At 42.5% G+C, this 288,358-nt stretch overlaps 1 protein-coding gene across 1 annotated transcript; it reads right to left on the bottom strand.

Annotated features, from left to right (window-relative positions):
* Nucleotides 1-106,954: 106,954 nt before the first annotated feature.
* Nucleotides 106,955-237,242, bottom strand: LOC123997585 (glutamate receptor ionotropic, kainate 3-like). Its single transcript, XM_046301978.1, has 16 exons — nucleotides 236,717-237,242; nucleotides 154,495-154,668; nucleotides 153,847-154,104; nucleotides 153,350-153,531; nucleotides 149,836-149,889; nucleotides 146,663-146,833; nucleotides 145,525-145,668; nucleotides 144,299-144,406; nucleotides 141,425-141,538; nucleotides 136,962-137,165; nucleotides 128,875-129,098; nucleotides 123,083-123,201; nucleotides 115,779-115,996; nucleotides 113,210-113,435; nucleotides 111,667-111,920; nucleotides 106,955-110,961 (listed from the first exon to the last, which is right to left on the bottom strand). Exons 1-16 carry the CDS (start codon nucleotides 236,829-236,831, stop codon nucleotides 110,569-110,571), a joined length of 2,958 nt encoding a protein of 985 aa, XP_046157934.1. The 5' UTR covers nucleotides 236,832-237,242; the 3' UTR covers nucleotides 106,955-110,568.
* Nucleotides 237,243-288,358: the final 51,116 nt, after the last annotated feature.

Here is a 288,358-nt window from a genome sequence, read left to right as displayed (position 1 = left end):
CTCTCTAGAAGATGATTACACGGGCTGTTTATATAACATTTATTTATTTATGCATATTTTCTCTATGATAAAAAAATACAATTAACATTTAAATAAAATTCTTTACGATTCCTGTTTAAGTGGTATTTTAAAAATTTTATACTTTGTGTTACGGTTTTCTTGCGGTGAAAGAGAGGACCAAAATGCAGCGTGTGTCACGCCTTGGTCTTAGTATTTTGTGTTTTCTTTAATTATTTGTTCAAGCCAGGGTGTGACATGGGTTTATTGTATTGTCATATTGGGGTTTTTGTAGGCATTGGGATTGTGGTTGATTAGGGGTGTGTCTAGTATAGGCTTGGCTGCCTGAGGCGGTTCTCAATCAGAGTCAGGTGATTCTTGTTGTCTCTGATGGGGAACCGTATTTAGGTAGCCTGGGTTTCACTGTGTATTTCGTGGGTGATTGTTCCTGTCTCTGTGTAGTTTCACCAGATAGGCTGTAATTATGTTTAACGTTCCGTTTCTTGTTTTTGTATTTGGTATTTGTATAGTTATTTCATGTGTCGCTTTTGCCATTAAAGTCATGAGTAACCACCACGCGCATTTCAGTCCGACTCTCTTTCTACAAACGTAGAACGCTGTTACAGCGTGGTCATTTTGATACATGTTTAATAAACTAATAAACACAAACAATACAAAAAACGTACCGTGAAAACCTAAACAGCCTATCTGGTGCAAACAAACACAGCGACAGGAACAATCACCCACGAAACACTCAAAGAATATGGCTGCCTAAATATGGTTCCCAATCAGAGACAACAATAAACACCTGATTGAGAACCACTTCAGGCACCCATAGACTTTTCTAGATAACCCCGCTATACCACAATCCCAATACCTACAAAAAAAAACAAGACAAAACACACCACATAATTAACCCATGTCACACCCTAGCCTGACCAAAATAATAAAGAAAACACAAAATACTAAGACCAGGGTGTGACACTTTGTGCAAGGCAATTGATAAGCATTAAAAACTGTGGATTTTTTTGAGTGGATGGGTAGTATTTGTATGCATAAAATGTATAATAGTAATATTTCAAATTATTATATTTGGTAATTTTGTATACATTTATTTTCATTTTGCATCGGGATGCTTCTGGGGGGCTTCTGGTAAGATGCCGGCAAAGTCGGCATCTTTCCGTTAGATGGAAACGGCCTGATGTTCAAGGGGCTATTCTGGGCAATCATTCATTCACTATTCCGGCACCCGATTCCGTGTCATTTCAATCAGTTCTGGCCCACCGGAAGAGGGCCGCTTCTAGGCCCGATTTGTTATTGCTAGCTGGGAAGAAATCTCACTTGTTCAAGCATTGTGTGTGTGTGTGTGTGTGTGTGTGTGTGTGTGTGTGTGTGTGTGTGTGTGTGTGTGTGTGTGTGTGTGTGTGTGTGTGTGTGTGTGTGTGTGTGTGTGTGTGTGTGTGTGTGTGTGTGTGTGTGTGTGTGTGTGTGTGTGCGTGTGTTGGTTACTTGTATACTAAGGAGCTGAATAAGCAAAGTGATGACTCATGCAGACAACATAGATTCAGGAAATTGGTTTGTTGGGGTGTAACAAAAGGCCTGTTGTTCACTGTAGTGAAATAGCTTTAACCTGTGACTCTCTCACACTCTCCCTCACATAAAACACATTCTGTCTCTCTTTCTCTCACTCTCTCTTGCTTTGAGATGTGTGTGGGTGTGTTGTCTAAAGCACTGGTGCTATGAGTTTCAGAGTCTGTGTGAAGACTTGAGAGGTGGTTCACTTCAGACCCTTTGTGAAGTGATAAGGGCATATGAGTGGTGTTTTGATGGTGGAAGAAAAGCACTGCATTGCTGAACTAACAGCACAATCTCAGTGGCCATATCTACAGAAGATACATTTCTTAAACCAATAAGACTAAAAATATCCATTTGAATGTACTGTAATGTTCATTGAAGACATACCCTCATCATTGATGACTGAATGGATTTAACAATAAAGATCTGTGAATAAAATTATTTGTACGCATTTGTGCCAGGCTAGCTATCACATTGCTTTGTTTCCAAGGGCAGCAGCGTGGCAGAAGGGGCTGCTAAAAAATACCAGGATTAATCATACTGTAGCTTTACCTCCACCACAGGTATCAGACTCTGACGGGCTGCCCCCAGGTGGTGAGGGTAGGTAACAACATCTCCACCCCGCTGATCCTCAACACTGGGACCCCACAAGGGTGCGTTCTGAGCCCTCTCCTGTACTCCCTGTTCACCCATGACTGCGTGGCCATGCACGCCTCCAACTCAATCATCAAGTTTGAGGACGACACTACAGTGGTAGGCTTGATTATCAACAACGACGAGACGGCCTACAGGGAGGAGGTGAGGGCCCTCGGAGTGTGGTGTCAGGAAAATAACCTCACACTCAACGTCAACAAAACAAAGGAGATGATTGTGGAGTTCAGGAAACAGCAGAGGGATCACCCCCCTATCCACATTGACGGTACAGTGGTGGAGAAGGTGGAAACTTTTGAGTTCCTCGGCGTACACATCACGGACAAACTGAATTGGTCCACCCACACAGACAGCGTTGTGAAGAAGGCAGGCTGAATTTGGCTTGTCACCAAAAGCACTCACAAACTTCTACAGATGCACAATCGAGAGCATCCTGTCGGGCTGTATCACCGACTGGTACGGCAACTTCTCCGCGCACAACCGTAAGGCTCTCCAGAGGGTAGTGAGGTCTGCACAATGCATCACCGGGGGCAAACTTCCTGCCCTCCAGGACACCTACACCACCCGATGTCACAGGAGGGCCATAAAGATCATCAAGGACAACAACCACCCGAGCCACTGCCTCTTCACCCCGCTATCATCCAGAAGGCGAGGTCAGTACAGGTGCATCAAAGCAGGGGCTGAGAGACTGAAAAACTGATTCTATCTCAAGGCCATCAGACTGTTAAACAGCCACCACTAACATTGAGTGGCTGCTGCCAACATACTGACATAATGCCACTTAATATAATGTTTACATACCCGACATTACTCATCTCATATGTATATGTATATACTGTACTCATTTAAACTGATGCATCTTGCTGCATCTACTGCATCTTGCCATCTTTATGAAATACATGTATCACTAGCCACTTTAGACTATGCCACTTTGTTTATATACCCTACATTACTCATCTAATATGTATATACTGTACTCTAAACCATCTACTGCATCTTGCTTGCCTATGCCGTTCTGTACCATCACTCATTCATATATCTTCATGTACGTATTCTTTATCCCTTTACACTTGTGTGTATAAGGTAGTAGTTGTGGAATTGTTAGGTTAGATTACTCGTTGGTTATTACTGCATTGTCGGAACTAGAAGCACAAGCATTTCACTACACTCACATTAACATCTGCTAACCATGTGTGTGTGACAAATAACATTTGATTTGATTTGATTTAATCTATGTGTCAGTAATTAACAGGGTCAAAACTGTCATTAGCTGTTTTTATTTCAATATTGTAGACGGGATGCTGCCAAAAGCAGGAAATGCATTTTTGCTCTCCTCTCTTCTTTCCATCTCTCCGTTAGAGATGCTAATCGGTCATATGTAAGTATCTTTCATCTCTCCTGCTGGCTAAGTGAGCATGGCAGCAAACCCATCCCCAGTGCTGCACTGTAAAAATGTTCCCTGTAAATTTACAGCAGTATCCTGGCACCAGACTTACCAGCTTAATACTGTAATTTTGCTTTACAGCAGAGAAGCTGTAATGTGTTTTACAATACTATTTTTCTTACTGTAAAGCCATATTACAGCATCCTTGCTGTACATTTACAGGGATGCTGTAATGTTTTACAGTAAGGAAAACTGACGTTTATTGCTATTCCACGCGCTATTGTGTGTGTTTCAATCCTCCCTCTCTCTCTCTTTATCTCTCGACCTCTCTCTCGACCTCTCTCTCGACCTCCCTCTCGACCTCCCTCCCGACCTCCCTCCCGACCTCCGAATGCTCGGCTATGAAAAGCAACTGCCATTTACTCCTAAGGTGCAGACCGGTTGCACCCTCTATAACCATTGTTTATATTATTTGACCCTGCTGGTCATCCATGAATGCTTGAACAGGTTGAAAACACAAAGCAGTCAATGGAAAAGACAAGGTATATGTTTTACTCATGTCTGTCTCCCTTTCCCTCTCTACGTTCTCTTTATCCCCCCTCATTCTCTTTTCACTCCACCCCCTTTCTTTTTATTTATTAATTAAATGTTTTATACAACATACTTGCAGTGAAGCCGCTCAACAACTACACCACACCAGTCATCCAACAGACTCCCATTCAGAGGGACACACAGAAGTATCCAGGGTCAATGCCTTGCTCAAGGGCATGTCGACATCTCCCACAAGGCCCAAAATAGGGACCCGAACCCTACTAGATCCCTCCACTGTTCCCCAAAAGCTGCCCCTCAACCATCAGACCACTCCCACAGTCCCCCCCCCCAAAGAAAAATAAATCAAATGAAAATAATAATTGGGGGTGGGGAACAGTGAAGAGGCAACTCCGGGATGCTGGCCTTCTAGGCAGAGTTCCTCTGTCCAGTGACTTTGATCTTTTGCCCATCTTAATCTTTTAAACTTATTGGCCAGTCTGAGATATGGCTTTTTCTTTGCAACTCTGCCTAGGAGGCCAGCATCTTGGAGTCGTCTCTTTGCTGTTGATGTTGAGACTGGTGTTTTGCGGGTACTATTTAATGAAGCTGCCAGTTGAGGACTTGTGAGGCATCTGTTTCTCAAACTAGACACTAATTTACTTGTCCTCTCGCTCAGTGGTGCAACGGGCTCTACCACTCCTCTTTCTATTCTGGTTCGAGCCAGTTTTCACTGTTCTGTGAAGGGAGTAGCACGCAGTGTTGTACGAGATCTTACATTTCTTGGCTATTACTCTCATGGAATAGCCTTCATTTCTCAGAACAAGAATAGATTGATGAGTTTTAGAAGAAAGTTATTTGTTTTTGGCCATTTTGAGCCTGTAATCAAACCCACACATGCTGATGCTCCAGATACGCAAAAAGTGTAAAGTAGGCCAGTTTATTTCTTCTTTAAATCAGAATAACAGTTTTCAGCTGTGCTAACATAATTACAAAAGGGTTTTCTAATGATCAATTAGCCTTTTAAAATGATAAACTTGGACACAACGTGCCATTGGAACACAGGAGTGATGGTTGCTGATAATGGGTCTCTGTAAGCCTATGTAGATATTCCATTTAAAAAATCAGCCATTTCCAGCAACAATGGTCTTTTACAACATTAACAATGGCTGCACTGTATTTCTCATCAGTTTGATATTATTTTAATTGTTTATTTCTTTCAAAAACAAGGACATTTCTAAGTGACCCCAAGCCTTTGAGCGGTAGTGTATATCTTTCAACTATGCTGTGATGTTTAACATACAATTTCAACCAAATCGAATAGAATCCATAGATTGCAAGCTGAAGATAAATCATTTTACTTATATTATTAGTACATAATTGACTGACCCAGTCTCTCAAGATCTCCTAACATTACTATTTCTAGGGTAAATTTTAGATAAATGTTCTGCATTTTTAGCCATTCCTGAACCTGAGACCAGAAACAGGCTACATGAGGGTCTATTGATTCTGTATCCTCACAACAAAATCTGCAGAGCTTCGGGTATTTTATGACCAAAATATTCAACATTTTGTTGTTCGCAAGAATTCTTTATAATCTTTCGATCTTGCGATGTTTTATATATCAACTCATACACCATGTACCATAGAATCGATACATCAACAATCTCTTCCCAACAATTGTGCAATCAGTATGTCACAGTTGTCAACATCCTGGTCCTCAAATGAAACTGGTATACTTTCCTATTTATGCTATTTTTATTCCTCCGTAAGACAGACCAGTTCTCTATCTTTTCTCACTGTCACGTGACTTCTCCAGTGTTGGGGTGATGCTGTAATCAATTGGTTGTGCTCTTGGATTGAGCAGACCGTCCCATACAAGTCTGATAACGCCATGAAAGACATAACTCTACCATTCTAATTTACAATACAATTTAAGAACAAAATACCATTTTCAAACACCTTACCCCTAAATAGAGGGATTTTATCAATCATCATATTTGAGTTCAGCCATCATATTTGTTGTAATATTTGTTCTATATTTTCAGTGGGATGAAATTGTAGCCAACTCTGCAATGCTTGTTAGAAAAAGAGAGATTAATTGAAACTGAGACATGGCGATCTGCATAAGGGCAAATAGGCCATTTTAAACAATGGATGAGCTTTTCTTAGTAATCTACTTGAGATCCATTTAGGGTTCAAGTAAATCTTTTGATTAAGAGAAGCTTTTAGAGAGAGTTTTTGTGCTTTTAAATGTAATAATCTCAACCCACTATATTATTATTTAGATAGGCACGCTTGATTTAGTCTGGTTTAGCGTCCCAGATAAAGCAAAATGTTTTTTGCTCATATGATTTGAAAAACAAATCATCAGGAGTAGGCAGCCATACGTAAGTGAGTAAACTGAGATATGACTGAGGAGTTAACAATTTTTTTCCATAAATAGACAGGTATTTACCTCTCCTTGGTTGCAGGATCTTGTCTATGTTTACAAGTTTTCTATTAAAATTCATTGTGGAGAGCTTATTTATATAATTTGTGATATGAATACCAAGTATGTCTACTTCACCACCAGCCCATTTCATAGGGTAACTGCAGGGTAATGTAAAATGTGTATTTTTTAAAAGATCTAATACGTAGTATTGTACCCTTATCATAATTAGGTCCATAGAGTTCAGAAAAGCTGTCTAGATCTTCAATTATACTCAATTATACTTTGCAGGGATCTAGCTTGCACTTAATATAAAACTTGAGTCATCAGCATACATGGACACCTTTGTTTTTAAGCCTTGGATTTCTAATCCTCTAATGTTGTTATTGGATCTGATTTTAATAGCTAGCATTACGATGGCCATGATGAATAGATATGGTGACAGCAGACACCCTTGTGTAACTCCTCTTGACAATTCAAACTCTGAGAGGTAGCTGTTATTTACTATTTTACACCTGGGGTTGCTATACATTACTTTTACCCATTTTATAAGAGAATCACCGAAATTGAAATAATCTAGGCATTTATAAATAAAATCCCATATTACTTTATCGAATGTCTTTTTAAAAATCCTGTATAAATACCAGGCCTGGCGTCTTAGATATTTCATGGTGTTCTACTTTTTTCTAGTAGTTGTCGTATATTATCTCCAATGTATCGTCCATGTAAAAACCTGTCTGATCAGGATGAACAATACCTGGTTAAACATTTTTAACCCTTTCACACGTACCATCACACGGGTGTGATCGTTCTAAAGTGGTCTCTGAAGCGTACGATCACACCCGTGTGTTTAGAACACTCATTTAGAATGCTCGTTTAGAACGGCAGTTTCGAATGACGCAACAATCAGCGTTTGAGCTGGCCACACTTTTTTTCAGAAACTATTTACACAAACACAGTCCTTACAAAGTTATGTCCAGAATGTCAGCAGTTTATTTTTGGATGCATTGTTCAGATATTCTCATAAGTAAATATAGCATAACACAATCATCCTAACCGGGAAAATGTTGGCTACATTTGTCCTAGCGCTGAGGAAAGATTGACCCAACACAAGCAGTCATATTTTCTAACTCTCGGGTGACATAAACTACAATATGAATTAGCTAATAGTAATATATAATTAATCACATCACGGGTGAGCTCACCATTGATCGAAATAACTAGGTAAAACACTTTATAGAAATCGAAAGTAATCCGACGATTAGTTTCAGCGCGCAGCCATGCATTTTTTCCTCACAGAAACCGAAGATAATAAGAGAAGAGATTAGTTTGGTCTGTTTATAGTATGCATGTTGAAGGGGTGTGTCATCTACCGTCGTTCACATCACACCATTAATTTCCGGAAGTCCTCAAAAAATTTGTGAACTCTTACTCACCACATTTTGTTATAACATCTTTGGTCAAACAGACGTGAATCCCAAAATGCATTGTGTGTCAACAAACATGGCTACACAGCTGGAATTAGCTTAGCTCATCATAATCAGTACAACCTTCAAAAAAGTATTTTACACACATAATATGTGCCCATTACAATCTGTGCAAGAATCGGAATGCATAATTTGTCACCTAGAATTGAAAAAATGTGAATAAAACCGTAAATACACAAATAATTGCCACACAAAACATTTTCTGATGGTGATTTATTGATACAAGTGACGCGTGCCGGCAGTCAACCACGTAACCTCCCACTCTGGGCCATTCAGTGTTGTTTATGTATGTAGCTAGTGAGCTAAGCTGTAGCGTTAACAATGTATTTCAAAAGGAGACAACTCATAAATGTGGAGATTTTTTAAAATTCTGACAATGAATCTGAGTATGAAAGTCAGGAATCAGATTCTGACAGTGAGGAGCTGCACCCCAACCTTGTAGCCATTGAGAACCCCGAATCTGAATTTCCCTTGTCCACAGACGAAGTACCAGGTCCCTTTGCAGATGCCGGTGGTGATGGAGGCAGACCGGCAGTGGATAAAGTACAGGAGTTCTGTGGTAGCTGGAAGGCCACCAGTCATTTCACCCCTCCTGGCCCTGCTGTTTGCTTTGATGAGTCCCAGTCTGGAGTGCAACACCCCTTGCCATTTCCAACTGAGGCAGAGTGCTTCAAGTTGTTTCTGTCAGAGGAACTGGTGGGAGACATAGTTGAGGAGACCAATCGCTATGCCTTAGAGCTACAGGAGAAGAGAGAGCCAGGAGTGAGGGGGAAACTCGCTAAATGGGTGACAACCACAATTAGTGAAATGTATACTTTCCTGGTGACAGTCCTTCTCATGGGGATAGTAAAGAAGAACTCCCTAAGAGAATACTGGAGCACAGATCCTATGTTTGCAACTCCCTTCTTTGCCACCCTCTTTTCCCAAGATCGCTTCCTAGTTCTGCTGCGATGCCTGCATTTCGTCAACAATGCTACTGCCAACCTAAATGACCCATTACACAAAATAAGAAATGTTCTTATCAGCCTGACATCAGCATTTGGTCGGGTCTTTGTACCATACAAGGACCTATGCATTGATGAGTCCCTGATGTTATGGAAAGGTAGGCTGGCGTTCCATCAACATATTCCCTCCAAAAGGCACAGGTTTGGAGTCAAGTTCTTTGTCGTGTGCGACGTGAAGACAGGATTTGTCCAGGACACTATAGTTTACACAGGGTCCACCACTGACATCAAACATTATGAGGGGCTTGGGGTGTCAGGGTCCATGGTGATGACCATGATGGCTCCTCATCTCGGCAAGGGACACACTTTGTACGTGGACAATTGGTACAGCAGTCCCACACTCTTCCAGCATCTGCTCTCCAACAGCACAGGGGCCTGTGGCACAGTCAGGTCGAACCGGAAGGGGATGCCGGCATTCGGATGCAGGAAGATGCAGAGAGGGAAGTTGGAGTTCCAGGAGAACGGTCAACAGCTGGCAGTAAAGTGGCTTGACAAGCGAGACGTCCATGTCCTCTCCACTGTCCATACAGCAACCATGTCGGCCACAGGGAAGGTGGACCACCTGACCGGAGAGAGAAAGATCAAACCAGATTGTGTGCTTGATTATAACCTCAAAATGGGGGCCGCGGATAAGGCGGACATGATAAACAGCTTTGTGAAATTCACTCGGAAAACGACCAAGTGGTATAACAAGATATTTTTCCATCTGATCGACACTGCTGTCCTCAACGGCAGCATAGTTCACCGCCAACTAACAGGTGAGATGATTACTGAACAAGGTATTTTTGTAATTGGATGTACAGTTCACATACAAATCCATTATGCAACTATAGTGACAATATCTCACCCACCTACCCACTGCCTCATCATCCTCTAACTTTCCTCATCCACCCCACTCCCTCATAGGTAAAGTAATTACCTACCAAAAATACAGAGAGAACCTCATGAGAGAGCTGCTAGAGGATGCACCACACCCCTCGGCGCCAATCCACTGGGGGCCGTCCTGCTGCAGACAATCCCCTACGCCTCACTGCACGGCATTTTCCCTGCAAAGTCCCTCAAACTGCTTCTCAAGGTAGTCGCACACGGAGGCATTGCAAAGTCTGCCTGTCTGGCGCCAGGAGAAGTAAGCAGGGGAGGATGACAAAATACATGTGTTTAGCTTGTGATACACCTCTATGTATTTCACCATGCTTTGAGGAGTATCACATGCTCAAGCATTATTGAGCACATCTGCAGCAATAAGTGACTGACTGACCTGACAGGTGACCTTCCATGATACTATGCCTTTAGAGATGGGGGTGGAAATGCAGTTGTTGTTCAGTCACTGCATGGATATTAAATATGGGTTATGCATATTCAGTTTTTTGTCCCCGTAAAACAAGTTGTTGAACCAACTACCAAAACTGCAATAAAATAGATGACTATTACATATTGGCATATGTGTTTTCTTGCTGTGTTTTCATCCATTAAAACTGTTAAAGAGTGTACGTTAGCATACAAAAGCTCTCCTCAATCTTCAGCTCCAAAGATGTTCAGCTCCAGTTATGATATTGGCAAATAATGTTTCTAGTTTGTGAAAGTACAGAATAAAAAGGAATTATTCATTAGAATACAATATAAGGATATAGCAATAAAACAATACTACAAAGAAGTAACATAATAAACACTGCTATAAAAAATAGTTTATTGCATTGACAAAATCACAGATTTGAGTTATAACAGTAAGAAACTAACTTTTGAGCTCCACAAGGGGGCAAGGCAGGGCAGAACAGAGCTATGCTGAATAGACCAAATAAACAAACCATGGTCATATTTTTTATTTATTTAACTAAGCAAGTAATTTAAAGAACAAATTATTATTTACAATGATGGCCTACTCCGGCCAAACTCAGACAACGCTGGGCCAATTGTGCGCTGCACTATGGGACTCCCAATCACAGCCAGTTGTGATACAGCCTGGATTTGAACCAGGGTTCTGTAGTGACGCCTCTAGCACTGAGATACAGTATAGTGCCATAGACTGCTGCGCCACTTGGGAGTCATAAGGCCAGGGTAGCTTCAAAATACAACACAAGCTAATAGTTTTCTGACGCAACTAGCATTGTTTTACAGAGCTAATAGAATAATGTAGCTTGACAATAACACCATAAAGGTTATAAAATGTGTAACGTTACCTCACGTGTCCGCAGTTATAAGGAATATATTATGATCTACAGCTACAGCAGAAACGGCATACGGAAACTATTATTATAACTATTATAACGTAATAAGGCACTTACTTTGATAGAAATGCAGCCTGGATTTGAACCAGGGAGTCTGTAGTGACGGCTCTAGCACTGATGTGCTGTGCCTTTGACCGCTGCACCACTTGGGAGTCATAAGGCCATGGTAGCTTCAAAATGCAACACAAGATAATACTTCTCTGACACATTTAGCATTGTTTTACAGAGCTAATAGAAGAATGTGGCTACATAAGCACGATTGACTATAACACCATAAAGGTTATAAAATGAGTAACGTTACCTCACGTGTCCGCGGTGATAAAGAATATACACAAATATATTATGCTCCATACATACAGTACACTACAATAGAAATGTGGAATGGAAAATGTGAACACGTGTGCAGATCCTGTTCTGACAGGAGATGAGCAAATGTCTGCAGACGTGAACTGCACAAACAATTGGGAAGTGCTTGGGGAATTTTGTCGGTGTCAGAAATGTCCCAAAAATGTAATTAGCCACAAAAGTAAAAATCACTATTTTTATGTGAATGAATGAGGAGGCGGAACACATCTAAATTCAAACAGTTTTTAGAACATAAAAACTTGTTAGAAAATCATTTGAAATTGAAGTTAAAACAACTTATAAATATAAACAGGCTGCGTGCTTTAGTTTGAGGGCAGCGCGGATAAAATGTACTGTTACGTATCAATCATATTCTGGAATGGAGAGAACATTCTAACATCACGTGCATAAAAAAACTCACGCTGGGGCGACCGTTAGAGATATTTGGAACTCACGCATGAAAGGGTTAATTCTGAGTGCTATGCATTTCGCTAGTATTTTTGCATCACAACATTGAAGTGTAAGTGGCCTCCAGTTTTTTTTAGACAGACAGGATCTTTATATTTGCCATTTGGGTCTGGTTTTAACTTCTTGCGACTATCAAACCCGGATCCAGGAGTGTAATCATAGCCTCAAACGAATTAGCATAACGCAGCGGACATAGATCTTCCTGCAAAATCTTCCTATTCATGAAAATCACAAATGAAATATATTGAGACACAGCTTAGCCTTTTGTTAATCACACTGTCATCTCAGATTTTCAAAATATGCTTTACAGCCAAAGCTAGACAAGCATTTGTGTAAGTTTATCGTGGCATAATGCTATGCTAGGCTCTGCTGGCAGCAGGCAACATTTTCACTAAAATAAGAAAAGCAATCAAATTAAATCATTTACCTTTGAAGAACTTCAGATCTTTTCACTCAGGAGACTCCCAGTTAGATAACAAATGTTCCTTTTTTCCAAAAATATTATTTTTGTAGGCGAAATAGCTCCTGTATGTTCGTCACGTTTGGCTGAGAAATCGACCGGAAAATGCAGTCACTACAACGCCAAACTTTTTTCCAAATTAGCTCCATAATATCGACAGAAACATGACAAACGTTGTTTAGAATCAATCCTCAAGGTGTTTTACACATAACAATTCAATAATATATCGGTCGGGACAATTGGTTTCTCATAAGAAGCGATTGGAAAAATGGCTACTTGTGTACTTTACGCAAGGTTTTCTGCGGGAGCCATCATGTGACCACTTGGTCCCTTACGGCTATTCTTCAACATAAATGCGTAAAACGACGTCACAATGCTGTAGACACCTTGGGGAATACATAGAAAATGTAAGCTCATTCATAGCTCATTCACAGCCATAAAAGGAGTCATTGGCATGAGGGGGTTTCAAAAAATGCGGCACTTCCTGATTGGATTTTTATCTAGGTTTCGCCTGTAACATCAGTTCTGTTGCACTCACAGACAATATCTTTGCAGTTTTGGAAACGTCGGAGTGTTTTCTATCAAAAGCTGTCAATTGTATGCATAGTCGAGCATCTTTTTGTGACAAAAGATCTTGTTTAAAACGGGAATTTTTTTTATCCAAAAATGAAAATACTAGCCCCCTAGTTACAAAAGGTTAATAATAGTGAAATCAGACTGCTGAGTTTCCAGACTGAAAGGTTTTAATAGCCTCAAAGTTCTTCCTCTGTAACTTGACCTTCGCACCAATCTTTCTGTACATTAGTTAATTTTAATTGTTTGTATTATTTGGAAATAATTCCTTACCGTAATCTTCATTCAGTGGGAGAGAAAAAGAGACATCTGCAAAAAAATGTTGCTTCCTCTTTTAAAATATCATTAGGAGAATCATAGATGACTCCGTCTTCAGTAACGAGTTTCTGCTATTTCAATTTGTGTGTTGGAGATTCAGGAATAATTTTGTGCATTTTTCTCCATATTCCCTCCAGTTTGCTTTATTTGTGTAATAGATTACATTAGATTGTTCTTGAATAAGTCCCTCTAGTTCTTTTTGTTCTTCCTCTAACTTAATTTGTATCTCTGTATCGTTTTATATATCTCTCTCTCTCTCTCTCTCTCTCTCTCTCTCTCTCTCTCTCTCTCTCTCTCTCTCTCTCTCTCTCTCTCTCTCTCTCTCTCTCTCTCTCTCTAGGCAGGCAGGCAGGCAGGCAGGCAGGCAGGCAGGCAGGCAGGCAGGCAGGCAGGCAGGCAGGCAGGCAGGCAGGCAGGCAGGCAGGCAGGCAGGCAGGCAGGCAGGCAGGCAGGCAGGCAGGCACAGATAATTTCAAGTCAATGAGACATCCCGAAAATCAGAATCTTCTGAAGGTAACCTATACAAACAAATGGAAATTGAGTTTGTTTTGTGCCAACAACTATAAGGGGTTACATTTCCTAAGCTTTCTTATTTCTCCTATATAAAGTATAAGACAAACATTAATTCCTTATGATTAATTGTTTTAATGTGTTTTTGAATTGTGTGGGCTATAGTAGTTAAGGCCAAATTAAATATTTTATCAAATATTTTGTTTATATAGTTTTAGGGATACATAAAGGGGTATTCAAATTCTAAATCAAATAGCTAAATTAATTCATGGTATGACCATCTTAAAAGTTGCTTATGGTAGAGGACATACATAGATGAGTTGCTTTTCATGTTTTTCAAGATCTACTGTATTGATCTGTAACTATTTTTTTTAAATAAACATGTTACTTTCATCCCGGTTCTCACCATAGCTACAATCTATAAATAAAGCCTCTGACAATAGTAATATTTTACACACACATAAAGGTACCCATAACCAATCATTTCTGCTGAAAAAACACAAATGTATTTCACAGACAGCTACAATCTGGGATTTTTCAAGATGTTTCCACACCAGGTTGAGATTTACGTTTACAATCCCCTGCCCAACGAGCTGAATAATAGCTCAAGTCCATGGCTGGAGAGCACTAAGTGCACCTTTGAGATGTGTTTCCAAATGCTAAAAAGGAACATGTGAAAATGTGAGGTATTTATGGATGTATTGGCCATTAAAATTAAAGATGTATGAATATATGACCGCATCAGAGCTCAGGATAAGACCCAGATGAAGTAAGTTTGAATCACAGATGTTTATTAACAAAATAGGGGGCAGGCAGATGACAGGTCAAGGACAGGCAGAGGTCAGTACACGAAAAACATGCTGGTAGGCTTGACAAGACAAGACGAACTGACAACAGACAAACAGAAAACACAGGTATAAACACACAGGGGATAATGGGGAAAAATGGACAGGTGAGATCAGGGTCAGGGTGTGACAGACCGATGATATATTCTTGAAATATCACCATCAAATGTGTGTACACTAACAATGCTTTTTATCTACTCAAAGACAGAAGTCTATGTTCACATAAGACAAACACATAAGACAAACCAAATATTTTCTGATGTAGAGGTCACATACGGAAGAACTCAGTAATCCCAAATATTAATGAAGAGTATTTTGGAGCTGTGAGGAGTTAATTAAGTGTTCAACCCTTTGGCTGGTGGGGTTTAACATGTCAAACCCTTATTCACTCTGGCTTTCTGGATCCCTTAATGTGTTATGACATGCTTGGAACCCCAAGGAGCGACCCTGTCAGTATCCCCCTAGAGGGACAAGACCCTTTAACCAAGGCCGAGGCCTCTTCGGCCTACTACTCATGACAGGGCCTCCTACCCTCCAGCGAAGACCCGGAAATGAAGTGAGTGCTAAGAAGAGAAAGTCACAGCTCCAAGTTCATGATCTGACAGGCGCAAGGGTCAGGACTCAGCTCTAGGCTGTTGTTTACTGTACAAGTGGAGACCAACACAGCATGTTCAACAAAGTCAACTTGGGGCCCGTTGGTACTACAAAAGAAGGAAGGAAAATGTATAATTCCTTCCTTCCTTCCTTTCTGAAAGTATAGCACATATCACTGTAATTCAATTTGTTTTCCACTCTACAATGCCGTAACACTACAGTGGAGGCAACCATGTATTACGTTTAAATTAAGTCATCCTGTCCAAACATGTTCACCTAAATGTACAGATTCTGTCATGTTTACCCCTCACTCACATACAGTCAGGTCCAAAATGATTGGCACTCTTGATAAAGAAGATATACTAACGCAATTGTTCATAGATTTTATTTAACAAGTAATACATTTTTTTTCTCTCAAAAAGATACAGGTCAAAATGAATGCCACCTCTTTTTCAACACCTTTCATACCTCACCGTAAGAGGATAACGGCATTGAGCCTTTTTTCTAGAATGTTTTATGAGGTTGAAGTACACAATGGGAGGGATCTTAGACCATTCATCCATACAGAATCTTTCCAGATCCTTGCTATACTTCATCTGTGCTTATGGAGTGCCCTCTTCAATTCAAACTACACGTTTTCAATGGGGTTCAAGTCTGGAGAATGATTTTGATTTTGCGATACCAAACCCAACACTGGTGTGCGTGGCCAACGAACTCTGGTGTGCGCGACCATAGCACTGTTCCAATCCAGGTGCCAATGCCGTTTAGCAAACTCCAGGCATTAACATTTGTTAACATTAACATCAGGCCCTACACCCAAACAAGGGCTCTGCGTTCATCCACCTCTGGCCTGCTCGCCTCCCTACCACTGAGGAAGTACAGTTCCCGCTCAGCCCAGTCAAAACAGTTCGCTGCTCTGGCCCCCCAATGGTGGAACAAACTCCCTCACGACGCCAGGACAGCGGAGTCAATCACCACCTTCCGGAGACACCTGAAACCCCACCTCTTTAAGGAATACCTAGGATAGGATAAGTAATCCTTCTCACCCCCCTTTAAGATTTAGATGCACTATTGTAAAGTGACTGTTCTACTGGATGTCATAAGGTGAATGCACCAATTTGTAAGTCGCTCTGGATAAGAGCATCTGCTAAATGACTTAAATGTAAATGTTAAATGATTTGTTGGATGACATGAAAATAGAGCTCTTTGGTCACACACCCCAGTGGTGTGTTTGGTGTCAAAATAAGGATGCATAAGCAGAAAACAAATCCATACCTACTGTAAAATGTGATGTTGGATCTTTGATATTATGGGGCTATTTTGCTTCCACTGTTCCTGGGGCCCTTGTTAAGGTCAATAGCATCATGAACTTTACCCAGTACCAGGACATTTTTGCCAAAAGCCTGCTTGCCTCCGCAAGTGGATCTTCCAGCAAGACAGTAATCGTAAACACACATAAAAATTCACAAAAAAATGGCCACAAAATCAACATTTTGTGATGGCCATCTCAGTTTCGGGAATTGAACCCCATTGAAAACATGTGTTTTGAATAAAACAAGGGCAGTCCATAAGCGCAGACAAAGATATCAAGGACCTGGAAATATTATGTATGGGGGAATGGTCTAAGATGCCACCCAGTGTGTATTCCAATCTCATAAAACATTTGAAAAAAAGACTCAGTTCTGTTATCTTCGTAAGGTGAGGTAAAGAAAAGTATTGAAAAGAATTATCAAAATAAATGATTACTTGCTAACAAAATCTCTTTCTCTGAGAAATTGTATTAGTATAACATCATATATTATTTTTTGAATTACTACAATATAGCTCAGTATTTGTATTATATATTTAATACAGTCTTTGTTCCTCGTCTTAATCGAGGGTACCAATAAATTTGGACCTGACTGTGTATTTGAAAGAGAAAAAAAACACTGATTCCGTTTAAAAAAGCAGCATTTTCTCATGTAAAATCAGAACAATTATTTCACTGCATGGTTCAGTAAGATAAGCAAAAATAAAAGGTTGAAAATTGAGAAATTGTTGGTACAGTATATTTGACCAATTATTGCCTTTGTCTATACAATGCAACCACCTGGATAGCAGATCACATAGCCATCACCACTTAGCCGCAGGTAACAATTAATGATGCTTCTTGCCTTATTATTTTGCTGGTTTGCAGAAATGAGTTGTCAGCTGAATGCTAATGAACTGCCAAGGTCATAAGGTTGATGTTGCTAAACATGCCCTAAATTTTAGGCTTACTGCTTGTGTTATAGAGAAATGGACATCATAATAGTTACAATGGCCAATTTCCAAATTACTATCTTCCGGAGTAATTCCATTTGTTAAATTAGTGGATGCCAATATCTCTCAGAAAAGTAAAATACAGATGAGTAATTAATCATGCTTTACCGTAAGCTAGGTATGGAGGAAATATGTTGAAAATGTTACTCTCTATATTTTGAAAAGCACCCAATAAAACAAAGTGCACATTAATATATGGTCATTGGGGTAAAGGAAATTACATATTCTCAAACTGTAATGGCCATAGTCATGTAATCATAACTGCTGTTGCCTACCATTTATCTTTATCAATATTTAAATACAAGAAACAACTACATGGTGCATTGTAGCTTAGAAGATGTGGAAAAAAGATTGAGGAAAGGACATCAATGGATGTCAGCCAAAGTACCCAGTTGGGAGGCAGACTCGTTTTTCATTAAGATTAAGTGTGTAGCGGGGGCGGCCTATCTTTCTGTGCCTCCAGCTGACACTTTTCTCCCTTTCCAACAGAGAGCTTGTGTGTGTGTGTGTGTGTGTGTGTGTGTGTGTGTGTGTGTGTGTGTGTGTGTGTGTGTGTGTGTGTGTGTGTGTGTGTGTGTGTGTGTGTGTGTGTGTGTGTGTGTGTGTGTGTGTGTGTGTGTGTGTGTGTGTGTGTGTGTGTGTGTGTGTGTGTGTGTGTGTGTGTGCACGCGCATATGATTGCATGTGATTGTGTGTGTGTGTGTGCGTGTGTGTCACCACGGTTTCAAACAATGGAAATGTTATCAAAGGTTGCCAACAGCAAATGACAGACACAGAAGGGAATATTTGCCCCAAATCTGGTTTCCTAAAGGAATAACAACCATCTAGTAGGGCGAACCAAAATTCATAAAAGAAACCTCAACCTTTCCTCTAAAGTTTTGGACTAATGGAACCATTATACAGAGATCCCACTACATTAAAAAGTGTCTTGATTCAGAAATGTAACACCATGGAGTGTAACCTTTTGATGATATGCTTGTACAGTAAACATTCACTTGTGGACGCATTTATGGTTGAAAGGCTTTGGCACACCAATTGTGATTGTTTCGTAGCATGTGTTAGCAATCAAATGCTAAGAAAATGCTGTAATCCTTTAGTTTACAGCCCGGTAAGTATTAGGTACTTACTAGGTAAATACTTGGTAACAGAATATACTTAAATATGTACTTATTTATAAACAGTGCAATGTGGTGCGTGCTGGTGGCAGGGAAGTCGGGCGCAGGAGAATGTTCTGTGTTCTGTGAGGTGGAAGGATTTCCTTTATCTTCTATGAAAATTTACTCTCTCTATACTGTGTGTCAATGAGGAGATCCTCAGGAATTTACGACGTCTCTCTGACCACAGCAACCTAGTTGAAGGAGGAAAGGGGGAGGCAGGGAGAGGGGGATGGGGCTTGCTATACCCAAAGAGGCCAACGGCATGACACTCGCCTGCTGACTCCATAGTGTGGTCAGAGATTGTGTAATGCGGTGTGTGCTGATGGCAGGAAGTCAGGCGCAGGAGAATGAACTTGGTAAAAACGAAGCTGTTTAATAAACATTAAAAATAAACTCTGAAAACCAAAGTATACAAAAATAACATAATAGGGTGCAAAACCCGTCGCACACCAGAACAAATAACACAGCTACATACAACAAACAATCTCTGACAAGGACATGAGGGGAAGCAGAGGGTTAAATACACAACATGTAATGAATGGGATTGGAACCAGGTGTGTAGGAAGACAAGACAAAACCAATGGAAAATTAAAAATGGATCAATGATGGCTCGAAGGTCGGTGACATCAACCTCTGAACACCACCCGAACAAGGAGAGGGACCGACTTTGGTGGAAGTCTTGACAAGCAGTAACTAAGTACTCTGAAAATAGGCAATAGTTGCAGGGGAAAAAATGTTTTTTACCCATCAATTACGTTAAGTACCATGAAGTTTACCTATAAATACCCAGTACTGACCTGGCTGTAAAATAACCGGTTACCAAAATGTTTTAACATAGGTTCATCCTCATACAGATCAATGATCATTGTTGATGGAATGAATCTTGCCAAGAGAATCACACTATTTCTTCGATTCTCACTGAGAACATTTCCAACAAGCAGTGAAAAGTCAGCACAATGTCAAGGGAAGTATTTTCATTACCAACCTCTCAACAAAAACTAGTCTCATTACATTCCTCCCATCTACCAACAGACGCTATCTATGGAGTTAGAGAGATGGGCAACCATAGAACAGAGCTAGTGACTGAATAAAGCTCCAAACTGAACGTTTTTCAGTTACACTTCACAAGTGCTAGTTCTACTGGGAGCATACATAATCCTTTAAAAGCCTTTACCACAAAATGAAGTTCTGAAACCTATTATAGGTTTTTACATCAACTTCCATTCAGTTTTAAGCTTTCTAAAGCAATGTCACCTGTCTGTCCTTTAGTTGAAGGAAATCGGAGACAAAATCTATAGGATTTTACAAGAATCCATCTTGTGAAAATCCCTCAGCTGTTGGGTAATTCACTTGGCAGGATAAGTCAGATGACCTTGGTAGACTCAGAAATAACTCTTTAATTTCTATTGTGTATACATGTTTAGGATGGATTTCTTTTTTTTAACACTTTTTTGAAGTGTTTTTATCAGGCCTGTCTTTTCTTGAAAATATGATCGGTTCAGAATGTCTATCGAAGTTCATTGATACATTCATTCATCCTGCTCTGTGAAATATACCACAGACGGTAACTTGGTTTCAAGTGTTTTGAAACCGTTTTTACTCTTTTTATCCCATTCCTGTTGATTTTCACACCTTTTCCCAATCACCATATGCCACGCCCTCAACACAAAACTCAACCCATTTTTACAAAACCTCTACCTCTAGGCTGCAATACCATTTACATTTTCACAGGGTTGAATTCAAATTCCCCGCAGTGCTAGATTGAGCTTTGAGCAAAAAAACATGAAAGTGTAAGGCCCTGACTTTGTTATCTTATGCAACTGTCAATCAGCATAAATGCCAGACGTCTCCCAAACTATCACTGTGCTCTGAGAACATTTAGTGTTTTCATGTCACATCTTCCTCCGTGGGTCTGGTAAAAGCACTTCAAGTTAATACATGTTAATGCTCTCTTCAGGAAATTTAAGACAAATGCTACTCTCAGACACTTTTATGCACTCAGTGTAGCCAGCATTATCCTCCATACATCACCTGGGAGTACTAAGTTGAGATATGTGCCATGCTGCTCTAAGTGATGTAGGATGGAGTTCAAAGAGCCTTTACAACTATATCTCCCTCTACTCCTCATCATGTTTTGTGGTTTTCATAATAGGGACTCACAAACACCAAATACACAGAGAGTGAGGGATTACAGGAGAGAGAGAAAGAGAGATTGAGAATATGAAGGATGTGTGAAAGAATGATCAGAGAATGATTACATCAAATCAAATCACATCAAATTTTATTGGTCACATGCACATGGTTAGCAGATGTTAATGCGAGTGTAGCGAAATGCTTGTGCTTCTGGTTCCGACCATGCAGTAATATCTAACAAGTAATCTAACAATTTCACAACAACTACCTTATACACACAAGTGTGAAGGAATGATTAAGAATATGTACATACAAATATATGGATGAGCGATGGCCGTGCAGCATAGGCAAGATGCAGTAGATGGTATAGAGTACAGTATATACATAGGAGATGAGTAATGTAGGCTATGTAACATTATATAAAGTGGCATTGTTTAAAGTGAATAGTGATACATTTATTATATCCAATGTTTAATTATTAAAGTGGACAGAGATTTCAGTCAGTATGTTGGCAGCAGCTACTCAATGTTAGTGATGGATGTTTAACATTCTGATGGCCTTGAAGCTGTTTTTCAGTCTCTCGGTCCCAGCGTTGATGCACCTGTATTGATCTCGCCTTCTGGATGATAACTGGGTGAACAGGCAGTGGCTCGGGTGGTTGTTGTCCTTGATTATCTTTTTGGCCTTCCTGTGACATTGGGTGGTGTAGGTGTCCTGGAGGGCAGGTAGTTTGCCCCCGGTGATGCGTTGTTCAGACCTCACTAGCCTCTGGAGAGCCTTACGGTTGTGGGAGGAGCAGTTGCCGTACCAGGCTGTGATACAGCCCGACAGGACACTCTCGATTGTGCATCTGTAAAGGTTTGTGAGTGTTTTCAGGCAACAAGCCAAATATCGTCAGCCTCCTGAGATTGAAGAGGCACTGTTGCTCCTTCTTCACCATACTGTCTGTGTTGGTGGACCATTTCAGTTTGTCCGTGATGTGTATGCCGAGGAACTTAAAACTTTCCACCTCCTCCACCACTGTCCCATCGATGTGGATAGGGGGGTGCTCCCTCTGCTGTTCCCTGTAGTCCACGATCATCTCCTTTGTTCTATTGATGTTGAGTGTGAGGTTATTTTCCTGACACCACACTCCGAGGGCCCTCACCTCCTCCCCGTAGGCCATCTCGTCTTGTTGGTAATCAAGCCTATCACTGTAGTGTCGTCTGCAAACTTGATGACTGAGTTGGAGGCATGCATGGCCACGCAGTCATGGGTGAACAGGGAGTACAATAAAGGGCTGAGAACGCAACCATGTGGGGCCCCAGTGTTGAGGATCAGCGGGGTGGAGATGTTGTTTCCTACCCTCACCACTGGTCCGTCAGAAAGTCCAGGACCCAGTTGCACATGGCGGGGTCGAGACCCAGCTTAATGACGAGTTTGGAGGGTACTATGGTGTTAAATGCTGAGCTGTAATCGATGAACAGCATTCTTACATAGGTATTCCTCTTGTCCAGATGGGTTATGGCAGTGTGCAATGTGATTGTGATTTTGTCATCTGTATACCTATTGGGGCGGTGAGAAAATTGGATTGGATCTAGTGTGTCAGGTAGGGTTGAGGTGATATGATCCTTGACTAGTCTCTCAAAGCACTTCATGATGACGGAGGTGAGTGTTACGGGGCAATAGTCATTTAGATCAGTTACCTTTGCTTTCTTTGGAACAGGAACAATGGTCTCCCTCTTGAATCATGTGGGAACAGCAGACAGGGATAGGGAATGCTTGAATATATGAAGGAGAGCCCGCAGGTTTTGGTAGCCGGCAGCGTCAGTGGCACTGTATTGTCCTCAAAGCGAGCAAAGAAGTTGTTTAGTTTGTCTGGGTGCAGACGTCGGTATCCGCATTAGGGCTGGTTTTCTTTTTGTAATCCGTGATTGACTGTAGACCCTGCCACATATTTATCATGTCTGCCGTTGAATTTCAACTCTACTTTGTCTCTATACTTACACTTATCTTGTTTGATTGCCTTGCGGAGGGAATAGCTACACTGTTGGTATTCGGTCATGTTTCCGGTTACCTTGCCCTGGTTAAAGGCAGTGGTTCGCACTTTCAGTTTCGTGCGAATGCTGCCATCAATACATTGTTTCTGGTTTGGGAATGTTTTAATAGTTGCTGTGGGTATGACATCACCGATGCACTTGCTAATGAACTCGCTCACCGAATCAGCGTATTCATCAATGTTGTTGTTGGACACAATGCGGAACATATCCCAATCCAAGTGATCGAAGCAGTCTTGAAGCGTGGAATCAGATTGGTCGGACCAGCGTTCAACAGACCTGAGCACGGGCGTTTCCTGTTTTAGTGTCTGTCTATGGGCTGGGAGCAACAAAATGGAGTCGTGGTCAGATTTGCCAAAAGGAGGGTGAGGGAGGGCTGTAGAATGCTGCCATCCTGGGTCACACTTTCAATATGCTGATAAAATTTAGGGAGCCTTGTTTTCAGATTAGCTTTCTTAAAATCCCCAGCTACAATAAAGCAGCCTCAGGATATGTGGTTTCCAGTTTACATGGAGTCCAATGAAGTTCTTTCAGGGCCATAGAGGTGTCTGCTTGGGGGGGGGGAACACGGCTGTGATTATAATTGTAGAGAATTCTCTTGGTAGATAATGTGGTCAGCATTTGGAATTCTAGGTCAGGTGAACAAAAGGACTTGACTAACCTGTATTTTGTTATGATCACACCACAACTCATTAATCATAAGGCATACACCCCTGCCCTTCTTCTTGCCAGAGAGATGTTTTTTCTGTCGGCGCGATACGTGAAGAAACCAGGTGGCTGTCCTGACTCTGATAGCATATCCCAAGTGAGCTATGTTTCCGTGAAGGCAACCCTTGCTCGAATTTCGTCTACCTTGTTGTCAAGAGACTGGACATTGGCGAGTACTATCCTTGAGAGCGGTGAGCGATGTGCCTGTCTAGGGAGCCTGACCAGAAGACCGCTCCATCTGCCCCTTCTGTGGAGTCGTTGTTTTTTGTCGCCTACTGGGATCCGATTCATTGTCCTGGGTGGTGTTCCAAACAGAGGATCCGCTTCGGGAAAGTCGTATTCCTGGTCGTAATTTTGGTAAGTTGACGTTGCTCTTATATGCAATAGTTTTTCCCAGCTGTATGTAATAAGACTTAAGATTTCCTAGGGTAACAGTTTAAGAAATAATACATAAAAAAACTAAATACTGCATAGTTTCCTAAGAACGCGAAGCGAGGCGTCCATCTCTGTCAGCGCCATGCTGTTCACCAGAGAGACAGAGAGCGAGAGAGAGCCCACTGGGCACAGACGTCAATTCAACGTCTATTCCACGTGTGAACAACAAGTGTTTACCCAGTGGGTGAGAGACAGAACGAGAGAGCCCAATATTTTACATTGTGGTGTATTCATTTTTGATGAAGTGTCTATTTTGCACAATTATATAAGAAATAACACAAATTAAATCCAATTGCAATCACATATAAATAAAACATTGTCCTTTCATAGAAACAGCAGTGAGAAGGGTATTCCTAAGCTGGGCTTCTTGCCAAATAAGGCAGACATGTTGTTTCTTGAGACGTGGTAAGACCAGGTTTGGTTTACACATTTACATTTAAGTCATTTAGCAGACGCTCTTATCCAGAGCGACTTACAAATTGGTGCATTCACCTTATGACATCCAGTGGAACAGTCACTTTACAATAGTGCATCTAAAACTTAAGGGGGGGTGAGAGGGATTACTTATCCTATCCTAGGTATTCCTTAAAGGGGTGGGGTTTCAGGTGTCTCCGGAAGGTGGTGATTGACTGTCGTATTATCCTTGTTGCTGGGTAAGAGTTGAAACAGGTTTCATACCAGCACCATGCCTCAGAACTAACAATAAACATATCCAGTTGGAACACTGTGAGTCACACCAGAAGTGAGATGGTGTGCCAAGAAAGACCATACTTTGAAGAAACAAACAGAACTTTGGAGCAATAGTAAGACAACCAAGCACCCCATTATGTAGAAGGACATCTGGTCGGTTTCTTTGCTCTCTGCACATTTTCAACACACAATATAGGCAACACGGAACTCAGCAAGCAGAGACACATATATACACATTCTGATGCACCTAATTTTGAAGATTACATGACTATGAGTGTCTTTACTTCAACACACCGGTTTACCTTACTGCTCTCTGTCATTGAATGGAATACTTAATGGTTAGAAGAGAAATAGAGATTGTTCAGAATGAACACGTATTTTTAAGTAAAAAAAAACGTTGTTTTTTCTGCGAATGGCCTTCATCTGAATTTAATGGAATAGTAGAACATTCCACAGGAGCCATTCTATGTTAGGGGAATATACGTTGGACATGTTACAAGGAGCTGTCCATAGTATGATTTGTGGTAGCAAAGTTGAAATGGTTGAGTATTCATAGCCTGATCGGGATAAGAGATGAATCATGTCTGCTTTGTGTGGAGCATGCTCTTCTAGCCAATTAACTCAATGAATTTCATTCATACTCTGAATATAGGTAAATATAGACATTAAACGTGTTCTGGCAGGCATAAGTATAGCTTTTGAGGGCCATGTGATGTCCATTGACAACACAAAACCATCAGACAGTCTGCTTCTTGAAAGGTAATGTGGTAGAAAATGCGGGTAAGAAATTGTAACGTCCAATTTCAGTGGTTTCGAACAGAAGGAAATGGAGTCATTTCACTGACGATGGCGCAAAGGTTAATGGTTGCTATTTCTCTACAGTGTTTGTTCATTATCCAAATGCCAAACAGGCAAACTTTAATCAACGCTCGACGCCGCCACACTCGGGTTAGGTGCCAGATTCTGAATATGTTCATTAGATTTCTCATGTATTATTAAAGTAATCAGAACGTAATCTATTCCTATTCAAGGCGGCAAGTGGACACTTTTGATCGACAAACAAGAGAGAGGAATGAAGTTTATTATTATAGGCAAAATAACATCTCTACTCAAAGATGATGAAGTAGGAGTGTTCAGTTTGGGGGAGAAATGTTCAGTTGAATAAAATCAAGCCTGATTGTGTTTGTGTTAAGTCTTATTTACATATGTATTTTATGCTAATTTACTTCTAAGACTACTCCTCAAAGTGAAGAGATTGTTAACGCAAACTTCTAAATGTTTATAAAAATGGACATGGACCAGTTAGTTGCATTTGAACATCTATGCCAACTTTTTGAAACAAGATGCCAATGCCGTTGAATAATGTAACTTATTTTAGGCAATTAATAGTCCGGATTACATACAATGTTACTTCTATATTGATTTACCTATATATTAGCATCATGTACAACTGTTAGTGATGACAGCAAGCATTGCATTTCATAGATTCAACAATAAGATTTGGATGCTTGGAATCAATAGTGGGCCATCAGTGAATTTATAATTTCATTCATGGGCACCTACAATGAGGCAAGTAATGAAATTAAATACAATTATTTTCGGCAAAAATGTACTTTGCTCCTTTTTTCCAGAACACTCACAATATTATGATACCACTGAAAAATGTGCAATCGACAGCTTTAGCACCTCTTAAAGCTGTTAAGAGTACACATTATGCAAATAGGAAGAAATTAACATGCAGGGGCCAAATCAGACGAGCAAAATAAATGTACAGTGTTCCTGGATCCTGGCAGACTAAGCTTTTTCTCATTCTCTGTTTCCATCCTTTATCTCTTTAATTAACCAAGACATCATCTTTTGTAACATATTCAAATACAATTATTCTGAATTAAATTATTTTATGCACTGATTGATCATAGTTTTTTAAATCTATTTATTTTGACAGGGTTAATTCTGACTAGTTGAACAAATAATTACTGAACAAAGATTTGACAGACAGACTGAGTGACAAAAACAAATGTCCATATGGTATCTAATGTGACTTTATTTTGTCTTCTGTATCCTGGATCCCTACCCCTTCCCTACCATAAAATCAACCCTCCTCCAAATTAGCTAATACAAACTGACAGGAGGGACAGAATAAAGATAGAGAGAGTATAATTTAACCTCATTAAAGATGTCTCCATGGTGTCCTCATTTGTTCCTGTTCTATGTTCAGCCAACTACTGCAGAAATGTAAAGCTCGTAGCATATCTTGCCAGGCCGTCATTGTAAATATGAATTTGTTCTTAATTAACTATCATTAATTTAACTTACAGGTTATTTTGGCCCAATGTCAGATATTGACATCAATATTCTTTGTGCCATGTTCTTTTTGATAGAAATGCTAAGGCAGCCAAGGTTCTAACAGGTGTCATCCAAAACTAGAAAATATATTGGGTATGGAACCAAAAATTAGGAACCTTAATTTTCGTCCCTTGAAATCGAACTATCCACAGAGACTGTTGAGATCCACCAAATGTAATCAATGCATTGAGTTTGGTGTGAATGCATTTGCATTTCGGTAGTTACATAGTTCCAGCAAAAACATAGTTTACACAATAGAGTTAAATAAAGCTCCGGCATTACCATGAAAAATGAAAGTTAAGGCAAAACTCTTGGTGAATATAAATATATCCACTGACAGAATCCATCTGAGGCATAATACATTTTCTAATTAAGTAAAAATCACTATGAATGTGTGAGAGGGATGGAGAACTGGAAGTAAAATACCTCATCTGAAAAGATGAATGCCATTATGGAGAGACTCTAAAGCGGCTGGTCCGGAATAATAACTTCCCCCTGCCGCATTATGTTAGAGTACTTCTGATAAGATCGTTTGAAAATGGCAGCTGTTGGAAATAATGCAATTCATTCTGTATTGCTCCGGGACACTGCTGGGACCTAAATGAAGCATGTCTTCTATTAGACCCCTAAAGAAACAAACTAACAGCCTGCAAAGATTTGCCATTTGTAATATGACTATAATTCACATGATTCATTAAGCAGAAATGGAAAGTGATAGTATATTCTGATTAAAATAGTCATCTGGGGAAAATCCAACATTAATTTATTCTGAAAATATTTCATTGACTAAGCAACTTGTCCTGCCATAGTGTAGATTACTACAATGGGTTGGACTGTATTGTTTTCTCTTACCGTCTATACATTATGTAAATCAGATTAATGTAATTTACACATGTTTAAAATAGTTCACTTGTATCAGGAGATTGTACAAATTAGTCCTTCTACTACCTAGCAGATTGGTCCATAAAGTCCATAAAAACAATACATTGTTAGTGCATGCTCTGGCAAAATAATTATTCACTTTTATTTTCCTCACACACAAAGTAGGTGGAGGTTGATTAAAGGTGTTTATCTTAAGTGTGTTACAGGTTTTGGTTTTTCCATTTATGAGGTTGGAGTTTTAGCATGTATAGCATTTTAGCACTTAGGGCGTACAGATTGGGGTCACCTTGTCAGTCAGTATGTGTTACACCTGTGCTGTTTACCATCTCGTTAGTGGGAAGGTGTTTCACCTGTGTTGGCCCATGTGCTATTTAGGAGTGGCTGGCCCAATGCTCCAGTTGACCTTCAGAGCACGATACTACCCATGTCACACCCTGGCTTAACCAAAATAATAAAGAGAACACAGAATACTAAGACCAGGGCGTGACAGCCCCCCCCCCCTCCCCAAAAGGTGCGGACTCCCGGCCGCACACCTAAACCCATAGGGGAGGGTCTGGGTGGGCGTCTGTCCATGGTGGCGGCTCTGGCGCTGGACGTGGATCCCTCTCCATCATAGTCTTTGTCCACCTCCTTAGCATCCTTAGATTGGCGACCCTCGCTGCCGACCTTGGCCTAGTAACCCTAACAAAGGGCCCCACTGACCTGAGGGACAGCTCGGGACTGAGGGGTAGCTCGGGACTGAGGGGTAGCTCTGGACTGAGGGGTAGCTCTGGACTGAGGGGTAGCTCTGGACTGAGGGGTAGCTCAAGACTGAGGGGTAGCTCTGGACTGAGGGGTAGCTCAAGACTGAGGGGTAGCTCAGGACTGAGAGGAAGCTCAGGACTGAGAGGAAGCTCAGGCAGGTTGATGGCTCTGGCAGATCCTGGCTGAACCTGGCTGACTGGCGGATCCTGGCTGAATGGCGGCTCTGGCGGATCCTGGCTGACTGGCGGATTCTGGCTGACTGGCGGCTCTGGCGGATCCTGGCAGACTGGCGGCTCTGGCGGATCCTGGCAGACTAGCGGCTCTGGCGGATCCTGGCTGACTGGCGGCTCTGGCTGCTCCATGCTGACTGGCGGCTCTGGCTGCTCCATGCTGACTGGCGGCTCTGGCTGCTCCATGCTGACTGGCGGCTCTGGCGGCTCATGACAGACGGGAGACTCTGGCGGCTCATGACAGTCGGGAGACTCTGGAGGTTCATGACAGACGGGCGGCTCTGGCAGCTCATGACAGACGGGAGACTCTGGCGGCTCATGACAGACGGGAGACTCGGGCGGCTCATGACAGACGGGAGACTCTGGCTGCTCGTTACAGACGAAAGACTCTGGCGGCTCATGACAGACGAGAGACTCTGGCGGCTCATGACAGACGAAAGACTCTGGCGGCTCATGACAGATGAGAGACTCTGGCGGCTCATGACAGGCAGGAGACTCTGGCAGTGCTGGACAGGCAGAGACTCTGGCAGCGCTGGACAGGCGGGAGACTCCGGCAGCGCTGGAGAGGAGGAAGGCTCTGGTAGCGCTGGACAGGCGAAATGCACTGTAGGCCTGGTGCGTGGTGCTGGCACTGGATAGACCGGACCGTGCAGGCGCACTGGAGCTCTTGAGCACCGAGCCTGCCCAACCTTACCTGGTTGAATGCTCCCGGTCGCCTTGCCAGTGCGGCGAGGTGGAATAGCCCGCACTGGGCTATGCAGGCAAACCGGGGACACCGTGTGCAAGGCTGGTGCCATGTAAGCCGGCCCAAGGAGACACACTGGAGACCAGATGCGTAGAGCCGGCTTCATGACACTTGGCTCGATGCCCACTCTAGCCCGGCTGATACGCGGAGCTGGTATGTACCGCACCGGGCTATGCACCCGCACTAGGGACACCGTGCGCTCCACAGCATAACACGGTGCCTGCCCGGTCTCTCTAGCCCTCCGGTAAGCACAGAAAGTTGGCTCAGGTCTCTTACCTTGCTTCGCCATACTTCCTGTGTGCCTCCCCCAAAACATTTTTGGGGCTGACTCTCGGGCTTCCATCCGTGCCGCCGTGCTGCCTCCCCATACCAGCGCCTTTCCTCTTTCGCTGCCTCCAGCTCTTCTTTGGGGCGGCGATATTCTCCTGGCTGTGCCCAGGGTCCTTTTCCGTCCAAGATTTCCTCCCAAGTCCAGAAATCTTGATTTCGCTGCTCCTGCTGCCTGTCACCACGCCGCTTGGTCCTGTTGTGGTGGGTGATTCTGTTACGGGATTCTTCCGGTGAAGGAGAGGAGGACCAAAACGCAGCGTGGTTGAAGTTCATGGGTCTTTATTAACTAGAAACTATACATGAATAAACTACAAAAAAACAAGAAACGTGAAACCCAAAACAGTCCTAACTGGTGCAAAACACAGAGACAGGAGACAATCACCCACAAAATACTCAAAGAATATGGCTGCCTAAATATGGTTCCCAATCAGAGACAACGATAAACACCTGCCTCTGATTGAGAACCACTCTAGGCAACTATAGACTTACCTAGAATACTATACTACACACAACCCCATCAATCTACAAAAACCCCTAGACACAACAAACCACATAAATCACCCATGTCACACCCTGGCCAAACCAAAATAATAAAGAGAACACAGAATACTAAGACCAGGGCGTGACACCTCTGGTCTGAGAGGATGGAAGTTCAATATGTAGCAACTGTAGATGTTGTAGGCTATTGTTAACTAGCTAGCTAATCTTTGCCCATGAAAGGAATTTAGCCTAACGAGCAAGCATTTTTTGCCAGGTAGCCTACAACCACAAAAAATGATGTAATGTAAGTCAGACCATTTCGGCAACATGAAAGAGTTGGATCACGGCATTGGCGTTTCTCCAAAGTAGAGTGAGTCAACATATATTTTATACTTACACACACACACACAGATATCAGTACCATGGATATACACATTATATTTATCTTACATTGATTGGACTACATTGTTTTGGATCTTTTAGTCGTCAAACTATTGGACTAAGCATAGACGATTTGATGATGTTGAAATGGTGCTGGAATAGTGGCGGCAGCTCCTGTTGACTTTGTGACTTGCAATAACTCTGGCGTTCTAAATCAATAGTTGTTAAGTAGTCTGAAAATGTCTGAAACATTAACTTGATTGACCATGCTGTAGGTCATGTAACTTTTTGTTTTGTTTGTTACATGCAATATGCTTTGTGGACTAAACAGGACAGATATTGCTCTCAGGTTTTGTGATGAAACAAAGGTGTGTTTGAATTTATTCTGCTACTGTGTCTCTACTGGGCCTTAGGCCGAGAAACTAACAGGTTTTTAGAGCAAACAACGAACTAACAGGTTTTTAGAGCAAACAACGCAATTATCACAAAACATAGGTTGTAATATGGCTTTTTATTTTCTGGCTTGACTTCCCAAGTGATTTAAACCACACACGGCTACTGTGCAAACTATGGCAAGTCTCTCATGCCTTCTCCAAATTCTACATTTAAGTAAAATCAGAGGAAACTACTGTATGTTTTCTTAAGCATCCTTTTTTTGATTACGCATGCAAGGCCATAAATACTGTTTCTGATGCATACCATTATGAGAAGATTTCCACAGTAAACGATAAAGCTACCATGTAAGCATAACAGTATGGGAGGTAAACATGCCTTAAAGGTGGGCACTGGATAGCATGAAGAGGTAGAGGCTGATATGAGGAGGAGGTGGAGGTATCTGTCATCAGTATCCGACAGCAGCACAGTTCCAGACGTCAGCAGGAAAAATTATCAGGCCTCCCACATCCCAGGTCATTTGTATGTAGAATAATTGGTCTGCACTTTGCCATCTTTCACCTTGCATCCGTACACACTCTCCATAAGGGGTGATGTTTGTGTGTGTGTGTTGGCAGAGGGATGGGGGGTCCACCTGCTTGGTCCAGGGGCCACAGTCCATTCATCAAACTCTATTAAGTGGCATCCTTGTGTGGGTCTAGCTGTGGGGTTCTCTCAAAGTGATTCATCCCCATCAAAACCATGCTTTGTTAGCCAAAACATCATTTGTTAATTATCTTGCAGGACTACCAGGACCATACATCATCCGTTTTCTGCTGTAAACACCATAAGGTGTGCAACCGTGAAAGATCACCTTTCCCCTTATGTCATCCAAGGTTGGAAAAAAAAGCACAGGCCATAATTTGCCCTGTATGTCTTGAGTGTAAAAATAGCTCAAAGTTAGTGGGTAGAATTCCAATGTCATGAAAGGAGGGAATCCAAAGGTTTCAGATATTCTATCGGTGTGAAACAATGTGTTGTTTTATGGCATATGTTAAATGTTGTATTGACTACTACATAGGGCTAGATTCAATCAGTTCTGCCTTAACCCTCGATAACTGACAACTGCATAGCAGTTTATGTTTGTATTTAGGTGTTGGACTGTATTGGATCTGTCAAATCAGAAAATGGGTGAGGGTTAGCGTCATTACTATTGCGGACATTGTCATTGGATGCGCCAAGTCGCATTAGTAATAATCTCATGCAGTCTTGTTTTAAATTCGAACACTGGAATGTGTGTTATCGGTTTGGCTGATATAAATCCTTTTTATTTTGCTTTCATGATTTTCAATTTGAGTGTCATTATTTTTATATAGCCTACACTTTCTCGTTCTAAACTTCTAACTTCTAGATCCTTTGTTTGAACTACACGAAACAACCCCATTCATCCCGGGTGGTACTCCAAAACGTCGCTGCCGGACAAGAGGGAGGAGTGGGGTTGTTGTCAAACTCAGGAAGCGTACACACCACCCATGCTTCCGAGTATATTACTCACCAATGTTGGATGACCTCAGGTGAGGATCTCTGTCTCCATTCGCTTCAAGATTTTCACAATTGTTCCTGTATCCAAGAAAATGAAGAAACTGAACAAAATTACTATTGCTTTGAGAGGCTTGGTAAGGACCATATCACCTCCATCTTACCTGACACCCTAGACCCACTACAATTTGCATACCGCCCCAACAGATCCACAGACGGTGCAATCTCAATTGCACTGCACACTGCCCACTCCCACCTGGACAAGAGGAATAGCAAGGTAAGAATGCTGTTCATCAACTAGAGCTCAGCCTTCAAAACCAGAGTGCCCTCCAAGCTCACCACTAAGCTCAGGGCCCTGGGTCTGAACCCTTCTCTGTGCAACTGGGTACTGGACTTCCTGACGTGCCGACCTCAGGTGGTGAAGGTAGGCAACAACAACTCCGCCACGCTGATCCTCAACACGAGGGCACAACAGGGGTGCTGCTCAGACCTCTCCTGTACTCCCCTGTTCATGACTGCGTTGCTGCACACATCTCCAACTCAATCTGTTTGCTGAAGACACAATAGTGGTAGGCCTGATTAACTACAATGATGATACAGCCTACAGGGAGGAGATGAGTGCCTTGGCAAAGTGATGCCAGGTAAATAGCATCTCCCTCAACTTCAACAAATCAAAGGAGCTGATCGTGGACTACAGAAGACAGCATAGAACACAACCTTATCCACATCGACGGGGCTGAAGAAATTTGACTTGGCCACTAAGACCCACACAAAATTCTACAGATGCACCATTGAGAGCATTCTGTTGGGGTGTATCACCTCCTGGTATGACAATTGCACCATTCACAACTGCAGGGCTCTCCAGAGGGTGGCGCAGTCAGTCTAACGCATCATCGGGGTCACACTGGGGCCAGGAAGATCATCAAGGAAGATCATCAAGGAAGATCATCAAGCCACCCGAGCCATGGCCTGTTCACCCCATTACCATCTAAAATGTGGAGACAGGACAGGTGTATCAAAGCTAGGACAGAAAGAAAGCTTCTATTCCCAGGTAACAAATAATGTTCTGAAAAAATGTATACTGTATCGATCAAGTCACACTTTTTCTGACATAACTGATTACTGATGTGAATCCTGACATTTGTGTTGTACATAGGTGTTGCTAATAATGTCTGATTGCATTGACGCACATTGCCTACTGTATATGTGGCCTCTGGAAATACTTTCTAAATAAATGTGACTCATTTCAGGAAACTATGCGTATGTCACTACTTCACAGGAGACGCAATTGAATGTTAACATTTATTTTTTTATCGAAATGCCTTCTGGAATATGTAAACTTTCATGTGCCTTAATAACAAACATGTATGCCATCTGTAAATACAAATGTAATTTTTAAATTACGAGCCTAGTTGTTTTAGCCTTCGCACTAGCCATGATTGGCTGAGATAATGGATAAGTTGGACATGCAGAGAGAGGAGTTTGGATTGGTATGCCATGTAGCATGCTTCTGAAATGATGATCAACAGTGTTGTTGTCAAAGACAAAGTTGACCAAGTTGCGAAATCAGTGGAATGCCTGGTGGAGTATGATAGCTAAGGAGATGGAGAAATTCTGGAATTTGATTGCAAATGTGCGACAAAGAGAACACAGAAATCTGTTGTATAAAACACCTGTCTCTGGATTACATCTCCAAACTGACGGCAACCATGGCATCCGTGACATGTTGGGGTAAGAGTCAGATAGTCGTTTTCATTGCAAGTTAAAACGTACGAGTTAAAGTGTAATGTTAGCCATCTGCCTCACCAGCTAATGTTACGTGCATGATCTGTATAGTAATATTATTTGTATCTCAGAAAGTCATTTACTTTGCTAGCTTAAACCTAATGTTAGCTAGGTAGCTAAAGCTAATCAATGAGATGCAATGTTAATTGGCTAGCTAACATTGCATCTCATTGATTAGCTTTAGCTACCTACAGATTCATGCATGGTGGCAAGCTATGACAATCAGTTTGTATTTTTAACTAGTAGCATGGATTGGGATTCATTCAAAACAACTGGGAACTTGGAAATCTAGCTAGCTAGTCACATGTCTAAACAAAAGACTCCACTTCGCCAGATGTGTCTGGGGGACATTATGGTCATCTATTGTATTTCATAAACATGTGTACATGTCTAGACAATAGTGATCCATCCACCTAGCTGGATGTGGCTGGGGGGCGTGGTTAAAGCATTTCTTTCACATGACAAGTGTGTCTGGGTAAGAATCATCTAATAATTAAATATTTATAAAATATTTTTACGTTGACAATTTACATGTTTTATATTGCTACTATGCAAATATACAAGTAACCATTTCACTGTACCATTTACACTTTCTGTATCCTGTAGATTTGATATAGTGTGTGTTTACCTGAGACGGTAATGTGAAGAACAACAGGAACTGCACCAAAGTCAGATTAGGATATAGGCCAAGGAATAGATAGTATTGTTGCTACTACCTTCACCACTTTTAGTCTTAATCTTTGGTGGTTTACGACACTACCATACACACTCTGTTTAGCACATGGCCTCACTTGAATCCTTAATAGTTGCGTGGGGCATCTATTAAGGAAGAGCTTTCCAGTAGGTGTTCCACAACATTCAAGGGACATTTTCTCTAAAGTGGGGTTACAAGTTTATCAATTTACAAAGCAGAATTACATTCCCATTGTTCCTCAACGGCAGTGTATGATATACCATTTACTAGCTCTGAGTCTCTACTTTAATCCAATGAAAACACCATTTCAAATTTTGCTACATAGGACCGAATCGAGCCAGTCGGTCACAAATGAAAAATTGTGCATTGATCCTGATTGTGCAGGGATTTCTTTTTAGTTAATTTCTTCCCCACCACCTGAGTCATTTTCATTCAGATGTCGTAGCAACGCTAATGCAGCATGTGCATCCATCTTGTTCATCCAGTCTTGTTCTTCTTGCCATTGTAAATTACGCACGCTCTCACTGTGTACTCCAAGTAGGTCAGAGTAGACTGATAAGACTGCTAGGATTCGGTAGACTGATATCGGGTACATACCATTTTGAGATTATAATTAGAATAGATCAATACAATAGGATGGCCCACCCTGTTCTTCATTCACAATTGGTGATTACAGAATGATGCGTTGTTCATGTCCCCTCGTTCATCAACTCATCCATTATCCCCCTTTCTCCCCCGTCATACTTTACTTCATTTATTTCATCTGTTGTAATATGTGCGAAATTATTTTTGGTATAGTTTAGGTTCAGTTTCAAGGCAATGTTCTGGTTGATTATCAACTGAGCACTGCACCTTCAATGTCAGGAGAAGGAGGGCCAGCAGGGGTAAATTACATGCCCTCCTAAAACTGGTTATACTGTAAGTCCAGTTCTGTTTGTGATATTACGATTCTAACAACGACAGTGTAACATAGACTTATTGAGAAAATGACTTAATAAAATGGCAGGATAATAAAACCATTAAATTCATGAGCAGTCCAAAAGACTGCTTTAGCGGTTTTAGTGTTAAATAGCCACCACCAGACAGACTTCGGCCAGTACCCTGCCTTCTACCTAGTGCCCTGCTCTGCCCCTTAGTCACTGTCAACAGCTAGCGATCACCGTGTACTCTACAATGCACCTTATGGACTGATAGCCTATGCACATAGTCATTGAAATTAACACTGGTAACTTTAATCATGTTTCTGCTGCTGTAGTACATTTTTGATGATTGTGTGCTTGTTTGACATGTACTGCATTTATTGATAGGAACTAGGAACATAAGCATTTGGCTACACCTCCCATAACACATGCTAAACTGTGCACACAACCAATAACATTTGATTTGATGTATTTCTCTCTCTTACACAAAGGATCATAAAATGGCCTTTTCACCTTTTCTCGTAATATTAATAAATAAATACACACGGTTAGCAGATGCCTTGTCCATTATTGTCCTGGTTAGTGATTACTGTCTTATTTCACTGTAGAGCCTATAGCCCTGCTCAATATGCCTTAATTAACCAACTGTTGTTCCACCTCCCACATATGCGATGACATCACCTGGTTTAAACGTCTCCAGAGACTATATCTCTCTCTTCATTACTCAATGCCTAGGTTTACCTCCAATGTACTCTCTTCCTACCATACCTTTGTCTGTACATTATGCCTTGAATCTATGCTATCGTGCCCAGAAACCTGCTCCCTTTACTCTCTGTTTCGAACGTGCTAGACGGACAGTTATTATAGCCTTTAGTCGTACTCTTATCCTACTTCTCCTCTGTTCCTCTGATGATATAGAGGTTAATCCAGGACCTGCAGTACCTAGCTCCACTTCTACTCCCCAGGTGCTCTCATTTGTTGACTTCTGTAACCGTAAAATCCTTGGTTTCATGCATGTTAACATTAGAAGCCTACTCCCTAAGTTTCCTTTATTCATTGCTTCAGCACATACTGCCAACCCAGATGTCTGAGCCGTGTCTGAATCCTGGCTTAGGTAAACCACCAAAAACCCTGAAATTTCCATCCCTAACTAACATTTTCTGCCAACATAGAACTGCCAAAGGGGGCAGTGTTGCAATCTACTGCAGAGAGAGCCTGCAGAGTTCTGTCTTACTATCCAGGTCTGTACCAAAACAAGTCTTTCACCGTTGCCGCTTGCTATAGACCACCCTCTGCCCCCAGCTGTGCCCTGGACACCAAATGTGAATTGATTGCCCCCCATCTTTCTCCTGAGCTTGTGCTGCTAGATGACCTAAACTGGGACATGCTTAACACCCCAGCCATCCTACAATCTAAGCTTGTATGCCCTCAAACTCACACAAATTATCATTGAACCTACCAGGTACAACCCCAAATACGTAAACACGGGCACCCTCATAGATATCATCCTAACTAACTCGCCCTACAAATACACCTCTGCTGTTTTCAACCAAGATCTCAGTGATCACTGCCTCATTGCCTGCATCCGTAATGGGTCTGAGGTCAAACGACCACACCTCATCACTATCAAACGCTCCCTAAAACACTTCTGCAAACAGGCCTTTCTAATTGACCTGGCCGGGGTATCCTGGAATGATATTGACCTCATCCCGTCAGTAAAGGATGCCTAGTTATTCTTTAAAAGTGCCTTCCTCACCATCTTAAATAAGCATGCTCCATTCAAAAAATGTAGAACTAGGAATAGATATAGCCCTTGGTTCACTCCAGACCTGTCTGCCCTTGACCAGCACAAAAACATCCTGTGGCGTTCTGCATTAGCATCGATTAGCTCCCGTGATCTGCAACCTTTTAGGGAAGTTGGGAAAGCTAAGGCTAGCTTTTTTCAAACAGAAATTTGCATCCTGTAGAACAAACTCAAAAAAGTTATTGGACACTGTAAAGTCCATAGAGAATAAGAGCACCTCCTCCCAGCTGCCCACTGCACTGAGGCTAGGAAGCTCTGTCTCTACCGATAAATCCACAATAATTGAAAAATTCAACATGCACTTTTCTACAGCTGGCCATGCTTTCCACCTGGCTACCCCTACCCCGGTCAACAGCCCTGCGCTCCCCACAGCAACTCCCCCAAACCTCCCCCACTTCTCCTTGACCCAAATCCAGATAGCTGATGTCCTGAAAGAGCTGCAAAATCTGGACTCTTATAAATCAGCCGGGCTAAACGATCTGGACCCTCTCTTTCTAAAATGATCTGGCAAAATTATTGCAACCCCTATTACTAGCCTATTAAGACTCTCTTTCGTAATGGTCTGAGATTTCAATAGATTGGAAAGCTGCAGCGGTCATCCCCCTCTTCAAAGGGGGAGACACTCAAGATCCAAACTGCTACAGACCTAAATCTATTCTACCCTGCCTTTCTAAGGTCTTTGAAAGCCAAGTTAACAAACCATTTTGAATCTCACCGTGCCTTCTCTGCTATGCAATCTGGTTTCAGAGCTGGTCAAGGGTGCTGCACCTCAGCCACGCTCAAAGTCCTAAACAATATCATAAGCGCCATCGATAAGAAAAATTACTGTGCAGCCGTATTCATCAACCTGGCTAAGGCTTTCGACTCCGTCAATCACAACATTCTTATTGACAGACTCAACAGCCTTGGTTTCTCAAATGATTTGTCTCGCCTGGTTCACCAACTACTTCTCTGATAGAGTTCAGTATGTCAAATCGGAGGGCCTGTTTTCCGGACCTCTGGCAGTCTCTATGGGGGTGCCACAGGGTTCAATTCTCGGGCTAACTCTCTTCTCTGTATACATCAATGATGTCGCTCTCGCTGCTCGTGATTCTTTGATCCACCTCTATGCAGACGACACCATTCTGTATACCTCTGGCCCTTCGTTGTGTTAACTGACCTCCAGATGAGCTTCAATGCCATTCAACACTCCTTCCGTGGCCTCCATCTGCTCTTAAATGCAAGTTAAACTAAATGCATACTCTTGATCCGATCCCTGCCCGCCCGTCCAGCATCACTACTCTGGACGGTTCTGACTTAGAATATATGGACAACTACAAATACCTAGGTGTCTGGTCTTCCAGACTCACATTAAACATCTCCAATCCAAAAATGTAATCTATAATTGGCTTCCTATTTCGCAACAAAGCATCCTTCACTCATGCTGCCAAACATACCTTCGTAAAACTGACCATCCTACCGATCCTCGATTTCAGTGATGTAATTTACAAAATAGCCTCAAACACTCTACTCAACAAATTGTATGCAGTCTATTTCAGTTTTTCCAGGATGTGTATGCCGAGGAACTTAACTTTCCACCTTCTCCAGCACTGTCCCGTCGATGTGGATAGGGAGGTGCTCCCTCTGCTGTTCCCTGAAGTCCACAATCATCTCCTTTGTTTCATTGATGTTGAATGTGAGGTTATTTTCCTGACACCACACTCCGAGGGCCCTCACCTCCTCCCTGTAGGCCGTCTCGTCGTTGTTGGTAATCAAGCCTACCACTGTAGTGTTGTCTGCAAACTTGATGACTGAGTTGGAGGCGTGCATGGCCATGCAGTCATGGGTGAACAGGGAGTACAAGAGAGGGCTGAGAACGCACCCTTGTGGGGCCCCAGTGTTGAGGATCAGCGGGGTGGAGATGTTGTTTCCTACACTCACCACCTGGGGGTGGCCCTTCAAATTCCAGGACCCAGTTGCACATGGTGGGGTCGAGACCCAGGGTCTTGAGCTTAATGACAAGGTTGGAGGTTACTATGGTGTTAAATGCTGAGCTGTATTCGATGAACAGCATTCTTGCATAGGTATTCCTCTTGTTCAGGTGGATTAGGGCAGTGTGATTGCGATAGCGTCGTCTGTGGACCTATTGGGGTGGTAAGCAAATTGGAGTTGGTCTAGGGTGTCAGGTAGGGTTGAGGTGATATTATCCTTGACTAATCTCTCAAAGCACTTCATAATGACGGAAGTCAGTGCTACAGGGCAATAGTCATTTAGATCCGTTACCTTAGCTTTCTTGGGAACAGGAACAATGGTGGCCCTCTTGAAGCATGTGGGAACAGCAGACTGGGAAAGGGATTAATTGAATATGTCCGTAAACACACCAGCCAGCTGGTCTGCGCATGCTCTGAGGACGCAGCTTGGGATGCCGTCTGGGTCGGCAGCCTTGCGAGCGTTAACGCTTTTAAATGTTTTACTCACGTTGGCAGCGGAGAGTCTGCAGGTTTTCGTAGCGGGCCGTGTTGGTGGCACTGTATTGTCCTCAAAGCGAGCAAAGAAGTTATTTTGTTTGTCTGGGAGCAAGACATACGTGACGGGGCAGATTATAATTTTTTTGTCCTTTTATTGATTGTTGACCCTGCCACATGTGTCTGAGCCGTTGAAACACGACTCTACTTTGTCTCTATACTGACGCTTAGCTTGTTTGATTGCCTTGAGGAGGGAATAGCTACACTGTTAGTATTCAGTCATGTTTCCGGTCGCCTTTCCCTGATTAAAAGCAGTGGTTCGCGCTTTTTTTGTGCGAATGCTGCCATCAATCCACGGTTTCTGGTCGGGGAAGGTTTTAATTGTTGCCGTAGGTACAACACCACCGATGCACTTGCTAATAAACACGCTCACCGAATCAGCGTATACATCAATGTTGTTGTTCGACGCTATCGGAACATATCCCAGTCCATGTGATTGATGCAATCTTGAAGCGTGGAATCAGAATGGTCGGACCAGTGTTGAACAGACCCTAGCACGGGCATTTCCAGTCTTAGTTTCTGTCTATAGGCTGGGAGCAACAAAATTGAGTCGTGGTCAGATTTGCCGAAAGAAGGGCGAGGGAGGGCTTTGTATGCGTCGCAGAAGTTAGAGTAACAATGATCCAGAAATTTTCCAGCCCGGGTCGTGCATTCGATATGCTGATAAAATTTAGGGAGTCTTGTTTTCAGATTAGCCTTGGTAAAATCCCCAGCTTACAATACAGCCTCAGGATATGTGGTTTCCAGTTTACACAGTCCAATGAAGTTCGTTCAGGGCTGTCGAGGTGTCTGCTTGGGGGAGGTACACCACTGTGATTATAATCGAAGAGAATTCTCTTGGTAGATAATGCCGTCGGCATTTGTTTGTTCGGAATTCTAGGTCAGGTGAACAAAAGGACTTGAATTCCTGAATGTTGTTAAGATCGCGCCACGACTCGTTAATCATAAGGCATACACCCCCCACCCCTTCGTCTTACCAGAGATATTATTTTTTTCTGTCTGCGCGATGCGTGAAGAAATCAGGTGGCTGTACCGATTCTGATAATGTATCCCGAGTGAGCCATGTTTCCGTGAAACAGGGAATGTTACAATCTCTTATGTCTCTCTGGAAGGCAACCCTTGCTTGGGTTTCATCTACCTTGTTGTCAAGAGACTGGACATTGGCTAGTAGTATACTCGGAAGCGGTGGGCGATGTGCCCGTCTTCGGAGCCTGACCAGAAGACTGCTCTGTCTGCCCCTTCTGTGGCGCCGTTGTTTTTAGTAGCCTGCTGGGATCCGATCCATTGTCCTGGGTGATGGACCAAACAGAGGATCCGCTTCGGAAAAGTCGTATTCCTGGTCGTAATGTTGGTAAAATGACGTTGCTCTTATATCCAATAGTTCCTCCCGGCTGTATGTAATAAGACATAAGATTTCCTGGTGTAACAGTGTAAGAAATAGTACATAAAAAAATCAGATACTGCATAGTTACCTTAGAATGCAAAGCGAGGCGGCCATCTCTATCGGCGCAGTTCTAGATATACAGTGAGGGAAAAAAGTATTTGATCCCCTGCTGATTTTGTACGTTTATCCACTGACAAAGAAATGATCAGTTTATAATTTTAATGGTAGGTTTATTTGAACAGTGAGAGACAGAATAACAACAAAAAAATCCAGAAAAACGCATATCAAAAATGTTATAAATTCATTTGCATTTTAATGAGGGAAATACGTATTTGACCCCCTCTCAATCAGAAAGATTTCTGGCTCCCAGTGTCTTTTATACAGGTAACGAGCTGAGATTAGGAGCACGCTCTTAAAATGAGTGCTCCTAATCTCAGTTTGTTACATGTATAAAAGACACCTGTCCACAGAAGCAATCAATCAGATTCCTAACTCTCCACCATGGCCAAGACCAAAGAGCTCTCCAAGGATGTCAGGGACAAGATTGTAGACCTACTGTCATGCAGGTGAATGAGGACCCAAAAGCGACTTGGCGAAAACAGAGTTTTTAATCCAGTAAGAAACCTTTACAAAACAAAAAGCATAATACTACTCGTAAAGACGAGAACAGACTGGAGACTTGATCGAGAACTGCAGGTTGCCTCGGGAAGGCACTTGAACCTAGCAGACTCAGACACCTGCTCACCACGCAGCATCTGAGGGAAACACGACACGACAGGGCAAAACATAGACACAGCACGGTGAATATTAGATGAGGATCCGACAGGGCAGGTACGGAAAACAAGGAGAGAAATAGGGACTCTAATCAGGGAAAAGGATCGGGAACAGGTGTGGGAAGACTAAATGATGATTAGGGGAATAGGAACAGCTGGGAGCAGGAACGGAACGATAGAGAGAAGAGAGAGCGAGAGAGTGAGAGAGGGAGGGGGGAGAGAGAGGGATAAAAAGAGGGAAAGAACCTAATAAGACCAGCAGAGGGAAACGAATAGAAGGGGAAGCACAGGGACAAGACATGATAATTAATGACAAAACATGACAGTACCCCCCCACTCACCGAGCGCCTCCTGGCGCACTCGAGGAGGAATCCTGGCGGCAACGGAGGAAATCATGATCTGCGCACGGTCTTCAGTCGGTCCCGAGCCAACTCCCTTCCTCCTCACCGGTCGTATGATTGTAGTATTGATCTCCTTCCGGGGACCACTCCTCCTCGGGGTAGACTATACTCTCTGTCGGCTCCCGAACGTAAGGCTCTCGAGGATTATTTATCTGTGTCTCTTGACGCCGGTACCATAGTGCCTTCTTCCTCTCCGGCCGGGGCGGGGTTCTTTTTTGTTAAGAAGAAGGACGGTACTCTGCGCCCCTGCGTGGATTATCGAGGGCTGAATGACATAACGGTTAAGAATCGTTATCCGCTTCCCCTTATGTCATCAGCCTTCGAGATTCTGCAGGGAGCCAGGTGCTTTACTAAGTTGGACCTTCGTAACGCTTACCATCTCGTGCGCATCAGAGAGGGGGACGAGTGGAAAACGGCGTTTAACACTCCGTTAGGGCATTTTGAGTACCGGGTTCTGCCGTTTGGTCTCGCCAATGCGCCAGCTGTTTTTCAGGCATTAGTTAATGATGTTCTGAGAGACATGCTGAACATCTTTGTTTTTGTCTATCTTGACGATATCCTGATTTTTTCACCGTCACTCGAGATTCATGTTCAGCACGTTCGACGTGTTCTACAGCGCCTTTTAGAGAATTGTCTCTACGTAAAGGCTGAGAAGTGCTCTTTTCATGTCTCCTCCGTTACTTTTCTCGGTTCCGTTATTTCCGCTGAAGGCATTCAGATGGATTCCGCTAAGGTCCAAGCTGTCAGTGATTGGCCCGTTCCAAGGTCACGTGTCGAGTTGCAGCGCTTTTTAGGTTTCGCTAATTTCTATCGGCGTTTCATTCGTAATTTCGGTCAAGTTGCTGCCCCTCTCACAGCTCTTACTTCTGTCAAGACGTGTTTTAAGTGGTCCGGTTCCGCCCAGGGAGCTTTTGATCTTCTAAAAGAACGTTTTACGTCCGCTCCTATCCTCGTTACTCCTGACGTCACTAGACAATTCATTGTCGAGGTTGACGCTTCAGAGGTAGGCGTGGGAGCCATTCTATCCCAGCGCTTCCAGTCTGACGATAAGGTTCATCCTTGCGCTTATTTTTCTCATCGCCAATCCTCGAGAGCCTTACGTTCGGGAGCCGACAGAGAGTATAGTCTACCCCGAGGAGGAGTGGTCCCCGGAAGGAGATCAATACTACAATCATACGACCGGTGAGGAGGAAGGGAGTTGGCTCGGGACCGACTGAAGACCGTGCGCAGATCATGATATTCCTCCGGCACTCCTGTCAAATCGCCAGGTTCCTCCTGAGAAGTGGGGACAGAAGAAATGGGAGGGATGGCAGACATTAAGCACTTCACATGACAAGATACGTTCCAGGATAGGATAGAATTACAAGACCAATTAATAGAAGGATTATGACATACTAGCCAGGGATGACCCAAAACAACAGGTGTGAAAGGTGAACGAAAAATCAAAAAAGAAATAGTCTCACTGTGGTTACCAGATACTGTGAGAGTTAAAGGTAGTGTCTCAAATCTGATACTGGGAAGATGACTACCATCTAAGGCAAACATGGGCGTAGGCTTGTCTAACTGTCTGAAAGGAATGTTATGTTTCCGAACCCATGCTTCGTCCATGAAACAACCCTCAGCCCCAGAGTCAATCAAGGCACTGCATGTAGCACCCGAACCGGTCCAGCGTAGATGGACCGACATAGTAGTACAGGATCTAGATGAAGAGACCTGAGTAGTAGCGCTCACCAGTAGCCCTCCGCTTACTGATGGGCTCTGGCCTCTTACTGGACATGAATTAACAAAATGTCCATCAAATCCGCAATAGAGGCACAGGCGGTTGGTGATCCTCCGTTCCCTCTCCTTAGTCGAGATGCGAATCCCTCCCAGCTGCATGGGCTCAGTCTCAGAGCCAGAGGAGGAAGATGGTTGCGATGCGGAGCAGGGAAACACCGTTGATGCGAGCTCTCTTCCACGAGCCTGGTGACGAAGATCTACCCGTCGTTCTATGCGGATGGCGAGAGCAATCAAAGAGTCCACACTGGAAGGAACCTCCCGAGAGAGAATCTCATCTTTGATCACTGTGTGGAGTCCCTCCAGAAAACGAGCGAGCAGCGCCGGCTCGTTCCAGTCACTAGAGGCAGCAAGAGTACGAAACTCTATAGAGTAATCCGTTATGGATCGATCACCTTGGCATAGGGAAGCCAGGGCCCTAGAAGCCTCCCCACCAAAAACTGAACGGTCAAAAACCCGAATCATCTCCTCTTTAAAGTTCTGGTAATTGTTAGAACAATCAGCCCTTGCCTCCCAGATAGCTGTGCCCCACTCTCGGGCCCGGCCAGTAAGGAGTGAAATGACGTAAGCAACCCGAGCTCTCTCTCTAGAGTATGTGTTGGGTTGGAGAGAGAACACAATCTCACACTGGGTGAGAAAGGAGCGGCACTCAGTGGGCTGCCCGGAGTAGCAAGGTGGGTTATTAACCCTAGGTTCTGGAGGCTCGGCAGGCCAGGAAGTAACAGGTGGCACGAGACGAAGACTCTGGAACTGTCCAGAGAGGTCGGAAACCTGAGTGGCCAGGTTCTCCACGGCATGGCGAGCAGCAGACAATTCCTGCTCGTGTCTGCCGAGCATGGCTCCTTGGATCTCGACGGCAGTGTTACGAGCGTCTGTAGTCGCTGGGTCCATTCCTTGGTCGGATCCTTCTGTCATGCAGGTGAATGAGGACCCAAAAGCGACTTGGCGAAAACAGAGTTTTTAATCCAGTAAGAAACCTTTACAAAACAAAAAGCATAATACTACTCGTAAAGACGAGAACAGACTGGAGACTTGATCGAGAACTGCAGGTTGCCTCGGGAAGGCACTTGAACCTAGCAGACTCAGACACCTGCTCACCACGCAGCATCTGAGGGAAACACGACACGACAGGGCAAAACATAGACACAGCACGGTGAATATTAGATGAGGATCCGACAGGGCAGGTACGGAAAACAAGGAGAGAAATAGGGACTCTAATCAGGGAAAAGGATCGGGAACAGGTGTGGGAAGACTAAATGATGATTAGGGGAATAGGAACAGCTGGGAGCAGGAACGGAACGATAGAGAGAAGAGAGAGCGAGAGAGTGAGAGAGGGAGGGGGGAGAGAGAGGGATAAAAAGAGGGAAAGAACCTAATAAGACCAGCAGAGGGAAACGAATAGAAGGGGAAGCACAGGGACAAGACATGATAATTAATGACAAAACATGACACCTACACAAGGCTGGAAGGGGTCTACAAGACCATCGCCAAGCAGGTTGGTGAGAAGGTGACAACAGTTGCGATTATTTGCAAATGGAAGAAACACAAAAGAAATGTCAATCTCCATCAACCTGGGGCTCCATGCAAGATCTCACCTCGTGGAGATGCAATGATCATGAGAACGGTGAGGAATTAGCCCAGAACTACACGGGAGGATCTTGTCAATGATCTCAAGGTAGCTGGGACCATAGTCATCAAGAAAACAATTGGTAACACACTACGCTGTGAAGGACTGAAATTCTGCAGTGCCCGCAAGGTCCCCGTGCTCAAGAATGCACATATACATGCCCGTCTGAAGTTTTGAATTGCCCATCTGAAGTGTTTGGAGGAGGAGGAATTCTGCCTATGACCCCAAGAACACCATCCCCACCGTCAAACATGGAGGTGGAAACATTATGCTTTGGGAGTGTTTTTCTGCTAAGGGGACAGGACAACTTCACCGCATCAAAGGGACGATGGACGGGGCCATGTACCATCAAATCTTGGGTGAGAACCTCCTTCCCTCAGCCAGGGAATTGAAAATGGGTCGTGGATGGGTATTCCAGCATGACAATGACCCAAAACACACGGCCAGGCAACAAAGAAGTGGCTCAAGAAGAAGCACATTAAGGTCCTGGAGTGGCCTAGCCACTCCACAAATTTGTGGAGGGAGCTGAAGGATCGAGTTGCCAAACATCAGCCTCAAAACCTTAATGACTTGGAGAAGATCTGCAAAGAGGTGTGGGACAAAAACCCTCCTGAGATGTGTGCAAACCTGGTGGCCAACTACAAGAAACATCTGACCTCTGTGATTGCCAACAAGGGTTTTGCCAACAAGGGTTTTGCCAACAAGGGTTTTGCCACCAAGTACTAAATCATGTTTTGCAGAGGGGTCAAATACTTATTTCCCTCATTAAAATGCAAATCAATTTATAACATTTTTGAAATCAAATACTTTTTTCCCTCACCGTATATCTCTTAATTGAGGAATTCCACATATTATCATCACATCTAGTGAATCCGGTGTATGGCGCGATTCTGATGCTCCGTGTAAAGACGGTTCCTTTGCATAATGGGGCAGCAGGTAGCCTAGTGGTTAGAGGGTTGGGCCAGTAACTGAAAGTTTGCTGGATCGAATCCCTGAGCTGACAATGTAAACATCTGTTCTGCCCCTTGAACAATTTTTAATTATTGACATCATTGTAAATAAGAATTTGTTCTTAACTGACTTGCCTAGTTAAATAAAGGTAGAATATTCATAATCTTGTTCAACAGACACACAGGTAGGTCTTGGCCTGGAGACCCTATATATACACTCTGTAATGTTGTGGTGAATCTATTGCCTTAGGTATTGCCACATTCCCCTCTGAGTTACCTGGACTAACATGTAGAATTAGATCACTTTAGAAGCTTTCCTGTCCCACTTCCCCTTGTGGCTAGAGATGCGGTGTGACAGTGACTGAGGCTTTCACAAACAACGGAGGCCTCTCTCCAAGGCACTGATAATTCCACTTGACACCTGACACAGAGCATGAGCTCCTGCTGGAAGGTAGGCATTTTGGTCCGAAGTTAGAGAGGCTGATGACCACTATGGACATGATCAAATCCCAGGTGTGTATGTTATTGCTTCTTCTCTACCCTTGACCAACACACTGAGCCTGTACCATGCTTTGGTAAACACTTCAGATTCATATGTAAAGACCATAAAGGTAGAATATCCCTGATAATGTTTTCTCAGCAAAGAAAAACAGGAAATCAATTCAGACGCAATAAAATGAAAAAGGTCGGTAAACAAGGGTTATACGATGAGATTGAAGGAGAAGGCATCGTTTTCCTTTGCAAGGTGGAATTTGGGAATATATTGGAGAAACTATAGTATTTAACTTATAATAGGGGCCCAGGGGAGGGAACTCATAACCATTATGAGCCTGTAATTTCAAAGTTAATTTAACTTAGACTGCACTAAGAACATCCTATAATCGTGTATTGTTGGCTTCGGGGGGTGCTGAACTTTGCGGTACTATTAACCACCAAGGCTGAAGTAATTTGATCAAGGCTAATTTCGTTATTAGCCTGATTGTGTCCTCTGCCTGACCCTGAGAAGATGACAGTGATGGATAGGAGTACCTTCACACAACTAAATGTGTGTTAATAAACAAATAGCCTCCCAGCATGTTTGTCACCAGCGATTTTAGGTTTCCCTAATAGTAAAGTAGCTGAGTTCCTCTAAGAGCAGGGTCTCTTTGTTTGGGGATACACATCATTTTCCAGGAGCTATAACCATTAGGGGATGACAAAATATCTAATCCTGTACCAGTGTGTAAGGGCAGATCCTACCTATTCCATCTATCTGGGCTCATGTTCTTTCAAAGAGAGGTACAGATCAAGTCCCAGTTTATCAGGAACCAAAAGCCCAATACCTTAGGTAGTGATGTCATGAGGAACCAAACTTAGGATTTCAAGAATGTATTATTTTTGTTGTAAATTGGAGAATTTCTCTCTGACATTGTTGAAACAAACAGGGCTCTTCTGAAATGACTGCAATCAGAGAAATTGATTGGCTCCAATCATGCACAGCTGCCTTCCGCTTTGAATGAGTCAAGCACTTCCTCCCTTGCAAGTACCTTTTCACTAATCAGCCATTTGGAACCGAGCCCCTCAACTTTTCTACAAAGATATTTGGTTGTCATGGGAACCTTTTAATTCTTGAACCCATCCAACATTATGTATCTCCTCTTTCCCAAAGGCTTTCACATGAACACATAGTTGTTGTACCAACTTCCACTATATCAGGTCTGATCTCTAAATGATCCCCACATTGCACTCCCTGTGTGCAGGAAACAGTGAGATGGTAAGCCTCTTGAGGACCTGGGCCTATCTTGCACAAATCAAAGTGGAGGCTTGATTCTGCTGCAGAGAGGCAGCGACAGCCAGTTCGCCTCAAGGGTGTGTTAGGAGAGCAACATTCTCCTCCGAGTCTTATCCCACTGCTTCAGCCTCAACCTCAGATAGGGCCGCCACATTAAATGTTTGCGAGGTCTCGAATCCTCAAGCGATACATTTCCATCGCCATCTAACTTAATATGACATGTATCCCTACAGCAAACAGATCTAACATGGTATAATCTGGCCTTACTGAATGCATAACTATTCCCTTTCTGTTCGCCAACCAAAATGGGAACGGCAGTATTAAAAGCTGAAAGCAAATAAAAGTTTATGGGAATTCTGCCCCTGGCATGTTTTTAAGAAGACTGTTTACGTCTGTCACTTTTTTCTCTTTTACTCGAGAGATGCTGACCAGTGACTCTAAGCAGCCTACTACAGTCAGGGCTATTGGCCACCACACGCTTGATAAATTGGATAAATTGACCATCGCAGCACCCTTTATAGATTTTTACAATGGCTCAGATAGCTGCATCATGTTATACTGTCTCTACCAGTGTTTATACTGTAGATATCGGCAACAGAGACATCATGGATGGTCGTGAAAACAGCAGATGACATAACATCCATATTACAGTATCCATCAGGGTATGAGAGTCTGCTGAGCAACTAAAGAGTAATGTCACCAGGTAGTCACAAGCATGATAATCAACATAGTATAATCAGATCCCCTGAAAGTCATCCTGCTGGGACCTTGTCTCCCATTCCAGTCACCTCATTACTCTCTGATAGAGATTTCTTATATTTGCTGAGACATGAAATTCTCTCGTTTGTTGTCTCAAGAAGTGCAACATCAGCAGCTGGGTCGTCCAAAGAAATTCACTGGGAATTGAAAAGCAATGTGAAACAACATCCGCTGTTTATATCTATTGCCGTAACACGCTATGCTTGCTGTTTTCTGATATCCCACCACCACCTCAGCCTCCACCTGTCTGGGTTCTGTGTTTGTTCTTTCAGGGGATCTGGTATAGCATATTGTGCTCACCACCTGTAGTTATTGTATCATCTTTATATGATGCAACACTCTGACAGTGAGTTACCCTGAAGGAGCAGAGTCAAACGCCAAGACTATCCATTGTAGTCTTTGCTAATAAATGGTTAGATGATGGTGTTTCCTTTCTGAACTACTGTGATTGCTCAAAGGCAAATACAGGACTGTACATCAGGTAGTTATACTGCAGTAGCCTACTGTGATGGTGCTTAATCCATGATTACTCATGAAGGAAAAACATATGTATATCTTTCTGTCACGCAGACAGCCATGTAACATCATATCAAATGATATTGGTCACATACACATGGTTAGCAGATGTTAATGTGAGTGTAGCGAAGTGCTTGTGCCTCTAGTTCCGACAGTGCAGTAATATCTAACAATTCCCAACAACTACCTAATACACACATCTGAAGGGGTGAATGAGAATATGTACATATAGTATATGAATGAGTGGTGGCCAAGCGGCATAGGCAAGGTGCAGTAGATGGTCTAAAATACAGTATATACATGTGATATGAGTAATGTAAGATGTGTAAACATTATTAAAGTGGAATTGTTTAAAGTGACTAGTGATCCAATTACTAAAGTGTCCAGTGATTGGGTCTTAATGTAGGCGGCAGCCTCTCTGAGTTAGTGATTGCTGTTTAGCAGTCTGATGGCCTTGAGATTGAGAAACGGCTTCTATCAGTCTCAGCTTTGATGCACCTGTACTGACCTCGCCTTCTGGATGATAGCGGTGTGAAAAGGCAGTGGTTCGGGTGGTTGTTGTACTTGATGATCTTTTTGGCCTTCCTGTGACATCAGGCGCTGTAGTTGTCATGAAGGGCAGATAGTTTGCCCCACAGTGATGCGTTGTGCAGACCGCACCACCCACTAGAGAGCCTTGCGTTTGAGGGTGCAGTTGCCGTACCAGGCTGTGATACAGCCCGACAGGATACTCTCGGTTGTGCATCTGTAAAAGTTTGTCGGGTTTTGGGTGACAAGCCAAATTTCTTCAGCCTCCTGATGTTGAAGAGGCGCTGTTGCTCCTTCTTCACCATTCTGGCTGTGTGGGTGGACATGCATGTACTTTGATGTTCTTTTCTATTTTCGACACAGACATCTACAAATAGGCTTCTGCTTCAGTATACAACCAGAGTTAACAAGATAGCCCTACTACTCTGCTTCTTGTGTCACAGTTTTAGAAGCAAAGATGAAAATGCACCGAGTTTTCTGAGCATTAGGATTGACATCAAACACGATTTTCTCACCTGAGTGCCTTTTCAAATGATAAAAACCGCATGCTTCCTTGACGTCCTTATTAGATTTGTCAGCGTTCTGTTTTGGCAAAGAAAGGTGGTCTGTTTTTGAAAGATAACTCACATATACTGAAACACTTCTTAGAACGCTGAAACAGAGGCTTAGTTAATACAAACAAGATGAGAAAAACACTATACACTGTATTAGTTGGGTAATTAATTATTTCAAGTGAATGTTACTTGATTACCTCATTCAATTTGGAGTAGGTTTTTTTTAACCAAAAATAAATGTTGCTTTCCAGCACTTTAGTGATAATGTCGTTACAACATAAGTATACGAGCAACTTCATGTGAAGTTATCAGATAGGCAACTCAGATTGTTTTACAATCTGGCATGTATGGTCAGGAATCATTTCAGCTGATCTGGTCATGACATTTCTATCTGTGATGTTCAGTAGGCTAGGTTGTTACTCGTTGGTCCTCCGGCAAAAGCAATTTACTACCATTTTGTTTGGCAAGTTCCACAAACATGGTGCAATTAACAGTAAAATGTGTGAGTAAAAGTTGGTAGCCGTCATTGTAAGAGAAGCAAAACCAGGCACACCTCATCAGACACATCAAAGTCACTGAGGCCCTGTGTTGGTTTTCCTTTGTGAGAGAGCCAGGCATTTAAACGGTAGCGTGGTTTCGTTGTGTATTTTGGGAAGGGAGTCAAATTAATGAGAGAACAGTTTAAGCTTTCATGTTCCTTTTTTCTATTTTAATTGGGCATCACATACATCTGTACAGTATGTGTACTGTAGTTACCACTAAATTGTGATGTAATACATACTGTACTGTTGGTGTGAGGATCTCTCTGTGTGTGGCTGGAATTCAATCATTGCGCCTTACATTTTTTGTGTCACCTGTATTGTAGGTGTAACATATGGCTGTCACGTACACTTAAAGATTGACAGGTATGTGGTGTATACTTTTTCCACATTTTGAAGTGTACTGTGTTAGGCCTCTGATTTGAAAGCCCGCATTTTCATCATAATACATCAACCTACAGAGTAATATACTGGCAAAATACTATAGGAATCGCAATGGTCAGAGTTTTACCCCAGATGCATTACAAGCATTTCGCCACACCCGCAACAACATCTGACCAATAAAATTTGATTTGATGTCTTTAATATACTTACAGTATGACAAACTAAATTGAGGAACATGATGTCCTATTTCAAATGGTGTGATCTATGAAATGGAAATGAACAATGGTACAGAGATCAGTTGTGTATTCCGTTGTACATTCTTAAACCTTAATATACTAGGTGATATGAGAAATGTAAAATTTCATCTCCAGTAATTTATGGCATTAAAATATATGCAAATCATGCCTCACAAGTGTTCCAAAGCCATATCTCCTGTCGACTTTCCCCATCTGTTATGTTTATGCCCAGGTTTCCCCTTTGTGTTGAGCTTGTGACCATTTTCGACATGCATTATACATTAGGAGATAAGGCAACCACTGTTCTAACAGATGAGAAAAGCAGTTCACCTCTTATGAATAGGCATTCCTTAATTTGTTAAATCATGTTTTAACAGAAACTCTACAGAAGATGCTATTATTCATTGGCAAGATTGTTTCCAGCAACATGCAAGAAAATACTGTGAGGGATTCACCTTAAGGCTTCTGCATGCTTCTCTGCCGATACATTTTGAACAGTTTGTGCATATGTTATGACATTTTGTGAGGTTTTTGTTTGTTTTGAACATCGGCAAGTGTTCTTTTTTTCAGCTGTTCGGACACACAGTATTTTTTCTCGAGACAAGACAAAATCGCTAGCCAAAGTCTATGCTCCCTTGTCGGCGATCGGTCAAAAATGAAATAGTCAACAATTACATTTTTCACTACTGTGCCAAACATCCTAGTCAGATGCAAATTGCATGATTAAGACAGCCTCTGCAAAAACAAAAATTAAATCTTGAGTTATCTTACGTTAATTCTGACTCTTTTGAGGAAGTGTATACTGGCTATGGCATCTCAAAATTGACAAGCAATGCTATTATTATAGCAAACTGAAGCTTGCTATAACCTTTACAATACACCTTGCAATGCACACTATATGATTCAACATAGGTCCTCTAAGGAACCATGTTGATGCTGTATGTCTACAATGCAATTTGACAATAAATACAATGAACACAGACAGTGTGGAGAATTCCTATTCAGGTATATCTTTAGGAATATGCTTTTTAAGACAGTGTACGCTGTGCAAAGTGTATTCAATCACCTTACAATGAAGGAAATTTGTTAAGTGAATTTCAGCATCAAAGTTTTCGTCTTCTCCTCCTAAGATATTAGCATTTGCAAGATGAACAGGTTGATAAAAGTCTACAGTGTGACAGCTAGTGTAATGTTTACCAGCACATTTGTACACAAATATCTCTGAGTTCTGGAGAATGGAGAACAACTCACATACTAGACAGGAGCTGGCAGCCTCTGTATACCTCTCCCTCACAAAGGATAACCAAGATATTGGAGCAAAATAAATCATCTTCTATCAGTGTTTCACCTAAAGGGATTGTTAGCAGCTCCAGTAATGCAGTAAGTCTTAACATCGCTACAGCGTGGTAAAAACCTGTGAGATTTACATATCAAAGTACTGCTGGACTCTGAGTATTGATAGGGCTTAGAATGGTAACAGAGCTGACCTGTGTTCAATGTAATAATAATGACTAGTAGACTGAGGCAGAGCATTGTGCATTGTACCAAAGGCTATTCAAACCCAGTTACCTCTCACCCCCAATATACTCTCTTTCTCAGCAAGCTGTTAATAAGGCATCTCCAGAGTTGTGGTCCTGTTTAGGAGTCTGGATTAAGCCAAGCTTGTGTAAGGTATTAGCAGGCGTTTGACGAATAAAGCGCTAACGATTGCGATCAGAAGGGGCCCGGCTCCAAACGCAGCCTGCTTTGCCTGGCAGCGTTTGATAATCTGCTTCGCTTGTTTCAACTCAGCTCCCTTTTATCTGACTTCACATAATCCTTTTTTTTTCTTCTCCTGATCAAGTAAACTCTTAACTATAGGTAATGAGTTCCATCCAGAGCTCGGGTAAACATGCCTATCAAACAAGATCACCCGATGTTTAACAGAAGAGAGATGCAGAAGTGAAAAAAATGACAAATAAGGGAGAGGATTTAGGAAGCCTACAGTAATCAAAAATGTTTTGGGACGGGACGTTAACTTCATCTGATAACACTTCCAAATAGGCCTTGTAAGATGGGAGGTTAAAGTTGAACATATAAGCCCATATGGTGTTTACTTACACCTGAAAAGAGCACAGCTGCTCCCGAAAGAATAAATAAGTATGTCTCAAACTTATGGCTCCTCTTTTTAAGCTCCTTCAGTTAAACTCTTTTAAAGCTAACTCAAATAACTAATTCCAGAACCTGGATTTGCTGTATAAATTTGTCACACATAACACACCAACATAAGCTACACATTGCATATCACTGCCCTCGGGTTCAAATCACACAGAGCAACAAAGTAATACTACATGCTACGATAAGCATTTCCATTATGTCGAAGCGTAAATATTATATTTAGCTGAGTAGAAAATGTTGTGAAGCAGGAGTTATATTAATTCAGCTCACCAGGAGTCCAGGTGTGGGTTAAGTGAAGCTCTACAAAGATACTTTGAATGTATTGTAATTATTTAAACATAGCCTGCCTCGTAGATTATTAAGGCAACACAACCACCCCCTTCAAGACTGGAATTATACTCTGCACCTGGGTATAAATACATTTGACTCACATTTCTTGATGTAGAGGGGTCATTGGAAATAAAGTGGGGGATAGTTGAAATGTATACTGTTATGTATGTATACATCAGTTTTTACGGCAGTAACACTTGTGCTATAAGGTACAGTACCAGTCAAAAGTTTGGACACCTACTCATTCAAGAGTTTTTCTTTATTTGTACTATTTTCCGCATTGTAGAATAATAATGAAGACATCAAAACTATGAAATAACACATGGAATCATGTAGTAACCAAAAAAGTGTTAAATAAATCACAATATTTTATATTCTTCAAAGTAGCCATCATTTGCCATGATGACAGCTTTAAACACTCTTGGCATTTTTTAAAACCTTTTATTTAACTAAATAAATAGTTAAGAACAAATTCTTATTTTCAGTGACGGCCTATGAACGACAGATGTTTAACTTGTCAGCTCGGGGATTCAATCTTGCAACCTTTTGGTTACTAGTCCAACGCTCTAACCACTAGGCTACATGTCGCATACTCTCAACCAGCTTCTTGAGGTAGTCACCTGAAATGCATTTAATTACCAGGTGTGCCTTGTTAAAAGTTAATTTGTGGAATTTCTTTCCTTAATGTGTTTGAGCCAATCAGATGTTATGACAAGGTTGGGGGGTTTACAGAAGATAGCCCTATTTGGTAAAATACCAAGTCCATATTATGGCAAGAACAGCTCAAATAGTGTCACGTTCGTCATAAGGAGTAGACCAAGATGCAGCGTGATATGTTTCCATCCTTTATTTTTGAATAGAAAACTTCAAAGAACAAAACAAAAAAACGTGACGCTAGAATAATGCTCACATACATAGACAAGATCCCACAAAGCGCAATGGGAAAATGGCTACCTAAGTCAATCAGAGACAACGATAAACATATCAGGCCACCATAGAAATACAATTCCCCTAGATAACCCACCCTAAATCACACCTCGATCCAACCAACATAGAGAATAAACAGCTCTCTATGGTCAAGGTGTGAAAAAATAGGCAAAGAGAAACGACAGTCCATCATTACTTTGACATTTGAAAGTTTCCTCTGCTGCAGAGGATAAGTTCATGAGCGGTAACTGCACCTCAGATTGTTCAAGTAACAGACAAATCCGACACATGTCAACATCAACTGTCTCTCCTCTTTGGTGAGGTTCCCATTGCTTGGAAGGCAGCCACGGTGCGTCCTTTATTTAAAGAGGGAGATCAAGCTGCTCCTGACTGTTATAGGCCTATGGGCAAATGGGTATTGGTGTCTCTGAGGGGGTATTTGGCCTGGTTTGCTAACTATGTCTCTCAAGGAGTGCAGTGTATGAAGTCAGAACTTCTGCTGTCACCAAGGGAGTACCCCAAGGCTCGATCCTAGGCCCCAAACTCTTCTCAATTTACATCAACAACATAGCTCAGGCAGTAGGGAGCTCTCTCATCCATTTATATGCAGATGATACAGTCTTATACTCAGCTGGCCCCTCCCTGGAATTAGTGTTAAACACTCTACAACAAAGCTTTCTTAGTGTCCAACAAACTTTCTCTGCCCTTAACCTTGTTCTGAACATCTCCAAAACAAAGGTCATGTGGTTTGGTAAGAAGAATGCCCATCTCCCCACTGGTGCGATTACTATCTCTGAGGGTTTAGAGATTTGAGGTACAGTGGCTTGTGAAAGTATTCACCCCCTTGGCATTTTTCCTATTTTGTTGCCTTACAACCTGGCATTTCTTTTAAATTGGGAGGGGTTTGTATAATTTGATTTACACAATATGCCTACCACGTTGAATGCCTACCACGTAGAATTATTTTGAAACAAACAAAAAATAAGACAAAAAAACAGAAGTTGAGCGTGCATAACTATCCACCCCCTTAAAGTCAAGACTTTGTAGAGCCACCTTCTATAGCATATACAGCTGCAAGTCTCTTGGTGTATGTCTCTATAAGCTTGGCACATCTAGCCACTGGGATTTTTGCCCATTCTTCAAGGCAAAGCTGCTCCAGCTCCTTCAAGTTGGATGGGTTCCGCTGGTTCCCATCAATCTTTAAGTCATACCACAGATTCTCAATTGGATTGAGGTCTGGGCTTTGACTAGGCCATTACAAGTTAAATGTTTCCCCTTAACCTGTTACTCTTACCCCCTACTTTTTCGAACATTCTGTTAAAAATCGCGCAACATTTCAGCGCCGTGCTACTCATGCCAGGAATATAGTATATGCATATGATTAGTATGTGTGGATAGAAAACACTCAGACGTTTATAAAACTCGTTAAATCACGGCTGTGGCTATAACAGAACGTGCGTTCCATCGAAAAGTGCAGGAAAATCTGATCACTGAAAATGGGAAAATATATCCATGCGCCACTAGAACCCATTGTTAAACATGAACCACATTAAATGGGGCCGAGGTTGCAATACCTACAGCTTCCACACGATGTCAACAGTCATGTCATTTGCCTTCGATTTGTTTCTTGGTCAAACAGACACGAGGCAGCGCAGTTCTTCCGGTCTCAGAACGGATATTTTGGTTGAGATTTACCCGGACATTATTTCCAGACGTACAGCTATAGAATATACATTGCCTCGTGATCAATTTGATCGCTTATTAACGTTTACTAATACCTAAAGTTGCATTACAAAAGTATTTCGAAGTGTTTTGTGAAAGTTTATCGTCGACTTTTTTAATTAAAAAAAATGACGTTACGTTATAAAACGCTATTTTTTTCGTTGATCACACAGTCTTCATAGATCGATATCTAGGCTATATATGGACCGATTTAATCTAAAAAAAAGACCTAATAGTGATGTTTATGGGACATCTAGGTAATGAATGTTTTATATTTTATTTGTGCATTTTATGTAGCGCCGACTATGCTAATTATTTTGTTTACGTCCCCTGCAGGTATTTTGGGGTGTTACATGCTATCAGATAATAGCTTCTCATGCTTTCGCCGAAAAGCATTTTAAAAATCTGACTTGTTGCCTGGATTCACAATGAGTGTAGCGTTAATTCAGTACCCTGCATGTGTATTTTAATGAACGTTTGAGTTTTAACGAGTGCTATTAGCATTTAGCGTAGCGCATTTGCATTTCCAGATGTCTAGATGGGACGCCTGCATGTCAGGTTGCTTTAGCAGTATGCTTATGGTCATTGTCCTGCTGGAAGGTGACCCTCCGTCCCAGTCTCATATCTCTGATTGACTGAAACAGCTTTCCCTGAAGAATTTCCCTGTATTTAGCACCATCCATCATTCCTTCAATTCTGACCAGTTTTCCAGTCCCTGCCAAGTAAAAACATCCACACAGCATGATGCTGCCCCCACCATGCTTCACTGTGGGGATGTTGTTCTCGGGGTGATGAGAGGTGTTGGGTTTGCAACAGACATAGCATTTTCCTTGCTGGCCAAAAAGCTTAATTTTAGTCTCATGTTTGGGGAGTCTCCCACATTCCTTTTGGCGAACACCAAATTTGTTTGCTTATTTCTTTCTTTAAGCAATGGCTTTTTTTCTGGTCATTCTTCCATAAAGCTCAGCTCTGTGGAGTGTATGGCTTAAAGTGGTTCTATTGTCTATTATCCAGTATCTGTCCGATACTCCAATCTCCGCTGGGGAGCTTTGCAGCTCCTTCAGGGTTATCTTTGGTCTCTTTGTTGCCTCTCTGGTTAATGCCCTTTTTGCCTGGTCCATGAGTTTTGGTGGGCGCCCTCTAGGCAGGTTTGTTGTGGTGCCATATTCTTATTTTTTAATAATGGATTTAATGGTGCTCCGTGGGATGTTCAAAGTTTTGGATATGTTTTTATTATCCAACCCTGATCTGTATTTCTCCACAACTTTGTCCCTGACCTGTTTGGAGAGCTCCTTGGTCTTCATTGTTCCGCTTGCTTGGCCTTTCAGAACAGGTGTATATATATTGAGATCATGTGACACTTAGATTGCACACAGGACTTAATTAATTATGTGACATCTGAAGGTAATTGGTTGCACACATCTTATTTAGGGGCTTCATAGCAAAGGGGGTGAATACATATACACGCATCACTTTTCCATTAAAACATTTTTTTGAAACAAGTTATTTTTTTCACTTCACCAATTTGGACTATTTTGTGTATGTCCATTACATGGAACGCAAATCAAAATCCATTTAAATTACAGGTTGTAATGCAACAAAATAGGAAAAACACCAAGGGGGGTGAATACTTTTGCAAGGAATTATAGTCACATCATATAAGTACTTGGGAGTATGGCTAGATGGTACACTGTCCTTCTCTCAGCACATATCAAAGCTGCAGGTTAAAGTTACTTTTAGACTTGGTTTCTTCTATCGTAATCGCGCCCTCTTTCACCCCAGCTGCCAAACTAACCCTGATTCAGATGACCATCCTACCCATCCTAGGTTACGGAGAAGTAATTTATAGATTGGCAGGTAAGAGTGCTCTCGAGTGGCTCGATGTTCTTTACCATTTGGCCATCAGATTTGCCAACAATACTCTTTATAGGACACATCACTGCACTGTATACCCGTTGCAAGACCCACGGATTGATGCTTATTTATAAAACCCTCTTAGGCCTCACTCTCCCCTGTCTGAGATATTTACTGCAGCCCTCGACCTCCACATACAACACCCGTTCTGCCAGTCACATTCTGTTAAAGGTCCACAAAGCACACACATCCCAGAGTCGCTCGTCTTTTCAGTTCGCTGCAGCTAGCGACCGGAACGAGCTGCAATAAACACTCAAACTGGACAGTTTTATCTCAATCTCTACATTCATGGACACTCTGACTGACAGTTGTGGCTACTTTGCATGTTGCATTGTTGTCTCTACCTTCTTGCACTTTGTGCTGATGTCTGGGCCCAATAATGTTTGTACCATATTTGTGCTGCTACCATGTTCTTGTTATCTTGTGTTGCTACCATGCTGTGTTGTCATGTTTCTGCCATGCTAGGTTGTTGATTTTGGTAACTTTATGTAGTGTTGTGTTGTCTCTCTCTCGTGATGTGTGTTTTGTCCTAAATTTATATTTAAATATATATATATTTTTTTATCTCAGCCCCCGTCCCGCAGGACATAATTGGAAATAAGAATGTGTTCTTAACTGACTTGCCTGGTTAAATAAAAAACAGGAGACTGCGTTAATCAGGCCTTCATGGTCCAATTACTGCAAAGAAACCACTACTAAAGACATCCATAAGAAGAAGAAACTTGCTTGGGACAAGAAACACGAGTAATGGATTTTTGGTTCCAACCACCATGTCTTTGTGAGACACAGAGTACTGTAGGTGAATGGATGATCTCCGCTTGTTGGGTTCCCACCGTGAAGCACGGAGGAGGAGGTGTGAATGTGTGGGGGTGCTTTCCTGGTGACACTGTTGGTGATTTATTTAGAATACAAGGCACACTTAATTAACCAGAGTGAAGGAACAGCAGCCGAAGAGTGCTCAAGATATGTAGGAATTCCTTCAAGACTGTTGGAAAAGCATTCCTCATTAAGCTTCAGGAGCGAAAGGAGGATGTTATGGACGGACACATCACTGCACTGTATACATTGCCTGCACCCCTAAATTCAACCTGAAGTCTATATGGGTTATGAATGCCGTATGAACCTGTCTTTGATGACAGTCCATCAGGCCAGTATGAGGTCTACCTGTGTTGATTCTAAGCTTCCTGGACCAACCGGAAGTGGTTAAAATCACCCTAAAAGTGTTTTTCCATTACCTGCCTGCAGTTTGATAGACATAGTACATTCAACGCTGTGTAAATCAGTCAATTCTTAACGTAAGGACTTAAAACTCAGGATTCTGTAAAAGCATAGCCCAGTGAGGATATGTCTTGACTTATAGCTTCCTGTGCCAACCGGAAGTGCCTTAATTGGTGTCTCAGGGGCTGTTTCGAGGGGTTAAAAAAGTCAGATCTGTCCAAAACTTCATATGTGTGATTAGGCAACCCCCATGAACTGGAAATCAGTCATTTTTCCCATAAAATTTCAAAGAAAAACTAAATCACACAACTTGGAAGGAGGGACGTATTGGGGTTTGTAGAGACAGACAGTGCCTCCAATAGTTAGCTTTGTTCGAACTAAAAAAGAACCGTCAGACCTAGAGTTCCGAAACTTTAGAATCCTGTTCTAGACCTCAGGTCGATAGTGCGTGGTGAGTTACGTGGCTCTAGACGGTTCTCGGACCGAGAAACAGCTTCGTACATTTGCAATTACTTCAATTCATTTTGACCATTACGAAAATGGCGACATTTAGAAATGTCTCAGAGACACAAGACTAGGTGCATTGCGACCGTCTCGGCCCATATAGACAGTCCCCAACGTTTCTGTCCGATAGCTCATTCAAGGACCCCGTAGCAAGTCATAGAAAAAAGTGGATTTTCAGCACCAATTAGGGTTTTGCTCGGACACCAAATGACCGATCGAGCCGAAACTTGGGATTCGGGGTCACCTCAGCTAGGCCTACACGTAACATAAGAAATGGACCCGCAGCTAGAACGTAACTACGTGTTTTATGGGTTTTTTTATGGTTTGAACCAAAGGCGTTGTGAATTCTGGGCCAGCTCTGAAGTATGTGATAGTTGGCTACTAAACAGGTTGGAAAAAGTGGGTTTAGTGTCAGTTTGTATCAGTTTGGTGTCAGAATGATATCTAATTGACTGATGGACTGTGACTTGCTGGTGACTCTTGTCCATTTGCAATATGTTTAAACAGTGAGGTACCATCACCAAAAGTGACATTCTGAAATCAACCCTAACGAGCCATTGAGATGAACCAGAATCACTGCCCAGCCATCCCGAGTTCATCGGGCCAGTCAATTTCACATTCCTGCAGGATTTTTATAGCATGACAAATTCGTGATGGTACCTGCCCATTGAACCATATTGCAAATGCACAGTGACTTTGCAAAAGTGAGAAAACATAAACAAATGGACATGATGAAATCAACACAACGAGTGATGGAAAGGTACAACTCTCACTGCTCGGCCATCCTGTGTTCATCAGACCAGTCAATTTTGCATTTTTGAGCATGTCAAATTTCATATGGTAAATGCACATTGAAACATATTGCAAATGCACGTGCACTTACAATATGATTCTATAGTGAAAAGAAATCACCTAACGGACATGATGAAATCAACACAACGAGTGATGGAAATGTACAACTATCACTGCTCAGCCATCCTGTGTCCATCAGACCAGTCAATTTTGCATTTTTGAGCATGTCAAAATTCATATGGTAAATGCACATTGAAACATATTGCAAATGCACGTGCACTTGCAATATGATTCTATAGTGAAAAAACATCACAAAATGGACATGATGAAATCAACACAACGAGTGATGGAAAGGAACAACTATCACTGCCCGGCCATCCTGTGTTCCCATAGCGAGCATTAATATCAGAATGACCGGTAAATGCATTTACAAGCATATTTTTGGGGGGGTTACCAGGTGCCTATTTTCAATCACCAGTTGCACAACATGCGTATCCATCAGAATATTTTAAACAGTCCATAAAGCACTCAGGACGGACCCCATAGATAGAGGGCCGTAGTAGGGTACTCCCATAGCGGGCATGCACAATAGGAGTCCCGGTAAATGCATTTACAACCATATTTTTATTTTTGGGTTACCAGTTGCACAACAATGCACGTGCATTTGCAATATGATTCTATAGTGAAAAAACATCACCAAATGGACATGATGAAATCAACACAACGAGTGATAGAAAGGAACAACTATCACTGCCAGGCCATCCTGTGTTCATCAGGCCAGTCAATTTCACATTCCTGCAGGATTTTTATAGCATGACAAATTTGTGATGGTACCTGCCCATTGAACCATATTGCAAATGCACAGTGACTTTGCAAAAGTGAGAAAACATAAACAAATGGACATGATGAAATCAACACAACGAGTGATGGAAAGGTACAACTCTCACTGCTCGGCCATCCTGTGTTCATCAGGCCAGTCAATTTTGCATTTTTGAGCATGTCAAAGTTCATATGGTAAATGCACATTGAAACATATTGCAAATGCACGTGCACTTACAATATGATTCTATAGTGAAAAAACATCACCTAATGGACATGATGAAATCAACACAACGAGTGATGGAAATGTACAACTATCACTGCTCAGCCATCCTGTGTTCATCAGACCAGTCAATTTTGCATTTTTGAGCATGTCAAATTTCATATGGTAAATGCACATTGAAACATATTGCAAATGCACGTGCACTTACAATATGATTCTATAGTGAAAAAACATCACCTAACGGAGATGATGAAATCAACACAACGAGTGATGGAAATGTACAACTATCACTGCTCGGCCATCCTGTGTTCATCAGACCAGTCAATTCTGCATTTTTGAGCATGTCAAATTTCATATGGTAAATGCACATTGAAACATATTGCAAATGCACGTGCACTTGCAATATGATTCTATAGTGAAAAAACATCACAAAATGGACATGATGAAGTCAATATAACGAGCGATGGAAAGGAGCAACTATCACTGTCAGGCCATCCTGAGTTCATCTGACCAGTCAATTTAGCATTTCTGCAGGATTTTTGAGCATGTCAAATTTCATATAGTAATTGTCCATTGAACCATATTGCAAATGCACGTGCACTTGCAATATGATTCTATAGTGAAAAAACATCACAAAATGGACATGATGAAGTCAATATAACGAGCGATGGAAAGGAGCAACTATCACTGTCAGGCCATCCTGAGTTCATCTGGCCAGTCAATTTAGCATTTCTGCAGGATTTTTGAGCATGTCAAATTTCATATAGTAATTGTCCATTGAACCATATTGCAAATGCACGTGCACTTGCAATATGATTATATAGTGAAAAAACATCACAAAATGGACATGATGAAGTCAACACAACGAGTGATGGAAAGGAACAACTATCACTGCCCGGCCATCCCGAGTTCATCAGGCCAGTCAATTTTGCATTTCTGCAGGATTTTTGAGCATGTCAAATTTCTTATGTCATCTGGCCCACAAAAAAATTCCTTATGCACAATTTAAAAAAATATATAAAAAAATATGATAATAAAATTGGACAAAAGTATATTCATACAGTTCTTACACATGTGTAATTGACAAAAAAATGAAAGAATTTCAAAAAACGGTCCAGAAAGCACTTTTTTAAGGGTGTGTGAAGTTTTTTACAAAATTTTGACATTTTTGACTTTTGACTTTGACTTCCTATGAAATCATATTGAAATTGGACAAAACATATTCCTTATGCGCATGTAAAAAAAAAAAATATGATAATAAAATTGGACAAAAGTATATTCATACAGTTCTTACACATGTGTAATTGACAAAAAAATCGAAAGAATTTCGAAAAACGGTCCAGAAAGCACTTTTTTAAGGGTGTGTGAAGTTTTTTACAAAATTTTGACATTTTTGACTTTTGACTTTTGACTTCCTATGAAATCATATTGAAATTGGACAAAACATATTCCTTATGCGCATGTAAAAAAAAATCGAAAGAATTTCGAAAAACGGTCCAGAAAGCACTTTTTTAAGGGGTGATAAGTTTTTGACAAAAAATTCATTTTTTCAAAATCTTGCTTTTGGACGTTGACTTGGGTTACATTTCCAATATGAAAAACCCCGGTGGAGCGGATTCGCCCCCTGTTGAATTTTTAAAGTGTTACAACTGGCAATTGCCATATGGCATTTGCAATACACTTTGCATGAATCAACGCCGAATTGGGTGGTATTGGCCAATGTGTATATGGTTTGTCCGATGCCAATGACTTGCCATTCATTTTTGTCCAATACAGGGGGGTATTCCCTTACATAAGATATAGCTGGCTGGTCATTCTTCTATCAGTTCGGTTGCCAGAGACGCAACACATTTATCTGTATCTATGGACACAACCCATTTGTTTGTTCTGAATGTTCTATTGCAACACTGGCTGGCAACATTCTTATCCCTTGCTTGCTAGCTAGCCAACTGCGGCTAACTTAGTCATGTCAAACAGTGCAGCCAGAATAACAACAATGTTCACTACTTCATTTGCTTCATTTGTTTAAGTTGTTTTCCAGTGACACTTATTTGGATATATCCAGAACAATGAGCTAATGAGGTGCGATTTCACCTGGTTTAGAAAATGTACTCTCTCGTCAGGACAGTGTTGTTCAGAGGAGCTAGCCAACAACACAGCTAATACAATCACTTCAAACAAGCTGGAAAGACAAGCTGCACTTCATTTCATTTTACCTGTTTTCTATTGATATCTCTTTGTATACAGCATATCTATAAAACTTATGCTGATTCATGATTTCGACTGGCTGAGAAAAGTAGCTTGCCTGTCTGTCCCATCCTGACTCCCAACTCGTTCATTAATATGCAATGTTGCGAATGTCAGAGACAGACAGCAAGGTTAATACAAATCTGTGAGATAATGTCTAGATGCTTTTTATAGTTGAGATCAAGTTCATAATTTGCCTGGCTGGGCTGATGAGACAGTGGATTGCACAGTCAGATGGAACAGAGTAAATAGTTATTACAATGTCATAGATTTAGCCGGTGGTAACTTGTGGAATAAACACCGGGTGGAATGTGGTTTTAACCAATCAGCATTCAGGATTAGACACACCTGTTGTATAATACCATAATATTACATCCATAATGTCTTAAAGGGACAGTCTGCAAAGCAGACACCCCGCCAATTATTTTGGTAAACAGAGGGATAGGGCTGGAGAAATGTAACCACTCAAAAATGTATTTAGACAGAGCTATGGATACAAGGACCATCCATGAGATCATCTTTGAATCCTGAAATGAAAGGACTTGATATAACGAAATTATATACCCACAATTTTTTGCAGAATATGTCTTCTTAGCAAAATGCTAAGTACGCACACAATGGAAACATAGCTTTTGTTAAACAAACATACAAAGACAATGGGAAATTATAATTCTTATTTTTAAAATGCAACAGAGATATCTGCTGTGACTGTCTCCTGGGATAACTAAAGACAATTTTAAATTCATATTTTATTACGCAAACAAATCTTATCATTTTATGACTGAAAGTAGAGAGAGTGCATTGCTAATAGGTAGCCAAAGGCCTTGTTCTTGCACCGTGCATTTAATTTTAAGAGCATTAGGAGAGGAATTCTCATTAAAACTCGAGAATTAAGAGTGATATGATACAAGTGCCTTAGGTAATTGACATTTTAAGATTGAGCAATACTTTGTTTTAAGTTTAATCAGACTGTTACTTGTACAATGCAGTGTAGTAGTAGCAATAGTTGTGGTAAAAGTTATAGTAAACAATAAACACAGTCAAAGTAAGTAAGAGGTCAAATAAAAATGTATGATTGAATGAAAAGCAACTCATTACTTTTTTGGGGGTTGGATTCCCCAAATAATCCTGTGCTTGAAGTTAGTGTATTCCCCCAAAATACCTTTCGATCCATCGAACAGTCTGGTGCATCCTGGAGGAAGAATGTTCGGGATAACCTTAAGAAAGCAACAGTGTCAACTTTTATCCAGACAAAATGTGTTTCTAAGAATATTTCATGGTTAGTTTTTCACACAACTTCTCTGTTTGGACACAACTTCTCTGTTTGGGGCGTTGTTACAATATGTTTGTAATGGTGTGTTTGCGTGTGCGTTTGTGTATTCACATTCTAACTGTGATCCACATGACTCCATCAGTTCAAGAACCACACAACACTTTTTTCCCATCAAACTCCACTGCTCAGAATGTTGTTTATCTGCATATTTGTCGGGCTGTTTACGAAGTACTACACTGTTTACTTTTGGTTGCCCATTGTCCCTCTCTGTCCATGCTTGTCAGTTGAGCTTGGGCAATTTGTGCTTGGCATCTGTGAATAGGGTCCCCTAATGAGGCTGATATAATGGCCATTCATCCACTGGGGGCTGTTGATGTGCCACAGTTCAAATGTTAATCATCCAAGCTACTTTGGCAAATTGACAGTGCTCCATTCACAGCTCACTCTGTGAATACACTCTCTACAAAAGCCAGGCTTGTGTGTCTTCTCTCCTCTCCTTTATGTGGACTACGAGAGTGAGGGAGTCCCTCTCTACCGCCCTATTCTACAGTCTTTGGCTTACATCTCTATTTCTTTTTTGCATTAACTGAAAGTGAACAGTTCTCATCCGCTGTGGCTTTACTCTGGGGATGGCACTGTGGCCTGGAGACAAGGCCCCATCCGGACTCTCTCCATCATCATGTCAGCTTTCACAGGAGTTTGGGCCCGCAGAACAAGAGACATTTGTCTGTGCTTACAACTCAACTAACCTCTCTGGCTTGGGCCATTTGAACCAGTCTCAATGAGAAAAGTATATGATTGCACAAGTTTTTTCCTCAAAACTGAGTAACCGGAAGAAACTGAACGAATGTATACTGTAATATGCGGAGGTGCAGCACAAAGCAAGAGCCCATAGATGGCAGACTTTTGTAGATTGGTTGTGTTTGTCTGGAGAAAACAGAGTCAGTCTTAGCCACTCTTGTCCATAATTACAGCTTCTCCTCAAGTCGAGGCTATGGTTTTGGCCCTATTGAACACACAACAATCTATATTTATATAGCTCTTCATCAGCTGGAGGTCTCAATGATTCCATAGTTGCCACCTTACGGTTCACTGAAGTCAAGGTACTCCATCACTTTGTACATAACAATCATACAAATCCCAAGGATTACTGCAGTTTATAAACGCTGCTCATTGCCAGGGTAGTAAAACTCTCAGTGGTCCTAATGACCAATGGTAGCATCGCAGCACACACCTCTGCAGACAGTTGATGAATTGTAGCAAACCATACATTTCCGACTGGCAATTCCAATGGGGGTCTAGTGGCAATTGACCTCTTTCCACTCTGATACTTTCCCCAAAGCCCAGAATTGAGTCCGACATTAGGCAGCAGTCAGAAGGAATAATGTTGCAACAGGAAATCAATACAGTGCCACATGAATGGTAAAGATGAATAGTTCCACTAACCCATTTTTTGGGGGCCTATAAATGAAAAACTGTAGACAACATTTTTACTGACTTTAGCATGATCATGTTCTCCCTGCAGTGATAACGGTTCCGTCAGTTCTCTGCAGCAGCTCCATGCTGGAGGCGGTGGGATGCGATGCAGACATCTGTCGCTGACAGTGATGAAACAGGCATTTAACTCAAGTCGACAACCGCCACATGTAGAATCATCTCTCTCTCTCTCAAGGTGGGGAAGTGACACTGCCATCTTCTTAATCATGATATTCATTTCTGTTCCGAAGCAAGTAAAACACTCCATTACATCTGCTCATTGTAATAAATGAGATCAGAACTGGAGATAGCAATAGCCTTTCATTTCTCCTGAGTCTAGTCTATTGTGATGGCCTTCCAGGTCAAGCGTTCATGTCACAGGCACAAGACGCAGTTGATTTGACCTAATTGTTACTACAACCAAATATTTTCAAGGTCTTGAAAATTATTATAAGCTACAAATGGTGTGTCAGAAAGGTTTGACTACGTGAAAGCCAGTCACCATGGTGAAATTAATGAATGCCCGGGTATGGATAGGTTTTAATTGACCTTTGTACGATAGCATTTGTTTTCCTAACCAGCCTTTAAAATTATAGTGTCAAAAAGCAGCACCGATAACATGCTCTAATCACTGTGTTATTTGCACCTTCCCCTTCATTGTGAATGTTATACTGCTGACATAACAGGTGAGGTTATCAATTGAGTTATAAGATTTCAAGCCGCAATATGTGGGTGGAATACCTGGGGATACATTATGTCTTAGAGTTGGGAGGAGGGAGAGTAACAGGCTGGTTTTTGCTATTTCTTTATTTAGACTTATGGGAATGAGGTGGGAGCACAAATCACGCAAATTTATTTTGAGGCATACACTTTCATCAAAGTGGAACACAGACAATGAGTGATATGCAAAACAGAACCAACACATTAAGACATGACTTCAATAAAGTGTCAGTACTGCAGCTAGTTTGCTAGCTAAGTAAACAAGTAGTTCTCAAAATAAATCCAGACTGTGTTTTGTTATACTGACCAGTCATATCACTGGAGTAGATGCCATTACAAAAAAGGCAAATGGCTGAAATTGTTTCACAGATACAGTACATTCCAAAACACCCGACATATTTTCACCTGCTATAATTCTGATGATGAAGGCCTCAAGTCTTTCAGCATGCAATTGGCCAAAACAAATACATTTTGTGCCAAAATCAACTTGCAGTGAATCCAAAAACTATGATAATGTCCGACATTTGAAAACATGCTTTTATGTGTCCATCAGCCATAATGTTACTCTAATAACCCAAAATACATTTGGTGTTGCAGCCAACTACGCCAAATTATATCCAACAACATTATGAAATGTTTGTTTTCACTGTGTCCCAAATATTTTGCTGCTGCCTGAGACAAAACAATTACTGATACAATGTCGCTACAAATAGACTGACTGTTTTGCCAATTTCGGCCCGGCGTAATAATTTACTTTCGTCATAAAATATGATTCCCATCACAAGAACTGTAAAAGAGAAATTGCAATATGCTGCGTCGTACTTTGGCAGCCCCTGGTTTCGGATTTATATGACTAATTAGTGAGAAGAAATTGTTAATTGTTGATAGGAACAAACCTGGATTAGTAGATACTGTGTCACTAAGTTGCACAAATAGGAACAATAACATACACTTTTGTGCGGTTTCATTTCACATTCATATTTTCCTAACTGTTTTTCGCATTAACTCAGTCAAGCAATACAAAGAGACAGAATATATTTTTCTATCCTCTTTTAGTAGCAATCAAATTAAATATGATATTTAATATGTTCAGCATCAGCATGAAATGTAACATTTTTAGGATAAAAATACAAGATAACATAATTGTCATGTACTGTACATTCACTGTCCGATTTGAAAGAATGACTCATTCCTCTACAATGAAAGTAAAACCTATTCAAGCCCTGTGTGTGTGTGTTTTCAGTGTCCTGTAGGCCTATCTAGTATTAGGTTTAAGTTTTAGCCAATCATTAATTAGCATCATGATTAATGCCTGGAGGTTGTAAATTATTTTAATTGATACCTGGGGGGAAACCGCACCAGACGGTCTCCCATGAGCATCAATTAGCTTAATATAATGCTTAAGGACAGCTATCGCACTCATATGAAAGGTCTGAAAACACTGGTCCATTTCCTGAAGCCTGTAGGAAAATATTATAGCCCAATACATACCATAATACTATACCAATCCTGTCAAAATTAGATGATTTCAAAATAATGTTTTCCCCTCTCCTAAAGACCATGTTGACGAGATACAACTAGCTATAGAGGCTAGGGAAGTTGCAATGCCTGTTCTGTGCATTGTGTTTTTCCTCTGATCCCCATGTCCTTGAGGTTTCGTGTTTCATCCAGATACTTTGCAAACTTAATTGTGGCTATTAGAGAACTTAATTAAGACAGCATGAGCTTTAGTGAAATATATACAGCGCCAGCCTATTAGCCTGCCAGTGGCTTCAGACAGGCGTGATCTAACATAACGGTCCAATGTCCTTGTACCACCATTTTCTTTACTCTAAATTACCTTCATTAGGAAAGTTGTATGTTGTAGTGTCTGTGCAATCTATACTGTATGTGTGGGAGTGACAACCATGTTTGAGATGTACTTTTATTGTAAATCGAATGTTTCCAAACACTTCTACATTAATGTCGATGCTACCATGATTACGGATAGTCGTGAATAATGATGAGTTTACAATAACAGGGGAGGTTAGCATTTTTTGTGGTGGGGTGATATTTGTGCATCTAACTCATCACTCATCCAACTTTTGGTCCCCTAAAATGGGGGTACTATGTACAAAAACCTCATAGTCATTGTATCATTTGAAATCCAAAGTTCTGGACTACAGATCCAAAACAACAAAAAGTGTCACCGTCCCAATACTTTTGTAGCCCAATACTTTTGTAGCTCACTATAATACTGTAAACACTTGATAACTAAACACTTGATAACTAAGGCAGAACCGATAAAGAAGTGTCTATTTTCTCTGCACTGAAGTCCATCTATAAGTCAATCAAAATGGAATAGTCATTTGTCCTCTGTAGGCCTGACTTTTAACTACAGTACTGGAACTCACAAGTTAAAAGATACTAGTGAGCCACACCACATCCACTATACAGTACCTGTATTTACAGGCAAAGATGACAGTTATAACCTAGCTAAGCTTGTTTTCCCATCTTCCACTGAAGCTAGTATAAACAAACTAGTTAGAAGGTAGTTGTAATGAATTTCCTCCTCTTCTTCCGAAGAGGAGAGGCGAAACGGATCAGAGGACCAATGCGCGGCGTGGTAAGTGTCCATGGTTCTTTTTAATACGTTAAGGTACACATGAACAACTGACTACAAAAAACAATAAATGTGAAACTCAAAACAGTCCTATCTGGTGCAATCACAGAGACAGAAACAATCACCCACAAACACACAGTGAAACCCAGGCTACCTAAGTATGATTCTCAATCAGAGACAACTAATGACACCTGCCTCTGATTGAGAACCATACTAGGCCGAAACATAGAAATTCCCAAAACCTAGAAAAACAAACATAGACTGCCCACCCAACTCACGCCCTGACCAAACTAACTAAATACAAAACACAGGAAATAAAGGTCAGAACGTGACAGCACCCCCCCCCCCAAAGGTGCGGACTCCGGACGCAAAACCTTGACCTATAGGGGAGTGTCTGGGTGGGCGTCTGTCCGCGGTGGCGGTTCTGGCGCGGGACGCGGACCCCACTTCACCATTGTCTTAGTCCGCCTTATTGTCCGCCTCCGTGGCTTTCTCACCATGGCAACCCCTCTCAATGACCCCACTGGACAGAGGGGCAGGGGGTCTGGCGCCTCTGGGCTGAGGGGCTCTGGCGCCTCTGGGCTGAGGGGCTCTGGCGCCGGACAGGCGGGACGCTCCGGCAGCGGCGCCGGACAGGCGGGAGCACCTGCAGGGAGGAGACAGAGAGACAGCCTGGTGCGTGGAGCTGCCACAGGAGGCAGCGGCGCCGGACAGGCGGGACGCTCCGGCAGCGGCGCCGGACAGGCGGGACGCTCCGGCAGCGGCGCCGGACAGGCGGGACGCTCCGGCAGGGAGGAGACAGAGAGACAGCCTGGTGCGTGGAGCTGCCACAGGAGGCAGCGGCGCCGGACAGGCGGGACGCTCCGGCAGCGGCGCCGGACAGGCGGGAGCACCTGCAGGGAGGAGACAGAGAGACAGCCTGGTGCGTGGAGCTGCCACAGGAGGCAGCGGCGCCGGACAGGCGGGACGCTCCGGCAGCGGCGCAAGACAGGCGGGAGCACCTGCAGGGAGGAGACAGAGAGACAGCCTGGTGCGTGGAGCTGCCACAGGAGGCAGCGGCGCCGGACAGGCGGGACGCTCCGGCAGTGGCACCGGACAGGCGGGACGCTCCGGCAGGGAGGAGACAGAGAGACAGCCTGGTGCGTGGAGCTGCCACAGGAGGCAGCGGCTCCGGACAGGCGGGAGGCTCCGGCAGCGGCGCCGGACAGGCGGGAGGCTCCGGCAGCGGCGCCGGACAGGCGGGAGGCTCCGGCAGCGGCGCCGGACAGGCGGGAGGCTCCGGCAGCGGCGCCGGACAGGAGGGAACACCTGTGTTGATGGGACGGAGAGACAGCCTGGTGCGGGGTGCCTCCACTAGTGGTACCGGGCTGGGGACACACCTCAGGGCGAATGCCTTGCATACTAAGCCAAATCAATTGCTCTCTCTCTTCGCACTCCCCCAATTCTATTAACGCCTCCTCGAGTGTCTCCTCATCTCCCATCCGTTCACTCTCCTCCACTCTGTCCAATAACTCCTCGACCCTCTCAGACTCAGCCCTTAGCTTCGCCGACAGCTCGGATAACATCCATGGCTCCTTTCGGTAAACAGGGGGAGTTGGCTCAGGTCTGGCTCCTGACTCTGCCACACTCTCCCTGTGCCCCCCCCCCAATAAAATTTTGGGGGTGCGTCTCGGGCTTCCAGCCGCTCTGCCGTGCTAGCTCCTCATAATGCCGCCTCTCTGCCGTCGCTGCCTCCAGCTCGGCTTTGGGGCGGCAATATTCCCCTGGCTCTGCCCAGGGTCCTTTCCCGTCAAGGATCTCCTCCCAAGTCCATTTCTCCAAATAGTGCAGCCTCTCCCACTGCTGCTGCTGCTGCTGCTCCTGCTGCTGTTGCTGCTGCCTCTGTTGCTTCTCCTGCTGCTGCCTTTGCTGCTGCTGCTGCTGCTCCTGCTGCTGTTGCTGCTGCCTCTGTTGCTTCTCCTGCTGCTGCTGTTGCCTCTGTTTACCACGCCGCTTGGTCCTTGGTTGGTGGGTGATTCTGTAAGGGTTTTCTGGTGAAAGAGAAGCGGACCAAAAAGCAGCATGGTGGTTATTCATGTTCTTTAATATATAAAGAAACTACACATGAGATAACTAACAAAAACAACAAACGTGAGAAAACCTAAAACCTAAAACAGTCTAAAAGGTAGTTGTAATGAATTTCCTCCTCTTCTTCCGAAGAGGAGAGGCGAAACGGATCAGAGGACCAATGCGCGGCGTGGTAAGTGTCCATGGTTCTTTTTAATACGTTAAGGTACACATGAACAACTGACTACAAAAAACAATAAATGTGAAACTCAAAACAGTCCTATCTGGTGCAATCACAGAGACAGAAACAATCACCCACAAACACACAGTGAAACCCAGGCTACCTAAGTATGATTCTCAATCAGAGACAACTAATGACACCTGCCTCTGATTGAGAACCATACTTGGCCGAAACATAGAAATTCCCAAAACCTAGAAAAACAAACATAGACTGCCCACCCAACTCACGCCCTGACCAAACTAACTAAATACAAAACACAGGAAATAAAGGTCAGAACGTGACAGTAGTGAAGAGATGGGAGGAAAATCAAGTATAGCTTTATCAAAGTTTTTATTTCCCCCTGGGCGGCAAAACTTTTAAGGGAAGGAAATCTGTCGGGGGAGGAGGAGAGGGAGGGTGTCCTCTTCATGCAACACCTCACCTGGGAGACTGACAAGAACCTGCTTTATGGCTCTGTAAATCCCTTCATGTTCGACACTTGAGTTAATAGAAGTCTTCATCCCTGACCAACCTCATCAGGAGCTTACTGCCAAGGAAATGATCGGGCTAAAAATGGCCACACGGCAGCAGAAGGGTTGGGGAGGAGAAGGGACGAGAGAGGAGGGAGGGCCAATTGGCTAGGACAGGGTAATATCATTACAAGGTGAGATGAGATGGTTGTATTATGAAAAGATGACTATACAGTTCAGAGACATAAAGGAGGCTTGAGGGATAAGACAGTGTAATTGCCTGTGTTCTATGGTTGGCCTGTACATTCCTATCTTCAAATGTTATGATAAACATAACTATTATGCATACTGCAGGGTGTCATGCCCAAGGGTACTAAAACTTCAGATTAAATGGTGTTGGTTGAATCTTGAAATATGCACCTCAAACTCATTACGATACTTTACTTTCACATTATTCATATATTGTTGTCAATATTTCTGTGAATTTGGGTTACAAATGGGTTACCAGAGATATTTGACAAGGTATCAAGACGAATATCCAACACTACACGCGGTTACAGTGTGTGTAAAAGAAACCTATGACTTCACAGTCATGATAGTTCTAGCCTGCCAGTGACTGCACTTCACCAGTCACTTTCAGTCCACAAGGTTTGGAAAGTGACTCTCTCAATGAGCTTCTGGAATGATGCATTATGGGAAGGACAAGAGTAGTGCCAAAATCATGCCGTCAGTGCCACTTACGAGGAAAGAAAGCTTGGGATAAACATATGGTGTATTCAATCTTGCTAAGCCTTGGGGGGGGGGGGGGACGGCAATGAGCGATACAGTGAGAGGTTCCATTAAGGACCGGATGGTTTGATTTTTGCAGATAGATGCCCTCCCCCTCCATTCTATTGTTTTCTCCCATGAGAAAGCAACACAAGTGTTCACATCCAGAACTGCTGTCCTGTTAGAAAGCTCTTTTTCTGTCCAGTTGTTTTTCTGATTGTGGTAGATTGTGTCAAAACCCCTTAGATCAATGTATTTATGGGGGGGGGGGGGGGTAGAATGGAGAATTGTTTACACTTCTTCCTCATGAGAGAATACATACAGTCCAGTCACATATAAGACTGGTATAAAGCTGTACATGATTGTAGGCCTATAATACGGTAGCCTGTATATGTACAATATATTTCCTCAAATGTAAATAAGTAAAGGGGTTTTGTGGATGTATGTGCTTTCATACCTGAAAAATGTTTACAGCGTATAATGTCAGTCTTTTCAATAAATAATACATTGTCAAGAATACAGAAATGTATGCGTTTTCCTTATTTTTTTACCCTAAAGCCTAGTTTGTGTTATACTATGGTTGTCCGAAAACCAACCTCTATTTACCCTCAATATCTGAAGAAAGGGAACCATATATGAATCTTGCCAAGTTCTAAAATACAGTGCCTTGCAAAATAAAAATACAGTGCCTTCCTATTTTGTTACATTACAACCTGTAATTTAAATAGATTTTTATTTGGATTTCATGCAATGGACATACACGAAATAGTCCAAATTGGTGAAGTGAAATGAAAAAAATTACTTCTTTCAATAAATTAATAAAACTTTAAAACAGAAAAGTGTTGCGTGCATATGTATTCACTTCCTTTGTTATGAAGTTTCTAAATAAGATCTGCTGTAACCAATTATCTTCAGAAATCACATAATTAGCTAAAGTCCACCTGTGTGCAATGTAAGTGTCACATGATCTGTCACATGATCTCAGTATATATACACCTGTTCTGAAAGGCCCCAGAGTCTGCAACACCACTAAGCAAGGAGCTCGCCAAACAGTTCAGGGACAAAGTTGTGGAGAAATACAGATCAGGGTTGGGTTATAAAAAAATATCCAAAACTTTGAACATCCCACAGAGCACCATTAAATCCATTATTAAAAAATTGAAAGAATGTCACGACAACAAACCTGCCAAGTGAGGGCCGCCCACCAAAACTAATGGAACAGGCAAGGAGGGCATTAACCAGAGACGCAAAAAAAGACCAAAGATAAGCTGCAAAGCTCCACAGCTGAGATTGGAGTATCTGCCCATAGGACCACTTTAAGCCTTACACTCTACAGAGCTGGGCTTTATGGAAGAGTGGCCAGAAAAAAAGTAATTTCTTCAAGAAAAAAATAAGAAAACATGTTTGGTGTTCGGCAAAAGGCATGTGGGAGTCTCCTCAGACATATGGAAGAAGGTACTCTGGTCAGATGATGCTAAAATTGAGATTTTTGGCCATCAAGGAAAAAGCTATGTCTGTTGCAAACCCAACACCTCTCATCACCCCAAGAATACCATCCCCAAGCATGGTGGTGGCAGCATCATGCTGTGGGGATGTTTTTCATTAGCAGGGACTGGGAAACTGGTCAGAATTTAAGGAATGGTGGATGGTGCTAAATACAGGGAAATTATTGAGGGAACCCTGTTTCAGTCTTCCAGAGATTTGAGACTGAGATGGAGGTTCACCTTCCAGCAGGACAATGACCCTAAGCATAATGCTAAAGCAACACTCTAGTGGTTTAAGGTGAAACATTTAAATGTCTTGGAATGGCCTAGTCAAAGGCCAGGCCTCAATCAAATTGAGAATCTGTGTTATGACTTAAAGATTGCTGTGCACCAGCGGAACCCATCCGACTTGAAGGACCTGGAGCAGTTTTGCCTTGAAGATTTGGCAAAAATCCCAGAGGCTAGATTATCGAGATATACCCCAAGAGACTTGCAGCTGTAATTGCTACAAAAGGTGGCTCTACAAAGTATTGACTTTTGGAGGGTGAATATATTTTGCATCTTCTGAGTGGTAGGCATGTTGTGTAAATCAGATGATACAAACCCCCCAACAAAATCTATTTTAATTACAGATTGTAAGGCAACAAAATAGGAAAAATGCCAAGGGGGTGAATACTTTCGCAAGCCACTGTACAAGTCAGAGCCATTCACCCAGATTATAGACTACACACCATGCCAAGTTAATGTTCCAGCACTCCCCAAAGGTTAGATAAAAGAGAAAGTAAGCCTCATCACATTCACATTGCCTTGTAAAGGAGAGATATTTGTCACAGACATGGTGGAGAATTCTAGTCATTTGGAGAAATATTTGATCTGTTCTACACAGGGGTTGTTTTTTTCAGAGCCAGCTGCCAGAAATGTGTCAAGGAATTACAAATGACACCTGTCATTTTCCTTTGCAAATAGGAAATGATTACCTTTTCAATTCCAAGCAGCTGTTGTTGCTCTCTTGTGAAAGGCATCAGAGTAACATGCTTGGACAAAGTAAAAGGTGCTTTATGGAAACACTTTCATGGGACTGTTTTAGTCTGAATGGAAGTCTATCACAATGATTCTCTCCATGATAAACTAACAGGAAATGATACTTAGAGTTTGATACTGGAAGAGTTCCAAACATTACACAGAACTTGTAACACTTCATGATCCAAATTCTTGTTTTTCACATACCTAAATTATTATCTATGCTACAATGCCGCTGAAAATAATCATAATACAACAACTAGGAAGCAGGATTGAGAGAAATTAACTAGAGGAGAGTTTTTTTAGACATTCTGGGAATTGGAATGGCAGGCCTGAAATGTTGCCATTCCCCTAAGGTGTGTCGAGTGTGTTCCAGCAAAATGAAACTCGAATGTTCCCTTGACATAGAGATAAATTATGTCAATGGCTGCCTGTATGCTGGCATGCCAACCGGATGGGAAGAGGGTGAATGCAAAGACAATAATAGGGATATGAGAGAGTCTCATAATTCCCATTGTGGAGCCACAACTTTCTGTACACTTTTGAATAACAGTTCCTGACACAGACACTGCAGCTATTGTGTCACAGAATAAATCAAATGCTCAATAAAGCTTAGATGGTGCTTTATGTTTATTTTACAGTTTATTTTACAGTTTATTTTACAGTTTATTTTCCATCGGTTAGGTCAAACTTAAAGCCAACCGTTGTAATGCATGGTGCTGAGGCTATGCTGGATTGCAAGACCTGTCATCTAGGTTGCTTTTGTATTTAGAGCAAACAGGCATGAATGTGAAAGCTACAACTGATGAAATCAATCTCTTGAGCTTAGCAATAATTTCGAGAATTAATTTGAGAGAAGGATTGTCAGCAATCCAACTCATAGGTGTTTTAGTTGCCGTTAGAGGGTTTTCATGAAATAAGATACTCCTTTACGCAAATCAATTAAAGATGCATGATTTTAGGGATTTGTAATGCAACATAATTTGGCTGAGCATCAGCTGTAATATTTTACTTGTTTAATCAAACGGCAAGAAAGGGTAAAGCACGCTACTAATTGGTTTGCATCATTTAATATAATAATGAACAAGGAGAAAATAAAGAAACAAATTATCTTTCCTATTCATTTATGCAATTCATTCTCATTCATATTGTATCTATCAGTATGCAGGGCTCGGTGGTAGGATATTAACAGCATGCACTATACGCCCCTGTAAGACATGCGTTGCAATCAAAACACATTAAAAATACATCTATCCTGAGCGCTAATACTTTCGAATGCTCCAAAAATTTCTAAACCTCAGAGGTGCATGATGAAACCCATAGCAGATTCTTCCCGTGCTCCTATCTGTGTTGGTGCCAAGTCGTTCCCCCCAGCCTTTCAATCCCACATCATATGAAGACCCATCCCCTAATCTAGTGCATTTCACCGACCAAACATGCATTAATCTGTCTGATTTTACTTTTACTAGATAAATGTATAAGGTTAATGAGGTGACTTCAAACTTTACTTATTGTACAAAATGGCTAAATCCAGCATGTAGCATTCACTCAAATATCCACACAGAATATACTAATCTATGGATTTTGAAGCACATATAATAATATATTCTTTACATGCAGCATGAGCTTCGTACGGGCAAACTGACAATGATTCTCCATGGATGTCTAATTTGGGTCACATGGAAGTCTCACCATGACAGCATAACCCCACCACAAGGTCTTTAATTTGATCAAAATCATGTGTCACATCTCATAATATATCTTTTTTAAATTTTTAATTTGACCTTTTTTTTACTAGGCAAGTCAGTTAAGAACAAATTCTTATTTTCAATGACGGCCTAGGAACAGTGGGATAACTGCCTGTTCAGGGGCAGAATGACAGATTTGTACCTTGTCAGTTCGGGGATTCGAACTTGTACCCTTTCGGTTACTAGTCCATGCTCTAACCACTAGGCTACCCTGCCGCCCCTATAATAGGATTCATATGCTTTATGTGTCACGGCCGTTGAATGAAGAGGACCAAGGCGCAGCGTGGTGAGCGTACATTTTCTTTGTATTAGAAAAGACGCCGAACAAAACAATAAACACTACAAAACAAACTGTGAAGCTAAAGGCTATGTGCCATAAACAAAGTCAACTTCCCACAAAGACAGGTGGGAAAAGGGCTACCTAAGTTTGGTTATCAATAAGAGACAACGATAGACAGCTGTCACTGATTGAGAACCCTACCCGACCAAAACAGAAATATAAATAATAGAACATAGGATACCCACCCCAAATCACACCCTGACCAAACTAAATAGAGACATAAAAAGGATCTCTAAGGTCAGGGCGTGACATTATGGTACAGTACATAGTTCAGTTGACCAATAAATCTGACTATGACCCATGTGACTTAAGTTCATGTAGAGCTCCTTCTACGGTGTTTAAAAAATATATATATCTGGTCGCTGTCGTTGATCAGATATAAAAGCAGTGGCATAACTCGCTTGTAAAAGATATGAGCCAGCTGTCTATTCTATACCACAATGGCTCTATCTATACCTCAAAGCTCATTAGACAATAAGCATAGGCTTCCACTGCCAATGATCTGATAATGCCTGTGATGCCTTTATGCACTAACCGCAGTACTTCACACAAATCCATCTTAGTAGTACAATATATAGCTGTCAGGATTCTTCCTCTTAAACTCAATAGGAAGGAGAAGGGACCCAGGCTGCAGCCTGAAGCCATGTTCCCTGGGGACAAGGAGGGACATATGGTGTTAAGATGGAGCGACTTGTTATTCCTCTGTAAGAAGTCCCATAGGACCAGTTAAGTGGTAATGGCAGTATGGAACACATTGACAGTGTTGACTGTGTCGCATCTCCACAGGTAGTGCACAAAGCCTTAACCACGGTTGTCTGTTGGGGCATTGGGAGACTTCAACTTCGGCTACTCAAATTTACTGTATCATTTAAAGAGGCTAACTTCCTTTTGGTAGAAATTTGCTTCGTGTTATTTCAATTACCGGTTGGCAATTGAAAGGAAATGAACAAGCGCTCAACACAGAAGTGTTCTTCAAGACTATGTCCTAATATGGACACTGTAAAATTGTGTTGTGGATCTCGCTAGAGGCATGTTCTCACCTACTTGAGGCTAATACAGTACGTGCTTAATCACTCTAAGTACATCCTCCACTGGCAGGTCAACAGGCGTGTAAAAATATGTGTTCTCATTAGGGTACGGAACATTGATTAAGATGAAAATTAAGATGTGAAACGGCATAGCGAAATCTAACGGCCATGACACAGGGAACATCAGCAGTGATTCATGCACTGAATCTTTGATTTAGCCAACTTACCTGCCTTGCCTTTGCCATTCCTTTGCAGCGTTGCTAGTGGTACCCCATCTACTACCACAGAACAAAATATTACATGCGTTCAGAAAGTATTCACACACCTGAACTTTTTCTACATTCTTTTGTGTTACAGCCTGAATTTAAAATGGATTCAATTGAGATGTTTTGTCACTGGCCCACACACAATACCCCATATATACAAAGTGGAATCATGTTTTTACAAATTCATTAAAAAATGAAAGGCTGACATTTAATTAAGTATTCAACCCCTTTGTTATAGCAAGCCTAAATAATTTCAGGAGTAAAAATGTGCTTAACACATCCCATAATTAATTTAATGGACTCACTCGGTGTGCAATAATACTGTTTAACTAGATTCTTTAATGATTACCTCATCGCTGTACCCCCACACATACAATTATCTGTAAGGTCCCTCAGTCGAGCAGTGAATTTCAAACACAGATTCAACCACAAAGACCTGGGATGTTTTCCAATGCTTCGCAAAGGGCACCTGGTAGATGTGTAAAAATATTTTTTTAAACAAACATTGAATATCCCGTTGAGCATTAATTACAAGTTATTAATTACACTTTGGATGTTGTGTCAATACACCCAGTCACTACAAAGATACAGAGATATACTCATTTGCAGGAGAGGAAGGAAACTGGTCAGGAAGGCTAATGGTGACTTTAAAACAGTTCCAGAGTTTAATGGCTGTGATAGGAAAAAACTAAGGATAGATCAACAACATTGCAGTTACTCCACAATACTAACCTAATTGACAGTGTGAAAAGAAGGAAGACTGTACAAAATAAAAGTATTCCAAAAATGGCATCCTGTTTGCAACAAGGCACTAAGGTTATACTGCAACAAATGTGGCAAAGCAATTCACTTTTTGTCCCGAATACAAAGGGTTATGTTGGTGGTAAGTCCAATACAATGCATTACCAAGTAACACTCTCCATATTTTAAAGCATAGTGGTGGCTACATCATGTTATGGGTATGCTTATAATCGTTATGGATTAGAGTTTTTCAGGATAAAAAAGAAACAGAAGGGAGCTATGCACAGGCAAAATCCTAGAGATAAACCTGATTGAGTAAGCTTTTCACCAGACAATGGGAGATTAATTCACGTTTCAGGAGGACTGTAATCTTAAACACAAGCTCAAATATACACTGGGGTTGCATACCAATTAAGAAGACAGGGAATGTTCTAGAGTTGCAGTTTTGACTTAAATCTACTTGAAAACCTATCTGAAAGATAGTGAAAATGGTTGTCTAGCAATGATCAACAACCAATTTGAAAAATTTTGAAAAGAATAATGGACAAATGTTGCACAATCCAGCTGTGGAAAGCTCTTGCCCAGAAAGACTCACAGCTGTAATCACTGCCAAAGTTGCTTCTACAAAGTATTCACTCAGGGGTGTGGAAATTTATGTAAATGAGATATGTCTGAAAATGAAATACAATAAATGTACAAACATTTCTAAAAACATGTTTTCTCTTTGTCATTAGCAGTATTGTGTGTAAATCAATGTAATCAATGTTGAGTTCAGGCTGTAACGCAACTAAATGTAGAATAAGTGAAAGGATATGAATGCTTTCTGAATACACTGTAAATGTACTATCTAGCTGGCATGTGCATGTATTAGCTAGCTAGCATGTTAATGTGTTAACTAGCATTCATGTTAACAGTCTACAACTTTTGTTGTTGGTAGAGAACACTCTCAGAGAACTGCAGAGTGGAGTGTTTACTAGCTCTCCAACTATCTGTGTGTTTTATTATTCTACGGCGAAATACTGCACACTATCTAAAGGAAATCTATTATCATTGCGGGGAAGAGATGGATCGGAACTAGCATCTAGACAGGCTACCCGAGAGCTAGCCCTGGTGCTAACTAAGCCAACATCACATTCTTTAATAGGAGGAGATGGGTGGAAAACAAAATGGTGTTCCTGAGGCAGAACCATGGGCATAATGCAGCAAGGGCTACAGAGAGGGGCAAGTGGTTGCTTGACTATCCTCTAGCCGGGCACTGCCGATTAGGATCAGCCCGGCGTCAAGCAGCTCCCCACAGATATCAGCACATTATTGCAGGTTTAGTACAGCCTCTTAATCACACCAGGCACAGAAATCCATTATTTTCTGTCAGTCTCTCCCCTCCTAACTCAGGAAGCCAGATCCTTATCTGCCATTTGAATGTTATGCTCTCTGTATCTCTCTCTCTCCCCTTCCCTCCTTCTCCTCCCATGTCTTATTTATTTATTTTGTTCCTTTAAGACCTTTCCAAGTGCTGCCATACCATTAACTTTTGTGCGTTTACTGGGCTCTGCTTATTTCATTTTGTGCAGACATATGCCTGTCTGGACATGTAATCTCCCGCACATCCTCTCAACATTCTATCTGCTCCATCCTTCAAGAAAGCATGTTGTCAACAACACATATTTAAAGTGCTGTAGGTTTTCCAGTTTGAGGGCTGATATTTTCTGAAACACCTTGTCTTGAGCCTGTGCAGCTGTGATATGATTCTGTGGCGTTATACATTTTTCTTGGTCAAAGCAAACGGGCAATGCTTTATATTAACTCAGCCATCCTTTCAATGCAATGACATGTGTTTTTGTCCCTTTTATACTCTAATGATTTATTAAGTTGCCATTTAATGTGGCTGTGAGTTAACCCTTGAAATGGATATACAGTACACATGTAGGATCTTAATTTGATCACCCAGGACATTTATACTTGTATTGGAGGATAAAAAAGGCTTCGGAAGTTTGTAATTTCCACAGAAATTCAGGCTTGAATTTCAATTCCAAAAAATGTATCAATGTCTGCAGAATATTTACCTTATATAAAATCCACATAATAATTAACATTTCCTGTTGCTGCAGGATTATTTTCCTGCTGTAGCAAACTGGCTCAAATTAAGATCCTACATCTGCAGCAACAAGGAAATGAGGCCCTCCTTACAAACAACTATGTCATTATTCTGACTCTACTGCCAGAAAACAGGTTGTCACCACTACAGTATGTTGTTGATGCTCCTACTCAGACTATTTTTGCTTATAGAAAAATCAATGGAGCTTGAGTCATCAAATCCACCCACCATGTTTTGTAGGAGGGAGTCAGGGGAGAGAGAGAGCGGCAGCAAAATCGATCCAGAAATATTGCCTTATTTAACACGTGCCATAAATAGCAACATCATGATGTTAAGCATTGCTGAAGTTAAGGACAGGGAGAGGTCAGACAGCATGTAACATTCACTTTTCCCCCGACCTGACTTGTCAAACCTCCTCTCGTCGTTTTTGCTGCATCATTTAAGTTCTGTGGCCTGCTAGTAATATTCACAGTGAAATCTGTCTTGTGTTGCTGTTTCATACTTGAACAAATATAACGAAAAAGGTTCAACCGCCCAAAATGTTGCTTTATCCATGACACATAAGGGAACATTAATGATGAACATCATTAATAGAACAAATGACCTAGTGAATCCACTCTGGTTATGATGAAATATCTTAAATGGACATTGTCTCTTAGCACATTATGTTCCAGAGAAAGTTCTTTGTGACATCAACATAAATTGTGTCTTTGTTTTGAAAGAAACCTACCACATAAACAGCATGGCCAATATATCTGAAACGTCGATTTGGATAAAAGGAAGGACACTGATATTCTGTACAGTACACTTTAGAAGAGGGGGCACTAATGACTGAAAATGAAACAATCAATGGACACTATTAGTTGGAACACAGAGACAAGTTTAAGTAGACGAGTCTATCAATAAGAGTAATACACCATTTAAAGATGAACGCTAGTACTAAGTACATTCCAGGAAGTAAATAAAGTTGAAATCAAAGCGGGCCAGATGAGCTACATTGATGGTATAATGAAACTCAAGGGGATAGTGTGTGTGTGTGTTTTTATTAACTATCCTTGTGGGTACCAGAAGTACTCCAAGGATAGTAAAACAATGAACATTTGGTGGGGACATTGTGCTGGTCGCCGCAAGGAAAAATGCTGTTTTAGACTTAGGGGTTATGTTTAGGGTTACGCGAACACACCGACAGCATCATTGAGCAAAATAGCACACAGCATCACCTGGCTATGTGTGCAACAGAAGTTCAACATTCACCTTCTGATAACATTTCTATCAAAGCTGTCTACCCTCTGCAACGCAGTGTTGCAAGGCAAACGTAACATTTCATTGGAAATGAATGTCATTCTGGCGTACCAAAATGGAATGACGCTGACGGTGTAATCGAAGCGTTAGGGTTACAATTAGGGTTAGGCTTAGAATTAAGGTTAGGGTTAAGGTTAGGAGTAATGGTTAGGGTTAGGTATAGTTTTATGGTTAGGGCTTTGGGTGCTTATGGTTAGGTTTAGATTAAGGTTCAGGTTGGGGTTAGATTTAGGGTTGGGGGTTAGGGAAAATTGAATTTAGGATGGGAATCAATTATTTGGTCCCCACAAAGATAGCAATACAAAACTGGGCGTTAGTCTGTGTTACAATGAATGCTGAGCAGAGCTGGAGGTCTCCCCAGTTGTTTGTTAGAAACACGGTGTATTTCTATAGTAATGAAGGGGGTTCTTGATCTGAGGTGAGGCTCTTGGCAACTTGCCAGCCTGCATCACTCCATTCGGCAGTCTCCACAGATGGCCTTCTCACAGAGGCTCAGCCTCACTACAGCCACAGCTCCCTGCCACGTGAACCGTATTGGCGCAACTACAGACAAAATGGTTAAAGTGAAAGTTGGCTGGTACTCTTCTTTAATTGTAGCAGAAATGTATAATTGTATCCTTCAATTGAGGGATCTATTCACAAATCAGACATTGCTATTAATGGTAGAATACTCCTCAAATCCATGTTCAAAACATAGTACTCCCTAGCAGATTAGGTTACTAACTACAGACGAATCAATTTGACCGGGCATTCTCACAAACATGGAGAGGGTGAGCAGATGGATTTTAACTTGGAAGCAGTTGCACCTGTGTCTCAGAGTTGCTGTCTGTCTCCAAATAGGAAGGGACGCCAGGCTAAATCTACAACAGGCCTGTTTGTTTGGTCAGGGAGTTACAAGCAGAGCAAGACAGGCAAAGTGATAGAGAGGGCGAGAAGGAGTGGGAGAGAGAGAGAGAGAGAGAGAGAGAGAGAGAGAGAGAGAGAGAGAGAGAGAGAGAGAGAGAGAGAGAGAGAGAGAGAGAGAGAGAGAGAGAGAGAGAGAGAGAGAGAGAGAGAGAGAGAGAGAGAGAGAGAGAGAGAAACCACACCTCTTGTTGTCATTGTTCCTGTTTCTCTAGGGGCAGCAACAGAGAAGGAGAGGGGGATGAGAGGGAATTCAACCTTACAACCATGGTAAAAATCATAGAAATTAGGCCAGACAAGGCTATAATGAACGATAAGTTCACAGATCAAAAGTCATCAATTCAAAATATCTCCCAACAAATAAAAGCAAAAGGTCAGTCTACTCGTCTACATAAAGACATTTACATTGGAAAACATCCATATCTTTGGTAGGTGTTTTTAGAGAAAGCATAATAAATTCACAGTGAATGTCATTAGACAATCAAATAGACACTTACTATGAGGATTTAAATACTGCCACACTTAAATTGATCAAATTATTTAGTCGATGTTTTTCAGTTAGAGAAGACTGTAGCTGCAACAGATGAGTGTCTCTTTTTAAGCAGCTGTTGCAGGTTATTGATGACCTCATTAGAATGCTGCCTGCGGCACAACGGGCGACTTTGAAAGACTTCCCATATGCAACGGCACAAACCGCCACTACCGTTCTGCCACTCTGCTCCGTGCCAAACACACTTTCCTAACGGCCATTTCAATTTGAAAAGTCAAAGGAGAGAAACCATAACAGGGTGTTGTGGCACAAGACTCTCCCCCAAGGACAAGCTTTGGTGTTTAGTCTACTCTAGCCTTGTTCAAAATGGCATTGGCATTTTGGCAAGTCCCTTGTATGCATCAGAGTAACACTGCTAATCTGGAATTTCAACACATTTTGTTTGTAAATATCTTGCCTCAGGTTATTAACTATTTGAGTTAGGCGCACTGATTAAAGAGTGTATTTGCTTTATTTCGGTTCTTCCTAGAAATACAGGAAGATGAGAAATGGCCTCATTTATGCACAGGTAGGAGCACTGTCACTTTAACTTTTATATCGGAGACACCAGCATGCAATAACGCACCGTAATTAAATATGACTTCTAATTCAGGCCATCCCACTGACACAGAGAGAACAGAAGACTACAAAAGTATTAATGCACATTGTACTCATAAAATCATGTTTCGGCCAAGCATTAACATTTTGTAGCAACGAGCAGCTATTAAAACCAGCCTTGCACATCCAGAGTAAGCAATCGGAGGTCGTAGGATGTCGTAAATAGCTGGCCAATTATACAGAGCCGTACATGTTTTAAAAATGTGTTTAACCACTACATTAAGTGTTTGGCTTTGTTTACAAGTGTATTTTTTAGATTGGTGTAGCATAGCCCCTCTTCCACGGACGTTTGTTTACTGGCTGATCATGGCAGATGCCCTCCTGCCAAAGTCATTTTATTCAGCGATATACCACCAGTTCTCGAAGACAAATCTTTTTTCAAGCTAATAGGGACAGTAATTCGTTTATGAGAGTGTGAGGTCAGTAGGCCTAAGAATTATGAATACCGAATCATACTCACTGGAAGGATCCAAATTACTCCAATTATGCTATTGTTTTCACCTGAATCTGTGGTTTTTAGTGATAAAAGTCACTGATATATGTTCGGTAAAGATCCGTTTAAATGAAGAAAAATTATCTATTAAAACTTCTTAGGGATAGCCCCCTTTTTTTCCAATTTTTGCTAAAATGACATACCCAAATCTAACTGCCTGTAGCCATTTGAAAGGAAAGAGTAGGAGAATATAACACAACACATCTGGTAGAAGGAAATACAAAGGGAAAAAAAACGGGGGGTTTTGTATTTCTTTCTCTCACGGTATTTGAAATTAAACAGAAAGGTCCCACATCTAGCCATCACTCTAGTTGTAATTCCGATGGTGTCCACAAGAGGGTGGCATTGTATGTGCGACGAATGAGCAAGCTACATGACATTTAGTGTGAAGTCACCCAGGGACATTTGTGAAAATCGGACACATTTACATTACATTTTTCTGCAAATCTGTGTACTTGGACTTTGATTTAGCTTTTTTAGTATTAGTAGCCATATTGTAAGCTCAACATTTGCAAAACACCCAGTTTTCATAATTTCATAACTCTCCATATTCTTGCAATTTTTGTCCAAAAGGAAAAGGCTTGCTATCACACAAGGTTAGCAGCAAATTTGTGCAACAGATACGGGGTTTCCGCATGCTCCCATAAACCCCAGCTCATTGGCTATCTAGCTAGCTTTGATTGACCCCGATTGGTGCTTATTTGACAAAGTTACAGTCAATCAAGTGAAGACCACCCGTGTCATCGGCGCACCATGAATATGTCGCTCTCTGACCAAATTTGGTGTCCTATAGGATATAATACAATCCTAATGATTTAGTGAAGTCTGGTTACATTCTAGGATCTCTAGAATGTAACCAGGAAAACATATAAACGTAATTGACTGGTTGAACAATCTTTAGGGATAGATTTTCACAGATTCCTTTCTTTGCAAATTGAACCTTTTTAGGACATGAAAACGGATTTTATCTAACAAAAGGACACTTCATGTTATCTCTGGGACACTTCGGATGATAAATCAGAGCAAGATTTCAGAATGTATGTACACATTTCATCTTCAGAGGTGAATTTATCAAACCCATCGCGGTGAAAAAAGTGGTCTGTTGTTAGGAGCTCTCCTCAAACAATAGCATGGCATTGTTTCACAGTTATAGTTAATGTAAATAGGACAGTGCAGTTATATTAAGAATTTAAGTTTCCTGCCAATATAAGACACTTATATGTACCAACATTTGTTGTTTCTCTAAACCTGTGATCGTGACTCACGGCTCTGCATGATTTACAACTACCCCTTAACTATCCCTTATCCCTCATTTTTCAATATTCATACACTCTTCGAAGTACATCATGGATCCTTCATTACTAGATGAAGCTAGATGAAAATGATATTCCTCTAACATTCATGTTTCTGTGTCTAAAATCAGACTGCCAACCAGAGATCTCTTAAAGTCAAAAACGGCTATTTGACTGAAACACCAACACACTGAGTCAAAAAAAGAATAACCACAGCACAAGGACTCTGTGCCAAGCCTCCTCCAACGGTCACTTCCTTATTCAATATTAATGAGCAGCTTAAGCTACAAACCTCCCGTCCACATCCCAAGTAGTCAAAAGCACAGTGCCAAGTTTTCTCAGAGTCATTAGGGATATTGTTGCCTTCGAGGTCCTGACTGAGAGCGATGGAGAAACCATGGAAGAGGGGGGTGACACAGCATGCAGGGAGTCCGTCCACGAGCTGCTCAAATTGGCCTTCACAGCCCATAAACTTCCCCCTAGCTAACCTCCCTTCAGACTCTTCCTTGCGGACTGGCCATATAAAGTGCACTAGATAAATAAAGAGCGAGCAACCTCCTACTTATATCGCTAATGATTCTTTCCGTATGACAGTCACAGGGAAAGGGCCAAATCAACCCCAATTGCGATATTTACACTGTCATATACAGTTTGAACATGGCTATTTTCTGTATTTCCATACTTTTCATACAGTTGATAAGTACCATTTAGAATCCCCTCACAGGTACAGTAAATTCTTAAAATTTTCCAAATAATACATGTGATTGCATGTAAATACTGTACCTAAACCTTGACCTATGGTAGGTTTGAATGAAACCAGCCCAATGTTGTTGTTGCATGCGTTGTATGTAGGCTCTGTACACTCCAGTGTTTGCCAAGAGATGCCAGACCGCATATGTTACCTGCAAAAGCTTTACAGGTAGCGTTGACTCACATCTGAACACATCCTTCACAGCAATAAAGAGAAGGCACCACCGCTCCGTCTACCTATAAAAGCAGGGGGTTAAGCCAAACTATTACACAAAGCTATTGTCTTTGTTATTTCGCAGTATTTTAGGCCTACTACTCGTTCTTATGCAAGCACACATTTTAGGATGGTTATATGAAAGTACAATAGAGGATGCACTGCATGCTCCTCAAGCAGGGATGGGGATATGGAAAATCTGGCATGGGGTTTGATGCAGAATTGTTAAACGCCTCCTCATGAACTTTTTACCGCCTATGGAACAGGAGAGAGGACGGTCCAGGGCAGACTTCAAACAGCCTAGCTGTAGGCAGCAAACAACCTTGGGATAAAAACACTGACAGTTTCTCCTTAGGTAGAAATGAACGAAAAGATCAGAAGTTTCTATTTGATGGTGAGCAAAACCTGTCTTGCACAAGGAAAACACATACTGCATCTAAACTTGCCACGCTGTGGAAGCACAATTCGTTTTCACAGTTCTACAATGCAGTGCTATAACTTTAGTTAGCACTGAAGCTAATGCCACCAATAGAAAAATAAGGGACAGTACAAATGTCATGCATAGAATGTGTATTAACAAATACAGCAGCTTGCATAGAGAATGCCACCAAAATTCCCCAAAACAAATTAAAATCTGTCACTGTTGCAATCAACCTATTGTATGTATCTGACCTCCAGCTTAAATCATCAATTCAAATAAATAGGAAGACAATCAAGAAATAATCCCAAATATAAGCAAAATCTAATAAATTATACTGCAAATAATCTTTACCAGTTCAATCATTAAAGGTTAGACTTCAAAACTTGCAGTACACAGTAGGCCTTACAAACTTGCAGTCCACTGTAGGCCTTAGAAATAGCCTTCCAAAATTGCAGTCCACAATAGACCTTAGAAATAGCCAGCCAAAATTGTAGGCCTTAGAAATAGTCATCCAAAATTACAGTCCACAATAGACCTTAGAAATAGCCATCCAAAATTACAGTCCACAGTAGGCCTTAGAAATAGCCATCCAAAATTACAGTCCACAGTAGGCCTTAGAAATAGTCATCCAAATTACAGTCCACAGTAGGCCTTAGAAATAGTCATCCAAATTACAGTCCACAGTAGTAATTGTCCGCAACAGGAAACCTCATTAGTAATACATTTTACTAGTAATCTAAGAATTCCCTAACAACTACCTAATACACACAAACCTAAAGGAGTGAATGAGAATATGTTCATATAAGTATATGGATGAGCAATGGCCGAGTGGCAAATGCAAGGTGCAATAGTTGGTCTAAAAAACAGTATATGTGATATGAATAATGTAAGGTATGTAAACATTATTAAAGTGGTATTGTTTAAAGTGACGAGTGATCAATTATTAAAGTGTCCAGTGATTGGGTCTCAATGTAGGCAACAGCCTCTATGAGTTAGTGATTGCAGTTTAGCAGTCTGATGGCCTTGAGATAAAAGCTGTTTTTCAATCTCTCGGTTCCAGCTTTGATGAACCTGTACTGATCTTGCCTTCTGGATGATGGCGGTGTGAACAGGCAGATGCTCGGGTGGTTGGTGTCCTTCCTGTTACATCGGATGCTGTAGGTGTCCTGGAGTGCAGGTAGTTTGCCCCATGGTGATGCGTTCTGCAGACCGCACCACCCTACGGAGAGCCTTACGGTTGAGGGCAGTGCAGTTGCCATACCAGGCTGTGATACAGCCCAACAGGATACTCTCGATTGTGCATCTGTAAAGGTTTGTCAGGGTTTTGTGTGACAAGCCAAATATCTTCAGCATCCTGAGGTTGAAGAGGCACTGTTGCGCCTTCTTCACCACACTGACTGTGTGGGTGGACCATTTCATTTTGTCTGTGATATGTACGGCCAGAAACTTAAAACTTTCCACCTTCTCCACTGCTGACCATTCTTTTGTGGATAGGGGGTGCTCCCTCTGCTGTTTCCTGAAGTCCACGATCATCTCCTTTGTTTTGTTGACGTTGAGTGAGAGGTTGTTTTCCTGACACCACACTCTGAGTGCCCTCACCTCCTCCCCGTAGGCTGTCTCGTCATTCTTGGTGATCAAGCCCACTACTGTTGTACAGGAGATGGCTGAGCACACACCCTTGTGGGGTACAAGTGTTGAGGGTCAGCGAAGTGGATATGTTGTTTCCTACCTTCACCACCTGGGGGCGGCCCGTCAAAGCCCAGGACCCAGTTGCACGGGGCAGGGTTGAGACCCAGGGCCTCTAGCTTGATGGAGGGTACTATGGTGTTGAATGCTGAGCTGTAGTCAATGAACAGCATTCTTGGATAGGGCAGTCTGCAGTGTGATGGTGAATGTGTCATCTGTGGACCTATTGGGGCGGTATGCAAACTGAAGTGGGTCGTGGTAATATGATCCTTGACTAGCCTCTCAAAGCACTTCATGATGACAGAAGTGAGTGTTATGTGGCGGTAGTCATTTAGTTCAGTTATTTTTGCCTTCTTGGGTACAGGAACAATGGTAGCCATCTTGAAGCATGTGGAGACAACAGACTGGGATAGGGAGCGATTGAATATGTCCGTAAACACACCAGCCAGGTGGTCTGTGCATGCTCTGAAGACGAGGCTAGGGATGCCGTCTGGGCCAGCAGCCTTGTGAGGGTTAACACGTTTAAATATTTTGCTCACGTCAGCCACTGAGAAGGAGAGGGGGAGCAGTCTTTGTTAGCGAGCCGCAACGGTTGCACTGTAATATCCTCAAAGCGTGACGTCGGTGTCTGTGACGTGGCTGTTTCTGTTTTTGTAGTCTGTGATTTCCTGTAGACCCTGCCACATACATCTCGTGTCTGAGCTGTTGAATTGCGACTCCACCTTGTCCCTGTACTGACATTTCGCTTGTTTGATTGCTAGACAACCATTTTCAGGTCTTACCATAGATTAAGATTTAAGTCAAAACTGTAACTCAGCCACTCAGGAACTTTAACTGTCTTCTTGGTAAGCAACTCCAGTGTCGATTTGGTCTTGTATTTTAGATTATTGTCCTGCCGAAAGGTGAATTCAACTCCCAGTGTCTGGTGGAAAGAAGACTGAACCAGGATTTCCTCTAACATTTCTTCATTCCTGTACACTGGACTGCATGATTGTAGCGGGTTTACGAAAGTAGGTATGTTGACTCTAGTAGCTACGTTGTCTATGACGTTAGCTAATATGTTGACAAAGATGTAGGCTGTGTGTAGCAGTTAGCCGTTATGATATTAAGGCTTGGCTTGGAAATGATTTTTCGCCTAGTCACAGACAGCTGATGTGTTGAAGTCAACAAGCAAAAGGTGAGAAGCAGAGAGCGCATACAGTTGAAGTTGGAATTTTACATACAACTTAGCCAAATACATCTAAACTCAGTTTTTAATCCTAGTAAAAAGTCCCTGTCTTAGATCAGTTAGGATCAGCAATTTATTTTAAGAATGTGAAATGTCAGAATAATAGTAGAGAGAATGTTTTCTTTCAGCTTTTCATTATTTCATCACATTCCCAGTGGGTCAGAAGTTTACATACACTCAATTAATATTTGGTAGCATTACCTTGAAATTGTTAAACTTGGTCAAACATTTCGGGGAGCCTTCCACAAGCTTCCCACAATACATTGGGTGAATTTTGCCCAATTCCTTCTGATAGAGCTGGTGTAACTGAGTCAGGTTTATAGGCCTCCTTAATCGCACACGCCTTTTCAGTTCTGCCTACACATTTTCTATGAGATTGATGTCAGAGTTTGTGATGTTCACTCCAATACCTTGACTTTGTTGTCCTTAAGCCATTTTGCCATAATTTTGGAAGTATGCTTGGGGTCATTGTCCATTTGGAAGACCCATTTGCGACCAAGCTTTAACTTCCTGACTGATGTCTTGAGATGTTGTTTCAATATTTCCACGTAACTTTCCCTCCTCATGATGCCATCTATTTTGTGAAGTGCACCAGTCCCTCCTGCAGCAAAGCACCCCCACAACATGATGCTACCACCCCTGTGCTTCACGGTTAGGATGGTGTTCTTCGGCTTGCAAGCTTCCCCCTTTTTCCTAAAAAAAAAAAAAACGATGGTCATTATGGCCAAACAGTTCTATTTTTGTTTCATCAGACCAGATGACATTTCTCCAAAAAGTATGATCTTTGGCCCCATGTGCAGTTGCAAACCGTAGTCTGGCTTTTTATGGGGGTTTTGGAGCAGTGGCTTCTTCCTTCCTGAGTGGCCTTTCAGGTTATGTTGATATCGGACTCGTTCTACTGTGGATATAGATATTTTGTACCTTTTTCCTCCAGCATCTTCACAAGGTGCTTTGCTATTGTTCTGGGATTGATTTGCACTTTTTGCACCAAAGTACATTCATCTCTAGGAGACAGAATGAGTCTCCCTACTGAACAGGCACGACGGCTGCATGGTCCCATGGTCTTTATACTTGTGTACTATTGTTTGTACAGATGAATGTGATACCTTCAGGCGTTTGGAAATTGCTCCCAAGGATGAACCAGACTTATGTAGGTCTACAAAAAAAATTCTGAGGTCTTTTTATGATTTCTTTAGATTTTCCCATGATGTCATGCAAAGAGGCACTGATGGTAGGCCTTGAAATACATCCACATGTACACCTCCAATTGACTCAAATGATGTCAATTAGCCTATCAGATGCTTCTAAAGCCATGACATCATTTTCCAAGCTGTTTAAAGGCACAGTCAACTTAGTGTATGGTAACTTCTGACCCACTGGAATTGTGATACAGTGAATTATAAGTGAAATATTCGGTCTGTAAACAATTGATGGAAAAATTACTTGTGTCATACACAAAGTAGATGTCCTAACCGACTTGCCAAAACTATAGTTTGTTAACTGTAGATATGAGAGAGAATTATACAACAATCAAAGGGATCATGATGTTTGTAATATGTGGCTGCTATGAAAGTGTTTGCATGTGATCCGAGCTGCATTTATTCTGCTGATTCTGTTGCAATGATCTCTGTTGGGACCACAGGTCCCATGGGCATCCTGCGGGAATGCAGTCCTCTAATTTTTTGCAGATATCCTGACATTCTTAATTAAGACTGAGTAGATCATCAAACAAACACTTAGACAGCAGAATGTTATTATTCACATAGTTATTAGGCTTTATGACATGCAAATATACAGAAAATATGAAAACCACATGTTCAGCTACAGTTGTGGTCTGTTGGATCACCAAGGACTATTCTCAGATGATGAAGAACCTCTCAGAAAACTGCAGGAGACGCCACTGTACCAGGTGAATTCCTGGGCAGAGATATTGCAACTGTAATGTCCTTTTCAAGCAGCCAAATAGGATCGTCACAGATTTTGACCAAATTGACTTAGCAAATCAATAAAAACTGACTATAATCATACATACAAACTTAGAATATGGAATAAGCATATGTATAGTTGCTTTTGGCATAATTATAATGCTTAAAGCCTTGCAAATACACAAAAGCATCCATCTGTTCCAAAATTATTGTCTAACTTGGGCATTAACAAACAAAAATACTTTTCTCTGAAAGCTTCCCACTAACTTCTCATAGAGCCATTTTTGATAAATAATCACTTTACCTTGTGAGGATCGAACATTCTGGGGCAGAAATATTGGGACTAAGTGGTCAAAGTAGACTTTTTGAGGGGTAATGATAGATTTTGGCCATATTCACTGAATAAATTACTAACTGAAAAACAGCTTCTATCTCAAGGCCATCAGACTGTTAAACAGCCACCACTAACACTGAGTGGCTGCTGCCAACACACTGTCATTGACACTGACCCAACTCCAGCCATTTTAATAATGGGAATTGATGGGAAATGATGTAAATATATCACTAGCCACTTTAAACAATGCTACCTTATATAATGTTACTTACCCTACATTATTCATCTCATATGCATATGTATATACTGTACTCTACATCATCGACTGCATCCTTATGTAACACATGTATCACTAGCCACTTTAACTATGCCACTTTGTTTACTTTGTCTACACACTCATCTCATATGTATATACTGTACTCGATACCATCTACTGTATGCTGCTCTGTACCATCACTCATTCATATATCCTTATGTACATGTTCCTTATCCCTTTACACTGTGTATAAGACAGTAGTTTTGGAATTGTTAGTTAGATTACTTGTTGGTTATCACTGCATTGTCGGAACTAGAAGCACAAGCATTTCGCTACACTCGCATTAACATCTGCTAACCATGTGTATGTGACAAATAAAATTTGATTTGATTTGATTTAACATCAGAATGTGTACTTAAATATACAGTACCAGTTAAGTTTGGACACACCTAGTCATTCAAAGGATTTTCTTTATTTTTTACTATTTTCTACATTGTAGAATAATAAGGAACACTTCAAAACTATGAAATAACACATATGGAATCATGTAGTAAACAAAAAAGTGTTAAACAAATCCAAATAGATTTTAGATTCTTCAAAGTAGCCACCCTTTGTCTTGATGACAGGTTTTGCACACTCTCTGCATTCTCTTAGCCAGCTTCACCTGGAATGCTTTTCCAACAGTCCTGAAGGAGTTCCCACATATGCTGAGCACTGTTTTTCCTTCAATCTGTGGTCCAACTCATCCCAAACCATCTCATTTGGGTGAGGTCGGGTGATTGTGGAGGCCAGGTCATCTGACGCAGCACTCCATCACTCTCCTTTTTGGTAAAATAGCCCTTACACAGCCTGGAGGTGTGTTGGGTCGTTGTCCTGTTGGAAAACAAATTATAGTCCCACTAAGCACAAACCAGATGGGATGGTGTATTACTGCAGAATCCTGTGGTAGACATGCTGGTTAAGAGTGCCTTGAATTCTAAATAAAGCACCGACAGTGTCACCAGCAAAGCACCCCCACACCATCACACGTCCTCCTCCATGCTTCATGGTGGGAACTACACATGCAGAGATGATCCGTTCACCTACTCTGCATCTCACAAAGACACGGCGGAACCAAAAATCTCAAATTTGGACTCATCAGACCAAAAGGACAGATTTCCACCAGTCTAATGTCCACTGATTTTCTTTCTTAGCCAACGCAAGTGTCTTCTTCTCATTGGTGTCCTTTAGTAGTGGTTTCTTTGCAGCAATTCGACCATGAAGGCCTGATTCACGCAGTCTCCTCTGAACAGTTGATATTGAGATATGTCTGTTACTTGACCTCTGTGAATAATTTTAATTGGGCTGCAATTTCTGAGGCTGGTAACTCTGATGAACTTATCCTCTGCAGCAGAGGTAACTTTGTCTTTCTTTCCTGTGGCGGTCCTCATGAGAATCAATTTCATCATGGCGCTTGATGGATTTTGCGACTGCACTTGAAGAAACTTTCAAAGTTATTGAAATTTTCCGGATTAATTGATCTTCATTTCTTAAAGTAATGATGGACTTTTGATTCTCTTTGCTTATTTAAGCTGTTCTTGCCATAAAATGGACTTGATATGTTACCAAATAGGGTTATCTTCTGAATTCCACCCCTACCATGTCACAACACAACTGATTGGCTCAAGCATCATTAATGTTATGGCTGCGATCCCCGTACAGGGAGTGACAACTAAAAATACAATTTTGTAACATTAAGCATTCTTGAAAATGCAAGTGTCTTACACCCTTCAAAAGATTAGAATCTTGGTAATCAAACTATGTTTTCCAATTTAAAATAGCTATTACAGAGAACAAATCCCATGCTTTTGTTTTGAGAAGAGCAATCAAGAACAGAAACATTTTCCGCCATGACAGTTTTTAGACATTCACATCTGAAGGTAAAATTATGACTTACATTCTGATATCTTGCTCTTATTTCTCTTCCTGAGTATCCTATTGATCAAATGAAGTGCCATTTTCTTTGATAAAATCCATTTTTATAGCCTAAATCTAAACATTTTGTAAACTATTTGTGCCGTGAATTCCATCTCTATCAATTTTTTACGGAGCATTCGGCGTGATTCGCCCCTGTAAACAATCGTTTATATAGTCATGGTGGATTTTAGTGCATTCATCTGGATGTTTGCAACACAGTCAAACATCATGTTTTTTTTTGCGGGGAGAATTGACCGAAGTGAGGTGATTTGAAGACGGACGATAAATGACTACCTGACACACCAATAATTTATGTAATGGTTTGGGGTTGGACCACAATTCCTTGGTTGTAATCGCACGCGCAGGGAACTCCATTTTCGCCTTGACGGTCAGAGCAGTTGCTGTAAGGCTTTTTACGCAGCAGCTGTATTTCGGAAAGTTGTAGTTTCAAAGATTTCATTGAAGATATCCTGGTGAATACATCATGTAAAGCGATAAAAAACAGAAAAGATATGCTCTTTCTTTCTCTTTTCTTCCACCAGATCTACTGTGTTATATTCTCCTACATTCAATTAACATTTCCACAAACTTCAGAATGTTTCCATTCAAATAATACCAAGAATATGCATATCCTTGCCTCTGGGGCTGAGCTACAGGCAGTTAGATTTGGGTATGTCTTCAGGCGGAAATTGAGAACCAAGGGATGCAGCCATAACAGGTTTTAAGAAGGAAAACATTTAATTAATTACCTTTTAGCAAGGCACACCTGTTAATTGAAATTCTTTCCATGTGACTACCTCATTAAGCTGCTGGTTGAGAGAATGCCAAGCATGTGCAAAAGCTGTCATCAAGGCAAAGGGTGGCTACATTGAATAATCTCAAGTATAACATATATTTTGATTTGTACGTTTCCATATGTGTTATTTCATAGTTTTGATGTGTTCTTTATTATTCTACAATGTAGAAAATAGTAAAAAATAAAGAAAACCCTTGAATGAGTAGGTGTGTCAAAACTTTTGACTGCTACTGTACATACTTGGAAAATGGCATCGTCCATCATGAAAATGTTTTGGAGATGTGCTGTTGATAATTACATACAAATACACAGACTTCTAAAGCATTGCCATTTGTGTTGAGGTACTCCAATGACCTTTCAAGAGGAATTTAGTCACCCTCTAAAGTTTGTCAGGATAAAAACACTGAATAAAAACATTTAATCTGTTATTCATTAACCTAGCAGTTTTAATGTCATATTCAATGAGTCCATAAATATAGTTAACCTACTGTACATACAAGCCTACTGACAAAATATATTTGAAACTACTTCCAATTCTGGGGGATTCTATTGAACACATTAGCTATTGTGGCAAAATAAAAAATTCTCTATCACCAATTCTTCAAAATTATCAGCATTGTAGTACTTATAAAATCAAAACCCTGTGATAATAGCAGTTAGACAGGTTGTGGAAGATGTATGTGGAACATTTTTTCCAACAATCATCAACATATGATCATTCATATGACCACAGTCATGGGATGGATATTATCTTCCACTGCAATGAAGCTTTTAGTGCATGTGAGTAAAAGTACAGACTATAGTTACAAAACCCTACAGACACTTAGTTACATTATCAAACTCAATACTTTTTATATGTTTAATGAGGTTGCAATAGTACTAGGCACACAATAAGATACACTTTGATATATTCTGTAAAAATTATGCAAAATTATCACCATATCCAATTGTTTATGTTTACTCTATCTATTAGTTCTCTGGCTCCCGCGTGGCGGAGGCGGAGCCGTCTGAGGCACGGCGTCTCAGTGCTATAGGGGTCACTACAGACCCCCTAGTTCGAATCCAGGCTGTATCACAACCGGCCGTGATCGGGTTTGGCCGGTGTAGGCCGTCATTGTACATAAGAATTTGTTCCTAACTGACTTGCCTGGTTAAATATATATATATTTTTTTATGCAATGTTTGAAATGTAGTCAGTCTGAATTGATACCAGATCCATAGAGTACATTCTAAGAAGACTGCCTTATCCTTTTTTACCTTCGTTCTACAATAGGGATGTTGATTGTATGTGCCTACAACAACCTGTATGAAAATGTTGTACAAATCATGGCACTTTCAAAGTCTGTCTCTGAATGGTTTGAGTGTGTCTCTGAGGTATTCATTTTCTTCCAGACATCTCTGCAATTGGCATCTCAAAGAGTCCAAGAGGCTTCTCAGTTCTCACTGAAGGTGAAACAGTCACCTGCCAACATTATTATCTGAGGACCAAGCTCTGATACCAGCTTGTGTTGGCTATCTACAGTACATTGGAAGATGAAGACTACATAATAGACAATAGCTTATTCTCATTCCAAAAATAAACCATATGGTTTCTCCCAGTACACGAGTGATGCATATTATGCCAGGCTCATTAGGGGAGAAGAATATGCATGATTATTCCCTCCATGGGACTCCTCAATTGGAGGACTATGGTGTACTGTAATTACACACATCAACTATTCACCGTTACTAATGTTATTGGGATGGGCAGTTTAGTGTAGGGGGCAGTATTTTAGTGGCTAAAAAACGTACCCATTTTAAACGGCCTATTTCTCAGGCCCAGAAACTAGAATATGCATATAATTGTCAGATTTAGGCTTGAAAACACTCTAAAGTTTCCAAAACTGTCAAAATATTGTCTGTGAGTATAACATAACTGATATTGCAGGCGAAAACCTGAGGAAAATCCCAACAAGGAAGTGCTGTTTTTCCTGAAAGCTCTCTGTTGCATTGGATGCCTTGCCTCCATTTAAAGGGATATCAACCAGATTCCTTTTCCTAAGGCTTCCGGAATCAAGGTGTGAACAGTCTTTAGACATAGTTTCAGGCTTTTATTTTGAAAAATGAGCGAGGAGGAAACCCATCGCTTCAGTGGATGGCTGGGGGCCAGCAGAGTTTTTAATGCGCAACAGCCATTTTCTCTGTCTCTCCTATGGAGGAAGCTACATTCTGGTTGACATATCACTTATATATTGTAAAAACAACCTGAGGATTGATTATAAAAAATGTTTGTTTCTACCACCATTACAGATACTATTTGGAATTTTCGTCTGCGATGTCGTAACCGCTCGAGCCTGTGGATTTCTGAACATAACGTGCCAATCAAATGGAGGAAAGGAACATTTATTGTGTAACTGGGAGTCTCGTGAGTGCAAACATCTGAAGATCGTCAAAGGTAAGCAATTTAATTGAATGCTTTTCCGACTTTCGTGACCAATCTACTTGGCTGCTAGCTGTTTGTAATATGTTGTCTACTGAGAGAGATGTTCTTACATAAACGCTTGGTATGCTTTCGCCGAAAAGCTTTATTGAAATTTGACACGCCGTGTTTTGATATATTGCACTTGTGATTTCATGTTAATGAAATATTTTTTGTAAATTAATTTGAATTTGGCGTGCTGCAATTCAGCGGATGTTGATGAAAATGATCCCGCTAACGGGATGGGTGCGCCAAGAAGTATTAAGCCACCTATTACACTCCAGTATTAAATGTACTGGTTCTAGGCCCAATTTTATACAGTAGGCTAGTTATGTGCACCAGCCTAGAAACTTCAAAGAAATACTGTATACCGATATTCCAGTTTACTACAATCTCCTGATGATGTTCCTCTGATATTCGCTGTTTACCTGTGGGCGAAGTTTATATTTTTATGCTCGTATGAAAAAAATGCATATTGTTTTGCCCTTTCATGATATCTATCCTTCCAAATGACATTTGCCAGTACAGGACTAAATTAAAAACCTTTCATCTGTCATGACTTTTTAAGTTTAACTTCAAGTTTTTATTTGTAATTCACTCCTCCTTCAACTATGTGTTCAACAAGTACGGCACTAGCTACTTACAGTACATTCTTCAGATGCTAGCGCTGGGCAATCTTGTTTTTTAGCCATGCCCTTCAAGGTTACAACCTGATATTCCTGTAGGGAGCTTGGTTTTCTGTGCAGTCATAGTCCATGCTAAGGTTCGGTGCACACTGGCCCCTATCAAAGCAAAATAAAATGCTGCTCCATTTTAGATGGGTCTCACCCTATAGGCCCAGGGAGATGGTCACGGCCAGGGCTGTGGCAGCTCCACTCACCCTCTAACAGGTCGATGGTGCATGGCCGCGGGGCTCCGGCAGCTCACCCCAGAGAGCCGGACAGAATGTGGAACACCCGTGGAATGGCCCAGTCAATGTCATCAGGAGAAATGCTGGACATCTGCCATTACAGCCAGAACACCACCACAACCATGCATGAGCAACAGAGCACATCAATCTAATAGTAAAGATTGTCTGTACACAGTACATTAGCTTTACAAACTGTGCATTAAGCTTCATATTGCACAGAGTATGATATTGTGTTCATTATATGTCTGTATTTCTCAACGTTACAAAATATATACATAGCCCTCACATGTTATGAATAGGAAACATAAGGAGAAACATGGATGAAGTGATACACTTTAGTAAAAAAGACATTGTGGAAGGGATTAATATTTACTGTAATTTACGTCTAACATAAGTTGAAGAACAGTAGGAAGGATGTAAAAACAATGACGGATAAATATACACTGAGTGTATGAAACATTACTAATATTGAGTTGCACCCCCTTTTGCCCTCAGAACAGCCTCAATTTGCCAGGCATGGACTCTACAAGGTGTCGAAAGCATTCCACAGGGATGCTGGCCCATGTTGACTCCAACACTTCCCACAGTGTCATGTTGGCTGGATGTCCTTTGGGTGGTGGACCATTCTTGATACACAAGAGAAACTGTTGAGTGTGAAAAACCCAGCAGCGTTGCAGTTCTTGACACACTCAAACCGTTGCACCTAGCACATACTACCATACCCTGTTCAAAGGCACTTAAATATTTTGTCTTGCCCATTCACCCTCAATGGCACACAAACAATTGTCTTAAGGCTTAACAATCCTTTTTTAACCTTCTCCCCTTAATCTACACGGATTGAAGTGGATTTAACAGGTGACATTAATAAGGGATCATCGCATTCACCTGGATTCACCTGGTCAGTCTGTCATGGAAAGAGCAGGTGTTCCTAATGTTTTGTTCACTCAGAGTATTATATCTGACAGCAGAGCTAGCACATTTTAAGGTAGCGTTAAAGATTGACTTTGCATCACCTAAAACATATTGCCTCCTTCCATAAAAGCTATCACTGGAAAATATATTTAACTCTTTGCTTGACATAATATGTATCCCTTTGAGTGGGATGACTTAATTCATTAAATCAATTAAATAACTAAATTAATAATCATAAAAATGGTATAATGTTCTGCCCTTTTGAGCAATTGTTATCTGAATTAATGTTCCAATCTGAATGAATCACTACCACAAAACTTCTATACTTAGCTACATCATTTCTTCATTGTTTTTATGCGTCATTGTTTTTATTCTCTGTTCATCTATTCCTCCTGTTCCCTTCACTGCCTTGTTCTCTCCAATTCTCTCTCCATCCTCTTTGCTTCTTTTTATCTCTCACCTCTGTTCCGTCTCTCACTTTAGCTGACACATTTCCTCAACTCTCTCTCCCCTCTTCTCCCTCTCGCTTCTATTTCATGCATTGGCTTCCTTTTGTTCCCTTCTTATTACTCATAATTTCCTACGACACTTTCACGTGACACACATTTAACCCTTCACTATCATTTACTCTCTCCCGTTTGCATCGTTCTCAATTGTGGGCTTTATCCCCCATAACATTTTCATACTCTCCTCCTCTGTCTTTTTTCTTCATTTCACTCTACCTGTCTTTCCTCCTTCATCCACCTCACTTGTTTCTTTTGATCTCTCTCTTCATCTGTCCAGTTCTCCCACTGCCTCCCTCCCTCCACCCCTCTCTCTTTTACACACTCCTGATTTCACTATCTTTCACTGCTCCCTCCAAACCGTGCATCTTTTCACATCTCTTTATCTGGCCAGCCCCCCTCCACTCCATCCCTCTCTCTTTTACATACTCATGATTTCACTCATGAGTCTCATGTCTCTTTTCATATCTCTCTCTTTACATATGGCCAGTTCCCGCCCGCCCTCCCTTCATCCCTTCCTCTCACCCTCTTTTACATACTTCTGATTTCACTACCTCTCAGTCCACTCCTCCCTCCACCACCTCTCACATCTTTTCACATCTCGCTTTATTCCCCCCACTCGCTCCCTCTATCCATCCCTGCCTCCCTCTGTCCCTCTCTCTTTTATGTACTCCTGATGCTCTCTTCCTGGCCCCTGCCTGTCCGCAGGGATTAATTGATAGTGAGAGATAATAAATCTTCCCATTAGGAGCAGGCCCCTGCCCATCGCTCATTATGCACCAGCTGCTTCTGAGCGCCGAGGCCCGGGGTTCCCCTGCTTCCTTTAACACCGACGTCTGGCATCTCCACGGCAGCAAGGTTAATCTCTCTCTGTCGCAGTTCGGCCTGTCTTCTGGCTCGCTTCGTGATCAGATGCAAACACACACACACACACACACACACACACACACACACACACACACACACACACACACACACACACACACACACACACACACACACACACACACACACACACACACACACACACACACACACACACACACACACACACACACACACACACCCCAGTCAGACATTTACAGTTTGTGGACTATTGTTAATTGTTTTGCGATACACTATATATATAAAAGTATGTGGACACTTCAAATAAGTGGATTTGTGGGGCCTCCCGAGTGGCACATCGCAGTGCTACCTGTGCCACTAGAGATTCTGGGTTCGAGTCCAGGCTCTGTTGCAGCCGGCTGCTTCCGGGAGACCCATGAGGCGGCGCACCATTGACCAAGCGTCGTCCAGGTTAGGGGAGGGTTGGCCAGTAGGGACGTCCTTGTCCCATCGCGCACTAGCGACTCCTGTGGCGGGCCGGGTGCAGTGCATGCTGACACTGTGTACGGTGTTTCCTCCGACACTTTGGTGCGGCTGGCTTCCGGGTTAAGTGGGCATTGTGTCAAGAAGCAGTGCGACTTGGTTGGGTTGTGTTTCGGAGAACGCACGGCTCTCGACCTTTGTCTCTCCCGAGTCTATACGGGAGTGGCAGCGATGAGACAAGACTAACTACCAATTGGATACCACGAAATTGGGGAGATTCGGCTATTTCAGCCACACCCGTTGCTGACAGGTGTGTAAAATTGAGCACACCCCTATGCAATCTCCATATACAAACATTGGCAGTAGAATGGCCCATACTTGTGGGGTGGCAGGAAGCCTAGTGGTTAGAGCGTTGGACTAGTAATGTCAGCAACAACAACATGTCAGTTCCTCAAACTTCTGCCCTGCTGGAGCTGCACCGGTCATCTGCAAGTGCTGTTATTGTGAAGTAGAAACGTCTAGGAGCAACAATGGCTCAGCTGCAAAGTGGTAGGCCACAGAACGGGACCGGCAAGTGCTGAAGTGTATAAAAATCGGCTGTCCTCAGTTGCAACACTCACTACTGAGTTCTAAGCTGCCTCTGGAAGCAAACTCAGCACAATAACTGTTCGTTGGGAGCGTCATGAAATGAGAATCCACGGCCGAGCAGCTGCACACAAGCCTAAGATCACCAAGCGTCGGCTGGAGTGGTGTAAAGCTCACCGCCATTGGACTCTGGAGCAGTGGAAATGTGTTCTCTGGAGTGATGAGTTACAATTCACCATCTGGCAGTCAGATGGACAAATCTAGGTATAGCGGATGCCAGGAGAAAACTACTTGTGCCAATGCATAGTGCCAACTGTAAAGTTTGGTGGAGGAGGAACAATGGTCTGGGGCTGTTTTTCATGGTTCGGGCTAGGAAATCTTAATGCTTCCAATGACATTCTAGATGCTCCTGTGCTTCCAATTTTGTAGCAACAGTTTGAGGAAGGACCTTTCCTGTTCCAGATTGACAATGACCTTGTGCAAAAAGCGAGGTCCATACAGAAATGGTTTGTCGAGATCGGTGTGGAAGAACTTGACTGGTCAGCACAGAGCCCTGACCTCAACCCCATCGATACCATTGAGATGAATTGGATGGCCGACAGCGAGCCAGGCCTAATCGCCCAACATCAGTGCTTGACCGCACTAATGGCTCTTGCGGCTGAATGGAAGCAAGTCCTCACAGCAGTGTTCCAATATCTAGTGGAATACAGCAGCAAAGGGGGGACCAACTCCATATTAATGCCCATGATTTTGGAATGAGATGTTCGCCAAGCAGGTGTCCTTTTGGTGATGTAGTGTATATTGGGCCATTATTCAATGGACAGACTATATATTATGTTCTTCCTTTCTTGAAATATTGCATTCTGTCACTCATTCTGTCACTTATGTCGCTTATATAAATGTTCTGCAGCCAAACGATGATGATTATTACTGGGATAGTATAAGGGTTGATGGTTGGCAAGCTCTATCAAGGCCTAGGTAAATATAATTATATAAGAAGGTATCTCTGCTTGCTGATCCTCATTAAATGTAACAGACAAGAGCAGAAGAGATGATTTCTGAGAAGGCTTCTATGCTCTCATGTATGGATGTTTGCCATTGAGTAATAGTCATGAAATAGACTCGCTCAGTGTGTATCAGTAATTACCCCTGAAGTCTCAGATGCGGTCACTGCAGATTAACACTCTTCAGAAGGCCTCTATCCATCTTTTTTCGCGTAGCAGAAGCTCCCAACACACAGACAGCTCAGTCACTTACCACTCCAAACATGCACTACTCTCTCCACTCTCCCTGCTTGATGTGCATGTCTCAGCAAGACACAATGGTGATATTGTGAATAGCAGGTTTCAAAATGCACATGTTTCTCTGTGGCGCCCTCCGGTCTTTCATGTCACTGTGAACTTATACTTCAGTGGTTCGGTATCAGCCAGCTCAGGTAAAGCATGACTTCAAAGGGATATTCCAGCCCGAGTGAATGGATCCATACGGCAAATGGCAACAAAGTTCGCCTTGAGCCAGCTCTGCAGAGAGAGTTTTGTATTCTCAGGTTTAGTTGTATGAATCTAGTCTATAAACTGACACAGTGTCTTTGAATAATAGGACTCAAACAAGAGTAATATAGTTTTACATGTTTTATTTAAAACTTTAAAATCATATAACCCATACAGCAAACTGTACAATTGAATTATTCACAGTGTTAAAAAGAAAATAATGCAATAGCCTCTCTATGATTTTGTATTTCCCCACGTTTTACTTGGTTATTCTAATAATGGTATTCTCTTAACACATACAGTTATTAGGTAAACAGAAAATGTTCCAAAACGTTACAAAAAACTATATTCATAGAAATTCTGCATGTCCACAAAGAAAACCCCGGTCGGCACCAACATATCATATGTTTGAGAGGTTTCTTGTCAAACGATAGAAGTAGACAATTCAGCTCAACTCAACTCAAAACAAAACAAAAATAAATACCTAGCGCTGTGACTGTTTGTTTGCTTAATAAAGTGTAACTCATAGCAAATACTGCACGTTATGTTATTTTTCTCTTTATTTTTCTCTTAGATTTCATAAAATGTCGAAAAATAACAATTCACATTTTGCTATAAAAAAGACAGTATGCTTCATAATTGGGATTGATTGAATTAACTGAACTCAAATCTTGGTAGTAAATGTAAATAGTTTTATTAATGGATCACTGATGTCCATTTTCACCACTATTATTTCAGCGAGTATATGGATTAACAGAAAAAGCACTAAAGTAACTTGTGTTTGCAGTCAAAGGAGAATTCAACTGGAAGCCAGTCTAACGTGTAGTGTAACAACCAGTCTTTGCCCAACTGCATCATGGGTTTCAAAAGAGAAGAAAAGAGCCAGCTAGATCATACAAAATCTATTCTAAAGAAGTTTCCTCTACAGTTTTGGGGAATTCAATATTACAACGTCACATACACCTTATATCAATATATTAGGTGTGATAAAATAAGATTTACATATAATATTCTACTCTTGATGATCATAATCCAATATAATATATTATAATCCATTCCAATCGAATAAATTAATATGGAGGTCTGGGAAGTGGGAGTGGGGTACAGGTTAAAGTGGCATATGAAACCTAATTTAAATTAAGAAATTGTGTTTGGCTGAGAGCAAAAATGTATGCATTTACCTGTAAAAATTTAGCAAAATACATTTTCTCCTGTTCATCTTATCTACATATACTCTACTTTGCAGAAGGGAGTTGATTAACATTTATACAATGAGTTTCTACCAAACCAATCATAAGTCACACAGATTTAAGTTCACTTGAATCTTTACATTGTTAATGTTGAAAAAAAGGAACCCAAGATAGTTTGTCTTTTTTATCAATATTGTAAACCTCACAGAGGTATGCTGTCTGTTCAGCTCCCTATTCCGGCAGCTCACATATAGACTCCTAGCATCCTACAGCTCAATACTCATTGCAGATATACAGTTTATAGGCATTCCAGACAACATAAACCCAGAAAACCCAAACTTCCATATGTTTGTTCATCTCATCATCTGAGCATGATAATGATTAATTTAATGATATCTATCTCTAGTGCACAGAATGAAAATCAAATGCAAAAACCAAAAGGGTCTCATCAGCCACTCAGAGCTAGCCTATCTCATTTCCGTAATGGTAGCGTAGCGTTCGGTAACGCTGCCACAGAGCTTTAATATCGGCCCTGCAATATGAATAAGTAAAATAATTTGCGTGTCCCGGGGACATTCACTGTTGCCGTGGCCACAAAGTAAACACACGCAGAAGGAATAGTATGTAATACCATTGAAAATGATGACAGCATTTGTTTCTTACTCATAAGGTCCCTTGTCCAATGTCCTCCAACACAATACAAAACCTAGTCATTTACAATCACCTGCAATTGCAGAACTAAAACCAAACAGCTTAAAACAGTGACTATGCAGCCTGTACATCTGTACTGTGCTCTCTGCATTTCTTTCATGTCACTGATATTACTAGATTAGAGTATCTGTTTAGCAGTCAGAAGGTAATTCATTGCAAGCAGCAAGAGCAATTCAATGGATGGCTATTTCTGAGGGGCCTTATTGTAGAGACACTTCCACAAAATGGAAACAGATGGCTGATTGCCCTCTGAAAATGTTATATTGCCATTGTTTTTTTTAACAACACAAAGCCAATGCAGACAGATTTCTCTGAAATATTTATTAAGTGGACACTGGCAGATATAACCAACTAGAGATTAGCCAAGCTAGCCTAGCTAGCTGGCTAACTAACTAGCTGATTATAAACCTAACCATAACCCTTCAAACATGAACGGTATGATTGGGTTTAACATAACCATAAACATGTTGTGCTTTTATGAGGAAATAAATTCAATTTATACCCCTAAATCGTACAGTTGTTCAACATGTACATATCAAAAAGTAATGAGACCAGGTAGTTATTTTAGAGGACAATATAGACTAGTGGTGCAACAAGTATAAGGGGATTCATGTCCATTTATCATTGGTAGCCAGATTAGAGTAAACTTTAAGTGTCACGTACTTGCATTTTGGTACATGAATATGTTGAAGCAAATCACTCCTCATTCATTATCCCAAGAGTATTGTATATTTGTTTGTTTGATTAATAAGATGCCCCCCCCCCCCCAAAAAAGTTATTATATCTGATAGGAACACATTACCCTGTGTTGTAAAGAGAAAAAAGGCCATGGATATTACTATCTAACATAGTCTAATTCAGAAATTTGGGAACAGTATCTCATGAAGCACTTGCATGAGTAGTCACATCCAATGTTTAGTTTTATTTTATGGGCAGATCTTTGGAAATTGGCTAGCTCATTGTTCTTATTTTTTTTTCACGGCCAAGATTATCTTAATGTCCACAAAACATATGTCTGCAAATAATGTGGTGAAGCACAAACAAATAGGGCCCTACATTGTGTTTAGTCACAATAACAAAATGGCACAATATGTGGAAACGTAATTTATTACCAATAAATCAAGGTCTCCCCATTAACCTCAGGATAGCTTCAGTGATGTCAACTCTCTCTCGTTGAACAGTCATTTTTCGTCAATTAAAGATCTGCAAACCAAGTTCACTGAGTGACTAATGCTCCCTCTTACTGTGGGATTTGCTCACTGTTGGGATTCCATTGCTGTCATCTGCATGTACTAAGGACGTGTTTCTTCTGGTGGAATTATAGAAGTCCGGTGGTCCAAGCCATGCGTTTAAAAACGCCTCCCACAAAATAGACGGTGACTCAAAGAGAGCAAATCAAAGACTCAACGTTATGTCTGTACAAGGTTTGAGGTAACATAATTTTCTGCTGCCAAAGGACCTACAGACAAGATAAAAAAGAATCAGTCAGAACTTTGACTTTGAATGATCATGATGTGCTATGTGTGACATAATTGATCTCCCATCAAAACCTAATTTCCCATGTCTGTCTGTAGTTCTTTTATTGCCATGCTCAATGAAGCCAACTCTGCCTTTATGCCATTTGTCCAATAAAAAGGTTGAATCATTGTTGTCAATCAAGGATTCCTTGGATATCTTGTGATTCCTTGGTGAGTGTATTTTTGTGTTACGCACGTAAACATCGGACTTGAATACAGATTATTTGGAGATGTGGTTTCCTTTTCCAGGAACGGTTCTTCTCCTCCTCCACCTCACTCTCTCTCTTTTTCTGTCTCTTTTGGAATACATGGGTGAACGCTGTCATACCTGTGTCGCCGATGCTGCCATTTTGATAGTACCATGTTGAGTTAGTGTTCCATGTTTCGTTAGTGTCCCTATGTCGCTGTGGTTGATGGTGAATCTGGTAATACCCTCGATTCCATTGTCCCAGGTTTCGGGACCAATCACGCCCTCCACATTGCCCAGGAGGCTCTTTCTCTGGGAGGCGCAAACCGTCACGGGAACACGGGGGTCATCCCAGTGTTGCAGCTCATGTTGTCCTTTCCCGGGAGTCGTCGGTCGTTGAACGTGTGCATGTTGATCACTGCATCCGTCTTGACCATGACCGGGACCTGGTGGTGGTGTTTGTGTTTCACACGCCTCCCGCAGGTGAACGACTGTCTGATCTCGTCCACCATGGCACTGCAGAAAGACCTCTGGGCGAAAAGGGCGAGGAGGAGGGGAGAGAAGGGGGGAGGGGGAGGGATGGGGGGTAAATGCCTTAGCTTTAAATGGTTCTGAGAGCAAAGAGTGTCAACAATCAAAAGCACAAAACACATTAACCACAAAACAGTCATGTATGTTGTTCCTCTCCCATCGCTGACAGCCATGTCAAACTGCAACCCCCACCACATGCAACCCACACAGTGTGCACTGTTCCTGCTCTGTCAGATAGATTGAACACAGAGCCGTATTCTTACCCCATTAACTATACAAGAATGCTTGACACAACCCGCTTAGTTGCATAACTCCAATCTGCGATTTACAACTTGAGTTTCATGGTATTCTGACATCTGCAATGACTAATAACAGATTAATTCGGCATGCACCAATTTACAATTATGCCTGATAAGATGTTCTATTTTATGGCCAAATAGCACAGGGATTATTTGAGGGAATGCAAATCCCTTTAATAAAGGGAACTAAAATGGACAGAGTGCAGCTTGAATTTAAAAGTTGTTTTCATATTGTCAGACATAAGCACAGTTAGGCAAGTTGAATAATGGAAGTGAAGGATCTAAAATTAACCAATACAAATACTGTACATCATGCAAACAATGTCATCCATAAAATAATCACATCAAGTACATAAATTATTGATCAACAATCTTGAATCACATTCATGGGTTTAATATCTACCTGCTCACGTTTCGCCGTCTTCCTTAGCTTGTATATGAATTCGGCTATAGCCACAAAGACGGAGAGAACCAGGCCAGACGCCAGCACTATAAAGATCCCTCCCAAATTCTGAATGCCCATGGGGCCGGCTTTCTCACGGCGCTCTTCGTCCAGACAGCTGCTGCCGCTCCACCACTTCTCCTTCAGCATGTGCAGACGGCCATCCTCCAGAATGCTCAGGATGGCGATGGTCACTTTGTCCCGGTATGGAGAGCCTGTAAGGCAAGCAACAGGTCTGCTTAAGTCTGGTTGTACGATAAGACAAACCACTAACTGGACCTCGCTGAAGAGGCCACAGGGGTGTTTTCACAACACATGGCTTAAATGTGTATGTTGTCATTGCATATTAATATGCATTCACAAGTTTGGACACCTACTCATTCAAGGGTTTTTCTTTATTTTTGAGCATGAACAAGGAAAGAAATTCCACAAATTAACTTAAGGCACAACTGTTAATTGAAACGCATTCCAGGTGACTACCTCATTTTTTGGATACCACACGATTCCACATGTGTTATTTCATAGTGTTGATGTCTTCACTATTATTCTACAATGTAGAAAATAGTAAAAATAAAGAAAAACTCTGGAATGAGTAGGTGTGTCAACTTTTGACTGGTAAATCAAATCAAAAGTTATTGGTTGCGTACACAGTTTTTCAGAAGTTATCGCAGGTGCAGTGAAATGCTTATGTTTCTAGCTTCAATAGTGCAGCAAAAATTTAACAATACACACATTGTCCAGAAATTACAAAATAACAAGAGTAAAATACAATAGCAGGTCATCAAAATGCTCTGCATCGAAAGCACAGATATAGAATGAATGTGTTATTTGTTTGTCCAGCTCGAGAGGACCACCTCCTACCAATGTATCAGTGGGGGATGGTGCTTGTTGCAGGAGTTATGGAGAGCTTGAGAGTATTCATACCATCAACGACGTATTTGATCTATTAAAACTTCTTGACGTTGAGCAAACGTAGGCTAATGCGATTAGCATGAGGTTGTAAGTAAAAAGAACATTTCCCAGGACATAGACATATCTGATATTGTCAGAAAGCTTACAATCGTGTTAATCTAACTGCACTGTCTAATCTAGTAGCTATTACAGCGAAATAATACCATGCTATTGTTTGAGGAAAGTGCACAATTTTGAACATTAATAAACAAATTAGGCACATTTGGGCAGTCTTGATACAACATTTTGAACAGAAATACAATGGTTCATTGGATCAGTCTAAAGCTTTGCACATACACTGATGCCATCTAGTGGCCAAAAACTAAATTGCACCTGGGCTGGAATAATACATTATGGAATTTGTCTAGCTTTTCAAAGTTGATGGTACAAAAAAATAAATGTTGAATTGTTTCCTTTCAAATGGTACCAAGAATATGCATATCCTTGCTTCAGGACCTGAGCTACAGGCAGTTAGATTTGGGCATGTCATTTTAGGCGAAGATTGCAAAAAAGGGGCTAATCCTTAAGAATGACAGATTTTGTTACATCTTACCCATGGGAGTGCCTATTCCATAGCCTTTGCTGTCAATGACGCCTCCAACCTGGGTGAGGTTGCAGTTCCGCTGGGTAATGTAATCAATGGTGGTGGACTCCATGAGCAAGGCATAGTCAGACTTCAGAACCCTCTGGATGCCGTCCTCAATGGACTTGACCAGCGACGTACTCTGTTTACTACTCATAAAAGCCCACATCTTCTCAAAAGTAGACACCTTTGATTTCTGGGGAAGAATTGAAAGTACAATCAATGTTGAACCTCAGCTTGTGCATTACACCTGGTCAAAGGGGCATTGAGTCTAAACAGTACTTTTTAAAAATGTACATGTTTTCTACCGTGTGTTGATCCCATTGCACATATAGCCCCCATCTTTGTAGCACATAGTATTGGTGTTGAAAATAATCTGGCAATCTTGAGCACCTATCATGCTGTTATTATCCTTTTCCCGCACTTCTCCATCTCGAGGTATGTAAATGCAGCAATTAAGGAACATATTGGAGCCTTGAGCTCCAAGAAAAGGAATAAACTGTGCAATGCCACTTTAACATTCACAGCTTTCAGCTACTGTATCTACTTTGACACTTCTGTACTTTCATACATCTATTCATTTATTTTATATAAGAAGTGACTTGTGCCACTGGATACAATCATTTAGTATGGGGAGGTAATGTACCTCTATTTTCATCCACAGGAAATAAGAAAAAAGTATTGATTAATTGAGTTCCTCTCTATTAGCCTTGCGTTTGTCTGTGATATTTCCTGCTATTTGACAAGGGGTCAAATGTTATTCCATACCTAATTTGAGATAATGACCGTCTCATCACCAGTCATTTGAAAATATGTAGGATGTCAAAGCTCTTTAGTTACTTAATTCCTGCATTGGCGGTTAAAATGAGAAAAACTTTATTTATAGGTGCAGGTGACACACATGCAGTACATCTGATTGCCAAGATAGCATAGTGCACCAGAGATTACAGTGCAAAGATTTACTTTGCCCTACAGTGCCCTTCCATGCAGTGTGATTTGACAAATCTACAGCTACTCCCCGACCTCTTCAGTATTTATCAGCTCCCACATCCGCTTCAGTCGAGCTCGTTAGCCCTCCCAGTGATAACGAGAAGGGCACTTGAGCTCTGCAATTGATGAGGTAATTATAGACACCTGTGTCTCCTCTGACTAATAACAATGCAATCATATCTGTCACTAATCAAAGTAAACACGCTCAAGGAGTAAAATCCACTTTTTACTGTGCCGAGAACTTACAGCAAGTTCTTGACTAATTGTCAATCTTTCATTTAGAGAAGATTCAAATAGATGGGTATATCTCAGGGTAGACAGGCAGCCATCAGGAAATAAAGGCTCTGATGAGTAGATGATTAGTAGGATAAGGTTTCAGTAGGGGCTGGAGCAAAAGCCTGAACACTCAGTAGCTCTCCAGGAGGAGGGTTGGCCACCCCTGGTTTACACCATAGCCAGTAGTTCCAATGGATAGGCAACTGATGACTCTAATTTGGTATAATCACAAATTCTAGTTACTCCATGGACCATGTCTAATCCCTCATTGAACTCCATGTTAATCAAACCTTATGGAATAGAACGGGTACTAATGTGCTCTTTCTCCCCTAGTGGATTTTTTGGTGGTCACAGGAAATCTTTATGTGGGTGAAAATTCTATTGGTGGATATTCTGACCGGGTCATAGAGCAGCGGAGAAAATGCTAACAGAGAGCAGTAAGATAAATTATGAATAATAATAATAATATTTAACACACACTTTTCAAAAAAACAAAGTGCCAATAAATAAAATATGAATAAAACAATATAAAGGAAATGGGGATGATGTAAATAGCAAATTGGCCAGAGAGAAGTCAACTAAAATACATCCTCACTTATATTGTCAGGGCAGGGGAAACTCCTAAGATACACTCTTTAGCAGAGGCACACATATTACATGAAGTATTTATGAACTATTCAATAGAGAATATTTGAAAGTGTTCAAATTGGACAATCACCGTGGGTAAAATCATCTGTTTTCCTTGGTGTTGTGTGCCATAAACACATGAGCTTTTCCATTGTCCATGAAACATGTTCCAGAGAACTGTGTCCAATGTTTTCCATTTCTTACACAGAAAAACAACAGCAAACCCTTACGTGTTATTCAGCACCACAGGAACAGCATCGGAGTCGAAACTCAAAATAATAAAATAAAGTTGAGAACACTGCAGGGCAAAAGCTGAAACTTTGGAATAAAACAATTGTTTTGGGAGGATCCCATAAAACAACGTGGAGAAGTGGAGAACTGCTTTTGCAGTGGGAAATAAGATCTAACTGGAAATAAAAAATATATATAAAAAATGTATTTTGTGAAAGAATATGATTATTTATTTTATTTTATTGTGAAGCATACTGTATATAAAAAAGTACTGATGCAGCATCAGGTCTTCATAAACAAGTTTTATGACTGTGTGTACTCAGCGTGCTTCAATCAATGAATAATGAAATCAACATGAAACGAAGCACAACTCAAAACCAAAGCAAAGACAGACCACGTCTTTTAAGATGCATACCTTGAAGAAAGACATGGTGGCACTGTCTTTGACCACACCATACTCAATCTTGGTCTGCTTGGCGATGTCGTCGGCAGAGTCCACGGGTGACTCCATGCGCTCCACGGTGAGGAAGGCGGCCAGGTTGGCCGTGTAGGAGGAGATGATGATGAGGGTGAAGAACCACCAGATGCCTCCGATGATCCTGGTGGACAGGGCTTTGGGCATCAGCTCAGAGCCTGGATGGCAGACATGGTGAGGGAGAACAACGGTCATCTTACAGATACACTGTAGGTATTCAGTCGCCAATTGTTTAGCTCACATTTTGGCTTGAATTTTGGCTGTAGGGTTCATATACATATTCCATGATATATTCTGTCATTTCCAGACAATATTTCTGTCCATTTAGGGGACCCATTTGAACTCAAGAGGACCCCCAGAGGTAAAAGTTTAGTGTAGCCCCTGATATGGAGACGTTTGACATCACATACGCATCTTCTTTATGTACGATTGTTACAGAATATAACAAACACAATGGTTATGTGGTTGCTTTTTCACATTAGGTGATCAATGGAACACACATACTGTACACTCTTGGTCTTACTCAAATTCTCAGATGGAAAACAACTAAAGGGGCATATCTATGTACCTGGCAGCCTTATATTTTAATTTGACTACAATTAGCTGGTTATGAAGAACGCGGATGAGCAGAACATTTTGGGGGGCGATCCCAAAATCTAATGCCAGATACAGTAGGATTCCTGTATCCAAACAAACCCTCAGTCTAGGCAGAGAGTTCATTTTAAAATAATGGTCATGTTCCAAGCTGACAATATTCCGGTTGTGTTGCATGCACCATCCAATGGTTGTGTGCAAGTAATCGACTGCAGAGTCAGCTATCTGATTGCTATACCATATGATGATGTTAGTTGAAATGTTAAACACCTATACGTGCATTGTGAGATATCAGAGTCAGGTTAGAATCAGGTTTATTGTCGTACAAGAGGAAAATCCTAGCACAGCTCACACATGAACGCAATAAACAAAAAGGCAGACAGAAATAATACCCCCTCCCTCCCTCCACCTGCCCATAGAGGGAAGCTACATAGAATTGTTCATTATAGTGATAGCCCCCAGGATGAAACTCCTCCCGAAGGGCGTGGTGTGACACTTAATTGTCCAGTATCTCCGACTTGTCAGTAGACGATCAAAGCAGTAATGGAGTGGGTGGTCTGGGCTGGAGATCTGGCATGCATCTGCAATGTAGTCAGCCTGGAACGCAGCCTCTGATTCCACTAAGCTTAACTTATTTTGGCTGGGGAGCAGTATTGAGTAGCTTGGATGAATAAGGTGCCCAAAGTAAACGGCCTGCTCCTCAGTCTCAGTTGCTAATATATGCATATTATTATTACTATTGGATAGAAAACACTCTGACGTTTCTAAAACAGTTTGAATGATGTCTGTGAGTATAACAGAACTCATATGGCAGGCAAAAAACTGAGGAGAAATCAAAACCGGAAGTGAGAAATCTGAGGTTGGTATTTATTCAACACAGTTCCCATTGAAATCCCTTGAGATATTAATGAAGTTGCACTTCCTAGGGCTTCCACTAGATGTCAACCGTCTATAGAAATTTGAATGAGGTTGTGGGACTGAATGACTGCAGAATAAATCAGGTGTCTGGCAGTCAGCCATTTCATGGTCATGCGCATTTCACATGATAGTGACCTGCTCCTCAAGACAAAGGAATACTCCGGTTGGAACTTTATTGAAGATTAATGATAAAAACATCCTAATGATTGATTCTGTACTTAGTTTTAAATGTTTCTTTGACCTGTAATATAACTTTTTGAAGTTTTTGTCCGACGTAACGCTGACCAGAACGAGCATTTGGACATGTATACCAAACGCGCTAACAAAAGTAGCTAATTGGACATAAATAACGGACATTTTCAAACAAATCAAGCATTTATTGTGGACCTGGGATTCCTGGGAGTGCATTCTCATGAAGATCATCAAAGGTAACGGTATATTTAGCATGTAATTTATGGTTTATGTTGACTACAACATGGCGGCTATTTTGACTTGATTGTTCTGAACGCCGTCTTAGATTATTGCATGGTTTGCTTTTTCCGTAAAGTTTTTAAAAAATCTGACACAGTGGTTGCATTTAAGGACAGGTATATCTATAATTCCATGTGTATAACTTGTATTATCATCTACATTTATGATGAGTATTTCTGTTGAATCGATGTGGCTATGCAAAATCACTGGATGATTTTGGAACTAGTGAATGTAACGCGCCAATGTAAACTCTGATTGTTTTTATATAAATATGAACTTTATCAAACATAACATACATGTGTTGTGTAACATGAAGTCCTATGAGTGTCATCTGATGAAGATCATCAAAGGTTAGTGATTCATTTTATCTCTATTTGTGCATTTTGTGATTCCTCTCTTTGGCTGGGAAAATGGCTGTGTTTTTCTGTGGCTTGGTGGTGACCTAACAATCGTTTGTGCTGCTTTCGCCTTAAAGCCTATTTGAAATCGGACACTGTGGTGGGATTAACAACAAGACTACCTTTAAACGGTATAAGATACGTGTATGTTTGAGGAATTTTAATTATGAGATTTCTGTTGTTTTGAATTTGGCGCCCGGCACTTTCACTGGCTGTTGTCATATCATCCCATTAACGGGATTGCAGCCCAAAGAAGTTTTAACAGACAGAAAGCACAAACTGATGGTGGAATCGGTTCTGGTGTTTTTGAAATAATAAAGTGACACGCGTTTGCTTCTTCATTGTGGGGTTTCATTAAGAACCCTGCCACTTGGCATGTGTCCAATTAAAATAATGTCACCAAGACAAAGAGGTCACATCTAAATGTTATTCTGCTCTTTCTCTGCCTTTGAAATGTTCCACCTCCTTGGACACAGCCATATGTTCCCTGCACCTGTAAAATGGCTTGCATAGTATACATGCTTGCTTTTATATGGGCTGTTGTGTCGATTTTCTGTTTTGTATTCTTCTTTGCATGATTTTGAATTGTGTGGAGCAGTGCCTCACAAATAATGTATGCATAACATACATCCATTTGTGACAACTTACATTTGACAGGGTGAAAATGGCTTATCAGTCTCTGGACATAAATGTTCAATTACTTAGGTTGGCCAGGCTGCCTTCCACAGCATTTAGTATGACATTGTGAGGTCCTCTGTCAGTTCAATTCCCATATATCTTGTTTACAATAGCTTTTTGACTACTTTATTTTCTGTCCCTGTCGACGTCTAAAACAACCTCTCCACCAGAGGTAGAGTTCAGTGCCCTCCACTACTTTACTGAGAAGATTTATGAGGGCAATTTTGAAGAGTAACCACCCCACTGAGAGGAGGTAAAGTGGTCAGCTTTTTAACCTTCCTTACCCAATTTGATTGGATTTGTCCTTTGTAATTTGACAGCCTTACACGGTGGCAAACAAGGCCAGTATTGTAACACTTCAAGGTAAGAACTATCACTTAAGTGTAGGAGGACACTCAGCTCAGCAGTCAAACTGGTAAGGAACTGGAACAACGGGTAGCCCAATTGGATTCCAGGCCATAAAATGCTGTTGTCAGCTGTTGTCGCACGGCACCTAGAACACTCAAAGAAATACTAAAAACGGATTGGTCATACAGTGCTGCCGAGGAAATAAAAACCTTGTCAATGCACTACGCATCTCATTGAAGAATGACTTCATTTCTTCTAAGCCAAATAAGTATAAATGTCCTTTCAGAGCAGAAGATAATGATGCAATTCCAGTCAACAAAGCAACACAATCTGAGTGACTGCAGTGCTGCTGCAGCTAGAATGGCTAGGTGCTGAAATCATAGTTTCAATTTGTAATGTCATGTGCACAAGTACAGTGAAAGGCCTTGCAAAACACAATGACAAAACATTCAAATATAAAGTATGTTACATAATGGGGATGTGACTAAATACACACTACGGTAAAATGGCAATTTTATTGAGAAAGGTATTAGGCTCAGGGATGCTGAATGAATTAAGGACATTTTATTTTTTGTGTAAAAGCACCAGTTGGCAACCCATCCCTTATGGGATTAATTGACACAAACAAACATTACAATAATTCACTGTGATGATTCTTGATGCTTGTAATATTACATACAGTAGTAACATTTGTTGTGATCCACCTGTGTGAAATTCGTGTGTTTACAGTACCGTCTATCACCCATAATGCAATATACGACTAGCAAAAAGCATTCATAACTACTCGTGGCTCCTTATAACAGCCTTGACAAAAGCACACATGCTTAAGAGTTATATTCTCTGTGGATTTAGAAGCACTGAGTACTATTAAATGCAATGCCCTGGCTTTCTCCCCATGTTATTTTCCCCACAAGCAAAGATTCAATTTAACATCAGGGAGGCACCTCTTCCCGTGAGAATCATTACCTGAACTTAACATTCTCTCCTTCGTGGCATCATCACATAAACACACGCTCTCTACACCAGAGGCTGTTACTGCTTATTAATCTCTTTTAAAAACTAAACGTCATAAAAAACTAAAAATGTTTTCCAAGTTGAGAAACTATCTTCTCCATATCGGGATAAGATAACTAACACCGATAAGGTCAAAACAATGCCCCATGACTATAAATGCAATATTTTGTATAGCTTATGTTACTTACACATTTTGCATATCAATATAGCAACTTATTTTCATGTTTCACCCATTTTGCAACTCCTCAGACACTGTTTGCCATGAGCAAAGCCTCACACGGCCCAGGGCACGCCTCTTTCGAAGCATGCAAGGTCGGCTTTTACACCTCTCCATTTTGTGTATTCTTGTTTTGTATGACACCTCACTCCTACAGACAAGCTGGCAGGATTTTGATTTATTAGGCTGTTCTTCCTCTTCCAAACATAGCCATTTGCATTTTAAACATGTCAGTGAAATGGCTTCTTCCTCAGCGACTGTCGGTGAGTTTGGCTTCAGAGCATAAGGTGTCTGGTTTGTATAACAAAATGGACCCCTTTGGATACATATTTGGTCCACTTGTATCAGGGCAGAACACATAGCACTTTTTGCACTTTCCACTGGCACTTATTGTATTCTGTCCAGTATGGAATTAAATGAAGTATATTTCTCCCGCTCAATGGTTTTTCCTTTTAATGGTTTGAGTGTGAGTACCTGCTGAACTGCAGGGTCGGTTTTTCTCTCACACACCAGCCACCATGGCCACCATGGCCAGTCCGCCTCTGGCTACAGAACACATAGGTGCCACAATTACTCAATACTAGTCCATCTAAACAGAGATAAACGTGCGCAGGCAGCACATGGTGCTCTAGGGTGAGCACTATGTTATTGCTGGATTGATAAATTACATGATCAATCGATTAGATAGTATAAAGGTTTGCTATGAGGAGATGGATAAAAAAAACGCATTTCAGTGGGTATGTCTTCCAGAGAATCAATGTTTGACCTACTTATTTAGTTAACTGCAAATGATGCAGGTTATTTAATTTTTTTCACTTCATCATAGGGAACTAAGTTAAATTGGGAAAAGGCAACATGTTTAAAGAGTAGTTGTAACTTGCTAACGTAATTGTTCTAAGCGATTCCAGACCACGTTAGCGCTATGATCTTAAAGGGATAGTTCACTCAAATTCCAAAAGTAGATCTCCTTTTGATTTTGTTATCCTTGCTACTGTCACCAAATGCATTTTTCTTTTGCGCTTGTGTCCAAAGAACAATGCAAGTCAATATCCCAGATAAAATCATTTTCCGTGTTTGATGTCCAAATCATTTTAAAATAACTGTATAGAGTTAAAATATATATATATATATATATATATATATATATATATATATATATATATATATATATATATATATATATATATATATACATTTTAGACACTTTGGTTATGATTTGGAAATGAAACGTCTATCTATCAAGGAAGGTTATACTCATAATGCAAGTGGACTTCAGCGAACCACCTCCGGTACACTTTACTTTCTGTGACCTAGTTATCTCTCCATTTTGCTGTGTCGAAGTAAAATTTCCTGTTGTATAGTAATGTAATCTGGAGGAACAACATTAACCTGCTTACAGGAGGACAGTATCAAAGGAACAATATTCTTTAATTATTTATTCAATATTATTTTTTAGGTTTTAAGTTCAAGATTCAAGACCTACCATCCCAATGACAAAGGACCATCAGTCTTGTTCAAAGATGAATCACCAACTTCCTTCTGTTTTGCTCGTTCCTCTCATCCCTTTCATATTGTACTGTTAGCCTCCACTCACAATGCAAATTGTCAGAGATACCATGCAGCTACGCGGGAGAGCTGCCGGAGGAGCACAGCTTTTGTGTTTAATGGATTGCCGCATTTGCTCTCCTTACCGGCAGAGATCCACCGTCGAGCCTCCCTAATTTGTCTTGTTACATTGAGGTTAAACATTTTATTAGTAGCTCTTTTTTTTTTAAAAATCCTCGGCTGACTTCATTACGTCAAAGCATTTATGGGGCTCCATTTGCTTACGAATGTCTTCAAGGGTGGACGAGACGACCACATTAGCTTGGTGTTGCCGTGATATCCTTCCCCTAACCTTCCTCAGATTTGTGTAAGCTTACACAGAAGGTGTAATCATTCAAATATGTATTTTGGGGGTTGGGGAAAGACTAAAGCTAACTGTCTGCTCTAGCATAAGAAAGATGCTGAGAATTGACATACTTTCATATTATGAATAAAGGACAATAATGGCACTACTCCATGCACCATAAAAGGCCCAAGTGGCATTTAACAAAATGTAATTTGTCCCGAGAGCTGAGCTGTGTGGGGGGGTTTATATTTTGACAATGGGTCTTTGGTTCAAGGACTCGGGAAACACAAGAATATAAACGTCAACCTTGTGGCCATAGCCAATGCCAGCGAGGAGTGACAGCTGGCATTTGTCAGACACGTTCACCAACTTACCCTTTCGTCCCAAAACACAAACAGCTGTGTTATGGGGAAACAAATGCAACCGTGTTTTCTGTCTTTTACCTGCCACATTCTGACAGGTGTCTGACACCTACTCCTGTTTCTATGAGCGGGCAGGGAGATGACAACAGCTTTCTTTTGCAATGTACGTCTGAGCTGCAGTTGTTCCTGACAGGCAAGTGTATTCTAAAACAATGGAAATTAGGTAGCTTGTCAGTTAAAGAGGTGAAGAGAGGGAGGGAGAGGGAGGGTGGCTGTGCAGAGGAGGAAGGGAGTGGAGGGGGGACTGTTGCTCTTGACAGGTGAAAGAGGGAATAAGCTAGGCTATACCATACCTTGCTGCATGAGGGAGCCCACACCGAACCAGAAGCTGTTAAGGAGGGTGAAGTTGTTCTCTACCACATCGGATCCGGGATTGCAGGGATGGGCGTCATACCATTCGTATGGACTGAACCTACAGGGAGACAGGTGGAGAATGATATCAGGAACAAAGGCTCCAGTGTACTACAATTTTGGCATAATAGTGTATTGTTACTGTGGGGCTCAGTTAACCCTGATGAGAGATCATGTGTATTAGAATCCAATCCCTTTCTCACCAACATCAATATCAATATAGAAATAATGGATACTCATGTAGCCCACCAATGTTTGCACACAGATATTATATACAAAGAAAGAGACAAATTTGTTTGAAGTAAAACTATGACTCAAAGCAGTTTAATAATCAATGATATAATATAACTGTGTTCATATCGTAATATGGGGATGAGGGGGAGGGGGGTAATATAGGGACTTACACAGATCTGAAATATTGCTCCCAAGTTTACATGTTTTATGCATGGGTATACCTATCTTGGATTCATTTCATGCTCTTGCCCAGTAATCCTGTGGCTTTGGGGTTTGAACCATAGTAATGCATCTCAAATTGGTTCTAATAAGACCGGAACAGAAGCTGTGCTTAATAATACATTCTAGTTCTCTGCATCGAAGGCCTCTCCGCTGGATAGAGCACTCCTGATGTGTCCTTGAGCCTAGCACTTAACCTGAATTTCGCCTGACAAAAACCACCCATGAAGTGTTAGCCTACAGTGTCCCTAAAGAACTGTGCAACCGTGGGCACAAATTACGGGTTGCACAAGGAGCCATATGGATTTTTACTCACTATACAAACAAAAGACAAGCTGTAAAGACGTCCACATGTATTGTTTTCAGTAAATTGATTGTTTGTGATACATTTGACATTTGACATTTGTCAGCTGTGTTAACGTGCTCTTATGTGTCCTTGACGATGGCTGTCTGTCAACCCTGTTCAAATCAAAAAGGTTTGCCATACCTTTATACATCTCTGTGCTCAAAAGGTAGCTAACTGTCCACCAAAAATGACACTTTCAGGACGACAGATATTGAAATGTCATGTGATAGAATGTGAGGCATGCAACGCTGGAAATGTAGTAGAATAATACCTGCGAAGCCCGTGGATCCACACACTCTGCCATTTAGTGTCTTTTCAAAGTGCTGCACACCGTAAATCCTTTAATATCGATGAAACAGTCACTTTTTTTAAAGGCAGATGGCGAGATAACACATGGTAAATGTCAGTGCTTTCCCTTCCTGAACTTCATTTGGAAAATGTTTCAAATACGATCTGATTTATTCAGGGTGTTTTGCTGTCAGAGGAGAGGAAGAGGAGGCTTAGATCCTTCGAAGCCAGATGGCAACTCTTCTTAAAATACCCTGTTTCTATTTACTGACTTTCGTGAAAGTTGACCAAAGAGTGGAGATAATTAGGTAACTCTTTATTTTGATAGTCCATCAGTAACATTTCAAATCTTAATATCTACTAACCCTAGCACTAAACCTAATCTGAACCCTTACCCTTATTCTAAACCTAACCCTAACCGTAACCTTAGCAAGCAGCTGCTATCAACAAATAGTTTGTTGATAGGATGGTGCTCTACAGATGATCCGAATGAAATGATCCCGAAAATAGTCTCTTTTCAAAAAGAAGAAACTAAATCAAGACCTTCAAAAGTTAGATGTCAAATGCCAATGATCTATTTTTACCTCGTCAGTCACTGTGACATTTATGCTGAGCGATATTTGTGGGTGAGGACATATACAGTGTCAATAAAGTGTCTCCCGAAACATTTGTTGTATTTAATGCAGTGGTTCCCAAACTTGTTACAGTCCCGTACCCCTTCAAACATTCAACCTCCAGCTGTGTACACCCTCTAGCACCAGGGTCAGCGCACACTCAAAATGTTTTTTTTTTGCCATCATTGTAAGCCTGTCACACACACTATATGATACATTTATTAAACATAAGAATGAGTGTGAGTTTGTCACAACCCGGCTCGTGGGAAGTGACAAAGAGCTCTTATAGGACCAGGGCAAAAATAATAGGATAATAATATTCAATACATTTTGCTCTTTATTTAGCCATCTTACATATAAAACCTTATTTGTTCATACAAAATGGTGAATAACTCACCACAGGTTAATGAGAAGGGTGTGCTTGAAAGGATGCACGTAACTTTGCAATGTTGGGTTGTATTGGAGAGAGTCTCAGTCTTAAATAATTTTCCACACACAGTCTGTGCCTGTATTTAGTTTTCATGCTAGTGAGGGCCGAGAATCCACTCTCACATAGGTACGTGGTTCCAAAGGGCATCAGTGCCAAGACAAGAAACTCTGAGCGCAGCCCTTTCCAGAAATCTGGCAGTGGCTTCTGATTAAATTACATTTTCACAGGACAGCTTGTTGCAATTTCGATGAGGCTCTCTTGTTCATGTATCGGTAAGTGGACTGGAGGCAGGGCATAAAAGGGATAACGAATCCAATTGTTTGTGTCGTCCGTTTCGGGAAAGTACCTGCGTAATTGCGCACCCAGCTTACTCAGGTGCTTCACTATATCACATTTGACATTGTCCGTAAACTTGAGTTCATTTGCACACAAAAAAATCATACAATGATGGAAAGACCTGTGTGTTGTCCTTGTTAATGCAGACAGAAAAGAGCTCCAACTTCTTAAGCACGAACTCATTTTTTTTCCTGCACATTGAATATAGTTGTGGGGAGTCCCTGTAATCCTAGACTCAGACCATTCATCCCCCAGATAGGCCAGTCATGTGAGAAACTCATCATCATGCAAACGGTCAGACAAGTGAACATTATGGTCAGTAAAGAAAACGTTAAGCTTGTCTCTCAAGTAAAAAAAAAAACATGTCTATACCTTGCCCCTTGATAATCAGCACACTTCTGTATGTTGTAAAAGCGTTACATGGTTGCTCCCCATATCATTGCATAATGCAGAAAATAAATAGGTCAGGGGCATTGCGTTAACAAAGTTAACCATTTTCACTGTCGTGTCCAAAATTTATTTCAAGCTGTCAGGCATTCCCTTGGCAGCAAGAGTCTCTCAGTGGATGCTGCAGTGTAACCAAGTGGCGTCGGGAACAAGTGTTTGCATTTTCATGTTTTATTTCTAAATGCCTGCGCAAGAGTGAAGGTTTGCCGTGAGAGAGTAACGGTTAATGTGATTGGATGTTAATTATTTGACTAGACTACCTGTATTTGACATTGTGTTGTTATTTTGCTGGAACGCTCGATGGTTTAATTTTATTTTTGACAGTGAAACGAGGCTACTCAGGCAACAACAAAAAAAACTCACCCAAATGTATAGCCCCGTTGGAAAATATAAATGTACTGTTTGAAAATGTGAAGACATAGGCATACCCCTGGGGGAAATAGCTGATTTGATGGAACACATAGCTTTGCATCTCCATTTGCCTCCATTTAATGGGGAAGGTGTTTAAAGATGGCAGCATCCATGCACTTAATAGAAATTCATTGTTTACCAAATTCTCTGTATTGTATATTGCTCTGTTACAATATTTTTGTATCGTCATTAGCACAGTATGTACAGTATACATGAACACAATTTTAGCAGACAATTTTAAAAACCAAAAAAGTAGATTGTGCTGATTAATGGCGCATTGAACCATGTCACGCACCGTAATTTTAAAACTAAATGGATAGTTGTAAAACCATGACGTCACATTTGAATTCCAAAATCTTTATGCACCTTCGCCACTCATTGTGTGTTTTTCATTAAATCAGGTCACACTCTAATGATGCAACAATCTCCCCCCCAAAAAAATCAGTCCTCTAAATAGCCTGAATGAGATTCAGAAGCAAACCCTCGCCTCTCCCTCATTCTCGGCAGCTAGACAGACATAGCAGAAGCACCTGAAGCGGTAACTCAAAGAAATTGAAACTTGGCCAGTGTGTTGGTATTTGAAAAGATAAGGATGACTGGGGAAAAACTCCATTATTACACACTTGCTAGAGCGTACGTTCTTATCTACATTGGCATGGTATAGAAGAAGTCTTATTTTGTCATCTGTATTCCACTGCCCATTTTTATCTTATGGAATTTCAAAGATATATTTTCCAGGTCCTGGATAGTGTAATGCAGCATTGAAGCTTGTGATGATTTCTACCTCCCTAGTTACATCCTTAAAGAGATGCCAGGTTTTAAGAGCACTGATAAGGCAAGTGCACACAGTATACTCTACCGGGCATTGCTCAATGTTTTCTCTTTCGTACTTAGAGCATGGTTGTGAGTCATTTTTTGTTTTCACGCTTCTGTAAGCACTCGAGTAGGTTTCCCATATTGTTGACCTATAGTCATGGACTCCAAGATGGATTGTGGCAAAGCATAATTCTCACGAGTGTCTGCTCAGTGACATGGATCGTGATTGTCCAGAAAAGCTTTTTGATTTCAAAGTTGTCTGAATTGTTTTAAACTATAGACTATCAATCAGTACAAGTACGTGCCTACCTGATATTGAACACATACATTTGCCTCTTTCGTCAAAGCGTTCTGGTTTTTCTAACATCTCAAGCACCCATACATCAAACTGCTATTTGAGCCTTCTTTTTGGCTCAAATCACTTCTGCTCGCTTTCTAGGCAGATCTCCAAAGAATGATGCAACAGTCAGAGATTATTTTTGAGTTATACTTATAGAACAGGGTGCTAAAACGAGCTTGTGAGCTTGTCTCAAGACATAACGGGAGAGGTTTGAGGAATGCAGCTGGCTCCTCTCAGAACCCCAAGCACCTTCAAAAGCTCCACATTCTCAGAGCTTCCTCAAGCACCACTCTGCATTTGGAGGCGCCAGGAAGCGGTGACAATGACCACCCAAGGCGAGGAGGATGCCTGCAAGTGGCACATGGGTTATTTTCTTTATCTCCTATGTAAAGAATGCCACAGAACGTCTCAGGAACACATTTGGAACACAGGGAAATATTTAAAAAATCAGAGATATTCTTCAATGATCTCAATCTATTCTAATTTCACGCATTTACTAATAGGTTCAACTTTCAACGATTTTCAATGATTTGTGGGGAATGTGGAAATGATAACAAGCACAAGTAAATGTCATGCGACATTTTTTTATTATTATCAAATTTCTTTCTCCAGGTATCGGCAGGTATTTATTTTTGTACATTTCGAAGACGAAAGTTGTTCAAAGAAGCATTACAACTGCAGAAAAATTATAGAGGAAATGCTTTGAATTGGAGAGCATAACTTCACTGGTGGTTTGCTACTCTCATTCTTTTCCTCCAATGCTGGGCTCCAGAGAGAGCCCACGCTGACATAACTGCCTTGATCACTACCCACCAGCTCACACAAAATGTTGGACTTGTACCAATTGAACATGGACCCACTGCCGAGCAGAGACCTCTCCTTATCCCCAAATGATGGAATCACTTGAGACGATCATTGACTGACTCAGTTCTGCAGAGATTCGGATTGGCCAGCCTTCTTTTGTGCACTATATCTTCCCAGATAAAACATTTCCACATATCTGCAACCATACACAGTTGCGGGCATTGAAGTGTTAGGTTGCGCCTTGGTTTTGGCATGTTCAACATGGTGCTCTCCTAGTGAAAGACAGTGTTGTCACAAACTACTTTTTTAAACTAACTTTTTAGTGCCTGCAACTAACTTAGCCCTACAAGTAGAATAAACAAAATATATCACTCTAACTAAAGTTCAATAAACACAAACACACACAGACAGGCAGATCAGGAAGTAGCCAAGAAATGTCTGGGACTCACCTAGCGATGACGAAGAGGACACAGCTGACGCCTAGGTAGGCCAGCAGGATATAGACCCAGATGTCAGGGGTCATGGGGTTGAGGAAGGAGAAGAAGCCGTTGTTGGTGGTGTTGGGCTTGCGATACAGGATACTGATGCCCATGCTCATGAAGGGCTTAGAGAAGTCCACGACCTTCTCACGCAGGTAGGTAATGGTAAGAGGGGCCACAGCCAAGTCGGCTCTCTGTAGGTGAGACAAGAGAAGGGACGATCAGTCAAACGATCAGACCCTTTCGCGAGCTTTATTACCTTTGTTACCCCAAAGTCATAAGACTGCTGAACAGTTCATTAATCGGCTACCCGGACTTTGTACTTTTCACGCCCTACCTACAGTACATGCACATAGTGCTTAAATCAATCAATCACCTAACCAAACCTCCATGTACATATTACCTCAATCAATCACCCAACAACCTCGTACCCCAGTACACTGACTCGGTACTGGTAATCCTTGTACAGTGGGGCAAAAAAGTATTTAGTCAGCCACCAATTGTGCAAGTTCTCCAAATTAAAAAGATGAGGCCTGTAATTTTCATCATAGGTACACTTCAACTATGACAGACAAAATGAGAAAAAATACATCTAGAATATCACATTGTAGGATTTTTTATTAATTTATTTGCAAATTATGGTGGAAAATAAGTATTTGGTCAATAACAAAAGTTTGTCAATACTTTGTTATATTCCCTTTGTTGGCAATGACAGAGGTCAAACGTTTTCTGTAAGTCTTCACAAGGTTTTCACACACTGTTGCTGGAATTTTGGCCCATTCCTCCATGCAGATCTCCTGTAGAGCAGTGATGTTTTGGGGCTGTTGCTGGGCAACATGGACTTTCAACTCCCTCCAAAGATTTTCTATGGGGTTGAGATCTGGAGACTGGCTAGGCCACTCCAGGACCTTGAAATGCTTCTTACAAAGCCACTCCTTCGTTGCCCGGGCGGTGTGTTTGTGATCATTGTCATGCTGAAAGACCCAGCCACGTTTCATCTTCAATGCCCTTGCTGATGGAAGGAGGTTTTCACTCAAAATCTCACGATACATGGGCCCATTCATTCATTCCTTTAAACGGATCACCTGGTCCTTTTGCAGAAAAACAGCCCCAAAGCATGATGTTTCCACCCCCATGCTTCACAGTAGGTATGGTGTTCTTTGGATGCAACTTCGCATTCTTTGTCCTCCAAACACGATGAGTTGAGTTTTTACCAAAAAGTTATATTTTGGTTCCATCTGACCATATGACATTCTCCCAATCTTCTTCTGGATCATCCAAATGCTCTCTAGCAAACTTCAGATGAGCCTGGACATGTACTGGCTTAAGCAGGGGGACACGTCTGGCACTGCAGGATTTGAGTCCCTGGCGGCGTAGTGTGTTACTGATGGTAGGCTTTGTAACTTTGGTCCCAGCTCTCTGCAGGTCATTCACTAGGTCCCCCCGTGTGATTCTGAGATTTTTGCTAACCGTTCTTGTGATCATTTTGACCCCACGGGGTGAGATCTTGCGTGGAGCCCCAGATCGAGGGAGATTATCAGTGGTGTTGTATGTCTTCCATTTCTTAATAATTGCTCCCAAAGTTGATTTCTTAAAACCACGCTGCTACCCTATTGCAGATTCAGTCTTCCCAACCTGGTGCAGGTCTACAATTTTGTTTCTGGTGTCCTTTGACAGCTCTTTGGTCTTGGCCATAATGGAGTTTGGAGTGTGACTGTTTGAGGTTGTGGACATGTTTCTTTTATACTGATAACAAGTTCAAACAGGTGCCATTAATACAGGTAACGAGTGGAGGACAGAGAAGCCTCTTAAAGAAGAAGTTACAGGTCTGTGAGAGCCAGAAATCTTGCTTGTTTGTAAATGACCAAATACTTATTTTTTTTCTCATTTTGTCTGTCATAGTTGAAGTGTACCTATGATGAAAATTACAGGCCTCTCTCATCTTTTTAAGTGGGAGAACTTGCACAATTGGTGGCTGACGTTTTTGCCCCACTGTATATAGCCTGTATATAGACTCATTATTGTTTTTTAGTGTTATTTTATTTTGTTACTATTTGATTTATCTTTTTGTTCATTTTCTTAGTTTTTAAATGCATTATTGAGAAAGGACTCATAATAAGCATTTCACAGTGAAGTCTACGCTTGTTGTAGATCGGCGCATGTGACTAACATTTGATTTGAGCTTCTATTGCTGGTACTTTCATTGTTCTTCAGGTATTTTTGAAAATCATAGTTCTGCATGAACCATTGTTGTTACACAAAAAGGTACATAAAACTTGAAAAGCAGTTTGCAGAAAATAAAATACATTGTTAGTTTCATAACAAGTACAGTGGCTTGAGAAACGATTTACCCCCCTTGGCATTTTTTATATTTTGTTGCCTTACAACCTGGAATTAAAATAGACTTTTGGGGGTGGTTGTATCATTTGATCCACACAACATACCACTTTGAAGATGCAAAATATGTTTTATTATAAAGCAAACAATAAATAAGACCAAAATAAATGAGTGTGCATAACTATTCAACCCTCCAAAGTCAATACTTTGTAGAGCCACCTTTTGCAGCAATTACAGCTGCAAGTCTCTTGAGGTATGTCGCTACAAGCTTGACACATCTAGCCACTGGGATTTTTCCCATTCTTCAAGGCAAAACTGCTCCAGCTCCTTCAAGTTGGATGGGTTCCGCTGGTGTACAGCAATCTTTAAGTCATACCACAGATTCTCAATTGAATTGAGGTCAGGCCTTTGACTAGGCCATTCCAAGACATTTAAATGTTTCCCCTTAATCCACTAGAGTGATGTTTTAGCAGTATGCTTAGGGTCATTGTCCTGCTGGAAGGTGAACCTACATCTCAGTCTCAAATCTCTGGAAGACTGAAATAGGGTTCCCTCAAGAATTTCCCTGTATTTAGCGTCATCCATCATTCCTTCAATTCTGACCAGTTTCCCAGTCCCTGCCGATGAAAAATATCCCCACAGCATGATGCTGCCACCACCATGCTTCACTGTGGGAATGTTGTTGTTGGGGTGATGAGAGGTGTTGGGTTTGCGCCAGACATATCGTTTTCCTTGCTGGCCAAAAAGCTCAATTTTAGTTTCATCTGACCAGAGTACTCTTTTCCATTTGTTTGGGGAGTCTCCCACATGCCTTTTAGCAAACATGTTTGCTTATTTTTTTCTTTAAGCAATGGCTTTTTTTCTGGCCACTCTTCCATAAAGCCCAGCTCTGTGGAGTGTAAGGCTTAAAGTGGTCCAATGGACATATACTCCTATCTCTGCTGTGGAGCTTTGCAGCTCCTTCAGGGGTCTCTTTGTTGCCTCTCTGATTAATGCCCTCTGTGTCTTGTCCATGAGTGTTGGTGGTCTATTTAAATTATAGGTTATAATACAACAAAATAGGAAAAAATGCCAAGGGGGATGAATACTTTTGCAAGGCACTGCATTAAGTCCTGTAACATATGACATACTTTGATCAAATAAAAGTTACGTTGAACTTTACACCAATGTAATTTCGCGGAGATCACAGGTTGCCCCCTCCCTCCAATTTTTCGTTGTTGTTGTTCTCTACATAAATGATGAACACCTGCCCCAATGAATCACAAGAAACAAGGCCCATTCCCACATGCTTTCCCACCAGCGTCTCCCCATGCCTCCACTATCTGGAGCCTGGTACCTTCTGACTAGCCTAATATAGCTCTCTGAGATACTGCCCTGGCAGGATCTGACGGTGAACGTTGCGGCCCATGATTTTGCGTCTGGCTGCATATTCAGAAGGTCACCATTCACATTACCTCCCCCCACACCTCCATCACATCAGGGTTGGACAGGAGATTAATGAAACCAGCTGCTTGGTTCACGCTTGGATAACTCCCTTCCTCGGAACCGAAGGAAACTCACAATGGGGTTTGGGCCAATCTCCTTTTCTTCTTTTTTGAGTGGTGGCAGAGGAACAGCGCTCAGTGTGCCAGCACCAGAATGTCCCCGATGGAGGTCAGTTAAATTAGGTATTAGTGTGTACATTTGCAAGTGTGGAGGATGTCTAGTTCTGTAGATCATATGACCGTCTGAATTACCAGAACCCTGCTCCCTATAAAGGAAATGCTCATAAGTATTCCAAGGAACAAATGTAGCTTGTACTACCCAACCCAACATTATTTGGACAATCAAAGACATACTGTAATTTATAATGTATGGGCAAGGCTGGCAATGCATCTAATCAATCCCCTTCATTTATTTGCTTAGCTGACATGCTGTCATTACAATGTAGAACAATAACCACCAACATTTTAAAAATAAATATGCTTCTGTGGTATCATTGACATATTTTTTTTGGTGTCACTACCACAGCTCAGTCACTCTCCCCCTTCCAACAAAATGACAAATTACTATTCTAACATTCAGAGCAGTCAATGGGGGTCAGTATAAGAAAATGGTCGAACTCCGCGTGTGACCGTTTGGATTATACCTGTGCCTGTGGCCAACACTGTGGTGGCTAAACACAAGAAAGCTTAACAAGGAGACAGTGTGGGCACAGCCAATCTGTCATGTGGTGCAATCCACTGTGCCCTCATTAAACATTTACGTTTACAACACACACCCGCTTCCTCTGTTCTCTGCCGCCGACTGCCGCTTTTCAAGCTAGCTGCCACTCAACCGGAAGACCTAGCAGCAGGTGACCCAAGCCAATCTCAGCCATCCCTATGGTGCTCTAATACACACGCTGCACGGCTATTTTCTGCTTAGACACGTATTGCCGAGGACACGCGTGATAACCTGATAGTACCCTGCTGAGTGCCACATGGCTCTGTGTTATCTGTGGGAGCGCAGATGGTATTGTAAGCTTTGAGCTGTGCTACCTTCATACTACCACACCTGATGACATTCTGTAGGATACATACAATCACACCTAGATCAACATTAACTGTAACCATCTTTAACAATCTGTGTTACTTGCAGTCCCTTGACATTTACTGGTTTTAACGTTTGTGGGGTTTGATTATTTAGTCTTATTAGGTGTATTGAATGATAATCTTGACAGTGCCGGAGAACATTTGCCTCACAAATGACACAGTTCGCCACATTTCCTGTACCTCTTAACTCGATGATTGTTTTCCGATGATATGCATACGGTGTTCCAACTGTCTCATTGTCCAACACTGTTTCAATTTGCGTATATGACTAGAGAAATGTAGTCCCTGGTAATTCCATCGTCTGACGCTACAGTACGTCCCCCGTGAATGCCAAAGGATTGCAGAGTGATAATGCAATTTGCATTGATATAACATCATCCTATCCTTCAAGTAGAATTCTAAAGCACAAAAATACTATCATGTAGCAGACTAATGTAGCGGTGGATGTTGATGCAATTGAAAGTCAAGCTGCCCGTCCGTCAAAATGACAGCTCTGACCACTATCCCGCCCTCAGTAGCCAAAACCCCCTCCCGTGTTCCACTGTAAAACCAAATCAGGTCAGCGACCCTCAGATGGAGATCCACGTGCCTAGAACTGCAAATAAAGCCCTTTTTCAAGCCAATATCTTGCCAAGGTCCCAATATCCAGTCTGCTACCTCTACATGTAGACAACGTGATGCGTGGCTTGCCGTGGCGTGCATTTGTTTCGCCGTAAACTTCCGGTGTATCTGTCGGCGCGAGAGACTAATTGAACAGAAACAAATGACGTGTTGAGCTCGCTATTAATACTGGCATCAACATCACGATTAATTGGATCATCTATTGTGACTAAATTAAGTTTAACATGACCTGTCGCATAATTTAACGCCTTTCCCACAACGCCCTTTGGCTTTGTAGTGGGCTTTTAACGACTCAGAGGAAAATAAAGGCCGCTATGCTACATGGGCACGGAAGGCTTTCTTCTATTTAATTAGCCACACCACACACTCGTTCTCATTCAAGATTTATCCCATTTGTATTTACACGCAACGGCCAATTAATCATGTATATTGTGCACATTTGCGTGTGTATGCATAGGCAGAAAGATATTCACGTGATGCACACAAAGTTGGACTTGTAGGTGAGACACACTGCAACACTTCTTTCGCTGTTTATTCAATAGTACAATCTCAGGAAATGTATATAAAAACACTAACCGAGCTACATGCACGTTTTTAGAAATCCGAGACCATTCGCTCCTTCCTACACGTTGGCATCAGACATAACAACAAAATACTTAATTTTTGTCATTCCACATTTGCTTCTTTGTTTGACAGGGCTCGGTCACCTACAAAGATGAATGAAGGCTTACAACTGCTTTTAAATAAACCCACACGGGTACTGCACCGTTGAGTAATGAAACAATGATTTACGTGAGATTGTGGGCTGACAGAATGAATCAGCTAAAAACAACCGCAGACGGCTTTGTTTTGCTTGTTGTCTTCCTTAAACCAATTCATGAATCTAACTAGGTGACACGTTGGGTGAGTTGTCAATAGTAAACGGCAGCATTGTAATGTAGCATGGTGGGGGTTAATAAATATCTGAAGGAAATACATTTAACCGATAAATAACATTGACACTGTCCATTAATAAAGCTCCCCCTCCCCGTGTACTATTATTGTTTGTTTTTCAGAAAGATTTGTTTGCTGTCACTGTCATCTGAGCTCATACCTCTGTTAATTTACATAAAAGCATCCCAGAAACACATCCATGACTTCCATTGGATGTCAAACCGGCCAGCACATTAGCCAATGACACATGGTGATTCTGGTTTGGATGAACAGAATGCAGCACAACTGCCATGATTCCAATCCGTGGGATGAGGTTGTCAAATTGTATTGGTCACATACATGTGTTTAGCAGATTTGATTGTGTGCGTAGTGAAAAGCTTGTGTTTCTAGCTCCAACAGTGCAGTAATATCAAACAGGTTATATCTAACAATTTCACAACATTGTGCACATTTTACTTGTATGGAAACCAATATCCATCCAAGCTTCTCATTGCAATCTCAGGTCAGTTCTCTTGAGCAGACTCCAAAGTGTCCTTTTTCCTGTCTGCTGATTCAAGATCAGCTTATCAGTATAGACAGGAGGAAGACAAGTTCTGAGCCAAAAAATAGAACCAGCTAAATAAATCCATACACTGTAGCAGTGGTGATGCTGTGTAGGCCATTCAAATAAAGAGCAGTAGCACAAGGAGACAGTCTATAGCACACTTACCCTTTACATACTGTGCAAGGAACATACTAGGTCAAAACCTAGTCCTATATTACTGTATTCTACAACCATGATGAGGATAATCAGTATACCTACAGTACGTAATATCTGAATGGAACACTGGTGTTCTTGATTACTCTACTGTCAGCCGACATTACTCTCATTGAAGCAATAGACCCAAATACAGTAGAAGTATAGAACACATCTGGAAGCATTCTCCTTTCTACCAAAGCCAAGATAAGTGTTTAGGAATTACTGGGCACAGAGACCTCTTCAGCCAACTATTTAACTGTAAGGAACTGCTGAGAATGAGCTCAAACCATAAAACAAAACCTGGATCTGGCTAAAATAGAGATTAAGTGCTGCGGCACTAGCCCACCTTTCCTAACCCTTTCTGCACCTAGCCATTGACTCGAACCGTCCGACTCCCACCCTCTCCCTTCTCTAAATGCCACTTAAGCTATTACAACTTTTCCAGCCGAGCACATCATTGACCAGGGGGCTGAGGACAAGGAGACGGCGATGGGGAGGGACACTCTCAAAAGGCTAGCAGGGCACTGTCCTTGTTGTCAATGTCAGCTATATTTTAAAAGCCTTTGATGCTTTCATCTAATGCGTTCAAAACCAACTTTAATACCTTGCTATAATTCTATTCTTCATAGTATGTCTTAAATCCTTATACTTGTTGTAAAAAAAAACACATTAAGCTTGATTGTGATAAGTTTCAAATCAGATTCTACCAGACAAAAACAGGGTCCCAACAAACAAGACTAGATTATTGAATCTGTAGTCAAAACATCTAATAATTTACAATGTTGAACACTAGCTATAAGCAAAAGTAAGACAGTAATAGTAACAGTCAGAAGGTAACTGGTAGTCCAACTCACGTGTTCCATCAGCTCCTTGATCATGCCGTTCCACTGGCCCTTGTCATCCTGCGATCCGTACTTCCCATCAGGCACCAGGCGGATCTCGTAGGTGAAGCCCAGGATGCTGGCCAGCTCCTTGAGCAGGTCGATACAGAATCCCTCGAAACGGTCGTTGCCCACCAGCGCCTTGTCAGACTTCTTAAGCATGACATATGGCTCCTCCTGCGCAGACACAAAAAAATCTAATGGAAACCAGCGTTGAGGTCAGCTTTTTCCATTTGTTCTTCGGCACACGCACCTAATTGAGGCAAAGTGATCTGAGCTGATAAGTCGTTTTTGGACTGATAAGTGCTGATAAGACAGGGAGACTCCAGTCCAATGTGTGGTTAGCTGCACTGTATGTTTAAATATGGATGAGTTTTCCTTGCATTAACAGAATGTACAGTGCATTCGGAAAGTATTCAGACCCTTTTTCCACACTGTGTTATGTTACAGGCTTATTCTAAAATGTATTAAATAAATAGTTTCCCTCCTCAATACCCCACAATGACAAAGCAAAAACATGTTTTTATTTTACTGCAATTGAATACCCTATTCTGGCTCTTTGCTATGAGACTCGAAATTGAGCTCAGGTACATCCTGAGATGTTTCTACAACTTGATTGGAGTCCAATTGTGGTAAATTCAATTGATTAGACATGATTTGGAAAGGCACACACCTGTCTATATAAGGTCCCACAGTTGACAGAATTGCCTGTAGAGCTCCGAGACAGGATTGTGTCGAGGCACAGATATGGGGAAGAACACCAAAAAAATGTCTGCAGCATTGAAGGTCCCTACGAACACAGTGGCCTCCATCATTCTTAAATGGAAGAAATCTGGAACCACAAAGACTCATCCAAGAGCTGGCCTCCTGGTCAAACTGAGAAATCGGGGGAGAAGGGCCTTGGTCAGGGAGGTGACCAACAACCCGATGATCACTCTGAAGGAGCTCCAGAGTTCTGTGGAGATGGGAGAATCTTCCAGAAGGACAACCATCTCTGCAGCACTCCACCAATCAGGCCTTTATGCTAGAGGTGCCAGATGGAGGCCACTCCTAGGTAAAAGGCACATAACAGCCCGCTTGCATGAATGCCAAGTCTTACGTCTGGAGGAAACCTGGTACCATCCCTAAAGGGAAGCATGGTGGTGGGAGTATTTTTCAGCGGCATGGACTGGGAGACTAGTCAAGATCGAGGGAATGATGAACGGAGCAAACTACAGAGAGATCCTTGATGAAAACCTGCTCAAGACCTCAGACTAGACGAAGGTTCACCTTCCAACAGGACAACGACCCTAAGCACATAGCCAAGACAATGCAGGAGTGGCTTCGGGACAAGTCTCTGAATGTCCGGACTTGAACCCGATCAAACATCTTTGGAGAGACTTGAAAATAGCTGTGTAGCGATGCTCCCATCCAACCTGACGGAGCTTGAGAGGATCTGCAGACAAGAATGGGAGAAACTCCCTAAATACAGATGTGCCAAGCTTGTAGCATCATACCCAAGAAGACTCGAGGCTGTAGTCGCTGCCAAAAGTGCTTCAACAAAGTACTGAGGAAATGGTCTGAATACTTATGTAAATGTCCTATTTGGGCTTTTTATTGTTAATAACTTTGCTACATTTTTAAAACCTGTTTTTGCTTTGTCATTATGGGGTATTGTGTATAGCATGATGAGGGAAAAAAACAATTTAATCAATTTTAGAATAAGGATGTAACGCAACAAAATGTGGAAAAAGTCAAGGGGTCTGAATATTTTCCAAATGCACTGTATGTCGACCGGAAAATCTAACTGATTTAAGTGACGGTTATGGTGTGCAATCTGAGAAATGTACAGCATGCAATAAGAAGTCTCGTTGATATACAATAGATGGTGAATCTAGGCACTCCAAAATAGCCTCTGCAGCCAGCCAACCTTCCCTGGCCGTTCCGTCTCCCACATCCCTGCCTACTGCCTCTTGTAGACATTGTATATGCAGTGCAATGCAGTTTATGGTCAGAGAGCCAGTGGTCTTTACTGCCCTCTAATATTCTCCCTGGCTCCTCATAATATCAGGTTGAAGAAAAGCTTGATTAGAAATAGAATGCTTCAATGAAATGGAACATGCCTGAAATGTTTCTGTCTCCAGGTAATGCCTATTGCCTGCATGAACAATGGTTAAACTCTCAGAGAAAGGTTGGCAGATGGCTCGAAATGTCCCTTTATTTTGTGTCTGCCACTGTCTGTCTGCCAAATAGGGCTCATAGATATCCCACTCTGCATTGTTTTTAAAGACATGGGTTGTCCACTTCCTCACGTGCTATTTATTCATTGCTCCCGATGGTCAGACATGCAATTAATGAAGTCTATTCATAAGCAGAGTAATTGATTCTACAGTAAAGGTGACCTCTGCAGTTTTTATTCCCATCGGCCACGTCTTTGTGTGACACAAAGCTGCTAGAAAAGCAGTGAAAGAGGGGGAAATAACCAGTCATAACACGGGTTTACACCTCGGTCAGAAAAACGTGTGTTTCACAATGGTGGGTTTAGCTGTGCTTATGGTGGCAAAGGAATGGATTGATGTATATTATAATAATGCCGTGGGAAAATATGGAAATCACTGTTGTTTCAAATCATGTTGTCTTGATGATAAATGCCTTGAAGGGAGGTCTTGGTGGAAGAATCAAAACACGTCTAACACCCCTGGTCTAGCACATCCTAGTCTGACACTCAACAGGTGTCCTTTTCTACACCCAAAATACCATCTCAGGGACAGAAGAATGTCACGTAAATAATCGGTTAAAATCGTAATATGTAGCTAATTGGCCGTTTGCAATTAGGACGTTACCTTTAAATAAATGATAACCAAGGAATACTTGATAATAATGCATTTAGATAGAAAGCAAGAGCTTAGTGGAAAACTTTGTTCAAGTTGTCCAATTATCTTGATCCAAAAGTGTTGAGGGGGGGGAAGAAAAATGTCATTACCATCTGTTTCTAGCCTTCCCAACTCTTTTAAATTCCCCAAGGTTTGGACTCAAATCAAAGTGTTTAAACCAGTTTCACACTCTCTAGCGCAGCATGGGTTTACATAAGAAAATGGGGAAGGAGATATGCAGACACAGTTACAGGCAATGGAGTGAAAACAATTAATGTGAGAGCTGGGAAACACATTAAATATCTTAATCTCTTCGTAGAATGCGAGAAGTTATCGCCATAAAACTGTCAGACGTCTTATTCGCGGATCACTGCGATCAGTTTGATGCAATGTCATTAAGCTCAGAATGGATTAAAAAAACACAGGCACTGATATTAGTGCTGCTGATGCTCTATTCTCATACTGCTTTTACAATCTAAAAGTGTTGATTTCTAGAATACTCATAAACCATCATACACTGTCAAAAGATGCAGGTGATCCCATGCAAGTGGCTGATTTGGACCTAAACCTTACTGCTGGATTGAAAAGCATGTCCAATGGGACATTTCCATGGGCAATGTTTTTTAGTCCATGAATAGGCTGAATCTGGCTCAAACTGACCCTGAATCTTATTATTTTGTGTATTTATTTTTGGCTGCAGCTCTAAACAACACCTGTTTTATGGTTCTATTTCTTGTCTTTGTGATTGAAGTTGCTACTCCCCATGGTTGGCACCAGAAGGCACTGATTATATCTCTTCTAAACCTCACTCGGTCATAATTACAGCCTTGCGCTCCAATCGAGGCTTAATGAGAGTGTTTATCATTGTTGAGAACTTGTGTGTCCGTCCAGAATAAGCTCGTGGGGGATGTTCATTGTCAGCACCTCGGTGATAGCTCCACAAAGACCCTCTAACCTCCCAGTTCACAGGCGTATGAATACACAATATACGATCTGCAAATGAATGTGGAAAGCTGGTGGGAGAGAACACCTGTTTATTTCCTAACATGTAATTAATGGATACTTTATAGACTGGTCCAGTGTGGCTCCCTGTCTTCTTCTCTACAGGCTCCTTGCACTGCAAGTGCCTCACATCCCCATGGTGATCTTAATGTGACATAATGATGCTCTACAGTACATCCCTTGACAATCCAAGCTGGATTTAGATTGGCGAGGTAGATTCCAGGTGGTGTTCAGTTCATTTACTGTGATTCATTTGACAGATATCTCTGATTTCCCGGTCTGAGTGGTGGTAGCAGAGGGGGCCTCAATGCCAAACATGTTTTTTCAACCTTTTAACATGGACCATGTTTAAAGATGTTATTTTTCCAAATGTAAATTATACGTAACTAGCAAGGGAAAATTGGTTTCCCTGTAAAATATTGACGGATAAGACACGGATATGTAAAGTACCATCTCCTAAGGTAATGTTTTGAGTAGCTTGTCAAGCAGAAAAGCTCAAATCTGAGAGAGCGAGAGAGAGAGCGAGAGAGAGAGAGAGAGAGAGATCTTTCACAAAGGGCTGATCAAAGTCAGCTGACCTACCAGGATGGTGGTGATGACCAGGGAACGGTTGGCCAGCGAGTCTGTGATGTTCATCCCTTTCCGCTTGGGCACCTCGGTGATGTTGAGACCTCCGGACGCACTCCACTTCCCCACCTGTGGGAAGATGAAAAGTGTGTAAGAGTTTGACTTCACCTTTCTACTGCGGCAACTCATGACCCTGACATCACACAAGCCTTGCTGCATTAGCGCTCACCGGGACATATTTCCATTAGCTGATTGGCTGTGTCACCTCTGGACACACTATACGCCATGAGGTTATTGGGAGAGGTGGTGGTGGGACGTGGAGGCAGGTTTTAAATGAATTGACATTGTCGTAGAGAGAAGTCTTAAGAAATCAAATTGTTCTGTTAGGAATGATGGAATTATGATGGATATGTTTCACTTCATCCTGGTGTTACGGTTTGGATCATAAGTAATATGCAAAAATGTCAAATTTGTCGAGAATTTAAACATCCTAATTCAGTAGTAGTCTCTAAGACTAACACGAAAACATTGTGTTGTGTTCTGCAACTTTAGTGTATCAAAAGATGTCAGACTCTCCAAACTGTCACCTGTCACCTCCTCTGTTGGCCTTGTTCTAAAAATACCAATACCTTGTGAATATCATAGCTTGTGAATTGTTGAAATGAAGAGGGAGCACAGCCTCTTCGAACTCCTACAACAAACCATTCTTTTCACTTGCAACGCTTCTCTGATAACACACACAATAGGTAATTGGAGCACTTTTCTGAATGCAGGAAAAGAAGATGGGTTGTTAGTTTCTGTGTGGTATGTGTGTGAGCAACGTGGACAAGAATTGGGAGAGCAATCAAATATAATTTCCTGATCAATGTCTTCCATTTAGACTTCCATTTGGGCTTCATAATCTACTCCTTTCGCTGGTTAAAACACATGCAGAAACCAGAGCATTAAAAATAGCAAACTAGATAAGCATCCTAGCGTAATTATCATATGGTTATTTCAGGTCTGGTATTTTTGCAGTTTTGTGCCCTTAGGAACGTGGCAAAACACAAATCCTACAATTCATTTTGAAAAGAAAGCCCAGCATGGGGTTGTCGGCAATGGAAATATAAAAGCTTGAGAATGCTGGCAGAGAAGTTCTGCTCTGAGTAATCTCACGAAGATAAATACCAAAAGATCAGAACAAATACAAGGAGTTGCACTAGAGTAGGGCCTTCTGGGCAAAAAAAAGCTCCTTCCATACTGTCGTGACAACTCTGGAACATATCATTACCATAACGATCTAATTTTGCATGCCTACTTCGCAGTCACTCGCTTTCCCTACTCTCCTCCTTCCCATCCTCCTCTCTTTCGCCTTCATGGGTAACTACCAAAGTGCCATTTAATATTCACAGGGCTGGCTGGCACTCGAGGTGGATCCGTTTTAAAAGGTACACAAACGCGCCGCATCGCAGCCAGTGTGAAAAACACCTGATAAAGGCCTTCTGTTTGATCCACTGAGGAGCATATGCTCAAATTTGAAAAGCATATTAGTTACAGCTTGTGTGAAACAGCCCCCCCAAAAAAAAGCAACTGAAGAGAAGAGCTGCTTTAAAAAATATCCATGTCTTCCACTCTGCATGCCAGCCTAGTCTTACTAATTGTGGCCAATTAACTCAATTCATTAAATGTGTATAGCCGATGAAGCAATTCAAAAAGTTATTTACTCGTGCCACTACAAGGAAAAGAGAGCTTCTGACTTTTTTTTCTTCCCTCTTTTATATTAATGTCAGTGGATTTTCCACTCCGACTGGAAACATCTCCTAATTCCAGTATGAGCTCAAACTCGGGCTAATATTCAATTAGGGCAGATTAGGCCTAAAAGTCGCCATCTTTACTGGCTAGAACAGTTAGCAAAAGCCGATTTCCACAGATATAAAGAGACAAAATCCTGCAATCCACTGAGTACTGTGGGATAAGTAACAAGCTTGAGACCAGGGATGTAGAAAAGCACACAGTAGGCCTACATAGCATGTCTTTCATGCTGGTTTTAGCACACTAAAGCTGTGCAAATAGAACAGTAGACCCAGCACAGCAGAAGAATGCGATTCGGAAATAGTTTGGCGCATTGTGGTTGTTCCAGCCTGGAGCTGCAGTGGTACTCTGAGTTGACATGGCCTAGCTATTATACAGGCTCTGCCATACGGGAGCGCTTGAGGAAGTCATAATTGCACTTATCTCGAGTTAATGTTTCCATAATGCATGACAAACCCATATCACCACAAAGCAGTTATAGTCCGCAGGGTGCTACTCTGCCTTTTAAAATAACACAGGAAGTTATTATTATCCTTCTTCATTGCCAACTTTTGACTTTATTTTGTGGGTAAAAAAAAGTGAGGTTTATACACCTCATTAGCAAACGGCATTTTGGGCAACAACTCGAATTACCATTTGAGACTTGCAATGAACACTTTAATGTCTTCCCTCATCCAATTTGCTTTATGATCCATTAACGTATGCTTATGTTTGAACAGCCCATTGGCTTCCTTGTTAGGAGGTAAATGATACTGTCAAATGGAGACCGTTGTGCATTATTTGTTCCATATTAAAGAAGAAAACTGGAATGGATTTCAGATTTTCACTCTAGACGATTTAACAGGGGATATGCAAAACAAATGTTACGTCCTTAGAGAGAAAGAGAGTGTAGTGTATTGTGGAGATGATAAATAAATATGTGTAGGTGTAAAAATCACCAGGGTATGGGCTTATTGTTGTATTTTCTTTTTTGTATGTACATTACATTTCCATTCATGTTCATAAGTGAAAACTTAAACTATTACGTAACACTATACTTCTTTAAAGTGTTGTTAGTTTGATAGTTGTAAACATTGTGGTCGGAATGAGGTGTGTTACCTTCTCCAGGCCCTCCTCTTTCAGGCTGATGATGTCCAGGTCAAAGTCTGTGCGGAGGCCACTGGTCCTGTTGAACGACAGCCTCCCCGTCAGCCCTTCCCAGTGAGACTGCAGAGAAATACACACAACCACACATTAACACTCATTCATTAAAGCATGTGAGTACGGACACATGTAAAAGCAAACACCAAGGCCACACACACACACACACACACACACACACACACACACACACACACACACACACACACACACACACACACACACACACACACACACACACACACACACACACACACACACACACTGGTCTGCATTTCTTTTTTAAATACATTTCACATCCCAACGCCTCAGATACATTTTCTCCCAGACCACAGTGTTAATTAAAGACCATGTCCTTCACTTGTTTCCACACAAGGGAGAAAAAAACACATAACTGCCCATCATTATGACTGACTGATATCTCCCTCCCTCCCTCCCTCCCTCCCTCCCTCCCTCCCTCCCTCCCTCCCTCCCTCCCTCCCTCCCTCCCTCCCTCCCTCCCTCCCTCCCTCCCTCCCTCCCTCCCTCCCACCAGAGCCCTCCTCCTGTTTCTCCACGCTCAGAGAGATGTGTCTGTTACCCCTGGCGATGATGGAGCTACTGATGAAGCTATGGAGCTAACACATTCCCCTCACTTATACTCCGGGCTCTGGCCTTGTGATGTTTGGTACACTAGGCGCCGTGTCACCATGGCATCATGTTCTACAGCCTTAATCTGACAACTCTGAGTCACTGTCATCACACACTCTCTTGTGAAATGAAACAAGAGCTGATTATACGACTCGCCTGATTCAAACAGTCTTATTGTGAACAGTGCACAGAAGGGCGCACCAGTTTCCCTTTTCAGTAAAAATAGGACACAATGACTCACTGTGAGTTTTGCCATCTGTAAATAGGTTATGGATACAGGGAATTTAGCTGGAGAGATAACATTAACACAGCTTTGAGTAGTTCATTACTTTGAGACACTATCCATGAATAAGAGATTTATCCAGATAACATTGCTTTTGTTTGTAAAAATGGATGTTCCATGATTACACAATATTTCCTTCTCATCCAAATGTAATTGCATTTGTCAAATGGATTCAGAGACAAACAGTACGGCATCCACAATCTCCTAATATGGATATCACACACAAGATCAAACATCAACATCAACATCAACACAAAACGCTCAGCATCACCTCTTTGATGAAGTTCATGAAGCGCCCGCCGAACCTCCATGGCTTGTGGCGGTGGCACTGCAGCGAGTTGACCGTCATCTGTGGTGCGTGCTGGTAGGAGACGGACACGATGTGGACCGCGTCGTACGTCAGAGCAGCATCTGTCTGGAATAAAGGGGGACATTATTTCAGCTGACGGGCTGTGGACAAGGGGAGTCCACTCCCTTCGCACCAGTAGCAGCAAAAAGTGTTTGAGAAAAAGCTAACAAAGGGAAATCAAAGCGCTCAGACGTTTCTTATTTTCCAGATAGCATGACCGAGAAAGTGAGCTCAATTCCTTTTGTAAATATGTATATGAAGCTTTCCCGGGGCGAGTAAGACAAAATTAAAGGCAGCCTACCTTGATGTTTGTGTCACCTAGAGTCTATCTCTTACGGAGTTCCTGGGAGCAATTAAAAGTGCATACTACACAGAGCGAGCGCACTCCGTTCCATAAAACCCCTCCTTCTCCATGCAGAAATAATGAGACCTGTGAGAGTGCCGTGTGGGTGTATCTGAACCCCAGTCAAATCCATTAATAGATAAACAAACAACGAGGGATTGCAACAATATAATATTCATATTGAATATACCACGCGCATGTATAACTCTTTATCTTCCATTAGCGACGCTCGCTTATTAAGTTAGAGCGTAAAAGGAGGCTTTATTGGAATATCAGGGATGGGATTTGTGATTATTGGATTTAGACCATTGTGATTGGATTTGAGAATGATTAGGAGCTCCCCTGAATACATTGAATGAATTAGTTCAGAATTTAGTAGACTGTGAACATCCTGCTTCCAAGCGCTTCTTATCTGACTTTATGATGATAATAGGCCCCGAAAGTATCACCATTGTCATTATTATTGACATAATTGGTGGTATGTAGTAAAAGTAGTAATACTGTTACTAATAGTAGAGATATAGTGGTAGTACTGTTACGACAGATGAGACTATAATGTTCTATCTGCATTTTTTCCCCAAAATGTTATTGACATAGAATGTTGAGAGTAGGGCTGGTGAAAGACACACGGTATATAGATATCAATATGATGTCTTTCATGCTGATTTTAGAATACTATCAGCCTCAGAGTTCCACAACAGAAGACCAAAAGCATACCGTCATGATCCCCTCCAGGAGACCCGAGTCGGGCTTGGGAGGTATCTGCCTCTCTTGGGACCACTTCTCAACGATGGACGCCACCTGAGGGTTGTCCACGTTGAGGATGCGGAAGCCGGTCATGTTGACGCCACAGAAACGGTAGGGCTCCAGGTCGATAGCCATGAGGTCCTTCAGAAAGAGGGGGGTGAAACAAAGAGTAGATGATCTTGTTTAGCTTCAGACGGCTGGGATTGGGGCCTCGTTGTTACTGTTAGAGAAGAGAGGATAGAGAGGGTGGTAAATGGGAGATGCATTAAAGTGAAAGAGGGGATTGAGCTTTTGAAAGAGGGGATTGAGCTTTGAGCCGTCTGGAGGATACGGGTATGGTGTTTCGAGTGTAGTGTGTGCCTCAGTCAATGAAGCCAAACACAAGGCATTGGTGTCAGTCTCTCTCAGTGTGGTTAAAGCCATTCACTAATCCTCATTCACAGAGGCATTTTGGTATGGTACAGTAGGTAGGTTCACTTAAACTACTAGACAGAAACCATGTTGAATGGTTGACCTTAACATGGCATTTCAAATGTACTTCCTCCAATGTAATTCAACCTGAACCTTCATGACTATACACAACCCCAACTGCAAGTATGAACGAAACCCTTTAATGCGAATTACCATGATTACAGAGGGACCAGGTAAAACTGTGCTTTTGACTCCTTTATCATGTCTCAAAGCTTTGTGTTGGCTGGTTGTTGTGCAGAAGTAAAACCTGAAGGCGTGACCTTTTTTTTACCTTGTGTTCGGCCGCTGCGGCTTATCCTAAATATTCCCTGAGTAAATGAGGCAGACGACGTTCATCGCCTAAAAGGGGAACCACTTCATCTGCTGGATCCAATTAATAATGCAGCCGCTACAGTCCCTCCGCAACCCATAAGCAAACACAGATTTCTCTGAGCAACTGTAATTTCTAGAGCAGCCATCCCGGCTCAAGTGTGAAGTCACATGTCGACACATATCATGTTGGAATGTGCCACGGGGCCTCGGAAAAGACATTTAGAGGAACATAATAGATATTTCATTAGCACCCTGTGGTGTTAGTGCTGGGGGAACGGGAGAGTGTAAGACACACGCTGAAGACCGCTTGCCTCCAGATACAGAAGAAGAAACAATTCTCTCCACAAGCAGTAGGTTTCATATGGCACAATTGTTTTAAAGTCCCTGTCGTACAAAATGCCATTTGTGGGAAACCATTTTCTTCAGGTTATGTTCACCAGATTTATTGCGAAGCATTCAAGTTCCTTAACCATAATGTTTTAAATGATTTTATAACTCAAGCACACAATTCAAACAGCCATTCGAAGATTTTGAGTTGTTGTGGGCAATGTCAACCATTGCAAAGTATAAAATACCATCAGGTAATCGATTCAAACTACTTTGAATTTAGTTACTTGACTGGGAAAAGTCTAAATTCAGCATTTGTCAATCAACATTAGACTATATTACAGTACCACACACTCTGTGCCTCTGTACCTTCAAAATGCTCCATATCACTGACAATACACTGATACAGGAAGGTGAGAAACATAAAGTTCTCAGCACAGATTCTTGGAGATAACCCTGTAGGGTGTAAAGGGCTGCTGCTATATTACCCTGCTACCATTCTGGTATTACCTGTTCACGCTCTAATAATTTGGTGTTCCCCTCACACCCAGGATGATAAACATGAACGTTATCACTGAATATTATCAAGGGGAATATTGTTGCCCTATATGCCATAGATGTATTCATCATTTCAGGTATAATCAGGCAGGTATAATAATAATAATAATCTTTGAAATGGCATGACCGTCAGTATGACAGTGTATTACTGCTTTAGATGGATCTAGCGGCCCCATACCATTCCATTAATAAATCCTATGTTTTGAGAAATGTAAAATAGATCAACTAAAATGTGTGTCTGTATATTTTACATCATATTTGAAGTACTCAACCATCAATAACTCAACCAGTTTCTCTCCCACTTGGTTGAGACCTATACAGTGTGACAGGGACAGCTTTGGGCACTGTTAAAATGTCGACACATGGCAGAACAATGCCAAGATGACACGCGACGTTCATGGCCCTGTATGCCATATTGTATTATCACAACAGACTGGCCAAGTCCATCATGCTAGGGTCTGTCTAGCCCCCATCCTCCAGATCCCCAGTATGAGTGCTTGTTTGCGAGCGCGTGAGAGTGATAGAGACAGATCGCGCGAGAGAGAGAAATAAAGAGTTCTGTCCAATAGGAACACATACAGCACCATCACCATGGGGACCACTGTATTAATCCTGCCCTGTCCTTTTGTCACCAGACAGAAAGATTAAATCTGTGCTGCCCAGCCTTGTACTCTGCTGGGAGCAGTGAACAGACTGGGCACAGGACACAATAACACACCCGGGGGAGGTCGTCGCCTCCTAGAAATGTGTTTCTGTATTGTGAGTTAGTGTTTCTGACGTCCTCCAAATTCAATATGGCAGTAGGGGATATTCAAGGTGGAACTGTGAATAGTTTGTTGATGAGAGGACCTAAAATGTGCATATACAGTATAACCCTTGAACAAAGTGTCCTGAGCCAAAGTCTTACTCAAATTGTGGTGTGACTCAAACAAAAAACTGTAAATGGAAAACACCTGTGCTTACTCTGAACAAAATGACATGTAGCTAAAAGGGGCCATTAGACTACAGCACTCGAAAGGGTGGAAAGGACAAGGCCGCACTCCCTGAAAACTGTTTGTGCAAATTCTACATTCAATATGTCTCACAATGGGGGATAACGTCCAAAATAATCTGACATATTACACAATAGGCCTAATCAGTAATCTACCTTCCCTCAAGATTTATTGTAGGTTATCTGCATGAATATGTTTCCTCTATCAAACTCTCAAGCAACATTCTCCATCATCTACTTCAAATCTGTTGCCTTTGTGCGACCTTTTCAAAGACTTCTGTTGCCTTTAAGAGCGAGAGAAGTGTTTACAGGTGGCAAATTATTGAAGACTCCATTACGCTGCCAGTTAGTCAAACCAAATTGGTATTATGGACCGGATCCAAACCCCCATCGGCAATTAAGCAGCATTCATCAAAAAAAATCTAATGGTGGGGAGATGGGGAAAAATGTGACTCAATTTGCATTAGCAAGCAATGTAAATTACCAGAGTGGTGAAGATGTAGTGGTAGTACTCTGTCATCATTCCCATCGTCTGGGCCTGTAGGGGGGGGGGGGTGTTGGAGAGACAAGACAATGAAGAAGGTCACTGTGTCACGCTGGGGTAATTTGCAATCAATATCCACAGTCAAAACAAACAATGGCAAACAAACGGCGAACACCATTGAAGCTGTTCAGGAGCAATGGGAGAAAAGCCACAGGTCCTAATGAGTGTATTGAACATCGCTGTGTGTCACCTCTGTTTTTGTTGAAATTATGGCGCAAATGTGACCCTTGGGTAATAAAGTAAAAGCAAGTTGTGATTCCACGCTGCCTGAGGGCTTTTTTGACACCATGCATTTAAAGGGTTTGCAATTGCTCTGATCACGGGACTCCCTCACTGGAGAAAGGGGGCCTTCAATCAAGGAAGTGAGCAGTAATCTGTTCCTCCTATTGCACCATCCCGCCCATCACAACCACCACTTATTTCACTCAATCTACATTCAAATGTTCTACATTCCCATGGCGACAGTATTTCCTGTTTAATTGTACCATCTGTTGTGAGGAATACCCAAGGTAATGCAAATAAGTTGCTGTGCATTTTGGAAGTGGAAGTCTCTTCTCCATTTAACGCACCTACTGACGACAAATAAAATGTATGACACTATCAATACTACAAGATGTCAGAAGGGAAAAAATATTTCCAACGCATGACAATTTATAGATATAGGATCTTGATTATTGTTGGATGAATGCCAGCCCATGGAAAGTATAGCGCCCAAATTAAATTTTCATTAAATGGCTGGGAGTATAAAGAGTGTGTGATTTTTAAAATATATATATATATATAACCTGCACTTTCAAAGTCACATTAAGATGTGCGTGTTTTGGCTCCCTCGCCTGACTCTACTACATCCTCATCAGCCTCATTTCATTGGCCTCCATCTGTCCCTCTCTCCCCTGGTGGCCAAGCCACTTAAAGAAAAGTGACAAAAAGTGCTTCTCGGATGGAACCGTCGCTAAAGGGTCACCGCTTTTTAAGAGACACCTGGGATAGAGCTCTGGGACAGGTCCAGACAGAAGGTCTGGTCCTGCCATGTTTTCCATGTATTTTCTCTACACCTGGAGGGGGGATATGAACTGACGAGGGGAGGTTGCGTTTAGGTGAGAACACCAGACAGGCTGCAGAGTGCAGACAGACAGATATAAAGCAGGGCATTGTGGGGAGGCCAGGGCCTATAAGCAAACTCCATATTTAAGTTCAAACGTAGTGTTATACATGTCTATTTTTAAAGAGGGTTTATAAATACAAGATACATTTGACGTAAGCCTCCATTACCCTAACTAGAGTTGCTGAACATCTCTTCGTCCTCAGAAGAGTCATGACGTATAAGGCCAGCAATCTTTTGAATAGCAAAACATCTAAAGTAAACTGAACTACTCATGTTAAAATGCATTTGGATTACATTCTGTATCCTCACCACATACTGTAAGCGATAAATCTGTGATGGTTTATATTTTGCAGTTTATTGGTCTGATATGCATCTGTAACAGCAGCAATTTATCAGAAACCACATTATGTGCTTCAATAACAATATTAAAATCAACAAAGAGTGTTCCTGCTGTGTGAGTCAGAACATCAAATAACAGCATTTCATTTGTAGTGTAAAAGACAATAAATGTCAAGGCAACCAAAATAAGCACACACAAATAATATTGGCTTTGATAAACAGATATACATAACTCAGTTTTGACACTGTTGCAATAACGTTTTCCAAAAAGCTTCAGAATGGCTCAAAGCAGAACGATTTTTTTTGTAAGACAACTTTATAATAATTACAAGCCCAATTCCAGAATGTACAGATGACGTCGGAAATGTACATACACGTAGGTTGGAGTCATTAAAACGTGTTTTTTTAAACCACACATTTCTTGTTAACAAACTATAGTTTTGGCAAGTTTGTGCATGACACAAGTCATTTTTACAACAATTGTTTGAAGACTTATAATTCACTGTATTACAATTCCAGTGGGTCAGAGGTTTACATCCACTAAGTTGACTGTGCCTTTAAACAGCTTGGAAAATTACAGAAAATTATGTCATGGCTTTAGAAGCTTCTGATAGGCTAATTGCCATCATTTGAGTCAATTGGAGGTGCACCTGTAGATGTATTTCAAGGCCTACCTTCAAACTCAGTGCCTCTTTGCTTGACATCATGGGAAAATCTAAATAAATCAGCCAAAACTGTAGACCTACTCAAGTCTAGTTCATCCTTAGGAGCAATTTCCAAACGCCAGAAGGTACCATGTTCATCTGTACAAACAATAGTACGCAAGTATAAACACCATGGGACCAGGCAGCCGTCATACCACTCAGGAAGGAGATGCGTTCTATCTCCTAGAGATGAAGTACTTTGGTGCAAAAAGTGCAAATCAATCCCAGAACAACAGCAAAGGGTCTTGTGCAGATGCTGGAGGAAAAAGGTACAAAAGTATCTATATCCACAGTAAAACGAGTCCTATATCGGCATAAACTGAAAGGCCGCTCAGCAAGGTAGAAGCCACTGCTCCAAACCCGCCATGAAAAAGCCAGACTACGGTTTGCAACTGCACATGGGGGCAAAGATCATACTTTTTGGAGAAACGTCCACTGGTCTGATGAAACAGAAATAGAACTGTTTGGCCATAATGACCATCGTAATGTATGGAGGAAAAAGGGGGAGGCTTGCAAGTCAAAGAACACCATCCCAACCATGAAGCACGGGGGTGGCAGCATCATGTTGTGGGGGTGCTTTTGGTGCACTTCACAAAATAGATGGCATCATGAGAATTATGTGGATATATTGAAGCAACATCTCAAGACATCAGTCAGGAAGCTTGGTCGCAAATGGGTCTTCCAAATGGACAATGACCCCAAGCATACTTCCAAAGTTGTGGAAAATGGCTTAAGGACAACAAAGTCAAGGTATTGGACTGACCATCACAAAGCCCTGGCCTCAATCCCATAGGAAATTTGTGGGCAGAAATGAAAAAGCGTGTGCACGCAAGGAGGCCTACAAACCTGACTCAGTTGGCCTACAAACCTGACTCCTGACCAGCTCTGTCAGGAGGAATTCACCGAACTTATTGTGGGAAGCTTGTGGAAGCCTAACCGAAACGTTTGACCCAAGTTAAACAATTTAAAGGCAATGCTACCAAATACTAATTGACTGTATGTAAACGTATGACCCACTGGGAATGTGATGAAAGAAATAAAAGCTGAAGTAAATAATTCTCTCTGCTATTATCCTGCCATTTTACATTTTTTAAATAAAGTGGTGATCCTAACTGACCTAAGACAGGGAATTTTTACTAGGATTAAAAGTCAGGAATTGTGAAACTGAGTTTAAATGTATTTGGCTAAGGTGTATGTAAACTTCCGACTTCAGCTATATGTCAACGCAGAATATGAATTTGATATTGTCTATAGCTTCGATCAGTTAAATTATGTCAGCTCTGAACAGTGCCAGTGAGGCTCTCACCTGTTTAAGGATCTGTGCAGCCATTTCGTGGCTGCAGTCGAAGATAATGCGAAACTCCCGTCCTCGCTTCATCTCCTTGAGGAGAGGCCTGGTGTCCTCTCCGTCAAGAGGAAGCTGGCGAATCTTTAGCCTGATGTTATACCTGGAGGGGGCCATTATCAGTTCCTGTAGTCTAATAAGACCTTTAGGAAACAAACATCAGAAAGCTAACAGCCACGCACAACATCATTCAACTGTCAACACGCACATATCAAAAACGATATCAAATATTTTGCTTCTTGTAAAGTGTAATTTAGTAGTTTGGTGGTTGATGTTACACATATAACATTTCCCAGACAACATTATCACAATTCAAAAGTATATACTGTAGAGTATTACAAACGCTTGGCTTCCAGAAAGCTTTGTATCGCTATGATTGGACTTAAGCTGATCTTCGTAGTACTAAGATCAGCTTAACACCCCCCCACCCCAATCCCAATGATTAGAAAACATCATACCTGTACTGTCATCATATACGACTGTGGCTGTTTTCCACTTGAGGAACTGCACCAAATCTAAGATGCCGTAACTGAGAGAAGAGTAATCGGGGTACAGGTTGGCGTAAAATGTGTCCCTGTTGTCCATAGGGTGATGTTTCCATCGCACCTGGATGTGTGGCACTTCCAACGCATTGCAGATGGACTGGACGGCGTTTGAGGACGAGCTATGTGACGGCCCAAATATTGCCACTACACCTAAAGACAGTTGGTCACAGGCTAGAATGGCAAGAACAGAGGGAGAATTAACTCTCGGAAAGACACCATATCACGACGTTCAACAAGTGAGCAGAATAATGTATTTAGTGAATTATCAAAAATCTATATGGATAATGGTTGTCACCACAAAGAAAAATTACATCTCTACTAGAATAAATCCTGGTTTCAGAGTGCAGTTAATGAAATAACATCAAACAAAAAAACACTATTAAATCTATAATAGCCAAGTACTATGAGTTAGACTAATGAAACCACTTGCCAGAAATACTTGCAATAAACCTTTAGGTTGGTTTGTTATGGTCTGCTGTCGTCCAATGGCCTTGCTTCCATCCTTTCCACTGTGTGGCCATTGGCCACAATCCCTGGGCAAACAAAGTGCATGTCACTCACCTTTTCTCGACGCTTCAAAACTGTCGTAGATATTAATCCTCTGTATGTCGTACGTTAACGTCGTGTTGGGCAATAAAGTCCTGTTTCTGTTGATGTTGTTCACTGCAAATTTAAAGGCAAGCTCTTCTGGGCTGACGAGCGGCACCGGTCCCTCTGTTTGCTCAAATATCCCCCCTGAGAAAAAGGAGACAGTCACATTAGCTCAAGGCCAACTGGTCTGGAACACAGTTGTCTGAAACTCCTGCCAAAATTCTTAAGGGGTTTTGCACTAAACACTGGCAGTGGACTAGATTGTGTACATTAGAGCCGGCATTAGATTTGCTCTGTAAACAGAGAGAAAGCCCCCACTCCATTTCAGGGAATGCTGTGAATACCAACAGCAGCTTTGAACTCTGCTGCAGTAATGGGAGAGAGTGAGGAGAGTGGAAAGGAGACAGAGAAAATGGCTCCATCAGAACAGAAGCTCAGTTTCTTCTCTTCTCCATTGGTTCACTTTAAGTTCACATTAAAACACAGGTGGATCAGATAACTAGACTACTCAGGTATAATAGAAGGAAAAAAATGAATGAAATCACTATTAAAATACTATTACTATCACTAAATTGAGCATGTTATGTTTAGGGCCCTTGGTATTATAGAAATGCCATATTGTATCAGTTAGATATGAGGAGCATAACAAGTTTTCATTTACAACTAAATACGATCAGCTTTTGGAGGAAAAAGGGGGAGGCTTGCAAGCCAAAGAACACCATCCCAACCGTGAAGCACGGGGTGGGGGTGCTTTGGTGCACTGGAACTGGTGCACTTCACAACATAGATGGCATCATCAAAAATTATGTGGATATATTGAAGCAACATCTCAAGACATCAGTCAGAAAGTTAAAGCTTGGTCGCAAATGAGTCTTCCAAATGGACAACGATCCAAACATACTTCCAAAGTTGTGGCAAAATGGCTTAAGGACAACAAAGTCAAGGTATTGGAGTGGCCCTGACCTCAATCCTATAGGAGATTTTTGGGCAGAACTGAAAAAGCGTGTGTGAGCAAGGAGGCCTACAAACCTGACTCAATTACACCAGCTCTGTCAGGAGGAATGGGCCACAATTCACCCAACTTATTGTGGGAAGCTTGTGGTAGGCTACCCAAAAGGCTTGACCCAAGTTAAAAATTTAAAGGCAATGAATGCTACCAAATACCAATTGAGTGTATGTAAACTTCTGACCCACTGGGAACGTGATGAAAGAAATCATTCGCTCTGCTATCATTCTGACATTTCACATTCTTAAAATAGTGGTGATCCTAACTGAACTAAGACAAGCAGTTTTTACCAGGATTAAATGTCAGGAATCGTGAATAACTGAGTTTAAATGTAATTTGGCTAAGGTGTATGTAAACCTCTGACTTCAACTGTAGACATGACCGTATCAGAGAGATTTGCTTCATGCTTAGCAGCACTGACAAGAGGCAAGAACTGGATGCACAATTCAAACACAAATGTCAATTGTACAATACAAAAACAAGTCCATTTTAGTCTTAAGTGGAATATAACAACAATGTTATTATGTTTTCCCTCACCACAACAGGTGTCAGAATGATACATAAACCACATCAACAGTGTTACAGTGTTTTGCCTTTGAAGTAAAAGTGGACACATATCTAGTATGGACCTGTGTGTCACGTTCCTGACAGGAGGAGGAGACCAAGGCGCAGCGTGATAAGAATACATTCTTTATTTACACGAAGAACACTAAACAAAACGACCTTGACGCTACAAGATACGCGTGCTGACAGGAAACTACACACAAACATTAACTCACAAAAACCAAAGTGGGAAATGGCAACCTAAATAGGATCCCCAATCAGAGACAACGATAAACAGTTGTCTCTGATTGGGACCCAACTTAGGCCACCATAGACCTACATATACCTAGACAAACCCAAACCCCATAGATATACAAAAACCCCTAGACAAGGATAAAACACATATACCACCCTCGTCACACCCTGACCTAACCAAAATAATAAAGAAAACTAAGTTAACTAAGGTCAGGGCGTGACAGACACTGTGTTTGCTGTTATTGTTGCAGTGGTGTGGTGTGAAATGTTTTTTTTAGGATCTGACCTTGTGTCTAGTGCTTTGTTTTACTGAATTTTATGGTATTGTACACATAAGCTTCACGAAGGCAGCCAGGACACGTACTATAGGCTTATATTATGTCAAACTTTTTTTTATAAGGTCATAGTTTAGGCTTGTGCTTTTTCTCACACACAGCTGTTCATTTATTTTATTTCGAGTGAACTATTGTAGCTTTTAAATGCAGCTGATTTACCAAAATTTGCACGAGAGCCAAATGATTAACTTAGGGACCTGCAATTAGGTGCCAGGCTACAACCCAAGAGATGAATTAAGGGCCTTTGTGAGGCAGACTAAGAACAGTAAGTAAACATGTTAATCTGAGGATCACAAGAACAAATCCCAAATCTAAAGTTGCATCTCAGTTTGTGTTTACCCTCAGTCATAAATTGAATTACATTGCCTAACCAGGGGGTGCTCATTTTCTGTGTAACTATCGTTCAATAATAATATACCCCTTTGTTTATTAGTGTGGATATTGTGGTATCAAAACTGAGCTGCTTATTTCCTCATTATTTGATGCGTCTGGAAATTCCTAACCCATTAAAGCCTAGGCATTGTGCTTCTGGCAGGATTGTGAAAAAGGATGATGCAAATTTCCCGTGGATTGCTTCCCAAGGAGCAGGTCTCCCTGTTTATTAAATTTGTTAAAGTGCTTCTGAGCAATGCACATTTTATCCTCTTAACAGTCAAATTAGTATATACTCCAGCAATTACTTAATGTAGTAATCACATCCCCTTCGAATCAAAGGGGGTTTCACAGTCATAAATAGTGTATGGTGCCCATATGAGGACAGCCTCAAAGTTACGTGACTCTGAGGCTGTCCTAATATGGACATTGTAGTAGTGTAATGGGCTTGGCTTCTTCCGTTTCCACTGCAAATACAGTATTCATACCCCTTAACTTTTTCCACATTTTTTTGTTACCGCCTGAATTTAAAATGGATTAAATTAAGATTTTGTGTCACTGGTTTACACGCAATACCCCATTATGTCCAAGTGGAATATTGTTTTTCAAAATTTGTACAATTTAAATTACAAGTTCAACGCTGAATTGTCTTTAGTCAATACGTCTTCAACCCTTCTGTTATGGCAAGCCTAAATAAGTTCAGAAGTAAAAGTGTGCTGAACAATATGTTGCATGGACTCACTCTGTGTGCAATAATGATGTTTAACATGATTCCTAAATTACTACCCAATCTCTGTACCACACACATACAAGTCCCTTAGTTGAACAGTGAATTGCAAGCACAGATTCAACCACAACGACCAGGGCACCTATTGGTAGATGGGGTAAAAAAAAATACATTGAATATCCCTTTGAGCATGATAAAGTTATTAATTACACTTTGGGTGGTGTATCAATAGACACAGTCACTACAAAGATATGGGTGGCAGTCCTAACTCAGTTGCCATAGAGGAAGGAAACTGCTCAGGGATTTCACCAATGGTGATTTTAAAAGAGTTTTAGAGTTGAATGGCTGTGATAGGAGGTAACTAAAGATGGATAAACTACATTGTATTTACTCCACAATACTAACATAAATACAGAGTGAAAAGACGGAAGCCTGTATTGAATAATTCCAAAATATGCATCCTGTTTGCAATAGAAATCCACTTTGTCCTGAATTCAAAGCATTATGTTTGGGGCATATCCAACACAACACATCACTAAGTACCACCCTTCATATTTTCAAGCATAGTGGTGGCTGCATCATGTTATGGGCATGATTGTCATCGGAAGGACTATGGATTTTTTTTATAATGAAAAGAAATGGAATAGAGCTAAGCACAGGCCAAATCCTAGAGCAAAACTTGGTTCAGTCTGCTTTTCAACAGACAAATTCATACTTTTCAGCAGGACAATTACATAAAAGGCCAAATGTACATGGGAGTTGCTTACCAAGAATGTTCCTGAGTGGCCTAGTTACAGTTTTAACTTAAATCAGCCTGAAAATGTATTGCAAGACTTGAAAATGGCTTTCTAGCAATGATCAGCAACTATCTTGACAGAGCTTGAATAATTTTTTAAAAGAATAATGGGCAATATTGTACAATACAGGTGTGGTCTTAGACTTACCCAGAGAGACACAGCTGTAATCACTGACAAAGGTGATTATAACATGAATTGACCCAAGGTGTTGAATACTTCTCTAATTAAGATATATTAGTGGTTCATTTTCCAATAATATATATTTTTTTATCCCACTTTGTATCGCAACAACATGTGGAAAACATCAAGGGGTGTGAATACTTTCTGAAGGCACTGTAGCAGCAGAGGTCTGTGATTCCGTTGACCACTTGCAATGGCTTGTTGGGGGGTATCAGTCGGCCACAGGTGCTGATTCTGTCTCCAGGCAAAACACTGAAGGGAAGGTGTATCGATTGGAGCCAAGTTTTGGAGCTTTATTTGGATACACGCACACTCATGTTTAAGTTTCGAGATATTCTCTAATTGGTGTTTTTAAATGAAAATTACCATTATGGCCAAACAGTTCTATTTTTGTTTCATCAGACCTGGTGACGTTTCTCCAAAAAAAGTACGATCTTTGTCCCTATGTGTAGTTGCAAACCGTAGTCTGGCTTTTTTATGACGGGTTTGGAGCAGTGGCTTCTTCCTTGCTGAGCGGCCTTTCAGGTTATGTCGATATAGGACTTGTTTTACTGTGGATATAGATACTTTTGTACCCGTTTCCTCCAGCATCTTCCCAAGCTCCTTTGCTGTTGTTCTGGGATTGATTTGCACTTTTCGCACCAAAGTACTTCATCTCTAGGAGACAGAACGCTTCTCCTTCCTGAGAGGTATGACGGCTGCGTGGTCCCATGGTGTTTATACTCGCGTACTATTGTTTGTACAGATGAACGTGGTACCTTCAGGCATTTGGAAATTGCTCCTAAGGATGAACAAGAGGTCTACATTTTTTTTCTGAGGTCTTGGCTGATTTATTTAGATTTTCCCATGATGTCAAGCAAAGAGGCACTGAGTTTGAAGGTAGGCCTTGAAATACATCCACAGGTACACCACCAATTGACTCAAATTAAGTCAATTAGCCTATCAGAAGCCTCTAAAGCCATGACATCATTTTCTGAAATTTTCCAAGCTATTTAAAGCCACAGTCAACTTAGTGGATGTAAACCTCTGACCCACTGGAATTGTGATACAGTGAATTATAAGTGAAATAATCTGTCTGTAAACAATTGTTGGAAAAATTACTTCTGTCATGCACAAAGTAAACGACTTGCCAACACTATAGTTTGTTAACAAGAAATTTGTGGAATGGTGGAAAAATTAGTTTTAATGACTCCAACCTAAGTGTACGTAAACGTCTGACTTCAGCTGTACATCTGTGTCATTCTGGGAACGTTCAATTTATTCCCTAGTTTTCCAAAATGTTGGATCTGGGACTCTCAGAATCAGGAAGGAATTAGGAATTAAATGGACATCGGAATCTATGTCCATTTAACCAGGATTTCCCAGAATGTATTGACCCTAGTCCTAAGGATTCCATTTGAGTATGTCTGATTTTTACCAAATCACAATGAATAATAGATGGGAACATTCAGATAAATTCTCATCTTAATTCTCTGTGTATCACATAAATAACACGTCTGTGGTCTTAAATATGTTTGTTGTTACGGTAGATCTAATTAGTAGTTTGGCTAGAGCAAAAAATCAGCTAGGAGTAAAATTGGGAGAAGAAATAGCAGGTCCACACTGTACTGGTTTCTTTATAAACCCTCCTTCCAATATAGCCTACCACACATTGTGCTTGTTCACATTCACCATACAGCCAGACAGAACCATGCCAAGGCCTAAACAATGACACAATATAATTTTACTCTTGGATAAAGGTATGCTAGCCCACTGAATTTCTGACTGGAGCTCCTTTGTACTTTTCTTCTCTGGTAGGATTCCCAATCTGCCTGTGAAAAGCTTCCCTGCTCCCTGGATCTGTGAAAGCACTTAGCGATACAATGAGAGAAAAGATGCAAGCAAACAATGACCATCACAAAGCACCTGCAAAACACTGTAGGTTTGGAAAATAGAACACATTTGAGCTGTAATATGTTCCTCTTTAATGACATGTACCACATTTGGTGGCAGTGATGGGATCTGAGGGGGAAAAAAGTGCAACTCATGTGCTATTTAGAAAGACGAAAGACTTTGAGACTTCAGAAAGCTTACATTTTATAAACATACCCACACATGCACATTGCACATTTGATTTTCATATCCAAATGAGAGTTAATTTTTTAATTGATTGCACAGTCGCTATTCTGTTTTTGTCAACTGCACCCATTCATCATCCAAATGCAAGCACTCGATCTCACTCAGTAATGTTTGAATGGTTTAATGATGCATTAACTACCCCTCAGAACCACTAATACCATAACAAACAAATGTTCCTGCTCACATCTATCCATCTGTTGGAATTAGAGTTGTTCTACATTTGTATAGTAATCTGCACAAGTTGTCAATGTAACTGACCTTATATCAAACTCCTTGCTTTCTATTTAAAGACCAAGTTAACCCACTGAGCCAAAGTCTAGGTATTAGCTCTGGAATCTATATAACACAAGACTTCAGATCAAAAAAAAATGAAAAAAGATTACTCAGCACACAACTTAAATTCCCCGAACCACCTCCACAAAATGTGGAAATGCATATCATTGGTTAGTCTTAAAACAATTACTTGACCATATGATACCAGTTGACTAGACTATGGTTGAGGGCCACAGACACAGTTCTGATTGGCTAGGTTGGGTCATCACATTACTCTTATTGAAGTGGAAGACTGATTATTACATCTGTCATGAAATGGATACTGAAAGCCGTAAGTCTTTGGATTGGAATGACCATAAAAGGAAAGATTTTCATTCATGAGATGAAATCTTGTTTAACTTCTCACTGTCTTCACTGTCTATACCCTGATTCTGCAAGAGCATTCAAATGAATGCTTTGTAATGAGGGACAGTTTTACAAAGCATCTTATATCATCGTATAAATTTAATTTTAGCCCATAATGAGAAAATGGGTTTTAATTCAGTTAGACTGTGTCAAAAAAAAGGCGGTCTATATTGAATATACATCAAACTCTATCAAAGCTGAGAGACATCCATATTTATTTGATTAAAAAAAATAAAAACAGGTTGTCACATACACCGGATAGGTGCAGTGAATCGTGTTGCTTTACAGTGACAGCCATAGTAGTATGGCGCAGGGTTAAGTGCCTCGCTTAAGGGCACATCGACAGATTTTTCACAATGTCGGCTCGGGTATTCGAAACAACAACCTTTAAGTTACTGGCCCAACACTCTAACCGATAGCAATACTCTTGCAACCTTATAATGTTGTGATATCTCCTTCGTCACAGGCCTGTCAGGTAACAACACATTTGTGAAATCTAATTTTATGCTCAAGTGGTTCTGCTTCTGCAATTTATCGCAGCTATCGCTTTCTCCCTCTTCTCCTTCTTCTCCTCCTCTCTCGCCACCCTCTCTCACTTTCTCCCTCCCTCTATTTCCCAGCTTAGCGTGGCTGTGTTTTGATCTCATTATCGTTCTCAAACATCCACACCGGATAATCTGTCAAGGGCAGGAGCCTGCACTCGGCTTCGCATAGGGTACCTCAGTCCGAATGATGAGGATAAGGGGCGTGCTCGCAGTAGGAACTGGAATGAAGTCATTTTGAAGGAGCGCAGCCCAGAGCAGTCAAAAAACAGATTTTACTGTGTTTTATATATATTTCCACACTCTGAGGTTGGAATAATATTGTGAAAATTATGAGTGTATGGATCATCAACTAGATTCAGCCACGGGCTGACTTTTTCTGGAGCGGATGGTCGGGGCGCCGTGGTCGGGGAGCCGGAACATAATTACAAATAATTAATAGACTGCAAAACTGTGTTTTATATATATTTCCACACTATGCGGTTGGAATAACACTGTGATATTGTGAAAATTATGAGTGCATGGATCATCAACTAGATTCAGCCACGGGCCGACTTTTTCTGGAGCAGATGGTAGGGGGCCATGGTCGGGGGGCCGGAACATAATAACAAATAATTAATAGGCTGCAATTTGACTGCAAGAAGCCCAAATATAGATATGTTTGACTAAAACATAATAATTTCAAAACTTGCTTACATTTGTATACACTTGGAACTGATTTTCTTTTTACTGTCGTTTATGTCCAACATGCTCAGAAAACAACCTGCCACCTGGGGAACCCTGTTTTAGTGTAAGAGCAGTTTGAAAAGACTGCCTGAAATTTCAGCTTGTCCTGGTGGGATGGAGTTTTGGCCTGCCTGGTGAGATTACAATGTGGTAAATTAGTTAATAGACCAATAGAAAGAGGGATCAAAATATTTCTGCAAATAACAGCAAATGTTCTGTTTTCCCCTCCCCACTCAGAACACAGCTTTTTTGAAAGATAACACAAAGAACTGCAAACGTGTTTCTAATGCTCTCCACTTTCTGGATGACTGAGTTTTGAAGTCAGCGGAATGCCTGGTGGAAGCAGAGTATGATAGCTAAGGAGATGGATAAATTCTGCCGTTTGATTACAAATATGCAGAGGGAGTTGAAAAAGAATAGACAGAAAAAACACACACAAAAATTCTCCAGTAGAATGTCCTGCTTTAATTTCGTCACATTCAAAACAGTATGCTATAATGAATACAGTTAAGACGTTGTCAGTTATATGACATGGTCATTATTTGAAAGTTGCTTTTCGCTGCCTGGTTCGGTAGATTGACATATACTAAATTCACTTTTGAACGGATGGGTTTATTGGTGTTAAAATACACCAGTTATGCCATTTTGGACGACCAGGCTGCTGATGTCATGCAGCTTGTTGTTTTTGTGTTTACACTTTTTCATAACGACATAGACAAGTTTGATGTCGGATGACAATACAATGTTCATGATGTCACTGCGACAACTGTCTACAGACATGTCGATAGATGTAGTATAAACCAGCTTAAGTCTTGAAACCTCTTTAAGGAATACCTAGGATAGGATAAAGTAATCCTTCTCACCCCCCCCCCCTTAAAATATTTAGATGCACTATTGTAAAGTGGTTGTTCCACTGGATGTCATAAGGTGAATGCACCAATTTGTAAGTCGCTCTGGATAAGAGCGTCTGCTAAATGACTTAAATGTAAATGTAAATGAAATCTTTGGTTGTTTAGCACATGGCCTCAGATAGGTAAGGGCTAAGGCTTAATAGGGTGTGAACGATGCTGAGTGGGTGTAGACAAAGTAGAGCTCTCCAGTAGTTGTACCAAAACATTCAAGGGCCATTTTCTCAAAAGTGGGTTTACAAGTTTATCAATTTACAAAGCAGAATTACTTTCCCATTGTTTCTCAACTGTAGTGTATGATATATCATGTTCTAGCTCTGAGTCTCTACTTTTATCCAATGTAAAAAAAACTCCATTTCAAATTTTGCTACATAAGTCTGAATTGAGCCGGTCGGTCACAAATGTCTGAGGCCAGAGCTTCATAACTTAGGGAGCGGTAGAAATGTACATAATTGTTACCTGGGGGAAAATGGGGGAGGGTCATGCTTTTTCAATTTCAGTCAGAAGGAGGCTTTATTCTTTATTTCTGTAGTCCAGGGGAGGTAATTTGCAATTGATTAAATGTCATATTGCTCAGGATTTGAGAATTAGTTGCTTATTATTGTACAGTCGTGGCCAAAAGTTTTGAAAATGACACAAATATAAATTTCACAAAGTCTGCTGCCTCAGTGTCTTTAGATATTTTTTGACAGATGTTACTATGGAATACTGAAGTATAATTACAAGCATTTCATAAGAGTCAAAGGCTTTTATTGACAAGTACATTAAGTTGATGCAAAGAGTCAATATTTGCAGTGTGAACCTTCTTTTTCAAAACCTCTGCAATCCGAACTAGCATGCTGTCAATTAACTTCTGGGCCAAATCCTGACTGATGGGAGCCCATTATTGCATAATCAATGCTTGGACTTTGTCCGAATTTGTGGGGTTTTGTTTGTCCACCCGCCTCTTGAGGGTTGACCACAAGTTCTCAATGGGATTAAAGTCTGGTGAGATTCCTGGCCATGGACCCAAAATATCGATGTTTTGTTCCCCGAGCCACTTAGTTATCCCTTTTGCCTTATGGCAAGGTGCTCCATCATGCTGGAAAAGGCATTGTTCATCACCAAACTGTTCCTCGATGGTTGGGAGAAGTTGCTCTCGGAGGACGTGTTGGTACCATTCTTTATTCATGGCTGTGTTCTTAGGCAAAATTGTGAATGAGCCAACTCCCTTGGCTGAGAAGCAACCCCACACATGAATGGTCTCAGGATGCTTTACTGTTGGCATGACACAGGACTGATGGTAGCACTCACCTTGTCTTCTCCGGACAATATTTTTTCCGAATGCCCCAAACAATCGGAAAGGGGATTCATCAGAGAAAATACATTTACCCCAGTCCTCAGCAGTCCAAAACCTGTACCTTTTGCAGAATATCAGTCTGTCCCTGATGTTTCTCCTGGAGAGAAGTGGCTTCTTTGCTGCCCTTCTTGACACCAGGCCATCCTCCAAAAGTCTTCGCTTCACTGTGCGTGCAGATGCACTCACAGCTACCTGCTGCCATTCCAGAGCAAGCTCTGTACTGGTGGTGCCCCGATCCCGCAGCTGAATCAACTTTAGGAGACGGTCCTGGCACTTGCTGGACTTTCTTGGACGCCCTGAAGCCTTCTTCACAACAATTGAACCACTCTCCTTGATGATCTGATAAATGGTTGATTTAGGTGCAATCTTACTGGCAGCAATATCCTTACCTGTGAAGCCCTTTATGTGCAAAGCATGGTTGACAGGGGAAGAACAATGATTCCAAGCACCACCCTCATTTTGAAGCTTCCAGTCTCTTATTCGAACTCAATCAGCATGACAGAGTGATCTCCAGCCTTGTCCTCGTCAACACTCACACCTGTGTTTTAACGTGAGAATTACTGACAGATGTCAGCTGGTCCTTTTGTGGCAGGGCTGAAATGCAGTGGACATGTTTTTGGGGATTCAGTTCATTTGCTTGGCAAAGAGGGACTTTGCAATTAATTGCAATTCATCTGATCAGTCTTCGTATATGCAAATTGCCATCATACAAACTGAGGCAACAGACTGTGAAAATTGTAATATTTGTGTCATTCTCAAAACTTTTGGCCACGACTGTATCTTGATGTGTGCCCAATGATGCCACTCATCCCTGATTCTCTGCTGGCCACACAATATCAAGTGCACCTATTTTGGTCTCAGTAAAATGATCCAAAGCCTATACTATAGGCTATAGGCCTTATGAAGAGCATGCTCAGAGAAGCGCAGGGCAAAGTTCTATTTTAAGAAAAGGTACTTCCTTACAGAATTTTTGCGTGGCTGGGATGGTGTATATAAAACTAGGTGATACTGCATTACACAGTCATCCTGGCCTGCACTTGTCATGTATTGTCATGTTATGTCTTGTTCCTGTTCTTTCTCTTCACTTCGTTTCCCCCTGCTGGTCGTATTAGGTTACCTTCTCTTCTTTTCCTTCTCCCAGCTGTTCCTCATCTCCTCTAACTACCTCGTTTACTCTCTCCCACCTGTTCCCTTTTTTCCCTCTGATTAGGTCTCTATTTCTCTCTCTGTTTCTGCTTCTGTCTTTGTCAGATTCTCGTTTGCTTCACCCTTGTCCCGTCCTGTCGTAATCTGCCTCTTCATCAGATGCTACGTGTGATCAGGTACCTCTGTCCTCTACAACCCGCGCCTACCCGGAGAGACCAGCAGTCTGTCGCCGCTAACCCTGCTATTCTCCTCTGCTGCTAGAAGGGGACTCTCCTGTAAAGATCAGAGGACTTTATGATTTATTTGTCGCCCTCTCTGCGGGTTGTCTATTTTGTCAATCGATACATCTGAAGAGGATATATGTCTTCCCTGTGTTTGGACATTAAAAGACTCTGTTTCTGTTAAACTGCTTTTGGGTCCTCACTCACCTGCATAACAGCACTGCTCTTACTGACGTAAACCTTTTGTGCTGCCTAAGGTGGCACCTCAGGAGGTGAGTCAAAGGCTTCTTCCGAAAAATGTTTTTAAATGTTTTTTATATCTATGAGTGCGGACTAGACCTACTGATGTCCTGTTCAATTTGCGAGGGAGAGGGTGAAGATGAGAAGGAGGACCAGAGGTAAACTTGCTACTGCTATAATTGATTTTAATAAAACAATATGTTTCGTTGTCAAAAATGAAGCTATTAATCAGAGTTATAAACCTCACAATTAGCCATAATCGAGTAACTATGAAGCAGCAGCTGTGGAGATGGACAGTGCATGGGTGCTGAAAGTAGGCAAATGTGAGAAGGCTTAATTCATTGAAAGAGTTAGCATTTTAAGTTGGCTATAGGCTACTAACAACAAGAGGGCTTTGTGTTGGAGCATATTTCTTCCAATTAAAAAAATTAATGGTAGGCCTACCTGTTTAACAGATTCAATTATAGTCTACTATCCATACCTTTTGTCAGCCAGTTTCTTCAGTCACCAAGCACCCTTTAAATATCTTAGTGTCAGTGAAGAGCCTGGTGTGTTAAGACCAAATAGGGCCATCTTATGTATTTCACCCCCAAATCTATCATCATGGCAAATGGTGGCTACTTTGAAGAATATAAAATATAAAATACATGTTGATTTGTTTAACACTATTTTGGTTACTACATGATTCCCACTGTGTTATTTCATGGTTTTGTGGTCTTCACTATTATTCTACAAAAATGAATGAGTAGGTGTTCTAAAACTTTTGAACGGTAGAGTATATATTATTTATATATTTGTATTTATCAGAATTTTACATATACTTAGGTTGGAGTCATTAAAATTTGTTTTTCAACCACTCCACAAATTTCTTGCTAGGAAACTATAGTTATGGCAAGACGGTTAGGACATCTACTTTGTGCATGACACAAGTAATTTTTCCAACAATTGTTTGAAGACAGATTATTTCACTTATAATTCACTGTATCACAATTCCAGTGGGTCAGAGGTTTACATCCACTAAGTTGACTGTGCCTTTAAACAGCTTGGGAAATTACAGCAAATTATGTCACGGCTTTAGAAGCTTCTGATAGGCTAATTGATATCATTTGAGTCAATTGGTGGTGTACCTGTGGATGTATTTCAAGGCCATCCTTCAAAACCAGTGTGTAACGGCGTTCGTCTGTTGAATGAAGAAAGTCAGACCGAAATGCAGCGTGTAGGTTACTCATGACTTTAATGAACAGAATAGCGGTAAATGAAATAACTGAAATACAAAAACAACAGAACGGAACGTGAAACTAATTACAGCCTATCTGGTGACTACAACACAGAGACAGGAACAAACACCCACAAAATACAAAGTGAAAGTCAGGCTGTCTAAATACGGTTCCCAATCAGAGACAACGCGAAGCACCTGACTCTAATTGAGAATCGCCTCAGGCAGCCAAGCCTATACCACACCCCTAATCAGCCGCGATCCCAAATACTACAAACCCCAATACGAAAACAACATATAAACCCATGTCACACCCTGGCCAACCCAAACATATAACAAAAACACAAAATTCAATGACCAAGGCGTGACAGAACACCCCCCCTAAGGTGCGGACTCCCGGACGCACCTCAAGAGCATAGGGATGGTCTGGGAGGGCGTCTGTCCATGGTGGCGGTTCTGGCTCGGGACGTGGACCCCACTCCATTAATGTAATAGTTCCTCCCCTTTGCGTCCTGGGGTAATCCACCCTCGCCGCCGACCATGGCCTAATAGTCCTCACCCGGATCCCCACATAACTGAGGAGCAGCTCGGGACAGAGGGGCATCTCAGGACAGAGGGGCATCTCAGGACAGAGGGGCATCTCAGGACAGAGAGGCATCTCAGGACAGAGGCAGCCCAGGACTGAGGGGAAGCCCAGTACTGAGGGGAAGCACGGTACTGAGGGGAAGCCCAGTGCTGAGAGGAAGCCCAGTACTGAGAGGAAGCCCAGTACTGAGATGAAGCTCAGGCAGGTAGTAGGCTCCGGTAAATCCTGGCTGGCTGGCAGATCTGGAAGAGACTGGTTGTCGAGCAGATCTGGAAGAGACTGGTTGTCGGGCAGATCTGGAAGAGACTGGTTGTCGGGCAGCGCTGGGCTGACTGGCGGCACTGGCGGCGCTGGGCAGACTGGCGGCGCTGGGCAGACTGGGAGCACTGGCGGCGCTGGGCAGACTGGGAGCACTGGCGGTGCTGGGCAGACTGGGAGCACTGGCGGCGCTGGGCAGACTGGGAGCACTGGCGGCGCTGGGCAGACTGGGAGCACTGGCCGCGCTGGGCAGACTGGAGACTCCGGCAGCGCAGGAGAGGACAAAGTCTCTGGCTGTGCTAAACAGGCGGGAGACTCCGACAGCGCAGGAGAGGAGAAAAGCGCTGGCTGCGCTGAACAGGCGAGGCACACTGGAGGCCTGGTGCGTGGTGCTGGAACTGGTGGTACTGGATCGAGGACACGCACAGGAAGCCTGGTGCGGGGAGCTGCTACCGGAGGACTGGTGTGTGGAGGTGGCTCTGGATAGACCGGACCATGCAGGCGCACTGGAGCTCTTGAGCACCGAGCCTGCCCAAGCTTACCTGGCTCGATGCCCACTCTAGCCCGGCCAATAGGAAGGGCTGGTATGTGCCGCACCTGGCTCTACACCCGCACTGGAAACACCGTGCGCTCCATAGCATAACACGGTGCCTGCCCGGTCTCTCTAGCCCAACGGTGAGCACAGGGAGTTTGCGCAGGTCTCCTACCTGGCATAACTATTCTCCCTTCTAGCCACCCCCCAATAGTTTTTTTGGGCTGCTTTTCCGGCTTCCAACCGCGTCGCTGTGCTGCCTCCTCATACCAGTGCCTCTCCGCTTTATCCGCATCTATTTCTTCCTTGGGACGGCGATATTCTCCCGGCTGCGCCCAGGGTCCTTTTCCGTCTAATATCATCTCCCAAGACCAGAAGTCCTTATATTGCTGCTCCTCACAATTAACAGGGAGAGTAGGCTCAAGTCTGACTCCTGACTCAGCCACTCTCTCTCTGCGCTTTCCCCTAATAAATATTTGGGGGTTACTTTCGGTATTCGCTCTGCTTCGCCGTGTTTTCCTTTTCGACTCCATTCGTCTATAGCCCTCTTCGCATTGCTGCAGGGTATCCCAGGCGGGCTCCTGCACTCGCTCTGGGTCGGCCGCCCACCTGTCGATTTCTTCCCACGTCGTATACTCCATGCCTCTACCGTCCATAACGTCCTCCTTTAGCTCCTGCCAGTATCTACGTCGTTGCCAGTACACGCTGCTCGGTCCGTGAGAGTGTTGGGTGTTTCTGTAACGGCGTTCGTCTGTTGAATGAAGAAAGTCAGACCGAAATGCAGCGTGTAGGTTACTCATGACTTTAATGAACAGAATAGCGGTACATGAAATAACTGTAATACAAAAACAACAGAACGGAACGTGAAACTAATTACAGCCTATCTGGTGACTACAACACAGAGGCAGGAACAAACACCCACAAAATACAAAGCGAAACTCAGGCTGCCTAAATACGGTTCCCAATCAGAGACAACGTGATGCACCTGACTCTAATTGAGAATCGCCTCAGGCAGCCAAGCCTATACCACACCCCTAATCAGCCGCGATCCCAAATACTACAAACCCCAATACGAAAACAACATATAAACCCATGTCACACCCTGGCCAACCCAAACATATAACAAAAACACAAAATACAATGACCAAGGCGTGACACAGTGCCTCTTTCGTTGACATCAAAGGACAATTAAAAGAAATCAGCCAAGACCTAAAAAAGACTGTAGACCTCCACAAGTCTGGTTCATCCTTGGGAGCAATTTCCAAACACCTGAAGGTACCATGTTCATCTGTACAAACAATAGTACGCAAGTGTAAACATCATGGGACAACAAAGCTGTCATACTGCTCAGGATGGAGACATGTTCTGGCTGCTAAAGATTAACGTACTTTGGTGCAAAAAGTGCAAATCAATCCCAGAACAACAGATGCAGATGCTGGAGGAAACAGGTACAAACGTTTCTATATCCACAGTAAAACGAGTCCTATATCGACATAACCTGAAAGGCCGCTCAGCAAGGAATAAGTTACTGCTCCAAAACCGCCATAAAAAAGCCAGACTACGGTTTGCAACTGCACATGGGGACAAAGATTGTACTTTTTGGAGAAATGTCCTCTGGTCTGATGAAACAGAAATATAACTGTTTGGTCATGTTTGGAGGAAAAAAGGAGAGGCTTGCAAGCCAAAGAACCTTATCCCAACCGTGAAGCACGGGGGTGGTAGCATCATGTTGTGGGGGTGCTTTGCTGCAGGAGGGACTGGTACACTTCACAAAACAGATGGCATCATGGAGGTAGGAAAATTATGTGAATATATTGAAGCAACATCTCAAGACATCAGTCAGAAAGTTAAAGCTTGGTAGCAAATGGGTCTTCCAAATGAACAATGACCCCAAGCATACTTCCAAAGTTGTGGCAAAATGGCTTAAGGACAACAATGTCAAGGTATTGGAATGGCCATCACAAAGTCCTGACCTCAATCCCATAGGAAATTTGTGGGCAGAACTGAAAAAGCGTGTGCGAGCAAGGAGGCCTACAAACCTGACTCAGTTACACCAGCTCTGTCAGGAGGAATGGGCCAATATTCACCCACCTTACTGTGGGAAGATGTCAAAACTATAGTTTAACAAGAAATTTTAATGACTCCACCTTAATTGTATGTAAACTTGCATGTAAACTTCCGACTTCAACTCTCTCTATATGTATATTATTCTAACTCTCAACAGTAAGATGAGACCCAGACTGAGTTCATACATATATATACTACTGCTCAAAAGTTTGGGGTCACTTATAAATGTCCTTTGTTCCATGAAAACACATGTAATGAGTTGCAAAATGAATAGGAAATATAGTCAAGATTTTTAATTGAAATAATAAGTGTCCTTCAAACTTTAGCTTTTGCCAAAGAATCCTCCACTTGGATCAATTACAGTCTTGCAGACAGACCTTTGGCATTCTTGTCAATTTGTAATCTGAAGAGATTTCACCCCATGCTCCTGAAGCACCTCTCACAAGTTGGATTGGCTTGATGGGCACTTCTTACGTACCATACGGTCAAGCTGCTCCCACAACAGCTCAATAGGGTTGAGATCCGTTGACTGTGCTGGCCACTCCATTATAGACAGAATAACAGCTGACTGCTTGCCTAAATAGTTATTGCATAGTTTGAAGCTGTGCTTTGGTTTGTCCTGCTGTAGTAGGAAATTGGATCCAATTAAGTGCAGTCCACAGCCTACCATCTTCAAGATCCCTTTTACCCTGCACAAATATCCCACTTTACCAGCACCAAAGCACCCCCAGACCATCACATTGCCTCCACCATGCTTGACAGATGGCTTCAAGCACTCCTCCAGTATCTTTATTTTTTTTATGTGTCTCACGAAAGTTCTTCTTTGTGATCAGAACACCTCAAACTTAGATTTGTCTGTCCATAACACTTTTTTCCAATCTTCTTCTGTCCAGTGTCTGTGTTCTTTTGCCCATTCTGAGATATGGCTTTTTCTTTGCAACTCTGCTTAGAAGGCCAGCATCCCGGAGTTGCCTCTTCACTGTTGACGTTGAGACTGGTGTTTTGCAGGTACTATTTAATAAAGCTGCCATTTGACGACTTGTGAGGCATCTGTTTCTCAAACTAGACACTCTAATGTACTTGTCCTCTTGCTCAGTTGTGCACCGAGGCCTCCCACTCCTCTTTCTATTCTGGTTAGAGCCAGTCTGCGCTGTTCTGTGAAGGGAGTAGTGTGTGTGTGTATGTATATATAATAGAATACAAAAGGTGCAATTTCGAAATGTGGTTGTGCATCAACAGTCACTCAATTAGCCCATCTCAGCAAAGCATTTTTACATAGATTGATAAATGAGTCTCCCGGCCAGGTATCTAAACTTGTAGTAAGCATGGTCAAATTACCGACCGGGGTGGGGCCCTTTGATCATCAGTTATCATACAAAAAGCTACAAACATTTGCCTCCACCCTATGGCAAAATATGTAGAATTGTAGGAAATTAGATCTGGGTACGCAGAGCCACTGCAGCCCCTCATGATGAGTTCTTTTTTCTTTTGGCCCTCACCCATCATATAATCAATCTAGTTATTTATTTTTATTTGACCTTTATTTAACTAGGCAAGTCAGTTAAGAACAAATTCTTATTTTCAATGACGGCCTAAGAACAACTGCCTGTTCAGGGGCAGAACGGGGGATTTGAACTTGCAACCTTCCGGTTACTAGCCCAACACTAACCACTAGACGCTTTAGTCCTCAAGAATCAAGCTTTAAAATGGCTGGGAAAGACGTGACTCTGATGAATATCGGACATCTTTGGATTGTCTTTAAGACATAAGAGATTTTTAAAAATTACTTTGCTTGGGAAGCAATGTGTGATTCTGTCACTGTCAATTGATTCTAACATTCCACGTTAAAACAGGCTATTAACCCTTCGACCGGTGTTCCGGTCAAATTGGACCGATGTACAAGTTCTCTGAAAAATGTAGTTACTTTAATCTGATTGTCATACATTTCCATGACTTTGTCCACACAGGGCATCTGAACACACAAAATACATTTGGATGATTTTCATGACATTTTGGGTGTTTTATTTGACTTTTGTACATCAGTGGTGTTCCCGGTCAAAAATGACCGGTCATGAGAAATGTCAGGGTGAGACTACAATTTGTGTATAAAATTGATTTCAGGCACATTCCCATTCATCAGAAGAACACATTTCCTCCCCCAGACCCCACATGCATGTGTGTTTGAACACACACACACACACACACACACACACACACCTCACTCCCCTTCTTGGCTTCCATGGCAACCCCCAATAGAATCTTTCCCCCATGGGAACTATACCTGTTTGCATTCTCACAAACAATCGCAACATTTTTTTCAATAATATATAGAACTTTTCTCACAGATCTGGTATATAAAGCTTTTTTGAGGCCTTGCTCACAATTCATTCTGTGGCAGCACAATGACCAAACAATATCCTGTATGTGAGGCTCTTGATCATATATATATATATATGCCATTTAGCAGACGCTTTTATCCAAAGCGACTTACAGTCATGTGTGCATACATTCTACGTATGGGTGGTCCCGGGGATCGAACCCACTACCCTGGCGTTACAAGCGCCATGCTCTACCAACTGAGCTACAGAAGGACCACCATATCTTTGATCATGACACTGGTGAGGAAGAAAGAGGCCAGCACAATGACAGTGAAGATGCATTAGGGGAGGAAGTGTCAGAAGTTGAAGACAACACAGAATATGATCCAGACCAAGAGACAACTGATGTGGAACAATCCAGTGATGAGGAAGAGGACCCTAAATGAGGTTGTTGTTGTTACATTCCAGCCAAAGAATGGGATTTTGTCCTGGTCTTCATCCCCACCTGAGAGGAGAGATGTCGGCTGAAAATGTTATCAGGATGACCCCGGGGCCGACGAGATACGCCATATCCCGGCTTGATCACATAAAATCCTGCCACTATTTAAAAATTGGTTTCAAAACAAATGTCCTTGTTAAACTTTGACACAAAGTAGTCTATGATATATAGCACAATATGTTTCATCTGAGTATTTGTTGCAGTCAAAATAATCCATACATTATGCTTTTTAAACTCAAAACGAGTTGTATGAGCTCAGGTAATGTACACAAGAACTACAAATAAAATGTTATTGGTCATATACACATGGTTAGTAGATGTTAATGCGAGCGTAGTGAAATGCTTGTGCTTCTAGTTCCAACAGTGCAGTAAAATCTAACAATTCACAACAACTACCTTATACACACAAATCTGAAGGGGTGAATGAGAAAATGTACATATAAATATATGTATGAGCGATGGCCGAGCGGCATAGGCAAGGTCCAGTAGATGGTATAAAATGCAGTATATACATGTGATATGACTAATGTAAGATATGCAAACATTATTAAAGTGACATTGTTTAAAGTGACTAGGGATCCATTTATCAATGTGTCCAGTGATTGGTTCTCAATACAGTAAATACATGTGATATGAGTAAAGGTAAGATATGTAGACATGATTAAAGTGGCATTACTTAGAGTGGCATTGTTTAAAGTGACTAGTGATCCATTCATTAAAGTGTCCAGTGATTGGGTATCAATGTGGGCAGCAGCCTCTCTGAGTTAGTGATTGCTGTTAACAGACTAATGGTGTCACGCCTTGGTCATTGTATTTTGTGTTTTTGTTATATGTTTGGGTAGGCCAGGGTGTGACATGGGTTTATATGTTGTGTTTCGTATTGGGGTTTGTATTATTTGGGATCGCGGCTGTTTAGGGGTGTGGTATAGGCTTGGCTGCCTGAGGCGATTCTCAATTAGAGTCAGGTGCTTATCGTTGTCTCTGATTGGGAACCGTATTTAGGCAGCCTGAGTTTCGCTTTGTATTTCGTGGGTGTTTGTTCCTGTCTTTGTGTAGTATTCACCAGATAGGCTGTAATAAGTTTCACGTTCCGTTCTGTTGTTTTTGTATTTAGTATTCAGTTATTTCATGTACCGCGATTCATTTCATTAAAGTCATGAGTAACCAACACGCTGCATTTCGGTCCGACTCTCTTTCTTCAACAGACGAACGCCGTTACAAATGGCCTTGAGATAGAAGCTGTTTCTCAATCTCTCGGTCCCAGCTTTGATGCACCTGTACTGACCTCGCCTTCTGGATGATAGCGGTGTGAACAGGCAGTGGCTCTGTGATTGTTGTCCTTGATTATCTTTTTGGCCTTCCTGTGACATCGGGTGCTGTAGGTGTCATGAAGGGCAGGTAGTTTGCCTCAGGTGATGCGTTGTGCAGACCGCACCACCCTCTGGAGAGCCTTGCAGTTGCCATACCAGGCTGTGATACAGCCCAACAGGATTCTCTCGATTGTGCATCTGTAAAAGTTTGTCAGGGTTTTGGGTGACAAGCCAAATTTCTTCAGTCTCCTGAGGTTGAAGAGGCGCTGTTGCGTCTTCTTCACCACACTGTCTGTGTGGGTGGACCATTTCAGTTTGTCTGTGATGTGTACACCATGGAACTTAAAACTTTCCACCTTCTCCACTGCTGACCCTTCGATGTGGATGGGGGGTGCTCCCTCTGCTGTTTCCTGAAGTCCACAATCATCTCCTTTGTTTTGTTGACGTTGAGTGAGAGGTTGTTTTCCTGACACCACACTCCGAGTGCCCTCACCTCCTCCCTGTAGGCTGTCTCGTCGTTGATGGTGATCACGCCCACTACTGTTGTGTCGTCTGCAAACTTGATGATTGAGTTGGAGGCGTTCATGGCCACGCAGTCGTGGATGAAAAGGGAGTTCAGGAGAGGGCTGAGCACACACCCTTGTGTTGAGGGTCAGTGAAGTGGGGATGTTGTTCCCTACCTTCACCACCTGGGGGTGGCCCGTCAGAAAGTCCAGGACCCAGTTGCACAGGGAGGGGTTGAGACCCAGGGCCTGAGCCTTGATGATGAGCTTGGAGGGTACTATGGTGTTGAATGCTGAGCTGTAGTCTATGAGCAGCATTCTTACATAAGTAATCTTTTTGTCCAGATGGGATAGGGCAGTGTGCAGTGCGATGCCAATTGCGTCATCTGTGGAACTGTTGGGGTGGTATGCAAACTGAAGTGGGTCTAGGGTGGCCGGTAAGGTGGCGGTGATATGACCCTTGACTAGCCTCTCAAAGCACTTCATGATGACAGAAGTGAGTGCTACGGGCGGTAGTCATTTCATTGAGTTATCTTTGCCTTCTTGGGTACAGGAACAATAGTAGCCATCTTGAAGCATATGGGGACAACAGACTGGGACAGGGAGTGATTTAATGTGTCCGTAAACACACCAGCCAGCTGCTCTGCGCATGCTCTGATGACGCGGCTAGGTATGCCGTCTGGGCCAGTAGCTTTGCTAGGTTTAACAACTTTAAATGTTTTACTCACGTCAGCCACTGAGAAGGAGAGGGTGCAGTCTTTGTTAGCGAGCCACAACGGTGGCACTGTACTATCCTTAAAGTGGGCAAAGGAGGTGTTTAGTTTGTCTGGAAGCATGACGTCGGTATCCAAGACGTGGCTGTTTTTTTTGTAGTCTGATTTCCTGTAGACCCTGCCACATACATTTTTCTACTGTATTATTGACTGTATGTTTGTTTTACTCCATGTGTAACTCTGTGTTGTTGTACGTGTCAAACTGCTTTGCTTTATCTTGGCCAGGTCGCAATTGTAAATGATATTTGCTTACCTTGTTAAATAAAGGTGAAATATATATATTTTTCAAATATACATACGTCTTGTGTCTGAGCCGTTGAATTGCAACCCCACCTTGTCCCTGTACCTGCATTTCACTTGTTTGATTTCCTTGCGGAGGGAATAACTGCACTGTTTATATTCATTCACATCACCAGACCTCTTTCCATGGTTAAATGCAGTGGATCGCGCTTTCAGTTTATCTCGAATGCCGCCATCCATCCACGGTTTTTGGTTAGGATATATTTTAATAGTCACAATGGGTACGACATCGCCAATGTACTTATTTTTAAACGCACTCACAGAGTCAGCGTATAGATCAATGTCGTTCTCTGAGGCTGACTGGAACATTTTCCAGTCCACGTGATCAAAACAATCTTGGAGCATGGCTTCCGATTGGTCAGACCAGCATTGAATGGTTCTCGTCACTGGTACATTCTGTTAGAGTTACTGCCTATAAGCCGGGACGCGCAAGATGTTGTCGTGGTCAGATTTGCTGAAGGGAGGGTGGGGGAGGGCTTTGTATGCATCGTGGAAGTTTGAGTAGCAGTGTCGAGAGTGCAATCAATATGCTGCTAAAAATTTAGGTAACATTGATCTCAAATTTTCTTTGTTAAAATCCCCTGCTACAATAAATGCAGCCTCCGGGTATATAGTTTCCAGTTGACATAGAGTCCAGTGAAGTTCCTTGAGGGCCATCTTGGTGTTCGCATGAGGGGGGATGTATACAGCTCTGACTATAACTGACAAGAATTCTCTTGGTAGGTAGAATGGCTGGCATTTGATTGTAAGGAATTCTTGGTTGGGTGATGTATTACATAAAGATGCAGTAGATGATATAGAGTACATACGATACATACGAGATGAATAATGTAGGGTATGTAAACATTATATTAGGTAGCATTGTTTAAAGTGGCTAGTGATATATTTTACATTTCCCATCAATTCCCATTATTAAAGTGGCTGGAGTTGAGTCAGTGTGTTGGCAGCAGCCACTCAATGTTAGTGGTGGCTGTTTAACAGTCTGATGGCCTTGAGATAGAAGCTGTTTTTCAGTCTCTCGGTCCCAGCTTTGATGCACCTGTACTGACCTCGCCTTCTGGATGATAGCGGGGTGAACAGGCAGTGGCTCGGGTGGTTGTTGTTTTATATGTATTATTATGGATTTATAATCAGCTATAATGGGGCGGTCATTTTGGACCGGGAACACAGAATTAATTAACATAAAACAAAAACAACAGGAGGGTTAACAACATACTAACTCTAAATCAGTCAAGCCAGGTAGCCTAAAAATGAATATGATACATTATTATCATTTCAAGGCTGTAGCCTGCCATTTTAAGAAATCATTGTGAAGCATTTGTGACATGCTACAGGCTAGCAGGAGCGTTTAGCATTTCAACAACATGCCTATACATTTTGTATTTAGGCTGTATAAAATTACATTTAAAAAAAAAGAATGACTTAGAATTAATTAATACTGAAACTAAAAAATGCCTTATTAGGCTATACAGTGTTTAGCCAGTCTTCGGTTTGAGGCTCGTGTGGTGAGCTATGCATGCCTAGTTTGTTAATTTAGCCTAGCAGATGTTCTTATATTCCCATGCCCTCATCACAGTCAACAGAAATCTATTTTGTACCACAATATCATTAATTAAATATAATACATTTGAAAATCATAGTTTCCCAAATGAAAAAATGTATTTAGGTCTACCTGATGATATGTGGCTGCTGTCTTAAACAACAAATGTATTTTTCTGGAATTCATTGATGATCAGATACCTCAGTTGTAACTGGTTCTGTTGCGCTACATTTTTGCAGTTGATAGACAACTCTAGCACTGTTCCAAACTTAGACTATCCACTTTTTTAACAATAGCCTGTATGCAAATCAAAACGTCTCCGGTGCTTAAGCATGCACTCATTCATTTTCAAGCTCTATTGTGGTATTAAAAAAGACTCTGCTTATTTTCAGTCATGTAGAATGGCATGAAATGGCAAATATTTTCTCAGGCCTCAAATAAGATGATTGATTCACGCAGTGCTTTGATTGTAATCTTTTCTCAACCTTGTGGCTAATTTGCCATTTAATGCTTACAAAACGAAGAACAGTTTCTAAAACAGCATATCTAAAACTCTGGTCTGTCCTAGGGGGGAGTGTAAACGATAGGCATATTCTCTGTTTTCCACTTGTTTTTTTTCAGAGCATGCAGTCAAGGTCGGGTAAAAATCTACATTTTAATTTCAGAGAGGTCAGATTTTATCCAGGTATCCCTCATTATAAATAGCTTGAAGTCCCTTACAACCAGGGCTCTGGGACAACCCAGAGGGGGTGCGAGAGATTTGATTAATATAATGGTGTGTGTATAGGGTAAACACAACTACCTTTTTTATGGACCATAAATCCCTCTCTGCACAGCAGCCCAATGTGAAGCACACCTCCAATGGACAGTCCACCATGCCAGGTACAAACACCCCCTCGTCTCCCCCTCTCCATTAAGTTCCATTATTATCACTGAAGTAAATCTGTACCAACAACTCCACCCCCACCCCCCCATTAAACAGTGCCAGAACAAGGGACAATGGTAACTAAAGCCAGGTGGATGGGGGCCCAGAGCAGTGCCAGCTTTCCACCGTTCCACCTGCCACCCCCTTCACTCCCAACACCATACCCACCACCCCCCTCTTTTGTCCACATACGGTGGCAGAGAAGAACCAGTATCCATAGCCTTGGCATCTTTTCACTGCAGGACACAAAGGTGGCTCGCAGCAGGAGACAAAAACGGTTTCTTTGTATTGATGCCATTGTTTTTTATGTGGAGAGAGAGGTGAGAGAGAAAGATAGAGACGAGAGTCAGGGAGAGGAGGATGGCATCAAAGATTGAAATCTTTGTGCCCTAGCGGGTTCCTGAATGAGTAAGATGAGCCAGGTGAGCATGGAGAATGAGCTCTGTAAACATCCCAGCTGCCACACATTGCCCCACAGGAAACACTGCCAAACCATCACTTTTTCTCTTCCAAATGCTAGCAGGCACTGCACACCCTGCAATGTCAACCTAGAAAAAACGCACACGTAAAAACAGTCCAATGAAATAAAACAAAGTGTCATAGCCTATTCTAGGTCAGCACTTACATGAAAATGGACAATTATCACAAATACAGACTAATTATAATCCTTTTTCACAAAACAATTACTTTGCGTTGTGTTTCTTCGTATCCTCTTTAATGTAAAGTGCCTGAATAGTAGCTCAACGAACAGGGTCAGGGAAATAACAGCTTAAAAGCTGACTGAGTGTGACAAGGAGGAGGAGTGGAGAAGATTAATAGCTTTCAACAACGGAACTGTGCAGCAATATATTTGTATGTGCATAATTCTATACGACAGGTCAATTGGTAGCTTAGGGGCTTCGTGGCTTCGTTTTCATTCTTGGGTACTTGAAAGGGGCTTTTAATTCCACCCGTCTCTCCAACCGCTGCCAAATGGGTCTCTAAAACATAGATCACAAGGTTAGATATCTACTGCGGGTCACAACGACTTAGGCTGCTGTAATTGACATTGATTTTACAACTAAGGATGCAATTAATATCGAAGCTGTGTTTAGCCCTGTGGATAGTGCCACCTCAAATTCCATATGTAGGGAGTCAAGGGAAAGAGTTGCCATTGTTTATGGACTCCATATGATTAGCTTAGGCAGTTTTGACCCTGGTTCTGTTGTTTTTACGGCGTAACAAAATTAGGAAAAGAAGATTTTGTTCTTAGCTGTGTATAAAACTCTCTCGACAGAGCTATTATCTTCCCACAAACACGGAAATGAGTTTCTGTTGCCAAAAGCGGTCATAAAAAACGAAATGAAGTTTTGTTTTATTGATCACTTGTATTACTTTGAAACATTGAGACATTCTATAAATGTTTTAAGTACAAAATTGAAAAAAAAAAAAAAAAAGCATTGAGTATAGGAAGTCTCTATTACTGCTTTTACATTTACATCATTACATCATTACATTTGAGTCATTTAGCAGACACTCTTATCCTTTGTCAAAGGTGTTAAAATGTAGCCAGGTGCAGCTCTATGGGGAAGAGGGGAAAGTTTCGTGCCACATTGTCGACAGGTTTCGAGGAGACTGGGTTAACCTGTTTTCAAGGTGCTTGTGGACATGGCTAAATATAAAACTGTCCCAGATAATATTGGCAAGGACCACACACCATGCAAAGTTAATGCAGACAAATGAGGGAGAGGTGCAGGGGAACATCATTTTGGGACACCTCTGGCTAGTTTCTGGAACAGTTAGACACTCAAATGGAAATTAAGTGTGCTCTGTCGGATCGCCTTCACTTCCCCTGGAACAGAACCAATCACAAAATCTCAATTCGGGTTCAAGACTTTTTACTCCTTTCTTTTTTACATCATCCCTCCCTTTATGGTTTTATTGGGGAGCAAGATTATTCCCTGCAGTCATAAAAGACATGGTTACCTGCTCTTCTTCTGAAGTCTTTCCAGAGGTGGGGAACCTGGCAATAAGCCAAGGGACATTTAGCAATGGTCTGCTTTATATAACATTTCACTTCAATCATCTCAATTTGACATTCTTAGCAAAATATCAGCTACAGTATCTAAAACACCTTCAGCCAACATACCCTCAACCAACAGTAGTTATATGTCAATATAGTTGTTACTCAAAGTATGCCTATTATAAATGAGGGGACTGTCGGGGGAACCAAATATATGCCATAAGTGTATATAGCATTCTGTCATGTCCATACTGGATGATGCAGCATGGCACATGAAATAAATCAACACAATATAATTTCCTCGATACCGCAATCTAATTGGCAAGGAAATACCCGTGTTTATATGAATATGAAAATGGAAATGTGTAACATGAGACAGGCCATTGTCTCTGGACAAAATCGCTACGGCAAAAAGAAGGAATAATTATTTGAGATGGGTTGAACAATATGCACAGAGCTTACATTTGAGTTCCTTTTCAAACACAGCTTGACTATTGTCGGTTTATAATAAAAGCTTGGTGTTTTATCACAGCACACAACCATTATTCCTGAGTACTTTGCACCGGCTTCTGAAAGCTGATTAGAGGAGCCGAGAAGGGGGCCAATTCCATCGTTGCAAAGGCAGGATATTTACATTTCAGGGCCACGTGCGGCGCATTTTAATTTGGCTGCTGTGTTTGAATGTCCCGGCATCCTCAGTAATTCTCAGTGATTCGTACATGAGTGGCTAATGGGTTTGTTAGCATAATTAGCATCTTCAGGGAGTATATCCTCATTACCTGATCTGGTCAACTCTGACAGGTGCATCGAGACTCATCTCATCACTAATCTCTCTCTCTCTCTGTCTCTCTGTCTCGCTCAGTGAAATCGCAATCAAAGAAATACAAGTTGGAGGGAAACAAAGCACTAGCTCGAAAGACACCCAGTTCAGATTGCATATGCGAATAATAATGAGATCAGTGCCCTTGACAAAAATATATGGTTCAACATTAAATGTCAAAATTAAAAATCCTGTATTGCCTCTCCATTGGATGACAACCAAGAACACCATTAGGCCACTTTAAACAAAACATTAGGCACGAGTTTCATTACACAATTGCAGATAAAGATCAAAGACAATGCCTTCTGAAAAATAATTCAGGTTTTTATTTGTTTTGCCATATTAAATGCATCCGAGAATGTCACATCGTCAACCATTTACTCTGTCCTTGAAGCTATTAAAAATACAGATATTGTCACGCCCTGGTCATTATATTTTGTGTTTTTGGTATATGTTTGGGTAAGCCAGGGTGTGACATGGGTTTATATGTTGTGTTTTCGTATTGGGGTTTGTAGTATTGGGATTGTGTATGATTAGGGGTGTGTCTAGTTAGGCTTGGCTGCCTGAGGCGATTCTCAATTGCAGTCAGCTGCTTGTCGTGGTCTCTGATTGGGAACCGTATTTAGGCAGCCTGAGTTCGCGTTGTATTTTGTGGGTGTTTGTACCTGTCTCTGTGTTAGTCACCAGATAGGCTGTAATTAGTTCACGTTCCGTTTGTTGTTTTCTTCTTCAGTTATTTCATGTACCGCATTTATCTTCATTAAAGTCATGAGTAACCTACAAGCTGCATTTCGGTCTGACTCTCTTCATACAACAGACGAACGACGTTACAGATATTTTCTCAAAGTTTTCTGAATGCGCTAATTCAAAATATGTGTATTTCACATTCATTTATTGATACTGATTCTTTCACTCAAGTTTTCATTTAACCCTATTCCTAGCACCAGTATGTTGACCATATGTAACGGCTCTCGATGGGAGAAGGAGACCAAGGCGCAGCGTGGTAGGTGTACATCGTGTTTTTATTGATGACAACAACGACAAAAAACGAAAGGGAACAGTTATGTCAGGTAGAGACACTAAACAGAAAACAAGATCCCACAAAACAACTTATATGTGATCCCCAACCAGAGAGAACAATAGACAGCTGCCTGTGATTGGGAACCACACACGGCCAAAAACAAAGAAATAGAAAACAGACTTTCCCACCCGAGTCATACCCTGACCCCCAGGATGGGCATCTACTCTTGGTGGGGGCTCCGGTGCGGGATGCAGACCCGCTTGAGGCTCCCCCCACCACGCCAGGACCTCCAGACTGTAGATTGTTGCTGCAGGCTCTTGACAGGGGACCCTCGCTGCAGGCTCCGGACTGGGGACCGTCGCTGGAGGCTCCGGACAGGGGACCGTCGCTGGAGGCTCTGGACCGCGGATCAACACTGGTGGCTCCGTGCCATGGATCATCACTGGAGGCTTTGTGCCATGGATCATCACTGGAGGCTTCGTACGTGGCGCCGGAACAGGTCTCACCGGACTGAGGAGACGTACTAGAAGCCTGGTACGTGGAGCTGCCACAACGCGTCCTGGCTGGATACCCACTTTAGCTCGGTGAGTGTGGAGAGCTGGCACAGGACTCACTGGGCTATGAAGGCGCACTGGAGGCATAGTGCGTAGTGCCGGCGCATGATATACTGGGCCGTGGAGGCGCACTGGAGGTCTGGAGCATAGAGCTGGCACAACGCGTCCTGGCTGAATACCCCCTGTAGCACGGCAAGTGTGGGGAGCTGGAACAGGCTGCACTGGGTTGTGTTGGCGAACTGGGGATACCGTGCATAGAGCTGGCGCAGGATATCCTGGGCCGAAGAGACGCACCGGAGATGAGGAGCGCTGAGCCGGCACAATCCATCCTGGCTGAATGCCCACTAGCCCGGCAACTGCGGGGAGCTGGAACAGAGTGCACCGGGCTGTGAATGCGCACTGGAGACACCATGCGCATCACCGTATAACACGGTGCCTGACCGGTCACAACCTCCCCACGGTAAGCACAGGGAGTTGGCTCAGGTCTAAACCCTGACTCCGCCAATCTCCCATTGTGCCTCCCCCACACTATTTTTTTTGGAGCTGTCTCTCAGGCTTCTGTTTTTGTCTTAACTCCTCGTATCGTCGTCGTTCCTCACTCGCTGCCTCCGCCTGCTTCCATGGCAGGGTCTTGTCCCCTGCCATTACCTCCTCCCAGGTCCAGGATGTCCTCCACTCCCTTTTCTCCCGGGCCCAGGATCCATGCTCCTCCTGGCCATGCTGCTTGGTCCTTTGGTGGTGGGCTCTTCTGTAATGGCTCTCTTTGGTAGAAGGAGACCAAGGCGCAGCATTGATGACACCAAAAAATAACAAAGACAAAAAACGAAAGCGAACAGTTCTGTCAGGTACAGACACTAAACAGAAAACAAGATCCTACAAAACCCAAAAGGAAAATGACAACTTATGTGATCCCCAATCAGAGACAACGATAGACAGCTGCCTCTGAATGGGAACCACACACGGCCAAAAACAAAGAAATAGAAAACAGACTTTCCCACCCGAGTCACACCTTGACCTAACCAAACATAATGAATAAAAAGGATCTCTAAGGTCAGGGCGTAACACCATGGAAGTTGTGTCAGAGTTTGAGTCTGTCTTAATATGGACACTGTACTAGTCCTAGGATTAGGACCAATGTTCCCTCTAAGCTGCGCATGTGCGTGGGTGAGCAGCCCCCCCCCCCAACCCCCGGACTGGTGCACAATATAAATATCATCCCATGCAGAGAAGCACGAGATTGAACTTCATTCAACTTTGTAAAGCTTCCCCTTTAGTTAACACTATCAACCGTACGCTCTATTGTGGGAATTGTGCTCCAATCAACTCAATATTAGTCCATTTCAATGTAACATACCAAAACAAAACAAACTATGCAAGACTTAGTATGCAACACTAACTGTGCGGGAGATTTTCTTGTAGGTATTGGAGTAAGATTCAGGCCGGTACTCTATACAGACCGGTGCACCATAAAAAAAATCAGAGCTGCAGTAGGCCTATATGCAAATAACCATTGCCATATATGGATCTGTGCCATTCACTTTGAACTGGACTGTGTTTATAGCATGAGTGGTCGCTAGTAGATATGCTTGTTTTTATAACAAAGTGAGAGCTGCATGTAGCCACCTGTGCACATTTGTTCATATTATTTGCTAGTTAGTGAGTTATTAGCCCAGTTATAGATCATTTCTAGTCAACAATGGGGATGTGGTTGCTTCCTACAAGAAAACAACGTGTGCATTTCTAGCCATCTTAAAAAATCGAGTCAGGTAAAGAGCTTGTTTTATGTCTTAAAGGGGCAGTGTTGTATTTTGAGATGGGCTTGAATAAGATAAGCAGACAATAGGCAGAGGGTAGCATAATTTGTCTGTTTCTCTCTAGTAATGATATGGGAATAATAAAGTGGTTTCTTTCATCAAACAACACGACGTGTACAGTCACCTCCTTGTCTGAAGGGTAAACAGGTTCATGTCAAGCCCTGTATGTTTTATTGTTTTAAGTCTAATTGAACAGCACACATTTGCTGCTACTGACAGAACAGCTATTTCCATGTTAAAATGTTATGGGATGCATTTGTCTCCATTACTTTTGATGGTAGTTCACTCTGGTAGGCCTACATTATAATCAAATATCCACAGCAGCCTACTTGGCCACTATTAAAACTGTAACGTAATGTGGGTACAGCCTCAGTCTTCACAGTAAACGCGCGCCAGAAGTTGCACAGAATTTCCATAATGTTCAAGTTTGTGCTCAGCATATATGAAATTTGCTCAGTGTCAAGCTTCCATGAACATGTGACTGTCCTAATATGGACACCGTACATTAAAAAAAAATTTGTTTTTTACCTTTATTTTACTAGGCAAGTCAGTTAAGAACAAATTCTTATTTTCAATGACGGCCTAGGAACAGTGGGTTAACTGCCTGTTCAGGGGCAGAACGACAGATTTGTACCTTGTCAGCTCTGGGATTTGAACTTGCAACCTTTCGGTTACTAAATCAAATCAAATCAAATTTTATTTGTCACATACACATGGTTAGCAGATGTTAAATGCGAGTGTAGCGAAATGCTTGTGCTTCTAGTTCCGACAATGCAGTGATAACCAACAAGTAATCTAACTAACAATTCCAAAACTACTGTCTTATACACAGTGTAAGGGGATAAGGAACATGTACATAAGGATATATGAATGAGTGATGGTACAGAGCAGCATACAGTAGATGGTATCGAGTACAGTATATACATATGAGATGAGTGTGTAGACAAAGTAAACAAAGTGGCATAGTTAAAGTGGCTAGTGATACTAGTCCAACACTCTAACCACTAGGCTACCCTGCCGCCCCATACACATTAGCCCTAACTTCATTGTCATTCCGAAAACCTAAACGCAATCTTACATTCCCTTATTACAACTATATTAAAAAACTTAAAAGGCCCATATCATTGCCACCAGATTTTGAAACCGTAACTCAAGCCCCAAGCTTCTGTCCAACTCATTTTGGGGATGCTTATATTTGTTCTATTACACACAAGTGTGTAATGGAAATGTGTTTCTTCATATCCCAACTCCACTGAGCAACTCACCGGTAGTGGGGTCACAGCCAGGGTCACCATTGTCCAGCACTCCTGGAGCAATTGGGGTTAAGTGCCTTGCTCACATCCACATATTATTTTTTCCACCATGTCCGGTCTGGGATCTGGCCCAGTGCTCTAACCTCGAGGCTACCTGCTGCCCATACACCAATCTGTCATTGATTGGAATTGCTGCTTATGATGAGGAAGCATATAAACATACAATGGTGCTGTTTTATGTACAGATCCCCATGTTCCAAGTCACAGACATGTAATACCACTTTAATTACCACTGTCAATAACGCAATCATGAGCAATGCATAAACAGAGTGAAACAAAAAACATCTCACTTTCATTTCATTTCTGAGTTTCCAGTAATGTCCCCTGCACAGTGTGCATTTTAGGATATCCTCAGCATCAATTGACTCAAGGAGGGGTGAGTTGAGTACACCATACCTAATGTAAAGCTTTGGGGTCCTCTATATGAATTGCTCTTCGATTCAGTTTCTTCTCACCGAACAGAACTGCAATGCTGCACTCAGCTGTACATGCTCCTTGACTCCTCTCCCACTTATAAATGACATGAATCTCCCAACCGTTGGCATTCGTCATCTGAAACCGAACAGACAATGAATTGCTCTTTGATAAAAAGAAGATAACAGAAGAAGATTGAGGGGAAAGTTGATTAGAAGGATGTATGGCTTCGCAGATGTATCTGTGTAGCCTTAAAGGAGCATGGATATCTAAACATCAACCGCTCTCTCGTCCTCAATGACTTCACGCCATATGATTTTATCTCTCTGACTGTCTTGAACAACTGCTTGTTTAAAAAAAAAATATATATATATATATATCAAAAAGTATGTCAGCTCCTCCACCCCTTCTCTTTGAGGGATGGTCTCACTCGTTGCACAGCAAAATAACAACAGGGGGAGAATGAGATGAGCTGCACCTTGCGGATCTCTTTCAAATCACAGTCTTGGGCGATGTCTTTCATGTAGGTGTTGTTGTGCTACAGTGGAGAGAGAGACTGCAGTACAATGATTTACCTGTCTGAGATAATAATTCCATTACAGCAGGCACTAGCCTACCTGTCAAGACAGACCACTGAGAAGCTTATGGGGGGAAAGACATACATACATATAAATAAGCGGAGGCGCATTGATATGAAATTGTCTTTGTGAAAACGTTACCCATTCAGAATTCATTGCCTAGCTTTTATGAATAACTTGAATTTCCACCACCTCCATTATTTAACGACTATTCTGTGATAGTAATAGTGGGCTGGCACAGTACCTTTAATGTACCTTTTGAGTTATGAGTGAAGAAACACAGTAGTCGTAATATAGTGCTTGCCCATAGCTGTGTTAATTTGATCCATCTGTGCTGTATTCCTTGACCAATAAAGGGGCGTTTGGCCTAAAGTTATTTCACACGGGTTTGAAACTGCATGTACCGTTTGTATGATTTGTCAACAACAACAAAATCATATCTAGTTCTAACACTGTGTATGCACATATGCTCTGCCTTCTTAACAACACTATCAACAAGGCAGGTCCTACGGGCCCTAGTTTTGTCAAACTTGAAGACTGTTCAGTCGTGTGGTCAGGTGCCGCAAAAAAAAAGGCAATTGGCTCAGAACAGGGCAGCACGGCTGGCCCTTGGATGTAGCTCAAAGAGGAAGAGAGAATGACTTCATCACTATTATTTATGAGAGGTATTGACATGTTGAATGCACCGAGCTGTCTGTCTAAACTACTGGCACACAGCTCGGACACCCATGCATACCCCACAAGACATGCCACAAGAGGTCTCGTCACAGTCCCCAAGTCCAGAACAGACTATAGGAGGTGCACAATACTACATAGAGCCAGGACTACATAGAACTCTATTCCACATCAAGTAACTAATGCAAGCAGTAAAATTAGACTTAAAACAGGTTTAAAAATACATGGAACAGTGGGGATTGTGAAGCAACACAAACATAGTCACAGACACATGCATACACACGCTCAATAATATACGCACTATACACACACATACACATGGATTTAGTACTGTAAATATGTGGTATTGGTGGAGTAGGGGCCTGAAGGCACACAGTGTGTTGTGAAATCTGTGAATGTATTGTAATGTTTTAAAAATGGTATAAACTGCCTTAATTTTGCAGGACCGCAGGAAGAGTAGATGCTGCCTTGGCAGCAGCTAATGGGGAACCATTATAAATACAAATACAAAACACAAATACTGTCATCAAACCCCCCATGCTACAAATGCTCTAGCATATATGTTCTGAGCACTGCATGTTAGGCTTATCCATACAGTCTGCCTGGCTATGGCACTTTTCCTCCAACATCTGAGGGCCATTAAAACTGAGACTGAGCTCAAATCCATGCAGCACGCTGAACCTCACCTTCTTGTGAAGTCAAGTCACTAATGTATTTATCGGCTTTCGCTAATACTATTGATAAAGAGATGAAAAAGAGAACAAAATCCCCTCCGCTTATGTGACGTTTGGCTGTTTAGCATTTGTGCGAATACATGGCATCAGTGGAAATATAGGAGCAGATGATTTATATTGAATGAGAGGCAATAGAATATAGCCCAGCTCCATGGGGAAAGTGGGAAATGTGTTCCTGGTAGCAAAACAAGAGGCAGAGTGTGGCATTTGAGAAATCAGAAGGGGAGAGGAGAGCAACCTTAGTTCTGAATTAAATAATAACGGCAGAAACGACGAGGCCCAAAACGCCAAAGCTTCAGCGCTGGCTGACAAGTTCATTACCACAGGAACCTGTGTTGCTTGTGGGTCTTTTTTACGAAGGGGTTTTACTATTAAAGTTTTGTACAATAACTGCACAGTCTGCAACTCTCCGCCTACCACCCCACTATTGTGAGTGTATATCAAATATACCCCAGAAATTGAAATCACTTTCTCCCACTCTCACAAAGGCTTTGCAGAAGTTGTCATACATCAAGCAAACAATGTTTACAAGATTTAGCTATGGAGCATACAGAGTGCCCAAAAACATGTTAAATGCATTTTGATGACTGGCTACTACCGTATTGTTGTAGCCAGTATTAAGCCTAAATATTTGATAAGGATATCTCATGAGACCAGTGCAAATTTTCCTTATTTTGTTTCCGATCATGGAATATCTCAGGTCAACACACCAACTAACATTCTAAAGACTATTACTAGGCGTGTGCAGGGTTTTTCCTCACTTCATAGCTCATCTGTCCATACATAGACCTCCCGGGGAGGCCCTCTGATTGGCGTGAGCTCAGCCTGACCGAGGCCTCTGGGAGAAAAAGGCACTATTGTTTTCCCTGCCGATCTCACCCAATTAAATGAACAGCGTCTGCCGGGAGGGTCGTCTTTCAAATACGCGTGGCCAACCTCTAGGTTGCTTGAGGGATCAAGAGACCAGGGCGAGAGCACGTCAAGAAAGCGAGACAGCGAGAGAGGGTGAGGAGAGAGTAAGTACCAGGACTCCTTAAGGACTTTAAACTGCACTGGTTTAGTTAGCTTCTCAAATTACACGTTGACAGCCCTTGAAACACTTTAGTAAGTCTATTGTGGCCAGGGTTTCCATGGCAATCAAGAGAATAGGACTCCAAAATGTATTTGCATGTACTCCACTCCACCATTACATGATCTACAATATTAGGACAATCAAAGATCCTTTGGAGATTCTGTCCAAGGCCATACATACGCAAACAATGTACATTTTACATGTTCGACAGCATGGGTCACAATATGACCTGTGCCACATACCAGTGAGTAGAAAGTCAGACCTTGCTTATCAGTGAAGACATGTCGTTATCCAAAGGACACTGAACTAAATCATATTAGGTGTCTGGTGGAATCACGGGGACTCATTAGATGTGACGCGTGCTGTTTCAGGCGGTGTCGTGGCCTGTTAACAGACTTAATTAACAAGCTCAGTGGCTACGCAATCATAACTCGTTCCACTGCATGAAGCGACATTGCTTATTTATTATTTACCTAACCCGTATTCGACTGGGAGAGGTTGACTTCAATGTAGTAATCATTGGGTGGAAGTTGTCTGCGTGATGACACCAATAGGTGTTGTGATATTTTTCCTGGGATCACAGGTTAAGACCACACTAATCAATCCCCAAGACTAATTTGGCATGGGAGCTGCTCAATTATTCATCTTGTAATATTTCCCATGCAAATGAAACCTTATTCAATGCGATAAGGAAGATGAAGTGATTACTTACCAGGTCATTTGGACATATTATCTCTATTTGCAGCAGGCTCATACTGTACAAAATTGCATTTTACAGGGTTTATCCACTTTACTGCTACCAAGTTACTGCTACGAAGGTAAAGCAGGGGAGTTTAGGATTGTGTTTGCCAACAGATAGATATAGCTGATTTTAGATTATGGCATGTAAAAAAATTAAATGCTCCTACTTCGCTTTGCTTCCTGGCCAAAAGAGACTGAGGTAGAGTAGAAGTAATACGATTGTTGTAATGTATTCCCCTTAACTAAATTAACTAAATTCAGATCTACATTGTCTTGATTAATTATCTTAATTGTATCTTGTAAGTATTATTAGATTTCATCACGTCACAACTCTACCATTTCACATGTGTTACAAGCAATTAAGCTCTTTCAGCAAGATTCAAGCCGTGACCCAAATGTACCCCACCGAACACCTGGTGGGAACTTATGACAGCAGGTATTTACAGCCAACTTTCTCTGCCTTTAAGAGTTTTTTTTCTCTCATTCAGAGCAAATAAGGACAGGGACACGCTCAAGTCAGCATTTTGTCAACACCGAACAAATAGGCCTACATCTTTAATTAGCCGTGTTGATTATGTATTGTATCAATCAGCTAACCATGCTAATTTCGCTGAGCCATTGCATTTGAATATCCAATAAAACACTTTTTTTATTGTAAATTGACTGAGAAAGGCCAAAGGTTAGCGTATTTATTAAAAAATATTAATGAGTAGAATCAATGATGTTGTCATGTTTTGTCATTGATTATCATGTCTTGTCTCTGTGCTTCCCTTCTATTCGTTTCCCTCTGCTGGTCTTATTAGGTTCTTTCCCTCTTTCTATCCCTCTCTCTCCCCCTCCCTCTCTCCCTCTCTCGCTCTCTCTCTCTATCGTTCCGTTCCTGCTCCCAGCTGTTCCTCATTCTCCTAACTACCTCATTTACTCTTTTCACACCTGTCCCCTATTTTGCCCTCTGATTAGAGTCCCTATTTCTCCCTCTGTTTTCCGCTTCTGTCCTTGTCGGATCCTTGTTTGATGTTCGCTGTTCTGTGTCCTTGTTCCGCCCTGTCGTGTTTTTACCTTCTTCAGATGCTGCGTGTGAGCAGGTGTCAATGTCAGCTACGGCCGGTGCCTTCCCGAAGCGACCTGCAGTCTGTGGTCGCGTCTCCAGTCGTTCCTCTCTACTGACGAGTGGATTTCAGTTTTCCTGTTTTTGCATTTACCTAGATAATATCCAGGATTATCGCTTTTGTTTAAGACTGGAATAAAGACTCTGTTTCCGTTAAGTCGCTTTTGGGTCCTCATTCAGCTGCACAACAGAAGGATCCGACCAAGAATGGACCCAGCGACTACGGATTCTCGCAACACTGCCGTCGAGATCCAGGGAGCAATGCTCGGCAGACACGAGCAGGAATTGTCTGCTGCTCGTCATGCCGTTGAGACCCTGGCCGCTCAGGTTTCCGACCTCTCAGGACAGTTTCAGAGACTTTGTCTCGTGCCACCAGCTACTTCCTGGTCTTCCGAGTCTCCGGAACCTAGGGTTAATAACCCACCATGTTACTCTGGGCAGCCCACTGAGTGCCGCTCCTTTCTCACCCAGTGTGATATTGTGTTCTCTCTCCAACCCAACACATACTCAAGAGAGAGAGCTCGGATCGCTTACGTCATATCACTCCTTACTGGTCGGGCTCGGGAGTGGGGCACAGCTATCTGGGAGGCAAGGGCTGAGTGTTCTAACGATTATCTGAACTTTAAAGAGGAGATGATACGGGTTTTTGATCGTTCAGTTTTTGGTAAGGAGGCTTCCAGGGCCCTGGCTTCCCTATGTCAAGGTGATCGATCCATAACGGATTACTCTATAGAGTTTCGCACTCTTGCTGCCTCCAGTGACTGGAACGAGCCGGCGTTGCTCGCTCATTTTCTGGAGGGACTCCACGCTGAGGTTAAAGATGAGATTCTCTCCCGGGAGGTTCCTTCCAGCGTGGACTCTTTGATTGCACTCGCCATCCGCATAGAACGACGGGTAGATCTTCGTCACCGAGCTCGTGGAAGAGAGCTCGCGTTAACGGTGTTCCCCCTCTCCGCATCTCAACCATCTCCTCCCTCTGGCTCAGAGACTGAGCCCATGCAGCTGGGAGGTATTCGCATCTCGACTAAGGAGAGGGAACGGAGGATCACCAACCGCCTTTGCCTCTATTGCGGTTCTGCTGGACATTTTGTCATTTCATGTCCAGTAAAAGCCAGAGCTCATCAGTAAGCGGAGGGCTACTGGTGAGCGCTACTACTCAGGTCTCTCCATCAAGATCCTGTACTACCTTGTCGGTCCATCTACGCTGGACCGGTTCGGCTGCTTCCTGCAGTGCCTTGATAGACTCTGGGGCTGAGGGTTGTTTTATGGACGAAGCATGGGCTCGGAAACATGACATTCCTCTCAGAAAGTTAGGGAAGCCCACGCCCATGTTCGCCTCAGATGGTAGTCTTCTCCCCAGTATCAGATGTGAGACACTACCTTTAACCCTCACAGTATCTGGTAACCACAGTGAGACCATTTCCTTTTTGATTTTTCGTTCACCTTTTACACCTGTTGTTTTGGGTCATCCCTGGCTAGTATGTCATAATCCTTTTATTAATTGGTCTAGTAATTCTATCCTATCCTGGAACGTTTCTTGTCATGTGAAGTGTTTAATGTCTGCTATCCCTCCTGTTTCTTCTGTCCCCTCTTCTCAGGAGGAACCTGGTGATTTGACAGGAGTGCCGGAGGAATATCATGATCTGCGCACGGTCTTCAGTCGGTCCAGAGCCAACTCCCTTCCTCCTCACCGGTCGTATGATTGTTGTATTGATCTCCTTCCGGGGACCACTCCCCCTCGGGGTAGACTATACTCTCTGTCGGCTCCCGAACGTAAGGCTCTCGGGATTATCTGTCTGTTTCTCTCGACGCCGGTACCGTGGTGCCTTCTTCCTCTCCCGCCGGAGCGGGGGTTTTTTTTGTTAAGAAGAAGGACGGTACTCTGCGCCCCTGCGTGGATTATCGAGGGCTGTATGACATAACGGTTAAGAATCGTTATCCGCTTCCCCTTATGTCGTCAGCCTTCGAAATTCTGCAGGGAGCCAGGTTCTTTACTAAGTTGGATCTTCGTAACGCTTACCATCTCGTGCGCATCAGAGAGGGGGACGAGTGGAAAACGGCGTTTAACACTCCGTTAGGGCATTTTGAATACCGGGTTCTGCCGTTCGGTCTCGCTAATGCTCCAGCTGTCTTTCAGGCATTAGTTAATGATGTACTGAGAGACATGCTGAACATCTTTGTTTTCGTCTACCTTGACGATATCCTGATTTTTTCACCGTCACTCGAGATTCATGTTCAGCACGTTCGACGTGTACTCCAGCGCCTTTTAGAGAATTGTCTCTACGTGAAGGCTGAGAAGTGCGCCTTTCATGTCTCCTCTGTCACATTTCTCGGTTCTGTTATTTCCGCTGAAGGCATTCAGATGGATCCCGCTAAGGTCCAGGCTGTCAGTGATTGGCCCGTTCCAAAGTCACGTGTCGAGTTGCAGCGCTTTCTCGGTTTCGCTAATTTCTATCGGCGTTTCATTCGTAATTTCGGTCAAGTTGCTGCCCCTCTCACAGCTCTTACTTCTGTCAAGACGTGCTTTAAGTGGTCCGGTTCCGCCCAGGGAGCTTTTGATCTCCTCAAGAAGCGTTTTACATCCGCTCCTATCCTTGTTACTCCTGACGTCACTAAAAAATTCATTATCGAGGTTGACGCTTCAGAGGTGGGCGTGGGAGCCATTCTATCCCAGCGCTTCCATTCTGACGATAAGGTCCATCCTTGCGCTTATTTTTCTCATCGCCTGTCGCCATCGGAACGCAACTATGATGTGGGTAACCGCGAACTGCTCGCCATCCGCTTAGCCCTAGGCGAATGGCGACAGTGGTTGGAGGGGGCGACCGTTCCTTTTGTCGTTTGGACTGACCATAAGAACCTTGAGTACATCCGTTCTGCCAAACGACTTAATGCACGTCAAGCTCTTTGGGCGTTGTTTTTCGCTCGTTTCGAGTTCGTGATTTCTTATCGCCCGGGTAATAAGAACACCAAGCCTGATGCCTTATCCCGTCTCTTTAGTTCTTCTGTGGCTTCTACCGACCCCGAGGGGATTCTCCCTGAAGGGCGTGTTGTCGGGTTGACTGTCTGGGGAATTGAGAGACAGGTAAAGCAAGCACTCACTCACACTGCGTCGCCGCGCGCTTGTCCTAGTAACCTTCTTTTCGTTCCTGTCTCTACTCGTCTGGCTGTTCTTCAGTGGGCTCACTCTGCCAAGTTAGCTGGCCACCCCGGCGTTCGGGGTACGCTTGCTTCTATTCGCCAGCGGTTTTGGTGGCCTACTCAGGAGCGTGACACGCGCCGTTTCGTGGCTGCTTGTTCGGACTGTGCGCAGACTAAGTCAGGTAACTCTCCTCCTGCCGGTCGTCTCAGACCGCTTCCCATTCCTTCTCGACCATGGTCTCACATCGCCTTAGACTTTATTACCGGTCTGCCTTCGTCTGCGGGGAAGACTGTGATTCTTACGGTTGTCAATAGGTTCTCTAAGGCGGCACATTTCATTCCCCTCGCTAAGCTTCCTTCCGCTAAGGAGACGGCACAAATCATCATTGAGAATGTGTTCAGAATTCATGGCCTCCCGTTAGACGCCGTTTCAGACAGAGGCCCGCAATTCACGTCACAGTTTTGGAGGGAGTTCTGTCGTTTGATTGGTGCTTCCGTCAGCCTCTCTTCCGGTTTTCATCCCCAGTCTAACGGTCAAGCAGAAAGGGCCAATCAGACGATTGGTCGCATATTACGCAGCCTTTCTTTTCGAAACCCTGCGCCCTGGGCAGAATACGCTCACAACTCGCTTCCTTCGTCTGCTACCGGGCTATCTCCGTTTCAGAGTAGTCTTGGGTACCAGCCTCCTCTGTTCTCGTCCCAGCTCGCCGAGTCCAGCGTTCCCTCCACTCAGGCTTTTGTCCAACGTTGTGAGCGCACCTGGAGGAGGGTCAGGTCTGCACTTTGCCGTTACAGGGCGCAGACTGTGAGAGCCGCCAATAAACGTAGGATTAAGAGTCCTAGGTATTGTCGCGGTCAGAGAGTGTGGCTTTCCACTCGTAACCTTCCCCTTACGACAGCTTCTCGCAAGTTGACTCCGCGGTTCATTGGTCCGTTCCGTGTCTCTCAGGTCGTCAATCCTGTCGCTGTGCGACTGCTTCTTCCGCGACATCTTCGTCGCGTCCACCCTGTCTTCCATGTCTCCTGTGTCAAGCCTTTTCTTCGCGCCCCGTTCGTCTTCCCTCCCCCCGTCCTTGTCGAGGGCGCACCTATTTACAAGGTACGGAAGATCATGGACATGCGTTCTCGGGGACGTGGTCACCAGTACTTAGTGGATTGGGAGGGTTACGGTCCTGAGGAGAGGAGTTGGGTTCCATCTCGGGACGTGCTGGACCGTTCGTTGATTGATGATTTCCTCCGTTGCCGCCAGGGTTCCTCCTCGAGTGCGCCAGGAGGCGCTCGGTGAGTGGGGGGGTACTGTCATGTTTTGTCATTGATTATCATGTCTTGTCTCTGTGCTTCCCTTCTATTCGTTTCCCTCTGCTGGTCTTATTAGGTTCTTTCCCTCTTTCTATCCCTCTCTCTCCCCCTCCCTCTCTCGCTCTCTCGCTCTCTCTCTCTATCGTTCCGTTCCTGCTCCCAGCTGTTCCTCATTCTCCTAACTACCTCATTTACTCTTTTCACACCTGTCCCCTATTTTGCCCTCTGATTAGAGTCCCTATTTCTCCCTCTGTTTTCCGCTTCTGTCCTTGTCGGATCCTTGTTTGATGTTCGCTGTTCTGTGTCCTTGTTCCGCCCTGTCGTGTTTTTACCTTCTTCAGATGCTGCGTGTGAGCAGGTGTCAATGTCAGCTACGGCCGGTGCCTTCCCGAAGCGACCTGCAGTCTGTGGTCGCGTCTCCAGTCGTTCCTCTCTACTGACGAGTGGATTTCAGTTTTCCTGTTTTTGCATTTACCTAGATAATATCCAGGATTATCGCTTTTGTTTAAGACTGGAATAAAGACTGTTTCCGTTAAGTCGCTTTTGGGTCCTCATTCACCTGCACAACAGATGTTATGGGCCCCAACAAATTAGTTTATCAAATAGACAGAGTAGCCTATTCATCCAGGTAGTAACTTACACTATTCCAAGTGAGCTTCTATCTAAAACTGTTTTTTTAAAGCTATTATGGTAAAATTGCAATATGTTTGTGAAGCAATTTACTTCAGAAGTAGCCTTATTGACTAAATTCAAAGACTTGACTACTTAAAGGCCCAGTGCAGTCAACATTCAGTTTTACCTGTGTATCATATTGTAGCTGATGAAACTAACACTGCGAAAGTGTGAAGAAAACTGATCCGTGTTATTCCCTGATTGTTGCTGGTTGAAAATCCAATCTTCACAGGACCTTGTAATCAGCAGGTTTTGCATGGGTGGAGTTTTGGCTCGTGGAGACATCACAAGGCGGTATACCCCGAGTCGATATTCATGTAATAATAAGGAATTCCCATCGACCACGCCCACAAATGGGGGAAAACAAACATTCTTTCCCATTGACCCCCATTGTAAAAGAGACAACTTTGTTGTAGATTTTTTGTTATACAGAAATAGCAAAACAGGCTGTTGGCAACCGTTGGAAACTACATTATTGAACAGGGAAGGTTTTCACAACATAAATATCCTAGGATAAGATCAAAACATCAATATGCAACATGAAACATGAGAGCATGTTAGTAGACCCTAATCCCTAAAAGACCAAACCATGATACTGAGAACCCATAAATGGCCTAGGATCTAATAGACAGAGAATTGACATGCAGTACTGGAGCTTAGCACATCATTTAAATTCAGTTGGTCTACATGCATAACTGTAAAAATGATAAGACACGAATATAACTCTGAAGACTGCGGTGAGGACTGATACAAAATATTTTGTGCGGGAGGAACATGCAAAACCTGCACCTGCTGTCTACCTGTCAAAAGCCTTCTCTGTATCCCCGCTCCCCTCCTACGTTCTCCCTCTCGTCTCCCCCAGTCAAGCTGATTCACAATCGCATACCCCCTATTGCGGTTTGTCAGATGCCAGCCTCAGACATTGCGCACCACTGCGTTAGAGTCTCTGGAGCTAACTGTCACTTATTTTTCTTGTTCTGCTCATGAGAGAGAGAGAGAGAGAGAGAGAGAGAGAGAGAGAGAGAGAGAGAGAGAGAGAGAGAGAGAGAGAGAGAGAGAGAGAGAGAGAGAGAGAGAGAGAGAGAGAGAGAGAGAGAGAGAGAGAGAGAGAGAGAGAGAAAAAAAAACACCCAGGATGGAAAAGACGACCAAAGCTGTCAGACTCCGCTAGAAATCTTTAAGATATACACATGTTTAGAGGCTTGTAACATTAATGTCTTTGACGATGCGGCCATACCAGATGGCTAGGGGAGGTGAGGGGTCAAAGGAATCGCCCCAAGGGCTAGAATATCTACACAGCCTCACCCCACCGCCCTTCCTTGCTCCCTGTCACTCCCTCCATTCCATATCCCACCACATGAGGTGCAGCTGATGTTGGGGCCTGGCTTTGTGCAGCCCAGCTGAGTTCATCTTTTTTCTGCATCGGCGCATTGCAACAAGTCCACTCTCTTTTGCATTAACCGACTGTGGGGGTCTGGAGGCTGGGGCCGGGCGGTTGGTCAGCGGACTTGAGTGTGGAGCAGATTTTTCACAGCAGTTTACAATGATCCTCCACACTATACTTGCTTGTTTTGTCGCAAACAGGAAGTGGCGGAGCAATTTCTGCATAGCGCACCTTTAAATGCATTATGATATAATGAAATTACAATGATTTGAATGCTTTTTAAAGGAAATTCCAAAGCCAAAATAGTGAACATACTACTGCCAAAACATTGGGAATATTCCATTGTCTCTGTCAGGTCCACATTGGGTAGACATCAATAGAGAAAATGACCACGAAATAATAAAATATTTCAGTTGTGTCTACTACTTAGTTTTTATTTTATGACTTTATTTTTGCGTTCATTAAAGTCATAATCTCATCTCTGCTCAGGCAGTAGCAGTCAGCCAGCCAGACCACCTGACGTTATCTATGTGCTCCCCATACTGTACTGTCTTCAGTCATCCTATTTAGCTACCCTGCCTAAGTATGCTGCAGAGCTGTCTGACAAAATCATAGATAAGTAGATAAGGCATACTTTCACGAATTGCCCCTGTCCCTCCTAGTTGTGTTGTGTACATTCCTCTCTCATGCGGTCTGTGTGTGTATCTAACCTAACGTAGCAGGTGCAAAAGTGTATCCGTCCAGAAATCTGTATATAATGATGAGGTGCTTACGTCTCCGCCCTAACAATGGGAGTCGTTGTCCCAATGTTAGGAAGGCAGGCGACACGCTTAAGTCCAAAATAAGCCCATAGAAACGTACTGAGCTTATTTTGGACAGACTTTGGCAAGAGTGAAGCCTCTCTCTTTGCCTCTTCCTCTCTGATCCGTCTCTGAGCCCAACAAAAACTGGGACAATGGATTATGGTCATTGTAGTTAATTACCATGTTTCTGTGCTGAACTAGGTTGAATATTTGCTTTATGAAAACCTCCCTTAAACCCAGCAGCCCACATAGTTCTTGACTTGATTTCTCTCGTGAATGATTTAACTTCTCTCTAGAGAAACGGTGCGTTGGGCTTGCAAAAAAAACTAAACTAAAGTAACTGAACAAATGTCGGTCAATTAGTTGTTTTCAGAAAAGGTAACACCACGTGTACATTTAACCATTTACTGGCAGACTAAAATGGATCGTCTTGGTATTTGGCTCTGCTCCTTCAGGGTAGCTCACTGCCAGAGCGAAGCATCATATAAAGATGATACAATAACTACTGGCAGTGAGCACGGTATGCTATACCAGATCCCCTGAAAGAACAAACACAGAACCCAGACAGGTGGAGGCTGGGGTGGTGGTGGGATATCAGAAAACAGCAAACATAGGGAGTAACAGCACTTTACAGCAGCAACGCAATGGCAGCAAGAGACACCAGCGCATGGTTTGCGAGACATCTGGCTTCGAGGAAGCATGTGTAGAACTGGTCAACTTAAATAGACTGCATGTAAGTAGTGTGAATCCAATTGGTGCAATATCCACTGATGTGATCAGTTGATGTCACCAAACTCTGGTTTCCCTTCTGAACTGGCTACGCTTAAATATTAACAAAACAAATCACTCAGCACTACAGGCAAGGCACACAGTGTTCTGAAAACAGAGCCCACTATCACACATGCCTGTATGGAAGCACACAAACACACATGAATGTATTTCAACCAGTAGCATATCCACCCTATGTACAGTGCCTTGCGAAAGTATTCGGCCCCCTTGAACTTTGCGACCTTTTGGCACATTACAGGCTTCAAACATAAAGATATAAAACTTGTGAAGAATCAACAACAAGTGGGACACAATCATGAAGTGGAACGACATTTATTGGATATTTCAAACTTTTTTAACGAATCAAAAACGGAAAAATTGGGCGTGCAAAATTATTCAGCCCCCTTAAGTTAATACTTTGTAGCGTCACCTTTTGCTGCGATTACAGCTGTAAGTCGCTTGGGGTATGTCTCTATCAGTTTTGCACATCGAGAGACTGAAATTTTTCCCATTCCTCCTTGCAAAACAGCTCGAGCTCAGTGAGGTTGGATGGAGAGCATTTGTGAACAGCAGTTTTCAGTTCTTTCCACAGATTCTCGATTGGATTCAGGTCTGGACTTTGACTTGGCCATTCTAACACCTGGATATGTTTATTTTTTAACCATTCCATCCACTTGTTGTTGATTCTTCACAAACAAATACAGTTTTATATCTTTATGTTTGAAGCCTGAAATGTGGCAAAAGGTCGCAAAGTTCAAGGGGGCCGAATACCTTCGCAAGGCACTGTATATACAGGGCCCTCTGTCATTTTTGGGACAGTAAAAATATGTTTTCTTCTTTTGGATCTATACTTCAGTTTGGATTTGAAATCAAATCATGACTGAGGTCAAAGTGCAGACTGTCAGCTTTAATTTGAGGGTTTTCTCATCCATATCAGGTAAACAGTTAAGAAATGACAGCACTTTTTGTACATAGTCCCCCATTTTAGGGGAGCACTTATATTTATAAGTTATACACAATTGTTGCCTGCATTTGCTGTTTGTTTTGGTTGTGTTTCAGATCATTTTGTTCCCAATATAAATTAATGGTACATAATGTATTATGTCATTTTGGAGTCACTTTTATTGTAAATAAGAATATAATATGTTTCTAAACACTTCAACGTGAATGTGGATGCTACCATGATTACGGATTATCCTGAATGAATAGTGAATAACGATGAATGAAAAAGGTAGATGGTAAAATATCATACCCACCCTGTTATTGTAATGTTGAGAGGTTAGCATGTCTTGGGGGTATAATATTTGTGCATCTGTAACTTTATCACTCATCATTATTCACGATAATCCGAAACAACCAAAACAAACAGCCAACGCAGCCAACACATTTGTAGTATCACAAGCTTGATGTAGTCATTGCGAGTTATGAATATGGCACAAACATTTTTACAATTTTACTACTTTAATATACATATACTGTTAGTGATGTTTTCTCCCCTAAAATGGGGGACTATGTACAAAAGTGATGTAATTTCTAAACGGTTCACTCGATATGAATGAAAATACCCTTGAATTAAAGCTGACAGTCTGCACTTTAACCTCAAAGTCATTATTTGATTTCAAATCCAAACTTTTGGAAAACGTATCCACAATCTCAACCTAAACACCCAGAACAACAAAACAGAGCACATCAGAAAACTTCTACCCTTAGGCAGAAATGTGTTCAGAACTGCTCTGAGATTTACAGGCTGGTGGCATGCGCTGCCGTGTCCCAAGACGGGATGCAGGCTGGTGGCATGCGCTGCCGTGTCCCAAGACGGGATGCAGGCTGGTGGCATGCGCTGCCGTGTCCCAAGACGGGATGCAGGCTGGTGGCATGCGCTGCCGTGTCCCAAGACGGGATGCAGGCTGGTGGCATGCGATGCCGTGTCCCAAGACGCTAGGCGTTTTTGACACATTTTGTTAAATGTGGAAAATTAATTACCGCCTAGACTGCTGCCAGTGGGAGGAGGAAGAAGAGAAGGAGGCACAGAGGAGAGGTGGGGGGAGGCGCAGGCAGGCCACGTGTGGGGGTGTCGGTGGGCAGGGACATCCCCCAGGAGCTTAGCAGGGGTGAGGGCTGGAGTGATGCATGAGGAGGGAAGTGGAGTGTTGTGCTGCATGCTGCAACCCCCATGGAAGAGGTTACAATATGGCTTAATTTAAACAGTTAGCTCACAAACTCAATGGATTATTGAATGTCTCATACATTTCACTGTGAAAATACAGAGCAAAGCCACCTATACATACATTGTAACACACATACAGTATATATAAATGCGGATGACATTTCAGTTGAGGGCATTCAGTTGTACCACTGACTAGGTATCCCCATTTCCCCTTTCTACACTGCCAGTATATACAGCATTCACACCCTTTGACTTTTCCCACATTTTGTTGTGTTACAGCCTGAATTTAAAATGGATTCAATTGAGATGTGTCACTGGCCTACACACAATACAACATTTTGTCAAAGTGGAATTGTTTGTGAATGTTTTTACAAATGAATTCAAAATGAAAAGCTGAAATGTCTTGAGTTAATAAGTATTCTACCCCTTTGTTATGACTTGTGCTTAACAAGTCACATATTTGTCACATAATTGGCCGCTCATTATTAAGCACACCTGTCACCATCCATTACGTGCATCAGCACCTCATCAGACTCACCTGGACTCAATCACCTGCCTGATTACCTTCCCTATATAAGTCAATACCTTTGGTTCTTTCCCTAGGGCTTATTGTTTCGGTTCCATGTTGGTACGCTATTCATGTTTCTTGTTTTGGTCCATGTTTTTTTATTTTATTAAAATACACTCCCTGTACTTTCTTCCCGACTCCTAGAGAACACATTACAATAATAAGTGGCATGGACTCATTCTGCGCGCATTAATAATTAATAGAGTTTAATTTTTAATTTTATCTCTGTTCCCCACACACACAATTATCGGTAACACTTTACTGATATTTTCTGGATATTGGTGGGAACTGCAATGCGCTGCCGTACACGTTGATCCAGAGCATCCCAAACATGCTCAATTGGTGACAAGTCTGGCGTGTATGCAGGCCATGGAACAACTGGGACATGCTGAAACATGATGTGATGGCTGCGGATGAATGGCACGACAATGGGCCTCAGGATCTCGTCACGGTATATCTGTGCATTCAAATTGCCATCGATAAAATGCAATTGTGTTCGTTGTCTGCAGCTTATGCCTGCCCATACCATAACCTCTCCGCCACCATGGAGCACTCTGTTCACAACGTTGACATCAGAAAACCACTCACCCACACAATGCCATACACAATGCCTTGTCTGTCATCTGCCCGGTACAGTTGTAACCGTAAAAAGCAGACTTCTTCAGCGTGCCAGTGGCAATAGAAGGTGCGCATTTGCCCACGGAAGTCGATTACGACGCCGAACTGCAGTCAGGTCAAGACCCTGGTGAGAACGACGACCACGCAGATGAGCTTCCCTGAGACGGTTTCTGACAGTTGGTGCAGAAATTCTTCGGTTGTGCAAACCCACAGTTTCATCAGCTGTCCGGGTGGCTGGTCTAAGCCGATCCCGCAGGTGAAGAATCCGGACGTGGAGGTCCTGATTGTGAGGCGGGTTGGATGTACTGCCAAATTCTCTAAAACGAAGGTTGGAGGCGGCTTATAATAGGGAAACATTCAATACTCTGGCAACATCTCTGGTGGACATTCCTGCAGTCAGCATACCAATTACACGCTCCCTCAAAACTTGAGACGTCTGTCACATTGTGTTGTGTAACAAAATATATCTTGATATGCCACACCTGTGGGGTGGATGGATTATCTTTGCAAAGGAGAAATGCTCACTAACAGGGATGTAAATACATTTGTGCACAACATTTGAAAGAATCTTTTTGTAGATTTCAAAACAACCCTAACCATCAGTCCCTCTAATAGATTGCCACTTAAAAAAGGGAAGGACTACTTAGTCTTGTCCAATAAGAAACGCTCATTTCTGTTTTCCATTGTTCCCTAAATGAACACCGCCAAGCTCACTCTCAACGCTGAGCCCACATCCTCCTTCTGTGGTACAGGCCTACATGTTGAGGCCTGTCGAATGCAGCCATATCAAATGAGGAGGTAATAGAGGAGAGCATTTTCCCAGCTAGATGCAATTAACCCCTAGCTGAGGCAAGGCACCCTGTCACAAGCCCTGTCTCAGGTCTATCCAAAAGCAAGGCAGACTGTCACTGCTGGGAAACCCACATATTACACTATGGCCCACATCTCACTTTGTCTGACCCAAAACAATGTTGCACAAACAGGAATACCTCAGGATGATCGGGAGCACAGCAATTCCTCAGAGTACGACATAAAGTAACCCCATGGGATGAGATAGCAGGAATAGGAAGGAAAGAAGAACTGATTTTGTAGTATATGAAAGAGCTATTAATTAAATTCATAAAAAATCCTACAATGTGATTTTCTGGATTTGTTTTCTCATTGTCTGTCATTGTTGAAGTGTACCTATGATGAAAATTACAGGCCTCTCTCATCTTTTTAAGTGGGAGAACTTGCACAATTGTTGGCTGACTAAATACTTTTTTGCCCCATTGTATGTTATTGGTTACAATCAGCCAATCAAGGACAGTCTGAGTTCTGCCTAACATTGGGGGTTCAGAAAGGCAACAACTGTACGGTGTCATAGATTAAACTAAAAATAGCAATAGAAAATGACTTCCGTTCTGGACTAGTCCCCTCAGAGGAAATAACAGACTCAAGAAGTAATCATTAGTTTGATTATAAATAACAAAAAGATGCATACAATATCATAAAATACCAGTGTTGTAATAATGTATTCATAAATAATCTGAGTAATAGATTTAGTGACGCTTGTGAGATGCATTCATAAATAAACCATCATTGCATGTATTTTCATCCTTTTCTGTCCTTAAATGTCAAGAAAACATGATGCATTAAATAAACCTTTGTATAACCTTGAAATTAATACTTCTTGCACATTGTTACACTCTTACACACTTTAATCATAAAATGTTGTGGTAGACTGAGACTAAATGAAACAAGTAGAGTGGAGTGGGCAGTAGAAGGGATATTGCATTTGCAATTCAATTCAGGAGGTCAAATGTTCCAGATGCCCTGAAGTACAAATAAATCACATATTTCAAAAACATAATTCAATGGCTACAGCCATCTGGGGAAAATTGGGAAAATATATGCCTCGAGTGTGTGAATGAATCAATCTATAAAACCATTGCTGTATCATTGTTGAATCTACAGGGTCCTCTTGCTCTTCCTACTGTAGCATTCCCCATGTTTCCTGTGGCGTTGTGGTGAGAGATTGTCAGAAAGTACGTCTTATTTGACGTAATGTGGAGCTGACCTGTGCGCCAGATGGATAATGAGGTAATCTCGGAGCAGGCTGCCACCAGACATAATCAAATAACCCAGGAGTGAGGGAAAGGTGCTGTGATGTCAGTGGTAACATGCTCTCTTTCTTGGCCAGACATGTTCTCTTCATAAAGCACCCAAAGCACAAGGCCCAAACGTCATAGAACTAAGGGATTGTCACGATCGTCGTAAGAACATTCGGACCAAAGCGCAGCGTGATATGGGTTCCACATATTTATTGAAGTGAAACGCACAAAACAATACAGAACAAACTAAATGTGATGTCAATGACGTGCTCCCAGGCAACAACACAAAAACAAGATCCCACAAAACACAGTGGGGAAATGGCTGCCTAAATATGATCCCCAATCAGTGACAATGATAAACAGCTGCCTCTGATTGGGAACCATACCAGGCCAACAGAAATAAACAACCTAGATTACGCACCCTAGTCACACCCCGACCTAACCAAAATAGAGAATAAAAAGGCTCTCTGTGGTCAGTGTGTGACAGGGAGAGAACTTTGGATACGGCCAATTCAACACCTCCCAAATACTTAACCCAAATGTCCATTTATCAGACACTCTTATCCAGAGCGACTTACAGTTAGTGCATTCATCTTAAGAGCTTAAGACAACCACATATCACAGGCATAGTGTTAGGATTTGGCCAGGGTTGATCCGGTTTTTGGTCACTAGATGCCCCCATTGTGCCTTTTGACCTTTTGTTTTCCCTTGATCCCCATTATTATTTGCACCTGTGCCTCGTTTCCCCTGATTGTATTTAAACCCTTTGTTTTCCTCTGTTCTTTGCTCTGTGTTTGTATGTTAGCACCCAGCCCTAGTACTCTGAGAACTCTTGATGATCCCGGTGGACTCTCTTGTGGAATTCTGTTTTTGTTCTTGTTTGTTTGTTTTTTGAGCTTTACCTTCCACCTTGTGGATTTACCTTTCTTGTCTTGGAGGATTACCTTTGTTCTGGTAGGATTCCTTTTGAGGTTGTGGAGTTACATGTTTTCCTGAAGAACTTCACTTTTTACTTCATTAAATACACCGTATCAAGTACTGCTGTGTCTGCCTCATCTTCTGGGTTCAGCCGACTATTCGTGGCTCAGTTGGTTAAGTGACTGTTTCTCACTCCGGAGACCCGGGTTCGTAACCGGGTCCTGACAGAAACACAGAGCCAAAAATGAACCCAGAGGCAGCCAGTTCCCAGGACCTTGTTGCCATGCTGTTCCACCACCAGGAGACTGTCCAACGCCACAAAGCCGCCCTGGTTCAGCAAGAGGCCTTAATGGCTAGACATTCTCATCTTCTGTCGGAGATGCTGACTTCCATAAAGCAGATATCTGATTGACTTACCCCGGAAACAGTTCCCGTCCCAGTACCTCAGATTCACGTACCCATGGCAGTTAACCCTCTGGCTGAACCTCGTCTTCCACCTCCCCAACGGTTCTCAGGTGATCCAAGTGCTTGTAAAGGGTTTCTCACCCAATGTTCTCTCTCCTTCGAGCTGCAACCCTCGTCGTTCCCCACCGACCGGTCTAAGATCGCATATATCATCACCCTGCTGTCGGAAAAAGCCATGGCCTGGGCTACTGCTGTGTGGGATGCCCATAGTTCCTTGCTGTGCCAGCTACTCTGCCTTTGTTGAGGAATTCAAACGAGTGTTTCAAGGCCCAAGCAGTGGTCCTGACTCAGCCAAACAGCTCCTGACTCTCCACCAAGGTCGGCGCAGCATGACTGACTATGCCATCCAGTTCCGCACGGTGGCAGCAGCGAGTGGCTGGAACAACGAGGCACTCATGGTGTGCTTTCTGAAAGGCCTTTCCGACACTATCCAAGATGAACTGGCCACTCGGGAACCACCGGACAATCTCGAGTCCCTGATCAAGTTGGCCTCACGCATTGACCAGCGTCTGAGAGAGAGAGAACTCAACCGTAGACCTCTAGCCCCTATCAGTCCCAGCTCCGAGTCCCCACCTTTATCCTCGCTGGCTCCACCGGAACCCATGAAGATTGGACGCATCTCCCAGGCTGAGAGAGACCGCCGGATGAGGGAGCGACGCTGTCTATATTGCGGCAAACCGGGCCATTTCCGTTCCACGTGTCCCGGGCTCCAGGGAAACGCTCTGTCCCGTACAGACCGGGGGGAACTGTAACGGGAAACATAACCTCCTCCCATCCGTCCAACTCCCGTCTGCTTATTCCAGTCACCCTTTCCTGGGACAACCACAAGCTTCACCTTCAAGCCTTGGTAGACTCTGGAGCCGCAGGTAACTTCATGGATGGTGTCTGGGCGAACGAGAATGGCGTTCCCTCTGAACCTCTAAGTGACCCCATGAGGGTTACTACATTGGATGGAAGCCCTTTGGGATCTGGACTTGTCACTCATGTCACTACCTCCTTGCGACTTTCAGTTTCACAACACCAGGAATTGATGAACTTTCATTTGATCTCCTGTTTCGAGTTCCCTCTCGTCCTTGGATACCCCTGGCTTCACAGCCATAACCCTCACATCGACTGGTCTGTGGGCACTATCAAGCAGTGGGGTCCTACGTGCCAAGCTACTTGTATTTTCCCGAATTCCCCGAGTTCTACTCCTGAGTCTTTAGAATCCATCGACCTGACCCGAGTTCCCGAGTGTTACCATGACCTCAAACTGGTATTTAGCAAACAGAGGGCCACCATGCTACCACCCCATAGACCTTATGATTGCCCCATCGAACTGTTTCCGGGCCTTGCCCTCCCAGGGGTCGGATCTTTTCCCTATCTCCACCCGAACGAGCTGCTATGGATACTACATTAAGGACGCTCTGGAAGCAGGCCTCATGCGTCCATCCACCTCCCCGGCGGGAGCAGGGTTTTTCTTTGTGGCCAAGCAAGACGGTGGATTACGTCCTTGCATCGACTACCGGGGACTCAATGCCATAACCGTCCGTAACCGTTACCCGCTACCCCTTATGGCCACAGCCTTCGAGCTGTTCCAGGAAGCAGTTGTTTTCACTAAGCTTGACCTGCGGAACGCATACCATCTTGTGCGGATCAGACCTGGTGACGAGTGGAAGACCGCTTTCAACACGCCTACTGGTCACTATGAATACTTGGTGATGCCCTTCGGCCTGACCAACGCCCCAGCGGTGTTCCAAGCGCTCATAAACGATGTGCTTAGGGATATGCTAAACAAATTTGTGTTCGCTTATTTGGATGACATCCTCATCTTTTCGAGCTCTCTTCAAGAACACACTAAGCATGTTAGACAAATACTCAAACGCCTCCTAGACAGCCATCTGTACGTTAAGCCGGAAAAATGTGAATTCCATTCATCCCGAGTACAATTCCTGGGATTTGTAGTGGAACCCGGTCGAGTCCAAATGGACCCCAGGAAGGTAGGGGCGGTAGCGGATTGGCCCACCCCCAAATCCGTTAAGGAAGTTCAGCGTTTCCTGGGCTTCACTAACTTTTACCGCAAGTTCATCAAGAACTTCAGCTTGGTGGCAGCCCCTCTCTCAGCTTTAACCAAGGGTGGCAATGCAAGGTTTTTGTGGGGAAGAGAAGCTGAGACGGCCTTCCAAGGACTCAAGCAGCGCATCCTCTCTGCTCCCATCCTGATACTACCGACTACGGATGAACCGTTTGTGGTGGAGGTAGACGCCTCAGATGTTGGTGTTGGAGCTGTCCTGTCTCAGAGGGGTGAAGACAAAAAGCTTCATCCGTGCGCTTTCTTCTCACACAGGCTTACCCCGGCTGAGAGGAACTACGATGTGGGGGATCGTGAACTCCTAGCGGTTAAGATGGCATTGAAGGAATGGAGACACTGGCTCGAGGGGGCTTCTCACCCGTTTCAAGTGCTTACGGACCACAAAAATCTGGAGTATATCCAGCAGGCGAAGCGGTTGGACTCTAGACAAGCTAGATGGTCTCTTTTCTTCAATCAATTCCAGTTTATCCTCACCTATCGGCCCGGGTCGAAGAATCTCAAACCGGATGCCCTGTCCCGAGTCTAGGCTCCTGCCATGCCTGTCCTTCCTGCTGCTAAGATCGTGGCTCCGATCTCGTGGCAAGTTGAGGATACCGTGAGACGAGCTCAAGCTATTGAACCGCACCCGAAAGGAGGTCCTGCCAATCGGTTGTTTGTCCCCAAGGCAGTGAGGACTCAGGTCCTTCTGTGGGGGCACTCCTCTCGCCTCACCTGTCACCCGGGCGTAGGTCGCACCTTGGAGTTCATCCAGCGTAAGTTCTGGTGGCCTACCATATGAGAAGACGTTGCCACTTTCGTCAATGCCTGCCCCGTGTGCTGCCAGGGCAAATCTTCTCACCTCTGCCCGCAAGGACTCCTTCACCCTTTACCTGTTCCCCACAGACCCTGGTCCCATATCTCGTTGGACTTCATTACTGGCCTTCCTCCATCGCATGGCAAAACTACTATCCTAGTCATTATCGACAGGTTTTCAAAGGCGGCCAGGTTCGTCCCTCTGACTAAGTTACCTTCTGCCAAGGAAACGGCTGAGTTGGTAATTAATCATGTGTTCCGAGTCTTCGGCATTCCTCAAGATATGGTTTCTGACAGAGGTCACCAGTTCGCCTCTAGGTTTTGGAAGGCCTTCTGCCAACTCATGTGGGCTTCTGCCAGTCTATCTTCAGGGTACCATCCGGAGTCCAACGGCCAAACTGAGAGGATGAATCAAGAGCTGGAAACCACCCTCCGATGTATGACACGTAACAACCCGTCCACATGGTCGTCCTTCATTGTTTGGGCCGAATACGCGCACAACACCTTGCGCTCCTCCTCCACTGGTATGTCCCCGCACGAGTGTCAGTTTGGCTATGCCCCTCCATTGTTCCCGGACCAGGAGGCAGAAGTCAGAGTGCCTTCATCCTTGAAGTTCGTCAGACGCTGTCGGCTTATGTGGAGGAAGACCCGTCTTAATCTTATGCGTTCCTCACAGAGGTACCAACAACAAGCCAACAGACGTCGCCGTCCCGGGCCTACCCTGCGCCCCGGCCAGAGAGTCTGGCTCTCCACAAGAGACTTACCACTACGGGTGGAGTCTCGCAAGCTGTCCCAAAAATACATCGGTCCCTTTAAGGTTGCCAGGAGAGTTAACCCAGTTTCTTATCGCCTACACTTACCCAGATCCCTTAAGATTAATCCCAGGTTTCACATTTCCTTATTAAAACCTGTTGTTTTTTCTCCCCTTGTCCCGGCAGACAGACCTCCCCCTCCGCCTCGTGTCATTGGAGGCCAGCCGGGTTATACCGTCCATCGGATACTGGATTCCCACCGGGTGCAGCGGTCCTGGCAGTATATGGTGGACTGGGAAGGCTACGGTCCCGAGGAGCGCTCCTGGGTTCCTGCCAAAGACATACTGGACCATGACCTCATTTGTCAGTTCAGGGCCCTCCACCCTGAGAGAGCTGGTAGGAACGTCAGGAGCCGTTCCTAGGGGGGGGGATTCTGTCAGGATTTGGCCAGGGTTGTTCCGGTTTTTGGTCACTAGATGCCCCCATTGTGCCTTTTGACCTTTTGTTTTCCCTTGATCCCCATTATTATTTGCACCTGTGCCTCGTTTCCCCTGATTGTATTTAAACCCTTTGTTTTCCTCTGTTCTTTGCTCTGTGTTTGTATGTTAGCACCCAGCCCTAGTACTCTGAGAACTCTTGATGATCCCGGTGGACTCTCTTGTGGAATTCTGTTTTTTGTTCTTGTTTGTTTGTTTTTTGAGTATCTTTTCAGGCTTTTTGTGCTTTACCTTCCACCTTGTGGATTTACCTTTTTTGTCTTGGAGGATTACCTTTGTTCTGGTAGGATTCCTTTTGAGGTTGTGGAGTTACATGTTTTCCTGAAGAACTTCACTTTTTACTTCATTAAATACACCGTCTCAAGTACTGCTGTGTCTGCCTCATCTTCTGGGTTCTGCCGACTATTCGTGGCTCAGTTGGTTAAGTGACTGTTTCTCACTCCAGAGACCCTGGTTCGTAACTGGGTCCTGACACATAGTAAGTACACTTTTCCTCAATGAAGCTATTAGAAAAGTCAAAGCTAGCAAGCGAGGGAGTCAAGTGCAAGAGTTGGTTAATTCTATTGATTTAGTCATTATGTAAACAGTTTGGAATAACTTCCGCCAATCAAACAATTTCACCAAATTAAGAGCCTAACAACTAGTGAAAATGAAAAATTTATTTTTAATCTTACACAGAGGGTGCATGAGTCCCTATTTGAAAACAATTTTAAAAAGGGATTACTTTACAATGTGTAAAATCTAAATAATGGAGAAACCTCTTTTTTGCCATGTTTTTGATACAACAGCATTATATTAGCTGGCAATCGACTGTAGGAGTGAACAACTTTAGCGAGCTAGCTCACCATCTTGGCTAAATGTTGGGTGAAACCATTCATTTATTTACAGTCAGTTAGCTACCGCACTGCTCTCTGCCTGAACATGTTTACGTAGACTACCAGGCCCCGTACCGCACTTCAAAACGGACAAACACAGTCAGCAGCAAATCTTGTCATTTCAAGCCAACAGCAGCATGCAGCAGCACAGCAGTTCCATCTCATGTTGTAAGAGATGAGAGACATGTTCCAACCTTGGAATAGTGTTAATTGCATTGTACCGTCTGACGACCTTGGCAACAGGTCTTGAGGACATTTGTGTATTCATAGCTCTCAGCATTCTGTTGGAATCTTAACGCGCCACTCTTGACTCTGGGAAATGTGACACCACCTTCACATATCCTCATTAGGATCCTTTTTCTGATCATTGGTGCCTATAATTGATACTCATCTCTCACACATGACTTTCCCATTATCTTAACTTACCCTCACTTGTTAGCCTGACAATCCCTCGCTTCTACACCTTCCACCCACAGTTGCTTTCAGACTGAAGGATTGATCCTCCCGTTATCATTGTTTTACAATGGAAAGACGTTCCAATCTTTAAAAAAAGGTTCTCAATGAACAGGTGTTCTTTTAGGGCCAGCCTATCACTGTTGCTTTTGGTATCATTTGGCCGATCGTAAACTCCATGATGACTAACGCCAGCCCGTATCATTTCGGAAGCGAGTGAAATCAGAGACAATTGATATTTTAGGGCACAGCCTTACCATGAGAGAATAGCTGAGTGAGTGACAGAGCCTGGTATGTAGTTGCTTCAGCTGCAGTAGCCCCCTCCTCCCTGTGCGCTCCTCTCTTTAGCTCTCTCTCACTTTGTCCACCCGTCTATCCCTCTCAACAATCTCTATGCTTACAACCCATCTTCCTCACTATCCATCTCTGGCTCTGTCTACCCATCCCTCCAACTGGCAATACCATAATCAAAACCCTCTATCATGTAACCATCTTCTTATAGCGTGGCGATGACCGTGTCCACTCCTGGAGCTGGGAACTGAAAGGGAGCAAAAACAACTCTCCTGAAAAATGGAGCAACGAAAGTCTGTTGCCTTGAATCATTCAAATCATTCATGTTGCCATGTAGTTTAATTCCCTCTATCTTTATACTCGAGTGTTTGTCATTCCAGGCCCTGGGTGACACAATGGAAATACTCAACAGCCTCCAGAGCACATTTGTTGCAGATTGTAGAGCTCTGAATTTAGCTCGACTGCTCCATTTTTCAAGCGTTAAGTGGAGAGACGAGGGACAATGAGTCATAGTTCTGAGGAGCGTGCCCAATAGGAGGCTTGACAATGGTCCAGAGTTTCAAAGAACTCTCCCACAATAAGGCCCATCCTTCACTACCTTTGCTCAAAGACCAACACAATGGCCACTGGAAAGCTTGGAATCGATCACCGTGTTCACCTGCCCACCTTCAGCTAGATGCAGTATAGACTAAAGAGCCAGAATCTTCTTTGCAAGACTAACCATTAGACGCACAGCCTACATTAAAGGGAAAATCCCCCAAAATGTTATTTTGTTGATAAAGTCCCAAAATGTTTTGCATGTCAGCGTTTGGAAGTGTATCAACAATGGACTAATGAAACCAATACCAAAATATTTTTAGAGTGTATTTTCTCTTTAACTCAAGTTTATAATTCTTTCAAAAAACCAACAATGCCACAACATCATGTGAACTACACACCCATATGTGTCTGCAAGCGTTTCTAGCTACTAGTGTTTGTCTGTTCAGAAATTACTTAATTACCATCTGGAGACACAGGAGTTCTTCGGCATGAACATCGAAACACTGGCTTGGCCTCCAGGCAACGCTAGTAGGCTAACGATACGCTAATGTGTTCCATTATGCGCAATTCACCAGGAGGGGATTCTCTTTGTTGAGCATCATGCTGTGGAATTCAGAGGGGCGCTGTATAATGATGCAGGCCTTTCCCCCTGTTTCATAAAAGATACAAGGGTAGTCCTGCTGAGAGTCATTAGCAGGGCATTTACAGTCTGCTTCTTTTCTTATCCACACACTCTCCGCTAGCATGGTGCCAAAGTGCTTTGAAGAAGCCACAAGGATGTGCTGCTACACAGGAGCCATGGAAAGGAGGCCCAAGTAGCCCCTGCAGCCGATGGATGTGAAGAGGCCTCGCAAACATCTCACCGACTTACGGAAGGGCCATTAAGCTCTAGACGTTTATTCTCGAACCCTCTCGTAAAATTACTTTTATCCACAGCTAATGCTTCCAAAGGGGGGGAGCACTTTGAAAAGATCCCTTTAAAAAAAATGAGGGAAAAAAAGAGAGAACTCTAATGGCAGGCAATGGTTGAAGGGAGAAAATAGCAGTTTGCCAAGCATGAAACACGAATTAGCACGGTGTGACACTGGTGGGGCGGAGAGAATCGCACCGCTCTCTGCCTCCCCTCTCTGGCCTCCCGATTACCATTCCGTCGACAAATTGAATCCGAGGCCGATTTGAATTCCGCGCCTGCATAACCTGTTATTTATTCATTGCTTTTCTCTTCCCTACATACCATTATGTCTAATCATTTGTTTTCAATAAAGCGGCTGCCGCAACTGCGGGCGGTCTACCGATTTCACGTTCCCCATGCAGCCTCTGGTTTCCAATAGAAAGAAAGAAAAAAACAGAGGAGAAGCTGTCTCGTGGTTATGAAGCGCTTAACAAAAAAATGAGGGCAATAGGGGTTAGGTGATAAAAAATTAAATTCCATATTTGGACATTCCTTTTGATCTTCTGAGAGGTCGACCATAATGCAAACGCCGGCGTGTTGGTTAGCGCCCTTGTGCAGTACCCCACTGCCGGGTAATTACTCCATTACAGTGATACATCTCAAATCTGCCCACTGTTTACACAGTGCTTGCCCTCTCATATTAGGCTGTCTGCTATGCTTGACAAGAACATGATGAACGGGGGAGGCCCCAGACAGGGAGGGGGGATTAAATGGGGTTGCTGATGTTTGCCGCCACAGAAAAGATCAAGTTTATATAATGGACCATTTGTCTCATATTCTTCACCTTTCTCTTCCCTGCAGGGTTGAAGAAATGCAGTATACCCTGCAGTGTGTGTGTGTGTGTGTGTGTGTCTGTGTGTCTCTTCAGGTTGGTGTATGGGTAAGTGCCTCTGTGCATGTTTGGGAAGTTGCACAGTGAATCAAGTGGATTTTTTTTTAAATACCTGAACAGCTAAATGTAACCATGGCAGCCTTTCCAGTCCCACATCAATGCTTTAGATCGACAGCAAGGTCTGATCCTTCTCAGCACGATTACTTTGACAACTTTTTTTACAAATAAATAAAAAATCAGGATGAATGTCGTAATAAAAGCAGAGGCATCTGCTACTGCAATTCCACACTGTCATTGGGGATAAAGGGAAATGGGAAGTGCCCAAAATATTGAATACATTTGTTGAACATCAGAGATTCATTTTGTAGAGGGACAAAATGGGCCTTCTCATTGGATGAAATATGGCTAATCAGGATCCGTTTTTACTGTAAATCAGCGGGAGGGATGAATCAGAGAGACATTTAGAGAACATTGTTTGCAAAAACATAACCACAAGAGAAGCCATTATCCGCATTATATGTCTAGAGAGTAGTCATGTACTACATGAGTTATGGAATGCACTTATATATTCCAATCAACAAGAACTCATGCAAAGTTAACAAATAACAATGTGCAGCACAACAAATAATTGTAGCAACAAAAAGGAGAAAAAAACACAGCTTGGCAATTGAATGTTAATGTAGGTTGCAAATATTAGCCGTTAATCGGCTTCTACTGTGGACATTAACTGTGGCACGGGCAAAATGCCCCATCCTCCACATTCAGAGAAGAAAACAAATGGCTGCCATCTCCTTGACCTCAAACGGACATTAATTGCAGCTCATCCAGCCTCATTAATCACAAATCTGCACCCCAAATGGCACCCTATTACCTGCATAATGCACTACATTTGACCAGAACCCTGGTCAAAAGTATTGCACTACTTAAGGAATAGGCTGCCATTTGGGGTGAAAACGATGTGCACACAGGTCGACAGCCACTCTGCTGACTTCCATGTGGCTTAAAATGGACTAAGGAGGTTCCTCATATAAAAATGCAGGCTATGACATAACCAGTGTTCTTAAAAATGCATGCTCGCAGGCACATAGCTAGAACTACTTGTCAACTGAATTATATGCCTTGCCTTGAATGGTTCTCTCTACTGTAACTGTGTCCTGCAGGGAGGCGCTATGTGCGGAGGGAAGTGTATGTGATAAACAGAGTAGAAAACAACATTTGAATTGCAGTGGAGAGCTGCTTGCTGTTGCCTCTGTCACATACCGTAGTTCACATGACAAACGTAAGGGTCAGAACATAAGATGGCGTGGGGCTTATAAGAGGTATAACATAGAAGGTCATGTGTCACGTGTCATTTCATAATAATATGTATGCTGTTCATGTCAAAACGTTGTGAAGGCCTGTCTCATCGGACTATTTTCCCTCCGTAGGTCAGAGGCTGATACTGTCACACCCTGATCTGTTTCACGTGTGTGTGTGTGTGTGTGTGTGTGTGTGTGTGTGTGTGTGTGTGTGTGTGTGTGTGTGTGTGTGTGTGTGTGTGTGTGTGTGTGTGTGTGTGTGTGTGTGTGTGTGTGTGTGTGTGTGTGTGTGTGTGTGTGTGTGTGTGTGTGTGTGTGCCTGCAGAATTTTTTGATTTTTTTCCGCCTCTGGTCAGCACTACAGAGAGCGTGACACTTTGAGAGGCTGAGTTTAGTTTGGCTGACTGGCCATATCAAGGGTAGGCTATGTCCCCTTATCTCTCACAACCTTTGAGTTAAAAAACACACATCCTGGCAAACAGGGCACGAGAGAGAGATAGAGGGGGGAGTAGCGTAGAGAGAGGGGGTGGGGAGAGGAAAAGAGTGCACGTGTGTCAGGGAGAGAAGGACAGAGAGAGAGAGGGCATGTACTGGTATGTGGGTGTTGGGGGAGAGAAAGAGGGAGACAGAGAACGAGGGCATGTGCGTGTGGGGGGGGGAAGGGGAGAGAGGGAGCATGTGAGTGTCTGGGGGAAGAAGAGAGGGAGAGACATGCCACCACAGGCATCACCGCCCCCCTCCACCATATCTATACCCAATGCGGGAACAAATGAATTACTGGTATTCAAAGTCCCTAGCTTATCTTCCGAAAAAGCATGGCACTCACACACACACACACACACACACACACATTCACATACACACCCGCATGCTGCAGTAGCATTAGCTAGCATGTTATTTCCTCTGATTACAACACTCTTCAGGGGCCCTTGACAAAGCCAATATTTTCTCTCATGCTTCCCCGTCTTTGACGAACATTCTTTGCTGAACAAATGTGTAATGTTACTACAAGACACTCGTCTGCGACAGCCTTCCACTTCTTATGCAAATGAGGTGCAGAATATGATTGTGGATTTATTTTCCGATACTATTCTACCGCAATAGACCACAAGTCTATTACTGGCACAGGGGAGACAGTGAAACCTATACTATTCAAGTGATGTGACACTATAATCTTTGTCAAAGGAGCACTGAGAAAAGAGTAGGGTTACTACGAAATGTCTGGTAAACATATAGTAGGAGCTCGGTGTTGGGAATGGCTTAAACTGACTGACATTTTAATGGCGGCGGAACAGCTAGATATAGAATATTATACAGTGGTGTAGCCGGAGGGGTGAGAGAGACTGGCATCCAAGCAAATCACCTGGAAAACATGAATGTCCCCTTGAAAGAAGCAAAAGGAAATATAGAATGTGCTTAGCAACAAACATGGGGTTCGGGGGGAGTGATTTTATCCAAAATATGTCTGAATAAAGAGACATATTTCCAACTGGACATGAATGAGCCCTGTGGTCACAGTCCCCCACTTCTCTTCGAAAATGGGATATAATCTGGCAGCCAGCTAAATGCAATTGCACACATCAAGAGGGTCACAGTGATGTTGTCATCTTTTTGCAGTCCAAATACCACTACACAGGTCTAGACAGAGGAACATCAGAACAGACATTAAAAATAATAATTTCTTCTTCGATGGACAAAGTCATGTTTTATTGACAGTGTTTTGGATTACGAAAAACCCTTTAAGAGACACAGTAGCATGGTGTCATCTTGTGTGTTCCTTTCCTGGTTGAGTGAAAACAGCTGCTGGATTGAGTGACTGGATGTTGTCCCAGCTACCTGGTGAGTGGACAAGCCTGGACATGCTTGTGTGGCCAAGGCGAGCCTGCTGGGCCGTTGACTTGAGGCAGAAGGATGGACAACAGGAGGGCAGAGACGGTTTGCCAGGTAGCGACTGTGCTTGGGTGTTTGTTTGTTCGACAGCATGTACAGCAGTCTGTACATGTACCGTGTGTAGCCTACATGTGTTACTGGACTCAGTGTTATGGAATAGATATGATTCGGGCTAGTCTAGAACACACTTCGGTACAGTTATACACACATTCAAATGTGTTGGGTTTGTCCTAGGATGAACCGTTGAAATGGTATGAAGTGGGTGGATCTCCAGTAGTTGTGTGACTAACACCCACAGCCAATGAAACAAATTGCAACGGTCATAAAAGATTGGCGAGGACGAATCCGAAGTCTGAATTAATAGTCTGCGATTAAATAAATTGCAGTCCTCCAATAGTTGATATAGATGAGCGACATACGAACCAATAACCTGAGCTGGAACGCTCATTTCAGAATCATTTTAATTTCAATCATGTCTCATGACAAAATTTTTATGAATGCCATTATAGATATTCTATTAGAACTGCCGTGCTCAAGTCATTACATGAGTCCCATTTTCAGCTGGCGGCACTGGTGACAGTGAGAGAAGCCACCCTCTTTAACATCCATTGCTCAAGCTCAGACACCCAATGGAGAACAACTAATTCATCCCTGCTCTCTGTTCGCACAATAATACACTGTGTTACATAACAGCATATCTCTCTCTGAGAGATTTCATCTACTGACACCAAAACTCTCAGCCTTTAGCATGTCTCTGTAATGTGTCTTTCAAGCTTCAGAAGGAGAACTACTAACCACAGAGGAGGGATCCATTTGAACATTTATAGGGACAATATATAACACCTTGACAGTATCCTCCCATGCAGTTTAGACCCAACCACACAATGGTTAGATCCTCCAGACAGGCTGACTGGCCATCCCTCCACCACCATCCCAAGTTGAAGTACGTGAAACATTTTCAAATGTGCATATTCACCGGCAAATGGAAAAGTAATACACTGTGCATTGTCCCACCTGATAGCATGTTAGCCCTGAACCACGGGGCAGAGTGGCGGGCTGATTTCTGAAGCACCCTGCAATCAATGGGTCCCTGACAGGGCTGAGTAAGGCTGAGCGGGGCTGTTCAGCCAGCGTGGCACCCTGCTCCATAGCTCATCAACCCCCATGGAGGGGCTACGTCTGCGGGGAGATCTCTCAAACCATCCATCACCACCCAGGGAGGCAATCACCAGCCCATTTCCATGTGCAGTTTTTTCTTACCTCCATCAATTCGTACAAATCAAGGTGTACATATGACTGGCAAGCCATGGGAAGGAAGGGAGGGGGAATTCAAGGGATGGGAAAATGTGAAAATGGCAAGTAAAATAATCGTTCATGGGGTTGAATATGACGGAAAGGTAGAGATTATTTGGCAGAAAAAGTGTGTGCCGCTGTTGGTGTCAAAGTTGTCTGGAATTGTCCCAATGATTTGCAAAACACAATGCTGTCAGATCACATTCAGGCCCATGCACTGGACATAGTATTGACTGAGTGCTCCATTGAGGTTATTTCAACCCTCAAATGTGCATAAGACGATTGGAAACATGGGAAATGATTGAATGGTCATCAATTCCCTCACAACCGTCAGCGTGTAAGACCCTGTAATTGGTCTGAAAAATGTAAATGTATGGACGATAATCCAGTGAGAGGAGGAAGATGGGGTATTCGTAAAAGGGCAGGATAGGGGAAGGGAAAGGCCATTGTCCCCATGCCGGGATTACAACAATGAGCACATGCTGAACAGGATTGCATCTCCAGTTAGACAGGAATTGGAATAGAGAGTGAATTTATTACTGTACCTTTATTTGAATGAAACCCCAAACAAAAGCTTATCTTTTCCTCCTAAAGGAACAAGAGTTTAAATGAGCGGTTGTTTCACCGCTCAAAGAAAAAAATGAGGGAGGAGAGGAGGGAGGAGGTTGTTAAGAGGGGAAAAGGAGCCCTTTCCTATCATCTTCATGTCTAAGATGAAACAAAGGCAAAAATGTATTAATAAATGAACAAAAGTCTAACATCCTGACAGTCTGATAAAGCCCAGTCTTTACAGTTGAACACTGAAGCGTTAGTCAGCAAAAGCCCATCATTGCAGGTAATATCTTCTCTGGTCCTCCCTTTTAAAGTTTGACAGTGGCTGGAGCAGCTCCCCGCTCTAATAGGCACCACTCGGAACACACACACACACACACACACACACACACACACACACACACACACACACACACACACACACACACACACACACACACACACACACACACACACACACACACACACACACACACACACACACACACACACACACACACACACACACACACACACACACACACACACACACACACACACACACACACACACACACACACACTGTGCTGGCTCTGTTATCTCCAAAGTGCTTGCTCTGTCTATTGACGGAGAACATGCACGCTCTGATCTCTCTGCTCAGCTCGTGCCAGCCGTCATTAACGGCTGCAGACAGAGGCTCACAAAGCCCCACTGATTGTACCCTTGCCTCCAAGAGTGCCCCGGATAGGAATAAAGCTTTTTCAATCACCCTTACGATCTCATGTGGTTCAATCAGTGATTTTGGTGTGAGCAAAACCGACTATCCAAGTCTAACAATGGGCAATTTTGATGCATACATGATTCAAACTTTGGATCAATCAATGAATTCTATACATAGCGTATAATGTACAGCCTAATACGTATTTTTCCAGTTACTTTATCATTACTGCCATGTTCAATTACCTAAAAAAATGCATACTTCCTTCCTACTTTCCTTGAAGTGATAACAAATTTGACATAACATGGAATGTTGGAAGCTGTGTTGTCTAACCCTTACTTTTACCTATCAATCCTTGTCAGATCAGTGATTACTTCAACGAGTACGTTTACATGCACACTAATAATTTGATGGCTGTAGGCCAAGTACGGCATTAGTAACCTAAACACCTTACTCTGCTTATCTTAATTGGCGTAAAGGTCATAATCTAAGTAAGCACACCACTGATTAAAACCGGATATCTGAGCAATCTTTCAAATGATTAGGGCATGTAAACACCTTAATTGGAGTTCCAGTGGTGTCTTGGATCTGTGCATGTCCTACACCAGCAGTTCAAGCCGCCCTCTTTTGCGTGAGTGAAGAGAGTTAGAAAAAACTCAAAGTATGCATCATAGACATCCAGGTAACAGCCAAAATAATGGAAACACTTGAGTAAATGAGGGATACAGTGTATTGAAAGCAGGTGCTTCCACAGGTAGTTATTATGCATCATGCTTAGGGTCATGTATAAAATGGGCTGGGTAGGCCATTATTTTGGCTGCCATGGCTATTTTGTTACCCCAATAGGATGACAATGCTCCTATCCACAGGGCATGGGTTTTCAATGAATGGTTTGATGAGCATGAAAATGATTGCCGTCTCAGTCACCAGATCTTAAACCCAGTTGAAAACTTATGAGAGACTCTGGAGTGGCGTCTGAGACACTGTTTTCCACCACGTCAACAAAACACCAAATTATGGAATGACTCTTCGAAGAATGGTGTCGTATCCCTCCAATAAGGCGCACTGAAGCTGTTCTGGCTCGTGGTGGCCCAACGCTCTATTAAAAGATGCTCTACGTTGGTGTTACCTATAGTTTTCACATGCAAACTTTATGTGTCCAAACACAGAATCAAATAGGCTTCCCAGAAATAAGATGGTGGGTATGGTAGAACGTTTATTTTGACTGCCGATTTTTCTGAATGTATCAAAGTCCCATGTAAAAGGGATGATGAAGGAAATTCTTCTTCTTGTAAAGCATGTAAACATTTTAATAGAACTATTGTATTAATCTGAGTATTCACAATAATCGCATTATTGTGTTCCTGTAAACAAACCCAATGAAGGGAAGAAGGAAGGATTCATTTGAAAAGTATTCAAACATGACTTACGTTGCAGGTTGCGCTCCACAGAATGCCTACGTCTCCCTTCAGGAATGGGCCGGTGCACATTTAAAAGTAATGACTCTTTGAGATAGACAGGCGATCCATACGTGGACAGTGCAGCGAGAGCAAGTGCAGGGTATTAAACAAGCATTCATTCTGGGACGCCCCCTGCATGCCAATCATTTTAAGTGTGGCCTTTCTCTGTTGGTCATATATCACTGTACAACAATCAGACTGGTAATGTTGAGGGTCTCTTGTTCTCATAGGAGATAGTGTACTTTGCAAAATGCCATACAATCTATAGTAGCTACAAGTATACTTTGGATGAATGAAATCCCAAAAATGTGTAATAGAAGCAATATGTGAACGGAAGTGACATAACTAATGTTACATTTCACTATTTTGACATATATAATGACACCATGTTGGGACTGTATGTGAATGTTTTCATGTATCCAGGATGTAAGAGTGAGGAACAATACCAATCCCATGAAAAATCAGAGGGTTTTTGTATTACCACCAAAGGCAGCCTTACCCTCTCCTCAACCCTAATGTCTGACATTTAGAATAGATCACTTTAGACATTCAGGGTATTGCTGTTTCTAAGCTGCAATGCTCCTGTATGTTTCCGTAATATATTTCACCGTCTAGACATCACATCGTCGTAGAGGGCGGCTGTTAAGCTGCTATTTCCTGTGTTTATTTCCAATCCTAGAGGTCACTGATGCACCTCTCACCTCAATGTTCTTGGGCCTTAGCAGAATGACTCAGCAGTGCCTTTGACATTTCCCCATATTTCCCCTATTTCCAGTGTAATGAGCTCACTGCACATTTGCTATCCCTGGCTGACGTCATGTTTTAGATGGTATCAGGATGGCAGAAGGGATGATTGTATGAAAGGATTCCATACGCATATGAAGACTATAATCTTCAAGATAATAGGAAAAGGTAATGGTATAGGAAACCTACAAAATATGAGCAAGATCCCCCTCTGCAGTTTAGAAAATGCTGTCATAATGCTGTGCTGATACACATTTACAACACATGTTTAACTTAAGGGAATATATATATATATATCACAAAGTACACAGAAGAAATACAAACAATGAGAACATTGCCATGCCAACATCTCTGTCCAGTTATAGAATATTCTGCTAGGCCCGAATCATATACATACTGTATAACAAAAATACACAGAATAATAATTCCTTAGATCTAAAATGATTAGCATGGACAAATATGACAAACATTGTTTACTTTCCGACCTCAGAGTAATTAATACCTTGCAGATGTCTCGTTACATTTACATGTGATTGTTGTGACATCCTTCCGCTGACTCGTCTAAGCAAATAATAGTCACTGATTAAAGACTATTGTTCCTCATGCAAATTGTATAATCTCAAGTTTACCCTTGATGTCATGCACCTAATTAACCAGTTTCAAAATTGCTCTTTTTTTAGTACAGAATATAGATCAGAGTTCTCACTCTCTGTATATTGTGTGTACTGTAATATCAGGTTGAAGTTTAAAGGTTAAGGGCTGTTGTTCGTGAGATTGAATTTTCTACGCTTGACTGACTCCTGCTCTGCTGGACTTGTAGCCAGCGATTCACTATTCATTTTCATCACATCTTCGAGCAATATGCAAACCACAATACTAGTGATCAAATGAACAGTGACAGATTTTAGTACCAATGTCTATAAGCCTCCAGTAAGCGGCGCATTATGAAATCATGTATAACCTTCGTACTGTATATAGACTGAGCCATGATATGAACACTAAAATGCATTATACACAGATGGATCATAGACAGTGTTATTGCACCCAATTGTGGAGTCAAAACCCATGTCATGACAAAGAAGACAGTGGTTAACCAAAAAAGACTGGCAAGTAAGAACAGAACTATAACACCGTGGAACCAAACCGAGCGCTACTATGAGTAACTGGAAACCGTTACATGTTTTATTTGACCTTTATTTAACTAGGCAAGTCAGTTAAAAAAGAACAAATTATTATTTACAATGACGGCCTACCGGGGAACAGTGAGTTAAATGCCTTATTCAGGGGCAGAACGACAGATTGTTTTTAGCTTGTCAGATCAGGGATTTGATCCAGCAAACTTTTGGTTACTGGCCCCATGCTCTAACCACTAGCCTACCTGCCATGAACAAATCAATCTTGTAAAAATACTGAGGGGAAAGTTGAGAGTGAAAAAATATACATTTGAGAAAAACACTGCGTCGAAACTACTCATTAACTCTCTTTGATAGAGAATTGATTTTGGAGAATACGCGTGCCGATTAGACCGAGGACCAATCAAACATTTCATTCTTGATAAAAAAATAAAAGGTCAGGCGTCATCCAATCACGTCGCAGATTGGCAGGCCCCTTGCTGACAACAAACTGCTTACTATGACAGCCATCCCAGGCCTTCTAAGATTCTCTCTCACTTCTGTAGTGGTGACCTGAGGGAAGGGTACTGTTCTGAACGTTGGATGGAATGCCCTTCTGCCAATGCTATGATTCATGCATGCATCGCTAATAGCTTAGCTGATCTGCAGTGACAATCCCAAGTCGCCCACTAACCTCCACTCCCCCATTCATTTCCTCTCCCGTGTCTCCCCATCAATGATAATCTCCATCTCAAGTCCCATCTATCTTCGTCTGGGTACATGCAGAAGGGCAGGCCTTAAGTGATTCATAGCATATACTCTGTGGTTAACCATAGTGCACCCCGGGGACAGTAGACGGTTAAACATTCCTTTAGATGGAGGAGGATACCCAGGTTGTCTTATATAGCACACAGAGAGGCTAGAGAGGGATCTTCAGGTGCTTTCACTGTGTTAACTAAATTGACAGTGGCTTCCAACCTCCAAGCTATCAGTCAATGGTGGGAGTGAGCGAGTGCTGTAAACGCGGAAGCTCGAGAGGTACCTCTCTGCAATGGTTTGGCCCAGGGAGGTTTGTCTTAGCGCGCACCCCCCCGCCATGAAACCTCACACACAATGCAGGGAAGGATTCACACGACCAGACCTGACATTTGCAGCGTACCCATAACAATAAGGTGCCTGATTAAAAGGGCAGACTGAAATCATACCACGCCCTGTACATTGTACTAAGTCCCAGCTAAATAGGATTTAAAACCTGTGCCGCCCACTGATACCTTCGGTGTCAAATCCTGATTAATATAAAGAGAAGGAGAAAAGGTCTCGCTATTGTAATGCCTGTGTAACAAGGGGTGTCTTAGAGCTGAGTAGTTACACCAGTATACACAGTCCGTGGACAGATAAGGCTGTATTTTTATAGAGAAGGCGGAGGAAACTGCTCCGTTGAATGCCGTGCTATTTGAAAGGCGACGCAATAAAGGCTCTGTTTTTATCTTGCTTGGGGCAATGCACAAAAGAAGCGAGCATAGCAACGTGGCAGGTTTTAAAATTGGGATCAATAGGTTCAAGCTAATTAACAAACTAAATAAGAGTCTCCCAAGCTGCGTCTGCTCTCTCTCCCCGTCCCTCTCCCTCTCCCTCCAAATAGTGGATGGGAGACCATAAGGGTGTGTGTGTGTGTTTGTGTGTGTATGCATGTGTGGGATGGGAATGGAAAGAGGATACCTAGTCAGTTGCACAACTGAATGCATTTAACTCAACCCCTCTGAATCAGAGAGGTGTGGGGACACATTTTGCACCAACAGGACCGGTTCCAATTAACCATGCTATAGAGCACCATGACCCACAAAATAAAATGGCTGTCAAATCCAGGAAAGCACACCTCCGGCTGCTATAATGACATTTAGTCCCAGGAGGCTGCTGGGGAGTGACAGGGAGACGGATAACTGACTTTATCATGCGTGCAAGCTGTTTTTGGTTATGTTCAATTCAATACATTACCTCAATACTTCACACCGAATACATAAGAGTAATCTAGAAAAACAATAAACAATTCTCAATAAAACTCCTGCCCAAGTTTTTGGCAATTTTTTTTCAGAACTAGACGGACGCATTGATGTGGGGGTTGCTCGGTATTATATATTGAAATAGTTATCAGAAGCAAATGCTTGCCGCAGATCTTTCACTGTGGAGCGCACACTTTGTAGTATGATATGAAAACACCATCTGGTGTGGGAACACAGCTAGGCTAGCTGTGTAGCTAAAAGGCGCTACTGTGTCATAGGGTTACCTTGCTGTTAGGGATATCCGTTACATTAATCCTCAATGGATTTTGGTTTTAATAATCATTACCTAGCATGCATAATGCAACAGCTCTACTAATGTACACGGCAGGTGTACTCTTTCTTGAGACAACGTTTGTTGCTACGTATTGCATCATCATGGGGTTTCCCGTTGTGTCAACGTTTTCATAAGGCCTTATATTAAACCTTTCCTATTACGGTCTTTCATTAGAATTTCATTAGATTATGTCAAAATAGTGACAGTAATATTACTTGTATGTGACTTACGCTGACATATTTCTGGATTCATAACACGTAACACATGAATATGAAGGTTCCAAACAGTAGCCTTATATTTCAGTATATTGCCTGGAGTGTTTGCTTTGTTTGTAGGGTAACATTGTGTCTCCCATGGAGCAGAAACAGTGTGTTCTGATGACAGCGGAGGATTGGAGAGAACACATTCTGAGACAGGGCCCTCTCCTGAACAATATGAACATCTGCCGTTTCTCATCAGCTATATTCAAGCTAATGACGGGCCGCAAGTGTGCTGACAGTGAATGGAATTGGATTGTGTACAAGAGCCCCTGCGAGACCAGACATATGTTCTGCAGTGTGTTTGTGGATGGGGTTTTTGTGAGTGTGCGTTTATGTGTATTAGTCGAAGTGTCACTATATATATGAGAGAGAGAGAGAGAGAGAGAGAGAGAGAGAGAGAGAGAGAGAGAGAGAGAGAGAGAGAGAGAGAGAGAGAGAGAGAGAGAGAGAGAGAGAGAGAGAGAGAGAGAGAGAGAGAGAGAGAGAGAGAGAGAGAGAGAGAGAGAGAGAGAGAGAGAGAGAGAGAGAGAGAGAGAGAGAGAGAGAGAGAGAGAGAGAGAGAGGAGCCCCTCTGGCATGAGTTATTAAGTGAAGAAGCTGTGTATATTGTGCCTGTGTGGGCGAGTGAAGTGTGTTTTTGACAGGTAGAAGAACTGTTGTATCCTTCTTCCCTTTCAATCTCCGTATCTGTCTCTGCGTCGCTAACAGAGACCACTGCATCACACACATTAAAGGAGGCCACTCTCGCTGGATACAATTGTACTGTGACCTCTCCCCGTCTTTGTTCGTATGCACCGCAACAACTCCCAGGCTGCTAGCCTAGCGCTCTGCCAAGAGGATTCTCCCTGCATGCCGCCGCCTCTTCTGTCTAGGGACAGATTAAATTCACATAAATTAAATAGTCGTTTTCCACTCTGGCAATTGATGGCCATCTTAATTTCACACAACTGTTGATGTGTTGTTCACCTCTCGCTGTTGCCTTTCTTTATCATTTATTTATTTATTTATTTTTTTTTCACCTTTATTTAACCAGGTAAGCTGGTTGAGAACAAGTTCTCATTTACAACTGCGACCTGGCCAAGATAAAGCAAAGCAGTGCGACAGAAACAACACAGAGTTACATGGAATAAACAAGTGTACCGTCAACACAATAGGGAAAAAAAGAACGTCTATATACAGTGTGTGCAAATGGCATGAGGTGTTATGGCAATAAATAGGCCATAGTAGCAAAGTAATTACAATTTAGCAGATTAACACTGGGGTGATAGATGAGCAGATGATGGTGTGTAAGTAGTGATACTGGTGTGCAAAAGAGCAGCAAAGTAAATAAAAACAATTTGGGGTTGAGGTAGGTAGATTGGGTGGGCTATTTACAGATGGACTATGTACAGCTGCAGCAATCAGTTAGCTGCTCAGATAGCTGATGTTTAAAGTTAGTGAGGGAAATATAAGTCTCCAGCTTCAGCGATTTTTGCAATTCGTTCCAGTCACTGGCAGCAGAGAACTTTAAGGAAAGGCGGCCAAAGGAGGTGTTGGCTTTTTGGATGACCAGTGAGATATACCTGCTGGAGCACGTGCTATGGGTGGGTGTTGTTATCGTGACCAGTGAGCTGAGATAAGGCAGAGCTTTATCTAGCATAGACTTGTGGATGACCTGGAGTCAGTTGGTCTGGCAACGAATATGTAGCGAAGGCCAGCCGACAAGAGCATACAGGTCGCAGTGGTGGGTGGTATAAGGCGCTTTGGTAACAATACTGTGATAGACAGCATCGAATTTGCTGAGTAGAGTATTGGAGGCTATTTAGTAGATGACATCGCCGAAGTCGAGGATCGGTAGGATAGTCAGTTTTAGTAGGGTAAGTTTGGTGCCGTTAGTGAAGGAGGCTTTGTTGCAAAATAGAAAGCCGATTCTAGATTTGATTTTGGATTGGAGATGTTTGATATGAGTCTGGAAGGAGAGTTTACAGTCTAGCCAGGCACCTAGGTATTTGGAGTTGTCCACGTATTCTAGGTCAGAACCATCCAGAGTAGTGATGCTAGTCAGGTGGGCAGGTGAGGGCAGCGAACGGTTGAAAAGCATGCATTTGGTTTTGCTAGTGTTTAAGAGCAGTTGGAGGCCACGGAAAGAGTTTTGTATGGCATTGAAGCTCGTTTGGAGGTTAGTTAACACCGTGTCCAAAGAAGGGCCAGATGTATACAGAATGGTGTCGTCTGCGTAGAGGTGGATCAGGGAAACACCCGCAGCAAGAGCGAAATCGTTGATATACAGTGGGGCAAAAAAGTATTTAGTCAGCCACCAATTGTGCAAGTTCTCCCACTTAAAAAGATGAGAGGCCTGTAATTTTCATCATAGGTACACGTCAACTATGACAGAAAAAAATGAGGGGGAAAAAATCCAGAAAATCACATTAAGATTTTTAATGAATTTATTTGCAAATGATGGTGGAAAATAAGTATTTGGTCATCTACAAACAAGCAAGATTTCTGGCTCTCACAGACCTGTAACTTCTTCTTTAAGAGGCCCCTCTGTCCTTCACCTGTTACCTGTATTAATGGCACCTGTTTGAACTTGTTATCAGTATAAAAGACACATGTCCACAACCTCAAACAGTCACACTCCAAACTCCACTATGGCCAAGACCAAAGAGCTGTCAAAGGACACCAGAAACAAAATTGTAGACCTGCACCAGGCTGGGAAGACTGAATCTGCAATAGGTAAGCAGCTTGGTTTGAAGAAATCAACTGTGGGAGCAATTATTAGGAAATGGAAGACATACAAGACCACTGATAATCTCCCTCGATCTGGGGCTCCACGGAAGATCTCACCCCGTGGGGTCAAAATGATCACAAGAACAGTGAGCAAAAATCCCAGAACCACACGGGGGGACCTAGTGAATGACCTGCAGCGAGCTGGGACCAAAGTAACAAAGCCTACCATCAGTAACACACTACGCCGCCAGGGACTCATGATCAAACCAGAATATAACTTTTTGGTAAAAACTCAACTTGTCGTGTTTGGAGAACAAAGAATGCTGAGTTGAATCCAAAGAACACCATACCTACTGTGACGCATGGGGGTGGAAACATCATGCTTTGGGTCTGTTTTTCTGCAAAGGGACCAGGACGACTGATCTGTGTAAAGGAAAGAATGGATGGGGCCATGTATCGTGAGATTTTGAGTGAAAACCTCCTTCCATCAGCAAGGGCATTGAAGATGAAACGTGGCTGGGTCTTTCAGCATGACAATGATCCCAAACACACCGCCCGGGCAACGAAGGAGTGGCTTCGTAAGAAGCATTTCAAGGTCCTGGAGTGGCCTAGCCAGTCTCCAGATCTCAACCCCATAAAATATTTGGAGGGAGTTGAAAGTCCATGTTGCCCAGCAACAGCCCCAAAACATCACTGCTCTAAAGGAGATCTGCATGGAGGAATGGGCCAAAATACCAGAAACAGTGTGTGAAAACCTTGTGAAGACTTACAGAAAACGTTTGACCTCTGTCATTGCCAACAAAGATTATATAACAAAGTATTGAGATAAATTTTTGTTATTGACCAAATACCTATTTTGCACCATAATTTGCAATTAAATTCATAAAAAATGTGATTTTCTGGATTTTTTTCTCATTTTGTCTGTCATAGTTGAAGTGTACCTATGATGAAAATTACAGGCCTCTCTCATCTTTTTAAGTGGGAGAACTTGCACAATTGGTGGCTGACTAAATACTTTTTTTGACCCACTGTATACAGAGAAAATAGTCAGCCCGAGAATTGAACCCTGTTCACCACTATTTCTCTTCTTTCTTCTTTCTGTTGTCGGGATTCTGATTGCACACAACGGCCTTTTTCCCAACCTCTTGAAATATTTGTGAGTCATTTAAAATTAGAAGTTTGCATGAACCCCGGTGAGGAGGATCTAGGCAAGTGTGTGTATGTGAGAGATAGTGAGTGAGTGAGAGAGAGAGTGAACAGAGAGTGCTCTCCTTCTCACCTGCATTCTGGAGAAGCTAATCACGTGAAGAACATTTTCTGGTTGGAAGGGATAAATACCAGCCTCTGAAGTGACTTGTCGTGTTTGGAGAATTTCAACCGATTAGCAGCTCTAATTCTCCTCACAGAAGTGTGGCTTTGGAACATTCACAATGCATACAGCAGGAAATACATATTGAGACTTCTCGACTGTTATTTCACACACAAAATGTATTTAGGTAGTGTTTTCCCCAAAGCATAAATTACATTTGGGGAGACAAAATGAAAACGCAGACATCGGCTGTTTGAGGAAGGGCAAAATAAATGAAAGTGATGTCATATCATGAGGAAGATTGATTGACTGGCCATGATGACGTATTAGGTACAGTAGATAAAGTAATTGAATATTCAATACATCCCTGTCTGGCACTTAAAAGCAGCATTAAGAAAGAAAAGAGACAAGAGACTATAAATTAGTTTAATTAATATTCTGCCTACAACTAAAATTAAATAAGCATAACTATAAGTATCTATTAAATGGTTTGTGGGCTGGTTTGTAATTTCATTGCTTCTCAGCATAAGCATTGGCTGCTCTATGACAGTGAGGCATGAGAGTGAGCCATCCATTATATATAAAATCATTGCCATTGTTCTAAGCTGTTGAAAAATTAATATGTCTCTTCACCTACTGCTCAGGTATTTATATAGTTGCATTGCATCACTTAGCTTTCAGTAACTTCCCTCTAAATGTGTCATTTTACATTCTAAAATGGGTGCTATAGCCTACCTCATGACAAATTAAGTATACTCAAATCTCAGTGGTTGGGTGAATTTGTTACATAACCATTAGCGTCCGTTGAAGTTGGCATAACTTAAAAACTAAGTCCGGGATCTTAAGCACAACAACATATTGTACGAATTGGATTCATCACATATCAAACTCAATTTAAAAGGAACCACCAGCTTTCATGTTCTGAGCAAGGAACTTAAACGTTAGCTTTCTTACATGGCACATATTGCACTTTTACTTTCGCATTATTTAAACCAAATTGAACATGTTTCATTATTTATTTGAGGCTAAATTGATTTTATTGATGTATTATATTAAGTTAAAATAAGTGTTCATTCAGTATTGTTGTAATTGTCATTATTACAAATACATGTAAAAAAAATAATAATATGGCCGTTTAATCTGTAACGGCATTTTTAGGTCCTCCAATAATAGGTATTGATATCGGCGTTGAAAAATCATAATCGGTCAACCTCTGCTTTGAATAGCGGGTAGTTAGAACGCAAGAATGCTTCTTTTTGCGAGACTGTCCTTGAAAGAGATCATGTCTCGCTTTGTTTAGTTTTTTCTCAATGGCATGCTATAGAGAAACACAGATTAGGCCGTTGGTCTAGTCTCTGACAAAGCACAAGCAAATGCCTGGATTCATGACGATTGTACAGTGTTGCACCATTTAACATGGTCCTTGTTTCCACGTATGACTGAGAGAACACTAGTTGTTTAGCAGGGTAAATACAAGAACAAGAAGAGGGAGGACGCTGAAGGTTAGGAGCAATAAAATAGGCCTAGATATAGTAGAATGAGTCTTCTCTCTTTTCTTCCCTCAGACGTTTACAGACCTGCAGAAGGAGCGTGATTGACCATCTGGCCCTCAGTATGGAGCTATGCACTGTAAAAACACTCAAATCAATGGAAACAACTCCACCTTGGATGCCCACCATTACACAGATGGTGTACTTGGAGAGAACTGCTTAGGCTTCCTAACGAAAAGCAGACACTGCACAGACAGAACACCCCACGCCACTGGCCCGCCACCACCACCCACTTCCAGTGAATGTTGCTTGCTTGTTTGCTATTGTAACGTATTGTTCCCACGCTGGCCGGCGACCATGACCTCCAACAGGGCCCTCTGGTGGTCTGTTGATAAATGGCTTTGACCAGGAATTTGAGTGTGTGAAAAGTATACTCGTACACAAGCACAACACACACTCACACACATACCCACGGATACACTCTCTTAACGTCACACATAATGCACATGCACACAGCGGAGTCGTTTCAACTAAACCTAGGGTATGGCAAGCTAAATTGACTCCAGCCATTATCACAGAGTTGCTGTAGTGTCACCACACCTCAGTCAATAGGGGACTTAACACTCCACAAACAAGCAATACAATAATTCACTGCTACGCACCGGGATTAAAACTCTAGTTTAGTTTCATGTCAAGTCAAACAGCAGTTACCTAGCCAAAGCCATCTACTACAGCCATCTTTAGGCGCTGTTCCCTGCATCTGCATCGATGCGCTCTCCATAACCCTAGTCAGCCAGGCTACCACATGGTCCTAAAGTCAACCCTCTAATATCACTAAACTGCATTTGGCTTTTAAAGGTTGGAATGATTTTACTAGCCTATTTTTAATTGTTGATGTTGAGCTAGGTTATGGTGACTGCTAATTGACACCACTTACACACAGATAGTCTAGGGTATAACATGTACCATACATGAGCATGCGATGATGCCAATAGACAAAACATACAGTAGATTATGTGCAGACAGACATACAAACCCATTGAAAGGCACTCAGAAATTAACTTAATTTTTAAGGTTTACAGAGACAGTGTTATTGACAGTGTTATTGACATAGATGTCACTATATTATTACTCTATAGAATATGCCTAAGAAGTACAGTAGACACAACCAGCAAAAAAGTATTTAGTCAGCCACCAATTGTGCAAGTTCTCCCACTTAAAAAGATGAGAGAGGCCTGTAATTTTCATCATAGGTACACTTCAACTGTGACAGACAAATTGAGGAAAAAAATCCAGAAAATCACATTGTAGGATTTTTAATGAATTTATTTGCTAATTATGGTGGAAAATAAGTATTTGATCAATAACAAAAGTTTATCTAAATACTTCGTTATATACCCTTTGTTGGCAATGACAGAGGTCAAACGTTTTCTGTAAGTCTTCACAAGTTTTCACACACTGTTGCTGGTCTTTTGGCCCATTCCTCCATGCAGATCCCCTCTAGAGCAGTGATGTTTTGGGCCTGTTGCTGGGCAACTCGGACTTTCAACTCCCTCCAAAGATTTTCTATGGGGTTGAGATCTGGAGACTGGCTAGGCCACTCCAGGACCTTGAAATGCTTCTTACGAAGCCACTCCTTCATTGCTCTGGCAGTGTGTTTGGGATCATTGTCATGCTGAAAGACCCAGCCACGTTTAATCTTCAATGCCCTTGCTGATGGTAGGCTTTGTTACTTTGGTCCCAGCTCTCTGCAGGTCATTCACTAGGTCCCCCCGTGTGGTTCTGGGATTTTTGCTCACCGACCCCACGGGGTGAGATCTTCCGTGGAGCCCCAGATTGAGGGAGATTATCAGTGGTCTTATATGTCTTCCATTTCCTAATAATTGCTCCCACAGTTGATTTCTTCAAACCAAGCTGCTTACCTATTGCAGATTCAGTCTTCCCAGCCTGGTGCAGGTCTACAATTTTGTTTCTGGTGTCCTTTTACAGCTCTTTGGTCCTGGCCATAGTGGAGTTTGGAGTGTGACTGTTTGAGGTTGTGGACAGGTGTCTTTTATACTGATAACAAGTTCAAACAGGTGCCATTAATACAGGTAACGAGTGGAGGACAGAGGAGCTTCTTAAAGAAGAAGTTACAGGTCTGTGAGCGCTGGAAATCTTGCTTGTTTGTAGGTGACCAAATACTTATTTTCCACCATAATTTGCAAATAAATTCATTAAAAATCCTACAATGTGAATTTCTGGATTTTTTTTCCTTCTAATTTTGTCTGTCATAGTTGAAGTGTACCTATGATGACAATTACAGGCCCTCTCTCATCTTTTTAAGTGGGATAAATTGCACAATTGGTGGCTGACTAAATACTTTTTTGCCCCACTGTACTCTCACACACATTCTGACGTGTTCACGTAGACACATTTGTATGTTTTTGTTCATGAGGACATCAACTCAAATTCAGCACATTTTCTTGGCACATCCTTGTCATCTGCCTTTTGTCAAAAGCCTAACTCACGGATACAGAAAGAACTGCACCTGCACTAGAAGAAAAATCAAAATGATATTCACAAAAAAAATGCGATAAAGCAGCTGTAGCACATTTCAAGGTAAATTTGTCTCGGGCTGTGGCATTTCAACTACAAGACTTGTCACAGGCTATTTTCAGACTCCATTGAAGGTGGTGCGGTAATAGAAAAAAGGTTATTTTAACAAAATTCTTCAATTTGCATCACTAAAACACAGCATACTCTGCGCAGCATCTAAGAAATCACAACTCTCCACAACAATGTCATAGCTGTTCACAATGCTGCAGTCAATCATCAAGACATGACCAGCCAGAATAAACGATGGCAAACCACATCTGTAATACTCAATACAATGCATAGTTTTCTAGTGAGGCATCATGGTTTGGCTTGCTCTCAATATTTTTCTACTAATTTATATAGGAAAATGAACATATATAGGATACTCATTTCAACTACCAGAAATCAACATTTACTTATCAAAATATTTGATTATTTAGAATGTATACTGGTTATTTGGTTATGGTTATTTGTTGACAGGTTAGAAACTAGACTATGGTGTAGCCTAATAACTATGTAATAACATATATTTTACTGTAAGACATAGGCCTGCCTCTTCTTTAAAAACAAATGGACTGGATTTGGGCAAAATAGAATATTCCCCGTGGTTGTTCACTATTTTACATAATGACTGGTTAGGGTATCTGTTAAAACAAAATATTCACATTTGTCCTGGGCCCTATCATTTAAATTGAGCCTTGTGTAGCTACGTTAATGTCGACTAATGCCATTTTGAGTAATTGTCCTGCATGGCACCGAGCCACTTGTCAAAAGCGATTTGCCTTGGGACAAAAACCTATTGATCTTCATTCTGTTCCCTCTCTCCTCCCGGCACAAAACGCTTCATCGTATCGCCGCGTTCAGAATGATAATTCTCACATTGTTTTACTTGGAGTGATTCCAAAAGACAGCGGCAGCATCACGTGCTCACTTGTATCATCACATTAACCGTAAAGCAAGGGGGGAAGATTGGGAAAGAAAAGGCACTAGAGATCAATGCAGGAGTTGCTTACAAACTTCCTTCACTCCATATGCCTTCGCGTCATGCGGCTGTCCAAAGCAGGCGACACCTGTGCCATCTCAGCACACTTAATATTTGTTGTTGTTCCTTATTTGCCCTCTCTTAAGTGCAATAAGATGTTTGGGTTATGCATATTCATATTGTATTGCTATGCAAACTTTATCTACTTTTTCAAAATTTTTAAGCATGTCAACCTTCTTCAAAAATGAATACAGAGGTGAGATGAAGACGAATCATGTGTGTTGATTCTAGGGTGTATTTATAACGCATCAACAATATCGATTGCCACATGATGAACATATAATAGATTATCTGAAAATAATGAGTAGGGGTCTTCTTTTTTTTACACATATCGGATACAATGTGGTTGAATCTAAGCCTCCTGGCACGAAGTCACAATAGTGGCACAGCATTTAATCCAATGTATCACTGTCGTATAAACTATTGTGGGCTATAGTCTCTGCAATATTGTTTTAGATGCACACAATCATCTGATGGCATACCTTTGACATGGGCGTTATATTATAGATGAAGGGCAATGACCGTTACTCCAAGAACCACAGATGCTGTACAAGCACAGATAGAGACCCTCACTTTGCTAAATAGATAGGATTTCCACTCCATGAACGAAACTGATTCTTTACCTATAGCCGGTCCATATTTCAGATAAATAGACAATTAATGACACTTACCTATTCGAATGACATGAGGCATCCCACAAGAGTACTGAATCCAAAAGAGACATAGAATGGCCGATGTCCAGTATTCCACAATCGAACTCCGGGCAGACAACAAAGTGTTTCGCATGATTGTAAAGTCGTGTGATCCACTTTTTAAAATTCCAAAGTCGCTTCAGTGTTGCTCATCAAATTTGAATTCGACCGAGTCATATGTGGGTTTGTGTGTCTGCGACAAATGGGCTCTCATTGTACTTGGTGCAACATTCTCCCAGTTTTTTTCACTCTCAATGCTTTGAACGGCTTGTCAAGATTATACCCCAGTTACACACACAGGCGGATCAGTGTTACACCTGCGAATGCTGGCTGCTACAATTAGCCTGCACGAGTCTGTATCCCTTCCCCTCCTACCGTTGATGCTATTTGTCTGCTGGCTCGAGAACAACCGGGCTGGATTCCCGTACAAACGCGGAAGGGGACTGCGCCTGCGGTACTTTTGGTCGCCTCCAACGATGCTCTCTCTGACCGGTGTTAGCCACAAGAAGCCTTGAAAACCTGTTTCTTAATAAGTTTCTTCAGAATTTATGCAAGCTCATAACATATTTCAAATATATAAAATATCAGTGTTGATTTGAAATATTACATTTGTCAAAAATGTAGCGTTAGCCAAATTGTAGTTATTATCATGCTGAAAATTGTCTAAATGGTCATTAATGTTCATCTAGAAAAAATTACTCGAAAGGTTTAAGAAAAAGCTTCTTCATGATGCAGTAGTCGCTGCTGTCTGTTTTTCTCATGGCTTGGTGAAGGAATAACCTATTGCGCTTCAAGTTTTAGAAAAATCAATAACAAAATATCCGTGCACGACCAGAATGGCTTTTTAAAAATGGAATGCTTGTTCAACTCGCAACCTGTGCGTGGTTGGACAGATTCACTGGTGATGGTGTTTTTTGGTACTGAGCAACGCTTGGGTTGTGGGAGCGAGCGCCACCAGCCTTATTCAATAGTGCCACTAGAGGCACTTGAATCATTAGGCATAAATCACAATATGTCCATGAAACATTTGACACGTGAGATTATACCACCAGATTACTAAATTTTCATTTATTACTTAGTTCTACTTATTTTACATCTATGTGTTGATGGTGCACTTTTGGTTAGATTAATGTTCCCTAAAAAACTGTTGAAAAGTTCAGTATAAATATCTTGTTTGTCATTGCTTCAAATGCATATTCTGCCAATTCTACCTAAACAATTGCAATGAAACACACCACAAAAGTTTCCCCTTTTAATCTAACAGTGTATAGTGTACTCATCCCACTGAGTCATTTGGAAAGAATAGGCTGCTCAAATGTAAAGTTGGCTCTATGGTAAAAAAGTGCAGCCATGTCCTCACTCCATTCAGGCCTAATCAACATGTTGAGAGACAAAGAAAGCCTGCGAACAAATGTAGCAGGAAACGATTGAACGAACAGGTTGAATTGTGTATTTACATGTAGGGAGATAATAGTCTGGCAGTGGGGCGTGGGCCACTGACAAAGCAGACTGATCATCACGGTTATTCGGAGAGCTCTGTCTGTGTCAATGAGCACATTAAACTCACGTAACTGCTTAGTGCCTTTCTGTCTGCCAATTTGTCATGCTTTATATGGAGCCGTCCGTCGCAAGACGGTGGGTGAAACATGATTGCGATCGCATAGAGAGTGTGCCACCGCCTGCAGTGCACAGCCCCCTCTCTCCGCCACTTCCTCTCTGCTGTAGGTACAGTAGTGACTGTGTGGAAGTATCAAGTCACATCACACGTGTATTCATCTACGCGGTGATACACAGTACTGTATTATTTACTGCCATCAAACATTCCAGTGAAAGACGTACATTAATTATATCAGCTTGTCACCTTGTTAGAAATTGAATTTATATTTTAATGAAGGAAAGGCTGGTATCTCTAGACTGAGTCTCTACCTCTTATCTCTGTACTTGGTTTACATGTTGAAATATAAAGGGATTTAAAAGATTCTGTTGGAGATACTCAGTCTGAAAATGGCGAAATGGCGATCTAGTCTTAATGAGCTTATGAATGCACTGATGGGGGAATGGCTTGGCCCATTGGTTTTATATTCCTATTTTGAATGGGGGGGGGCTGCTTGTATCATAGGGCATGTGAGTTAAAATAACTATAACTGTCTCTGCCACTGCATATTCTTGTCTTGAGGAGCAGACCCTTGGCACAATAAAAGGACTATCAATGTGAGTTATGTGGCCCTGCTCTCACATTATCAAGATTAATTGACTGCTGCTATTTCAAATACAAAATGTACACCGCTTCAGCAAACAAGACATTCTGGGGTTCTGGGGGTGCCCTCTTAGAGAGCCTTGTGGCAGTGCTCACCATCGCCCAGACTGATCAATGAATCTGATCGATGACAATGATCAATGGTCAGACAGGTGTGTCATCACCCAAGGTGTGGTGGAATGCTATGGGAAGCTATGGGCTGCTATGAGACACACGCAAGCTATCACATAATTAGACCTGGGTTCAAATACTCTTTGAAATCATGTCAAATATTTGAGCTGAGTTTGATTGAGCTTTCCTTGGAGCAATGGAACCAATTTAAGTCTCAAAAGAGTAAAGCCCGCTCACCTGGCACTCCAGGCACCCTAAAGCAAACCCTCAAAGTATTTGGAAGACTTCAAATATGTAAACCCAGGTCTGCAATAACAAATCACCCAGTCACGCAGCACTCCTCCCCTGACAAGATGTACAGTTGATGTCGGAAGTCATTAAAACTTGTTTTTCAACCACTCCGCAAATTTCTTGTTAACAAACTATAGTTTTGGCAAGTCGGTTAGGACATCTACCTTGTGCAATGACACCCATGATTTTTCCAACAATTGTTTACAGACAGTTTATTTCACTTATTACAGTGCCTTGCGAAAGTATTCGGCCCCCTTGAACTTTGCGACCTTTTGCCACATTTCAGGCTTCAAACATAAAGATATAAAACTGTATTTTTTGGTGAAGAATCAACAACAAGTGGGAGACAATCATGAAGTGGAAAAACATTTATTGGATATTTCAAACTTTTTTAACAAATCAAAAACTGAAAAATTGGGCGTGCAAAATTATTCAGCCCCCTTAAGTTAATACTTTGTAGCACCACCTTTTGCTGCGATTACAGCTGTAAGTCGCTTGGGGTATGTCTCTATCAGTTTTGCACATCGAGAGACCGAAAATTTTTTTCCCATTCTTCCTTGCAAAACAGCTCGAGCTCAGTGAGGTTGGATGGAGAGCATTTGTGAACAGCAGTTTTCAGTTCTTTCCACAGATTCTCGATTGGATTCAGGTCTGGACTTTGACTTGGCCATTCTAACACCTGAATATGTTTATTTTTGAACCATTCCATTGTAGATTTAGCTTTATGTTTTGGATCATTGTCTTGTTGGAAGACAAATCTCCGTCCCAGTCTCAGGTCTTTTTCAGACTCCATCAGCTTTTCTTCCAGAATGGTCCTGTATTTGGCTCTATCCATCTTCCCATCAATTTTAACCAATTTTAACCAGCAAAGTTCAAGGGGGCCGAATACTTTCGCAAGGCACTGTAACTGTATAACAATTCCAGTGGGTCAGAAGTTTCCTGTGCCTTTCAACAGCTTGGAAATGTCCATAAAAGGATGTCATGGCTTTAGAAGCTTCTGATAGGCTAATTGACACAATTTGAGTCAATCGGAGATGTACCCGTGGATGTATTTCAAGGCCTACCTTCAAACTCAGTGCCTATTTGCTTGACATCATTGGAAAATCAAAGAAATCAGCCAAGTCCTCAGAATTTTTTTTGTAAACCTCCACAAGTCTGCTTCATCCTTGGGAGCAATTTCCAAACACCTGAAGGTACCACATGCATCTGTACAAACAATATTAGGTAAATATAAACACCATGGGACCACACAGCCGTCATACCGCTCAGGAAGGAGACACGTTCTGTCTCCTAGAGATGAACGTACTTTGGTGTGAAAAGTGAAAATCAATCCCTGAACAACAGCAAAGGACCTTGTGAAGATGCTGGAGGAAACAGGTACAAAAGTATCTATATCCACAGTAAAACGAGTCCTATATCGACACAACCTGAAAGGCCGCTCAGCAAGGAAGAAGCCACTGCTCCAAAACAGCCATAAAAAAGCCAGACTACAGTTTGCAACTTCACATGGGGACAAAGATTGTACTTTTTGGAGAAACATCCTCTGGTCTGATGAAACAGAAATAGAACTGTTTGGTCATAATGACCATCGTTATGTTTGGAGGAAAAAGAGTGAGGCTTGCAAGCCGAAGAACACCATCCCAACCGTGAAGCACAGGGGTGTCAGCATCATGTTGTGGGGGTGCTTTGCTGCAGGAGGGAATGGAGCACTTCACAACATAGATGGCATCATGAGGCGGGAAAATTATGTGGATATATTGAGGCATCATCTCCAGACATCAGTCTGGAAGTTAAAGCTTGGTCGCAAATGGGTCTTCCAAATGGACAATAACCCCAAGCATACTTCCAATGTTGGGGCAAAATGACTTAAGGATAACAAAGTCAAGGTATTGGAGTGGCTATAACAAAGCCCTGACCTCAATCCTATAGAAAATGTGCGGGCAGAACTGAATAAGCGTGTGCGAGCAAGGAGGCCTACAAACCTGACTCAGTTACACCAGCTCTGTCAGGAGGAATGGGCCAAAATTGTGGGAAGCTTGTGGGAGGCTACCCGAAACATTTGACCCAAGTTAAACAATTTAAAGGCAATGCTACCAAATACTAAATGAGTGTATATAAACTTCTGACCTGCTGGGAATGTGATGAAAGAAATAAAAGCTGAAATAAATCACTCTCCACTATTATTCTGACATTTCACATTCTTAAAATAAAGTGGTGATCCTAACTGACCTAAGACAGGTAATTTTTACTAGGATTAAATGGCAGTAATTGTGAAACTGAGTTTAAATGTATTTGGCCAAGGTGTATGTAAACTTCCGACTTCAACCGTAAGTCCTTCTCTGTAACACAACAAGGTGAATATAATGCTAAATAAATATTGTCAGATAGTTTGTTGAATATAACAGGGATAATGAGTGGAAATTTAAATGACAGCCGATGCTCATATTATTCCATGCTGGGTTAATAACTACTTCTCTGATGGCACCCCCTGATTCTCTCTCTCTCTCTATGAGGTATTATCCATAATAAGGAAAGGGGCATTACTCAATTCTGTTCTAAACATGAATGGCCTGCTGGGAAACATAATACAACATTGGAAAAAGTAAAAGGGTGGTAAAACATTAAAACACTAGTGAATATTGGTTTACAAAGTCATTTTGGCGATAGTTTATTTGGTAGTCTTCACTTGGATGTATAGCTGGTATAACCAATGATTTATTCATACACTAGATGACTGACAGAGGGAGCTGTTTTGAAGCACTTTCGTAAAAAATATTTGGGAAGTTATAGAAATACCTTTCTTAATGTATACATTTGTTTTGCCATTTTTTATTTGTTATTCTATTACAGACACCTTAACGCATACCTTTAAATTATATTATGTTAGCTAAACGTAAACATTTAAAATGTTCCTTAAAGTTCTAATGTTACTGTCCCCACTACAACAAAAAGTAATTAAATACATTGAATTATGTCATTGAAACATTTAATTGAAATACTGTAGAATTCCATGCATTCCTATGGAGGACTACTTCTTCTGGGTAGTGCCAATATGGCAGACCGGTGGCTTCAAACCCTCTCATTGGCCAATACATATCATCAACAATCCGGAGTTTATAATGTAAGTATTGTTTTATTATGTGAAAGATGGGTTGGAGTTTTGGTCAGAATCTGTATGAACACTACTGTTGTGGTTTTACTGGGCAGCCTATATGACTACCTTATATGACCAAAAATCATTACACATCGGCCAAGCAGTAAATTAAAAGATAATTCAACCTGACAGCTGTTAAGTCACACGTTCAGATATGACGACAGTTTGAGTGTGCTTCTGTCCTGGTGAAATGATTGCCTTCGCATTTACAAGCTAGCAGACTTTTGCGATCAATGACTTGTCTGGAGAGTCAGTCATAGCTAATGGTTCAGAAAACACCAAGTTCCCCCTGTAAAACTAGGAACATCGACAAGTGTTGCACTTAGTTGACTGGATTGATCAGCTCATTTTTGTTTCGGAGTGACGGTAACAGAATAGAAAGACACGATCAATGCTTCTCCCAAGGCGCCTTTCAGTGGCTGCTTATAACCAAGGCCTGGGATTGGCTAGAATGAGATGTGCAATCCACAGTGTTAGATTCTTCATAATTATTTTGATAAATTGCTGTGCTGCTATTGAGCTGCAAAAATGAATCATGTGAAACATTTGTTCTCATTGATTTTCATTCTCTCTTTAAGAAGATTATAAAAGGCATCTCCACCAGGCAGAAGATAATGTTGGAGATCGAACATCTCCCTACAACAAAAGGTGAATAGGAACCCGGCTTTCAGAAAGACTACAGTCTAATACGGTTATGAATTGGGTGTCAGGTTTTTCGAGTGTCTCCTTTGAAATAAACCATTCCTTTGATGACAAAGCTTTGAATGGTGTTGTGAAGTGGTTTAAAACGCAATCTTATGATTGATTTCATCAAATGCAACAATCTACTTTCCAGACCATACATGGAAATTGTTTGGGCCCAAAGGAAATGTAAAATGAGATTCAAACAAAAATGTTAAAAAATATTTTAAAAGTTATGTGCTGCAAATTCAAAAGTATGTTTAGCCTGATTGATATGGTAATTTATTTGCATACTGTGGCAATGTAGTGTAGCAAACGTAACTCAACACCAAGCCACCTTGTCAAGAGGTTTGGATCTGTTCATGATATGGCTAAAGTCTTGTGTTGACAGACGCTGGACCCTGGTTTCTAAGGGATATACGAGTAAACTGCATTATGGACAGACATGTTACTTCTATGTCGTTCTGTACATTCTGATAAAGGCCTTGTCTCCTCGATCCCTCCTCTCAGAACTTATTTTCCAATGCATGTTGAGGAGGTGTTAAGGAGAGAGGATGTGAGGAATATAGAACAAATATAATTGAGGAAGCGCCCACAGTGTCTCCCTCCAGAACTTTTCAATCATTTCTCACCCTATGTCTGTACTGGTCAAAAATATAATCTTATAGTCTACATTGTTTCGCATGGTCACGCTGAACCACAAATATTTGAACTTCACCTCCCTAACACATACTGTAAGCCTGTCAACGCTGTGTGTTTGTGGCGACTCCATCATCCTGCCATAACGTCCTTGCCGCTGTAGTGGGCAGACAGATAATTAAATGTTGATTTACTCTCTTCAACTTTACTAAAGCAATATCGCCCTACTGCTTTGCTCACTGTTGACAGATTGAACTCTGGCCGTGGCCTAGTCGCGTATGATTCAAGGCAACGTGCCATCTGCAGATGAGGTTATGAGGAATTGGCAAAATTCTGGCTGTGATCACAACGTCTATATGCTGTGGGCTCAGGCCCGTTCTGGCTCTGAGCTAGAGACTAAGTTGAAGATCTATGTGGTGCGCCTGACATTTGTTGTGCCGTGGCGGGAGGGCAGACAATCTCTGACCTGATCATTCATCTAGACAGTCTGGGAGATGGGAAATTAATGCTGCGAGGGTTTCAATCCAACAAGTTATAGATGAGAATCCCAATTTCAGTACGATATCCAAACGTACCAGTAGCATAGCTTCAAGACATGATGAGGCCATGTTTGCTGTGCAGGAGCTGACACCAGTGACCTACAAACTCGTTGATTCATCTTCCAAATGATGTATTTCTACCACTGGTTTCCTCAAGGTGATTACATTACATTAAATGTAATGTCAGGTCATTGGTAAAATAGCAGCCTGTGTGCTACATAAGGACCTATGGTGGAATTGCATGAAAAGGACACTTGAGAGGGATGTTTGGCGACCTTGTCGAGATTAATCAAGGAGTACTTGACCCTGGACTGCAACAAAGTGCTTCAGAGGTCAGAGATCAAATGTTGTCCTGACCTACACTCAGGGTTGTCAGAGAGCGATTTGAAAAAATGTAATGCGCTGTTTGACCTATGCTGATAAAATCTAATTTGCATTCTTAATTAGCATGTGGAACTCAAGACCTCCATCATCATCAGCATTGTCTTGCAGCACACTCCGCAATCCCCACAACAGTCGGTGAAGTGCCACTTTTTTGCCAACTAAATACTTGTAATCCAACGCCCACCAAACACTTACGATGAAAGACACATTTCAACCTTTTAAATGGAAGTTTCCTGTATACGTGTAGTAACATCAGGTACAGAAATGTTGCTACATGTATGAAGCATTATGTATCCCTCTTAGCTGAAGTCAAATTCAACTCCACTACCTACACTTATGTTTCTTGTTTGCATGTTATGGAGCTAATGCAAATAATTCATATCCATACGTGTTGACAGGGCTCGACATTAAAGCAAATGGCTAATACATATAGCTAATGAGGCTGTCATTGTAAATAGAAACTGACTTGCCTGGTTAAATAAAAAATACATTAAAAAAATGACTTTTCACTTTGATCATTACATATTCTACATGCCACCAGTAGAACACATTTTTCAGAATAATGTGTTGATTATCTCGATGGGGTTCATACTATGCTAGAAGTTTTATGAGACGTTTGGACTGTATCATAAACATGCCTAGCTAGCTAATACACCACCAGTCAAAAAACCTAATGCTTTGTTTGGGGAGGTTATCTATATTCCTATAATTCCCCACTCAGTGTCTGTCAGTGACGGAAAGGGAGAGGGAGACACGTCGATGACAGCGACTGTCCGGTTAGCTGCTACGTCAGCTAATATCGCTCCAGCGGTTAAACAGGCCAGGCTTTGTTGTTGTTTACACTGTGTTTGCCCATCATTAGGCTGGCAATGCTCGCTGCTGCCTACTCCTTTAATATACAGTAAAGGCTCAACACGTGGCCCCCAGCCAGGATTTTGAAATAAGACTCAATTAACCTAAATGACCCTGTCTAATACAAACAATGAGAAATGAATTGTATGCAATATCCATCCCAGACAGACTTTTTTTCTTTTGTGGCTTCCAAATCAAAATGGGCCATTAAAATGCTCTCCACCAATGAAAAATAGGATTCAAAACTAAAACAGGTGTCAAGACTGGGGGAGGAAGGGAGGTTTGGGGGATATTGAGAATGGCTGTTTTATAAAAGCCGGATAGGATTAGCAAAATTGGATATTTTCGGACTGGACAGGTTGTGTATATATAGTCTCTCATGACCTTATTGTCAGAATCTATATGCGTGTGGGAGAACAGCAATTGTCTTTAAGAGAAATATAGAGATGGGGGAGGATTGGTTGAAGATGGATATTGGAGCAGTACGGTACTAAACAGAATATACATCATATTGTATTTCTACTTTCATGAAATGGATGAGGTATTTCTGATGTGTGTGGTGCATAAGGTGTTCCAGAGGTGGCTTCAGAAAGTGTTCACACCCCTTAACCTTTTCCATATTTTTGCTGTGTTACAGCCTGTATTTCAAATGAATTGAATATTTTTTTGTTTGTTTTGTCATTGGCCTCCACACAATACACCGTAATGTCAAAGTGGAATTATGTTTTTTGAAATGTTTACAGATGAATTAAAAATGAATAGCTGAAATGTCTTGACAATAAGTATTCAACCCCTTTGTTCTGGCAAGCATATATAAGTTCAGGAGTAAAAATCTGCTTAACAAGTCACACAATAAGTTGCATGGACTATATCTGTGTGCACTAAGTCTTTAACATGATTTTTGAATGACTACCTCATCTCTGTAAACCACAATTCACTTTTTGTCCTGAATACCAAGTGTTGTGTTTGGGGCAAATCCGATACAACGCATTACTGAGTACCACTCTCCATATAGTGGTGGCTGCATCATGTTATGGGGATGTTTGCAATCGTTGAAGTAATGGGGATTATTTTTCAGGATAAATAAGAAACTTAATGGAGCTAAGCATAGGCAAAATCCTAGAGGAAAACCTAGTTCAGTCTGCTTTCCACCAGACACTGGGAGATGAATTCACCATTCAGCAAGACAATAACCTAAAACACAAGTCCAAATCGACACGGGAGTTGCTTAACAAGAAGACAGTTGTCACGCTCTGACCTTTAATATCTCTGTTTTCTGGGAACCAAGCAGTGTGTTCAGGAAGAATGGACATGGGAAGAGATTCTGGATGGAGCGCAGGCGGGGGAGTGTCGCCTTCGGAAGAAATAGAGGCAGCGACAGCGGAACAGCGATATTACGGGGAAAAATACAAATGAAGCAATCACGAGAGGCATCCCCATTAAAAAAAATTGGGGGAGGCACACAAGGAGATTGGCTGAGTCAGGTTGTAGACCTGAGCCAACTCCTCATGCTTACCGTGGGGAGCGTGTGACTGGTCAGGCACCGTGCTATTCATAGCCCGGTACGCTCTATTCCAGCTTCTCGCATTTGCTGGGCTAGAATGGGCATCCAGCTAGGACGCATTGAGCCAGCTCTACGTTCCAGATCACCAGTGTGCCTTCACGGTCCAGTACGTCCTGTGCCTCCTCTCCGCACTCGCCATGAGGTGTGTGTCTCCAGCCCGGTACCACCAGTGCCGGCACCACGCACCAGGCTTCCAGTGCGCCTCCAGAGTCCAGTACGTCCTGTGCCGCCTCCTCGCAATCGCCCTGATGTGAGTGTCTTCAGCCCGGTTCCACCATTGCCGGCACTACGCACCAGGTATCCAGTGCGCCTCCGCAGTCCAGAGCTTCCGGGGACAGTAACCAGTCCAGAGCTTCCGGCGACAGTCCCCAATCCAGAGCTTCCGGTGACAGTACCCAATCCAGAGCTTCCGGCAACTATGCTAGTTTTTGTATGTCTAGGATGGCCTGATATGGTTCCCAATCAGAGGCAGCTGTTTATCGTTGTCTCTAATTGGGGATTATATTTAGGTGGCCATTTTCCATGTTTAGTTGCCTGTCTGCACTACTCATATTAGCTTCGCGGTTCATTTTGTTACTTTGTTAATTTGTTCAGTCTTCATTCTTAAATAAAGAAGAATGTACGTATACCACGCTGCACCTTGGTCTCCTCCTTACAACGAACGTGACAACAGTGAATGTCGTTGAGTTATAGTTTTGACTTAAATCTTCTTGAAAATCTATAGCAAGACCTAATCTTTTGAAGAATGGGAAAATTACGCACAATCCAGGTGTGGAAAGCTCTTAAAGACTTACCCAGAAAGTCACACAGCTGTAATCGCTGCCAAATGTGCTTCTATAAAGTATTGGCTCACGGGTTTGAATACTTAGGCCTGCATACTTATGTAAATGAGATATTCCTGTATTTAATTTTCAATACATTTGCAAAACCTTCAAAAACATGTTTTCACTTTGTTATTAAGCAGTATTGCATGTAGATGGTTGAGAAATATACATTTCATCCATTTTGAATTCAGCCTGTAACACAACAAAATGTGGAATAAGTCAAGGGTTAAGAATACCTTCTGAAGGCACTATATGCTTACCTGACCCTGGAGAAGGGGGTTAATACTACAATACTTCAATCAGCACACAGCATTTGTAATGTAGTGGTTTAAGGTCACACAGGGTTTATACTTTAAACTCAACATACTACTGTTGTGGAATAGCTACAATGATGTGTGCTTGCGTGGACTGTATCTTTGAGTGTGCATGTATGTGTGTTTGCATGTACTATGTGTGTGTTGAGGGGGGGGGAGCATGAGTGTGCATGAACATGACATATTTGTGCATTCGTGTCTGTGTGTGTCTGTGTCTGTATCTGTGCATACGTGCGTGAAACCCTTCTGAATAGGGCCCTGCTAATTTAAAATGTTTTTGAATTTAAACAATACAGTGATCCCCTGACTTTCATGTTATCACATTGGCAGTTATGAGTAATTGCACCCTGCAGCATTCCCTACCCCTGGACCACTTTTAATTATGTTACAAAGCGTACTGTTCTTCTGAATTAATGCCAGCACTAGAGTCTTGCATTATTGGACTCACTTGTGTATTTACAGGGCTTTTCTTTTTGAATTATGAAAATTTGCCTGTAAATATGTCTGTTTTTGTTGGTTGTTTGGAACCTAAGGGCATGCACCGTGGTATTTGCAGATTTCAGGGTAGGATTAGTGAATTGTAATAAATAATGCAATATTTGGAATAGTTATGAATTGTAGATTAAAGTCTGTATTTATTTTCGGTGGAGAGAGGCCACTTTTGTCAACAACTACGCCACTCTACAGACCAGACCTGGGTTCAAATACTATATCTGTGCTTGATTGAGCTTGCCTGGCTTAATGGACCAATAGCAAAATAGTATTAAAACCCAGCCAATGTGGCACTCTAGGCAGGCTAGAACAAACACTTTCGGTTACTAGTCCAATGTTACTAGTCCAACACTCTAACCACTAGGCTACCCTGCCGCCCCAATGTGTATTTGTTGTCCATCGTCATGGGTTCATTCAGATGGATGAGTGAGGCTCCCTCGAAAACCAAAGCATGTCTCTCAGTTGAAACTGTGAGAGCAGTGTCCTGGTGTCACAACAATTCAACTGTGAGCATTAGGGTCTGAGAGAAATTCACAATAGAGATGGAATTTAGAAGACTCCAGCCACCCAAGTCATAGACTGTTCTCTGTGCTACCGCACGGCAAGTGATATCGGAGCACCAAGTCTGGGACCAAAAGTATCCTGAACAGCTTCTACCCTCAAGCCGTAAGACTGCTGAACAGCTAATAATGTTGTTGGACCCCAGGAAGAGTAGCCACTGCCTTGACCCTTATTAAATACAGATACACACTCACACATACTACATAAGCTCACACACACAAAGCACACACACACATGAATATTGCTGCCACACACACTCACCCAGACATACTTTCACACTCTCACACTCTTCACATACACTGCTGCTACTCTGTTTATTATCTATCCGTATTGCTTAGTCACTTTTATCCCTACCTGCACGTACATAACCTCAATTACCTCAACTACCTCATACCCCTGCACATTGACAGGAGCTACACACACCTTTAAGACATCACTGGCATCATGGGACCTTATACTCCATCTCAGTAGTTCAGGGAAAGACACAAGTTTTTTAATGGACAAGACAAGAGTCAGTGAGTGGGTCGAGTAGCCTTGAGGAGACCTGTAGATTGGCAATAGTAGCTCTGTCTGTTGTACCCTCCAGTGGTGGCCAGGCTGTCGTGCAACATCCTGGTTGTAATAAAGGCTTTACAAATACATATCTTGATCACTTCCAACCAACCCGATTGTTACTACACTGAACAAAAATATAAACGCAACATGTAAAGTGTTGGTCTCGTGTTTCATGAGCTGAAATAAAAGATCTTAGGAATTTTCCATACGCACAAAAAGCTTATTTATCTCAAATGTTGTGCACAAGTTTGTTTACATTCCTGTTAGTGAGCATTTGTATTTGAGATCCCCATTAGCAAATGCTGCAAATGCTTCTTGGGGTCCAAACACATTTAGGAACGTACATTACATATAAAACAAAAGATAAAACAGTACATCATTTAACTGTTATGCAGGTGAATGAGGACCCAAAAGCGACTTGGCGAAAACAGAGTCTTTAATCCAGTAAAGTAAATATACAATCATAAAGCACAATTCCACTCGTAATGACGAGAACAGACTGGAGACTCGATCATGAACTGCCGGTTGCCTCGGGAAGGCACTTGAACGTAGCAGACTCAGACACCTGCTCACCACGCAGCATCTGAGGGAAACACGACACGACAGGGCGATACACAGACACAGCACAGTGAACAATAGACAAGGATCCGACAGGGCAGAAACGGAAAACAAGGGGAGAAATAGGGACTCTAATCAGGGAAAAAGATATGGAACAGGTGTGGGAAGACTAAATGATTGATTAGGGGAATAGGAACAGCTGGGAGCAGGAACGGAACGATAGAGAGAAGAGAGAGAGGAAGGGAGAGAGAAAAAGGGGAACGAACCTAAAAGACCAGCAGGGGGAAAACGAACAGAGGGAAAAGCAAAATGACAAGACAATATAAGACAAAACATGACAGTACCCCCCACTCACCGAGCGCCTCCTGGCGCACTCGAGGAGGAATCCTGGCGGCAACGGAGGAAATCATCAATAAGTGAACGGTCCAGCACGTCCCGAGACGGAACCCAACTCCTCTCCTCAGGACCGTAACCCTCCCAATCCACTAAGTATTGGTGACCCCGTCCCCGAGAACGCATGTCCATGATCCTACATACCTTGTAAATAGGTGCGCTCTCGACAAGGACGGGAGGGGGAGGGAAGACGAACGGGGGTGCGAAGAAAGGGCTTGACACAGGAGACATGGAAGACAGGATGGACGCGACGAAGATGTCGCGGAAGAAGCAGTCGCACAGCGACAGGATTGACGACCTGGGAGACACGGAACGGACCAATGAACCGCGGAGTCAACTTACGAGAAGCTGTCGTAAGAGGAAGGTTGCGAGTGGAAAGCCACACTCTCTGGCCGCAACAATACCTTGGACTCTTAATCCTACGTTTATTGGCGGCTCTCACAGTCTGTGCCCTGTAACGGCAAAGTGCAGACCTCACCCTCCTCCAGGTGCGCTCACAACGTTGGACAAACGCTTGAGCGGAGGGAACGCTGGACTCGGCAAGCTGGGATGAGAACAGAGGAGGCTGGTAACCCAGACTACTCTGAAACGGAGATAACCCGGTAGCAGACGAAGGAAGCGAGTTGTGAGCGTATTCTGCCCAGGGGAGCTGTTCTGCCCAAGACGCAGGGTTTCTGAAAGAAAGGCTGCGTAGTATGCGACCAATCGTCTGATTGGCCCTCTCTGCTTGACCGTTAGACTGGGGATGAAACCCGGAAGAGAGACTGACGGACGCACCAATCAAACGACAGAACTCCCTCCAAAACTGTGACGTGAATTGCGGGCCTCTGTCTGAAACGGCGTCTAACGGGAGACCATGAATTCTGAACACATTCTCGATGATGATTTGTGCCGTCTCCTTAGCGGAAGGAAGTTTAGCGAGGGGAATGAAATGTGCCGCCTTAGAGAACCTATCGACAACCGTAAGAATCACAGTCTTCCCCGCAGACAAAGGCAGACCGGTAATGAAGTCTAGGGCGATGTGAGACCATGGTCGAGAAGGAATGGGGAGCGGTCTGAGACGACCGGCAGGAGGAGAGTTACCTGACTTAGTCTGCGCGCAGTCCGAACAAGCAGCCACGAAACGGCGCGTGTCACGCTCCTGAGTCGGCCACCAAAAGCGCTGGCGAATAGACGCAAGAGTGCCTCGAACACCGGGATGACCAGCTAACTTGGCAGAGTGAGCCCACTGAAGAACAGCCAGACGAGTGGAAACAGGAACGAAAAGAAGGTTACTAGGACAAGCGCGCGGCGACGCAGTGTGCGTGAGTGCTTGCTTAACCTGTCTTTCAATTCCCCAGACTGTCAACCCGACAACACGCCCATAAGGAAGAATCCCCTCGGGATCAGTCGAAGCCACAGAAGAACTAAAAAGACGGGATAAGGCATCAGGCTTGGTGTTCTTGCTACCCGGACGGTAAGAAATCACAAACTCGAAACGAGCGAAAAACAACGCCCAACGAGCTTGACGAGCATTAAGTCGTTTGGCAGAACGGATGTACTCAAGGTTCTTATGGTCTGTCCAAACGACAAAAGGAACGGTCGCCTCCTCCAACCACTGTCGCCATTCGCCTAGGGCTAAGCGGATGGCGAGCAGTTCGCGGTTACCCACATCATAGTTGCGTTCAGATGGCGACAGGCGATGAGAAAAATAAGCGCAAGGATGAACCTTATCGTCAGACTGGAAGCGCTGGGATAGAATGGCTCCCACGCCTACCTCTGAAGCGTCAACCTCGACAATGAATTGTCTAGTGACGTCAGGAGTAACGAGGATAGGAGCGGACGTAAAACGTTCTTTTAGAAGATCAAAAGCTCCCTGGGCGGAACCGGACCACTTAAAACACGTCTTGACAGAAGTAAGAGCTGTGAGAGGGGCAGCAACTTGACCGAAATTACGAATGAAACGCCGATAGAAATTAGCGAAACCTAGAAAGCGCTGCAACTCGACACGTGACCTTGGAACGGGCCAATCACTGACAGCTTGGACCTTAGCGGAATCCATCTGAATGCCTTCAGCGGAAATAACGGAACCGAGAAAAGTAACGGAGGAGACATGAAAAGAGCACTTCTCAGCCTTCACGTAGAGACAATTCTCTAAAAGGCGCTGTAGAACACGTCGAACGTGCTGAACATGAATCTCGAGTGACGGTGAAAAAATCAGGATATCGTCAAGATAGACAAAAACAAAGATGTTCAGCATGTCTCTCAGAACATCATTAACTAATGCCTGAAAAACAGCTGGCGCATTGGCGAGACCAAACGGCAGAACCCGGTACTCAAAATGCCCTAACGGAGTGTTAAACGCCGTTTTCCACTCGTCCCCCTCTCTGATGCGCACGAGATGGTAAGCGTTACGAAGGTCCAACTTAGTAAAGCACCTGGCTCCCTGCAGAATCTCGAAGGCTGATGACATAAGGGGAAGCGGATAACGATTCTTAACCGTTATGTCATTCAGCCCTCGATAATCCACGCAGGGGCGCAGAGTACCGTCCTTTTTCTTAACAAAAAAAAACCCCGCCCCGGCCGGAGAGGAAGAAGGCACTATGGTACCGGCGTCAAGAGACACAGACAAATAATCCTCGAGAGCCTTACGTTCGGGAGCCAACAGAGAGTATAGTCTACCCCGAGGAGGAGTGGTCCCCAGAAGGAGATCAATACTACAATCATACGACCGGTGAGGAGGAAGGGAGTTGGCTCGGGACCGACTGAAGACCGTGCGCAGATCATGATATTCCTCCGGCACTCCTGTCAAATCGCCAGGTTCCTCCTGAGAAGTGGGGACAGAAGAAATGGGAGGGATGGCAGACATTAAACACTTCACATGACAAGAAACGTTCCAGGATAGGATAGAATTACTAGACCAATTAATAGAAGGATTATGACATACTAGCCAGGGATGACCCAAAACAACAGGTGTAAAAGGTGAACGAAAAATCAAAAAAGAAATAGTCTCACTGTGGTTACCAGATACTGTGAGGGTTAAAGGTAGTGTCTCAAATCTGATACTGGGAAGATGACTACCATCTAAGAACATGGGCGTAGGCTTGTCTAACTGTCTGAAAGGAATGTCATGTTTCCGAGCCCATGCTTCGTCCATGAAACAACCCTCAGCCCCAGAGTCTATCAAGGCACTGCATGTAGCACCGAACCGGTCCAGCGTAGATGGACCGACATAGTAGTACAGGATCTAGATGGAGAGACCTGAGTAGTAGCGCTCACCAGTAGCCCTCCGCTTACTGATGAGCTCTGGCTTTTACTGGACATGAATTGACAAAATGTCCATCAAATCCGCAATAGAGGCACAGGCGGTTGGTGATCCTCCGTTCCCTCTCCTTAGTCGAGATGCGAATACCTCCCAGCTGCATGGGCTCAGTCTCTGAGCCAGAGGTGGGAGATGGTTGCGATGCGGAGCAGGGAAACACCGTTGACGCGAGCTCTCTTCCACGAGCCTGGTGACGAAGATCTACCCGTCGTTCTATGCGGATGGCGAGAGCAATCAAAGAGTCCACACTGGAAGGAACCTCCCGGGAGAGAATCTCATCTTTAACCACTGCGTGGAGTCCCTCCAGAAAACGAGCGAGCAGCGCCGGCTCGTTCCACTCACTAGAGGCAGCAAGAGTGCGAAACTCAATAGAGTAATCCGTTATGGATCGATCACCTTGGCATAGGGAAGCCAGGGCCCTAGAAGCCTCCCTACCAAAAACTGAACGGTCAAAAACCCGAATCATCTCCTCTTTAAAGTTCTGGTAATTGTTAGAGCAATCAGCCCTTGCCTCCCAGATAGCTGTGCCCCACTCTCGAGCCCGGCCAGTAAGGAGTGAAATGACGTAAGCAACCCGAGCTCTCTCTCTAGAGTATGTGTTGGGTTGGAGAGAGAACACAATATCACACTGGGTGAGAAAGGAGCGGCACTCCGTGGGCTGCCCGGAGTAGCAAGGTGGGTTATTAACCCTAGGTTCCGGAGGCTCGGCAGGCCAGGAAGTAACAGGTGGCACGAGACGAAGACTCTGGAACTGTCCAGAGAGGTCGGAAACCTGAGCGGCCAGGTTCTCCACGGCATGGCGAGCAGCAGACAATTCCTGCTCGTGTCTGCCGAGCATGGCTCCTTGGATCTCGACGGCAGTGTTACGAGCGTCTGTAGTCGCTGGGTCCATTCTTTGGTCGGATCCTTCTGTTATGCAGGTGAATGAGGACCCAAAAGCGACTTGGCGAAAACAGAGTCTTTAATCCAGTAAAGTAAATATACAATCATAAAGCACAATTCCACTCGTAATGACGAGAACAGACTGGAGACTCGATCATGAACTGCCGGTTGCCTCGGGAAGGCACTTGAACGTAGCAGACTCAGACACCTGCTCACCACGCAGCATCTGAGGGAAACACGACACGACAGGGCGATACACAGACACAGCACGGTGAACAATAGACAAGGATCCGACAGGGCAGAAACGGAAAACAAGGGGTGAAATAGGGACTCTAATCAGGGAAAAAGATAGGGAACAGGTGTGGGAAGACTAAATGATTGATTAGGGGAATAGGAACAGCTGGGAGCAGGAACGGAACGATAGAGAGAAGAGAGAGAGGAAGGGAGAGAGAAAAAGGGGAACGAACCTAAAAAGACCAGCAGGGGGAAAACGAACAGAGGGAAAAGCAAAATGACAAGACAATATAAGACAAAACATGACATTAACATTATTGCACCACTGCATACGGTGCATTCGAAAAGTATTCAGACACCTTGACTCCATTCTATAATGTATTTTTTTTAAATCCTCAATCTACACACAATACGCAATAAGGACAAAGCAAAACTGTTAATTAGACATTTTAGACATTAGACATTCTTATCTGCAGATCCTCTCAAGCTTGTCAGGTTGGCTGCACAGCTATTTTCATTATCAGGTATCTCCACAGATGCTCGATCAGGTTCAAGTCCGGGCTCTGGCTGAGACACTCAAGGACATTCAGAGACGTGTCCCGAAGCCACTCCTGCGTTGTATTGGCTGTGTGCTTAGGTTCATTGTCCTGATGGAAGGTTAACCTTCGCCCAAGTCAGAGGTCTTGAGCGCCCTGGAGCAGATTTTTCATATAAACTCCAAGCGGAGTTTTACTGAGAAGTGGCTTTCGTCTGGCCGCTCTACCATAAAGGTCTGATTGGTGGAGTGCTGCAGAGATGGTTGTCCTTCTGGAAGGTTCTCCCATCTCCACAGAGGCACTCTGGAGCTCGACCATTGGGTTCTTGGTGACTTCACTGACCAAGACCCTCCGATTTCTCAGTTTGGCAAGGAGGCCAGCTCTAGGAAGAGTCTTGGTGGTTCCAAACTTCTTCCATTTAAGAATGATGGAGGCCACTGTGTTCTTGGGATCCTTCAATGCTGCAGACATTCTTGGGTACCCTTCCCTAGATCTGTGCCTCGACACAATCCTGTCTCGGAGCTCTACGGACAATTCCTTTCGACCTCATGGCTTGGTTTTTCTCTGACATGTGCTGTCAACTGTGGGACCTTATAGACAGGTGTGTACCTTTCCAAATAATGTCCAATCAATTGAGTTTACCACAGGTGGACTCTAATCAAGTTATGGGAACAGGATGCACCTGAGCTCAATTTCTAGTCTCATAGCAAAAAGTCTGAATACTTATGTAAATAAGCTATTTCTGTTTTTTATTTTTAATAAATTTACCAAAAATGTTTAAAAAAACACTTTTTTCACTTTGTCATTATGTGGTATTGTGTATAGATTGATGATTGATTTTGTCACGGTCGTTGGAAGCATACTCGGACCAACATGTAGCGTGATCTGGGTTCATCTTTTATTAGAAATAAATGAACCACACAACAAAACAATAAATACTAAACGAAACATGATGACAATGGAGTGCTAACATGCAACTACACATAAACAATATCCTACAAAACACAGGTGGAAAAAAGCTACCTAAATATGATCCCGAATTAGAGACAAGGATTGCCAGCTGCCTCTAATTGGGAATCATACAAAATCATCAACATAGAAAACAAAACTAGAACCCCACATAGAAAGAATAAACTAGACTATCCCCCAGTCACACCCTGACCTACTCTACTCTACTCAAATAAGGAATGCTCATATTATTCCATGCTGGGTTAATAACTACTTCTCTGATGGCACCCCCTGATTCTCTCTCTCTCTCTCTATGAGGTATTATCCATAATAAGGAAAGAGGCATTACTCAATTCTGTTCTAAACATGAATGGCCTGCTGGCAAATGCAATACAACATTGGAATTGGATAAAGGGTGGTAAAACCATTAAAACACTCGTGAATATTGGTTTACAGAGTATTCTTCACTTTGATGTATACCTGTTATTATAACCAGTGATGCTTTGAAGCAACTGCTTTGAAGCAACCGTGCCTCAATCTGGGCACTTTGTGAAAAAATATTTTGGAAGTTATCGAAATGTATTTATTGATGTCTACATTTGTTTTTGCCACAGTTATTCTATTACATACACCTTAATGCATATGTCAGCATTATATTATGTGAGATAAACATAAACATTTAAAATGACAAAATGTATAAAAATATGTTACTTAAATACAATTTTTGGGAGTTCTAATGTTACTGTTCCCACTACAACAAAAAGTACTTTAATACATGGAATTATGTCATTGAAACATTTAATTGAAATACTGTAGAATTCCATTAATTCCTATGGAGGACTGCTTCTTCTGGGTAGTGCCAATATGGCAGACCGGTGGCTTCAAACCCTCTCATTGGCCAATACATAACACATATAGGGTCTGAATACTTTCCCGAACGCACTGCATATACAATAGAAAATGTATAACAACACCATACAACAATATAACAATGTCTGTAGAGTGTGTGTGCAAGCCCTTGTGTGCGTATGTGTGCGTCTCTTCACAGTCCCGCTGTTCCATAAGGTGTATTTTTACCAGTTACCTGATGTGGAATATAGTTCTATGTAGTCATGGCTCCATGTAGTACTGTGCACCTCCCATAGTCTGTTCTGGACTTGGGGATTGTGAAGAGACCTCTGGTGGCATGTCTTGTGGGGTATGTATGGGTGTTTAAACAGACAGCTCGGTACATTCAGGTTGTCAACACTTCTTTCAAAAACAAGATAATCCCTCCACCTGACTGGTGTGGCATATCAATAAACTGCATGATCATTACACAGTGACACCTTATACTGTGGACAATAACAGTCCACTCTAAAATGTGCAGTTTTGTCACAAAACACAATGCCACAGATGGCTCAAGTTTTGAGGGAGCGTGCAGTTGGCATGCTGACTGCAGGAATTTCCACCAGAGCTGTTGTTCATTTCTCGACTATAAGCCGCCTCCAACGTCGTTTTAGAGAATTTGGCAGTACATACAACCAGCCTCACAACCGCAGACCAAGTGTATGGTGTCGTGTGGGCGAGCGTTTTGCTGATTTCAACGTTTTGAATAGAGTTCCCCATGATGGCGGTGGGGTTATGGTATGGGCATGTATAAGCTAAGGACAAAGAACACAATAGTATTTTATCAATGGCAATTTGAATGCACAGAGATACCGTGATTACATCCTGATGCCCATTGTTGTGCCATTCATCTACCACAATCACCTCATGTTTCCGAATGATAACGTATGACCCCTGTCGCAAGGATCTGTACACAATTCCTGGAAGCTGAAAATGTCCCAGCTCTTCGATGTGCTGCAATCTCACTACACATGACACCCATTGAGCATTTTTGTGATGCTCTGGATCGACGGACAGCATGTTCCAGTTTCAGCCAGTTTCAGTCTGAAAATCCATTTCATTCTGAATCTCATGTACTAAAATGCAATGGGCTGGGATGAAATTGCAAAATAAAACTTTTGAGAATGGAGACATTATTTCACATTAATTTCCAAACAGTAAAATCGGTGAAAATATAATCATTCTGAGCATGACAACTCCTCTGAAATGCTCTTGCAGTTGAGTTTCTCTGTGTTTTTTCTGTATAATAACACCATTTTCATAACACAATGCATAAAAATAGATGCCTTCCTGTGTTTCAGTATTGAACACTGATTTCATGCTTGACTGAATCGTTCTAAATCAAAAACACAGTGGAAAATGAGTAGCACCCTCATTGAAGTTATCGCTGTCTGAGATCTAAAGAAAAAAAGATAGAACGAGAAAAATAGGTTAGTCAGAAAACCTGCTCTTTCAATCAATGTATACAGCATCAGGCAGTGCACTGGTTTAATCAAAGATCTGGTACAGAGATAATCAGTACAAGTGAACCTTGCCTGGGTGACATTAACATATATTGAGTTACAGGAGTCAGTTTCACTGAGACGGTATCAGATGAATCGCCGTTTCTGATGTTATCTGGAGGAGGCTGAAACACATCAGAGGGAATATGAGCGCCTTTATCAACCCATTTGTAACACTTCAACATGTCTCCATTTTTACGTTTTTCTTGTCTTTTTTTTTCTCCAATTGAAAGCCAGCAAGCAATTTCAAGCCGATTATCAAGATAATGTTATTCAAATTGCACCGGATGCAAATGTCAATGTTGAATATGTTGGTATCCAAGTTGTATCAGAAAGGCTGTGTTGATTAGTAATGTGTTGTTAACAGACAGAGAGGCAAAACATTTGATAAAATGCAAATATATACATGTTTAGAAAGAGAGATCTTCAATTGATCCTAATGAAACAATTTGGCATTTTTTAATTTGACTTCTGTAAACTAGCCATCAATGTGTTAGAACTTCATTTCCATGTATCTAAACCATTTCCCCCCTTGGGTACTAGGTTGAGTATTAGGTATTAAATGTTATAATTTCATGACTCAAAAACCATAGCTTTCTTTAAACTTGAATGTTGAAGCTTTGGGGGAAAATCCTGACCATACTTCAACATATCTGCAAGTCTTCAGTTTTACCTCATTGATGTGTCTTGTACTGTTGCTGCAGGCTCATATGCATCTGTTTCTTGCACCATGGATCAATAGGATGTACTGACAATACTGATGAAAGGAAGCATTCAAATCAATTGGGAATCTTGCTATAGGACCTCATAGAACAATTGGTGTCCTCCTGAAACATATTGTACTTCGCATTTGTGTTTTTCTCTCCAAAAAAAAAAACCCAGGGAGAATTATTGTTATTAAATTCTTACTTACATTTCTGTGAAAAGGTTCATTGTAAACCATCAAATCGTATTTGTAACATGCGTAAAATGCTTACTTACAAGCCCTTAACCAACAATGCAGTTCAATTGGAACTCTAATAAGCCATTAATGTACCTATATCATTCATATATGTTTTGGCATCCAGTGGTTCAACTTGGCCCTAATGAGGGGATCAGTAGCAAAGATATCCAGATGTTAAAATCCTACAATATTTTACAGTGGTGATTTTAGGATGTCAATCTTGGTGGGGCAAACAAAAATGTTTTGGGGCGATGTATGCCAGCAAAGCCACTACACAACACGAAACAATACACTAATTGCACTATAACGGTGACAAACGGTGCCCACAAACTGTTCGGGCCAACATAAAGCTGTCCCAACACCTTACCACTTCTACACCTGGCTATCAGCGGAGCTTTGTCTGGCAGTGAAGCAGGTAATTCAGCCTCATTTACTACCTTTAAAAAAAACATGGCTGATATGGCTGACTTGCTTAAACAAATGTGGTTTCTACTGACAATTGAGACAAACTGGACAATGAAAGCTCTTAGAATATGTAACAGCTTTCTTCTGTGGACAAAGGAGAGGACCAAAGCGTAGCGTGGTTAGTGTTCATCATGTTTAATAAAGACGATAAACGTGAACACTACAAAATACAAAACAACAAATGTGAAAAACCGAAACAGTTCTGTCTGGTGCAGACACACGAAGACAGAAGACAACCACCCACAAAAACCCAACACAAAACAGGCTACCTAAATATGGTTCCCAATCAGAGACAATGACTAACACCTGCCTCTGATTGAGAACCATATCAGGCCAAACATAGAAACGGGAAAACTAGACACACAACATAGAATGCCCACTCTGCTCACGTCCTGACCAACACTAAAACAAAGAAAACACAAAAGAACTATGGTCAGAACGTGACAGAATATTAGATGATTAAAAAAAAATATATAGGCTACATGTGCACCACCAAGTCAGAACAGTAGCAAAATTAAGAGGGGAAAATAGACCAAATTCTTAGGGTGAGGAACATGGGCTACTATCAATCAATCAAATTTATTCATAAATCCCTTTTTACATCGGCCGATGTCACAAAGTGCTATACAGAAACCCAGTCTGAAACCCCAAACAGCATTTTGGACTTCTAACCCCTTTTAAACATAGTGTGTTTGAGCTACATACTTGTGAGTTGTACCATTGGGTATGGCATCCACTGATACCATTAGGCTGAGTTAGAGCAGTGTTTGTGAGGCAAGGGCGGATCCCGAAGGGGTCAGGGGGCGGATCTTCTCACAAAAATGTCTGTAAAGTCAGAATGATTTGAGCTACAAACTATTATGACCCATCTATTAAAAATTGAGGCTCTCCTGAACATGTCATATTTTGCACTATGATGCTCACAAGCCAGTAGAAATTATTCTAGATAGGATATGTCAGGATATAGTGTATAAAATACTGTAATAAGCTCACATAGTTGCAGTCACAAACTCCAAACTCCACACTGTTGTCACTGACTAGTTAGATATTAATTTCCCACTGAGTAAAGAATTGCTGTACTTACAGCATTCTTATAAATTCATTTTTATCAGGGTTTTACCTGGCGGATCCTTATTTTTATATTGACATTTGTCAATAAAACTCATGAATGCAACTGTTTATGTCAAATTGTTGCTTGTTATACTTGTAGCTCTGATTGTCCTTAAAAAATATATGGTAAAACACTTCATTTTGAGGGGTTGGACATGTATGTAAAACACATTTTTGCTGGCATCCTTTGGCCTGATTAGGTTAAGGACAACAGAAAGAGAAATGACTTAAATGACTTAAATGTAATGTAAATGTAATGAGAGAAGTTGCACAGTAAAAGCATGTGAGTATCCTACCACTGATGAATGAAGTCATGCATCAGAGCGTCATGCATTGCCCCAACCCACCAGAGACTGGCCTTAAAGACTTAAAGCTTGAACTGAGAAAGTAGCCCTTTAAATGTTTCACCACCTTGGGTTGCAAAGGTCTAATTAGCCATTTTGTTTGCTCTGTCAGGGATGGCAGACCTCTAGAAGACAAGGCCCTTTCAGAGCTAACCCCACCATTACCGGTGTTAAGCCCAACTGTGCTGCTGGTTCTCTCTCTGACTGTTTGCTTGTTTTCCCCATGGGCCCCCTTCTAAGAGAAGAATACAGCAATTATCCGTTGACTGCATGGTGAAAGGTGAAGGGATTTGTATTTACCAGCCACTGAGCGGTTAATGACAATACAATATGCTCGAATTATAAGGATTAGAGAGTAGGGATTTGTGTAGTCAATGGAATTTCAATCACCGTTTTCCAAGACAAACTACTATGGCAATTGCAGATAGACTATGCTATGAGAGGGGGAAATGCATGTGTACAATATATTTTGTCTATGTGGTTGGAATATTCTTGCTGTATAAGATTGAACTAATCTCTATTAACGTACCCCTTGGGATGCCCATAAACAATATTATGTTGGGGTTTGTCCCTATGATCTTTTGTAACAGATTATCTTTGCCAACTACAGTATACTGTCCGTATACTGCAACCCCGACTCTGACTGTTCTAGTTTGTCAAAGCTTTCCGTACATATGACTCATCGATATGTATCTACAGAAAGCCAAGTTTAGCCAAGTTTCACCCAAACCAATGAGCTCTCTTCAACCCAAGACTCTATCCGTGTGCTGTCTCAACCAACTGTCATTACGTGTCCCCCCATGGTGAATGGTGGGATATGTTGACTGAGACAGAGAGAGGAAAACATAACAATTACAGTCAGACTGCGGGCAATGGACTGTTACTGAAGATTAAAGACAATAACATTTCCAGTTTGATGCACAGAGGAGTGGAACAGACGAACAGTGGAAGAGGGGTGAGGAGAAAGCATTCAAACTCTGATGTGTACATAAGTCTGAACTTCAGAAAGGTTACATGCTGTATTTGCATAGATTATGAAAACAGAGTCACCAAAAGTGATATATAACTACATTTACATTACATTTAAGTCATTTAGCAGACGCTCTTATCCAGAGCGACTTACAAATTGGTGCATTCACCTTATGACATCCAGTGGAACAGCCACTTTACAATAGTGCATCTACATATTTTAAGGGGGAGGGGGGTGAGAAGGATTACTTTATCCTATCCTAGGTATTCCTTAAAGAGGTGGGGTTTCAGGTGTCTCCGGAAGGTGGTGATTGACTCCGCTGTCCTGGCGTCGTGAGGGAGTTTGTTCCACCATTGGGGAGCCAGAGCAGCAAACAGTTTTGACTGGGCTGAGCGGGAACTGTACTTCCTCAGTGGTAGGGAGGCGAGCAGGCCAGAGGTGGATGAACGCAGTGCCCTTATTTGGGTGTAGGGCCTGATCAGAGCCTGGAGGTACTGAGGTGCCGTTCCCCTCACAGCTCCGTAGGCAAGCACCATGGTCTAGTAGCGGATGCGAGCTTCAACTGGAAGCCAGTGGAGAGAGCGGAGGAGCGGGGTGACGTGAGAGAACTTGGGAAGGTTGAACACTAGACGGGCTGCGGCATTCTGGATGAGTTGTAGGGGTTTAATGGCACAGGCAGGGAGCCCAGCCAACAGCGAGTTGCAGTAATCCAGACGGGAGATGACAAGTGCCTGGATTAGGACCTGCGCCGCTTCCTGTGTGAGGCAGGGTCGTACTCTGCGGATGTTGTAGAGCATGAACCTACAGGAACGGGCCACCGCCTTGATGTTAGTTGAGAACGACAGGGTGTTGTCCAGGATCACGCCAAGGTTCTTAGCGCTCTGGGAGGAGGACACAATGGAGTTGTCAACCGTGATGGCGAGATCATGGAACGGGCAGTCCTTCCCCGGGAGGAAGAGCAGCTCCGTCTTGCCGAAGTTCAGCTTGAGGTGGTGATCCGTCATCCACACTGATATGTCTGCCAGACATGCAGAGATGCGATTCGCCACCTGGTCATCAGAAGGGGGAAAGGAGAAGATTAATTGTGTGTCGTCTGCATAGCAATGATAGGAGAGACCATATGAGGTTATGACAGAGCCAAGTGACTTGGTGTATAGCGAGAATAGGAGAGGGCCTAGAACAGAGCCCTGGGGGACACCAGTGGTGAGAGCGCATGGTGAGGAGACAGATTCTCGCCACACCACCTGGTAGGAGCGACCTGTCAGGTAGGACGCAATCCAAGCGTGGGCCACGCCGGAGATGCCCAACTCGGAAAGGGTTACTACAATGGTTGAATGTAAACATTTTTTTTAAATCACATATTTAAAAAATATATGTATTTGAATTTTAGCTATACATTTAGCAGTAGATATTTCCATTTTCATTTCACTGTCTTTGGGCGATTTGGTTGTGATAATTACAGAAGACAGGGAGGAGTCAGAGGGATGTTTGCTCCAGTAGGAGGTCTGTTCTCGCAGCATTAATGAGTAAAAAAACATCAAGTATAATATCTTACGCAAGACTTCCATACAGCTCTTTTTCACGTTACATGATGTGTGCTTTGCATTCAAGGGGCCGCATCCACCCGATACTAAGGAGAACCATTTTTGAGAGCCAGCGCTATGATATTAACTGTCAGAAGTCTTTGTCTTCGACATGCTCCAGTTATGGGCTGATGATCCCAGCAATCACCTATAGCTATAATCGAAAACAGGTGCAGCACTGGTAATTACGCTGAGCAGTGTGTTTTGTGTGTGCGCGCGAGCATGGAGATGAAAGAGAAAATGTTCCCTAACATCTACAAAATATTTCTATCACACTCAAATCAAATCAAATTTTATTTGACACAAGCGCTGAATACAACAAGTGTAGACCTTACAGTGAAATGCTTACTTACAAGCCCTTAACCAACAATGCAGTTTTAAGAAATATGCCTTAAAGTAACAAATAATTAAAGACCAGCAGTAAAATAACAATAGGGAGGCTATATACAGGAGGTACCTGTACAGAGTCAATGTGCAGGGGCATCAGTTAGTCGAGGTGGTTGAGGTAATATGTCAATGTAGGTAGAGTTATTGGGCCGTACGCACTAACCTCTGTAGTGCCTTGCGATCGGAGGCTGAGCAGTTGCCATTCCAGGCAGTGATGCAACCATGCTCTCGATGCTCTTGAACCTTTTGAGGATCTGAGGACCCAGGCCAAATCTCCTGAGGGGGAATAGGTTTTGTCGTGCTCTATTCACAACTGTCATGATGTGCTTGGACCATGTTAGTTTGTTGGTGATGTGGACCCATGGAACTTGAAGATTTCAACCTGCTCCACTACAGCCCCGACAATGACAATGACGACGTGCTCGGTCCTCCTTTTCCTGTAGTCCACAATCATCGCCTTTGTCTTGATCACATTGAGGGAGAGCTTGTTGTCCTTGCACCACACGCTCAGGTCTCTGACCTCCTCCCTATAGGCTGTCTTGTCGTTGTCGGTGATCAGGCCTACTACTGTTGTGTCATCGGGCAAACTTAATGATGGTGTTGGAGTCCAGCCTGGCCGTGCAGTCATGGGAGTAAAGGAGGGTACTGAGCACATACCCCTGAGGGGCCCCCGTGTTGAGGATCAGTGTGGTGGGTGTATTGTTACCTACCCTTACCACCTGGGGGTGGCCCGCCAGGAAGTCCAGGATCCAGTTGCAGAGGGAGGGGTTTAGTCCCAGGGTCCTTAGCTTAGTGATGAGCTTTGAGGGCACTATGGTGTTGAACGCTGAGCTGTAGTCAATGAATAGCATTCTCACATAAGCTCCTTTCTTTTTCTATACTCATTCAGATTGGGGTGTGGGGTTCAATGTTATTGATCATGTTATTTATTTAATGTTATTAATTTAAAGCACTTACACTACAGACTGACCAAAACTTCAGAACCATGGAGAGCAACAACACCAAATAACTGCCTCCTTGAACTACGTTTCCTCTCATAACTTCATCACCATGGAGAGCAACACCAAGCATCTGCCTCCAACAATCACACTTCCCCATATAATTTCATCACCATGGACAACAGCATTACCCCCAAACTGATGCACCTCAATGGGATTGACAGCATTTGTGAGAGCAATCATCTCAGACTTACTCATCATTATGCATCATTTGAGGTAGAGTATCCACGTGAAGCCTAAAAAAGCCTAATATGAATGAGTATGGAGTAAGAAAGGACTCATCAAGGTTTGTTCACGACTTGCACATCAATGGTGACAATGCCATGGTCCAACTGCTCATGTAATTGAAACAATCGATTGCAATTTCATAAACATAAATGTGTACAAAGCGGAGAAAGGAGCAGCTTACTTTGGTTGAGCGATCAAAGCGGCACGCCTATCAATCTCACAGCTTCTCCCTTGGGCCACTCATTGTTCTCTTATTGAACACTAGAGGAAAATGTTGCACCGAGTCAGGTTTTATGTGGCCTAAGGGTGGAAGGGTTTGGTTTCTAAACTCTGATGTAGGATCAGTTCATCTTTATCCTAATCCAAACCTTTTGAATGGGAAAGCTCAAAACTGCCCCAGATCATAGTGGTGACAAGGCGATTTCTCTTGCTTGGTGTGACACTTTGTCTGATACTATGGACTCTCAAAATTGAGCTGGGACAGAGGGACCTAGTACATTTTAGCAAGAATACAGTAATGGGAAGCCATTTCATTGACAATTTCCATGTTCTAAATCTGAAAGGCACATTACTTTTGAATTGTTAAAGGGAAAGGGAAAAGAATTTGGAAAAGTATGTCGAAATTGTGTTCAAAGTAAACCTGGCCCTTTTGACAGTTATATGAACATTAACAAGAGGACTACTGGAGAGAACTTCAGGATGATCTTAAAAGTTGTATTTAGGAAAATGCTTACAGTCTGACTGATGCTTACCTCGGAGGTAAGGGTGTGATTCTGTTGTTTGAAATGGTAGAAACCTTACAAACCCATTAACATCCACAGTGGCGATTGTAGCATGTAAATCTTGGTGGGGCAAAAAGAAAGTGGGATGCATGCCAGCAAAACCACTACACAACACAACACTAAACAATACATGAATTGCAATGTAACGGTGACAAACGGTGCCCACAAACTGTTAGGGCCTACATAAAGCTGTGCCAACAGCAGTCTCAATATCTCACCACTATTACTACACCTGGCTATCAGCGGATAGGGTCTGGCAGCGAAACAGTTCATTTAGCCTCATTTACTGCCTTTAAAAAAAACATAGCTGCTATGGTTGACTTACTTAAAACAATTGTGGTTTCTACTGACAATTGAGATGTACAAACTATGGCACAAGTGAGTAAGTGGCAATCCTTAATTTTGATTATCGAAATCTATTGGTCACATACACATGGTTAGCAGATGTTAAATGCTTCTAGTTCCAACAGTGCAGTAATATCAAACAAGTAATCTAACAAAATCACAACTACCTTAAACAAACAAATGTAAAGGGATGAATAAGAATATGTACATATAAATATATGGATGAGCGACGGTCATGCGACATAGGCAAGGTGCAGTAGATGGTATGGAATACAGTATATGCATCAGAGATGAGTAATGTAAACATTATTAAAGTGGCGTTATTTAAAGTGACTAGTGATACCTTCATTAATCCATTCATTAAAGTGGACAGAGATTTGAGTCTGTATGTTGGCAGCAGCCTCTCTATGTTAGTGATGGCTGTTTAACAGACTGATGGCCTTGAGATAGAAGCTGTTTTTCAGTCTCTCGGTCCCAGCTTTGATGCACCTGTACTGACCTCGCCTTCCGGATGATAGTGGGGTGAACAGGCAGTGGCTCGGGTGGTTGTTGTCCTTGATGATCTTTTTGGCCTTCCTGTGACATTGGGTGCTGTAGGTGTCCTGGAGGGCAGGTAGCTTGCCCCCGATGATGCGTTGTACAGACTGCACTATCCCGAGTGAGCCATGTTTCTGTGAAACAGAGAATGTTAGAATCTCTGATGTCTCTCAGGAAGGCAACTCGTGCCCTAATTTCGTCCACCTTGTTGTCTAGAGAATGGACATCAAATGGTGAGTAATATGCTCGGAGTCGGTGGATTGTGTGCTCGCCTTCTATGTCTGACCAGTAGGCCGCTCCATCTGCCTCTCCTGCGGCAATGACGTTGTTTTGGGTCGGCCTCTGGGATTAGATCCCATGTCCAGGGTGGAGGTCATAACAAAGGATCCGCTTCGGGAAAATTGTATTCTTGGTCGTAATGTTGGTAAGTTGACATTGCATTTATATCCAATAGTTATTCCCGGCTATATGTAATAAGACATTAATGAGCGAGCTAGGATGGACGTAGTCAATATAATTATTTGTTCAGCACTTTTGAAATGTACAGTGACAGAATTCAGAACATAGGCCGTTCTTACAGTGTTCCCTGTACACCAATTCCATAGGATAAATAAAGGGGGCATATAAGCAGACAGTGAAAGCTCTTACAATATTCAATGATTACATTTCTCAAAAACAGGTTATAGGCTACATGTGCACCACCAAGTCAGAAATGTAGGTGAAATTAAGAGGGGTAAATAGACCAAATTATATTAGGATGAGGCATATGGGCTACTAACGTCTTACTACACAACATACACTTAGTATTACTTTCTTAGCTACAGTATATATATATTTATATATATATATATATCCCTGGCATATTACATCATTTATTCAGCAGCATTCAATACATTTTTGGATTCAGCTTGTTGTGCTTGAATAGGAAGGTGGCGCGACAGTCCTTCGTGTGCAAATTTTGTGATCAAAGTCTAGCATTCTCTGGATTTATGGTGCTTTCAAAACAAAAACAAGGTTAAATCATGATGACGTCATTGATCTTCAGCTCGTAGCTCTAGAAAGAGGTTGGATGACCATTCAAAACGTACTTTTCCAGTCAGAGCTCATTTATTCCCGACTTCCCAGTTGTATTGAACTCACTGAAGTCAAGATTTCACAATTAACATTTGTTTTGAGCACGGCACAAATCTTGCTACATAGATAGCATGTAAAATATCCCCTTAATCCCAGATTTGGGACCACACAGCCAATCCACTGAATAGCAGGCTAGTGATTGCTTTGCAATGTTGGCAGTTAGCCACTGTCACTGATTCCTTCCAAACCACTCATTATTGAATTTGCGATTTTCAACTTGGTGTGTTTATGTCCAATGGCAGATGAGAAACAATACATTTTATCTATAATTTATCTTCATATGACAAGGATTAAAAAGGATTTGCCAGTAGATTATCAACTTGATTCTTGATGATGACTGCTAGCTAAGATTTTAAAAGCATGATGTTTGCATAATTTTATCTGTGGGCAATGACCTTGAGCCTTCTTGCTTATTTTCTTTTTGGTGCTGCCTTATTTATTTATTTTATCTTTATTTAACTAGGCACGTCAGTTAAGAACAAATTCTTATTTTCAACGACGGCCTAGGAACAGTGGGTTAACTGCCTTGTTCAGGGGCAGAATGACAGATTTTTACCTTGATAGCTCGGGAATTCGATCTTGCGACCTTTCGGTCACTAGTCCAAAACTCTAACCACTAGACTACCTGCTGCCCCCATTACTGAAGAAAACAAAAAAGTGATTGTTTGTAATGCGCCATTATTAACTCAATTATATCTATACTTTTTTTAACGTTGTTTGCAAACTGATATGTGACATGTACAGTGGGGCAAAAAAGTATTTAGTCAGCCACCAATTGTGCAATTTATCCCACTTAAAAAGATGAGAGAGGGCCTGTAATTTTCATCATAGATACACTTCAACTATGACAGACAAAATGAGGACAAAATAATAATCCAGAAAATCACATTGTAGGATTTTTCATGAATTCATTTGCAAATTATGGTGGAAAATAAGTATTTGGTCACCTACAAACAAGCAAGATTTCTGGCTCTCACAGACCTGTAACTTCTTCTTTAAGAGGCTTCTCTGTCCTCCACTCGTTACCTGCAATAATTCCACCTGTTTGAACTTGTTATCAGTATAAAAGACACCTGTCCACAACCTCAAACAGTCGTACTCCAAACTCCACTATGGCCAAGACCAAATTTTATACCTGCACCAGGCTGGGAGGACTGAATCTGCAATAGGTAAGCAGCTTGTTTTGAAGTAATCAACTGGGAGCAATTATTAGGAAATGGAAGACATACAAGACCACTGATAATCTCCCTCGATCTGGTACTCCACGCAAGATCTCACCCCGTGAGGTCAAAATGATCACAAGAACGGTGAGCAAAAATCCCAGAACCACATGGGGGGACCTAGTGAATGACCTGCAGAGTGCTGGGACCAAAGTAACAAAGCAAGCCTACCATCAGTAACACACTACGCCGCCAGGGACTCAAATCCTGCAGTGCCAGATGTGTCCCCCTGCTTAAGCCAGTACATGTCCAGGCCCGTCTAAAGTTTGCTAGAGCATTTGGATGATCCAGAAGAAGACTGGGAGAATGTCATATGGTCAGATGAAACCAAAATATAACTTTTTGGTAAAAACTCAACTCGTCGTGTTTGGAGGACAAAGAATGCTGAGTTGCATCCAAAGAACACCATACCTACTGTGAAGCATGGGGGTGGAAACATCATGCTTTGGAGCTGTTTTTCTGCAACGGGACCAGGACGACTGATCCGTGTAAAGGAAAGAATGAATGGGGCCAGGTATCGTGAGATTTTGAGTGAAAACCTTCTTCCATCAGCAAGGGCATTGAAGATGAAACGTGGCTGGGTCTTTCAGTATGACAATGATCCCAAACACACCGCCTGGGCAACAAAGGAGTGGCTTCGTAAGAAGCATTTCAAGGTCCTGGATTGGCCTAGCCTGTCTCCAGATCTCAACCCCATAGAAAATCTTTGGAGGGAGTTGAATGTCTGTGTTGCCCAGCAACAGCCCCAAAACATCACTGCTCTAGAGGATATCTGCATGGAGGAATGTGCCAAAATCCCAGCAACAGTGTGTGAAAACCTTGTGAAGACTTACGAAAACGTTTGACCTCTGTCATTGCCAACAAAGGGTATATAACAAAGTATTGAGAAACTTTTATTGACCAAATACTTATTTTCCACCATAATTTGCAAATAAATTAATTATAAATCCTACAATGTGATTTTCTCATTTTGTCTGTCATAGTTGAAGTGTACCTATAATGAAAATTACAGGCCTCTCATCTTTTTAAGTGGGAGAACTTGCACAATTGGTGGCTGACTAAATACTTTTTTGCCCCACTGTATTAATACCACATTTTTTTGCTAAAAATGTGTCTCTGCCCCACCTGCCCTGAATGACGGGTCGCCACTGAACATCCATAATATGCTCACTCACTTACGGACCAAAAGGTCTCTCTTATTCTCGTCTGTATGTGGACAACCCTCTCGTTTCACACTTCCAGGAATTCTGAATATATTTACTCTCTCTCAGCTTCTCTCTACCCCCACCCTCTCTCATATTTCTCTCTCCCTCTTTTTCATTCTCAATGTTTGTAAATTAGATGGGAATAGGTAATGAGCGAATTTCATGCCAGGAGCATGTGTAACGATGATAATTAATGTCCATTGTCTTTTGGATCAGCCAAATATTAAACATCAGGCGGAATTATCTGCCTGTATCAAATCACCTTAATCAACATTTTGGGCCACCTGCTAATCACGATAATGCATTCTCTCTCCCTAAATTGGTTGGATCACATGCATGAATGTGGAACTCATGAAATGAGTAGATGAATGGTGAGGTGGAACGTTTCAACAAGGGGAAAAGACAAAATGTCCTACTTCATTTTTCCTACTTTACTTTTGTATAACCCTGAAAAGGATACTTGTATTCTTAAATAACTTGCAACTTGCAAAAAATACAAGCTTGTTTTACTCCATTGGCTACAAGCGGCAAATCCAAGATGGCAGCATGTCAGGTCGTTTGTCTGTGACTAGTACATTTTAACCTACTAATAACCTATTTATTTATGGTTGAGTAACTTCCTTGTTGTGTAGTGCAAACTATTTTGTTTTTGCTGGTGTAAAGATCAGGGGTCCTCCTCAACTCGGCACTTCATTACTTGAAGTTTACCAAAGTAACCCTATCTCTGGCTGGCCTGAGTTCCTTCTTCATCCGCGGAGTGCGACTCTGGCAGCTCCGGGCTGGAGGCAGGCACAGGACTCACCAGGCTGGGGAGACATACAGGAGACCTGGCTCTGGGAGCAGGCACAGGACTCACCAGGCTGGGGAGACATCCAGGAGGCCTCTTCCTTGGCCGAGGCACCAGATACACTGGGCCGTGGAGGCGCACTGGCGGTCTCGAGCGCAGAGCTGGCCCCACCCGTTCTAGCTGGATGCCAGCTTCCAACCGGCAAATGCGGGACGCTGGCACTGAGCACACCGGCCTGTGAATGCGCCGCCTCAACACCGTGAGCATCACCCCATAGCACGGGGCCTGACCTGTCCCATGCTCGCCACGGTAACCACTGGGAGTTGGCTCAGGTCTACTACCTGACTCTGCCACACTCCCCATGTGCCCCCCCAAAGATTTTTGGGGGGCTGCCTCTCGGGCTTCCTTGCCAGTCATTTATGTCGCCAACGCCATTCTCCGGTATTCCTCCTCGCACTGTTCTAGAGAATCCCAGACGGGCTCCGCCGCTCTCCCTGGGTCAACCGACCACCTCGCTATCTCCTCCCAGGTTGTCTCATACTCCAGATAGCGCTGCTCACCTGTCCAGGAGTCCCTTTCACCACGCTGCTTGGTCCTTTGGTTGATGGAGGTTCTGTCACGGTTGATGAAAGGAGAGGACCAAGGTGCAGCGTCGTGAGCGTACGTTATCTTTTGAGTTCATTCTTCGTCCGCGGAGTGTCTCGTCCAAGCTGCTCCTTTGTGCTCTTCGCCTGGCTGTCAGTGGCAGCTCAACAATCCCCAACCCATTCTCTCAATCGGCCTCAACACCCAATCTCCTCACATGCGCTCTCTCCCCTTACCTTCGTTGGCCTTTATTTTTTACATTTGTCAGAGCAAATGTGTTACGGTTGATGAGAGGACCAAGGTGCGGCGTGGTGAGCTTACGTTATCTTTTAATGATCAAAATAACGCAGAAGAAAAACAATAAACACAACAAAACCAAACTGTGAAGCTCAAAGGCTAAGCGCCCTAAACAAAGTCAACCTCCCACAAACACAGGTGAGAAAAAGGGTACCTAAGTATAGTTCCCAATCAGAGACAACGATAGACAGCTGTCCTTGATTGAGAACCATACCCGGCCAAACATAAAGAAATAGAACACAAAACATAGAATGCCCACCCCGACAAAATGACAATTTTCGTGGTATTGCTTTGTGCACTGACCTTACTGAACTCTGAAAAAAATTGTCGCTGGGTGAGTACATCTGACAATGTGCTCTGCCGTCCATTAGACATTTTGTCTGCAGGAACTCGCTATTTTTCACTAGGTCCACTCGTCCAAGTGCCGATGTATTTGTGGCATAATGTGAACAGTACGAATGTGTCACTACTAAAGTCTAATGGTTTTAAATTACTGTTTTGTATTGTCTGGAAACTCACTTGTAGAATTCGCTTGCAGTAGGTCTCCTAAAAAAGAGAAGCCGTGCAAGGTTATTAAACAGAGGTGCCTAGTTATTCTTCTTTTGTTGATATCAGGTAACGTGCAGCCTAACCCTGGCCCTGATATGCAATGTCTCCAAACACGCTCTGATTTTAAATGAAAATCTGGTTTTGGTATTTTTCATTTAAATGTGAAATACTGTTGTCAAAAAATTGATGGGGTTGGGATTTGTGCTAAATCAACTGATGCTGATGTAATTGTGTTTTCTGAAACCTGGCTCAGCAAGTCTGTTTTTGATAAGGATATTTGTATAAGTGGTTACAATGTGTATTGCACTGATAGAATGTAATGAAATTCAGAAAATCTGGAAATCAGCATTTGTCCTACCACTTTTAAAAGGGGGAGATCCTACTCTTTTAAATAATTATAGGCCAATACCAAAGCTGTCACCCCTGGTGAAAATACTTGAAACCCGTGCGAGAGAACAGCTAAAAGAGTTTTTATTTACTAACTCTATTTTATCAATGTACCAATCGGGCTTCAGGAAGAAGCATAGCACAATTACAGCAGCCATGAAGGTTGTAAATGATATCACTGAAGCCCTTGACAAAAAACAGCACTGTGTCTCACTTTTTATTGATCTCTCTAAGTGTAGGTCTTTCAGTGCATGCAGTTGCATCGTTTGCTAACTATCTGTCTGATAGAACCCAGTGCACTCAATTTGATGGGCTTATGTCTGTTAAATTGTCTGCCCCAACGCTCTGTACTTGTCCTCTCTTATTCACTATTTATATAAATGATTTAGACAAAAATGTCCAAAATGCGCAACTTCATTTTTATGCTGATGATACTGTTATTTACTGTTGTGCCCGGTCTCTTACAAAAGCTTTCCAGAACTTGCAAACTGCTTTTTATACTGGTCAACATACCTTGTGTCACTTGAAGCTTATCCTCAATACTAACAAAACTAAACTAATGGTGTTTTCTAAAGCAAGAAATAGACCTCTGAATCTTTCACCTATTACTACCTGTCCAGGGCAAGGAGATTGAGGTTGTAACCTCATATAAATATCTTGGAATTTTAATTGATGACGACCTCTCTTTTAAATTGTATATTCAACAACTTACAAAAAAATGAAGCTGAAATTGGGATTTTATTTTAGGAATAAGGCCTGTTTTTCTTTTGAAGCCAGGAGGCTAGTATCAGCTACATTTATGCCTTTACTAGACTATGGGGATATTTTATATATGAATGCTTCCACTCAGTGTTTGAGATCAATTGACACCCTTTACCATGGCACTTTGAGATTTATTTTAAACTGCAAAACCCTTACGCACCACTGCACTTTGTATACCAGGGTTGGCTGGCCTTCTCTAGTCACTCGTAGGCTCAGGCACTGGTATACTTTTATTTACAAAGACATTTTGGGTTTACTACCTTTTTATTTGGGCAATTATATTGTTCAGAAATGTGGTGGGTACTCTCCTCATTCTCTGGACTTTATCATGCTAACTGTTCCAAATGTCCAAAATGAATTTGGTAAAGGGGCATTTATGTACTCTGTGCCATCGTCTTGGAACGCCTTACAAAATACTTTTAAACTGGAAGAACTTGGCCCGATTGGTATTTCAAATCACTGGTGAATGATCTTGATTCCCTGACCTGTCAATGTTTTTAATTTGCTGTTTTTAATTTTGTTATACTCTTGTGAATTTTATGGTTTTTACTAGATTATGTCTAGTTTTTCATGTTATTTGTCTGTAATCTTTGTAATAAATTGGTGCTGCCTATCTTGGCCAGGACGCTTTTGAAAAGGAGATTTTAAATCTCAATGAGCCCTTCCTTGTTAAATAAAGGTTAAAATAAATACAAAAAAAATGTGTTTTGTTTTCTATGGAGGTTTAAGACGTCTGTGCTGTAACTTGACGTTGGGGTTGCTCACGAAAAAGGTGCTGAGGATTTTCGCCCACATCCTTTGAACTCTTGCCACTTCTCCTTGCCAGCAAAATCCTCCCAGCATCCGGCTGTGGAGACAGCATTGCCAGACAGCATATGCCTGATGTCTGTTTGAAGGGGACCCCGCCCTGCCAGTCCAATCCTCCAAACCTGTGCGACTCAACCGGCTTATGACGAAACTGGGCAATTGCAACTGCTTTAGGCCCCTGAAAAAGGAATAGGCAATAAGTCAGCCAGAGAATATGCCACAGTGCTATACAACGGCCAGGAAGATGTACACTGTATTTGTGTAACACCATGGTTATCATGGAGGTGGTAGGATAAATTGATGTATGGTGCAGTGTAGATAACAGCGCTGCATGTGCTGTCGCCATTTTATTTGTCTATTCTTGTTACCATCAGAAACTGTGTCTGGAGCCTAGAGGGAGCACATTCAGAGGCAGGTCATTTTGAAATGTGCATCAGACACATCGGATAAAGAAGAGCTTTACAATAGTTATTGGTAAACATGGAGGATTGGGATGTACAGCAGCCTCATTTTTGAGCTATTGATTTCTGTACTGTCGATGGCAATGCTAAAACAGCGAGGGAGGGATTTTTAGACACCTGCTCATTTTTTGTTTAAAAATAAATACAAGTCCACTCCAGTTGTAACCACTTGCGTGTCTTAAATGTATTCTTTGGATTAATGTAAACAAGATGTACATGTACATAGTGTACATTACTGTGCATTAGCTAGCTTTGTGTTCAATACTACCCAATGGCTGTGGTCTTTGTCAGGTCCAATTTACATGTTGTGCATACTCATTCTGAATAGCATAAATTACCCAGCCCTGTCAAATCTTAGGCTTCCGGCATGGAGAGCTGGGGAATACACTGAGAAGCTTCCCAGCTTTCCCTTTTCCCTCTTTGATCTGATCCCCCACATCTTCTGGATCGGTGAGGACATATACCCCCACACCCACCCTCGCCTCTACCGATTCTACTAATGGTGTCGGACCTACCCTCCACCGCCCATGGGAAATGCAAATCCCCAGGAAACGGGTTTGTCGAAAGATTAACAGCAGTTGTGATCGTAACAACTAGTGCTATATTCCGTCAGTAATTTGATGTAGATGTATTATTAGATTTAGATTTGGACCAGCACCAAAGCCATCATATTTTTCACAATTTAATGATATCCAGGCTACCCCAAGAACCAGTCAGCAAAAGGTTGCAATTAACAGTCCATAACAAAAGAGGACAACTCTGCAATGATATACTAATTAAATCAAAAGTCTATAATACCATAGCGGTCATACACCGTAACAATGAAAAGGAAATCAGTCTACTATGACTCTCCACCATGTGACTGTATTCATCAGTCCCCTGTGAGATCTAAGTCAGATCTCATCCACGGTTCTAAGTATGCTCTGCCCAGACTGATTTTCCCCAGTGACCATAAATGAGGGTTATGGGAAGGTTATGAACTGAAGTAGTGCCTATTACTTCTAAACCATGAAGCATCTGCTGACTTACAATGCTAAATCAGAGGGAGTTCATCCTAAAAGCCCAGTGAAGAGGTCTGGGAGCTGCATGCAGCGAGCCAGCCACTACTCTCAGCAATGTCACGACACAGCTGAAAAGAATCACAACCAGTTAGAGCACCTCATTTTTAGGTCTGCGGTCTGTGCACTGTGCAGGGCTGTGGGAAACAGAGAATTACTGAGAGAGCTTTGCCTTTTGTCTAAGAGAGCACTGAGAGTAAGAACACTATTGATATTAACTATTTTAGAGAGGCTATGGTGAATTGCAAATTCAAAATTAGTAAAATGTTCAAATCTTGAAACAGTTCAGGGCAATGACTTCGTGTACTGTTATAAGCCAATAAAAGGTGCATTAGAGACACTTTTCTAATCCCCAATGTCCTTGTGCTTACTTCAGCCTCAATGTTTCATCAAAATGGATCCTATGATTGTTCATAAAGCCTCCAGCACACTGAGTTCAAATCTGTCCTCAGACTATTTTTAATACACACAGAGCAAAGTGACATCTTACATCCAGTATCATTCTCCATAACCATGCAGTCTCCTTGGTTCCCCATTGACGTCAAACAAGGCTCTTGTGCTGAAGTAGTACGCAGTACTGAATACTCCTCAAGAGTTCTGCAAATCTAGTCAGACAGCTGCTTTATATATGGCACAGCAAGGACCAATACTCCTCACTGTTTCACTAACGTCAGTGAATGTGAAACCAGAATGGGAATGGAAGAAGAGGCAGCAAAGTGGCATTGATGCTGTTGGGAGGAGTTTGTGATGTAACAGACAGACGAAGATCAGAGTCAAATGGTAGCTTTTGGGAGTTTGACGAATAGACAGATTGATAAGACAGCAGTATGATTCATTTGTTCCTGAGGAAGGCAAACATTAAGGAACTGCACACAGCTCAACACGTAGCGTCTTTTAATTGCAGTGTTTGGTCAAGTTTCATTCACTGCAAATCAGTTATGTCTTAATTTTTTTCATGTTGTTGTAATGGTCGGTAGTGAATTTTGTGCATTTAACATTGTCATGAGTGAATGGAGTCAAATTTGTTCACTTCTCATTTGGAGGTGATGAAAAATACAACACAGTCCCTAAAACAAGAGTTTTCTCACCTTTCATTTTTTTATAGCTTGTGTTCATTAAATATTTAACACTGTAATGAAAACAAGTTTGATATTTCATTTTCGGTTGAAAGAAGCTGATTTGAATTATTGGATCAATTTTGAACAGTGCAGCGCTGCACTGCCCTTCATGCAGCTGTGCCATTGTTAATTAAAATCCCTCGACAAATGATTAAAACCTTAGAAGAAAAAAAACGTTGAATTTTTTTTTATTTTTCCTACCCATTCATAGACATTACATTATGTACACAGAAAATGCTTACAGTGGAACAATGGACCAAGCAAACCCTAGTTAATTAGGCCTACACTGTATTAAACTGTATTTTATCATGACAGCTCTGGGACTGAAAAAAGTAAAAGGTGGAACTGCAAACATGGGAGGGAATTGTAAAGCGAAGTGGCACATTTTTGTGACAACTTTAGCCTGTAGTGCTGGCGGCTCCAATGCTCTTTTTTCAAATTACTCCTCTTTAACTCTCTCCATGCACTCTCCCTTTACCTCTGAAGCCAATCTTTCCGCTATTAAGCTGACAGATTTACTCTTGTAATTTAATCCAATCTATCGGAAAGAGCATAAGATATACTCCAGCTTTGGGACAAAGGTCTGCATCATTCTCCGAAAGCTCGGTCAACCAAAACAATTATACAAATGAACTTTGAACGCATTGCCTTAGTTCCTTCATTAGGTTAAGTGGTTCCCTTTTGAGTTAGTACAGTAAGCACTTGCCTCTCTCTGACCTGACGTCTTAAGAAATGGACTTTAGGGGGGAAACTGACAATTACGAGGAGAGTAAACAGGTGCAAGGTCACGCTAAATCACGTGCCTGACTGGCGGGATTTTCCATGCACCTGCAGAAAAGAGACGCTACCTCTGGTAAGACGAGGGTGGCGGTGTGTGTCTTTTTGTCAATAAAAGCTGGTGCGCAATGTCTAATATTAAAGAAGTCTCGAGGTATTGCTCGCCTGACGTAGAGTACCTTTTGATAAGTTGTTGACCACACAATCTACCAAGAGAGTTCTCATCTGTATTTTTCGTAGCCGTCTATTTGCCACCACAAAGCGAAGCTAGCACTAAGACCGCTCTCAACCAACTCTATAAAGCCATAAACAAAGAAGAAAATGCTCACCCAGAAGCGGCGCTCCTAGTGGCCGGGGATTTTAATGCAGGCTAACTTAAATCAGTTTTACCACATTTTTACCAGCATGTCACATGTGCAAACAGGGGGAAAAAAATCATAGACCATCTTTACTCCACACACAGAGATGCATACAAAGCTCTCCCCCGCCCTCCATTTGGCAAATCTGACCACAATTCTATCCTCCTGATTCCTGCTTACAAGTAAAAACTAAAGCAGGTAGTACTAGTGACTCGCTCAATACGGAACTGGTCAGATGAAGCGGATGCTACACTACAGGACTGTTTTGCTAGCACAGACTGGAATATGTTCCGAGATTCATCCAATGGCATTGCGGAATACACCACCTCAGTCATTGGCTTCATCAATAAGTGCATCGAAGACATCGTCCCCACAGTGACTCTACGTACATATCCCAAACAGAAGCTGTGGATTACAGGCAACATCCTCATCGAGCTAAAGGCTAGAGCTGCCGCTTTCAAGGAGCGGGAGACTAATCTGGTCGCTTATAAGAAATCCCGCTATGCCCTCAGATTAACCATCAAACAAGCAAAGCGTCAATACAGGATTAAGATTGAATCCTACTACACCGGCTCTGACACTCTTCGGATGTGGGAGGGCTTGAAAACTATTATGAACTATGAAGGGAAACTCAAACGCGAGCTGCCCAGTGACGCAAGTCTTACCAGACAAGCTAAATGCCTTTTATGCTCGCTTCGAGGCAAGCAACACTGAAGCATGCATGAGAGCACAAGCTGTTCTGAATGACTGTGTGATAACAGTCTCGGTAGCCGATGTGAGCAAAACCTTTAAACAGGTCAACATTCACAAAGCCGCTGGGCCAGATGGATTACCAGGACGTGTACTCAAATCACGCATGGACCAACTGTCAAGTGTCTTCACTGACATTTTCAACCTCTCCCTGAGCGAGTCTGTAATACCTACATGTTTCAAGCAGACCACAATAGACCTTGTGCCCAAGGAAGCGAAGATAACCTGCCTAAATGATTACCACACCGTGGCACTCACGTCGGTAGCCATGAAAACCTAGAGAGGAACCAGGCTATGAGAGGTGGCCAGTCCTCTTCTGGCTGTGCCAGGTGGAGATTATAACAGAACACGGCCAAGATGTTCATAAATTACCAGCATGGTCAAATAATAATGGTGGAATAAACTCCCTCACGACGCCAGGACAGCGGAGTCAATCACCACCTTCCGGAGACACCTGAAACCCCACCTCTTTAAGGAATACCTAGGATAGGATAAGTAATCCCTCTCACCCCCCCCCCTTTAAGATTTAGATGCACTATTGTAAAGTGACTGTTCCACTCGATGTCATAAGGTGAATGCACCAATTTGTAAGTCGCTCTGGATAAGAGCGTCTGCTAAATGACTTAAATGTAAATGTAAATGTAATGTAGTTGTCGAGGGTGCAACGAGTCAGCACCTCAGGAGTAAATGTCAGTTGGTTTTTCATAGCCGATCATTGAGAGTATCTCTACCGCTCCTGCTGTCTCTAGAGAGTTGAAAACAGCAGGTCTGGGACAGGTAGCACGTCCGGTGAACAGGTGAGGGCCAAACAGGCAGGATATAACCCCACCACCTTTGCCAAAGCACAGCCCCCGCACCACTAGAGGGATATCTTCAACCACCAACCACCGACAAGGCCAAGTATAGCCCACATAGATCTCCGCCACGGCACAATCCAACGGGGGTGCCAACCCAGACAGGAAGACCATGTCAGTGACTCAACCCACTCAAGTGACACACCCCTCATAGGGACGGCATGGAAGAGCACCAGTAAGTCAGTGACACAGCCCTTGTAATAGTGTTAGAGGCAGAGAATCCCCTTGGAGAGAGGGGAACCGGCCAGGCAGAGACAGCAAGGGCGGTTCGTTGCTCCAGTGCTTTTCCGTTCACTTTCACACTTCTGGGCCAGACTACACTCAATCATATTACCTACTAAAGAGTCTTCAGTAAAGACTTAAAGGTTAAGACCGAGTCTGTGTCTCTCACATGGGTAGGCAGACCATTCCATAAAAATGGATCTCTATAAGAGAAAGCCCTGCCTCCAGCTGTTTGCTTAGAAATTGTAGGGACAATTAGGAAGCCTGCGTCTTGTGACCGTAGCGTATGTGTAGGTATGTACGGCAGGACAAAATCGGAAAGATAGGTAGGAGCAAGCCCATGTAATGATTTGTAGGTTAACAATAAAACCTTGAAATCAGCCCTTGCCTTAACAGGAAGCCAGTGTAGAGAGACTAGCACTGGAGTAATATGATCACATTTTCTGGTTCTAGTCAGGATTCTAGCAGCCGTGTTTAGCACTAACTAAAGTGTTTAGTGCTTTATCCGGGTAGCCGTAAAGTAGAGCATTGCAGTAGTCTAACCTAGAAGTAACAAAAGCATAGATTAATTCTTCTGCATAATTTTTGGACAGAATGTTTCTCATTTTTGCAATGTTACGTAGATGGGAAAAAAGCTGTCCTTGAAACAGTCTTGATATGTTCATCAAAGGAGAGGTCATGGCCCAGAGTAACGCAGAGGTCCTTCACAGTTTTATTTGAGATGACTGTACAACCATCAAGACTAATTGTCAGATTCAACAGAAGATCTCTTTGTTTCTTGGGACCTAGAAAAAGCATCTCTGTTTTGTTCGAGATTGTAGAACGTTTGCAGCCATCCACTTCCTTATGTCTGAAACACAGGCTTCTAGCGAGGGAAATTTTGGGGCTTCACCATGTTTCATTGAAATGTACAGCTGTGTCATCCGCATAGCAGTGAAAATTAACATTATGTTTTCAAATGACATCCCCAAGAGGTAAAATATATAGTCAAAACAATAGTGGTCCTAAAACGGAACCTTGATGAACACCGAAATTTACAGTTGATTTGTCAGAGGACAAACCATTCACAGAGACAAACATATCTTTCCGACAGATAAGATCTAAACCAGGACAGAACTTGTAGACCAATTTGGGTTTCCAATCTCTCCAAAAGAATGTGGTGGTCGATGGTATCAAAAGCAGCACTAAGGTCTAGGAGCACGAGGACAGATGCAGAGCCCCGGTCTGACGCCATTAAAAGGTAATTTACCACCTTCACAAGTGCAGTCTCAGAACTATGATGGGGTCTAAAACCAGGCTGAAGCATTTCATATACATTGTTTGTCTTCAGGAAGGCAGTGAGCTGCTGCGCAACAGCTTTTACAAACATGTTTGAGAGGAATGGAAGATTCGATAAAGGCCGATAGTTTTTTATATTTTCTGGGTCAAGGTTCGGCTTTTTCAAAGAAAGGCTTTATTACTGCCACACATCCGGTGGATAGAGAGCCATTTATTATGTTCAACATAGGAGGCCAAGCACATGAATAGGGTCCAGTATGCAGCTTGAAGGTTTAGAGGCCACGATTATTTTCATCATTGTGTCAAGAGATATAGTACTAAAACTGTCTCCCTTGATCCTAGGTCCTCACAGAGTTGTGCAGACTCAGGACAACTGAGCTTTGGAGGAATACGCAGATTTAAAGAGGAGTCTGTAATTTGCTTTCTAACAATCATGATATTTTCCTCAAAGAAGTTCAGGAATTTATTACTGCTGAAGTGAGAGCCATCCTCTCTTGGGGAATACTACTTTTTAGTTAGCTTTAGCTAACCATGATTGCTCAAAGAACTATCATGGTCCAAACATACCAAGACAGTTGTGAAGAGGGCACAACAAAACATTTTCTCTCAGGAGACTGTAAAGATTTGCCATGGGCCCCCAGATCCTCAAAAGGTTCTACAGCTGCACCATCGAGAGCATCTTGACCGTTTGCATCACCGCCTGGTATGGCAACTGCTCGACATCTGACCATAAGGCAGAGGAGGGTACAGAGGGTAGTGCGAACAGCCCAGTACATCACTGGGGCCAAGCTTCCTGCCATCCAGGACCTATATAATAGGCGGTGTCAGAGGAAAGCCCATAAAATTGTCAGAGACTCCATTCACAAGTTATAGACTATTCTCTGCTACCGCATTGCAAGCGGTACCAGTGCACCAAGTCGATGACCAAAAGGCTCCTCAACAGCTTCTAACCCTAAGCCATTAGACTGCTGAACAATTCATAAATATCTCAACCGGACAATTTACATTGACACCCCCCCCCCCCCCCTCTCCTGTACACTGCTGCTAATCGTGTCATGCAGGTGAATGAGGACCCAAAAGCGACTTGGCGAAAACAGAGTATTTAATCCAGAATAAACTTTACAAAACAAAAAGCATAATACTACACGTAAAGACGAGAACAGACTGGAGACTTGATCGAGAACTGCAGGTTGCCTCGGGAAGGCACTTGAACCTAGCAGACTCAGACACCTGCTCACCACGCAGCATCTGAGGGAAACACGACACGACAGGGCAAAACATAGACACAGCACGGTGAATTATATATGAGGATCCGACAGGGCAGGTACGGGAAACAAGGAGTGAAATAGGGACTCTAATCAGGGAAAAGGATCGGGAACAGGTGTGGGAAGACTAAATGATGATTAGGGGAATAGGAACAGCTGGGAGCAGGAACGGAACGATAGAGAGAAGAGAGAGCGAGAGAGTGAGAGAGGGAGGGGGAGAGAGAGGGATAGAAAGAGGGAAAGAACCTAATAAGACCAGCAGAGGGAAACGAATAGAATGGGAAGCACAGGGACAAGACATGATAATAAATGACAAAACATGACAGTACCCCCCACTCACCGAGCGCCTCCTGGCGCACTCGAGGAGGAATCCTGGCGGCAACGGAGGAAATCATCAATGAGTGAACGGTCCAGCACGTCCCGAGACGGAACCCAACTCCTCTCCTCAGGACCGTAACCCTCCCAATCCACTAAGTATTGGTGACCCCGTCCCGAGAACGCATGTCCATGATCTTATGTACCTTGTAAATAGGTGCGCTCTCGACAAGGACGGGAGGGGGAGGGAAGACGAACGGGGGTGCGAAGAAAGGGCTTAACACAGGAGACATGGAAGACAGGATGGACGCGACGAAGATGTCGCGGAAGAAGCAGTCGCACAGCGACAGGATTGACGACCTGGGAGACACGGAACGGACCAATGAACCGCGGAGTCAACTTACGAGAAGCTGTCGTAAGAGGAAGGTTGCGAGTGGAAAGCCACACTCTCTGGCCGCAACAATACCTAGGACTCTTAATCCTGCGTTTATTGGCGGCTCTCACAGTCTGTGCCCTGTAGCGGCAAAGTGCAGACCTCACCCTCCTCCAGGTGCGCTCACAACGTTGGACAAACGCTTGAGCGGAGGGAACGCTGGACTCGGCAAGCTGGGAAGAGAATAGAGGAGGCTGGTAACCCAGACTACTCTGAAACGGAGATAACCCGGTAGCAGACGAAGGAAGCGAGTTGTGAGCGTATTCTGCCCAGGGGAGCTGTTCTGCCCAAGACGCAGGGTTTCTGAAAGAAAGGCTGCGTAGTATGCGACCAATCGTCTGATTGGCCCTCTCTGCTTGACCGTTAGACTGGGGATGAAACCCGGAAGAGAGACTGACGGACTACCAATCAAACGACAGAACTCCCTCCAAAATTGTGACGTGAATTGCGGGCCTCTGTCTGAAACGGCGTCTAACGGGAGGCCATGAATTCTGAACACATTCTCGATAATGATTTGTGCCGTCTCCTTAGCGGAAGGAAAGGGAATGAAATGTGCCGCCTTAGAGAACCTATCGACAACCGTAAGAATCACAGTCTTCCCCGCAGACAAAGGCAGACCGGTAATGAAGTCTAGGGCGATGTGAGACCATGGTCGAGAAGGAATGGGAGCGGTCTGAGACGACCGGCAGGAGGAGAGTTACCCGACTTAGTCTGCGCGCAGTCCGAACAAGCAGCCACGAAACGGCGCGTGTCACGCTCCTGAGTCGGCCACCAAAATCGCTGGCGAATAGACGCAAGAGTGCCTCGAACACCGGGATGACCAGCTAACTTGGCAGAGTGAGCCCACTGAAGAACAGCCAGACGAGTGGAAACAGGAACGAAAAGGAGGTTACTAGGACAAGCGCGGCGACGCAGTGTGCGTGAGTGCTTGCTTAACCTGTCTTTCAATTCCCCCAGACTGTCAACCCGACAACACGCCCATAAGGAAGAATCCCCTCGGGATCAGTAGAAGCCACAGAAGAACTAAACAGACGGGATAAGGCATCAGGCTTGGTGTTCTTGCTACCCGGACGGTAAGAAATCACAAACTCGAAACGAGCGAAAAACAACGCCCAACGAGCTTGACGGGCATTAAGTCGTTTGGCAGAACGGATGTACTCAAGGTTCTTATGGTCTGTCCAAACGACAAAAGGAACGGTCGCCCCTCCAACCACTGTCGCCATTCGCCTAGGGCTAAGCGGATGGCGAGCAGTTCACGGTTACCCACATCATAGTTGCGCTCAGATGGCGACAGGCGATGAGAAAAATAAGCGCAAGGATGAAGCTTATCGTCAGACTGGAAGCGCTGGGATAGAATGGCTCCCACGCCTACCTCTGAAGCGTCAACCTCGACAATGAATCAGGAGTAACGAGGATAGGAGCGGACGTAAAACGTTCTTTTAGAAGATCAAAAGCTCCCTGGGCGGAACCGGACCACTTAAAACACGTCTTGACAGAAGTAAGAGCTGTGAGAGGGGCAGCAACTTGACCGAAATTACGAATGAAACGCCGATAGAAATTAGCGAAACCTAAAAAGCGCTGCAACTCGACACGTGACCTTGGAACGGGCCAATCACTGACAGCTTGGACCTTAGCGGAATCCATCTGAATGCCTTCAGCGGAAATAACGGAACCGAGAAAAGTAACGGAGGAGACATGAAAAGAACACTTCTCAGCCTTTACGTAGAGACAATTCTCTAAAAGGCGCTGTAGAACACGTCGAACGTGCTGAACATGAATCTCGAGTGACGGTGAAAAAATCAGGATATCGTCAAGATAGACAAAAACAAAGATGTTCAGCATGTCTCTCAGAACATCATTAACTAATGCCTGAAAAACAGCTGGCGCATTGGCGAGACCAAACGGCAGAACCCGGTACTCAAAATGCCCTAACGGAGTGTTAAACGCCGTTTTCCACTCGTCCCCCTCTCTGATGCGCACGAGATGGTAAGCGTTACGAAGGTCCAACTTAGTAAAGCACCTGGCTCCCTGCAGAATCTCGAAGGCTGATGACATAAGGGGAAGCGGATAACGATTCTTAACCGTTATGTCATTCAGCCCTCGATAATCCACGCAGGGGCGCAGAGTACCGTCCTTCTTCTTAACAAAAGAACCCCGCCCGGCCGGAGAGGAAGAAGGCACTATGGTACCGGCGTCAAGAGACACAGATAAATAATCCTCGAGAGCCTTACGTTCGGGAGCCGACAGAGAGTATAGTCTACCCCGAGGAGGAGTGGTCCCCGGAAGGAGATCAATACTACAATCATACGACCGGTGAGGAGGAAGGGAGTTGGCTCGGGACCGACTGAAGACCGTGCGCAGATCATGATATTCCTCCGGCACTCCTGTCAAATCGCCAGGTTCCTCCTGAGAAGTGGGGACAGAAGAAATGGGAGGGATGGCAGACATTAAGCACTTCACATGACAAGATACGTTCCAGGATAGGATAGAATTACAAGACCAATTAATAGAAGGATTATGACATACTAGCCAGGGATGACCCAAAACAACAGGTGTGAAAGGTGAACGAAAAATCAAAAAGAAATAGTCTCACTGTGGTTACCAGATACTGTGAGAGTTAAAGGTAGTGTCTCAAATTTGATACTGGGAAGATGACTACCATCTAAGGCAAACATGGGCGTAGGCTTGTCTAACTGTCTGAAAGGAATGTTATGTTTCCGAACCCATGCTTCGTCCATGAAACAACCCTCAGCCCCAGAGTCAATCAAGGCACTGCATGTAGCACCCGAACCGGTCCAGCGTAGATGGACCGACATAGTAGTACAAGATCTAGATGAAGAGACCTGAGTAGTAGCGCTCACCAGTAGCCCTCCGCTTACTGATGGGCTCTGGCCTCTTACTGGACATGAATTAACAAAATGTCCATCAAATCCGCAATAGAGGCACAGGCGGTTGGTGATCCTCCGTTCCCTCTCCTTAGTCGAGATGCGAATCCCTCCCAGCTGCATGGGCTCAGTCTCAGAGCCAGAGGAGGGAGATGGTTGCGATGCGGAGCAGGGAAACACCGTTGATGCGAGCTCTCTTCCACGAGCCTGGTGACGAAGATCTACCCGTCGTTCTATGCGGATGGCGAGAGCAATCAAAGAGTCCACACAGGAAGGAACCTCCCGAGAGAGAATCTCATCTTTGACCACTGTGTGGAGTCCCTCCAGAAAACGAGCGAGCAGCGCCGGCTCGTTCCAGTCACTAGAGGCAGCAAGAGTACGAAACTCTATAGAGTAATCCGTTATGGATCGATCACCTTGGCATAGGGAAGCCAGGACCCTAGAAGCCTCCCCACCAAAAACTGAACGGTCAAAAACCCGAATCATCTCCTCTTTAAAGTTCTGGTAATTGTTAGAACAATCAGCCCTTGCCTCCCAGATAGCTGTGCCCCAATCTCGGGCCCGGCCAGTAAGGAGTGAAATGACGTAAGCAACCCGAGCTCTCTCTCTAGAGTATGTGTTGGGTTGGAGAGAGAACACAATCTCACACTGGGTGAGAAAGGAGCGGCACTCAGTGGGCTGCCCGGAGTAGCAAGGTGGGTTATTAACCCTAGGTTCTGGAGGCTCGGCAGGCCAGGAAGTAACAGGTGGCACGAGACGAAGACTCTGGAACTGTCCAGAGAGGTCGGAAACCTGAGCGGCCAGGTTCTCCACGGCATGGCGAGCAGCAGACAATTCCTGCTCGTGTCTGCCGAGCATGGCTCCTTGGATCTCGACGGCAGTGTTACGAGCGTCTGTAGTCGCTGGGTCCATTCCTCGGTCGGATCCTTCTGTCATGCAGGTGAATGAGGACCCAAAAGCG

This window comes from Oncorhynchus gorbuscha, linkage group LG15, assembly GCF_021184085.1.
Source record: "Oncorhynchus gorbuscha isolate QuinsamMale2020 ecotype Even-year linkage group LG15, OgorEven_v1.0, whole genome shotgun sequence".
Taxonomy (NCBI): Eukaryota; Metazoa; Chordata; class Actinopteri; order Salmoniformes; family Salmonidae; genus Oncorhynchus; species Oncorhynchus gorbuscha.
Note: the sequence above shows the minus strand (reverse complement) of the source record. Positions and strands in the feature narration are given on the sequence as shown.

Excerpts from the sequence above, each read along its gene's own strand:
- LOC123997585 (XM_046301978.1), bottom strand. The coding sequence starts at position 236,831 with ATGCGAAACACTTTGTTGTCTGCCCGGAGTTCGATTGTGGAATACTGG. Across the intron at positions 137,166-141,424 it reads TGGTCATCACCACCATCCTG|GAGGAGCCATATGTCATGCT; the intron begins GTAGGTCAGCTG and ends GTGTCTGCGCAG. Across the intron at positions 129,099-136,961 it reads TCAAGGAGCTGATGGAACAC|AGAGCCGACTTGGCTGTGGC; the intron begins GTGAGTTGGACT and ends TCTCACCTACAG.